This window comes from Cupressus sempervirens, chromosome 9, assembly GCF_028749045.1.
Source record: "Cupressus sempervirens isolate cs-2001-9-10 chromosome 9, ASM2874904v1, whole genome shotgun sequence".
Classification (NCBI taxonomy): domain Eukaryota; kingdom Viridiplantae; phylum Streptophyta; class Pinopsida; order Cupressales; family Cupressaceae; genus Cupressus; species Cupressus sempervirens.
The window spans coordinates 355,132,394-355,420,751 of NC_143126.1; the positions used below are offsets into that span (position 1 = coordinate 355,132,394).

General features: G+C 35.7%; 2 protein-coding genes, 1 long non-coding RNA gene and 1 pseudogene across 8 annotated transcripts; 1 reads left to right on the plus strand and 3 right to left on the minus strand.

The window, feature by feature from the left end:
* Positions 1-5,760: 5,760 nt before the first annotated feature.
* LOC149538764 (ion channel protein) lies at positions 5,761-217,598 on the minus strand. 6 transcript variants are annotated; one of them, XM_089800087.1, is made up of 12 exons: positions 216,962-217,557; positions 216,755-216,823; positions 216,133-216,666; positions 146,122-146,304; positions 145,921-145,980; positions 145,601-145,804; positions 63,439-63,687; positions 10,806-10,904; positions 10,292-10,486; positions 7,376-7,468; positions 6,689-6,955; positions 5,761-6,562 (listed from the first exon to the last, which is right to left on the minus strand). In XM_089800087.1, the coding sequence occupies exons 1-12, from the start codon at positions 217,403-217,405 to the stop codon at positions 6,347-6,349; spliced, it is 2,613 nt and encodes an 870-aa protein (XP_089656213.1). In that variant the 5' UTR covers positions 217,406-217,557; the 3' UTR covers positions 5,761-6,346. The 6 variants fall into 6 exon arrangements, with proteins under 6 accessions (XP_089656213.1, XP_089656212.1, XP_089656215.1 ...); XM_089800086.1 differs by having other exon boundaries at positions 63,406-63,687; positions 216,962-217,542; XM_089800089.1 differs by lacking the exon at positions 63,439-63,687 and having other exon boundaries at positions 216,962-217,553.
* LOC149538765 (uncharacterized) lies at positions 17,094-17,845 on the minus strand. Its single transcript, XR_016355846.1, has 2 exons — positions 17,710-17,845; positions 17,094-17,582 (listed from the first exon to the last, which is right to left on the minus strand). It is a non-coding gene; the product is annotated as an uncharacterized LOC149538765 (long non-coding RNA).
* Positions 34,315-35,002, plus strand: LOC149538766 (uncharacterized). The gene is made up of 2 exons (XM_089800225.1): positions 34,315-34,665; positions 34,763-35,002. The coding sequence occupies exons 1-2, from the start codon at positions 34,438-34,440 to the stop codon at positions 35,000-35,002; spliced, it is 468 nt and encodes a 155-aa protein (XP_089656351.1). The 5' UTR covers positions 34,315-34,437.
* An 18,129-nt stretch (positions 217,599-235,727) lies between the features above and the next one.
* LOC149538767 (septin and tuftelin-interacting protein 1 homolog 1 pseudogene) lies at positions 235,728-237,470 on the minus strand (annotated as a pseudogene).
* Positions 237,471-288,358: the final 50,888 nt, after the last annotated feature.

The window sequence follows — 288,358 nt, forward strand, 5'->3', positions numbered from 1 at the left end:
GCCGAAAAGATATGAGTAGAGTTGTAGTCAATAGGGTCTTGGGGGAAGGGGTTTTAAACTATGAATACTTGTGGTGGACCAATAGTGATATCTTGGAGTTATGGATAGGATGCCTAGTTAGGGCTAGAGTAGAAAAGTGGGACATTATCAGACCGAGCCTTAACATTTTCGACCTAAGCTGGCTGATAGGTTTGGAGGAAGAAATTCTCAACATTGACGGTAAACTCAAGATCTCTGTGCTTGAGACTTATATGGAGTATCAATTAGGTAGCCCTGTATTAGCAAGAAGCCCTAAATGCCCCTGCATGGTTATCAGAGACAACATCCTCTTCTTTAGAGAATGGCCAAGAATGGAAGCTAGCGTGCAATTCTTACTGCATTGGAGAGCCATCAAAGAGGATCTAGCAAGAGAATGGCTCATGAATTACCTACAACCTTTTGATGCCTACATTCACCTGGATGTGGATTTCTCTGACTTGGAAGCAATTGAATTTTTCCTACCCAACTATGACAAATCAAGCAGGATGAGGAATGCCTATGAATTCCCACTGGGTTCTAGGGCGAAAAACCTCCAAGAAGCCACCGAGTTCATTATGGTCTTCAAGAAGCAGAACTAGAAAGCATAATCAGGATCTTGGGCGAAACCCTCATCTTCGGTCTGGTTTTCTCTCTTGTCTCGTTTATAGCTACGAGTTGATAATATTGTAGTTAGCTTAAGGTTTTTTAGGCATGGCTTGGCTGCATTTTCCCTTGGCAGTATATAAAATATATACTTTATTAGTTGTAAGATTGATGCTGACTTGCTACATTTTACTTAGGCAGCTAGAAAAGATATATAAACTAGGGCTACTTTAGCACCTGTCTTGGTTTGGTAAGATGTAACTTGTATAATCTGACCATATTAATATAATATACTTATTATGTTTATCTCGATTCGAATTTAAACTGATCTAGTTTGGCTCTCAGATGGTTTCGTTTTTCTACCTAATCTAGGCTTGTGAATTCGTTGTTTTCTCAGCTATTCTGTAATCAATTCCCATTTTTCATATCAATGATTATTTTCACACTTCAAATCCTAATTCTGAATATTACAAGGATAAATTTGGTACGATCAGATAAGATTATTTAATAATACACAAAGATTTCAGAGGCTAAAATGGAAATTCGAGAAGCATTATAAAGAAACTAACATTAGCAAAACAATTACTAGAAAGAATACTTATCAATATCTGAACAAAAATTATAATCACATAACCCTTAATTAATTGCACCGTATAATTCAGACTTTTGAGATAGGGTTATTACTTCATCTTTTAACATTCTAAAATTACAAATTCAAGATTATCTATCAGATCCCCTTTAAAGATTTTTTCCAACTTGGACTTTAAATATTATCTTATTTGATTAACGATTAACATGGTTTAGTGGTTAGTTTGTGTTGTTTCCTATTTAAAAAGGTCTCTTTCTCATATCCAAAGGTTGCATTCCGCAGAGTGCTCGTGGATTATTCACATAAAAATTATTTGCAACAAAATTTATGCAAAACATTATTAGGATTCTTTGATCAATGTTTTCTTATTGGAGTAGGCCCCTTTTATTTCTTATATAATAAAGGACTTCGGTCCCAGGCTAGATGGGAAGTTTTCTTACTCCGTTCTTTCCTACTAGTGCCCATCAGAATGGAGAAACTTGTGATCATTTATTATTTTATCTAATATAATATAAGGCTTCGGCTGTTTACCGATTAAAAAAAAAAGTATATCTGCAAAAAAAAATTGGACATATTGTAATGTTTATATCTGCACATATGGTTTTGAAAGAAAAATTTGGGGTAACTAATGTGTATATTTGCAAAAATATTGCACATGTTATACTTAATGTTTATATCTACACATGGTTTTGAAAGTAAAAATCGATGTAATTAATGTGTATATATGCAAAAATATTAGACATGTACTTAATGTTTATATCTGCACATATGGTTTTGAAAGAAAAAATTAGTCTAATTAATGTGTATATCTGTAAAAATATTGGACATGTTGTACTTAATGTTTATATCCGCACATATAGTTTTGAAAGAAAAATTTGGTCTAATTAATGTGTATATTTGCAAAAATATTAGACATGTTGTACTTAATGTTTATATCCGCACATATAGTTTTGAAAGAAAAAACTAGTCTAATTAATGTGTATATCTGCAAAAAGATTGGACATGTACTTAATGTTTATATTTGCACATATGGTTTTGAAAGAAAAATTCGGTTTAATTAATGTGTATATTTGCAAAAATATTGGACATGTTGTACTTATAGTTTTATCTGTACGTATGGTTTTGAAAGAAAAATTTGGTGTAATATTGTTTATATCCTTGTAGGGAGACTGTGCCAATACATGCATGGTTACATCCATGAATTCCATTGTTGGGACAACGTATGGAGCCTTTATATCCAACCATTTCTTATAAGTTGGGGAATATGCTTCATGTTTGCCATGCAAGTGATGAGTCTGCATATGCAATTTTATCACCTTGAAAAACTGTATTTGATCCTACTAGGTGGAAACAATTGATTGTACCCAATCTAATGATAGTTCCATAGGAATTTGTAATCAACCCAACTTAGAAAAAATAAGTCAACTTTAATTTAGCACTTTTAGTCTAATAATCAAACTTTAGTATGTGATGTTTAAGGCATCAATAAAAATGCACCTCAAAATGTTGTGTTTGATTGTGTTGTCATCATTTGAAGTTGGCAATAATCCACAAAGGACATTTCTATGGACAACTAATGGATATAAAAATAAGTTAGCTTATTGAATTCTCTTCCCTCCAATCTATCATTGGCGAAATTAAGGTCTCAGAGAAAAGAGCATTTGGACAAGCTCGTAGGCATCACTTCACTTAGGAAGTTATTTGCAAATTATCCAGCCTTAGAGGAATATTGTCATTGAACACATTGTCATTTAATAGCAAATATGTTTAGGAAAGAAAGATCCCACCTTTAAAATAAACTTTAGAATGACAAACCACTGCATCTACTCCTATCAAGTTTGGATGTTCTTTAGATGCCCAGTTAAAGGTCAATCTAAGAGTTCCCACTTTGGAAGGTTTGTGATATGCATTGCTTCATTTATTATCTATTTTTGGCATACCCTTATAATGGTTGAATTTGAACTTAGTTTTAACTTCAGCCAATCTTTGATATAATCAAACTCATGGTGTCTTTATAAATACATCAATGGTATGACACAATTTGTTCCATGCAAAATGTTCAAGGCAAGAAGCATGGAAAGATTTTCTTTAAGGTCAAATGCAATTTACATGACTTTCCCATTCAATTATCTTTGAATAAGATCCAAAGTTAATGGGAGAAATTTAGAATACCATGCTTAATTCAATGTGCACTTGGCTTCACAATCAGATGGAGGACTTAATAGTTCCATTAAATTCTATAATGCTTATAAATAACATTGCCAATTAAATAGGCTAATAGTAGGGTAGTTCAAATTGCAAATGGAATGCTAAAAATCTAAAAGCACTAAAAATTTCAAATATAAATTGTTGGTGAAGAATTAGAACAAAAATTGTTGAAACATTGTAAAATTAAATCACATTAGCTAGATAATATAAAGAGGTATGTTTTTCATTTTAGTTTAGGTGGGAGATCATATTAGCTACCTTAAACTTGCAAATGAAGATATTTGTACATTTTTCGATCTTACAAAATGCATTTTGAATACCAAATGAGATCAAAATGCATTTTATTTCTATAATAAGCGATGAAGAACCCAAATCAGAAATTGAGTTCCCTCAACTAGCAGACACTAACAATACACCTGATGTAGAAATAGAGAAGAAAGAAACAACCAATTTGAAGATTATCACTAACATATGGAGTTCAATTTTGTGCAAGGTTACTTGATCTAGAATACTACGTGACCTAGCACCTTAGTGAGAAAAGAAATGTGTACAGTTTCAATATTGTTTTGCTAGAGCTAATTACAACACGCCTCCCCATTGAAGGAGTGAATCTCCTTACACTTTTCCTCTAAATCCCCACAAACCTCCTCAATCACCATATTTCTCATGAGGTTCTTTAGAAGATCCTTAATTCCTTGCAGAAAGGGGAAGGGATCACCCCCATCAATGTCAACAATCTCACCTTCCTCCACCATACCTAAAGACTCTCCTAGCTCCAAGGTCCTCTTTGAGAGCTCAATGGGCTCCACAACCCATAGCCTTTCCCCACCAGAAGGCAACTTTGTCACTTCAAACTTCCCAAAAGACTCCTTTATACCATGATCATGTTTCCATTGTTTATCTTTGTCGTTTAATTTTCATAGCTCAAACCAACAAAAAATTATATCTTATGAATTCCCCACAATTGATTTAATAGTGACTCAATGTCTAAACGAAGGTGTCATTCGTAAAACACAACCATTAATCTACCATAGCTAATTGTATTTTTAATTAATTTTAATTTTTTTCTCAATTTCATCATTTAAAGAAAAATTAAAAAATTACCTTCCACTCTTTTAAGTGTTTTCACTGTTTGCCTTTCTTTCTAGATTGCAACATCACATATAAAACAATGAGCTGAAGAAAGAAAATGAGGTATGGTCCTAAAACCGCAACCCACACGTGGGTCATTGGATTGATATGACATTATTAAGATTTGCGAGCATTGTATTTAGAGTTTTTTCTTTCCTCTTATTGATTTTATCCAGCACTCGTTCCTGTCTAAATCTCGCGTGATTTAGAAGCTTTTATTATTACCAACAACCTTCCAGTATCCCTTCTTTTGGACTACCTCACTTTATGCCAAAAACAACATTGATATGTATGATTACTTTCCTAGCCCTTTTCCTATTCATAATAACTCTGTAACTTTAGTTTTCTTGGTTCCAGAATTGTGCGAATTCTCCAGAATTTTCGGTTCCAAGTAAGATTGGAGCTACAACTCAATTTAGCTGTTGGAAGCGAAGTCTTCCTCACACTGAAACCTGGTCATCAAAATGTAAAATAAAATTGCACACAACTCTTCTTGGCCACCATAAAGAAATTAACATATTCCTGAGAAAGCTTCGCACACGCAACATAGAACATTTATTAGATAAAGTATACCGTCTTTTGATCTTAAACATCATTTCCACCTACTTCTAGAGGATAGATTTGGCATACTTTTGAATTTTGGATTTTACCATATAGCTTACACAAGATGTTTACGAATATGATTTGATTTTGGATTGAATGGTACGAATGCAACGCTCAAATTCTACCTCATTACAAGAAATTGGAAATCCTTAAATGCAGATCGCAATTTTTCTAGAAATAATTCCCGACTAAGCCCATGGCCAAAGGAATTCAGATAAAAAATTCTGCCATATCATCGAAAACACGCATCTGTTTTGAAATTAGTAAACCTCTCAATAAACAATATTTTATCCATTTCAGTGACTTATCTGATCATAAAAGCCTTGGCTTGGAATACCTTGGCTTGGCAACAGGTAATGGGAGAGAAACACTTCTAGTATGCATCTTCTTGTTGCAAGGATAAGATGTTTCTATTTTTTATTGAAACTGAGTTGGTTAGTTCAATTTAACATTTTCATTCGTGCGTGAAGATGTGTGGTTCACTTCCTGAATCCAGATGGGGTTTTCCAAACTGCCACCTGAAAAGAAATCCAAATGGTAATTATATAGAAATCATTGCCAACTGTGCCCATGGCAACGGGCTAGAATTGAAAAATTCTACGGAATCATTGAAACAAGTATTTGATTTCAAATTATTAAACCTCTCAATAAACAATGTTTATCCAATCGTAAAAGCCTTGCTTGGAATCCAATGGTTTGGCAACAAGTAATGGGAGAGAAACAGTTCTAGTATACATCTTATCTTGTTCAATTCCAATACAATGATAAGATATTTCCATTTTTTTTATCAAAACTGTTATTGTTCAATTTGATATCTTCATCCTTGTGGGGAAGATGTTTCACGAAAGTTGGGGGTTCTAAACTGCCACCTGAAAAGAACGACACTGACTCTGCCTTCTAGATTCCCAGGCCAGTGTAAGAATATCAATTAATAGAAGCAAAGAGACTATTCAATGCCAACAACCAAGAATACCTCGGCTGAGTTATTGTAACTTTTAAATCCTGGATAAAGCTTTTTGCCAGCAGAAAACCTGCATTGAAAGCGTGAAGAACTTTGTTTGGGTAAGACACAGACATGTTGATGATTAGATCTATGGAGTACCTTGTGAGGATAATCTTCAACTAGTCTATCAAAAGAATAAATGGTTGGTCATCTGCTTTGGGTGCCTGATATATAGCTTTGATTTGGCACGTTCATTCCTGAGAAATGACAATGAAGACATCACCTAGTGACCACTTTTGGCTTGTACCTTTATCTGGTGGGTTGATGACCGCACGTTCAGCAGAAGCCAAACGATAACCTATCACAATTTCCTTTCTTTGCCAACCACGAAGCATAATTTCATAAAAATTCAGCTCTTCCTGATCATAGATATAAAACTCCGCAGGTCTTATGTATAATTCATTGCCCTGTTTTCATTAAACCACAATCAGAAACTTTGTGAAAGTTGTAGCCAAAATTGAGAAGAAAAAATGTTGAGTTGAAAAAAATTCAATTTGGAACAGTTCAAATCATAAGAAACATCACTCTTTTACCTCTTCTGCAAACAACTCTTCCAATACACGATTTATCTGCTTGTCCTCAGCTACCATGGCCAATGCCATACTAACAAGTTCATTGGATAGTACATAATCACTTATTTTAGACACAGACACAAGATTTCTTGTTCTAGAGTCCAAAATTTCACTTATTATAATTGACTTGTCAGAAGCTTGTTGCATTTCACGAATCCAAGAACTGTGAGAGTACCCCAATTGACGAAGCTGAGTTACCTTAGATTCTCTGTAAGGAAGACGCTTTGACTGTAACAAATTTAAACAAATCATCAACCAACCAAGATTATATCGCCAAATTTTTATACTATATTGTATTCAGTAAGTTTTGTAAAATACACCATCTAATAAAGTCATTATGGATATGCATTTTCTAAGAATATTAGGTAGCTTCCAATTAACTTATTGGTCCATGAAAAGTGTTTTTTACTTTAGGTAAGGAAAATATTTCACAATTAACAAGTGCTCCTCTCTCTCTCTCTCTATATATATACATATACTGAACCATGGGCCTAGAGTTGGGGACGGTAACAGGCAGCAGAAATATATACATAGGTCCATGGGGCCAACGTTCTCTGTGGAGCACTGGACTTCATATACATCCATGTCAAACCCAACCATTTATATATAAAACCAGTTAATGAAATGTGTCCCAAAGAAAACAATAACCTGGATATCGCGTATTAGCAAGAGGGTAGCAAGCGAACGGGAATCTGAATGCACAACTGAACCTTCTAAAGACTCATCTGCAAGAATTAAAATCTGGAAATCAGACAACGTATCAGTATACTGTGAATGACAAGGTTTTTTAGATAAAATATTAGTAGCAAATTCACAGTTCTGGCATTTAGGAAAACAATAATTATACAGATAATTAATCTTTAGGATTAACTAGACAAAAAGGAAAGGTATCTATTAATTTTTGTCACAAAATAAATCCAAATATATTAAATAGTCACGACCAGGATCCAAATTACTGAAAATGGTGACATGTTTACAAATATTGACCATCTTCATCCTTCAGGTGTCGGTCCTTTGTAAATAGAGTGCAAGACACAGCTTAACCACAAAAGAGAACTTTTCTAAACCTTCCTAAATTCAGTAAAATCTTAATTTTAATCTTTTTCACTTAGGCTGGTCTCTGAGCAAGTTAGCTGCCTGCTAACACACAATATAAAACCCTGAAACAAAACAAACTAAGTTTCAATTCTGTAATATTTATCCCTTTAAAGATTTGAATAGTCTGAGCACTTGATGGGTGTTGTACATTTAGCATGGACAAATATAACCTACCATAATGTGATATCTAATAAGTCAATTTGGCAATATTCCATGTATGATGTCAATACAAGTGATAGTGACTAATGTACTTGAAGAGTCAAGATATCCTTAGTGCACAACAAAACAGAAGAGATATGTTATAATTATCTACACCAGCGTAGTCCATGATGATGATGACCTTATAGTCAACAATCATGGTGTTTATGTGATGGGGATAAATTGAAGGAATCTGTACTAGTTACATAATCATGTTACCTTAACCTCAAACTAATCGGTACCAATTGCTGCATGGCCAGTAATTATAATTTTAAATCACAAATAAGGAATTCTGAAAGAAGCATAAAATAGATTAAACATAACACGAGTCAGCCAAGGGAAAAAATTCACTATATTGTTATATTCCATGCACAAATAAAGCTATTTGCAGAAACATGTCATACATTGGCAAGACTAGGATGCAAAATCAACATGCTTTAGCTTTGCGTCTCAAGGAAGGTGTGGTTCAAAAGCTATCTATGCCTTCCATTATTAAGAGACTTGCTACCATTCAGCTAGCTGCACACTATTTATCCAATTCTCAGCTTCTTTTCTTGAACCGTCCCAGATTGTAACTAGATATTGCTTCCAAAGTTTCACTATTTTCTAAAATTAAACCAGAAGACAAAAATCTCATGGGCAACTAGAATCAAGGTGTTTTGTAGAACCTGTCTACATCATTCATAAATAGTTGGAATTCGTTATCTAATGAATTTCTTGTTGCAGTAATTAATGTTGGAGTTGGGATATTCTAGCATCCAAAAGTTCCAGATGCCCAGCTTCAACATCAAGTAGCATATAACATTTAGAAAAGTCACACGACAGTTTACCAGAGTAAAAAGCATCAAAACTTCAAGCTGATTAGATATGATCCATTGGCATTCAAGGACTAATCAGTTTGTGAAAACCTTTTAAGCTTTATCTGTTAAGCTACACAATGATCTACTCTACAGTAAATGCACATAATCCTAAAAATTTCACCCTGTCAAAGAGATTGGAACCTATTTTTCAAAGAGAGAGAGAGAGACTTTGTCCCAGACTATCAAAGTTGTCATGGTGAGACAATCCATCATGGACGACTAGAGCTACACATTGAGGTCAAGGTAAAAATTTTGCAAATGGGAAAGATCAATCTCCAAATATTCAAAGTGGTATTTAATGGAAATGACAAAATGTTCCTCATATAAGCAAAAATTTAGTGCTAATTGAGAAGAATGATAAATGAATCATAATCCCACAAAAATCATACTGAAACACCAACAACATCCAAACATATGATCTGTAAAAGTTAGAGAATGACAACATTCTAATGCATAAGAATTTGAAAATTGCCAAGTATTAAAGCTAAAGCTAGTTGATTTTCATTCAACCAAAAACTATCACAGACAAGGGAGAGCACCAAGGTGTAAGTTTGAATTGGAAAGGTAATCAGCATCATAAGGGTTAGAATTTCAACATGATCTTGGCATCAACAACTCTTGTGCAACAATGGGAGTTATCAGAGAGGAGCTTGTTGATAGAAGACCAGGTGCTCTACCACTAAAACCATCCAAGAAAAGCTTACAACTCTTTGAATAAGTTATTTCTATGAATATTACCCCTAAATAACTCTTCCAAAACATGTACACAGAGAAAAAATTAGTTCCAGCAATTATGTATTCCATCTACAATTAAATTCAAATTATTGAGAACTCTGCCAAAAGGACAATAGTTCCATGTCTGTATTTTCTTCTGCAAAACTGTTTGACCATATGAATCAAATCACAGCAATGTTCAGAATTAGCTTGTAAACTAGTGTACAAAGAACCCAAAATCACAAGGATGCATCTAAGACACTATATTTATGCTGATTTGCAGTCCGCTGACTCTGCTGGATAAATACACCCGAGAAGTTCGAGTCAATTGTACATTCAAGGATGTGAAAATAGATAAAACGTGAAATTTGGCCATAATTGATATCATTGCAGCCATAATATGGATGCCCTCCAAAGGTTGCTTGGTAAGAAAATAACCTTCCATCCTCAATACAAAGAGAGAACATTCTGAGTAGGGTGACCAGAATAAGAAGCGAAACATAGAGTTAGCCTAGGTACATCATTAGTCCCTGATGCATAAGACATCAATATACAAAACACTTAAGCCTTTCATAACTTTTCCACAGTAATAAAGTACGATATAGCATATTGTGAAGCCTTTTTATATGACTTGAGAAATATAATAGAAAATTACAGCATAACATTTCTCAGTACAATTATCGAAAATTCTTACTGAATCAAATGTTTCTAGTGGAAGACTCTCAAGATGGCGGCGGATAACAGCATTCCCCTCCCTATGAACAAGTGTAATATTTTCCAGCCCAGATAGATCGAGGCCACCATCAAGTAACTTCTTTTCTCTGTCTTCCTCAGGCACCTCATTAAACATCCACAGCTCTGACCCCGTTGCCAACAGAGCCTCAAGCACCTGCAAAACAAAATTATTGCTAGCGATTTCAATAAAATGGACAAAAAGATTGAATGACAACAAAAAAGATGGTAAACTGTCTATTAGTTATTAGGCCTCAAATTCTTTTAAATAGCATAAGTTGAAAGAAAAAACATGAAAAGTTGGAGCAATTAGAGAACAAACTATATTTGATGATAGCGAACGGAACCCACTTTTTAACATATTGAGCATAGAAATGCTGTCAAAATATTCCAATCAAATGTAATTATTGTGCTTCACATAGTATAATGTAATTATTGTGCTTTGCATAGTATAGTGGCATAGCCTACTCTCTTACCATAATCATATCATCAATGTCACGACGCCAGCCACAGAAAAGGATCTTCTCTGGAAACTTGGGAGGAATAAAGACTTTGGGTAGATAGCCCCTTCGTACCTGCAGATTATTGGACAAGATAAGAAAAATGATTCATGGCCCATCACAACAAGAGCTGACCTTGACCATATTATGATTTTTCAATTTTGTATCTTTTTTATTTGCACTTGTATGCTTGTGTTTCTTAACTCTTTTCTGATTAGAAATTTATGTAATTTCTTAAATTATATAAGAGCAAGAAATCAGATTGCAAGAATGGCCGGTGGTCAAAGTTTAGTAAGTGGGAAAGGAAACAATAAATACAGAACTGATCTAGGATCTCCTTTATGAAACATAGGACAAGGATTTCACAAGTTCCAAGAGGTGGGGGTATATTTGGAGGTGTAATTTCTGTAACTTACCAAAAACTAGCTCACATTCTTGAGTGAAACATCACTTTACGGGCCCTGCTAATAAAGGGATGGGAATGTGTAAAGGCTTAGATCTGAAGGGGCTGTCTTCCACACAAATAACAGTATTCATAAAAGAACAAGAAGGGGCTGATCCAGTGGTTCTAAGAGAAAAACAGCGTGTTTATACTGGCAGACAGAAAAAACAATGACTTTAACCACTGATACAATAGTGACCTCCTAACATACCTTTTTTCTTAAACCCTCTACGGAAGATGAAGCACAAATTACTACCTGCAAAAGATGTTCATTTAAGAAGGCATTTAAAATGGAGGCAAGAGATATTGTTGAACGGAACATTGCACATTGCCTCTATGCCAATGATCTTCCTTTCAACTTGATGAGATCGCCACATTGGAGGGAAATGGTATCAACAATCAATAGTGCACCTCCTGGTCTCAGAACTCCTGGGTTTGAAAAGATGTGTGCCACCTTATTGCAAAGAAAGAGGAATGCTATAGAGACCTCCCTTCAGCCAATTAGAGATTTTTGGATTAAGTGTTTCTATTATTTTTTATGGATGAAGAGACAGCAAAAACCATCCATTGATTACTGTTATAGCAGTGTCCCCAAAAGAGGCAATATGTTTTAGGGTAGTTGATTGTGAAGGGGAAGTGAAAGATGCGGAGTTCATTTCTAGAATTCTCATTAAGTTCATCGAGATGGTGAGTAATGAGGATGCGGTCTAGGTAATTATGGACAATGCAAAAAATTGTAGGGGTGCAAGTGCTTTGGTTAAGTCAAGAAATGAGCACGTGTTTTGGACACTATGCATTGTATGCTCCCTCAACTTGGTGATGCAACAAATTGGCACTAAAATAGAGTGGGTAAAAACAAATATATGAAAAGGGCAAGGAGAGATCTAGCTGATTGTGACGAACCACCAAGTGTCACAAGCGAAGTTCAGATCTTTCTCGAGATTGGAGTTTTAAGTTTAATTTATTTATTTAATTTTATTTGTCATTCAATATGAATTTTTAGATTTGTTTAATAATTATTATTAATTTCATGTGTTATTTACATATTGTTATTAACATACTATTAACATATGATCCTAGGTTGCTGAGACCCTATTTGCATTTCTTACAATTGTTATAACTTTTGAAGGTGAGAGAGGCATCGAGTCAAATGGCTATTTCAATTGCAACCAATGGGGTGTATGAAAGGCTTCAAATTAAGAGAGGACCTAAAAGGTCAAGTCATTGGTCTTTGATGACAATTGATGGGCCCATGTGGAATATCTATTGAAATTCACCAAGACTATCATGGCTATGCCCCAATTTGTTAATACAAATGCACCTTGTTTAGAAGATGCCAATGTTGGCATGGACATTAAGGTAAAGAAAGTAAAATTGGCAACACAAAAACATGAGAATGACCTCATAGAATGTGAAACCTTTCACAAAAAAGAGGAATCAATCATTCATCATTGTTGGGAAAAGATGACCATTCCATTGCACCTTCTTGCATATTCCCTATCTCCAGGGTAGACTCTTCCAAGATCAAGAAAAGAAGAAAGAACTTAGGAAAGAATATGGCATGTTTATCTCAGGAAGAAATCATAGTCCAATAGTTATTAATGACCAATTCAACATGGATGTGTCACATGGTGATACCTCCATGGTCAAGCTTTTGTGTGCCTCCAACTTCTAGCAATCAAGATCCTCTCACAAGTAAATATTTTTGGTTCTTTTTTACCATTTTTATTCTACAATTTAGTACTTCACATTTTTATTTTCAAATTTGTTGGTTTCTATCCAAGTTGAAAGTCCTTCCACTCAATGAAATTGGAGCACATACTCTTTTATGCATGTAATGAAGCATAACCAATTAGGTTCAAAACAAGTTAAAGACTTGGTTTATATTCATTCTAATTTGCATCTTCTATCACTTGAGGATCCCCACTATAAGATGGGGCAGCAAAGCTCTAGGATGTAGCCTCTGAGTGTGCCAACTTGGACGCAACCATTGAGGATCTCACTACACTCACTATGGCTAATGATGACGACATCCTTATACATGGAGCATCTAGTGTGAGTGGAACTACTCTAGGTTCAAATGATCTTGAACTTGCAACAGCTGAAAATGAAGATCCAATAGATTAATTTTTTTATAATTTTTTGATGATTGATGAATCAACTACATTTTGTTATAGTAATGATTTTTATTGGAATCGAGAACATGGAGATATATGACATGGTTTATTTGCATATTTTTGAACTATAAATTGGCATTTAATATTATCTTTGGCATTTGGCACTGATCAATGATGAAGCATAATAACAATAAAATGATTTGAAATTGTATACTTCTTTAAGTTTGCCAAAAGATCATGTCTTCCTACACTACCTATTATTCCTTTGCCTGGCTATTTAACTAATCTCAAATCAACTATGTACAAAAGCTCATCAGAGATTTCTTGTGGTCAGATGGTAAAGGTACTAAGAAAAGGCATGCAATCAAATGGGATTGGTGCATTGGGAGTAAGGAGCAAGGAGAGTTGGGGCAAGGCATAGCATTAGTTGTTAAATGGATCTTGAAAGCTACCCAAGGCAATGAACTTTGGAATATTCTGGTTAGAAATTATATCTATAGAGCTACTCCAGTAAATGCTAAATCATGGAAAGGGCTCCACATCAATGATCTTCTTTTAAAAAAGATAGAGTTGAAGGTTTATGATTCCTTGCTACTTCAATCCATTCGGAAGAACTGGGACGAGGTAAGACACCTTATTGCAGGTAATGGGGCCTTTGATCAGAGCCAAAGAATATACAGGGAGAAGTCTATATGGTGGAATTTCTCCAATGAAGACAAGCATCTTGTCTTATTGCAAGGGTGTTTGGCTAGGAAGTGGAATAGCCTTGGCATTAGCATCTTTAGTGACATCATTCTTGAGGGTGAGTTGATTAGCTGGTAGGAGTTCGTACTCAGATTTGGCATCCCATCCTCCCAATGGATAAGGTACTCCATTCTAAAGGAAGCATGTATTGCTCCTAACCTCCCTGAGTCTTGTGGCGAGGTCTCTAATAGGCTCCCCTTCTTGAGATGATCAGACGATGCCCCTTGCACTCCACAAAAGCCAAACTTGTATATAACCTTCTCTTCGGAACCAATGCTATATTCAAATATTTGAATGCCAATTGGAACCTCAACCTCAATCCCCAAAGCTAAACATTTGTTAAGAATATGTCATATCCTTGTTGAACCTAAGATTTTGTACTTCATATGGCACTTTCTTCTACACAGATTACCTATTCTTAAGCCTAATGAAGAACCAAATATTTGTTCTTATTGCCAATGATGTGAATCTATCGTACATGTCTTTATTATTGTACTTTTGCAAAAGAAATTTGGAGACTTTTGGTTTATCTCAGAATTGTAAAGTATCCATCTTTCAAGTTATCTTTGGGAAATATTTAAGAGTTGACAAAAGATGTAATTATTTCTGGTCTATTCTCTCCCCTCATACTGTGGCATATCTGGATGCTTAGGAATGAGGATATAATCATTGGTAGAGATAGATTTCCTACTGAGTCATTGTGATAGCATATTTCATAACATTTCAATACAGGTTATCATGGTGATGGAGGTCAAAGAGCACAAATTGTTGAACATCATCAATGCATACTCTCCACCTTCAAAAGTAAAGGGGTATCCTATCAATTTTCAACTAAAACAAGGCAGACTTTGTCTGTACTCTCAGCCAACTTAGAGAGAAAATTAAGAAAGAGAAAAGTGTACACTCCAATGTTGCTCCCTCTATAGAAATAGCATGCAGCTATGGCAGCACCTACCACTATAACACACCCATCATTGTAGCAAGCACTACTCCCACACTCCCTGTGCTACCTTGTGAACCTTGGATGAGAAACCCATGAAATGAGATCACATAGGATGGTAAAAGACTGAAATGGGCAGATGGGCCCATGCCTTAGACTACTTGGTTTTGAACTATATAGTACTTCATATTTTGAAACTTTGTAAATATGGTCAGCCCAATGATATATATGGACTCTTTTCTATAAAGGTGTAGTGCCTCCCATGTTTGCATTCTGTTCAATGGTTATTTTGACCTGAGATATACTTTGATGAATTTTGCATGTTTATTTGAATATTGAGCCGCTTCGATGACTTTACACTTTTGACTACCTATATCATAACTGCAAGATGTTAGATAATGTTGCTATTCAGTTTGATCATATCTACATGACGATGCTAGTGATGTGACATGATATGCTTTATGATGATACGTGGTTTATTTTGTGTTTGGACATGGATTATAGGTTATGTATTTATTTGTGGATATTGATAAGCAGGAGATAATTTCCACAAGAAGTCAAATTGTGATATTGCTATTAGGATTTAACTATGTAGTTTATAAGTCAAACAAATTGACCCGTGTTTCATGAGTAGTGATTCAACATGAGTACATCTCTCATGAGAATAAATGGAACACTTAGCACTCATTGGATCTAGGCAATGCTCATAGAGGTGAAGAACTGGGACTTCTCGGGAGGTCACCCATCCCAGTACTACTCCATCCTAAGCGTGCTTAACTACGGAGTTTCCTCCATGGTTAAACCCACTCTGCTTGAACCTTATTTGCAAAACCTTTACCAAGCGTTGCACCTTATGAACCATTCATTAGAAAGCCCCTTAAGTTCATCAATTGATAAGTAGGAGATTATTTCCACAATAAGTCAAATTGTGATATTGCTATTAGGATTTAACTGTGTAGTTTATAAGTCAAACACATTGACCCATGTTTCATGAGTAGTGATTCAACATGAATCCATCTCTCATGAGAATACACTTAGCATTCATTGGATCTAGGTGATGCTCACAAAGGTGAAGCACTAGAACTTCCTAGGAGGTAACCCATCCCAGTACTGCTCCAGCCTAAGCGCGCTTAACTACGGAGTTTCCTCCATGGTTAAACCCACTCTACTTGAACCTCATTTGCAAAACCTTCACCAAGTGTTGCACCTTATGAACCATTCATTAGAAAGGCCCTTAAGCTCATCAATTGATAAGTAGGAGATAATTTCCACAGCAAGTCAAATTGTGATATTGCTATCAGGATTTAACTGTGTAGATGGATATTGTTGTACTCCATTTGGCGCACCTTTATGTTGTCGATATCTATCTTTTACCTTCAAGAGATATAAGCTCAAGTGATGTATAATGATTATTTAAATGATTTAATTTTCCTTATCATGTGATTATATGGTGTTATGTTGTACTACACCATTGCTATGCGTGGATTGCCCATTGGTGCTAGTACAAAGTGGTAACGGAGTCGTAGTCGCTTTCTTGCGAGATCTACACAATGTCATGTTCTCCTTCTTGTGCTTAATTGTCTTCATGCGCTTCAACTATTTATATATCGATTATATGCACTTGATGTTTGTTGTTTGACGAAATAGGTACCACTAAGTTGCCGATTCGGGTTTGGGGACGGATTTAGGTTCGAGGTTCGGGTTTGTGGGTTTGGGCAAATTGTTTTTCCCCATTTGGGTTCGTGGGTGGGTTTGTGAGTATATATATATATATATATATACACACACACACATATACATATGCAAAAAGAAAAAAGAAACTCGCAGAGTTGTAAAGCTAACTTACTAAGTCATTTCATAATATGAATATATCAATGTTACTTGATTATTGATCAATGCCAAATGTCAAAGATAAACATTAAATACTCGCTCATTAATCTATGTTAATGTTGTAAATAAAATCATACATTGAATTACTAAAATGCAAAATGGAATTTCAAAACATAGACTACTTCATCAGATTGATAGATAATAAATCACAATTTAATAAAGTTTGAAACAAGGTGATAAATCATAAATGAGTAAATGAAAAATGTTTAAACATAGTGTATCAAAGATGCAAATGCCCTTCGAGGGTCAAATGGGTCATCAAAATATGAGGGATCAATGGCTTCATCCTCATCTATATCATTTTCCTCATCATTGGAACCCAAACCGATTCCACTAGCCCCAGATGCAACCACATCCTTCTCCTCGTCCTCCTCAACATCTAGCAAGGCAATTCTAGATATATCCTAGACAGTCATATCCAAGTCAAAAGTCTCGAGTAGTACATCCCACAACTTCTCTGGTCCCTTCTTATATCCTTGATCCTTGCATAATAGGAGGCGCTAGTTGTTGTGAATAAATACCAAGTCCTCCACTTTCTTTGAACCCAATCGGTTATGCTTCACTGAGTGGATAAAGGAGTATGTACTCCAATTCCACTCAATAGTAGAAGAGCTCGCAACCTAGACAGACAACCAACACAATTTTTAAAAATTAGAAATTGTAATTTTACAATACAATAGGAATTTAAGAGTGCTAATTCAACAAGCTAAGTGACCATAAGAAAAGGAAAAAAACTTAAATAAATACTTGTGACAAGATCTTAATGGCAAGACGTTGGAGGTACATGTAACTTTGCCCATGTCGATACCACCATCCAATGGCATCCATTCTACTTTGGTCATTGATTGCATCAGGGTCTACATTTTTTCCTGAGACAAAATCTACACACTCTCTCCTAACATTTGATGCCACATCAGGATCACAAAAGAGCCTGCTAAATACCCTCTTATACCCAGTAGAAATTTCAAGATCTCTGTATGGTGCCACTCTACCAAGAATAGAAAGTATCTCACCGCTATAATATTTGGGAGAAAGTGCATATGTGTAAAGGTGTAGTCACCTTGTTCCAGCAATGTAGAACAATTTTCTTCACCTTATATAGTACAAGGTATCCTCAGGATCCTGCTCTCTCCTCTGAATAACTTGGGCTGTCAAATGATGTACATGTAAGTTATCTTGATGTAGTGTTAATAACTTAATAACTTAATTAAAATAAAAAATAAAAATCTCTCAATAAACAAGGATAAAGTATTGTATAAAAATTTAAACTTACTCATTTCATTCTTTCTAGCATGGAGTCCATGGCATCATATATGTCCCCCAAACAAGGTTCATTAGTGTCGGCATACCGAAGCATAGAGATGATGGGCTCGGTGAGTTCTAGTGCATATTCCACCCTATTCCAAAAATCATCACTCAAGATCAAATCCTTCACAGTTTTAGCCCTTTCTGTATTGGCTTGCTTCCATCCACCCCATTTGTTGCTAATAACCAGTTGACAGAATGCTTCTTTCAGCCTCACAAGTCATCTAAGGACGATTGTGTGTGGAGCAAACCTTGTTTCAGCAACCTATTACCATGTTAATTCAAAGAAACAAATTGTAAGTTAATATAATAACACATTTCAAATATCAAATATGTAAACAACACAAAAATTTAAAAATATGTACTAAATTATGTAAAGTATGACACAAATATTAAAATGATAAATGAAGCTAAATAAAGTTTAAAATTTACCTTCAATAATTCCAAGCAGGAGAAAGTTCTAAAAATTGCTTATGACTTATGGTGGTTTGTCACAAACATTTGGATCTGCTCACCCTCATACACTTTTTTCACCCATTCAATTTGGGTGCCAATTGCTTCCATCACCAAGTTCAAGGAGTGCTCATATCCAAAAGATATGCTCATATCGTGCTTCTACCAAAGCACCTGCAGCTTTACAAACTTTAGCATTGTCCATTATTACTTGGACAACATTGTCAACTCCCACAGACTCTATGGATTCAATGAGAAGTTTGGCAAAAAAAAATTGCATCCTTTACCTGCCCTTCACAATCAACTGCCTTCAAAAACATTGGATAGTTTTTGCAATCTTTCCATCCATCAGAGATAATGCTCAACCCAGTTTGGATTCAAGAATCTGTTATTGGTTTGAGGAGGTTTTCTACATTCTTTCTCTCATTATGCAATATGGTGGTTCTCAACTTTTCATATCCAGGGGCTCGGTAACCACGAGGTGCTTCACTTATTGCTTGCACCATCTCTCTCCAATAAGGTGATCTCACTAGATTGAATGAAACACCATTCGTAATGAGGCAATGCCCAATCTTTATGTCAGCAATTTCTCTCTTTTCATTTTCAAATGCCTTATCTAATGGGCCTCTCTTGTGGAATGGGGGTGTTTCTATTTCATCTTCATCCACAGATGTGGTAGGTAATAAGGGATGTGGTCTAGTGGTTGTTTAAGAGGATGGTGTTGGTGTTGTTGGTTCCCAAAACCGCAGATTGGAATCCTACAAGCCTTGTCTGCTCGATGCTAGGATATCCAACTGGTTAAGGCCAACCTGACAGGATTGATCAATGCGATCCAAATCCCCTGCGCTTCCGACTCTGCAGAACCGAGGTGGGTGTACCTAATCCTGGACAACAACCTTAAATCCAAGATGCTTAAAGAAAATTGGTCAGAACGCGAATACAACACAAGCTTTCAAAATGACAAGAATTATAGAAAGCTTTTATCCTACAAATTATGAATTGAGAATAAATGATTGTATAAATGTGATAATGTTTTAAATATAAAATAATTATAAATTAATGCAACAAATGAATATATTTATTCCTCAAAGGAAAGAAATGAAACAATTGTTAGCATATGGATTATGAATCAAGAGTAAAAGACAAGTGCTTAATTAAATGGGCAATCAGAGTCAATATTATAAATTGAAACGTACAACTTTATAAAGTTCAATATATTTAAACTATAAATAGATTAATAATCCAAACGCCACGAATCAATTATACAAATGCAATTTTAAACTAGTCTAGGATGCACTTTAACTCCTATGGAGACAAACTAGACATAAATACGGAAACAATTAAATATTTCACAATATCTATGTTTTTCAAGTTTAAAATGCAATAATGACCCAGTCCACTTGTCGAAATTTTAAAATATTTATAGAAAATAAATAAAATATTTATAAAGGACACAATTTTATTAATAATTTAAAACTCTAATGCAAATAAATTAAAATAAATATTTCTTACTGCTCCGGAAATAAAATTGTACTGGAGACACTCCTAACGGATGATCCATCCAATATAGTTCGACTCCAGAATTGCACAAGAATTCATTCGATAATCCACCATCCATAGGCTTAGTTCAAAAAATCACTTCTTTACCAATAGAAAAATATAATATATCATAAGTGCCTCCGAATATATATAATTTTAGAAATATGAATATGAATCATGTCTATCATGTTTTACATCTCTATTTATAAGTATTCGAAAGGTATTAAAACTAAATCTGAGGAAACACACCTCTTCAGATTTCTTAATATAATCACAACTGCCCATTAACAAAATATGTTTTGACAACTTAGCATGTAATTATCTGGAAGTATTGGTCAGTTTCATCTTCCCCATATTAAGATAGCATTTAGTTTTTACTTAGAAAGTAACGATGCAAATTTAGGAGGCTTAGAATGACAATGTGATTATTTTTGATATCGTTAACTTTGAGAAACTCAGACCCTTTAAATTCTCCTCATCCTTGGTGCAGAGAAGGCCTTTGAACTCCATGCCTGAGAATCGATTTCATCGTTGTCTCCAAATATCTATTCACACTTGCAAAAGATAAGAAACAACGTAAGATATCAATGATCTATTAATGATTTATGATTGTTAATACGAAATCTTCTGCTCAATAGGTCCTGATAATATATTTGATCTCCATATATTTTCTTTTCTAGGTAAACATCCAGGGGTTACTTGACTTGGAATGCTCTTGTCTCTTCAACAATTACAGCTATCACCAGATAGTGAATATTATGATGAGTTTTCATTTTTTATGGCATTCTTTCATTTTCCAAATCATTTCATCAATATTATATGTTGCCCAATAATTACAAACTCAATCAACCTTTGATGAATCGGCACAAAGATGACCATGTAGTACTTCTGCTCTTGAACAAAAAAGCTTAGCCTTTTCTTGTGAGAGTTCGAATGCATGGAAAGGGCCCCTATCCACAAGATCCAAAAAGCTGGCACATCTTCCATATCTCTTAGTGCATGAAGTCTGTGAGATCCAAATCGCAGGGATGACCAGTCTACACATCAAGCTATACTCTCCATTTCTTGGTAAAGTGTTCATGGGACTTGTATATGAAATTGTTGCCAATATTCAAGGGTCCCCACATGTTATGGTGTGTCATTCCCAGAATATCCGAACCATATTTTCCATATAGCTCTTGATTGCTAATGTCTCCATAAGGCATGGAGTCTGAAAAAAGTCTTCACTTTATTTTTTATTTTTTTTCAGATTTACTTGCCACCCCTATGGAGTATATATTTTCCTCTCATTTCCCTGAAATAAATGCATAGCTTTCCTATGATTATTCATTTCCAGTTATTGTTGTAGATGTCATCGATTTGTAAGATAGTAACCAAATGAATTAAGAGTTACTGGTATTAAAGGAATATGCGTCTTCGTCAGATTTTATTTGCATTGAGTGGTATTTGATTTGATCCTTTGAAATTCTAAGATCATCTGAGAAACAACTTTCATCATTATTACTTCTGAATGTACATAGTCTGCATACTTTGTTGAATCACTAACATGAGTTAAAGTACCTCGCTTCATTGTAAATATTCCCTAAACCGGCAAGTGTCAATACAGATTTGAAAATGAACCCAGAACTAGATCAGGCCCTGTAGTTTCTAGTCACATAGTTATTTATGGAAAAACCAAATGTGTCAATACTATAGTAGTTGTTTAACACAAAGTGTCATGTGATAATCATTGTAAGTTTGTACTAGCACATTCTAGAAAGGAGGGTAATTGAATGTCAAAGACTACAGAACAGCTTTCAAATTTGTATTTGATATGTCCATGGATTGCTAACTGCATGTATCCTACCCTTGGTTTACTTATTGCAAGATATACTCTAAACTCTTTTTCATAAGTAGTCTTGACTGCAACCTGATATGCCATTAGCAATTCAACTAAAATGGATCCCTAATTTTTTACAGAATTTTAGGGCTCCACTAGTGGCTCTTGTTGGGGGCATATGCCCCTTATGGGCATAATGAGATTCTAGCTATCTCTGGAGGAGCAGACCCAACATCCATGTTTATCACGATGCTATGTGAAAATTGGGTGGCCCTAGGCCCCCCAAAATTGAACTTTGACTCTTCCCTCTGTCAAACACCCGATTCTAATCATGTAACGCTTTGAACCTTGCTGAATTAGATGCACCATGTTGTTCCTTAATAAAATCGGATCCGTTAGAAAATAAGAAACAATCATCACATGATATATGCATCTCCTGTTCAAGATTAAAATTTAGATTGGCCTTACCAATAGGATCATTTGAGAGGAAATAAACTTCATCATCATTTAATCCAAAAATCTGATCTCTTGCTTTATTGATTTGATCAATATACATAAACGAAAAATCCTTAAAAGAAGGATGATGAAAATTTGAAAGCAATTCTTTAAGCATATTATTAACAAATGTTATCATAGAGTCTTCAAGGCTACTTACCTCGCTACACTGCATATATTTCATACTTGTATCAAATATATCATCCTGATGGGAAATACTTACTATCCCTGCTTCGTGAATGTAATCCTTGGCATCTAACTCTTGTTACCTTTGATAAATCTTCGGGTACATTGTGTTGTTCGTTGGATAGAAGATCCTTGTAGTCATGCATTTCATCAATCATACAAATATCTAGATTAGTTTTCTCCGCTCAAACATCTTCTAGCACACCATTTACTTGATCTTTATACCGCAAATGCTGATTTTCTTCACAAAAAGATTCTGAAAATAGTGCACTTTCAGGAAATACAAGTTTTCTTTGATCAAGACTTTGAGCAGACATGACACTTGAAAAACTTTCAGAACTGTATTTCAAGTTCAACACACTCTCCTCTTTGTGATTGTTTGATCTCATATCATTCTTGTATATCTGATATGATTTTGGCTCATAGGATGAACTAAAAATATTATTGCCTTGTGAATGCATTCCACACATCTTATTGGCTTCAACATTATCATTAGGCACGATATCTTTATTATTTTCATCATAGTGCTAAGATATTTGTTTGCCTAAAATATCTTTTTCAAACAATGGACTCGAGAAAGTAGAATGCTTAGGCATATCTCCATGAGATCCTTCATCCAACATTTCCTCCTGTTCATATATCACATGCTGTTCTACTTCATCTTCACAAGATATTCTGTCAGGATTCTTTATTGTTTCATTGCATAACAGATCAGAAATGATTTTGTAGTCCTTCCTGGATGCATCTTCTTCTTTATGTATGCTCATATTGTCCTCAAGAAATATATAAGAGCTATGTTCTTCATTACCTTATACTAGTTCATCGTATATGGAATCTGAAAATTCTTTGAAATTGTATCCAAATAGATTTTTTTCTATACTGAAACCATAATCCACATCTTTGACCAACATGTCATCCTTCTAAGAAATGTATGCCCCTTTTGGTTCATAGTTTTCCTCCTCATGAAAGTGATATGGATTTGACAAGATGAATGAATTTTCTTGTTCATTGAATGTTTCATAGGACACATCAATTTGTTTCTCCTTGTGTATGGGAAGGAAAATTTGACCACCCTTTTCAACATACTTTTAATATTCTATATCTAACAAAGTTGAAATCTCATCCACATTGAGAGAATCCTCTTCATCATTTCCATGTTCTTCACAATCTAATTCCTTATCAATCTCATCATGATCGGATTCTTCTTCGATTTCTTTGCTATCATCATCTTTAATAGCTTGATCCCATATCTAAAGAAGAAGCTTTACATCAGGGTCCCTTGGTGAGATTCTCAATTTGACAATTTTGTTCAAAAATTCCTTATAAGGAGGTTTGAGGTTTGATGGAATCTCATGGTAAGCATTTAGCATTCTCAAAAACAAGTGTGCTGAAGTCTCGCCTTCATATCCTTCTATATTGAAAAAGGCATCAACTGGAGATATGTCAGGATCCTCTTCCATGTTGCAGCTTTGATCTTCATATTGTTCATAACACATCTCTTCTTCATGGCTTGTATCATGAAATTCATAAAGGAGCCATTGTTCAAATTGTTTCCGGGATGAGATGCATTGTGTGGGTAATGATTCATATGCCTGTCTTGCATTGTCCTTGAAAGTCCTTGCAAACAACTTCATCACTTGATCTTTTGCACAAATCTCATAATCTTCTATAAATGTATAGAATGCATCCAAATGTCAAATTGCCAATTCATCTCATTCTCTATGGAACTTTGGTACCAGTTGTGAAAGCTTTGGAGATAACCTTCTAGGTTCAGAATCAAAATTGTTGAAATTCAATGGCCTGACACCATCTAGCATTTCTTTCAGATGATCGATACATTTGAAAGACCATCTAGCATTTCCTTCTGAGTATTTTCCCTCAGTAGAGTCACTATTGATTTAGGCACTTCTTTTGTTGAAGTACCAATTAGTACACAATAGAGTTGCCACCTCCAAATGGAGGAAATGAATAATCTTCAAGAATCTGAGTTCTTCCTTCCAGTAGAGTATAGAGTATACCTCACCTGTGGAAAAGGTTTAAAGAAGACATACAATGCTCTACAAGATACAATCTCCACAAAGCAATTAGATTTATAAAATAATTACGAGATTGAAATCTTCAAGGAAATTAAAATGCACAATATTAGACGTAAAAAACTTATTAATCCAAATCAAAATAACAAATCAAATAGAATCTAACTCTTACTAGTCTACAATCAGAAACTCTTAGGGTTTGTTTTGCAATTCTCCCTAGTAGAGTCGCCAATTTGTTGGTTCCCAAAACTACAGATTGGAATCCTACGAGCCTTGCCTGCTCAATGCTAGGATATCCAACCAGTTAAGGCCAACTTGACAGGATTGATTGATGTGATCCAAATCCATGCACTTCCGGCTCTACAAAACTGAGGCGCATGTACGTAATCTTGGGCAACAACCTTAAATCCAAGATGCTTAAAGCAGATTGGTTAGAAAGCGAATACAACAAAAGCTTTCAAAATGAAAAGAATTATAGAAAGCTTTTATCCTGCAAATTATGAACTGAGAATAAATGATTGTATAAATGTGATAATGTTTTAAATAAAAAATAATTATAAATTAATGCAACAAATGAATATAATAATTCCTCAAAGGAGAGAAATGAAACAGTTGCCAGCATATGGATTATGAATCAAAAGTAAAAGACCAGTGGTTAATCAAATGGGCAATCAGAGTCAATATTATAAGTTGAAACGTACAACTTTATAAAGTTCAATATATTTAAACTATAAACAGATTAACAATCCAAATGCGTCGAATCAATTATACAAACACAATTTTAAACTAGTCTAGGATGCACTTTAACTCCTGTGGAGACAAATTAGACATAAATAAGGAAACAATTAAATATTTCACAATATCTATGTTTATCAAGTTTAAAATGCAATAATGACCCAATCCACTTGTCAGAATTTTAAAAATATTTATAGAAAATAAATAAAATATTTATAAAGGACACAACTTAATAATAATTTAAAACTCTAATGCAAATAAAATAAATATTTCTTACTACTCCAAAAATAAATTTGTACTGGAGACACTCCTTACAGATGATCCATCCAATATAGTTCAACTTTAGTTTCACACAAGAATTCATTCGATAATCCACCATCCACACAGGCTTAGTTCAAAAAATCATTTCTTTATCGATAAAAAAATATAATATATCATAAGTGCCTCCGAATATATATAATTTTAAAAATATGAATATTAATATGAATCATGTCTATCATGCTTTACATCTCTATTTATAAGTATTGGAAAGGTATTAAAAGTAAATCTGAAGCAACACATCGCTTCAAATTTCTTAATATAATCACAACTGCCCATTAACAAAATATATTTTGACCACTTAGCATGTAATTATCTAGAAGTATTGGTCAGTTTCATCTTACCCATATTAAGATAGAACTTAGCTGCTATTTAGCAAATAACGATGCAAATTTAGGAGGCTTCGAATGGCAACGTGATTATTTTTGTTATTGTTAACTTTGAGAAACTCGAACCCTTTAGATTCTCCTCATCCTTGGTGCAAAGAAGGCCTTCGAATTCCATGCCTGAGAATTGATTTCATTGTTCTCTCCAAATATCCATTCACACCTGCAAAAGACAAGAAACAATGTAAGATATTAATGATTTATGATTGTTAATACAAAATCTTTTGCTCAATAGGTCCCGATAATATATTTGATCTCCATATATTTATTTTCCGGGTAACACCCAGGGGTTACTTGACTTGGAATGCTCCTGTGTCTTCAACCATTACAAATATCACCAAATAGTGAATATTATGATGAGTTTTATCACTTTTGATGGTATTCTTTCATTTTTTAAATCATTTCATCAATATTATACGTTGCCCGATAATTACAAACTCAATCAACCTTTGATAAATCGGCACAAAGATGACCATGCGGTACTTTTGCTCTCGAACAAAAAGGCCTTTTCTTTTGAGAGTTCGAATGCATGGAAAGGGGTGTTCACATGATACAAACAATTGGCAAATCTTCCATATCTCTTAGTGCATGAAGTCTGTGAGATCCAAATCACAAGGATGACCAGTCTACACATCAAGCTGTACTCTCTAGTTCTTGGTAATGTGTTCACGAGACTTGTATATGAAACTGTTGCTAATATTCAAGGGTCCCCACATGTTATAGTGTGTCATTCCCAAAATATTTGAACCATATTCTCCATATAGCTCTTGATTTCTAACGTCTCCATAAGGCATGGAGTCTGAAAAAAGTCTTCATTTTATATATATATATATATATATATATTTTATCAGACTTACTTGCTGCACCTTTGGAGTATATATTTTCCTCTCATTTCCAATAAATAAATGCATAGCTTTCCTATGATTATGCATTTCCATTTATTGCTATAGATGTTATCGATTTGTAAGATAGCAACCAAATGAATTAAGAGTCACTGGTATTAAAGGAATATGCATCTTCGTCAGATTTTATTTGCATTGAGTGGTATTTGATTTGATCCTTTGAAGTTCTAAGATCATATGAGAAACAACTTTCATCATTATTACTTTTGAATGTAAATAGTCTGCATACTCTGTTGAATCATTGACATGAGTTAAAGTAGCTCACTTCATTGTAAATATTCCCTAAACCAGCAAGTTTCAATACAGATTTGAAAATCAACCCAAAACTGGAATAGGCCCTGTAGTTTCTAGTCACATAGTTATTTAAGCAAAAACCAAATGTGACAATAGTAGTTGTTGAACACAAAGTGTCATGTTACAAAAATTGTAAGTTTGTACTAGCACATTCTAGAAAAGAGGGCAATTGAATGTCAGAGACTACAGAACAGCTTTCAAATTTGTTTTTGATATGTCCATGGATTGTTGACTATGTGCTCCTTATCTGCTGCATGTATCCTACCCTTGGTTTACTCATTGCAGGATATGCTCTAAATAACTCTTCTTCATAAGTAGTCTTGACTGCAACCTCATATGCCATTGGCAATTCAGCTAAAATGGATCCCCAATTTTTTACAGAATTTAAGGGCTCCACCAAGTGGTTTTTGCTTTGATTTATCTTTTTTCGCCTTTGACACTAAACTATCAACCACTTGTTGTTCTTTTAACATGCCTGCTATTTGAGGAGCCACCAACCCCTTTTTTCCTCCCTCTAGGGGCCCCTTACACATGCTAATATGTTGGCCTGGTGGACCTATCAAATGATGTTTAACCCAGTAATATGAGCTTCTATATTGGTTTTGGAAAGAATTGCCTTTCCATATATACCCTCAACCTCTAACACATTGCTCAATTTTTGTTGTATACTTCCACAAAGGAGAGCTTATATCAATTTTAAATCTTTGGGATCCCACCCCACCCACTGAACCCTGACTACTCAGTCTATGATTCTTGCAATTTATGAAAAAAAAAAAATTTAAAATATTTCAAAACTTATACAAAACTTGATAAAAAATTAGAACAATAAATATTAAAACAACTAAAAACAAACTATGAAAGAAGCAAAAAGAAGGATCAGATACATACCTGGAACACTTTGCACTGATTATTTGAACGATTTGAGACTCCAAAAACAATCTCTACAACCTTTTCTTCAAACTTGCAAAATGGCCACACCAAAATGAGAGAGCAAAATGAGAAAGCAAATGAGAGATTAGATGAATGAAAAGTATCAAATATGCCTTCCTTTAGGGTTTGAAAAAAAAAACAATAAAAAACCCCATTTTAAAATGTTCTTATGGCCACATTATGGCCCCACATGCCGCGGGTCCTCCCAGATTCGACTGGGTTTGGGTAGGGTCTGCGATTGGGCCTATGGGTCCGCCTGGGTCCGTGCAAGCCCACAAGCCTGGGCGGACCCACAGGCCCAATCACAGACCCTTCCCAGACCTGTAGCAGACCTGGGCTCGAATCCGAACCCGGACCTGAGCTCCAGGGTTCGAACTCGGCAACTTAGAGGTACCAAGTACATTCACCCTGAATTCAAGATCTAAGCGCGTGCCTATATCTCCGACAGTGGCACTGAGAGATAGTGAGCTTGACCATTCATGTTGAGCCAATGTCATCCCTATATGAGCGACATATTTGTATATTTCTTATTATTAACCCTTCAGAATTTGGTAAATTTGGATTCATAATGCATTATGTGACTATGTAATTAGGGTTCCACAATTGTCATGGAAAATATTCATTAAAATGTTGATTTAATTGATTTGGGAGAAATTTTCTATTTGATTTAATTTAAGTTTTTTACTAACCAATTTCTCGTAGTTGAATTTTAATTGCCCAAAATTGTCTAATTTATTTGCAAAAAGGGGCCAAGTAGATTTATTTAATAATCTAACTTATAAGCCACTTTAATAAAAGTGCTTATATTGAGCAAAAGTAAATTTTATTACTCAATTCTCACTTTGTAATTTCATGTTTAAAGGAATTTTCTCCAAAACCCCTTTTGGAGAATTCCTTGTTGTGTTCATTGTGATAGAGGCTCATTGGATCATTGCGAGGATAGGCTTATTGGATAAGTAGCGAGATTCTCCTTCCTTGTCGAGTTTTCCATCTCATTCGGTGTCCTTGTTGTTTCTGTGTTGCATTTTTCGGTTTTGAGCAATTCGTAAGAAGTAGGGCTCTCTCATTTCTTTCAATTTAATTTTTTTAAGCATGCTTTCAATTGCTACATGGTTAGAGGTTTAGAACTAGCGTTCATTATTTTCATGCTTTAACTTGACTCGGTTGGTTAGGTGTGCGCACGTATTTCATGGTTTTTGTAAATTAATTTGAAAGTTTTGGTAGAGTTCTGCAGCCGAATTCTACATGTGAGCTTGTATCTTTTTTTTTATTGGATTTTTGGAAGTTTGACTACATTTCGAAAGTGGGTTCTCGATTTCATTGAAATCTGAGATGTTTCATTTCGGGCATTTTTCTTTTTGCCTCATTTGTGTGCCACCTAGTTCTTTTTGGACTTTTGTGGCATGTGTTTGGGTTATGGAAATGGATTGTGTTTCATTTTTCCAATCATTCCCTGATTTTATTTTGTGGATTTTGAGATTCATTGTCAATTTTGTGCTCCTAGCAAGATGCCCAGTTGAGTGAATATTTGTACTTGATTCTTTTTTTGTGGGATCTTGTGAGACCCAAACTCCCGGATTGAGGTTGGTTAGGTGTTTGTTCATGTGGGGGTTGGTTGGGAAATTGCATTGCCACACTCATCGTGTGACAAGCATGGGTATGTAGGGTAGAGGTGTGGAGTGGCTTCTGTCAGTTACCTTGGCCCAAAAGTGGCCAAGTTAACATGGAGAGGTCTAATAAGTGATAACCAAATAAATATTTGAATAATAAAACTTAATAAAAGATAAGATTATTATTGAACACTTGCCCTCTCAAGGGAGTCAAAATGAGGGTGTCTGGCCTCTTGAGAGAGTTGGAACAAAGACACAATATCTGGCCTCTCAAGGGAGTAAGAACGAAGAATGAGGGTGTCTGGCCTCCTATGAGAGTAAAAATGAAGGCTTGATGCTACTTGTATTACACGAGATAAGTAATGACATTTCACTAGAGTCCCAACATAGTTATCCTATAGTGTGTCTGGCTAGTGAGCTGATGTGTTGCATTGCATTCATGATCATTGAGTTCTTGTGTCATGTATTGATTGGCATGTGTGTTAGCCTTGGATGCCTTTGTTTATTGTGACTATGGTCAGCTCATTATCTCCATGAGCACTGCAAGAAGGGCCGACATGTTCACATGGTTGGGAGGCATTGCAACCTATGCCACTATTGGGATCAAAGAAAAGGAATGACTATCTTCTAGCTTGTGAGATATCGTCAACTTATCCTCTCTTCACTTGTCCTCTTGATCTCATTTTGTTCTTGCACTTAGTGCAACTTGTTCTATAGTACTTTGGTATTCTTGTATTTGATAGACACACGCTTTAAGTGATTTAAATTGATGTTTTGATCATTGCAGTACAATTGAGTGGTTATCTCCTTGATTCGTACGCATCCAATACTCCCTAATATGGAGGTTCCTTGTTGTATTTTGTTTCCAATATGATCTCATTAAGCAGGGTATTGTATCGTACCCCTTTTGAGAATCATATTGCGCGATGAAAGAATTATCAGCATCATATTGTGTATAGTTAGAGCACCGTATCATGCATAGTTGATGCATTGTATCGCACGACTTGTATCAAAATTTTACTAGTATAAGATTACACCAGTTCTTAACATTGTATTATATGATGAAAACTTGTATCACGTTGTGTTATGAGTTTCATCGCACGATATTGTATGGCAATAGTGTACAACATACAAGGTCAATTGTACATTCTATATAGATCCGATTGGTTGGATTGACTCAGACCGAGTCAACACTCTTGAGAGGTGGACACCATCAATTTGGTAGACAGTGCCACTTGTAGAGCCATCAAGGAGGTCTTAGCTCAAGTGTCGCAAGAGGGAAGAGGTGTGACCTTCACCAAGATCACAACATAGTTGCCCAACCCAAGATGGTCAGCAAAGTTCTAGCAAGTGGAGCTAGCGATAGTCTAGTGCTCTTCATGGACAATGCAAATATGTATATGGTATTGGGGCATGCTTCTCTTGTGACCACCATGGTCACAATCAACCAAGTGTCCTCGGAAGTCGTCAACGAGGTTGAGCAAAGGTAAGCCTACCATGGGGGATGGAGGTAGATCCCATCGTGTCTTTGCAACAGTTGATAATCGTCACGTTGAGCATCAAGGTATCATAGTCAAGACTACAAGGCATTATATGGTACTTCTACTGCTGTTTTATTTGATTCTAGTACTTCAAATTCTTTTATTTCACCATCTCTTGTTCAGCGATGTGGGCTAATGGCCGCACAACAAGTAGATAGGTGGCAAGAAGAGTTGACCACAGGATCCAAAGTGATTGTGGATTCCCTTGGTTTGTGGTTGTGTGTTGGACTTGGGTGCCTTCGCTAGCACAGTTGACCACTGCATCCTACCCTTAGGATTTTATGGCATTGTGTTGGGTATGGATTAGTTATGTACTCACCATGAAAGTATTAATTGTTAACGTAAGTCGGTAGTGTGTTGATAACACAAGTTGGCAAGTTGAGCTTATAAGGGTCCAAAAATCAGTCTCGCTTCAAATGATCTCAGCTAAGCAGCTAAAACAGAGTGTGAGGCATGGATGTCAAATGTTTGTAATCTTTGTCAGTGATCTTGATGGGGTTGAGAGTCGAGAGGTGTCGCTTGATGATCACCCACTCCTCCGTGAGTATGTTGATGTGTTTTGAAATGAGATACTTGGTATGCCGCTGTAACATGACATTGATTTCCATATTGATCTCATCCCTAGAGCTGAACCTATTTCTCGGGCACCTTACCACATGACTACTCAAGAGTTGAGTGAGCTTTGATAATCAATTAAAGGATTTTTTGGCGAAGGGCCATATTCATCCTAGTATCCCTTGGGGTGCACCAGTCATCTTCATTAAGAAGGATGGATCATTGCATTTATGCATTAAAGCATAGTTCGAAAACTCGTCGAGTTTCCTAGATCGACGAGTTTTTCACCAGTTAACTCGCTGATTTAAAAACTCGGCAAATTGGTAAAAACTCGCTGAGTATTCGGCAAGTAATCGTGAAAAACTCGGCGAGTTTTTCATAAAGCAGCCTGTGACGGATTAAAGCAGCAGTGAATGTGTTTTTTCTCATTCTTTCTTGTATTTGCATTGTTTAGAGCCTTGAGGAGTGAAGAGAAGAAGGTTTGGAGGCATTCTTGGCTGATTGTAAGTGATTCAAGGCGGATTTGAGTGGATTGTAGAGGATTCTAACCGATTTTAGAAGACAAATTTCTTTCCAGGTATGTTCATCTTATCATAGTTTGAAAACTTTTTATAGTTTTATAACAAATGTTCTTTTGTTTTTGTTATTGTTAACTTGTTTGTAAATGTTTTCAAATCATTTAAAATCATTTTGAATCATTTGAAACCCTAGCTTCTAAGGATATGGTTGAAATTTGTTGTTTGCTAAGGATATGGTTGAAGTTTGAAGTTTGAAACTTTGAATCATTTGAAACCCTAGCTTCTAAGTTCTAACTTTGTTTATTCATTTTTCTATATATTTATGTGTAGGGCAGCGGTCAACCATTAAAAAAATGACAAACCCGCAAGAAGAGTGGCCACAAACACCATGCCCATCTGGATATATAGGCACTCGGCCTAAAAATGCAAGAGATAAGGCATGGCGGTATCCCTATGAAGCTCCAAATCCAAATTATATTGGGAAGGTGATATGCATTCCCTGTGAGAGAATTATTTCTGGAGGCATAAACCGCCTCAAATACCACCTTGCAGGCATAAAGAAACACGACTCAAATCCTTGTCTCAAGGTAACTGATGAAGAAAAAAGATTCATCCATGCCCTACTTGCAGTTGCTGAAGAGAAAAAATTGAATAGGGAGAGGGCAAAATTAGCTATGAGGGCAGCCATAGCTGAATCAGAAGGAGCTCCTTTTGATATGCAAGAGGAAGAAGAAGCACTTGAGAACATACCAAGATCTCCTCGTGACCCACGGATCCGCAAACAAAATTTCTCATTTACCGGTTCTACTTCTTCTACATCTCCTACTTCTTCATCATCACCATCCGGATCCCCATAAGGGATAGGTGGTTATTTTGTGCCCAGGAACACACCTGGAGCACAGCCATCATTAGAGGGCACTGCATGGTTTAAGGAGGTGCATGAGCAAATTGATATTGCAGCAGCTGATTTTTGGTTTTTCAACAATATCTCAATGAATGCCGCTGATAGTCCCTATTGGGTGAATATGGTGAATGCAATGACAATATCAGGCAAAGGGTACAAGCCGCCTAATCGCAAGGATATGAGTGGAAGGTTAGTATTTTACTATTTAGTAATTGTAAATAATTGTGATTCACTTTAGTTCATTGTTATATTTTAAATCTTAATTGTTATAACTTATTTCCTAATTTTTTACTAACACTTACACTTTATTTAATATTACACCTAAATTTTGTAGGTTGCTTGACAAAGCGGTTGGTAGGACAACATTGTTGATAGAAGACCAAAAGAAAGAGTGGAAGAAGTATGGCTGCACCATTTTATCTGATGGGTGGACAGATGGAAGAAGTAGAACCATTATTAACTTCTTGATTGCTTGCAAAGATGATGTGGTGTTTTGGAAATCTGTCGATGCCTGCAACAAAGTGAAAAATGCAGCCACATTGGCTTTAATGTTGGAGAATGTTGTCATGGAGGTGGGAATAGAGAATGTGGTGCAAATAATCACAGATAATGCAGCAACATATGTGGCAGCAGGTAGATTTAATTTTTTATATTTGAATCAATATGAATCATGAATGTAATGCTATGGATAATGGTATTATTCAATTTAGATTTGATGTAATTTGTAAATACTAAATATGGAAAGTTTGTTACTGATTATTGATTTTTTGCTAATCTTTTAGGTAGAATCCTCCAAGAGAGGCATCCCACACTTTTTTGGTAACCTTGTGTAGCACATGTCCTTGACCTTCTTTTGGAGGACATAGGAAAACTTGATTGGGTGAGTCCAATTGTGGAAGATGCTAGGCGAGTCACGAAATATATCTATAATCACCCATGGGTTCTCAGTTTGATGAGAAAAGCCACTAAAGGCAAAGATTTGATGAGACCTACTATGACAAGGTTTGCAACGGTCTTCTTGACGTTGCAAAGTATTCTTGACCACATATTGGCTTTGAAGCAAATGTTTGTGTGTGCTGATTGGGTTGCTTCACCTTACTCAAAGAAGCCCGAAGGAGAGGCTATGGCACGAATAGTGTTTGATGATAGCTTTTTTGCAAAGGCTAAGGAGATTGTGGAGGTAACTTCATTATATTTTTAGTTTATTCAAGTTTCATTATCAATTCATAACTTACTATGTTATTAACTAATTTGTATTTTTCAAATTTCAAATGTAGATGTCTCTGCCCCTGGTTCTAGTCTTGCGCACATGTGATGGGCAGCAATCCCCAATGGGAGGTCTTTATGAGGCCATGGATAGGGCGAAAGAGGCTGTTAGAAGTTACTATCACGGGGATAGTCTCAAATTTGACCCCATTTGGGAAATAATTGATAGGAGGTGGAACAATATGCTCCACCAACCTATTCATGCAGCAGGCTACTTATTCAATCCCAAATTCAGGTACTATGATAATTGATTGTCCTTGAAGTTGGGATTTTAATAAATCTTTATTTTACTTTACTTTTTAAGGTTGTGTAGTAAGACTTGATATCATTTTCTATTTGTTTTAAGGCTGATGATTCCTACTCAGATCCTAATGGAGAGGTCATGGAAGGTCCCTCTAAATGCATTGAGAGAATGATATCAAGTGAAGAGGAGAGAGACCTTATTGTGACCGAACAACAAATCTATGTGGAATCAAGGGGTCCTTTGTTCTCTTCTATGCTAGCAAAGAGAGCAAGATCTACTCAAGCACCAGGTAAAGCGTCAAACTTTAAAAATTTTGCTAATTGATAAGTTGTGCTTCTGATTTTTTTTTTATTGCTTTATAACTTTTTTAATTTTGTTTTGCAGATGCTTGGTGGGCAATTTGGGGTGGCAATACCCCCAATTTAAGGAAATTTGCTCTCAGAGTCCTATCCCAACCTTGTAGCTCATCCCATTGTGAGCGCAATTGGAGCTTATTTGAGTCCACCCATACAAAGAAAAGAAACAGATTGACTCAAAAATGGCTTAATGACCTTGTTTATGTGCACTGTAATCTTAAGTTGCGCATAAAAAAGGCACAGCTCTTAGAACTACCTAGTCCGCTTGATCTAGATGACATAGATCCTTATTCTGATTGGACAGCACAGGAGCCAAATCCATTGTTTACACCAGATGAGATCGCTGATTTGGAGAGGCAAGCCATGGAGGGGGAGGCTAACACTGATTTTCAGTTCACTATGGATGACATTGAGGATGAGGACGAGGATGATGATGATTCAGGCGAGGATCAGGCATTACCATTAGGAGGAGATGCATCCTCTTCTAGGACGTCGAGCCAGTTAGTAGGGACGTCGAGCGAGGGGGCACAGCCACAGAGTTCACAGTCACGCAGCTCACGCCCTATCCCAGTGTGGGCCACTTCTTTTAAGACTAGACCCCCTCGCTTTCCTGCTAGTGCAAGTGGAAAAAGGAAGATGTGATTGACATTGTCACATTGTATTGATGTATTTAGACTTTTAGTATTAACTTCTAGTTTGACAGATTGAAACTATTTAGTAATTTACTATTTTGCTTCCTACCATGAGCATTCTGCATGAGAATGCAATTTTGTAAGCATTATGCATTTATATATATCTAAACTTCGTTTCTTTCTTTTGTATTGTCTTTAATTAACTTATTAGATGCATCTTCTCATTAAATTTTGCAAAATAAATGTATTTTTAATTAAATTTCAGTGGTTTTTTAGGTTCCCGAGTTTTGCCCGAGTTTTTTTTTTAAATTGCCGAGTTTTTCCCGATTAAACTTTTGGGGGGCTTGGTGAGTTTTTGCATTTGGCGAGTTTTTCAACTATTCATTAAAGTACTGATATCCCTTGTCAAGGATTGATGACTTGTTTGATCAAATGAAGGTAGCGAGAGTGTTCTCCAAGATTGATTTGAAGTCAGGATACCATCAGCTTCATGTGTTCATCAAACAATTTTTCATACATGCTATGGCCACTATAAGTTCACAGTTGCACCTTTTGGATTGATCAATGTACCATCAGTATTCATGAGTTTAATGAACAGGGTGTCTGCACATACCTCGATTGGTTTATTCTCGTTTTCCTTGATGACATACTGATCTACTCTGAGACACTGTAGGAGCATGAGGTCCACTTGCACCAAGTATTGTAGTGCTTATATGACCATCAATTATATGGCAACTATGGCAAGTGCGAGTTCTTCAAAAATGAGGTGAAGTATTTGGGGCACATCATTATGGGTGATGGTATTGTACAAGCTATCATGGATTGGCCAGCGCCCACTAGTGTTTCCAAGGTGCGTACTTCGTGGGATTGGTGGATTACTACCATCGATTTGTGAAGGATTTCTCTCGCATGACTCATCCTATCACTTCTCTTCAGATTAAAGGGAAGTACCTTTGGATGAAGCAATGTGAGACAACTTTTGGGGATCTTAAGGAGTGATTGACAAATGCACTTGTCGTTCCAATGCTTGATCTTGTAGGTGAGTTCATGATGCACATGGATGCATAATTAGAGGGTGTGGGGGTAGTGTTCATGCAAGAGGGATGTGTGATTGCATATGAGTCCTAGAAGCTCAAGGACCATGAGTTGAACTACCCCACTCATAATTTATAGTTAGTGGCAGTTGTGCATGCAATTGTACCTGGGACATTTTTTTTTTGGGTCACAGGTTTGAGTTGTATAGTGATCATCATAGCTTGCAGTATATCTTTACTCAGCCAAACTTAAAATGCACAACAATGTCATTGAATGGAGATCTTGTGTGAATACGATTTTGATGTTCATTACATCAAGGGAAAGAGAATATTGTCACAGATGCCTTGAGTAGGTGAAGGTATGAGATATCAATGTTGTCATTGGGGAGGATTTGTGTAGCCATATCTTGGAGGCTTTGCCTAGTGACGCTTGGCATCAGGAGGTGAGAGTGGAAAATTGAGTCTGGATGTACCCTTGAGGGGTGGTTGATAGGTTATTCTTTGGAGTCTGATGGACTATTGTGGCACTTGGAATGCATGTGTGTCAATGTCAAAGGATCTTTGTTCTTTGGTTTTGTTTGAAGCATATCGTGCACCATATTCTGCACATTTTTGTGTGAAGAAGATGCATGCTAACCTTAGGCAATTCTACTTTTGGGCAGGGATGAGGTGTGATGTTGATTTCATTGCTCAATGCAATAAGTGTCAAATAGTAAAGCAGAGCATCAACATATTGCAAGTGTTTTGCAACCATATTCCATTCCCGCGTCGAAGCGAGATACTATATCTATTGAAATTTTCATGGGGATGCCTATGTCATTGCTTTTGCTGATTTTGTTGCTCAATGCAATAAGTGTTAGAGAAAAAATAAAAGCATCAACATATTTCGAGTCTTTTGCAACCATATTCCATTTTTTAGTGGAAGTGGGATACCATATCTATTAAAATTATCACAGGGATACTATGTCATCGTGTTGCCATGATGCTATTTTGGTGACAATGGACAAGTTGTCCAAGCTAGCTCACTTTTTACCCATGAGAGCATCATATACAACTGCTTTGGCAGCTTGCATTCTTGGAGAATATTGTTTAGTTCCACAAGATTCCTCATAGAATCATTTCAAATAGAGATCAATATTCACTTTGGCACTACGGACATCTCTTTAGAATGCTTTGGGCACATAGCTAGATTCTAGTTCTTATCACCCAAAGACAGAGGGACAGATAGAGTGGGTGAATCTGGTTCTTGAGGGCATGCTTTGCATGTATATGATGGATCAGCAAGTTATGTTAGAGGACTATTTGTACTTGGTTGAATTTGCCTATGAATAATGGGTACCATAGTTCTCTTGGCATGTCACCTTATCAAGCCTTGTACGATAGACCTTGTCGTGCCCCTTTGAGTTGGGATCAATTACAGGATCGAGTAGTTTTGGGTCCTGAGATACTTTAGGATAGAGAAATAAGTTATTTGTATTAGAGAGCAGTTAAGTCCACTTTTGATAGATTTTACATGTAATGACATATAAAATGTTCACTTTTGATGACTTTAAGTGATTAAATAAGCACATGTCAATTTAAATTCATTAAAATATTACTTAAGTGGGACATAAATTATATTTACATACCATATTAATTATATAACATGTAAATACTATTTAAAAAGTAATATTTACTAGAGCATTTGATTTAAATGCTAAAAATTAAATTGAACTATATAGTTAATATAGTCACTTAAGTGAAAATCAAAAGGTAACTCAACTTAAAAATATAACATAAAGTGAATTAAAGTTATATTTATCAAAAAGTGAAAGTCAAATTAAACATATAACATCATATTTTTAATTCATGTTGCTGCATCAAAAAGGTCCACTTTTTGGGCACTAAAAAGGTTGTATCTCTTAACTAACAACTCCAATTAAACTCTAAGTTAGATCAAATCGAAGGGGAAATCAAAAGCCATGACTTGAGCAAGACCAAAGGACTAAAAACTAACAAACACACACTCAAAAACAAAGAAAATGACAATGAAGGCCTTAAATATCAAGCATAGGCTCAACAATCAGAAAAATGAAAAAAACTTGACAAAGGCCTTCAGTAAAAAGATTCATTATATCAATTGGTACTGATTGGTTGATCAATACTAACCAATTAAACAACAAATTAAACTCGAAGAAATGAGAAACTAAGTTGAAAAAGTTTCGTATTGTTACCCACATTTTGTGGTGACAAAATGCAGGACAACAGGTATAGTTAGCTGACAGGAATAATCAACTTCTGCGATTTCTGATATTTAACCACCTCCAACCAACTCCAATACAACCCCAATCTGGAAACAAGTACATTCCCCTTGCGATGGAAGTGTGGCTAACCTGAATTGTCTATGAATCCTCAATCAAATTGCAAGAAATCTGATCTGTATGAGTGTGATGAAATTCTAACTTCTTTATGAATTATAAAAACCAAGTTGTTCACACAAATTGCTCTCAAAATCTGATAAAATGTGACTTCCCTATCTCTTGCAAGCTGGGGTGTTGTCTGACCCGGCAAGTCTCAAGAATTTTCTTTCTTCAGATCACAATATGCTGAAAATCTTGACCAAAGCTCTCCTCAATGCTGTATTTAAGAAATCATAAACCTAGATGATGAAAAATGAGCCACACTATTATTTTTAGCCCTACCCCAATTTCAAGGGTTTCATTTGCCACTTTCAATAATAAAATAACTTTGTTTTATGATGACTCCCTATAAAAATCAAGCCCCAAGCAGAATTCTTCATTACTTTACTTGTCCCCTCATTAAAAATTACATGTTTTGCTTTATTACCTAGGGAAAAGGGCCCAATGATTTATTATAACTTATTCCCTCGAAGTGATTATAATATCACTTTATTATTATTTTATTAATTCCAAACTTAGGAAATATTTAAATATTTTCTTATTCATTAATAAAATTCAATTTGTAGCTCAGAATCAAGATGCAATTGAAATGTTACGATCACCTCTGCCATCTAAACCCTACATGCTGACTGGTAGTTGCTCCTATAAAATAGTAGCTCGCCCTAAAATATAGGAACCTTGTTCAAAGTGCCAGAAACTATCCAAGAGATAGTCCTTGGTCCCCCGGGTGGTCAACATGTTAACTGTCAATTTTCCCTAAAATCTAGGGATGTTCCTAAGTAGGAGACATGGGTTGTCAAAGTTCAAACTATAATTGAATCTCAATGGTTTCCCATCTACTGTGTGCAGATCTGGGATGTCTGTCATTGAACTGAGAGTTCCTCCTGAAAAATAGGAGTGCATCCAAAAAAATAGGATAATGCACCCAAAGTCTCCAAAACACTCACAGAGCTCTCCTAGACAACACCCAATCAATCCCTTAAAAATAGGGATCCCTCCTAAATTTTAGGAACCTGTCCTCAACTGCTCCAAACTGCCTAAACAGTTCATGCAGTACTTTCTACACCCTGTCTGGGTCCCCTCCAAACTCTGTCAGCCTATGGAAACCCAGATTGTAGGCAAACCATGATCATTTGCCTTCCCCCTAGAAAGGGAACACTAGAATCCTTCCTTCCCAGAGATTGTTTGTCCTCAAGTAATCTACATCTGCATGCTGAAAACCAATTTTTGAGTCCCATATCAGTCGGGAACACATTGCTCCATGCAACCAGTGCACTTCTGATAGAAACATTTGTATACCTGAAGTGAAGCAACTCACCAAGGATCCACAAAAGGAATGCACCATACATGTTGATGCCAGTATCCACTCCCACTGCTCCCCATTGATATAAATGCCATATAACCTCAACAACTGAAGCAACATACTGGAACCACTCTAAAATACTAAGTCGAAAAAATCAACACTCGGATGCCAAATCGAAGTATAGGCCTTACTGTATGAAATGTCAAAGAAGTATATCACATCAATGCAACAAGGTAGTCGTCAGTGTTGTAGAACATGCAAACAACATGAAAATGCACTCCCATGTGCCAAGACATCAATTCCAATGGCCAACATGCATCCCTGTCATGACCCAGACCAGCAAACTGAATAATGCTATACGCACCATCATACCAATGCAAATTCTCTTCTGCAGTTTATTTTTTATCAAAAGAAGGATCAAAAGTTCTACCATGAACCAAACCATTATAAGTAGTTTGGCTACAAGGTACAGATATATTAACTCATGCAGAAATGCCTTGTAAATCATGAGATGAATCCATAGCATGCTTGTGCTCAAATGACTAAGCATTATGTGAAATTTCTTTAGGGTTGCATATATCTAAGATACACTGCAATGCTATCCTGATCTTGTGGGCCACAAGAATGTCCTGCTCACAATCTACAAAGTAAGACTTCTGACCATGTATATTTGCGCAATCAAAGATGCTAAAGTCTTGTTCATTACATTCATATTTTGCCATTTGTTCAATCTGACTGACAAACTGATCTCCTTCACCATGTCTCTGGTCTAGAATCAGTGCCATTGGAGAGTGATTGTGAACAGCAATAATTTCACTTCTTCAACTCTTATCAGGATTGAAATCTTGAATGTTGTAACCTGAGTGCTAAGACTTTTGGTGTAAACAGTAAGCATCATTTATACTTATTTCTCCAATTACTTTATAATCTAGACATTTTGACATTAAAATATTTTCTTTAACATCAGATTCTCTTGAACACCATAAACTATTCTTTCTTCTGAGATCGATATCCATATTATCAGTACAGCAGCCAAATTTCTGAATATCATTGACTTCTTTGAAAATCACAGAAGACTTGTCCAATGGTTCTGGATCTGCCTCCATATTTACAACAGTTAGATCATGACTTTAAATGAAGCTTCGTGTTCACCAACATATTAATTTCTCTTTAAGTTGTCAAGCAAACATTCTTCATCCTCAAAACTGCCTGGAACACCATGCCAAGTCCAGAATCAGTAACAGTTATCCCAAAAGATAATCCACTGTCTATATATGTTATCTTCACTAATTTGATGATTAGAAACTACATGCATTTCACTTGAAAAAGTTTTAGAATCCTTTCCTTTTGTATACAGTTCATCAACTGACTTGAGATGATCATGTTTGGCAAGAGAAGAAAAATCTCCACCTTCAGATAATTTAATATTTTTTCTCTTCTTGTCAGCTTATTGAGTCAATGGGAATGCTTGTGGTAGAAGCATCATTGACTTAGCTAACTCTTAACCCAGTGAATCTGAGTCCCCCTTGTGAATATTTCTGTCTGATGATTGAGTAGCATTATATTGTGTCACCTTTGGTGAGGGACAAAAGTTGCATTCCTTGGATATTAGTGGCTCTACCAGAGAAGTTTTATAATCAGTGTTAAAGGAGTCAGAATGGTTAAATGATTTGTTATATTATATTTTCTATCCTCCAGCAGCCCATTGTCCTTTATCCCTTCTAACAGATCTTTGGCCCCCTTGTACAGAAGAAGCAGGCGTGGAATCAGCTTGCAGTTCATCTTTCGCTGTGAATGGATTTGTGCAACTTGTCTCTAATTGAATGAATGCAATTTTAATGATGTCCACAAGACTACAGCAGTCTATGGGACCAGCAGAACGTGCTAAACAGATTCCATATTTCTTTCCATTTCCAATCTTCTAATATGGATCTTAGTCAAGAAGTCCACCGTTTGCTTGATCCTGTCTACCTCAAACAAACTATGCATGTTGACTGCCTTTTGTATGAAATCATAGTATGTTCGGATGTTGTTGTAAGTTGTGCACTTGGAAAAAAAATGCCATTCTGTTTTAATAGCTCCCAACTTACAAACACGCATATCCTCTCCTCCCAAACCTCCTTGGGCCTCTTCCATCTGCCCGTCCCACATCTGAGGCAATGGGATCCATTCCTCAAATGAGCCAATAACAACCTTGCCTTATCTTTAATAGTAGCCCCAAGGTATGGTTTCTTGTCGTGATCCCCTATTGGGTTGAATCCTTTGATATAATAAGTCTTTTTTCTGCCAATGTTATTGTTCCACATGGCACTTTCCCTAACAACCTTTTTTATGCCCGCCTTATCGTTCAGACACTCCTGCACCTTGATGTTCCATTTATCGCTCCATTTAATGGTTTGCTTCATCAATGTTTTCTTCCTACAGTTAAGAGTTTCTTCTTTCACAATTTTCGGCCATCTGTAGTCGAAATAAAGTAACTATTGTGTTTAGTACTTGTTAAAGTTAGTCGGGTTGGGTAGTTAGGGGGTGAGGGAATGTGTCGGTTGGTTTCCAATCAACCGACCCTTCTATAAGTACTTGGAATATTGTCAATGTACTCATGTTGGTTTTTGGTATTAATAAAGAAACCATTTCCTCGCCTATTGGTATTGTGGTATTAATGATTCATTCTATGTTTTACTTATGTGTATCTCAATTGTGTTATTCTATATGATTAGCATATCTCTATGAAATTGAGTGATATTTCCACTTTACATTTTTGGTGTTGTTGCCCAAGTTCGAACATACAAGTTAGTAGGATGGAGTAATGGGAAAGGCCTTTGTACCGCTCATCCAAGTAACAAATACTGACAAGAAGAGGAGGAAATAACCAGAGAAGATCAATTGACACGTGATCTGGTGACGGCTTGGGAAGTTGCGGTCAATCAGTACATACGAAGGGAAGCCCGTGAGAGAACAGACCCTAAGGTACGGTATGTGACGAACTTTCAGTGCCACCAATAGTGTACGATCTCCTGGGAGAGATTCCTCGCCTGTTAGCATGCAATTTGTTACGAGTAAAAGAGGAAAGAGCTGAGACACAAATAGAATGGAGGAGACAACAAGTACTCCAACAGTTTGCTAAAAGGAGGACCAGAGAAGTGAGGAACATGAAAATACCAAAAAGGGAAAAGACAATAAAACTGATTCATGCCCCAGATTCCAAACATATATCCCAAGCGGTACAAGGAAAAGAAACTGAGGAAGAAGTCACCTTGAGGACACTACATCTCTAGCAGCAGGAGGAGAGACATCGTAACTTGAGGGGAGGACAAGGGGATTCCATGATAATCCAAGAAGGGTTGATTGAGCATACAATCGAAGGTATAGCAAATTTGGTCATCTTGGAGACACCAGTTGGGATAGAAATCTAGAGACACCTACACAGAGAGATCTCCGACGAGAGCAAGTCAAAAAGAAGAGGATACTATCAGTAATCAAGAATTAGGTTCCTCGTCGAGAGAAAACTTCCAATCAGGAGGAAGTGTGCCATTGGGAGAAGGTGTTCCATCGGGAGGAGGTGCTCCATCTGGAAGAATTGTTCCAACAGGGGGGGGAAAAGCCCCACATTATGGCAATAGACAAACAAAAATTACCAAATTTTACAGGGAATGGCTCAAAGGATCCTACTCTCCACCATAAAACATGCATAACAATATGGCAAGCCAATGGAGAAAATGACCCAACTGAGTGGCTAAAAGCTTTCCTTGCCACACTAAGGGGTATAGCCATTGACTAGTATACCGATCTAGAGGCAACAAAGAAAAACACATGGAGTAATATCCGCACAGCCTTTGAGGAAGAATTCAAACTCATGAGGGATGATGATGAAATAGTAACCAAGATTTATAACACAAGACAAATGAAGAGTGAATTGGTTAAATCCTATAGTAGAAGGCTAAAAGAGTTAACAAGGAAACTTGACAATAAGCCGACAGATGGACTAAAGAAATGATGGTTCATTGAAGGATTAACATCATCCCTTAGGAAAAAGATGAAGATAGTCCCACCATCAACCTTTGGGGATGTGTGTACTCGTGCCATGGACATAGAAAGTGAGAGTAAAACTTTCAAGGCAAGACAGCATGGAAGCATGAGTGAAAGTTCCAAAGAAAGCGAAGAAGAATCCAAAACCATTCAAGCCTTGAGAAAAGACTTGAGGTGATTGATGAAGTGGCGAGGAGTAACGAAGAAAAGAAAGAAGGGAGAGAACTTTGGTGCCCAAAGAAAGCATTTTGCGAGATTTGTCAAGTGCTGGGACACGCAATTAAAGATTGTCCCTACAATTTAAAAACACAGAGCGCTCAAGTATTCTTGACCCAAGGGGAGAAAAGCACACTACGCTCCACTCCTTCGAAGAATACAAATACGAAAGTCTCACCAAGAGGATACAAAAATAACAAGAAAGGAAGTAATAATAATAGCAACAGTAGCAATAACAACCCACCCTGACTTCCAATCCAGTATGATTCCAAGGGGAGGCCAATGATCCAATGTAGGAGATGCAATGAATGGGAACATTTTGCACGAGATTGTCAAAGTGGAGGAGGACAAAATGGAGGGATGCTCTGTAAATGGTGTGGGCCAGGCAATCATGAGGATATGACTTGATCGAAATGGAAGGGGGTAAATATGATAGACATTGAAGACCCAGAAGGCGAAATTATTGCAGTCACCAGGATGCAAGCTAGAAAATTAACCAATCCAGATGTTACCACGGAGAAGGAAAGATTTCAGGAAGAAAAGGACATTCAAGATAGCATGGGAGAGGAAGGAAAGAAAAGGCCTACTTCCAATAGGGGTGTAGCCAATATTGTGAGGCAAGTACTGGAAACCACTATCCTAGTAAGAATTCCTGATTTATTAGAAACACTACTCCAATTGTAGGTAGCGCTAACTCAACGAGCAAACCTAAAAGGAACAACTTCAAAGTGATGCAAGGATGGGGAAAACTAGGGCCAATGACACACCCATCTCTCTGAACCACCCTCCAAGAGTTAAGACAGCGGAAATCTAACACATAAAATCAACAACCAAAGGAGGAAGAGCAAACACTTTCATTGATTCTTCAAATATTCAACATACATATGCCCAGCTGCAAGGCCTTCTGGGTTATAGCCAAATACAAATACATTCAAATCAAAGATCCAGTAGCAAATTTGCAGTTTCCAGTTTTGCTCTACGATCCTCTTCAAAATTGCCTAACTCTTAACTCCCAAAAACTATCCTAGCTCTACGCCTAAACACTCTATTTATACTAGTCAAAACGACTTACAGATCATTCTAGAACATGGAGAAGCCACAAGTCAACTCTCAGCAAATATTAAATGAAAATAAACCTAACATTAGATACACAAGTTGGCCTGCATCAGCAATTAACTGTCCTAAAATCGATGTCCAAGAAAAATTGCGGTGTCTCCTAGCTCCGATTGAGTTAGAACTCACGCTTCAAACTGTAGGTAGATATCTAGGTCCTCTACAACCCCTTAAGTGCGCAAAGTCTGATTCATCAAGGAAAAGTGCACATCCACTCCGAAAGTTGAGCATAGAAAACTGTCGCACAAAACTGCCAGAAATCGATGTTCCAGGAGAATTGCCATAACTCCCAAACTATAAGGAGTTAGAACTTGCAATACAAATAAAATTGCATTTCACTGATGCTGATAATGTACTACAATATATGAGTCCTCTTGTTTGTAGTATCCCTCCTATAGCATTCTTTGGAAGTTTGCTCTTTTGCTCTTTCCTGTAGCAAGTTACTTTCATTTTGTAATCTATCATGTGATAATAAAAGGTTTCATGTATAGTAGACACATGTCCCTTTGATATTATCTTTTCCTATCTTATTTGTCTTGACCAGCTTCGTAGGTTCTATTTCTAACGGGTATGTCGGGCTTAATAACCCTTGTGGGAGCCTGCTATTATATCCACATACCTGTTTAGAAATAGAACGTTGCAAAGAAACACGTTAGTAGTAAATCATATCAATGTGATAGTTTTCTTCCTTGCTGATATATATTTTATTTTATGAAAATGAATGACCCGTTAGGAAAATCAATGAGATGAATGAGACACTTGCATTGCTTAAATCCATAGGATCTTACGAATGCAGGACTTGAACGTGTGGATGGAGCACAACTCAAGGCAGTGAACGGATGGAAGTAGATGGACGGAAGAGGCGTTGTCTATGCAGCAACTAAAATGCACTTGAAGTGACCAATTGTTTGCATTCTAAAATTAATTTGAAAACCACTAGACAGTTGTTTTACAATATTTTTTTTAAAAAAATTAATGAAAAAAAGTGCAATCTAGCTACTACGTAGCCATTTCGGATGGAAGACGGCCAGTCATTATAGGCAATGACCAATGCCCATGACTTCTACTCTTTTGCTTTCTTTTCTGTCATTTATCTTTGTAGAGTAGAATATATATCAGCAAGTAGGGGACTACTCTCACGGTCACTTCTATGAGAGAATTTATTTTCATTATTCTTTTGTAAATATCAGTTCTTTTCTTTTGTAAGTATCAATTGTATATTTGAAATGAATAATACAAGGACATTTGTTATTCTTTTTTGCACATAATGGACATGATACCAATAAGCATGAACTGAATAAAATGTAAAATGTTTATGAATTTGTATGAAACATTTGAAATCAGAACTAAATTTCAGCATATGTAGAAATTTAGTAACAGCAGCCAAGGTAGAGTTGTTTCTCACCAAGTTGCATGCCATGGAGCATTCTACTAGGGAGCTCATGCAGCAGGCTAGGTCTCGGAATCTGGAAGCTGTCATAACAACAACGGAAGCATTGGCCACGTTTATGCAGACTGGCTGCCATACAGATTGGGGATTATTAGAGCAAGGTGGATATTCAAAGGAGGACATGGCCACTACGTGGACAAGCAATTCTATCATTTCCAGTGGACAAGAACAATCGTTGCCTCTAATGGAGGCCCTTGTAGCTATGGAAGTTGTCTTTCGGGGAACCTTCTTGAAACTTCAACAGAAAAAAAGCCTAGCTAAGGCATGGGGGCTGGAAAGACAAAATCTTCAACATCAGTGAGAAGTCGAAAAAGTTGCAATGCATGAAACCTAGAAAATAGAGAAAGCTGGATTGGAGAGCAAGATCGCCACAGCGGAAGCCAAGAAGATGGATGCTTTAAGGGTACTGCAAGGCATTCAGACAAAACAAAAGACAACTAAATGGGATCTACAACAGCTACAAAGAGCTCCGAGCAGAGGGACCTCCCATCCTTCTACTTGAAGTCAAAGTTCTTTTTGTTGTTTTCATGTTTAGCAGTCATCTGGAAGACTCACTTTTTTGGGAGGGGGGGTAGATGTAGTCGGAATAAAGTAACTATTGTGTTTAGTACTTGTTAAAGCTAGTTAGGCTAGGTAGTTAGGAGGTGAGGGAATGCATCGATTGGTTTCCAACCAACCGACCCTTCTATAAGTACTTGGAATATTGTCAATGTACTCATGTTGTTTTTTGGTATTAATAAAGATACCATTTCCTCCCTACTGGTATTGTGTTATTAATGGTTCATTCTATGTTTTACTTATGTGTATCTCTCAATTGTGTTATTTTGTATGATTAGCATATCTCTATGAACTCGAGTGATATTTCCACTTTACACCACCGATGATCATACATGTTATCCGTCCTTTTTAAGTCGCTAATTAATCGAATTAACACTTAAGCCACTAATGGAAAAGTGTTGACTTCTGACAAAAGAATTTCATAGGGAACGGAAGATTTGACTTCGAGATTGCTTGTGATTAAGTGTTTTTGGATTCTCTCTATTTGCCTCCATCCACAATTTGGTATGCTGCTCCCCACACCTCGCAGACATAAAGAACCACTGGCATGACCAGCAAACCAAAGAGTCTTCTTAGTTTTCAAATCCCATAGTTCCGCTGTCCTGCATCTATTCTGAAGCAGAAATGAAGCTTTCCAACCCCCTTGAATCCTTTTCGTTCTATGTCTCCCAACTGAGTTTATGATAAAAGTCAATCCCAAGGTACTTGTGAATCTTTCACGATTTCCAACGGGCTGCCTTTGAAAAGGAATGTAGTATTCTCTTTTTTTCACTTTAAAGAGAAAATCATGACTTTGGTTTTGGAGATTACTTGCATCCCAACTTCTTGGCAAAAAATCCTCTAAGGCCCCTAAATGATCTCTTAATCCTTGAGTTGTTTTTGCTATCAAAATAAGGTCATCTGCACACAAAAGAAGCTTCACCACATACTCTGCCAACTGAACACCCTCCCCCTCCATGTTTTCTAACCAATTTTCCATTTTATCAATGTACAGCCCCAACAAGGTAGGGGATATGGGCATCCCTGCTTAACACCAATGTCGCTCCCAAAACATTCAAACATACCATCACTAGTTCTAATTGTGGCTCTACCTTTGTCATATAATCTATGCACCACTGCTCTATATTCATCTAGGATTCCTAATCCTTTCATTTTGTTCCATAGCTTGTCTCTAGGCAAAGTGTCAAAGGCTTTCTTAAAGTCAACAAAATGGTAGTAAGCTTCTTCCCCCTAACCGTCCTACACTTTCTCTATTATGTGCCGAAGGTTGATGCAATGGTCAATGGTGGAGTGTTTGGGTCTGAAACCTACCTGCCCTCTTTGCTCTTTTACCTTCACTTTCTGTCCATTTGCTGATTCTACATTCAATCATGCTCCCAAAAAGTTTTCCAAGAAGTGGCTTAACCATAATAGAGTGGTGGTTTGATGGGTTATTGATATCACTGCTCTTAAAAAGTGGGATAACTACACTAGTAGTCCAATCTAATGGGAAACTTTCACAAGCAACGCAATTGAAAATATCCTTTATATGAGGCACAATAATTTCTACACCCCATTTTATGAATTCGGCTTTGTTATATCCCAAATTTTGCCCTAAAATTTTTAAGTTGTTTATAGCCGTTGTTATATCATGTTAGATATAGTTGTTATTTAATTCTTTATGTTCAAGTGAAATTGAATCAATTAATTATAGACGTTGCATCCATTTGATCATGTTCATGTGAAATTGAATCAGTTAATTATAGTCGTTGCATCGATTTGATTATCAAATAAAACTAGTCAGTTAAATCTAGATCATTGTGTTCATGTGAAATGGAATTAGTTAATTTTAGCCATTATATAATGAGATTTCCTAACAAACACTTAACAAATTATGAATCTTGAATTGATGTTTTGGCAAGAATGTTGTTTAAAATGTTTATGGGATGAAGACTGGAGAGAGAGGGGAAGCATTACGAAATGAGGTCATTCGGAATGGGATGATCATATGATTCAATTATCAGGAATGACAAGTTTCACCTAAAAGTCACCATGGCAAGGTTATTAGGGCTTGACAATAAATTTCTTAGTGGAAAATCACATGAGCTAAAATTTATTAATAAAAAAAAAAATATAATTATTAAAATAAAACTAAATTCTTACCTTTATTGATTTTATTAAATAATAATATCATTTAACATTATATTACTCTCTTGATTAAAATCATAAATAAATATATACAAAGTGGCATTATTACATTAAGCATTATTAATCCAATAATGCCACCTTGCAAATACTTATTTATAATATAACCAAGATGATAATAAAACATTAAATAATATTAATAAATAAAACCTTTCATCTTTCACCTTCGTTTCTATATTTCTTCCTTTTCGTATTTCCTTTCCAACCGATGGAATGCAAATCGAATTTGAGTCTTGTAACGACAGGAAGCCGTAAAGTCATTCCTAAAACTTTAAATATTTTGGCCTTGTCGTATTCAAAAGCATACAGAGATAGTCGGCTTCCTCTGCGTCACAAATCCTTTTGACTTCCTTGTTCTAGTTTTCGTTGTCTACAGTAGTTGAGATTCACATATTTGCTTGCCATCATTAATTACATTCCGTGGAGCTCTGTGGGAGTCGTCTAGGACCAAGATTTTGCCAACAGTGAGTCACGTAAGAATTCAACATGTTTTTCTTTCCCTATTTCATTTTGTAATACCTGATAAGCTGAGACGGCTTGAGTGATATTCCATATTTTATTTTCATTTTATTTTACTTCTAGTCAACAATAAAACAAGACGTCTTTCCCTGTTCTAATGCATACGTAAGTCACTTAAAGTCTACGATTACTTCCATGTTGTATTGCCTTAAAGTATACCCTTAGCTGATGTAATTGTTATTCAGGCAATAAATCAAACAATCTATTATTTGGAAGGAAACAGAGTATTTCCCATGATTGCCAATTAAATGAATAATCTCTGAGGCTTCTTCTTTTTAAAATTTATTTCTTTCATAATAATGATTGATTCTTACCAATGAGAATATCAAGGTTAACAACCGGCTAGTGTCAGAATGAGTGACTTAAGTGTAAGATAATCAAATAAAGACAAAAATTCACCGGCTTGAAAGCCTGATAATGGTGAGGAGGTGTAGATGAACCTATAAAAGAAATACAAGAATAAGATCAGTAACTATTATTTACATAAATAAAACCTAAAGAAAATAGCTCATGCAAAATCCACTTTTGAAATTAGTTGAAAAGCTTGAGTGGTGGAGATCAGGTTATAAACCCACAACATGAAATCCTTGGCCAGGGTGGTAAAAAGGCAAACTTGCCATAGCAAATCGATTGTGTTGTTGTCCTGATGCTTCAATTAGTCTTCCGAATAACTGTTGGGACCTCAACCCTCCTGATTACTCTGATGGCTAGATCAATGAACGTCCTATGCCTGACCTCGGGGTAGGGAGGGCCATTCTATTAAATTAGAACTTGTGGGGATAAGTAAAAAGGTCCACAGTTGAGAGGTTAAGCCTATGATAATGCTTCTCCTCTCACCAAAGTCAAAGCTTGGACAACCAATTAGAAAGATTTTCAACTAAAAGCAGTATGTTCTTTCTTACTTGAAAGTATAGTAATTTTTCTTTCATGCTATAAGACTATTTTGCTCAAAGGTTAGATAATATCTAAAAAACTAGTTAGATGTTCATGGGCATATTGATTGTATTTTTCTTTTTTAGTAATCTGTAACTAGTTTAGATTTAATTTCAGCTGATTATATCAATTAATAGTTAATGGTAAACTAGTTCGTATAGAAAAACAATGTAGATTTAATTTCAACTTTAAAATTGTATTTGAGTTCTGTCATGTGAATATGAATTATAAATCAGTTAGTTTAATGTTGAAATTAGTTAGTAGAATATCCAATTGTTACGTATGGTATCAGAGTGTTGGGTTCAACACTGAACCTAGGGCACATCACCTTCCAAAATCCTAATTAAAAATTGAAAAAAACCGAATACAAGATGCTAGCACGTAGAACACCTCACAAGAAAATACGTCATCCTATTTTTCCTTATCTCATCAAGAATATGACTAAGTACGATTATTTTTGCTATTCTGAGCCTCAAGATGATGAAACATCGAGTCAAGCCATTCAATGTATGAAGAAGGAAAGAATTCGATGGACCCCTGCCAAGAAGGTATCATACAGGAATAAACTAATTTTGGAGTGGAACGCTCAGCACAACAATGTCCTCCATTTTCATAGATTGTGGATGGTACGAGACATGTACCAGGAAGAACCAGAAGCTGTAAAACAAAAAAAAAAAAATTTAAAAAAAAAATTCTATAGATATTAAACTACCTCAATAGAGGAATTTCGTAAATAAAGATTGCTTTGATGAGCAATGGAAATAAAAATTTTGCTTTGTTGAGCAATGAATCTAGTTTGTAAATAAAGATTGCTTTGATGAGCAATGGAAATGAAAATTTTGCTTTGTTGAGCAATGAATCTAGTTTGTAAATAAAGATTGCTTTGTTGAGCAATGGAAATGAAAATTTTTCTTTGTTGAGCAATGAATCTAGCCTTGTAAATAAAGATTGCTTTGTTGAGCAATGGAAATGAAATATTGCTTTGTTGAGCAATGGATATAATCTTGTAAATCAAAATTTGCTTAGTTGAGCAATGAAAATAAATCTTGTTATTGGCAAATAATGAGAAATTTTGAACAATAGAAGTGAAAATTTTCTTTTGAGCAATGAAAAACTAAAACTATAAATTTAACTGTGTAAACTAGCAGGTGAAAGACTTGAAATACAACATAAGTAACAATGAGAATACAGAAAATCGAGAGATAGTTCGTGAGAATCATCAATCCTCTAACGAATTACTAATTCAAATTCTTCAAGAAACACAACTAAAACTAGAAACTATGGAGATAAGAATGAGCGAGATGGCAGCCCAGATGGGGCAACATTGTGAGGAAATGCAACACACCCCCAGAGCCGAGACAGAAGTCTCAAGCCATAATAAAACCCCCTCCCCAAAACAAGTTGATAAACAAAAGAAAAAGGAAATCATGGCTGACTTAGTAGCGGATATTAAGAAATTAAACCCCCTAAGTTCTTTGGTACTGAGTCGGGAGAAGAAGCCGAGGCGTGGCTGACAGAGATGGAATAATACTTCGAAATCCGAAACTTTTCAAAAACCTCAAAAGCAGTTTGGGGTATATATCAATTCACTGGAGAAGCAGCAACTTGGTGGGGAAACACCAAGGTGGAACTAAATATTAGATCCACTGACATTACATGGGAAAAATTTGTAGACATATTTAGAACATGATGGCTGCCTCAAACTTTCTTTGACCAGAAAGTCATGGAATTTCAGAATTTGAAACAAGGGGATTTGTTAGTTCATAGATACTGGGAGAAATTTACCAGGCTACTTAAATATGTACTACCCTATCAACAAGATACCAACCTAAAGGTAATAAAGTTTATTATGGGACTGAATAACAAGAGAGGGGGATCCGTAGATGTCCTTGCACCGTGAAACATGGAAGAAGCCTTGGAAAAAGCTATTTGACAAGAACATGAGATTGAAAAGGATGGTTCTATTCGGGACAGTAAGAGAAAGATCAACAAAAATTCAGAAGGTGTTGAATCTGGACCACCAAGGAAACAATTTAGGGACTTTAATAAATCTGAAAACAAAAGCAGCGGAAACAAAAACATCCAAGGAAATTTTCATCTAGGCAAAAGTGACAGGAATAATGAAGGAAGAGGACCACCAGGGGATTGTTAAATTTGCAAAGGGAACCACTATAGGAGACAGTGACCTAATCTCAATCAGCCACAACGCTCACCTTTGCCACAACAACAACAGGTTTTTTAACAAAAAATCACACAGCCTTGGATAACAGATAGGTGGAACAACAGATAGGTCCTATCGAGACACTGGGTAAGATTTATGGAAACCCTGTAACTATACTCATTGATACCGGAGCAACTAAATATTTTATTTCACCTAGACTGCTAACTAGATTTTTTCTAAAAAGAACTGGTTTTATGGCAAACCCATGGATGGTTGAATATGCAAACCAGTCAAGGGCTAAGGTAGAGCGATGCCTATTTGAAGCTCAAGTTGATTTTCCAAACTTCTCTACAAAACTGAATTTATATGTAGCTCCATTGGGATCTTATGACATTATCATTGGAATAAACTGGCTTAGTGAACATAAGGCTAAGGTAGATTGCCTTGCCAAAACCGTCAATTGTGTGGATGATAGAGGTAGACTCACAAGTATTTCAGAAATCAAACATGAAATTAGAGCCCAACAAATTTCAGCAATGCAACTTAAGAGATATGGAAGGAAAGGCTGTAAAATTTTCACAGTAAAGGTTGAACATACAAGAGAAACCACGTATGGAGATGACTATATCTATGAAGATGGAGAAATTAAGCAAAAACTAAAAAGTCATTTGAAGAAAAATATCCCTATTTGAAAAACTATCAAGATGTATTTCCTGAGGAACTTCCTGGTTTACCCCCTTCCTGAAAATTTGACTTTACTATAGACTTAATACCAGGAGCAGAACCTATATCCAGAGCCCCATATAGGATGATCACCACAGAGCTAATGGAATTATAGATACAATTGCAGGATATGTTGGATAAGAAGATGATTCGACCTAGCGTTTCACCATGGGGAGCCCCTATGTTATTTGTAAGAAAGAAGGATGGAACCATGAGACTGTGCATAGACTACAGAATGCTTAATAAAGTCACTATCAAAAATCGATACCCATTGCCCAGAATAGATGATCTCTTCGATCAAATGAAGGGTGCGACTATGTTTTCAAAAATTGACTTAAGATCAAGTTACCATCAACTGCGAATTAAGGAAGAAGACATACACACAACCCTTTTCAGAACTAGGTATGGACATTACGAGTTCACGATGCTACCATTTGGGTTAACTAACGCCCCTGCAACCTTCATGAACCTAATGAACAGTATATTTCACGATTGTTTGGACAAATTTGTGTTGGTATTTATAGATGATATTCTTATATACTCTAAAAATGAAGAACATCAGAGACATTTACAGATAGTATTACAGAGACTTAGAGAACATAAGTTATACGGAAAGTTATCAAAGTGTGCCTTTTACCAGAAAGAAATGCAGTTCCTAGGGCATATAATTTCAGCGCAAGGCATAGTAGTAGATCCATCTAAGATTAAAGCAATTAAAGAATGGCCCATACCTAGAAACGTATCTGAAGTCAGAAGTTTCATGGGGTTAGCTAGATTTTACAGGAAATTTGTCAGGAACTTCTCAAGAATAGCTTATCCCATCACATCACTTCAAAGAAAGGGGAAGAAATTTGTTTGGACAGAAAAATGTCAATCAGCTTTTGAGTTTCTGAAAGAAAAACCGACTACTGCACCTATTTTAAGGGTACCTGATTGTAATAACCCCAATAGGTTATAACTTCTACAAACACCAAAAATCTTTATACTTCAGTTGTTTGACATTTCGTCAAACACTTTGCAAGCAAGCTCTGATACCATTGTAATGACCCTCCTCAAATCTGCTCTCAAAAAATGCTGATGAAAGCTCAAGGAATTTCATCAAACAATTCACATGCAAGGGACGTATGACTGATATAGTATTTCAGCTGGCTTTAAATGACTCTTTTTCAATTTGCATCAATGAGAATCTTGTGCTAGAAGACTCCAAATGGTAGTCACAATGGCCTAACATGAGTGTGCTACTAATTTTGACAATATTCAGTGCATATATATGATCTAAGCATGAGAAATGAACACCTACAGCCAACTGGCATTTTTACAAACAGTTGGTGTGCAAACTAACTAGCTGATAAATAATGATATTGAATTGCTTAAATGACACCAGCAACTATTATCTTCTAAATTTGCAATGAAATTTCTAATACAATGCTCATGAAATATGGCCAAGACTTTTGGCATTTACATGGATTACAAAATGATAATGCTGGTATAATGCAAACTTACAGCTGAAACTTATAACACCCTAAAAAAAAATACTAATAAAGGAACCTGGTTGTAGATGGCTGTAATAATTTTCTTCAATGCTACCCCTTCTGCTTTGCTTTCCCGATTTGCTTTTTCGAACTGCTTTTTCGGATTGCTTTTTCGGCCTGCTTTTTCGGTTCCGCTTTTTCGGACTACTTTTTCGGCCTGCTTTTTCAGTTCCGCTTTTTCGGACTGCTTTTTCGTATCTGCTTTTTCAGACTACTACCCTTTTGAATCTCAAGACCATATCTTTCAATGGCGTCAAGATTTCCAGCTTGAAGGGATTTCGTCCTTCAAACTATTGAGACATAATCTCCAGAAAATTTTCCAATTTCTTTGATATTTCTAAGCATACTAAAAAGAAGCTCTTCCCTTTCTTTTATAGTGTTGTCACAAGAGCTCAATCTTTCGTTTTCTCAATGTGGGATAAAACATCACTCCCTTTATGTAACTTATGTCTCCAATGTGTTATAAAATAAAGGGGACTATTTTAATTTAAATATTTCCCACAAACTATAGTCTATGCATTAATAAAGTTAAATATTTAAATTTAACTTTATAAAATAGCTTTATCAATGCATAACAAATCTTATCAATGATAAACAAGTCTTCTTGCCGATTTTAAACAATTACCATCGACATACCGCTACCACTGGATGTCCGACCATATCCAAGATGACTTACTATAAATAGTAAGTATGCCCAAAGTTGCCTCAAAACCCCTCAAAAAGACCTGCAACTAAAACTATCTAGGCCAAATGGCCTCTAAGCCCCTTTAATGTCCTAGTTAGCCTTTGGGACAGTGGGGAAATAGGCTAACGACAACATCATGCTATGAATGCTTAAAAGGGGACATTACAGTCCGCCCTTTCCAAAATTGCTTGTCCCCAAGCAATGGTCGAACAACAACCCAATCAATCCACCTGGATCCCAAATGTAGTCATGAACTATACTGCTCTCAGTCAACATAGGCTCCTACAACAACCTCTGAAAATTAACCAAGAGGAATCCATAATCAAATTGGCGAATACAACTCACCCAAACTCCAAAGTCAGGAACCCATGAGAAACAAGCTCTCGAAATATCAGAACCCAAGTAGAGTAGATAACCCAAACTGCCAACATAGTAAATACCATCAACACATCCCACTAGCCTATGTGGAATGTACAATACAATTCTGCAACAACGATGAATCTGCACCAAATACAAAGAATCCACACACTGCACACCTACTGCAATTAACACAACTCTGCAGATCACCGGTCACTATCTCATAACCATAACACCCATGCACTGCTGATGGTGAATAGTCATTACACGGTAGATAGCAAAAACGAGAGCCCAGACCAAACCTGTCTACCATCAACTCCTCAACACATGGATCAAAAGCAAACCGATGAACATATCCCACGGTGAATAGTCATTACACGGAGATAGCAAAAACGAGAGCCCAGACTAAACCTGTCTACCATCAACTCCTCAACACATGGATCAAAAGCAAACCGATGAACAGTATAATGCTGGTAAAAAGAACCAATCCCAGTCAAAGACTCATCCTGCAAACGTGATACAACCGTGACTGATCATCAGCTAAGTCAGAGGATGATATAGCCAAGAGTGCAGAATCAACAACAACATCACTAGTCTTTGTGCCCTCCAAGTCAAACATACCACAATGCTCAGCTGCAACGCCCAACTCAACTGAACTTGCCTCCAATGGAAACGGACCAAATATGCCAATACTAGTGTCATGGATAGATATATCCTCATCTCCACTACCCCTATCAACCTCAACCATGGACACCCTCGGATCACCAGACACCATGGTCAGTGACTGTACAGAATCTAATAAAGACTTAAGTCGTTCCAACTCCACAGTCACCTCAGCTAAATGAAATTGTGACTCCTTGAAAGCCAACTGTGTACTCTCAAGAAACTCAGAAGTCACCTCAAGCTGCTGAGTAAGCTTACTCACCTCATCTTCCTTAACCAATAATGCGTCATATGCTGTACTGCCCCACTCCATAAGATAATCTCTATCGGCTACCAACTACATATAATTCTTTCTCAGAATCCGGATAGCCTCCCATAAAGAGTGGATCTCTGTCAAGGAAAGATAACTGCCTCCCTACTCATCACTAGCAGGAGAACCCCATCCATAAACTGCTAACAACTGACGAGCAGCATCGAAATGCTCGCAAGCGATAGAAATGTCTCGCTCGCAAACTCTCAGCTGACTAGACACATGATTGTGTTGATTGGTCAAACTCCTATACTCTACCCCTGGTACACTGTCCAAAGGAGTAACCTCAAAATGCCTATCATCTGTAATACTGCCATCCAAATTTTGCAGTACAACTGTTGAACTTGTATCATCAAATGGAGTGACTGAGGCATCAACATAAACCTTTGTATCAAAGGAAAATGTTGAGGAGACTAAGTCCTCAAAACTGTCCACAACATCCCCCTGGGTGTCATCTGTAATAATCAGATCCTGGGACTCTTCTGTAAACTTTGTCATATCTGAGAGATCATCAACCCATTCCAACATGAATGGTCGACTGGATACATGAACAATGCCCAACAAAAGTGTGTAAAAACTAATTCCAACATCAAACAAGCTAACGACAACATCATGCTATGAATGTTGTAGGTGTTCATTTGTCATGCTTAGATCATATATATGCATTGAATATTGTCAAAATTAGTAGCACACTCATGTTAGGCCATTGTGTAGTCCATTTGGAGTCTTCTAGCACAAGATTCTCATTGATGCAAATTGATGCAAATTGAAAGAGTCATTTAAAGCCAGCTAAAATACTATATCAGTCATACGTCCCTTGCATGTGAATTGTTTGATGAAATTCCTTGAGCTTTCATCAGCATTTTTAGGCTAATGAAATTGATGAAATTAGCTAATTAGCTATGAATTAGCTAATTCAAACAACATCATGCTATGAATGCTAAAAAGGGGACATTACACTGATCCGCAAAAACCATTTGTGGTAATCACTCCTGCTTCAGGTGAAGGATTAGGGGGCGTGTTAATGCAAGAAGAACAAGTCATTATTGCCTATGAGTCTAGGAAGTTGAAAAATTATGAGAAAAATTATGCACCTCACGACCTGGAATTAGCAGCCATAGTACATGCTTTACGAATGTGGAGACATTATCTAATTGGAAAACCCTTTGAGCTCCGATCCAATCATCAAAGCTTAAAATATATTTTCACTAAGCAAAATTTGAATGCAAGGCAGAGGAGATGGTTAGATAACCATCTACAAAGAAGTGGGATGTAGATGCAGAGATTGCGGACTTGGATGCTTCCACTGCTGCGCTTACAATTGATGATTTTGATAACTTTGATGCCAATACCATTGTTGATTCTGTTGCTGATCCCATTGGCCTTGGTGCAAGTAATAGCGTAGGCGAAGAAGGAGGAGATGAAGAAGAAGATGAAGAAGAAGAAGATGAATATGAAGAAGATGAAGATGAAGAATGAAGAACTTAGAACTAGAAATTCAGAATTTTAATAGATTTTCATTCTATTAGTTACTGTTAAACATTGAACGTGAAACAATGACACTTGAACTTGATATTTTAAATGTTTTGAATCTTTCATCTTTGATGTTGAAGTTGATTGAATTATGTTACTATATGATGGTATGCTCACCATGATACATTGATATGTTATTGTTATGCTGTTTTAAAGTTTTAAATGTGTTTATGGTACTATGCTACATTCTAATTTTAACTCATGCTTCATAAAAATGTATATATGTATATATATATATATATATATATAGATATATATATATTTATTTATTTATAATTTTTACATGTTTTTGTACTAACGAACCCAAACGAACCCAAACCCCTTTCCAAAATTTCATCGAACCAGCGAACCGGTTCTCGAACCCAAACCCGGAACCGAACCACGAACCGGCAACTTAGCATCTTGTTGAAACATGCAGCCTTGATTCATTTGATGCTGTCCAACATTCTTATTCTATGATGATTTGATTTGATTCATTGACGTTATCCTTTGTTGTATGATAATTCAATGAATAATCATTGATTCAGATTTATAAATGCCATTGCTATGATGAATGTTACAATGTTATATAATTCATGAATATGTTTGAAATTTCAGGTTTCCCTATATATAACCCTTGTTGTCCCTTGCTCCTTGGAAAAAACGTCCTAGAAACCCATTTCCTCGTCCCTCCATCCTAGAAACTCGAGGTAACATAGGAATGCTTTGCAACAAGAAACAAGGATCTGTCATTAACTTTGCCATTAAGATGAGTCTGTTACCAACTCTCGCAAAATCTACATAACGTTTGACCAAAAATCATTACCAAATGTCCAACCTAACATTGGATGACAAAGTTGTCTCGCTCTATACCTAGAGATATGCACAAGAACAACTGCAAAATCGGCAAAAACTCCAAATTTTTGCAAATGAGCACAATGCTCCAGAATAGACTGCAAAAAATCACAAACTCAAGATTACATATCATTATTTTTTTGTAAAAACAGTAAAAACCCACAAAGTAATCCCATGCAACTTTGCGAATTACAAAATCCTGGAATGTTTTTTTAGTACAAAATCCTAGAATGATTTTTTAGGATAAAATTGAAAAACCAAACAGATAGATGGCACAAATTTTGAGACAAGGATCAACATACAAAACATTATTTTTATGGAGCACATGGTAAAACCTTTCTAGAAACCAAAGAGCCCACCCTAACAGGAGTGAACCATAAATATTTTAGGAGACAATTATAAACCCAATCAAAAAAATTAAGAGGAAAAGATATGAAAACCCATCAAAAAAATTATGAGAAGCCAGCAAGAAAACCCTCATACAGCAAAACACGAGAATTGGCATGGTTAACAAAATATGTCAACAACATGGAACTCAAATGCAACAAACATGCAAGTACATGCAACCTTCAACAATCAGTAACTTTTGCACTAACTAGAAAATTGCACGATCAAGACCCTCAACTAGGCTTGAGATTTTTGGCAAAAATCTTTGAAGACGAACCACAAAATTTTCACAAAATACGTCCGATGATTTTTATTTCAAAAAATCGTAAAAAAAATTGTCAAAAAAAAAAATTGAGATCACAAGAGACTAAAATTTCTTAAAAAATTCACCAAATTTAATGAAATCCCATCAACCCACTCTAATACCATGTTATGGTAAATTGATGTTGTATTAAACAAAGAAGATGAAAGCTCCTTATACAGATTTACGAAGACAATGTTTCTAATATGAAACGATCATGAAGTAAAAAGATGAAAATAGAAACTACCTAATAAACTAAAGACTAACTAAGATGACCATTAAAGAACATTATAGTATTCTAATAATTCTTGTCAGGTTTTTCTTCTACTTAAAACATTTTTCTTGCCTGAAATACTAGTATAAGATTGGGTATTTCAACCAAATATGAGAGCTTGTATGTTTTCTGAACTTGATATGTTTAAAGTTGTCATGTACTACTAAAAGATTCATATTCAACACGGAATACACACACACACACACACACACAGATCACAATGTTGATGACATCTAGTAGATGACTTCCTTGTTCTCTATCCTTATTAGATCTGTTACTAAAGTCTGTGCATTTGCAACAATATATAAACCTGAAGTTGAAAAACCGTGATTTGCAGAAAAAGATGAACCACGTGTTTTGCAAAGAGGGATACATCAGGAATCATGTGTGTCTTCAGGATATATTCAAACCTGTTTTCCATGTGTCAAACTTGCTCAAAAAAACAACAATTGAGTTGGGACTCAGAAGATAATGGTTGATAGGAAGCCATGAAAACAGTTAACCATGAAAACATATATAGACCTTATCAGATTTACATGGCTTGCATCTGTTTAATTTCCAGAATAAATTCAGAACAAACAAATACCATTTAAAATCTGCCACAAACTGCACAGAACTTTGACATCAATAACAACTTATGCTAACAGGGATCTCATCCTCAAGGAAACATGTTGAACTGAAGCTCTCTAATAAGGGATTTTGAAAATTCATAATCTTTATTTCATCCAACCCTAAAATATTAATCGTTTTTTTTGTTTTTAATTTTGAATATTCATCATTTTTCTTTTTTTAATTATTAATCACCTTCAAGGTATTTAATATTCCTTTCAATTAATATTGAACATTTTTCACTTTATAATTTTATTTTGATTTTAAGCCCCAATTAATAAATATGAATTGTCATTTTCCAAAGTTATAATTAGGTGCCTTTTGGATACCTTGATAAATTAATATTACAATATGCCCCTGCAAATCCTCCGTCCAAATTAGGGGAAACATCATAGGCTTTGGGTCCTCTGATTTCAAAACAGGAAACTTTACACCAATCAACTTGCTTTATTTCCCATAGATTGCTTCCACATGACATGGCACATCAATTCTTCCAACTCAGTACTCTATAATTCTCCCATAACAGCATAACAACTTCAGCTCTTGTTTCTCCTTCAGCTATGGTTTCTCTCAATTCAATATTTACTTTGGAAAGCGGTTTTGCTTCATTTGATTTGACTTATTGCTTTTCTTAAAATCTCAAGAGTAATAGCAACAAATCTAGGCATTATTCTTTTCTGAAAAGAATAGGAGAACTCTACTTATGGTGTTAGCATTCCACACTGATCAAAGTAGATTTTCATGTTTAAATTTGGACTTATTCTTCAATCAACTACTACCAACAACGTGTCATTTGCATTTTTTATGTGATTGAATACTAGCAACATCGCAAAATTGTAAAACTGCACAAATCTCTATATTCTTAATCCCGGTGCACTTAATGATATTGACAACTTTCATTCGTTAGGTTTGAAGACAGATGCATTGGTTGTACTTTTTTCCATGTCGTTACATAGGCCCATTTTGTTGGTCCACATCATCAATAAATGCCCCACATGTTAATGGCCACGGTCCATGTAGACTTGATCACCTTCAAACATCAAAAGTTCAATAGTCGCCCTATAATTATTATGTCAAATTGCCAGAGTGAGCATACAGGACCTTCTCTTGCTACTTGGACAGTCATCACAATTACTAGAAAAACTATTATACACCTGCCATTTTTCTATGTTTTTATTTTATGATATATCTTTATCACTCTAAGATGGCTGATAATTTTGTTTTTGTGATATCGTGCAAGAAGTAATTGATAAGGCAATCAACACAAAAATAAAATGTTTCGTAAGTTGGCACAATATTACAAATCAAAATCACATACTAGTATTGTAGTGACTGGAAATTGATGGTGCACCTGTGGAAGAGGTCCAGGAGCATATGTATCATCATCCTCTGCAACGACCAGAACTTCATCTCCCTCTCTTAACACAAAATCATTATCTGGATTCAATATAATCCTCCCACCACTGCCTCCGAGTTTAACTCCACAAGGAACTGCATTTGGAAAGGAAATCAAGATATCTTCAAATCGCATGCCATCCAATTGAGGCCACCTTTTAATATAAAATTCGGCACCATCAAACCCAAGGATGTCCTCCCATATCTGCGTAGATAAGAAACAAATATTTGACAATAAAATAAATTCTTGTCAAAACCAAACTATTAATGATTTAAAACTCATTATACATAGAAGCTTGAAATGCAATCTTAACACTGTGAAGCCCAAAGTGTCTCGTGTTGCCATATGTTCAACCCAACAAACCGTCATTTTGTTGAGACATTTAGATACCAGACAGGGAATACATGGATATTTCACTGGCGTCTTACATGTAGAAATTTTGTAATATACTAATACCACCAGGACAGGAATTTATCCCCTACATCATTTTAATAACCTGCAAAGGATTTTAAAGCCAACACCACTCATCCCAAGTTGAGCATCTACCATTTACTATTTTTATCTCCGTGCAAAACCTGTCAGTAGAAGATGCTCTAACTGTTGAACACTGTGTGGGAATGGGGGAATCTGATTGGTCTGTGACAAAAATGTGAATTTTATAGCTTCTTGTGTTCAGCATTTTTCATTAATTTTTCTAGAAACTACAAACACACTGTTGTTGCAAGAAGGAATTAGGAGGTTAGGAATAGATGAATACTACTGTGTAATATACCCTCGGAATATAATATCGATATTCCTATTCATAACTAACTAAAAAGGTATAATAGCTATTAGACATATAATCTGATGGAGCCCTGGAATTTTTACATATTATAGTCTCCATTCAAAGCAAATTGTCCAATCATTTATCATACATATATGCACAAGGATATACAAAAATTGGAGATCAACATGAGTTGAGTTGTCCATGATAGGCATCCAGATTGGGGGTGATTATCTACAGCCTTATATTTCTGTTACAAAGGATATAGCAGATGGAAAGGCCATGATTCTGCCATTTGATCATTGGTAACAGGGCACATCTTGATTTACGTCAGAGACACCAGCAGAGCTTTTGGATTGAATTTATAAATGGCAATGTTATGAGTCATCATCAACAATAATATTAAAGCAATTCTTGGTATAGATTATATTGATGAGTATGTGCATGTATTGTTCTGAAATTTGGGAGATGAGTATGGTGTTTGCCTTCAAACGTATATGAGATGTATTTAGTTCAGATTAAAATGAATAATTAATGCAAAATATTATACCAGAAGCCGGGTGATTGTGTGTCTTGAATCCCTGCAGATACTAATATATTGTACAGTTGTAAAAGATACAGACCCAGATTTACCTGCAGCATCAATCATTGTATTGCTATCTACAGGCAGTAGCAAACCAAGTATTATTTGCAGTGATTAGGCTCAACAGGATGGCTTGAATATGCGATAAGAAGACAATACTGGCAGAAGCAAACAAATCCATGCATAGTTCTACAGTCAGCAATGACAATAGGTGCTAAATATCAAAGACAGAAGGATATATTCAGATATGGCCTGAAAGTGTAGGGGCCTCCCTGAGCAAGCAAATAAACTAGTCTCCCGCCCCCTACTATTATAAAGGGCCCTGGTTGGATTGGAACCACGTGCTCATGCCATGTGATAAAAACAATATGATCAATCCCACTGATCCAACAACATTACTTCAACCTTTTACACCAATGGAAGATTGAAACCATCCAGTTCTCCAACGCCTAAATTTAGCATGGCCACACCTGCAGTTAAAAGTATTCATAAACCACAAATTATATAAGATGTGTGAAGAGATGGCTTTCTACAGTAACTCCAGCCTTGTTCCTGTATCCGACTATGGATACAAGACTGGATAGTGTAAGGATATGAAGTAACGAGTTCTAATGGATGGAAGGACCCCACAGACCTGCCTAATGTTGATATTCTTCATAGATATGAACACACATAATATTACTGATCTTCGAATAACATCAAAATGCTATCTATGGAAAGCATCAAGAGGCAACCACGGCAATATATATAAAGACAATAAGAATTGACAAGGCACCATACAGGAACTGACAAGCACAACCAGATGGCTTTAGTCTTATGGAGTCTATTTCCCATGGAAGTAGGTTCCAAACTTTTAAAACAAGAAGGCACGGTTAGCAAGAGAGTCTCCACCGATAAATGCATGTGATGATATATGTTGAGTGAATTCTTCAGCGGGGAAATTATATACAATGAATAAAAGGTATGTGTTACATGCCACATCTCAAGTATGGCAATTGCTACACCTGATGGAACTCACAAACCTTTGCATCTTGGTTATTAGCGGCACACAAGTTGGTGTTTAATGATGAACAAAAGTGTGAACAGAGAAATCAAAAGGCCCGATAAAAAATAGTGTGAATCATGAATGTGTGATGATGGATCCTCATCAATAATAAGGCAGGTGTTACATGAATGAGTCTCTACATCTTTTCTTTTGACCGCAAGCAGATACCGAAGACCAAAGTAAAGGATGAACTATTCAAAGAATTGAATGTACTTTTATCTATATATCTAATGAACACTTTATTTTTGGCGCAGGTAAGGGATATGCGAGGGACCCTATGCAGATATGGAGCATGAGTGTTTCGGTTTCTTCTAATAATTATCAAATTCGAATTTGGCCATCATATAATGAGTGCAAAACAAAAAACCGATCATTATTAAATTAAAATTATATGATCAGTTATTTGTTACAAAAGGGTGTGATGATTGAAAATATCTCTCCAACGGTTATAAATATGAGATGTAAATACAATTCATATATGATATTTCCAAATTTCTGGCATTCTCAAGATTTTAAGCATTCGTGACATATGAACTTTCTCATTGGCAAAGATCGGATGATTGAACTAAGCTGCTGGATTTTCAAGCATTGGCAAACTTTTTTATGTGTTGCTTGGAATTGAACTGCAAGGAATAGAGTATCGTCATTGGGTGTCTTCATTGCTTTTCAATTTCAGGCATATCAGTAAGAATTTTATATTTCATTTATTTGCAAAGTTTTAGAAGTCAAATATTATAATGTTGTCCTTTATGATCATTTTATATTTTCTATAAGTAATTAAATGCCAGGATAAGTGGTTTGAATTAGCAATAGCTGTTCAAACTTGATAATCACGAATATTTTGAAATATTGAATTGTTTCCGTATTTGTGTCTATTTTGTCTTTGTGTGAGTTAAAAAACAATATAGACTAGTTCGAAAATGCACAAATATAGCTAATTCGTTGCATCTTGAAAATTGAATTATTTATAGTTTGATACATTAAATTTCATAAAGTTGTACATTGACTTTTATGATATCGACTCTTTACCCTCTTTCAAAATTCTGGCATTAGTCATTAATTTGCTTATAACTCCTAATCCATATGCTGGCAACCATTTCGTATCTTTCCATTGAGAATTAATATATTCACTAGATTTAAGATCCATTATATCTTTTCATTTCAAACATTCTAAAATTTCTTTAATCTTTAATTTTGTTCTTAATTCAGCATTTACAAGTTTGAAGTTATCATTCAAGTTATGCATATTTGAGCAGATTAGAAGTTTCCCAGAATCTCTTGCTGTCTCTGGAGACTCTTGTTGAATTTAAACCTATATGATTTATGTAATCTTGAATTCAAGTGATTAGTTCAAGATCGGGTGCACCCGCCTTGGCCTTGTAGAGCCAAAAGCGCAAGGAACTTGGATTACATCGTTCAATTCTGTCAATTTGGCCATAACCGGTTGGATATCCCAGAATCAAGTTGGCAAGACTCATTGGGTTCCAATCTGCAGTTTTGGGAACCAATATAATCAACCAATAAATATTAGATATCAATGAAGTAAAAATAAATATTCAAATAACCCAACATAACTAATAAATAAGTTTCCAATAAATACCTAAACAAATAAACCAAACCTTAACAAATCAATTTAATCATAAACCAGTCACCTGACCCCACATTGGCTAAAGTGTCAAAGGACACAACCCCTTAAGGGGTACGAGCACTATAAATATACGATTGACCTCTGAATAAATGCACGAAGAAATAAGGTTGAAAAAAATATCTTAAAAACTGATAATGCAAGGCGATGGAAAGATATAGAAGGATAATCAAATAGGAAAACATAATAAATAGGGGTGATTGAAAACTTTATTAAATAACCCTCGATTGGCAGCAAAATCAGATAACACAGGACAAGGCAAAATAAATTAATTTGAAATGTGTGAATCAACTGCAAAGGCAGCATTCTAACTCAACAGTCACGCTTCCATGTGGATACATCATGTAAGCACAGTATCGAAAAGGAAGTAGCATGATTAACAAGGGTAAACATATAAAGGTTAGAGCCCATCCGCTAAACAAACATATCCCCATCGATTAATGGATCTAAGACATATAGATATGCCAATACATATAATTGATAAATAATAGATATTTGTTATAATGGAATAATTTCCTTTTTATTATTTAATACCAATCACATATGTGAGGTGGGTAGTAAGAAGCTCCCATTCACAAGTTTGAATAAAAGGAGACACTAAGAACTGACTCCTATACATGGGAGTAAAGTAATAATTCAAAGGGCTATATTTATATGACTATTAAATTATGTATGTTATAAACAAATTAGTATTATTACAAGGAAACTCATTTTATACAGTGATTAATAAAGTCACTATTATTAATATATAGGCATTATAATTATGTTTATAATGGATGTATATATATAAGATGTATATTATAAGAGTTTGGAATTATAAGGGATTAAATTTAAATTTTTTTCAACATGAAAATTTCATCTCTTACTTTGTACTGAGGTATTTTTAGATAGGGAGTTTGTGGAAGGGAAAGGCGGAGTAATTTCAAGCAGATGGTGGATTATCCCAATACTAGGGTTAGCCCTTGAGGGATACTAGATGTAGTCTATTTCACGAGACCATTGCAAGGAGGTGGTGGAGGGGGAAGGGGGGCTGCTGGGGCGTGGTGCTGACATACATACAGTGCTAGAAAAACTAGTTATGAAAATATGCATAAGAATTACATTTCAAATGAAACTTTGGCAAATTAGTAAAATAGCAAAATTGCAAATACTAAGATATGAATGGTATGTGCCAAATAAGTCAAATATACCTGCTGATTATGACTGATATTTCATGTACAATGATACTGTCATTCACCACTGATTATATGAAATCCTTAAAGATTGAAATTAACCATATATAGAAATGGAGTTGGGTAATGCATTGTTGAATAATATGACAGTAGCATCACATGAATTGCAAACATGGAAACCCCGATTCTAAATTTTCTTTAGGGTAGCCAGCATAATCAGCAAAAATCTATGCAATAATTGCCCATATTAGGTTTGCAAATGATATCAAAATGTCCTTCAATCGGCCAAATATATATGTAAATATCTGATTTTCTTGCAAAACTTTTAAGAAAAAAAGAAAATAAAAAGACTTTTAAAAACATCTATGAACAGGAGACTTCCACCTTGTGATCTCTTCCTGCCATTTTTGGGATCTAAATGCATCAATTCTTCAATCTAAGCTGACTTCTTGAAAGGCATCTATGTTGATGTTTACTCACAGATACAATGGAAAGAAACTTAGTTTTCAGAACTTGAAGCACAGATAAGAAAAATTTTGGAGAATAAACGTGGCTGGTATTTCCAGCACAATAACAGAAAATTAAGTCTCTGCCAAACTAGAAGTCTGAACCAAAAAGCTGCTATAGCTAATGCCCAATAAGGAGCCAAACAACCTCCAAAATTTACTTGAATGTCCAGCAATGTAAGGGGCCACAAAATGCTAAACTGAATGCCCAAAAGTATCACTTGACTATAGCACAAAGTCCACCTCTAGAACATAAGAGAAAGCCTCATGCCAAAGGAGGAATCTGCCCATAAGGAGGGCTCGCGCTAGGGTTTAAGAACCCTTGCAATGCCCAAACAAAGACAACTCTTTCACCATAACCTGTAGCAACCGACAATCACCATACTATGAATCTCACACCAAGCATTTGAAGAAAGCACCAACCAAAGCCAAACAAAAGGGTTTCCAAAACCCTCATAATCTAATACCACAAGAGGATCAGTAACCCTCAAATTGTGATATTGCTATCAAGATTTAACTGTGTGATTTTGAGTCAAACTCATTGACCCATGTTGCATGAGTAGTGATTCAACAGGAATCCATCTCTCATGAGAATAAATGGAACACTTAGCACTCATAGGATCTAGGTAATGCTCACAAGGGTGAAGCACCGGGACTTCCCGGGAGGTCACCCATCCTAGTCAAAGATGGATTGATGTTGAATCACTACTTGTGAAACATGGGTCAATGAGTTTGACTCAAAATCACACAGTTAAATCATGATAGCAATATCACAATTTGACTTGTTGTGGAAATTATCCCCCACTTATCAATTGATGAGCTTAAGGGGCTTTCTAATGAATGGTTTTTAAGGCACAACACTAGGTGAAGGTTTTGCAAATGGGGTTGCAAGCTTTGGGATTAACCATGGAGGAAACTTTATAGTTAAGCGGGCTCAAGCTGAAGTAGTATTGAGATGGGTGACATCCCAGGAAGTCCCAGTGTTTCACCCCTATGAGCATCACCTAGATCCAATGAGTGCTATGTGTTCCATTTATTCTCATGAGAGATGGATTCATGTTGAATCACTACTCATGAAACATGGGTTAATGAGACTGACTCAAAATCACACAGTTAAATCCTAATAGCAATATCACAATTTTACTTGTTGTGGAAATTATCTTCTACTTATCAATTGATGAGCTTAAGGAGCTTTCTAATGAATGGTTCATAAGGCCCAACACTTGGTGAAGGTTTTGCAAATGGGGTTGCAAGCTTTGGGTTTAACCCTGGAGGAAACTCTGTAGTTAAGCATGCTCAAGCTGAAGTAGTGCTAGGATGGGTGACCTCCCGGGAAGTCTCGGTGCTTCACCCCTGTGAGCATCACCTAGATCCAATGAGTGCCATTAGGCGTTCCATTTATTCTCATGAGAGATGGACTCATTTTCAATCACTGCTCATGAAACATGGGTCAATGAGTTTGACTCAAAATCACATAGTTAAATCCTGATAGCAATATCACAATTTGACTTGTTGTGGAAATTATCTCCTACTTATCAATTGATGAGCTTAAGGGTCTTTCTATTGAATGGTTCATAAGGCACAACACTTGGTGAAGGTTTTGCAAATGGGGTTGCAAGCTTTGGGTTTAACCATGGAGGAAACTCCATAGTTAAGCACGCTCACACTGGAGTAGTACTGTGATGGGTGACCTCCTAGGAAGTCTCAGTGCTTCACCCTTGTGAGCATCACCTAGATCCAATGAGTGCTAAGTGTTCCATTTATTCTCAAGAGAGATGGATTCATGTTAAATCACTACTCATGAAACATGGATCAATGAATTTGACTTAAAATCGCACAATTAAATCCTAATAGCAATATCACAATTTGACTTGTGGAAATTATTTACTACTTATCAATTGATGAGCTTAAGGGGCTTTCTAATGAACGGTTCATAAAGCACAACACTTGGTGAAGGTTTTGCAAATGGTGTTGCAAACTTTGGGTTTAACCACGGAGGAAACTTTTTAGTTAAGCGCGCTTACACTGGAGTAATACTGGGATGGGTGACCTCCCAGGAAGTCTCAGTGCTTCACCCCTGTTAACATCACCTAGATCTAATGAGTGCTAAGTGTTCCATTTATTCTCATGAGAGATGGATTCATGTTGAATTATTACTCATGAAACATGGGTCAGTGAGTTTGACTCAAAAATCACACAGTTAAATCCTAATAGCAATATCACAATTTGACTTGTTCTGGAAATTATCTCCTACTTATCAATTGATGAGCTTAAGGGGCTGTCTAATGAATGGTTCATAAGGCACAACACTTGGTGAAGGTTTTGCAAATTGGGTTGCAAGCTTTGGGTTTAACCATGGAGAGAACTCCATAGTTAAGCGCACTCAGGCTAGAGTAGTACTGGGATGGGTGACCTCCCACGAAGTCTTGGTGCTTCACCCCGGTGAGCATCACCTAGATCTGATGAGTGCTAAGTGTTCCATTTATTCTCATGAGAGATGGATTCGTGTTGAATCACTACTCATGAAACATGGGTTAATGAGTTTGACTCAAAATCACACAATTAAATCCTAATTGCAATATCACAATTTGACTTGTTGGGGAAATTATCTCCTACTTATCAACCCTCAAATTATTCAATGCTAGGAAAGATTGTTTGAAACTTGCATGTCATTCACTAAAAGAAACCACCAAAATATCTCAACTAAATGCACATGAGAAATGCTTATCTGATATTCCCAACAATCATTTAGAGTAGATCTACCACTACTATAGCCAATCTTCCTCAGAAGGAATTTCATCCTTTAGAAGGCCGAGTTGAACAAACTCCACAAACCATGCAAAAATCTTCATTCTCAGTGAAATATCAAATATAATTAATTGTCGTCAACATGAGCAAATGTGCTTCCAACTACATTTTTGTAACTGCAAGCTCAATGCCCTAATTAGGGTTGTGCAATGTTTTAGATTTAGCTTTATTAACTCCTTATTTCTCCCTATTTCATTGCCCACTTCTAAAAAGTATTTGATTAAATAATATAAAGCCTTACAACTACCTACACATTGATACAAAGTTACTTTATTAAAATTAAATAAACAATTTAACTTTAATGTTAGTTAAATAATACTTCAAACACCATAAGGTGTCAAGATATCAAATCAATGTAATCGCTAACTGTCCCAAAATATAAGATTGCCTAAATTAATTAAAGGTTGTCAAAAGATATCCAATGTTAATATTGTTCAGTGAAATGAACTGGAAATTTCAGGTAACATGGTAGTGAAATTTTTCTAATGAACTGAGTGTCTCTCCGAGTTATAGGTCGGCTTTTTGTGATAACCACCTAAGCTCTTATTACAGAAATGAACTAAACTTGATAGGAAAAGGGAAGAAGATGCAGAAATGAAACCTTAAAACTGAACCTAGCTAGTAGGTGATACACCAAAAACTTATTGATACCGAAGATATGACCATTAACAAACAGTAAGACTCTTCTTGCAAAAAAACACTTCAATCATATACTGGTTTGCATCAATATTTCATAATAAGGTCCTAACAATGAGGGTTAAGGAAGATGAAAGCATTCACATAACTATATCAAAAAATATATGGCACAAATTATAACCTGCAAACAAAGTACAGACTACAACTAGGTGATGGATGAGACAAAATAACAAGGAATCCTAAAGACTCACTATCCACTTTATCAATTAGATACTTTCACACATAGAAACAGAAGGAAAGAAGGCTAAATTTCAAGAGAGAAACTGCCACAAAATGATTCAGTACATATATTGAGTATCCCCAACACTAAATTACAAAGATTGCAGAAAATACATCAAAGACACAAGAAGATGTCACAAAATTCTCTTCTGCATAATTAGAACTCTCTAAACAATAATATCCAATAGACTAAGTACAAACCCCCTTGAGGTCGAATCCATGAAAGAAGGCTCCAAAAAGGAGTCAATACTCATCAAAATGATGATGAACTGATTGATAAACTACAATAAGTCATAAAGGAACCTATGACTCACTCATAAGTGCCCATGAAATGTTCCAACTGGCCATAAAGACCTCCAACTAGCCTAGTCAAAGTCAAATTCAACCCAAACTGACTCCTATAATCACTCCTTATAAATCCAACTAATTTATAATACTAAGTCTCCTCATAATATCTCTCTGACTCTTAAGATTAAGTATTATAACACATGTCAAATTTGGCTGAGTTCCTAATTATAGAAAAACAATGAGTCATATAGAAATAGTCAACACATATTCTAAGATTTTGCATAACAATAAAAATATAGAATAGTTTATAAAACACTATCTTATACCTTTATTTCATTAACATATGCAAATATTACAAGTGTTAATAAACAATTGAACTTACAAACCACGACCATTTAGAAATGACATTATGTGGAAATAAAATCCCATCAAATATCTCAAATCTCAAAAGTTATGGAAACGAGTTTGGGCATAATATCTTCATGCTACAACCCTAAAAATGTAATGTCCCCATTTTTAGCAAGTTCCTATAGTTGGCTAGGTCAATTCACCATCACTACCCTCGTGAGTTGGCAATGGGATTTGAGGGTGTCAGTTGTGCGGTTATTTAGGCTTTCCAACAGCCTATGGTGTGTTTTGGCTCCATTTGAGTGACTTACTATTTATAGTAAGTGAAACTGTTGGTTTCGATGGGCTCAATTGAGTTAAAGGAGTTAAGTGATGCTCTCCATTTTTATATCAGGCTTCCTTTTGGGCTTTAAGAATCTTGGCGGGAATGTCTATTTATAGTAAGTCACCCCGTCAAGTTCATTCATCGCCTTTCATCATCAAGATCACTTTGGTGTTGTCAGATTTCGATTCTGATGCTTCTTCTATTGTTTTTGCAAGAGGGGTGAATTACTGTTATTATTCATCTAAATACAGTGAGGTTACTATTTGTTTTGGTGTTGTTTGTTGATCACCTCAGTACCATAGCTCGATGGAACAAGGATGAAAAGTTTTAAATCGTGAGAACAAGAAACAGTGGCCTTACGTGTCAGAATATTAAGTTATGATGGAAAAGGTCATTTTCGGAGCCAAAAGCAATTAATAAATCAGATTATAATGACACTTTATTATATTTTAACGTTGTGAGTAAAGCATCCAATTATTTGATAATCTTATCTTTTTTTGTTGTCTTTATAACACTTCTGAAGTTCTAATTTTCATGCCCTAAGTATAAGGGTTTGGGATCTACAGCTAAAGTATTGTAGATTCAATTCTAAGATTGCTTGGTAAATTGTACTAAGGTATATGATTTGTCATTTCTCCTACTATATTAACTATTGCTAAGAAGAAGTTTAATTTTACTTGCTGTTGGAGGTTGTTCTAGAATTTGGGAAGGGATTCACTAGAATTTATTATATCAAATTGTGTGCTAGTTAATTTGGAGTTGGTTGAGCAAGAATTTATTCATTGTTGGGTGTTATTCTCTATCTCCACTTTGGGAGCAGCATTCTTCAAATCTGCAGTTGTATTTGTTTGTCAAAGAATTCTTTGCTACTGCTAGTCTTCATTTTAGAGGGTTTGAAGGCGTGTTTTACCTATAAGTTCATGGATTGTTACTTCTAATTTTTTTGGGTATTTTTGATTTAAATAATAGGGGATATTTTATCAACTGGGTTGTTGGTATTTTGCTATGTTCCCCGAGGAAGCGTACCTGGCCTAAAACTCGACGTTTCGGGGACGGGGACGTCTTGGGGATGGGGGGACGGGTATGGGACATCCCCCAGCCGTCCCCAAAATACCTTTTTTGCAGGGACGTTTCGGAAACTCGAGAACACGAGGGGGAAAAAAGGGGACGGCCAGCCGTACCACATACGGAAAGGGGACGTCTAGTCGTCCCCCAACCGTAACCCTTTTTTGTATGCACATAACTTTAAAAAAAAAAAAAATTTAAACTTTTAAAGCCTCCTTCTTGGTCGGCTAGTGGCCCCACTCCTCCAAAAGCCCTAAAATGTATATAACTCCACACATTTAAGTTGTCTTAACAATTGTTTGATTTTCATTTTATGTTACAGCCGGCTGGAGTTTTCATTTTGCAAGTAGAGGAGGTAATATTTTTGCTTCCAAGAGCTTGACCAAAGGTTTGATCTTCTATTTTGTCCACCAAGTAATTATAAAACTCTTTGTGCTTCCATCTATCATTTTTTTTAATAAATTTGCAGCTTGCGAAGTCTGATTTTTTTTTTTTTCATTGTTTCAGCTCATACATCTATTCAATTGCATATTTAAACACAATGAGCAGCAGTGGGAGTAGTAGTAGTGAAGAAAAAAATGTAAGGGTTGATGTTGCTAATAGTGACACTAGGCAAAAACCCAATCCTAAAGCTGATTTTTTTAAATGCCCTTCCGCCATTATGAAGAATTTTGCAAAAGGTCCTTTCAATAGGAAAAAACCTCTTCTCCAATATGTCACACCTCGGCCAAAAGATAAAAAGAATTCGGGAGGGACTAGGGTGTGGGATTGCCATGTTTGTCTTGATGATTTTAGAGGCAACTATACAAGAGTGAAGTCACATTTTTTAGGTGTTTTATGCAAAGGAGTCAAAGCTTGTCCTAACCTGACTGATGAACAAAAATTAGAATGCCACAGATTGCACTTAGAGGCTGAAATGGAGGGGCAAAATTTGACAGTGACATCACCATCCATTCCCTCACAATCATCTAGGCATATTTCATCCGCCATCGGTACTAGTGGCAGCCCTACTAGGTCTAGAGGGAAGAGAAAGATGAGTAGTGGTGAGAAGGGCTCGGTGGAAAGTATGTTTAATGCACAGGCAAAAGAAAAGTGTGAGGCATCCATTGGCAAATTCTTTGTTGCTAATGGTATCCCATATAATACAGCCCATTCCACTTATTATAAACAAATGGTGAAAGATATTTTGAGCATGAATTCCTTATTTGTACCTCACGGTGAGCATAAGCTACGAACCACTATTCTAGATGAAAAGTACTCAAAGGTTGCTTTGTTATTTGAGGATATGAGACGCACTTGAGTTAGGATGGGCTGCTCTATTGTGATGGATGGGTGGACCGATGTTAAACATCGGCCACTCATCAATATCATTGTCACATCCCTTGCTGGCTCTTATTTTTTGAGAGCCATAGATTCCTCATGAAAGAAGAAGGATGCAAAATTCCAGTTCACCATTTTACGAGATGCCATAGAGGAGATTGGGCCATCTAATGTTGTACAGGTTATCACAAATTCTACACCTATGTGCAAATCAACGGGCTTGATGATAGAGGGTGCTTATAGGCACATATTTTGGACCCCTTGTGTTCATTTCTTGAACAATGCATTGAAGGACATAGGGAAGATTGAATGGGTGAAACAAGGGGTGCTAGAAGCTAGAGAAGTGCAAATGTTTATTTGCAACCACCACACTTCACTTGCTCTATTCAGGTTCTTCTCTAAGAAGGAGTTCCTCAAACCAACCGAGACAAGGTATGTCAATTATAATTATAGTTTACTTTTAATTTGTTTTAACTTTAAGTTATTTTTAAAAATTATTTATAAACTTACTTACATGCGATGCTTTTAGTTTTAAATTTTAATCATTAATGTTTAAGTTTTAATTTTTAATTTTTAATTGTTGCTATAGGTATTGCACATATTTCCTCTTGATGGAGAGGATGATTGAGGTGTATAAGGCCCTTCAATTGATGGTGGTGAATCCAAAGTGGGGATGATAGCCTCATGTCGTTGGTGGAAACTGTAGCCGAAAGGGTGTTGTCGTCGGTAAAGATTTTGTAGCCGACGGGTTCATGTCGTCAATAAAGATTTTGTAGCCGACGAGTAAATTAGTATTGTTATGTAGCTGACGGACCCCTTCGGGAAGGTTCGGCAGAAAGTATTTATACCCCGTCTAGGATCATTGTAAATCATCTAATCTTTTCACCAGTTATGTAATCTCTGGGCATATGCAAATAAAGGAGTATTGTTGTTGCTGTTCGTGTTCATTATCTATGTATATTTCTTAACTAATCTATGCGGTAAACATTTGGCACCGTTGCTTATGAACTTGGAAGGAGGGAGGAATGAAGCTTAATGCCAAATCAGCTTAACAAAGATCGAAATAAGATAAAGGGGAAAGATGGCATATGTACTACGCAAGAAAATTTAATTTTGGCACAGCAAGCCAAACGCAGAAGGAGGTTCCGAAAGATTTCCGACGAACACAGAAGCGCGGAAGAATTGTTGGAGGAGACTTGACAACAGGTGGAATTGGTGGAGGAAGCAAGAGAGGAGTTTTTGAATTTGTATTCGTCGGGGGAAGAGAGTCCAGACGAAAGAGAATCGACTCGCACGGCTCGGAGTGTTGAGAGAGCAAGAGCATGGAGTGAACTTTTCGTCCGAGATACACTTCCGGAAGGGACAACTTCAGAAGATCCTTCTTCACCACCATTCGCAGTTGTTGAGACCGCCGGTGTGGGAGAATAGTCCGCCGGTGTAGGAGTCCAAACCGCCGGTGTTGGAGAACAAAGTGCCGGTGTGGGAGTGCAGACCACCGGTGTGGGAGAACAGTCTGCCGGTGTGGGAGTGCAGATCAACAGTGTGGGAGAGCAAATCGTTGGTGTGGGAGTGCAAACCGCCAATGTGGGAGTGCAAATCACCGATGTGGGAGTGCACAACGCCAATGTGGGAGTACAAAGCCACAGTGTGGGAGTGAACAGCGCCAATGTTGCAGGACCAAACAACGCTTGTGCACAAAATCCAATAGTGATGCGGAACCAAAAGAAAAGCTACCGAAGTTTGATGGCGATGGTACGACCGATCCCATCCGACACTGTAAAACATGTGAAACAATCTGGAGGGCAAATAGCATAACAGATGCAAACGAATGGGTGAGGCAATTTTCGGCAACCCTACGAGGTGTCGCAATTGATTGGTTTACTGATACAGATCCGCAAAAGCTAAACAATTGGGACAACATTAAAAAGGAGTTTATCGCGGAATTTCAATTGTTGCGCGATGATAACAAAATTGTCGCTGAGATATTCAATACTAAGCAGGGGAAGAATGAAAATGTCCGCGTCGACGCCAAGAAATTAAAAGACTTGATAAGTAAAATGGAAAATAAGCCGGCGGGCAGACTTTAGAAAAGATGGTTCATGGAAGGCCTACGCCCGAAGTTGTGGAAGAAAATAAAAATTGTGCCGTCATCGTCATACACAGAAGCATACAACAGAGCAATGAACTTGGAAAGCGAGCAGAGGATGAAAAAGAAGTAGAAGAATAGTTCCTCCGACTCAAATGACGACGCGTCCTCGGGAGAGGATAGCAGTGATGATGAAAACAGTAGCAAGAAGGTTCGCACCCTACAGAAGAACATGATCCGTATGATGAAGGAATTTAAAAACATGCAGAAGGAAACAAAGGGAAGCGAACTATGGTGCACAGAATGTAAAGCGGAAGGTCACACAAAGGGATCCTGTCCAAAGAACCAGTTTTGCAAGATATGCCAAATCATGGGACATTCCATAAAAGAATGCCCCTTCAATCTGAAAACCAAAGGGCCTCAATAGGTGCTTCTTACACAGGTAGCTTCCATGTCAGGAGGGAACGGAAACACAAACATTGATGGTGCCACTTTGGGTGGGTACAGAAATAATAGCAAAGGGCAAAACAACAACAATAATGCCAACAATAACAATGGCAGCCGAAGTCAAATTCAATATGATACGAACGGATGACAGATTGTTCAGTGCCGAGCATGTAATTTGTGGGGCCACTTTGCCCGAGATTGTACAACGGAAAACACACCAAAATTAGTGTGCAGATGGTGCGGACCCGGTGATCATGAAGATGCCAAGTGCCCAAAATCTGAAGTAAATTTGATCACTGTCGGAACAAACGAAGAGGAGGTTCTGGCAATTACATAAAGGCAAGCAAAGGTATACTCGGACCTGGCGGAAGAAAAGAGGAAATTGGGGGAAGCGCGAGCGAAAATTGAAAAGGCATCATAGGCAGAGACATCTCAATTGAAGGCTTGAAGCACACCACCGACACCTCAACAAGGAACTACGCTGAGCAAAACATAATAAAGCAGGTGATGTAAATGGAAGTCCCAATCAAATTAAGTGACCTTCTCACAATGCCCCAGTTACAGATGGCCATTCTGAATTCTACACCACTTTTAAAAGAAACGGAGGAAACCGGAAGGGACAGTAGTGGAACGACAACAGACCCAATGCTTTTGGCATCACAATGGGAAGGCATCCGACAGTCGTCAAGATGGGAAATGTTCTGATAGACATAATTGTCGACGGAGGGTCCGGCATGAATGTGTTACCGGAGGATACCTGGAAGAAGTTGGGAAAGCCGACGTTGTGGCCACCTACATTCCAGTTGCTCACGGCAGACCAGCATGAGATCAAACCGTTGGGAACCTTGAGGGCACAACCGATAACTATTGAAACGCAACCATTTTTATTGGACTTCGTGGTCATTCCATTGAAAAGAAAAGGATATAATGCTATTCTAGGACGGAATTGGTTGGTACAAGCAAAAGTAAAACATGATTGGAAACAAAATACCTTATCAACGGAGCGTGGAGGCAAAAGATTCATAATTGACCTGCACACACAAATGGTAAGTGAGGAGGCAGCATCGTCAAATTCAAAAAGTGAAGGTGAAAGTGACAACGAAGGAAAGAGGAGAATGGAACTGGACGAAGGAGTATTGAGACTAGAAGGAGGATTGAATAGCAACGACCTAGACTAGATGAATGGCCTTTTCCACTGGCAGATAGAAGACTACGAACTGTTTTCGAGTTGTATTATGTTAAGGGTCGACGAAGGTGAGAAAACAAAGGAAAATAAATGTCCGAAGGAATACAGGGAAGCAGAAGAAGGAAAGGTGGTTACGGCTGAAGCTGAAGAGAAGAACATACAGTACGAACCTCGAAAAAGGGAAGATCCCACCGTACGACTACGCAGGAAGAAAAGGTTGCAACGAACCACTGATATATTAGAAGGGTACCGGTAGCAGGGAAAACACAACGTACGGTCAGCACAGGAAACAAAGAGAACAGGCTTAATAAAAACTTCAGCAATACAGAGTGAAGGTTCTAAAATCAAGAATATAGTTATTGACGGCAAGGGATGGCAACCGACGAAATTGCAAGCACAATGGGCCACAGAGGTGACACAAAACAGACGCAAAGCGTGGCGTGATAAACAGCAGTAACTCAACAGGTTTCAGCTGGGGTAGTTGGTGTTGAAGTATGACAGACGAAATGAGATCAAACCAGGAAAGTTTAAGGTCAGATGGGTCGGGCCATACCAGATTCGGGAAGTGGGTGATAACGGAGCAATAAAACTATGGATGCTAGACGGAAAGGAAGTGGCCGACACAATGCATAGGTCGAAGTTGGATGTCTACCATGAAAGAAATAACGCACCTCCGTGGATGAACAACTGAGAAAAGAATGACTGTAAGTACTATATATATGTAAATATTGTATATATGTAAGATCAGTAAGGAGTTAGGGCAGTCAAAACAAAACAAAAAAAAGAGCGAAGTGTGCACGGGCAACCCTGTCCCGCGGGTGGATGCCTATTGTTCCCTGCGGATCTTTTTCCTCCCGCGAAGGTTTTGTCTTTCCATAGATGCATTTAGTTTTCCGCAGTGCAGCATTTCTCTTTTGCGGATGCCTTCTCTTTGTGTGCATTTCTCTTCCGCGAATGCCTTTGTCGTTTCATGGTGACAAGTCTCCTTGCGATTCTCGCGGCTAACTCTTTCCGCATGTGGTCTTGCTCTCCCACAGGTGACTTTTTTGTGGCCACGGTTTGAAGTTTAGATTTTTACCTCCGCGGCGTAAACATCTTCGTCCTCGAGAGTTATATACCGAGTCTTCCTCGGCTTGAATTCCTGCTCTCCCGCAGATAGCCCTGTTCCTCCGCGGATGGTCTTGTTATTCCACATTTGGCTACAGGTTGCCTTTGTTCCTCGCACACTTGTTTTCCTCTTTCATGGACAAGCCGCAAGTTATCTTTATTCTCCGCAGCGTTACCTTATTTTCTCCGTAGCTAAACACTTCTTCCGCAATTGAATTGTGGTCGACGACAGGAATGCTTTATAGGGTATATTCATCCTTTTCGCCAAGGTCTCATTCTTTCTTCCCACGGCTTCAGCGGACAGTTTCCCATGGATTTTGTAATCGCTGCTCAAACTTGGACTCCCACGTCAATGATGTCTTAAATTCCCCACGGACAGAATAAATCCCAATCTTCAGCATCCATACGCAGGAGGAAGGAAGAAAAGGCTTCATCACAGGCGTTGATAGTTGATTCCATTCAAGGGTGCAATAATAATTCCACGAACTGGTAATCTTCTACTCGTTAGCTGGAAGGGAACTGTGGGAAAAGTAGAAGGCAACAAGAAAGAGAAATTATATCTGGAGGCATATTATTCATGGGAAGGCAAAACGCAAAAGCATCAGAGCAGTTAGGAGTAATAGAGAGGCAAAACAGATAAAAGAGGCACAACAGTGGACGAGCAGAAGGACCCAACCAAAAAAAAAAACGACGACGGATTGAATCGGTTCGGAACGGGTAACACATGATGCCAAAGGGAAGAGAAATACATAATCAAGTAGAAAACATAAGTTGTTGTCCGAAAGAGTGTTGGATTAGAAGAAAATCACAAAAATGGTGTTTCGTGTGGCTTTGAAAGTGCCAATTTGGTCTTGACGACGAGGGGTGCTACCCCTCGATGCCCCCTAGACTCCCAGTCGTTGTGATTATCAGTCGTGGGAAGTGTGACCAATTGATGAGACCTGGAGCTGCTGCAGGCATGGAGTGTCTGTGTACTAGAGGCACTTGGAGTAGGTGTTGGACGTGAGGCTGTCTTGGTGGATGCACAGAGAGCTCGAGAGGAGTTGATCATCCAGTTGAAGGCAGTTCAGCGACGCTTGGCTCAGGGTACCCAGAAGTTGGAAGCAGAGAAAGCGGCACAGGTGGCTATCAAGGTCAGCTATTAAGAAATGCACACAGATAATGAACACGAACAGCAAGAACAATACTCCTTTATTCGCATATGCCCAGAGATTACATAATTGGTGATAAGATTAGATGATTTACAATGATCCTCGACGAGGTATAAATACTTTCCGCCAAACCTCCCCAAAGGGGTCCGTTGGCTACATAACAATACTAATCTACACGTCGGCTACAAAATCTTTACCGATGACAACACGCCGTTGGCTACAGTTTCTACCGACGCCACCTCATTCTAAGTCCTCTGAAGGAAAAGCGGTGAGGCAAAGGATCCTTGATGAGAGTTGGTGGTCCACAATGAAGTAAGTGCTGATTTTTAAATTTTTAATTTACTATTAGTCTTTTGCTTGCTGATTTTCCTACTAATAGTCTTAAAATTCTTAAAATTCTAATTTTTATTTTTATTTTTGTTGGCATCTTGATCTTGCAAATATATTTGCTCTATCATAGCACCAATTGTTGATGTCATTAGATATGCTAATATTGATGCTCCTAGTTTGGGAGAGATATATAAGACTATTGACAGCATGTTGGGTAAGATGAAAAGAATTGTTGTAGCAAAGGATCCTACATTGGGCTTTTATGAGGAGCATATGCAGAGGTGGAACATGATAAATACCCCACTTCATATGGCAGCCTTTGCTCTAAATCCCAAATGGTATGAAAACTTGGGTGGAAGAGGCCTCCCATGTGATGATCCTGAGGTTTTGGATGGCTTCACAAGAGCAATTGATAAGATGTATTCAGCTCAAGATGCCTCTACTCTTCGTGCACAGTTCCTTGACTTCACCAACCTTCGTGGCCCAAACTTAGGTAAGTCACAAACAAGGTTGGATAGAGTTGTTTTGGCACAAAAAGATCCTATTGGATGGTGAAACTGGCATGGGAGAAATACACCTGAGTTAAAAATACTTGTCAATCGCATCCTTTCACAAGTTGCTAGTTCCTCAACTGCAGAGAGTAATTGGTCCACATATTCATATATCCACTCTATCAAGAGGAATAGACTTACCTCTAAAAGAGCGGAAAAGCTAGTGACAGTGCATGATGCTCTTCAACTTGTCGATCATCAGACTCTAGTGTATACGCAGACACCAGCTTTGCGATGAGATGTTGAGCCTGAGGATGTGGCCCAAATAGATGAGGATGACACAGCACCAGGACTGGTTGGGGTTCCATTAGATGAGACTATGCTTCCTGTGGAGGATGACAGTGAGCAGGACTCTAATTTTGATGCCATGGCAGTAGAGGCAGAATAGGAGCAGCAGTCTGCTTCATTTTCTATGTTTTTCTTTTTATGTTGAACATGAACATGATTATGATACATTCATAATATGATACTCATTACTTTATGGCAGCCCTCTACCCTTTGGGGCTATAGCTTTGGGCATATTTTGATTTTGATTTTCAGATTTATCATGCTTATCATTATGAGTCTTATGATATTTGACAATTGTTAATAACTTAATATTCATTGCTCAATGTTCTCTGATATTGTATTGATATGCATTTTGACAACTGGGTACTAAAATAGTAAAATCGGATATGATTTCGTAGATGGCATTCAAATGTTGTATGTTATGGTTCTATAATGTTTAAATGACATGCTTTGTGCTTAATTTCATATGAATGACATGTATATTTACAAATTCCAATGTATATTTTAAAATTTCCCTATATATATAGCCATCCCTGTTTGCTGTCCCCCCCCCCGTCCACAAAATCACCAAAGAAATTTGCCGTCCCCCACCGTCCCTGCACCAGAAACTTGGGGGAACATAGGTATTTTCTGAAAATACTCAATATCTAAGTTGATATTGATATCTGGAATTTTTCAACTGTATATTCCCTACGTAATATCTAAATATTTGAGTCGAAATTATCATTGCAAAATCTTCTAGTTTGCTGTTGTATTTTTTTATCAAAATTGTAAAACTTCAACAACAACAACAAAAAAGAAATCAATTCTTTAGCATAGATTGTTTGAGAGCCAATTGGGTTATTACAATGGTATTAGAGTTTGCTTGCAAAGTGTTTGACGAAATATCAAACAACTGAATTATAAAATAATTTGGTGTTTGATGAAGTTATAACCGGTTAGGGTTATAACAAAAAACTATTCATTTTCCTCTTTTCATTTGGCGTGAAGTACTGAAGACCTCGAGAAGGATGAAAGTATAGGGTTTCAGTTCCATTAGGAGCCACACCCAACTTTTGAGCAAATTTGAAGCTCTTGCTACATCGCCATAAGTGCCTGGAGAGTCTCATTTATTTGGGATAATGTATTTGTTTGCTCTCATGACCCAACCCAGAGTTATTTGACTTTTATTTGGCTTTTCTTGGCACATATTGGAACCTTTTGCTAGGTATTTTAACCTGTGTCATGGCTGGTTAGAGGCTTCTCTGAGGTGTTTAGAGCCGCCACTTCTTGTCCCTGTTCTTATAACTATCGGAGGATGTTGTCATTACAATGGTTTTGAACTAGTTTGTATCTTGGAGCTGCTACGATTTTCTTTTGTTGTGATAATGACTTTCTCTGCTGTTGGTGCCATTACGGAGTTGCTTTCTCAGTATTTCCTATTGGTATCTTCTTGTTTGGGCAAGGCGTGGTTGTATGCTTTTGCTGTCAAATATGGCAATTTCGTGCCTTTTCCTTCTCATGGCACGAGTTTTTGTAAGTATATGGCTTGCCATGGCTATCTTTTATTGTTTCCAGATTTTTAAAAGTTACGGGCTGCAAGATTACACTTTCTTTGTGCACTTCATGGCGTTTCTTTTGCTGATGAACATAATGCTGAGTATTTACATCTTTTTCCTCTCCAGTCATGGCTATTTTGCTATTTGAAATGGAAATCTGGAGCTTTTTCCCTTGTTGTTGTTTTGAGTTTTGGGGTTTGAGTTTGCTTGTCTTCATGGCTCATTTGCCATTTCTGGGAGCATTTTCTGCATACCATGAATGCTCTTTGGGCTGCGTTTGAAATAGAGATATGAGTTTATTGCTAACAGAATAACCTCTTTTCCTCTTTAAATCACCATGATAGGGTTGTGCAAGAGGGTTTTCTTGTTGAGCTTCATTCCCTATCTGTCAATTATTTCTCTCTTTCTTGCTCTTGCCATATTGTGACTTCTAGCATTTCTTTTGATTTATTCTGATGTTGATGCCATGACCTGAGTAGACGTTGTAGTTGGGAGCTGTAAGTTGTGTTTTAATATGCTGCTATTAGCTTGAAGACTTCAGCTGTAACTTTGATAAATATTGAGGAAGTCTGAAACTTTTGCGGCTCACAGTAAATAGGGTTTCCTTCCAGAATTAAACCCACTGATGAGTAAATATCTTTCATTGCTGCTGCTATGACATTTTTCATGGCCATAATAAGTGGATATCCTGTGCTTGATATTGGTGGATACTTATTATTCCCCCTACAGCTATCAACTTGTTCCCAGTTTTTATATCACTTGGGCTATATTATGGAACCCCTATCCATGTTTCACCAGGTACCAAGTATTCCATTTATGCAAAGGATATAGACTTGAACTTAAACGTTCATCCTTATCTGCAGCTTTCAATGTTTCCTGAAACACATTTTCTGATTATTGTTGTCCTACATCATAATAAACTTGTATCTGATAGCTTTGTTGTTTATTAGCAATTTGTACTTTGTCACTTATCTTCATAGTTCATACCTGATGCCCCTATAGCTCTTGGAAGCTTGTTTTTGTTTCCCTTATTACATGTTGAAACTTCGTTTAATTTGGCCTTTACAATACTTCACATTGCTGCAACTTTTGGAAACTATAAGAAGAATTATTCTATTGCTGAAAACATATGTTGTACCTTCTGAACTTAGCATTTGTTATTGCATATAATGCTTCTTGTGTTACTTTGAATAATATGCATTTAGCTGTAATCTTCATCAAATCCTATAACTGCACTTTTCCCTCTGATATACTCTCTTTTCTTTTGTTTTACTTGTTTTGATCAGCTTCATAGGTCCTATTTTGAGTGAGTACATCGGACTCAATAACCCTTGTGGGAGTCTACTGTTATGTCCACGTACCCGTTAGAGACAGGACACTGCACAGGAAACAAACATATTAGTAGTAAAGCATTTTTTGGTGTGATTGTTTTTTCCTTTCATTGCTGGTATATATTTTATTTTGTGAAGATGAATGGTGTGACAAGAATACAAATGAGGCAAAATGAGACACTTTGCATTACTTAGATCCATGGGATCTAACAATCTTTTCTATGAATGCAAGGTTTGGATGTGTGGATGGGATGCGGTTCGAGGCAGCAAATGGGTGGAAGCGGATGGATGCATGCCAACCAGTCATTACAAGCAATGACTAGTGCCCATAACTTTCTCCTCTCTCCTTTTCTTTTCATGTTATTTACTTTGGCAAAGTAGGAATATATATCAGCAATTAAGGGACTACTCTCACAATCACTTGTGTGAGAGAATTTTTCTTTCAGTATTCTTTCATTATTATTGTTCTTTTGTAAATATCAGTTGTATATTCGAAATGAATAATACAAGGACATTTATTATTCTTTCAATATGAATGAAAAGTGTTTTCTGCAATTTTGAATATAAGCTGAAAATGATAAACATGAACACTTCACTTCATTTGTTCTTTTTCGAAACTGAATTTTAACATGAGTTAAAATCAAGCAACATTTTTGGCGAACTTTGTTAATTGTTTGCCTACTAGACTTTTGACCAGTTGCCTTTGATACCTTTGGGCTTGGAGCCTAAACTTTATGCATCCTTGGGACCTAGACCCGACATGACACGACCTCTAAAGTTGCTGATTGGGTTTGGGATGCATGTGAATGAGCCTAATGAGACCTAAAAATCTTATTGGACTAATTGACATTTATGATCAAACTCAAGTATCAACTTTAGAAGTCGAAACCTTTATAGTTGACCATCTTAGGTATGCACATAAGGACATATGTATTGAATGGATGCAGGTGATTGCTAGATGTGTGGGTATGCATGTGTACAGTTAGCAGTATGAGTATGAGTATGAACTGGATAGCGTAACACTAAATAACTGTGACACTAGATGTATGCATATGCATGTGTTAAGTGTATGCATTCAACACATGCATTGATATGTGTATAAATGAGGTGAGCAGATATGAAAAATGAAACTTGAACAACCCGAACCAACAACTTGACAAACTTAAACTTAAGGAAAACAGGAAACCACCCAAAGAAAGAAAACAAAAACTGACATGTGCTTGGACACAACTTAGGAAAACTAGCTAATATGCAGATGCATTTATTTGAAACAAGAAACCTAACCTAGAAAACAAAAGACTAATAGATAATATCTCAAAGCAACGCTTGAGGTGAATACCATTGACTAGTATTGGTAGCACATTTCCTTCCATAGTTGACAATCGATACGCATTGTGCTTCTTGCATTTTGCAATGATAAATGGTCCACTTCACATATAATCAAATTTTGAATGATGACTAGGTCTTCTTTTGAGCACATCCCACCGTAGCACCAAATCTCCTTGAAATAGCTTTGGAGTTGCCTTTTATCGAAGAACTTTTTCATTTGCAGCAGATAATATTCGATTTGCTGCATTACTTTGCTCCTAGCCTCTTCTAACTCCATCAATTGAGTATATTTGAATCCCATGGGATCTCCTGCTTCAAATAGCAGCAGCTGACTTGCCATATCTAGTGTAGGTAATTCTGTAGAGATAAGTAACCGTGCCTCCTTACCATATACTAGACCATAGGGAAAATTTCCAATAGCTTGCTTAGGTATTTTCTGATCAACCCACAATGCAATTTTCAGCTTGGAGTGCCAATCCTTTTGGTTATCTTGTAACATGCGCTTGATTATCTTGATCAGGTTTTTATTTGTAGACTCTGCCAACCCATTACCTTGAGGGTAGTAGTTAGAAGAGGTGTTGAGGTATATCCCACTCTTCAAAGCCCAATCAACAACCCTCAAACCAATGAATGCCAATGCATTATCTGAGATAAAAGAATCTAGTGTACCAAACCTGATCATAATGTCTTCGTAAAATCTCAAGACAACAGTCTCATCAGCTTCTTTCAAGGCAACTGCTTCTATCGATCTTGTGAAATGTTGGTCGTTGTTAACATCCATTTATGTCTAGTAGTAGTGCTAGAAGGTGGATTAATAACACCTATGAAGTCAATTCCCCATCTCATAAAGGGTTGTTCCACCTGAACTGGATGTAGAGGCATTGTTGGTAATCTCTCTTTTTCTACAAACATGCCACACTTGACACACTTTCTAATCCAAGCATGGGAGCCTCTAAACAACGTAGGCCAGTAATAACCAGCTCGCATTACTGCTGTAGTTCTAGTTGAAAAATGACCTCCAGTTGAAACATCATGGAATTCAAAAAAAACCTTAGCTACCTGATCAATATCAATGCATCTCAAAAGTACCCCATTATAATCCTTTCTAAAAAGTATGTCATCTATTAACACATAAGGAACAGATTGCAGCCTATAATATCTAATTTTAGCCTTATCAAGATCTAGTGGACACTCACTTGTTCTAAGGAAATGAACCATATCCTTTATTTAGTTGGCTGTCTTATTATCATTTTCTCCAATCTGTAGCACCAAAACCATTTCCTTTTGCTCCTCAGCATGCTGATTTTCTTCACCACTTAGCTTCTTACATAGGCCCTTACCCCTAACCAGCTTTGTCACTTGGATTTGTACATCATATTCCATCACTTTTGTTATCCGGCCAGCCCGCTTTTCATTCAAGTCCCTGCTTAAAAGAAACTCCTTAACAATTGAATAGCTTTTGATAAAAGCCATCACATGTCTCTCAACAAAACTATACCTCTGTTCATAATCTTCAAGGCCTTTGCTGAAAAATGTGACTCGCTGTTCCAATCCCTCCAAATTCTGCTATACCAGCATAGCAGAGATGACTTCAAGTTCTCATATGCGTGAACAGTAAAATCTTTACTGAAATCAGGGTTTACCAACACAGGGGCTGCTACTAAAGCTTCTTTAATGTTCTAAAAAGTGTTCTTTGCCTCTTTAGTCCAAATAAAAACAACGTTTTTCTTGAGCATAGTTGTTAGTGGCTTAAGCAATGTTGCAATGTCAGACTCTTCTAACAAAATTAATATGGCCAACAAAACTCTTCACCTTATGTTGTGTGGTAAGGGCAATTCCAAAATTGTTGCAGCTCGCTCAGGGTCCACTGTGATTCCTTTTAACACCACATAACCAGGTAGTTTTCCTTCATGGACAGAAAAAATACACTTTTTTGGATTCAGCATGTTGTCCTACATTTTGTCACCACAAAATGTTGGTAACAGCACGAAACTTCTTCAAGCCAGTTTCGCATATTTCTAAATTTGAATTTGATATTCAATTGTTCGTTGTTGATCGATCAATCGACTTCAATTCGTACATCAAGTTGTATTACTAAAGGCTTTTGTCAAGTCTTTTTCATTTTTCTTTCTGTCGAATCTTTACTTTATTTTTTAGGCCTTCATCGTCCTTTTCTTTGCTATTGAGTTTGCGTTTGTTGGTTTTTAGTGCATTGGTTTTGCTCATGTCATGGCTTTCGTTTTTCCCTCCGATTCAATCTAACATAAAGCGTAATCAAAGTTGTCAGTCAAGACATATGACCATTTTAGTGTCTCAAGTGGACCTTTTTGATGCAATAGCACAAATTAAAAATATCATGTTATATTTTTAATTTCACATTCACTTTTTGAAAAATATAACTTAAATTCACCTTAAGTTATGTTTTTAAATTACTTTATCATTTAAATTTTCACTTAAAGTAACTATAGTATACTTTATGTTATAATTTTAAGTTTGAGTTACTTTTTGATTTTTCACTTAAAGTCAGTATATAAACTATATAGTTTTAGTTTAATTTTTTATATTTAAATCAAATGCTCATTTAAATGTTACTTTTTAAATGATATTTATGTGTTATATAGTTTAATATGATATATAAATATTGTTTGTGTCCCATTAAGTAACATTTTCATGAAATTAAGTTGATTAAATAACCTTAAGTTATCAAAAGTGGACCTTTTATATGCAATTACATGTAAAATCCATCAAAAGTGGACATTTTATATGTCACTGCACATAAAGTTCAAACTTGAAAACATTGGTGGACCGTTTTGATGCCATTACCTCAAAGGCTAGCAAAAGTGGACCTTTTTCATGTCGTTACATCAAAAGGTGAGTTTTTGTGTCATTGCATCAAAAAAGTGAGATACAACTTAAAATATGCATTGCACTCCAAAAGGTCTGATTTTGACCTTATGCATGTTTTAAAATGTGTTATGCACTCCATAAGGTCCGATTTTCTTTTTTGAGAGTTTTTAAAATATGCATGTCACCCCCCACAAGGACGATTTTGTTCAAAAGCATACTTTAAAAACATCATGTGACTCCCAAAAGGTCCGATTTTGGAAGAACACATGCATTTGCTCTCCAAGAACCCGATTTTGCTCATTGTGAGAGATTTACTTCACGGTTTGCATGAGATCTTCTCCAATAGGGTCATTTTTGCTTGGCAATGGATTTTCTAACATCAAAAATGGATATCTTGCTAAAAAATGATTTTTAAACTCCTTCCAAGAAACGTTTTTGGAAAAATCTTCAAATAAATCCATTTTAGAATAATTTAGATCACGTTTTTACAAGGAAAAGAGGTGTTTCGGCATATTCAATCATTGGCAATACATCAAAGGTCACATTTTTGCATTTGGAAGTTCAAAACGACTCATAATATGCCCTTTATGAATCACGTTTTTGCTAAAAACGCCCAAAAAATTCAGGTTTTTATCCATTATTATGCATTTTGAAGCCACTTTTTACCATTTGGATCCATGTTTATGCATTTGAGGAAGTCATTTTTGCATTCACAAGTCAAAAATGACTCAAAAACATGCATTTTTTGGCCACGTTTTTGCAGAAATGGACCAGATTTTTACATTAAAATACTTGTTTTTGTTCAAAAAACTCAAAAAATGGCATTTCAGCCCATTCATTTGGATCAAGTGCGGTTGTTTTTGAGTTTTAACACGTGCTCTTGTCTTTGGAGACCACGTTTTTGGCCTTCTCATGTCAAAATCGACCATTGAATGTCCATTACATGCTAGTATGGAAAAAGTCAAAAAGTTGTTTGAAAATCTAGATTTGAGGGAGAATTGGTTTTTAACTGTATAAAACTTGCTATTTTGGCTGTTTAACCGCCAAGTGGACATTTTAAAACTTGCTCATCATTTCATGTTTATCTTGCTATTTCCATGCACATTATTTCTTGATGATTGCCACTTGTTGAAATCAATGCCATATAAAGTGCATTTTTTCTTTAAAAATGAAGAAATTGTTCATTTTCTTGTTTTTGATTTTTCCCCAATTTCCAAATTCGAATTTGTGTGTTGAAGTGCATTGCATCGTGACATGTTTGAGTCACTTTCCAAACGTACGGTTTTCTTTTGATTTTTTGTGTCTTGTGCTTGCTTGTTGCTTTTCTCCACTTTGGAGAAGTTACAAGTTCTTTCCCAAGAACTTGTTGCTTCACTTCATTGCAAAAGCATGTTATCCCATTTTCCGCTTCCATTTTCACTCATCTCACTTTCTGCATTCACTCGCAAGGAACGATAAAACGAAAAGCCTTACAAATAATTGCATACAAAAGGTTTGATTTGATTAAAAGTAACTTTTTGAAAAGTCAAAAGTATGTCATTTTCATCTTCCATGTACTCTGACTTCACCTTTTCACCAAAGATGGACTATAAAGCTCATTATCCTCTTCCATTTTCCATTTCCATCTCTCCATATGCATTCGCACCTGCATGAGCAAATACATGTTTCTACATCTTTCCATGCTTCACACTTACATGTAAAAGCTCATCCACCATCCGCCTTCGCATTCCATCTCATCCTCCATCCCTTGTTACATGCAATCTTTTTTCATGCAATAACGTCTTGAAAACCCTAATTCACATTTTGGAAATCAGCAATCTCCATTTGCACGCATTCCCATGAGCCAAGCACCTTATTTCAAAATTAAAAAAAAAGAGGTAAAGGTGTTGATGGAAAGTTGTTCTGAATTTACATCCAAACACCATCGAGAAGGTGTTCAAAGTGTTAGAGACTCCAATTTGTGCTGATCTACAAAGGAGAATTCACAACAACACGAGCAAGAAAAGCTGGATCACATCAAGTTTTCAAATGACAATAAACAATTCATCAAAGTGAGAGGTTATCAAAAGATGCAACATCGTGGTTATCAAGGTGAATGCAACGGTACAAAGTACAAGAACTTCCGATCCTATGATCATTCAAGATTGCATCATCAAGTACAAGGCCCTTTAGAACAATCCCCAAGATTGTTTCCTTCTCTTTCGTCTTCTTTCTTCTTTCATATTTGTAGTTGGAGAGGATGCATTGAATGAAAAAATGTAATCACATGCAATGCGAGTTGTATGTACATGAAAAGATGTAATGCAAGTTGCACATGCAATTGCATGTAACCCTATATTTTCTCTTTTAGTTAGACTAGGTTAAAGTTAGTTGAGTTGCTCCCACTTTTTCTTCCATCTTTTTCTCAACTCCTATGCCTATATAAATGAGTGCCCCCTTATTGTAAAAACCATCTTTTGTTGTATGCCAGAAAGCTTTGCCACATTTGTGCAAGCATAAATTTGATTGTGTAGTACAAATTTGGGAGAAAAGTGAATAAAAGAAGCAATTGGATTCGAAGCTTTGACTAGAAGCAATTGTGATAGAGCAAATTAGAAGTTTTGATTGTAATTTGTGCCTATTGTCTTTGTTCATGTTATTATTGTGTTCAATAAAAGAGCATAGTGATTTAAGAAGCTATCAAAACTGAAGCTTTGAGTGGGAGCAGTTGTGGAAATATATAGCTAGAAGCTTTGTCTATAGGTTATACTTCTTTCTTAATTCGCAAAATAGTTAAGTTATTCTCACTTTTAGGAGTCTTTGTGCCCTAATTGTAAAGTTTTCCCATATAGAAGTATGACCGGACTTAGAGCCAAACCGGTACATTTTCAGCTAGCATTTGGCTTAGTGAAGGTTTATCGGTATCATTGTTTCCAGCTCTTGATAGAAGTGTAGTTAGAGATTCACCCTGCCTATTACTCGCTCTAGGAGTAAGTGGATTCTTTCTTGAAAGATAAAAAGAAAAGATATTTGTAACACCCATTTTATAAAATCTCTTGACTTCTTGCTTACCTTGAGTTGATCAAAGGAACGGTGAGAAGGGGGAGCCTTCCCTTTAAGGTAGGAGAGACTCTGTCTCACACACTGTGGCTAGACATCCTATTTTGTGACTGGATTTTACCCAAAACTGTCGGTTGCAAAATACTCACCCAACAATTGTTTGGCGACTCTGTTGGGGATACAACGCGCATTTGAGAGCCTCATGCTTTCATTTGAAGCATACCCGTGTCCTTTTTCATTGTAATTATTTCATGCATTTACCAAGGACATGTAAATGGCCCAAGGTCCTTGGGGAAATGCTTTTGGACCGTTGAGCTCCACCTCTACATGATCTTCCTGATGGTTCACGAAAGAACTTTCCCAAGTTCTTTGGTGATGATGAACAACATCCTAATGAGTATATTGTTGCGTTCTACATTGCATGTGGTATTCATGCTATTGAATATGAGGATGTGTCTATAAAGTTGTTCGTGGAAACTCTACAAGGTGTGGCTGTTGATTGGTTTAACCATTTGCCACCAGGTACTATCACAAACTGGGCTACCCTCATAGCTAAGTGTAAAGAAAGGTTCAAGCCTCCTAAAGATGATATACAATCTCGGTCCAACTTGCTCAGCTAAAAAAGTTGTCTCATGTGCCTATGCGCAAATTTGTTGCTCATTTCAACAAATTGACAAAGAATTTCAATTTTTGCTCAACCTACAACTACTAATTTGAAGTGTTTCTTTGTCAATGCTCAAATTCCTGAAGTCAGTTTTCTATTAAGGAGAGAAGCCTCGACTACTCTTACGATTGAAATTGAAGACGGTCTTATTCTTGCTGGGAAAATAAGAATCGAAGCAAGTGAATTTGAAGAAAGTCACCATTCTTACAATTCACCTTCTTCTAGCACAAGGACAGATCTTGCGATGCAAAGATTAGCAAATGAGATACTTGCCCTCAAAAAGAAAATAGCTCAAGGCATATTCTTTGTTCCTCATGAAGATGTACGAAGGAGGCCTCTTCCAACTATTCCTCATGGTTCTATTGATGGGAATCAACAAAAGTTAGCTTCACCATCTAAGAAGCTTGTTGTTGAAGCATCCTTAGCAAAGATAGCAATGGCACACCCTATATCTAAAGCTAGTGGTCTTGCTATTCTCTTCTAGGAAAAAGAAGAACAAATAGCTGGTGACTCTCATATCTAGTGTACACAGTGTCAGAAGGGCCGTGATAAAAAGATGAGGAAGGAAAAAAAATTTTACAAGGTTCAAGATGGTTGTGTCATAAAAGTTGGCATGCAAACAAGTTCAAATCAAGCTGAAAATGATGTAGTTGTGTCTCAAGGTCATAAACTTGGGAACATTTTGCATAAATATTCTACCACAAAGCTTCAAAAAGAATTTGTCATAAATAGTAAAGACTTTCCCAAGTCAAAAGTTTGTGACCAATATGCTGCGGTAGATAGTACAATAATGTCCTTACAAAAATCGCATGAGCAAGATTTTCTTGAGCATCGTTAGGTAGTAGCAATTGATGAACCAATCAAGCAAATTGCAGTTGGAAAGAACTCAGAATTTGTTTGTGTTGTCAATCAGGATTGCACCTATAGCAAGATGTAAAATCTAGCCATCCTGCTTAAACATGGAAACTCTCTCAGGTGGTGGGTTGTCCTAAAACGAGAGATGAATCTCCGGAAGCTAGGCCGATTCCTAAATTGTGATCACCTAATCCTAAATTAAACACGAGATAAGGGTTGAGAAGTGAATAATGAATAATGAATACTAATCTAAATGAAATGATACACCGATGGTTTTGAATGTAATTTTAATCAAATCAACACAAATTATGAGACACAATTGATTCACAATACTCAGACAAACACGTAACCACAAAAGTGTTTCTATGTAAGGACCAAGATCTTCTGGTTTGAAAGGGATACCTAGGTTTCACCAATTTTTTGCAAAAAGACAATGATCACAAACATAGACCTGTAATCCCACGTATCAAGATTCAAATCTGCAATAAGGAACGTAACTAAAATGAAGGCGAACACAACATTAAAGTAAAAAATCCACAATATTGCACAAGAATCAATGAGAAGGAACCATTGAATCTCTATAACCAATGCTGAAAAAATCTCTGCTACAAATTTGCTCTTACAATCAACTCAAAATCTGCAATGTGCAAAAATCTGAATACGAAAGAAGATCCTCATAATGAGGTGAATATACAATATATAGAGATCATATAACCCTAACTCGGATTCCAAGATCATGCCTAGGAAAACTCATCCAAAAATGATGAAAACTATGAAGAAGCCTCTGAAAACTGCTCTCAACCACTTGCCCAACTAATAGATAACTCGAAAACTATCTCTAGCTCCTCAAAATCATGCACAAAAACCCAAACTCGGATCCCTCAAACAACCCAAAAATATAGTATGTAAAACTCCTCATAATTATGCAATATATGCATAAAATAGGCTCTCAATATAAACTGCATGCATAATTGCCCTTAACTGTTCCATAAATTACTAAAAATAGCACTCTACAACCCCATCACTACATAAGAATCTCGAACTGACCTTAGCCTCCAAAAATAGCTCCATACTCAAGTATTAATTGAATGTCTTATTTAGAGTTCAAAATTAGCTTCTCAACTTCTCTTTCTTGCATTTAGGCATTAAAAATATTTAAGACTCCTTTTAATTCCTTTTAATTAATTAATAAAATCAATGGTTTTATAATTACAACCACTTGATTTATTAATTTTACAATCAAAAGTTCTTTTTATTATATTTAATTAATATTGACATGTTTAATGTTATTAATTTAAAAACCACTTCAGTATTATTAAATATAATATAGGGAATATTAAATATATATTTTTTATAAGTGCTATAAATTATGATATATATTTTTTAACTATATAGCACTTATAAAATATATATTCCTTTATTTTTATATTTTTACTTAAATTTTGATAAGTATTAAATGATAAATATAGGCATTTATTATTTAATACATATTAAGACTTAAGTGAATCTAAAATGGAATTTCAAAAATAATAAAAAATGCACACCTCCTATGCATGGACCCGAAATTTTCTAAAATATAGCAAAGGGCAATAAAAACGTCAAAGGCAAAGGCAGGTATTTGTTTTGGTCTTTATTTATTATTCACGAATGGAGGAGGAATAGCGAGTTTCAAAACCCTAGCCGCAGCCATGTTTATCTTCTTGCTGCAATTTATCTCTTGCTTGGACATTTTTGGACTTCTTGCTATCTTCTCCATGCATTGGCCGACTTTCTATCTGCAGTATCTTGCATTACTTGGATGCCATATATTCTTACTAGTTTTGTGGTATGAGATGCCATATCTATAAGCTTTGGCTGCGGGTTTTGGAAGCCATATGTGTTGCTTTTGGGCACGGGTTTCTTCTGAGAGTTTGATATGTGCTGGATGGCTTCTTCCTTTAGCCGTGGTCATATTTCTCCTACGTGAGCTTTATGCTGCTGGAGGATCTTGTTTGGACGCCATATTTATTTTTGTGCTTCCAGCGGTGAGTTTCACTTACTGGGTTGTATGGAGTTTATGGATTGGTTATAGACGGCTTTTTCCTAGCTCGACTTTGTGCTGTGGACGCCATATTTTATTGCAGATTCTGGGCATGACTTCTTGCATCAAGAATGGTATGTTGCATATTCTTCATAGTATTGGAGTTATCATTAAATGCAATTATGGATTTTTTTCTTTCAGCTGGTTGCTCTTCTCCTTGTGAATTTACCTGTTGTATATATGAATCTCTTCTCCATGCCTCAAATGTATAAGGTTTTCTTTATAATTGCTGGTTGCAAAAAGAAAATGACATGATCTCCTATTGTGTGTATTTGCAAAAATCCAAAAAAAAAAAAAGATTCCTCTCTTGTAGCTACCATGTTGAATTGTTGTAGCAGATTTTTTTTTTTTTACTATTCTTTCATGAAATATATAGCAATTGTCATTTTAGCTTTGCATTGTACACCATATTTTCTCTAAAAAATCTGGACCTTCTATCTGATGACAGATGTATATTTTAGTTATTATGCTGAATCCATACTTTGTATTTTTTCTGAGCTGGCTGTTATCCTTGATATACCTTGTTAGTTTTTTGGGCTGGATATTCATTGAAAACTTGTTGTTACTAATTGTTCTTCTCTTGCATTTAAAACCGTCCTCCCAGCCTAAATTTGGTCCTGTGCCTTCCATAACCAGCACTTTGCTAAACAAAATTCATGCCTCTAATTTATACTTTGTGTGCTATAACTCTCTGTTTTATTCAGAGGTGAACTCTTTTCCCTGAGATAATTCTTACCCATCCATCTTGCCTTAATACCTCTTTGTCCTATGCCGAGGCTTTTGCTTTCCGTCTGCAGTATTCAGTGAAGGTCATATATGGTGGGCTAATGCACTCAAAACATCATATTTAGCATGAAGTTGGTCCATTCATAATATTTAATATGCTGCAAATTTCCGTATACTCCAAAATCTGGGAGAAGTTTTGCTGTCAATAAAAATGCTGAGGTGTACTGAGTTGATTTGCAGCCCTGACTACTTGTTGGAACACTTTCTTTTCATTTATGGGATCCATACCTTGATTTACATTTGCTCCCTTTATGGCCTGCAAATTGAACTGTGCTACTTATATTGTAGACATGGTGGCTTGATTCTATGCCATGGTGGCTGATTGCATATTATATATCTAATTGTGTTCGATTTCCTTTACATTGTCTTGTTCTTGATGACATAATGCAGTGACTTTGCATAGCATGCATGATGATAAATCTGAGCTGTTATGTTATAACAGGTGCACTATTATTCCGAAGTTCTTCATGTTTAAAATTAATTGCTCTTGTTGATCTGACATTATGTTCAAGAACACTATATAGCTCTTAACATGTGCTTTCATTATGAGTGATCTGTAGCTGATTGCATCTTTTATTTTCCAAATTCTTTTGCTGTGACCTTATGTTATGCTGTTGTATACCTTGCTGCCTTGAAATTCCTTCAGCTTGTAGACTCAAACTCTATATGTCCTCCATGATTTGATTGAAAGGTTTCATACCTGTAACATATGTACGTCCCTTTAACAATCTCCTCTTGTTTTCAATCTCCTGCTATGGTTCAACTAGAAGGTCCCATACTTGTAATTCACGTATGCCCCCTCGACAATCTCCCCATGTCTTTAATCTTTGCCGCTACATGATTTGACCAGAAGGTTTCACGCTTGTAGTTTATGTGTGTCCCTTCGATAGCCTCCTCAGTCCTTCGGTCTTGGCCCCTACATGATTTAGTCGAAAGGCTTCAAGCATGTAATTTATGCAAGAGCCTTCAACAACCTCAAACTTCATACCTGTATCTGCACATGGAACAAACTCACTAGCATAAAAATGTTTTATTTTTTCAGATTTCTCTTGCCTTCTTGTCTTTTAGCATAGTTATCTGAATAACCATGTTGTAGGAATAGTAGAGTATAGATGACAGGAAAGTTTTCCATTGCTCAGTTCATATGAACTAACCCATTTCTTCTTTCATTTTTTGCAGGTTTGCTCCCAGACAGAGATGCGCGCTCAACCCTTCAACATTTAACACAACAAACCTTCCGTTCAAGCAATAGATGCCTTTCCTCTTATCTTCTTTTCAGTACTTTTCTGTTTATACAATATGTTTAATTTAGATATTATGTTAGGAGCTGAGAATGTTTGAGATATCTGAATGCATTATATTTAAGTATTGTGTAAAACTTTAACACTTTGTACCTCATCAAAACAGTTTTGGATATTTCAATAAAAAAAAGTACTGTTTTGGTACTTGTATTCTGAATAAAGTGATCAATTTTCCTGTTTAATGATTCCTGTACTTTACTTTCTGCATTCTTTTCATTCTGTAATATGTATTCTCAGCCACTAAACACACTTAGTCAGCAAACTAAACACACTTAGTTCAGCATATAACATAGCAATTTAGGAGGTATGTTAAATTTTGATCAAGCGATGTCCAATCTAATATCTTGCTTGGTTGGAAGCTAATGGAAAGTTAGAGATTCCATAGATACCTGAACGTGAAAATATTATCAAAGAAGAGTGTTCAGTTTTGGAGGAGCAGTTTCAATTCATGAACCTTTTGTGGAACAACAGTACTCGTGATTCATCTCAAAAAGGTGAATTCCTTCATTTCTTCCAAGAGGTGTTACATCAGGGCTTGACATCATTGCTCCAGTCGCTCGTGTTCCATCTCTATGAAGTTGCATGTGAACATGCAATGTGCTGCAAGCTATTGAAAAAAGATAGCTATTTTGGTGAGCTAGTAAATGGTTTCATCTAAAAATTTGCATTTTTGGCTAGTTTTAATAGGTAGGTTTTCCTTTGTTTTCAATTAGTACATTTGTACATTTTTGTTTTATTAGATTTGATTTGCTTTAGTCGAGTTAGATTTGTTTTTGTTTTTTTTTAGTCGCCTAACTCTATAGCCCAATGCAGTGGATAAAGGCACTTAGAGAATTGGATTTTATGTTACTCTTTGTTTCCAACAACAAACGAGAAACATTCCCATGACAAAGCCAATTGTTGTCCTGCATTTTGTCACCACAAAACTGTTGCTAACAACACGAAACATTTTCAAAGCTAGTTTCACATATTTCTAGCTTTGAATTTGATATTCAATTGTTCAATGTTGATCGATCAATCGACTTCAATTCGTTTATCAAGTTGTTTTACTAAAGGCTTTCATCAAGAATTTTTCGTTTTGTTTTCTGTCGAGCCTCTGCTTGATTTTTGATGCCTTCAACGTCCTTATCTTTGCTTTTGAGTTTGCGTTTGTTAGTTTTTAGTCCATTGAGTTTGCTCATGTCATGGCTTTCGATTTTCCCTTCGATTTGGTCTAACCTACAGCATAATCAGTGTTGTCAATCAAGAGATATGGTTGTTTTAGTGCCTCAAAAGTGGACTTCTTTTATGCAACAACACGAATTAAAATTATAATGTTATATTTTTAATTTGACATTCACTTTTTGAAAAATATAGCTTAAATTCACTTTATGTTATATTTTTAAGTTACTAAGTTGAGTTACTTTTTGATTTTCCACTTAAAGTCACTATATAAACTATATAGTTTCAGTTTAATTTTTTATAATTAAATCAAATGCTCATTTAAATGTTACTTTTTAAATGATATTTATGTGTTATATATTTAATATGATATATAAATAACTTTTTAAATGATATTTGTGTGTTATATTTTTAATATGACATATAAATATTGTTGTTGTCCCATTAAGTAACATTTTTATGAAATTAAATTTGATTAAATGACTTTAAGTTATCAAAAGTGGACCTTTTATATGCAATTACATGTAAAATCCATCAAAAGTGGACATTTTACATGTTACTACATATAAATTCAACTTGAAAACATAGGTGGAGCTTTTTGATGCCATTACATCAAAAGGCTATCAAAAGTGGACCTTTTTGATGTCATTACATCAAAAGGGGAGTTTTTGTGTCATTGCATCAAAAGGTGAGTTTTTGTGTCATTGCATCAAAAAAGTTAGATACAACTTAAAATAGGCATCGCACTCCAAAAGGTCCAATTTTGACCTTATGCATGTTTTAAAATGTCTTATGCACTCCAAAAGGTCTAATTTTCTTTGTTGAGAGTTTTTAAAATATGCATGTCACCCCAAAAAGTTAGATTTTGATCAAAAGCATATTTTAAAAACATCATGTGCCTCCCAAAAGGTCTGATTTTGGAAGAACACATTCATTTGCTCTCCAAGCGCCCGATTTTGCTCATTGCAGGAGATTTACTTGACAGTTTTGTATGAGATCTCCTCCAATAGGGTCGTTTTTCTTTTGAGTTTTTTGTGTTTCGTGCTTGCTTGTGGGTTTTCTCCACTTTGGAGAAGTTACAAGTTCTTTCCCAAGCGCTTGTTGCTTCATTTCATGCGAAAGCATGTAATCCCATTTTCCGCTTCCATTTTCACTCATCTCACTTTCCGCATTCATTCATATGACACGATTACACGAAAAGCCTTACATATAATTGCATCCAAAAGGTCTGATTTTGATTAAAAGTCACTTTTTGAAAAGTCAAATGAATGTCATTTTCATTTTCCACGTACTTTGACTTCACTTTTTCACCGAAGATGACTATAAAGCTCATTATCCCTCTTCCATTTCTCCATATGCATTCGCACCTTCATGAGCAAATACATGTTTCCACATATTTCCATGCTTCGCACTTACATGTAAAAGCTCGTCCACCATCCGCCTTCGCATTCCATCTCATCCTTCATCCCTTGTTACATGTTGCACTTACATGTAATCATTTTTCATGCAATGACGTCTTGAAAACCCTAAGTCATATTTTGGAAATCAGCAATCTCCAGTTGCACACATTGTCATGTGCCAAGCACTTCGGGAAAAAAAAAAAAAAAAAAAAGAGGTAAAGGTGTTGATGGAAAGTTGTTCCAAATTTACAACCGGACACCATCAAGAAGGTTTCCGAAATGTCAGAGACTCCAGTTTGTGCTGATCTACAAAGGAGAATTCATGACAACTTGAGCAAGAAAAGTTGGATCACATCATGTTTTCAAATGACAACGGACAATTCATCAAAGTCAAAGGTTATCAAAAGACACAACACCATGGTTACAAGGTGAATGCAGCAGTACAAACTACAAGAACTTCCAATCCTCTGACTATTCAGGATTGCATCGTCAAGAACAAGGCCCTTCAGAACAATCCCTAGGATAGTTTCCTTCTCTTCTATCTCCTTTCTTCTTTCATATTTGTAATTGGAGAGGATGCATTGCATGAAAAAAATGTAATTACATGTAATGCGAGTTGTATGTACATGAAAAGATGTAATACGAGTTGCACGTGCAATTGCATGTAAACCCTATATTTTTTCTTTTAGTTAGACTAAGTCAAAGTTGGTTCAGTTGCTCGCTTTTTCCTCCACCTTTTTCTCAACTCCTCTGTCTATATAAAGGAGTGCCCCCTCATTGTAAAAATCATCTTTTGTTATATGCATTAAAGCTCTGCCACAATTGTGCAAGCATAACTTTGATTGTGTAGTACAAATTTGGGAGAAAAGTGAATAGAAGAAACAATTGGATCCGAAACTTTGATTGGAAGCAATTGTGATAGAGCAAACTAGAAGCTTTGGCTGTAATTTGCGCCTATTGTCTTGATTCATGTTATTGTTGTGTGTTAATAAAAGAGCATAGTGATTTAAGACGCAATCAGAGCCGAAGCTTTGACTGAGAGCGATTGTGGAAATATATAGCTAAAAGCTTTGTCTGTAGCTTATACTTCTTTCTTAATTCACAAAATAGTTAAGTTATTCTTACTTTTAGAAGTCTTTGTGCCCTAATTGTAAAGCTTTTCTATTAAAAAGTACGACCAGACTTAGAGCCAAACCGGTACATTTTCAGCTAGCGTTTGAGTTAGTGAAAGTTTATCGATATCATTGTTTCCAGCTCTTGATAGAAGTGTAGTTAGAGATTCACTCTGCCCATTACTCGCGCCACGAGTAAGTGGATTCTTTTTTGAAAGATAAGAAGAAAGGATATTGGTAACACCCATTTTATAGAATCTCTCGACTTCTTGCTTACCTTGAGTTGATCCAAGGAACGGTGAGAAGGGAGCCTTCCCTTTAAGGTAGGAGAGACTCTATCTCACACACTGTGGCTAGTCATCCTATGATCTGTTGTCTTGTTGGAGAAAACGGTGATATCTTCAAGATATAAAAAAATAAACTTATACATTAAATTATTGAAGACCATTTCCATTGCCTTCTGAAAACTTGCTTCGGCATTTGATAGCCCAAATGAAATCCTTTTGTACGCCATTGTTCCCCACTTTGTAGTAAAATTTGTCTTCAATTGCTCATCTTCCTTCACCAAAACCAAAATATCTGTCCAACAAGGAAAAGTGTTCAGCTCCTGATACATATTGTAATAACCTTTGCTGGATTGGATCAGAAATACTAGATTTGGACTAACAGTAATATCGTCAAACGATTGTTATGAAATCAAGTCCTTAAGCAAATTTATTACTGACATGTCACTGCAGTGATTACTAATAGAAATGATATGCAATAGTTTTATTAAACTAAGAAAAAATCATGTTCTTTCAATCAAATTCCTAGTCGGCGGTTCAATAACTCAATACTACAATAATGGATTATAGACTTGCTAACAAATCAACAGCTGTGGTACAACATACTAATGACAAATCTTCCAACTTCAAGTAAAAGAACATACAGTGATTGCAGTAATTAACATATAATCCCATTATTGGAATGAGTACCAATTGGAGGTCCGATTTAGCTCAGAATATCCTCCCAGCGTCCATGTCCTTGTATCTAGTCTTAAATGTCGTCTGCAGTCTGTAACATACTAAACCTGTCTGCACTTATTTACCAATTCTCTCTTTTGTATTCATTGTGGCTCATACTGATATATGATCAATCGGAAAGGTGATGATGTTTCACTATGCCGAGTTGCTACCCCATGTTACCTCCAAGCGTACAACTGTCCTTGCAGACGCACCGACCTCTGTTATGTATTTATGTTATTACCCCCGACCTGCAACTTCTAGGTATGAACACTCACGTGTGGGAGTTAATACGAAGCAAACCCAACTTTCATCTAATCCCCCATATCTGATATGTTCTCAACTTTGTATTGTAATATTAACCCACGCTACTTCAAACCCACTGAACTTGAATATGATACTTATGTGGAAGCTGCTCTTCCACCGTAGATGGACTCTTCACTCTTCTTGTCATCCCACCCCAACTCTTCTAGTTAACGCACTGTGTGTGGTATTAAGCATTGCAATCTTTAATCGCCTTTCTGTCCTGGAGTATAATTATCTGAGATCAAGGTATCATTCAGTTCTTAGTTCTGAAAGTGCAATGTGAGAACCAAGTTTGCGTCCAATCTCACCTTTTTCCTGAAGGGGTTTCGTCCTTTGGGAAATATCCAGTCACATTTAAGCAACCATTGGGATTTCGTAGAAATATCATATATTCATTGTTTCAATCCCAAGGAAAAAGCTTTCTTAAATAAACTCTAAGTGTGGGGAGATACAAACATCTTAGCAATGTGGGATAAAACACTATTTCGTCTTTTAGTCACTTAAATCATTCTGTCCTAAAGTGACTTTAAATAATAAAGTACTTTGTATTTTGACTCAATAAAATAAAGTGAATTAAACCTTAGGATTTCCCATTTAAATCTCCTCAATTGAAATCCAAACTCCTGTGATTGGCTGACATCCTAAATCACATGCCATTAGCATATCCGGATGGAAAGATAGACTAACCAGGCGCCATTAAGGCTAGCGCAAAGAAGGGGACATTACACATATTGCAATATCTACTCCATTGATGGGAATGGATGTCTATCTTTCAATGAGACTCGATTCAAATCTCTGAAATTGACACACAACCTCAACTCTCCATTCTTCTTCCTTACAAGAACCAAATTTGCAACTCAACTAGTGTGTTTGATTGCAAAAATTATTTAACTTTCTATAAGTTTGAAAACCTCCTTTTGCATTAAAGGCTCCAATTTGGGATTGATTGGCCCTTGTTTCTACCTAACAGGCTTGGCTATTAGTTCCAACTCTATGGTATGTTGTGTGAGTTGTGGATCAAAACCTCTATAAATTTTCTGCAAATTCTTATTAACCAAACTTCTCAATACCTATTATCTACTTGTTGAAGATGATCTTCTATGTATAAGACTTGTATGAAGTGTTAACAATAGTATAAATACTATTCTAGAAAAGTTTTATCTTTGCAATAATTCAGATAGGGTAGTATTGCTAAAGGAGCAAACCATATGAATTTCGTGTGTCCTTTATCCACAATAATAACCTACATAAATATGGCAACCAATGTCCCTCCCTAGGTCGGCCTTTAATTGATTCCTTGAAATCGGCGGCTATTAGAGAGGACTTTAGTTAGTGAACAAACTAACTATTATGATAAAGATTAACCTTTAACAATAATGCCTCTAGGAGATGCCAATCAACACTAGGATAATTATAATTATATATAGGCCTCCATTTCATGCAAGAACAAATCCATACGATTTGTAATCAGGCCAATATGATATATCAGAGTTACGGAATTAACATTCTCTCTTAACATTATAATCATACTGAGAGATGACATATCTAGCAACATCAATTAAGATGAATAAGCATAAATTGATACTCTATATCTATCTGAATCTTCTAAGTATGTGGTATCATTGAACACATGATACTAAGTCATATTACTACATCTATGATATGACTTATCACTTATACTTGTGATAACAGTATTGCATGGCATGCAACATATAGGATAAAATCCGGAGAATGATTAAATTCTTCATTTATCCAAGTTGTGACTCATAGGTACAAGTAATCTTATATCACAACATGATCCTGAGTTAAGATCTACTAGAACACAAGATAAAATTTGGAGAATGATTAAATTCTTCATTTATCCAAGTTGTGAGTCATAGATACTAATAATCCAATATCACAACATGATCCTGAGTTAAGATCTACTAGAACACAGGGTAAAATTTGGAGAATGATTAAATTCTTCATTTATCCAAGTTGTGACTCATAGACATAGATATGTTTACATCACAATATGATCTTGAACTCATCTAGATCTGACAATAGTTCTCTACTGTTTAGCACATTATCTAAGAGATCATCATCTCTCGTATTGTCTTTTATACAAGTTTTCATTCTCTCAGAGATCGTCACCTCTTAGATAATGAATACAAATGGTGAAGCCCATAACAGTCAATAGCCTAACAACAAATATTTTATTAATAATTTAAAGAATACAAATGTATTATAATTCAACCATACCAAGTCTTTTCCTGAAGTGATCTATCTTCACTCGAGAGAGAGGTTTGGTAAGAATATTTGTTGTCTGAGTATTTTAATTTTACAGTATTCCTGTCTATCACAAAAAGCTTGATGGAACTCTAATTATCACAATGAATAATAGTAGGATTCATGAGTTGACCAAATAATCCCACAAGTAACTTTCTAAGCCAAACTGCTTCTCGAGAGGCCATTGCTGCAACACTCTGTGCTACTGATGCTTGCTTTCTGCATATTCAAGATATCATTACTGAGCCTAAGTTGAAACAGCATCTTGAAGTGTTTTCCTATCAGTAACACTTCCAGCCCAATCTGAGTTTGTGTACCCATGTAAATCCAAGTCAACTTTCTCATACTTAAGTCCAAGGTTAAGAGTTCCTTGTAAGTATCTCATAATGTGTTTGACTGCAACTAGGTGAATCTCCTTTGGCTCACACATAAACTGACTTAAGGCAATAACAGAATAGCAAATATTAGATCTTGTATTTACCAAGTACATAAAAGACCCTATCATCTGTCTGTAAAGAGTAGAATCTATGGAGGGTGATTCTGCAACTACTTTCTTAAGTTTGTGTAGATTTCCATTGGACAAGACATAGATCTGCAGTTCCACATTCCAAATTTCTTCAAGATGTCTAATGTACACTTCCCTTGATTAAGCATAATGTTGTCAGAATTCTGCCATACTTCTAGTCCTAGTACCTAATGGAGTCCTAAATCTTTTATTTCAAATTCTTCAATTAAATCTTTCTTGCATTGATCTATAAGATGATCATCACCTGTTACAAGTAAATCATCAACATATAGTATCAATATTATCATATCATCTTTATCCTTTTATAATAGAGATTTGGATCAGCTTCATTCTTAGAGAATCCTAAAGTGGTAAGATACTTATCAATTCTTTCATACCAGGCCCTTCGAGCCTGTTTAAGCCCATAGAAGGCTTTCTTGAGCCTGCAAACAAAAACTTTAGGTTTATGAGTTTTAAATCCTTCAAGTTGTTCCAAATATACCTCTTTTGTAACCTTTCCATTCAAAAATGTTGTTTTTACATCCATCTGATGTACTTTCCATCCCTTTGACGCTGTAATAGCTAGGACTACTCTTACAAAGGTGTATTTGGCAACTAGAGCAAAGGTTTCTTCATAGTCAAATTCCTCCTTCTAAGAAAAACCTCTGGCTATGAATCTAGCTTTATATTTTTCAATGCTACCGTCAACAACATGCTTAATTTTAAATATCCACTGAAAAGAAACAACTGATTTTCCTTCAAGACTTTGAACAATTTCCCAAACATCATTCTCAATAATGGATTGGTATTCTTCCCTGATGGTATCCTTCCAAGCTATATATTTAATAGCATCTGAAACATTGGTAGGTTCTGATTTAGAGAAATCACTCATGTTTGTTGCATAACTAGAAAATCTTTGGGTCTTGTGCTTCCTCTGAAGGTTCCAGATGGTGCACCGAAGTCTTATGCTCCCTCTACAGTCTTAATGGCCCAAAGTGGTCTTTTTTTAGAATTATGAGTTTCCTCAAGATTAAGATTTTGAATTTCATCTTCAATTTCTTCAATGTTCTCCCTCCAAAGTGCATCCTTTGCATATGCTTGAATGATCTTTAATCAACTTAGGAAAACCAATAACCATCTTCTCAAGATCATAGTCTTCTTCTTTCCTAGTAACGTTTGTACAATTTACTTGCTACTTTGAATTCTCAGGGCAATTAGATTTATAGTGTCCAAATTTTTCACATTTGAAGCATTTTATTTTGGATAAATCTTTCTTAGGTTTGTCATTTCTTTGATTACCCTTCTTCTTGAAGTGCTTCTTCTTACCTTTATGGGAATTTGTATTGAGAACTATGAAGTTCTTCATCTTTAATTTTCAATTTTCCTCCTTAAGTTTCCTAGATTCCTCTTGCAGACAATCTCCTTTAAGTCTATTAAAGTCTGGAAGATTGTCTCTAGCACTTACTCCTTGTGAGAATGTTTCCCATGAATTTGGCAACCCATCTATAGCCATAAGTGTTAGTTCCTTGTCTTCAATTAGGGTCCATATACTTGCAAGCTCGTCTCTTAGACTAGCCACCCTTAGGAAGTATGAGTGCATAGATTCTCCCTTCTTTATCTGTATATGATTTAGTTGTTTTTTTAGTGCAAGGGTTTCTAGTCATATTGTTAACCTCATATGCATTTAATAATGCATCGATCGTATGAAATGTTGTCTGATGTTTCATAAGCATAGATACTATATCATTTTTTACTCCATCTAATATGATTTGCATGATTTTCATGTTTCCTTTATTCGAGACAGTTTTATAAGGATCAGCATTAGGTTGCTTGGATTCTTTATCAACAAACTATTTCACATCATTGTCTTCAAGAATCATCATAATTCTAAACTTCCAAGCAACGAAGTGTTCTTTTCCATCAAACCTATCTTCGGGTCTGATTGTACTAGCCATTGAATGTAGAAGGATGCTGCTAGATATTTAAATCTGATTGTCAATTTGCAGAGCCTAGGTTCGACTACCAAAGCTCTAATACCATGTAAAGTTTCTGCAAATTCTAAACAACCAAACTTCTCAATGCCTTTTATCTACTTGCTGAAGATGATCTTCTATGTATCAGACTTGTATGAAGTGTTAACAATAGTATAAATACTATTCTGGAAATGTTTTATCTCTACAATAATTCGGATAGTGCAGTATTGCTAAAGGAGCAAACCATATGAATTTCGTGTGTGTCCTTTATCCACAATAATAACCTACATAAATATGGCAACCAAGGGGCATGCCCCTAGAAGGGACATGTCCCTCCCTAGGTCAGCCTCTAATTGATTCCTTGAAATCGACAGCTATTGGAGAGGACTTTAGTTAGTGAACAAACTAACTAAAATGATAAAAGATTAACCTTTAACAATAATGCCTCCAAGAGACGCCGATCACCACTACGATAATTATAATTATATATAGGCCTCCATTTCATGCAAGAACAAATCCATACGATCTGTAATTAGACTAGTATGATATATCAAAGTTACGGAGGTAACACTCAAAATTTTGTACTCCCATGCAAAGATATCACTGAATTCTTGAAATAAATGGAGGAATGACTGCTTCTCATCAACAAAATTTACTTTACCAATTTTAAGGTTCTTCCCAGGTGCAATCTCCAAATCTTCATATTGATTTTGTTGTACTAGCAGGTTAGCTTTACCAGTTTTAACTTGGTCATCAGAATTGAAGGCAATCTCTATAGTGACTAACCCCTTAGGCAGCTTATTATTCTTCAACTACAGCACTTGATCTCCATATTGGTCTTTATGTCTTTGCTGATTTGAACTGGCAAAAACATCCTCTTCAAACAGAAAATGCAAAATATGTTCATTCTTGAAAACTTGCCAACTGACATTGTTGTCAGGTCCTGAAGGTCTGATAACGATCTTCATATGTTGCTGGTCACAACTTTTTTTAACGTTGTTTGGAATATCATACTAAGCTCCCACAACTGCCAACCTATCAGAATGTTGATTCTTATTTCTTAGGATGGCAAGTATATTGAAAACATCAAAATTCTCAAGGAGATCCCAAAATCTATGTCTATAAGACTTGAGAACATCATTTTTAACATCATTCAAACCTCTAACTTGATTTACTATTAATTCGCTATCACCACGAACCTTCAAACACTTGATACCACGCTTTCATGCCCATTCCAATCCTTGAATAAGGCATTCGTACTCTACTGTATTATTTGTACATGAGAAACTGGACCTGAAAGCCACATAGTACTTTTCATTTTTAGGTGAGACCAACATAGCACCCCCACCAGCACCTTGTTTACTCCTTGAGCCATCAAAAAACATACTCCAGACCTCATTATGCTGTTTTGAATCATCTTTTGTCACTTACACCAAATTTGGCATAACCAAACCAGCTTCTTGAAACATGTAGTTACCCATTCCAGCATCTAAAACAAGACTGCATTCGATTTCCAAGGCATTTTCTAGTGCCCACTCATCTAAAAGGATGTCAGGAATAGCTTCGGTTTGGGTTTTAGTTTCGAAGTTAGGGAGAACATCACCTTCTTCTAATACAAGACAATTTGCATTAATTGCACAAGGAACATATGGCTCAATGTTATCCTTTGCAAGTGCCTCAAACTTAATGGTAACTTTAGTACCATATTTGGTACAGAACAGCATGTGGGACAAATCTGATGAAAGGTATCCCCTTATTTTTGCAATGAAATCCCATGACAAACATAGGCTAAAATATGGGGGCAGATTAATAACATAAATATCCTGGGAAATAGAGAAATTGGGACAAGCAAGTAAGGTCAAACAGGCATCTTTAATCAAACCTATGGAATTGACTAACGTACCATCCAATTGAACTACGCCTTTCTCTACAGGCTCATATTGTAAACCCAGCTGATCCGTTACTTGCTGAGGCATCACAGAGCAAGTAACCCCACTATCCACCATACAGTTATGCACTAGGTTCTTTCCAATGATTAGAGAAACATAGAAGGGAGGGGGTCTCACATTCTTACCTTGAACTATGGTATCTGACTTGCTGTCCACATCATTCTTCTACTCAACGTTTGTCATGACTACCTTCTCACAATCACCAACAACTTGCTTTTGTATATCTTCACCATCCAATGCCTTCTTCAACATTTCAACTTGTCCAGGAATAGATAGAGAATCTCACAGAGACATTGAAACGTCATCCTTTTCATATTGTCCAAAATGTTGTGTAAGGCATAGCAAGCTGCATCTTCTTATGTATCTTAGCAACAGCCAAATCTGCATCTTTATAAGGCTAAGTGCTAGTTGGCTGACTTGAAGGTTTCTGTAAGATATTTGGATTAGGTGTGGACGATGATCCTGCATTTGTAACTCCTTTGGCTGTACCTTCTACTTCTAATGTTTTTTTCTTTGCTCAAGCATAAGTTATAATCATTGGATCACCATTCACAACGCAGAACTCTTCACTTTGCCAATTTAGAAATGTTGACTCATTAGGATGTGTCTCTGATCATTGTTAAAGGTATGAGAGTAGATGCATCAGGTTGTGTACTTCCAACATTTTGAACCATAAGTGCTTGGTTGATCACTCCATTTGAGCATGTTGCTTGATTATGTACTTGATTGCATGGATAACACCATTCGTAATCCGCTACAAGAGTATTTTGGGCTGGAACAATATCTCTCACTGGATTTGCTGCATTCAAAGGCCTTGGATTATATGGCTGAAATGGCCTTTGATTAACGTTTTGTCATTGTCCTTGATAATCTCCTTGGTATGGCTGCTTATTCTATTGATATTGCTAATTAAACCCTTGATTCTGATATAGCTGATTTGTTCCTTGTTGCTACTACTGATGTTGAAATGGCAGCCTCTGACCTTGGTATTATTGTTTCTTCATGCTGGTTAACTCATTCCCTAAGGTCTGCAAAAGGGTCTTAATCTCTTGTAGCTCATTTGAGGGTCTGGAAATAGCGTTTGTTTGACTTTCCGCAAATTCTATAGCTGGAACAGTAGGTATTGTAGCAGGGGGGGTGGGTATATGTAACGGTATATTTGGATTATATCTAGAAAGTATGGCATAGGAGGTCTAGGGGCTATCTTTCCTACCTGAATAAGGTTATTTTCTGCCCTAATTACTATGCTATAGGGTTGAGGTAATGATTGACACCCAATGGATTGTATCATTACAGATATATCACAACTAAGGCTCTTTAAGTAACATAAAAATCCGTGATTAGCAAAAGGTCTTACCGCACCAGGTATCCTATTCCAAGTTTTTTGGAATCAAATAATGAAATTTGTCATTCGCTCCTAAGGAGCTCTCTTGATGGTAATCAGTTGCTCTACTAGTGACAGATGATCTAACTTTTCTTTTAAAAACCTTGTAAATGCATCACCCAGCTCGTCCCAAGTTGATATAGAAGCCACTGGGAGACTTTTAAACCATTCTAGCATCTCCTTCTTGAATAATGCAGCCAATAATCTCACAGCCACATTCTCTTCAGTCACATGATGAACATTACATAATCCTGCTACATCTCGTATATGCTCAAAAGGCATGATTTGTCCTTCTCCTATGAACTCTAAAAGTCCTTTCAAGGCTGCTAATGGTATATCATTGTGCTGCTAACGATTCAAAGGGCTACCTTGATTGAAAGGTTCAAAAGAAAAAGCTCTCAATACGGCCATAGTACGAGATTGTGTTGATATGTTTGTTGAAGCCCAACTTATGCTTGCTGATACAAAAACTTGAAAGTGATGAAAAAGTACTTGTAGTAGAAAAACTCACACTTGTACCAAAATTACTCCTGCTGTTTGCGAAGTTGAAATTTCTAGAAATAACTGGTGGCTCTTATCTGACAGTTGGTGATTTTGAATGTCTCACGGGACATTAACTATGCAATGATCTTCCTCTTCTAACATATACTTTTGGAGGAGTTGTCTAAACTCTCTTTGCACAAGGAGTTTGATCAAGAGTCCTTCCATTCCTCTTGAGTGATGACACTTGTAAATACTCAAAAAGACTTTGAGCTTCTTGTTTCCACCTTTTTCATATAAACTTTTGCATTGGTCACTTTCCTTCACAAACCAAGTCATTAGATATGTTGAAACTAAACTTCTTCAAAGCTGTAAAAATTTTGTAGCATATCAAGCAATAAGAACTAGTGAAAATTCTGACTTCGGGTCCAGCCGGGCGTGCCAAAACTATTAGCTATAAAAAATTTGCAGCATATCAAGCAACAAGAACTTGTGAAATTCTGACTTTGGGTCCAACTAGGCGTGCCAAAATTGTTAAGTCCTCAAATTCGCACCCTACCAATCAATTTAACATAACATGGAATCACTAATAGAGAGTGGGATTTCCCTATTGAACTAAGTGACTCTCCGGGTTATAGGCCGGCTCCTTGTGATGAACACCTAAGCTCTTATTACTGAAATGAACTGAACTTGATAGGAAAAGGGAAGAAGATGCAGAAATAAAACCTTGAAACTAAACCTAGGTAATAGGTGATACACCAAAAACTCATTGATACCAAAGATATGACAGTTAACAAACAATAAGACTCTTCTTCTTGACAAACACTTCAATCCTATATTGATTTGCATCAATATTTCATAATAAGGTTCTGAAAATGAGGGTTAAGAAAAATGAAGGCATTCACATAACTATCTCAAAAAATATAAAGCACAAATTATAACCTGCAAACAAAGTACAAACTACAACTAGGTAATGGATGAGACAAAATAACAAGGAATCCTAAAGACTCACTATCCACTTTATCCATCAGATACTTTCACACGTAGAAACAAAAGGAAAGAAGGTTAAATTTCAAGAGAGAAACTATCACAAAATGATTCAGTCCATATATTGAGTATCCCCATTGCTAAATTACAGAGAATGTAGAAAATACAACAAGGACACAAAAGAATGCCACAAAACTTTCTTCTGCATAATCAGAACTCTCTAAACAATAATAGTTCAATAGACTATGTACAAACCCCCTTGAGGTTAAATCCATGAAACAAGGCTCCAAAAAAGGAGTCAATACTCATCGAAATGATGATGAACTGACTAATAAACTACACTAAGTCATAACCTATGACTCACTACTAACTGCCCATGAAATGCTCCAACTAGCCATAAAGACCTCCAACTAGCCTAGTCAAAGTCAAATTCGACCCAAACTGACTGCTATAAACACTCCTGATAAATCCAACTGATTTATAATACTAAGTCTCCTCATAATGTCTCTATGACTCTTAAGACTAAGTATTATAGCACATGTTGAATTTGGCCTAATTCCTAGTTATAGCAAAACAATGAGTCATATAGAAATCGTCAACACATATTCTAAAATTTTGCATAACAATAAAAACATAAAATAGTTTATAAAACACTATCTTATACCTTTATTTCATGTATAACATATGCAAATATTACAAGTGTTAATAAACACTTGAACTTACAACCCACAACCATTTAGAAAAGACATGATGTGGAAATAAAATCCCATCAAATATCTTGGATCTCAAAAGTTATGAAAACGAGTTTGGGCATAATATCTTCATGCTACAACCCTAAAAACCATTCATTTTCCTCTTTTCATTTGGTGTGAAGTATTGGAGACCTTGAGAAGGATGAAGGTATAGGGTTTCAGTTCCATTTGCAGCCACACAAAACTTTTGATCAACTCCGAAGCCCTTGTAACACCGCAATGAGTGCCTAGAGAATCTAATGTATTTGGGATAGTGTTTTTGTTTTCTTTCATGACCCAACCTAGAGTTTTTGAGTTTTATTTTTCTTTTCTTGGCACGTATTGGAACCATCTGCTGGGTATTCTAACCTATATTGTGATTGGTTAGAAGCTTTTCTGAGGCGTTTAGAGTAGCCACTTCTTGTCTCTATTCTTATAACTATTGGAGGATGTTGTCATTACAAGGGTTTTGAACCAATTTGTAGCTTGGAGCCACCTTGATTTTCTTTTGTTGCAATAACAACTTTCTCTGCTCTTGGTGCCATTACGGAGTTGCTCTATCAGTATTTTTCGCTGGTATCTTCTTGTTTGCGCAAGGTGTGGCTCTATGCTTTTTGCTATCGAATACGGCAATTTCACACCTTTTCCTTCTCATGGCACAAGTTTCTGTAAGTTTATAACTTGCCATGGTTATCTCTTATTGTTTCCAGATTTTTAAAAGTTATAGGCTGCAAGGTTACTCTTTCTTTGTGCACTTCATGAAATTTCTTTTGCTAATGAACATAATGCTGAGTATTTACATCATTTTCCTCTCCAGTCATGGCTATTTTGCTGTTTGAAACGGAAATTTGGAGCTTAATACCCTACTGTTGCTTGAGTTTTGGGATTTTGGTTGCTTGTCTTCACGGTTCTATTTGCCATTTCTGGGAACGTTTTTGGCATACCATGAATGCTCTTTGGGCTGCGTTTGAAATAGAGAATAACCTCTTTTCCTCTTTAAATCACCATGATGGGGTTTTGCAAGAGGGTTTTAATATTGGCTATTAGCTATTAGTTGTGTTTTAATATGTTGTATTAGCTTGGAGACTTCAGCTATAATTTTGATAAATATCGAGGAAGTCTGAAACTTTTGCAGCTCATGGTAAATAGGGTTTCCTTCCAAAATTAAACCCATTGACGAGTATTTATCTTTCATCGTTGCTACTATGACATTTTTCATGGCCATAATAAGCAAATATCCTGTGCTTGATATTGGTGGATACTTATTATTCCCTCTGCAGCTATCAACCTATTCCTAGTTTTTATATCAATTATGCTATATTATGGAACCCCTGTCCATGTTTTACCAGGTACAAAATATTGCATTTATGAAAAGGATATAGACTTGAACTTAAACGCTCATCCTTATCTATAGCCTTCAATGTTTCCTGAAACACATTTTCTGATTATTGTTGTCATACATCATAATAAGCTTGTATCCAATAGCTTTGTTGTTTGTTAGCAATTTGTACTTTGTCACTTATCTTCATAGTTCATACCTGATGCCCCTATAGCTCTTGGAAGTTTTCTTTTGTTTCCCTTATTACATCCTAAAACTTCTTTTATGTTGGCCTTTTGCATACTTCATATTGCTGCAACTTTTGGAAACTATAAGAAGAATCATTCTATTGCTGAAAACATATGTTGTACCTTCTAAGCATCGCTCATTGCATATAATGCTTCTTGTGTATTTTTCTTTTCAACTCATTTCCATGTTATCTTCTCTGCTGTTTTACTCTGATATGCATTTATCTGTAATCTTCATCAAATCCTGTAACTGCATTTTTCCCTCTGATATACTCTCTTTTCTTCTACTTTACTTGTTTTGATCAGCCTCATAGGTCATGTTTCTAGTGAGTACGTCGGGCTCAATAACCCTTGTGGGAGCCTACTGTTATATTCATGTACCCATTAGAGACAGGACGTTGCACAGGAAACAAATATATTAGTAGTAAAGCATTTTTTGGTGTGATTGTTTTCCTTGCTTTGCTGGTATATATTTTATTTTGTGAATGAAGATGAAGGACATGATAGTAATATGAATGAGGCGAAATGAGACACTTTGCATTTCTTAGATCCATTGGATCTAACAATCTTTTCTATGAATGCAGGGTTTGGATGCATAGATGAGACACAGTTTGAGGCAGCGAATGGGTGGAAGCGAATAGATACATGTCAACCAATCATTACAGGCATAGTTACGAGACTCTACAAGTCCGAGCCAAAGTCCACATTTCTGAGGCAAATGGCCTTTGGACACAGACTTGGCAAAGTCCTGGAAAAGTCAGCATGGACTCGCCAAGTCCAAGGACTCAACTAACTCGCAGAGTTCTAAGCTCTAGACTCTCTGTGGCAGGATGACTCGTAAAGTGCAAAAAATGATAAAATAAATGGTTAAGTGAATTGTTTGTGCTTTGTATAACATCTATTTTACCTAAAAAGGTCATTCCATCCTTTGCCAATGCTTGTGATAAAGAGAAAAGAGTTAAAGAAGACTATTGGGGTTTAGAGAGAGAAATTAACAAACTAGTTGGCACTCTCATTTCCATTGTTGATTGTTTGTGCAGCTTTGTAGCTTGCACTTAAGTATTGAGAGGAGCTAAAGGAAGCATTGGAGGGGGCTTCTACAAACTTACTTGCATTTCCATTGTTTGTTCAAAAATTGAAGGATCTTGTCTTTGTAGTTTGCTTGCAACCTTCACCTTCTCCATAGACAAATCCAGGGCACCGATATATCACCGATTGTATTAGAGATTGCTGATCCACATGCGGAGTGTAACACAAAGATTGCTGATCCTTTCTTCAGTGATGAAGACATGGAGTAGGTTGATTAGGTCTACAACGCAAGGAGACTGAGTGTAGAACTCTGAGGCTAGGAGTGATGGATCTGAGTCTAATGATGAAAACTATGTGGGTGTGGACGAGGATGAGGAGGAGGATGCCCATGAGGTTCAGCCTCGAACATAGGGAGAGAGGATGGCTCTAGAGTCTTCCATGACTTATCTTAAGCGTATTCATAGGAGGGCATAGGCTACTATGAGCTGATATTTTGATATATGTTTTGAACTTTTAATTCCATGGATTTCATATATTGTAGACATTTGACAATGAAACTATGTTTAACTTTATATTATGTTATTCAATTTTTTTCCTTCAGATATTCGCTTTTATACTTATGTGATCTATGCAAAATTGTGTATGAGTGTTTAGTAGCTTCTATTTATCTCAATTATTGTGTATTTGATGTTAATTGACTAAATGATGCATGAAAAAATCTTTGAATTTCATGGGTTTTTCGATATTTTGAGTCCTTGCCGAGTCCTGGCCAAGTCCGATCGCCGAGTCCAAGTCCGAGCCCAATTTTGACTTTTTGAGTCAAAGGCGAGTCTGAGTCCCATAACACTGATTACAGGCAATGACTGGTGCCCATCAATTTCTCCTCTCTCCTTTTCTTTTCATGTTATTTACTTTGGCAGAGTAAGAATGATTAGTGGCCATGACTTTCTCCTCTCTCCTTTTCTTTTTATATTATTTACTTTGGCAGAGTAGGAATATATATCAGCAATTTAAGGGAATACTCTCATGGTCACTTGTGTGAGAGGATTTTTCTTTCAGCACTCTTTGTTCTTTTGTAAATATAAGTTGTATATTCGGAATGAATAATACAACGACATTTATTATTTTTTCAATATGAATGAAAAGTATTTTCTACAATTTTGAATATAAGCTGAAAATGATGAACATGAACACTTCATTTGTTCTTTTTTGAAACTGAATTTTAACATGAGTTAAAATTAAGCAATAGATACGAGCTCATACTATAAATAATAGTGTTTTTCAAGGACCATGAGTTGTCAAGATTATAGATGCAATCACCATCCAAAAATAGTAACACTACCAAAACCAACTGAATCTATAAGGTGACAACTGATCCAGACATGCACTCATACTTATAGTGTAAATAGTAATACTAGTGCTCTCGTTAGACTGAAGAGAACAAAACCAAAAAAAGACCAAAAAAATTAATGTCATGGAAGAACTTCCCTAGAGACCAAAGAGAACAAACACAAAAAAACCAAGAAATATTAGTGCCATGCAAGCACTTACTATATATACCAGTGTTCTTCACTGAACAAAGAGAAAAAACCTAGAAAGATTAGTGTCATGCAAGAACTTATTGTAAATAGCAACGTTCTCCACCAAAGAAAACAATCCTTGAAAACACAAAAAGATTAGAGCCATGTAAGAACTTACTACAAATAGTTATTGTCAATGAAACCCACTAAAATGGAGAACTGAGCTCACTAAGAATAAAGGAACCATATTTCCCAGACTCAAACACAACGCACACTCAGCAAGGCTAACTCGACTCAGGCCTCAGAAAAAAAATCTGCAAGACTCAACAAAAACTAAGTTTTGGGGAGTTTTGCCTAGGCTCAGTTTTTGGAGAGTTAGGGTTCTATGGGACTCAATCACGGTGACTAAACTTGAACTTGCTAGGACCCAATGAGTCCAAGAACTTATGATAGGAACACTCCATGCAAAACTAGAAAACTCTACGAAACCCTAAAAGCTAACAAGACCTAGTAGAATAGGTGTTACATCCCAATTTTTGACCTAATTTAAAATATAGCCATTGAGGTTCACATGAAGTCAGTTGATAGTTAATATTGTTATAATCCTATAAAATGGTAAGATGGTTAGTCGTTATAATTTCAAAATGAAGATAACAAGCTAGTTGATCATTTGTCACGAATTCATAAAATTGAGGAGATGGTTAACCATTATGATTAAATAATTTATTATGATAATATAATTTAACTGTGGAGAACTTCCTTGCAGGAAACACATCGAAGGGGTGGACGCATTGTAAAAAAAGAATTAGGCACAAGAGCATCACCATCACGGTGACTAAACTTGAACTTGCTAGGACTCAATGAGTCCAAGAACTTATGACAGGAACACTCCATGCAAAACTAGAAAACTCTACGAAACCCTAAAAGCTAACAAGACCTAGTAGAATAGGTGTTACATCCCAATTTTTGACCTAATTTAAAATATAGCCATTGAGGTTCACATGAAGTCAGTTGATAGTTAATATTGTTATAATCCTATAAAATGGTAAGATGGTTAGTCGTTATAATTTCAAAATGAAGATAACAAGCTAGTTGATCACTTGTCACGAATTCATGGAATTGAGGAGATGGTTAACCATTATGATTAAATAATTTATTATGATAATATAATTTAACTGTGGAGAACTTCCTTGCAGGAAACACGTCGAAAGGGTGGAAGCATTGTAAAAAAAGAATTAGGCACAGGAGCATCACCATCACTAGGCATATGAGTTGAGAACCTAACAACTTGAAATAGGATACATCTGTGGAACCCGCATGAGCTATTTACAAAAATATATTGAAAAACATAAAATAATTGAGTTAAAATATCAAACATATCTCAAAGGATTTTAATTTATCATTCATCATATTATTTTAATTAATATTTATATACGTGCATATAATATAAAAAAGATTTGCCACAATTATAATTTAATAATTTAATAAAGTGATGTTTAGATGTACATATAAGATTATAATAATATCTGAATTATAATAACATTTGAATTCTTATCATTTTTGAATTATAATCTTCCCACTCTCTTTCCATGCTTTTTATTTTAATACTCTTGCTTTTTATTAAATTGAATTAATGATTGGAATATGAATGGTTTTATATCTTTTATGTTTTGGAAGCCAAGAAGTCACGGCTAGTTTTTTATATTGGGAGCTATGAGTAGAGTCGAGAGATATAGAACGTCAACATAAATATTTAACCTCTTAGCTGTCAAAACTGAATTGCCTATACTCTTGGCTTGGCTTTCTTTCATCAAAATATCATCCATGGCTTCTACTGTTGAGGTGAATGCTAGACTATATCCCTGGTGCGTGGTAAATCTACAGCAAAAGGAATAATAATCAGAGTTTACATTATTTCGTGCTATGCATGGAGACTATATCATTGGTAGGAGCCGGTATTTCCTTTTCGAGTCTCTGTGTTTTTGAGAAGAGGCAAATACTTTGCATTGAGGTCAGAATTCTCACGTCCCTCTACTCGATGTATGCTTGCAATCATTTTTCTCTGCGAGTAGTTCATCAATGCTATTTAACAGTACTTGAAGTGCACTTTATCATAATGTTTGTCTTTTTAGAAGCAATCACATTTGGTAATGTATGCAATCGGAATAAAAAATAATGCATAGATTTTGCATGTTATTTTGCACGCTTTACCGAGGTAAGATTTATCATAATATTTTGTTTACTAAAAAGCACGAAGAAAATATTATGTATGTATGTTGCCTATAACAGAGGCATAAACAAGCATTATGAATTTGGTTGATATAAATTTGTTATTATACATCTCTTAAGTGAGAGTGAAATGGAAGTTTTTTTCTTGGTTCTTTGGTCAATGGACATATTGAAGTTGACACGATGAACTTTAGAGGTCCTTAGAATTGTAAATATTTTGTTGGTCCCTTATCACCCATGCAAGATACGACTGTTAATATCATCATAAACCTCATTGCAAGGAGTCCTTGTATTTGAGTTTGTTCTTTGTTTCATTTAAGAATCAAATTCTTATCATTTTCAATTGAGCACTTTATATAGAATCTAACAAGGAATCTATTTAGACTCTTTACTAGTTGGCAGGTTGAATATTTCATCTTAATTTGGTGTTATATCCCAATTTTTGAACCTTGAAGATTCATGAAGAACTTCTTCTTAACTTCTTTATATCCAATTGAATAGTATCAGATAAAAAGAGTTTCCAATGGTATTAAGAACCTATATGAATGTTGCCGATCTCAAGAACAAGTTTTATTTTGTCACAATTCTTGATAAAAGATAAAAAGAGTAGATTGCTCATAATTTTCCATAACACTGAGGAATTCACCGGCACAATGCCATAGAATTGGTGAAGAGGTGTAGATAGTATCAGTATGTTAATCTTACGAACATCAAGGAGTTCACCGGCAAAGAAGCCATGGAAGGGTGAAGAGGTGTATATAATAACAAGGTGATTATAATCTTTCAGACACCTAGGATTCACCTGGGCATAGAAGCCACAGAAGGGTGAAGAAGTGAAATTAAGTCTGCCAAAATCAACAATGAAATCAGACTTGAATAATGAATAATTATTAGCTCATGCATGATCCCGTTTATTGTATCCTCCTACTGTCAAGTTGTATGGTGTGTTTAAATACCAGGCTGTTCAGTAGATGACAGATGTTCCAAGACCAATCCCGGGTAGGGAAGGCCTTTTTCATTAGAGATTGTGTGGGCATAAAGATGTGGTCCAAGGTTGGGTGGTTAAGCCCCTGACAATGTTCCACCTCTCCCAAAGTTGCCAAACGTACAACAAACAAAGTTAAGCTATACATTCAATTGTTTGTCGGAAACAGGTATTATCACTTTTATGATGTATATGCAAGAAGGTAAGATTAATTGAGTTATTTCATCATTATAGTTATTTACACCTAGATGCGAGAGAAAGATTTATGGATTGTCTTACATTTATATGAATAATAAATATGAGCATATTTTTTAATCTTGAATTATTGCCACAGTTAAGCAATCGGAAGGAAAGGAATTATACAGTGATATCTAGAGTCCTAAATGATACAGTGGTATCTGAAGCCCTAATTGATTCCGTGGTATCTAAAGCCCTAATTTGATACAATGGTATCTGATGCCCTAAACGATCCAATGGAGATTGAAGCCCTAGGTGATACAATGGTATCAAAGCCCTAAGTGATTTAATGGTAATCAATCCCTAGTTGATATAGTGATTCAATGCCCTAATTTTATATAGTGGTGTATTCAATAGTAATCGTCATTTTATTTTGATATAGCAGTATTGAATGATCGATGCCCTAATTGATATAGTGGTTTGTTGCCCTAATTTAATGTAGTGGTATTTAATAGTTCTCGTCATTTGATTTTGATATAGCAGTATTGAATGATAGTCATTATAGTGGTATTTGTGGACTAATCTGGGTGATTATAGAAGCATTCTTACAATGATTTAACGTTTCAAATTCCATGGTATGTGGATTTCAGTTTCTATAGTAAATTCATTTGATGTTGTTTTAATTCCTTAGTTAAGAAATTATGTTTAATTGATTTAACTGTCAATCTCTTTCATATTAACAAAACTGATTTAACTGTCTTCCTATGAAAATGAAATGATAACTATTTTCCTATGAGTATGTTAGTTGTTAATTACGACCCAAGAAATTGGGATGTTTCATATGGTATCAGAGCGCTGGGTTCAATGCTGAAAGCTTTGGGTCCAACACTATTTTTGAGAAACTGAAAATGTCAATGTTGAAAAGGATTTATTTTGCATAACTGGATATTACAATCAAACTGGAAAACCACATCGAGAAATCATTCAGAATAGCCGGGAAGGGCTGAGATAATATAAAATGGACAAATGTGTAAAATGTAATAACATAAAGATGAAACAAAATTAAGAAATGAAATGATTGGCAAGTCGAGTGGTGGTGATTGGGTCGTTGAACCCATTGAGAAATCCTTGGCCAAGATATGTTATAGGCATATGTTGCCAATCATGAGATCATTTTGTTTGTCCATAGACATCGGTTATATAGGTATAACTAATAGAGCACTCAAACCACCGAGTAGCTCAGATGGCCAGACTGATGAACATCCCAAGGAAGCCATTCTAATATGTTAGAATGTGTTTGGATAAGTATGGTTCAAGGCTGAGGCTTGTGCAATCCAAAACAGTTTCTATAATCTTGATAAAATGTTACCAAAATCCATGATGATGGCTAAATAATTATTTTCAGTTGAATGTTCCCAGCATTTACATTATGCAATTAAAATTCTTGTTCTTATGAAATGGTAGAACTTGAACTAAAGGAAAAAAAAATTGTGAACCATGATTCTTTCTAATGTTGATTAAACGAAAAGATCATTTTGTGCTCCAGTATGGAGTAAATAAACTTGAATAATTAAAACTAACAATACAAATGTAAACATTGACGAAATGGGCATGAAAGCCTAAGTCACAGAAATGGAAAAGATAAACTTCTAGATATTTACAGATGAATGATGAGCTACTCGAAAAGAATCTTATGAATTGCTTTAGATGCTTATGATCTTGATTGGATGTATGATGATCTTGCATAGTATATCATGTTTTTACCCTTTGACACACTACTATACAAATATAATACACATGTGATGTTGACATTACATATTGAACTAGTGTATATTGTTTTGGAGATATTCTATGATGAGATGTTTATTCTAATGAAATGATGGGCATGAAGGCAAACGATACATAAATGGAAAAGATGGATTTATTAATCTTTTTCAAGCGATCTATAAGTTTGCAAGAATGATCTACCCATTAATAAGTGTCATATGCCAAATGGTATGTATAAGTGATTTAAATTATGATCAAGTTATGATCTAGAACTTCCTAGTTGAAGAATTCCAATTTTAAATACTTATCTTACTTTCAGTCATTGAACCCTGAAAAATTCTCTTAAATGAAGATATCAATATGGAATCAAACTAATGATATGGTGTCTACATGAGTATGACAGGAATATGAAATAGAATCAACTCAATTGATGCTAAGATGACCACAAGTATGGTAAAGTCAGGTAAGTACGTATTTTATGATATCATGCAAGTATCTTTTTGGAAACATTAAGTAAAAATGGATCTTGAGTTTCAATTATGATTTTTACTTTGAAAAGAAATGATATCACGATGCTATATATCTCTTGTATTTCGAATATTTTTTTAGTGTCTAATTTGTAGTGATCATCGAGGACGATGAAACACAAAGAGGAATGGTACGTTACATTCCAATTTTAAAATGCTCCTTTATAATGTTCTTTACAATTTCAAGTTCATCGAGGACAATGAACCACAAGGGGAATGATATGTTACATCCCAATTTTTGACCTAATTTAAAATATAGCCGTTGAGGTTCACATGAAGTCAATTAATAGTTAATATGGTTATAATCCTATGAAATGGTAAGATGGTTAGTCGTTATAATTTCAAAATAACGATAACAAGCTAGTTGATCATTTGTCACAAATTTATGGAATTGAGGAGATGGTTAACCGTTATGATTAAATAATTTATTATGATAATATAATTTAATTGCGGAGAACTTCCTTGCAGGAAACACGTCAAAGGGGGAAGCATTGTCAGAAAAGAATTAGGCACAGAAGCATCACCATCACTAGGCAGATGGGTCAAGAACCTAGCGAATTGAAACATAAGACATATAAATTATTAAAATATAAAACATATCTCAAAGGATTTTAATTTATCCTTCATCATATTATTTTAATAAATATTTATATATGTGCATATAATATAAAAATGATTTGGCACCATTATAATTTAATAATTTAATAAAGTGATGTTTACATGTACATATAAGATTATAATAATATTTGAATTATTATAATTTTCGAATTATAATCTATCAACTCTCTTTCCATGCATTTTATTTTAGTATTCTTGCTTTTAACCAATTACCATTTGGCATGCTAAATCGAATTAATGATTGGAATTCGAATGATTTTATATCTTTTATGTTTTGGAAGCCAAGAAGTCACAGCTAGTTCTTTATATTGGAAGCCGTGAGTACAGTCGAGAGATATAGAATGTCAACATAAATATTTAACCTCTTAACTGTGAAAACGGAATTACCTTTACTCTTGGCTTGGCTTTCTTTCATCAAAATATTGTCCATGGCTTCTACTGTTGAGGCGAATGCTAGACTATATACCTGGTGCGTGGTAAATCTACGGCAAAAGGAATAATAATCAGAGTTTACATTATTTCGTGTTGTGCATGGAGACTATATCATTGGTACGAGCCGATATTTCCTTTTCGAGTCTCTGTGTGTTTGACAAGAGGCAAATACTTTGCATTGAGGTCAGACTTCTCACGTCCCTCTCCTCGATGTATGCTTGTAATTATTTTTCTTTGCGAGTAGTTCATCAATGTTATTTAACAATACTTTCATGAAGTGCGCTTTATTGTAATGTTTGTCTTTTTAGAAGTAGTCACATTGGTAATGTATGCAATCGGAATTAAAAATAATGCATAGATTTTGCATGTTATTTTGCACACTTTATCAAGGTAAGATTTATCATATTATTTTGTTTACTAAAAAGCACAAAGAAATTATTATGTATGTATGTTGCCTATAACAGAGGCATACACAGGCGTTATGAATTTGGTTGTTATAAATCTGTTATTATACATCTCTTAAGTGAGAGTGAAATGTAAGTTTTTTTTTATGGTTCTTTGGTCAATGGACGTATTGAACTTGACACAATGAACTTTAGAGGTCCTTAGAACTGTAAATATTTTGTTGGTTCCTTATCACCCATGCAAGATACAATTGTTAATATCATCATAAACCTCATTGCAAGGAGTCCCTTTATTTGATTTTGTTCTCTGTTTCTTTTAAGAATCAAATCCTTATCATTTTTAATTGAGCACTTTATATAGAATCTAACAAGGAATCTATTTAGACTCTTTACTAGTTGGCAGGTTGAACAATTCATCCTAATTTGGTGTTATATCCCAATTTTTGAACCTTGAAGATTCATGAAGAACTTCTTAACTTCTTTATATCCAGTTGAATAGTATTAGATAAAAAGAGTTTCCAATGGTATTAAGAACCTATATGAATGTATTTTGTCACAATTCCTGATAAAAGATAAAAAGAGTAGATTGCTCATAATTTTCCATAACACTGAGGAATTCACCGACATGATGCCATAGAATTGGTGAAGAGGTGTAGATAGTATCAATATGTTAATCTTACGAACACCGAGGAGTTCACCGGCAAAGAAGCCATGGAAGGGTGAAGAGGTGTATATAATAACAAGGTGATTATAATCATTCAGACACCTAGGATTAACCTGGTCATAGAAGCCACAGAAGGGTGAAGAGGTGAAATTAAGCCTGCAAGAATCAACAATAAAATTAGATTTGAATAATGAATAATTATTAGCTCATGCATGATCCCGTTTATTGTATCTTCCTACTGTCAATTCATATGGTGTGTTTAAATACCAAGATGTTCAATAGATGACAAATGTTCCAAGTCCAATTCCGGGTAGAGAGGGTCTTTCTCGTTAGAGATTGTGTGGGGATAAAGATGTGGTCCAAGGTTGGGTGGTTAAGCCCTTGACAATGTTTCACCTCTCCTAAAGTTGTCAAACGTACAACAGACAAAGTTAAGCTATACATTCAATTGTTTGTCAGAAACAGGTATTATCACTTTTATGATGAATATGCAAGAAGGTAAGATTAATTGAGTTATTTCATCATTATAGTTATTTACACCTAAATGGATTGTCTTACATTTATATGAATAATAAATATGAGCATATTTTCTAATCTTGAGTTATTGCCACAGTTAAGCATGTTGTCCTGCATTTTGTCACCACAAAATGTTGGTAACAGCACGAAACTTTTCCAAGCTAGTTTCGTGTCTCTCTAAGCTTGAATTTGATATTCAATTGCTTAATGTTGATCGATTGATCCATTTCAATTCGAATATCAAATTGTTTTACTGAAGACTTTCATCAAGTCGTTTTTGTTTTTCTTTCTGTCGAGCCTTTGCTTGATTTTTGAAGCCTTCAGAGTCCGTTCTTTGCTTTTGAGTTTGTGTTTGCTTGTTTTTGGTCCTTTGAATTCGCTCATCTTATGCCTTTCGTTTTCCCCTTCGATTTGGTCTAACCTAGAGGTCAATCGGAGTTGTCAATCAAGAGATATGGTCATTTTAGTGCCTCGAAAGTGGACATTTTAGGTGCAACAGCACGAATTAAAAATATGATGTTATATTTTCATTTTGACATTCACTTTTTGAAAATATAACATTTTATTCACTTTTTGTTATGTTTTGAAGTTACTTTTCATTTAAATTTATAACTTAAAGTGACTATAGTGCACTTTATGTTATAAATTTAAGTTGAGTTACTTTTAAATTTTTTACTTAAAGTGACTATAGAACTATATAGTTACTTTTTAAATTTTTTATTTTTAAATCAAATACTTATATAAATGTCACTTTAACTTAATGTTTATGACTTATATTGATTAATATAATACATAAATGTTATTTTTGACCCATATTGTTGACATTTTTATAAAAATAAGTGAAATGCATAACTTAAAAGTCTAAAAGTGGACATTTTATATGCATATGCATGTAAAAAACTATGAAAAGTGAAAACTTTTCATGCTAATGCATATAAAAATTCATTTTGAGGACATTTTTCAAGTCATTACATCAAAAGCTTCTTAAAGTGGATCTTTTTGATGCAATGACATGAAAAGTTGAGTTTTCATGCTTGTGCATGAAAAAGGTGAGATATGTTTTTAAAATATGTAAGTGACTCCAAAAAGTGAGATTTTGGAGACTTGCACATTTTAAAATATGTAATGGGCTTCAAAAAGTGAGATTATAACCAAAGACATATTTTAAAACATGCAATTGCATCGAAAAGGTCCTATTTTACCTTATTACATGTTTTAAAATATGCAATGAACACAAAAATGTCCTATTATGTGAAGAAAACATGTTCTTGCTCCAAAAACCTCCTATTTTGATCATAACTTTTAATTCTCTTCATGGATTTGAATGAAATCAATTGCATTCATCATGTTTTGGAGAGGTGATCATTTTGCCCTCATCAAAAATCAAGTTATTGCACCCAAAAACATGTTTGAAACTTCAAGCTAGGGCACGTTTTTTGCATAAAAATCCATAAATCTGCCAAGTTTGATCATGTTTTTGCATGAGATCAAGTCGTTTTTACCTTTTTAGGTGATTACATTGGTTGAGGATCATTATTTTGGTGTTAAATCATCAAAATACTTTACTTTGAAGATCGCGTTTTTTGCTTGTTTTGATAAAAACGGCTCAAAAACTTTCAAATCTTTAAAACGTGGCAATGAGGAGCTAATTTAGGGCACGTTTTGTGATCTTGCATAATAATCTCCTTGTTTGCTGCCCTCTATCATTCGGATTTTGGAGATTTGACAAAGTCTCATCATTTTTGAAGAAAATTTCAAAGAAAGAGCATATTTTCCTTCATTTTTGGCACATATTCATTAAGTAAGTGGACTTCTTCTTTCTTATGTTTTAATTCATGCTTATCCTTGCTGATTTGATGCTTGAAATCGTTGGATGGATGCCATTTGTGAAAATCTTTGCCTTAGAATGTGCATTTTTTCTTTAAATATGAAAATTTTCTTCATTTTGATGTCTTTGGTTCTTCCCCAAGTTCCAAATTCGAATTTCATCTTTGGGAATGCATTGCATCTTGGCATTTTTTGAGTTATTTTCAAAGGTATGTTTTTCTCTTGTTTTGTTTTTGTGTGCTTGTTGCCGGTTTTTCTCCATTTTGGAGAAGTTGCAAGTTTTTTCCCAAAAACTTGTTTTTCCTTCACTACATGCGAAAGCATTATCATTTCATTTCACATTCCGTTTCTATGTCATTACATCTCACATTTCATCCGACAAATGCGATTACATGTTTTTCACTTCATTCGCCATCCGCACATGCATGTAATCCCATTTTCCGTTTCCATATTTATCTATCTCATTTTTCGCTTTCATTCGCACGACACAATTACACGAAATACTTTACGTGTAATTGCATCTAAAAGGTCCGATTTTGATCCAAAGTCATATTTTGAAAAGACAAAAAAGATGTTATTTTCACTTTCCATGAATTTTGACTTCTTTCTTTCTCCAAAAGTGACTATATGATTCATTATCTCACCTCCATTGTTTCATTTCCATCTTCATATACGCATTTGCACTTACATGAATAAATACATGTTTTCATACATGTTTCCACCTCATAACATATTTTACATGTTACCCTCCATCCGCATCCGCATATACATATAAAGTATATACTTACACCTCTTTTCATTTTTTCACCTTTCGTTACATATTGCATTTACATATATGCATGCTTCATTCAATAAAGCTTTGAAAACATTTAAGTCGCTTTTGAAATCAGCAACTTTCACTTTGCATGCATTCCTATACGTTTCACCTTCACACATTTTCATTCCATTCCATTTCACTTCACATTCCGTTGCATATGCATACGCTTCCTCTTCAAAAGTCACTCATTTTCGAATCTTCACTACTGCTTTGTAATTCACTTACATGGAGATTCCTTCTGACGATGTATTTGTGTTTTGGAATTTTTGTGTTACAATACAAGCACGAGAAATGTCCTCACCTTCCAAATCCAAGGGCAAGATGAAATACCAATATGACAAAGAATTGGCTCATGCAGTTCCTTCTTCAATTACATCTATTCTGGATAACATACTAGACACCAAGATTGGTCACGTAGATGTAGTCGATTTTCTACAAAGGATTGAAGCTCCAGCTACGCATGAGATGAAACGTATTAAAAGAAGCAACATCCATTTGGTGGTAGTGAAATACCACTTGAAGTTTCAGATTTACTAGGGGAATTTGGAGATATTATCTCTGATAATGTTCCAGATGGATTGCCACCAATAAGGCAAATCAGTCATCAGATAGATCTGATTCCAGGAGCGAGTTTGCCTAACAAGGCTGCTCACAGCATGACTCCTATTGAAACAGAGGAGTTAAATAGACAGGTTCAGGAGCTGTTGAGGAAGGGCTTGATTCAAGAGAGCTTGAGTCCATGTGCAGTACCTGCAGTACTCGCACCAAAGAAGGATGGAGAGTGGAGGATGTGTACAGATTCTCGAGTTATAAATAGGATAACCATCAAGTACCAGTTTCCTTTGCCAAGGATGGATGATCTTATGGACTGCTTGAGTGGAGCTCAATACTTCACAAAGATAGATCTCAAGAGTGGCTATCATTAGATACGGATTCGAGAAGGAGATGAGTGGAAAACAGCCTTCAAGACCAAGGAGGGTCTTTATGAGTGGTTAGTCATGCCCTTTGGATTGACGAACGCCCCAAGCAACTTCATGCGGCTCATGAATGAGGTACTTAAGAAGTTCTTGAAAAAATTTGTTATTGTTTATTTGGATGATATTTTAATTTTCAGCAAGACTTTGGAAGAACATTTATTGCATATTCGTAGTGTCCTTGAAAGGCTAAGGGAAGAGAAACTATTAATTAATTTGAAGAAGTGTATCTTTGCAAAAAGGGAGTTAGTCTATTTGCGGTTTGTTATATCACCTGAAGGTCTCAAAATGGATCCAGAGAAGGTAAAAGCCATCTTGGAATGGCCTACTCCAAGGTCTGCTACTGAGGTAAGATCATTTCATGGTTTGGTTAGTTTTTACAGAAAGTTTATTAAGAATTTCAGTGGCATATGTGCACCCCTAACTGATACAATAAGAGGGGATAGAAAAGAGTTCAAATGGACTGCAGCAGCTGCGAGAAGTTTTGAATTGCTGAAGAAGAAGGTGACAGAACAGCCTGTGTTGGCACTTCCAGATTTTAGAAAGGTTTTCCAGGTGGATTGTGATGCGAGTGGCAGCGCTATTGGGGTTGTATTAAGCCAAGAAGGTAAGCCTATTGCATATTTTAGTGAAAAATTGAATGATGCAAAGAAGAAGTACTCTGTTTATGATCAAGAGTTCTATGCAATAGTTCAGGCCTTAAAGAAATGGAGGCATTATTTATTGTCAAAGGAATTTGTTTTGTATACTGATCATCAGGCATTACAGTACCTAAATAGCCAAGGTAAATTGAATCAGAGGCATATGAAGTGGGTAGAGTTCTTGCAGAGTTATACATTTGTGTTGAAGCATAGAAGTGGAAAATCTAACAGGGTTGCAGATGCACTAAGTAGGAGACTGTTGTTGCTTACAGTAATGCAGGTTGAAGTAATTGGGTTTGATGAACTCAAGAATTTGTACCCCGAGGATCCTGATTTTGCTGAAGCATGGAAAGCTTGTAAAGAACCTGTTGCTGTAGATAGAACCAAGTGGTTAGACTATTTGATTCACGATGGCATGTTGTTCAAGGGTAGTCAATTGTGCATTCCAAGGAGTTCCATGAGGGAAAATCTGATTAAGGAGAAACACAGTGGAGAGATGGCAGGACATTTTGGTCGAGATAAGACCATTGCCATTCTTAGAGAACATTATTTTTGGCCTCAAATTTCACAGGATGTGAAGAAGTTTGTACAGAGTTGCCAGGTTTGTCAAGTTGCCAAGGGGTTTAGTCACAATACTGGCCTATATCAGCCATTGCCTATTCCATCAAGGCCATGGGAAGACATAAGTATGGATTTTGTTCTTGGATTGCCAAGGACACAAAGGGGTAATGACTCAGTATTCGTGGTGGTTGATAGGTTCTCCAAAATGGCACATTTCATTCCATGCCACAAAACTCATGATGTTGTCCTGATTGCAGACTTGTTTTTCAAAGAGGTGGTAAGACTACATGGACTTCCAAGGAGTATAGTTTCTGACAGAGATACTAAATTTGTGGGGTATTTCTGTAGGACATTGTGGAAAAAATTAAGAACTGACTTGAAATTCAGTTCCACACATCACCCACAAACTGATGGCCAAACAGAAGTCTGGGCAATTTGCTGAGATGCTTAGTTGGGGATAAGCCCAAGGGATGGGATTTGATTCTACCACAAGCAGAGTTTGCTTACAATAACTCTATAAATAGGAGTACTGGAAAATCACCATTCCAAATTGTATATGGAAATAGCCCAAGGACTGCACCAGAATTGAGGAAGATAGAGCAAGGGGAGAGGACAAGTGCTGAAGCGGAAGAATTTGCTGAACATATCAAGCGTCTACATGAGGAGGTTCAGGCACACATTACCAACATGAATCAAGAGTATAAAGCTAGGGCTGATCAAAGGAGAAGACATAAGGAATTCCAAGTAGGGGATCTAGTCATGGTGCACCTACGAAAAGAAAGATTTCCAGCCGGTACTTACAACAAGCTGAAAATGAAGAAATTTGGACCCTGCAAAATTTTGAAGAAACATGACTCAGGAAATGCATATGAGGTGGAGCTGCCAGATGGTATTCACATTTCTCCCATTTTCAACATTGCAAATTTAACAGAGTATCATGATGATGGTGCAGATGAGAAGCTGCTGTTAGAGCCATGTCCAATTCCTGCTTCTAAGAAGGAGGAGATAGAAGACATTCTAGATCATTGTGTGGCTACTAGGAGTACCAGAAACAGGCAGTATGAAGAGTATTTGGTCAAATGGAAAGGACGACCGATCGAGGACTCAACTTGGATTTCAACAGCTGAGGTTTCCCATTTGGGATTTCCTCTACCATTCATAAAGTGACAGGGTCAGTTTTCAATCTACCCTGGGTGTCTGATGCAGGAGCATCCAGAGGTATAAGGGCAATCTTGTGTCACCCAAAAAAATGTACTTAGACTTAGTTTCTGTTTCATGTGTTTTCATTTTTGGACACCCATTTGGGTCAAATAAAGGTTCCAACTCTCACAGTTCCACTATCAGTGTGCTAGAAAATCCCGAAAAAATAGGAGCATGTAATTGGGCCATCATTTTGGTAAACTAGAAGGTGTGAACTGGCCAGATGAATGTAATTGTGATTTAGAGCATTCCAGAAAAAGAATCAGGTCAAAAGGCCCCACAGTTTGAAAGTTATTGCAGTTTTTCGGGTTTTGGAGACCTCCTAAGAGTGCTTCAAAGTCAAGTTAGGGGCATTAAATGACCTCCAAAAGGGCCGAAAAATGGGAGGACGAGCGAAACTGGTCCATAGGGCTATAGAGCGCTTCGAGAGCTATTCGGAAATGTAAACGGTTCGTCAATCGGAGCTACGGTTCAAAAGTTATGCCTCCCGGAAGTTCGATTACCCTTTTTGGATTCTTCTAGATTTGCGCCGACTTCTAACGCAGCTTCTGGAGCCTTCTATTTGGTCGATGGATGCCTACTAGCACTTTCTAGAATGTATTCCTAGTCCTTAACCCTCCGGGGTCTATTTAAGGAGATTCCTGGCATTGTAGAAGGCAGTTCAGAGTGGAGTTTGAGAGGAGGTACTGAAAAGAGGAATTATCTCCACATTTATGCTATTGTAAGCCCTTAGGGCATGTTTTGAAGTTTATTTTCTCTGTACTGAATGTACTAGCTTATTTTTCAGTTAATACAATTTTCCTTTTTTGTTGTGTCCATTCTATTCTTGGGTTGTGTCCCCATCATATTCAATTATTTCTGTGCCTAAAGCGAAGAATATGGAAGCAGAGTTGCAATTGATTACATTGAAGAGGTTCAAGGCTAGATTTGACTTTGATTATAGAGAGATGAACTCTCAGATAAAGAGGGCTTATGCTCATGTTCATCGCATTGAAGAAATTTGGATTGACATGAAAACAGAGCTTGATATTATGAAGATGGATTATTGCAGGTTAACCTTACAACAAATAATCGATCTTAATATGTTGGAAATCTCTCTAGATTTTCAAGTTGAAGATGACGGCAACATCCTTGATCCGGAATTTCATCAAGCCGGTTTTGATAAAACGTGTCCTTTTCCTATTCAATGGCAACAAAAAGAAGGTACATCTATTATGGACAGGTTCCAATCCATCTTAGCAAACACTAACAAGTGGTTGAAAAGTAAAGGCCTAAAAAGAGTAAATCCTAAAATGGGTTTGGATTGTGGAAGCTTTGGTCCTCCTGGCAGGAAGTCACAACTGGAAATTACAAGGAAAGATGGTGCTTCATCTTCAAATGTCAAGAATACTCTCAAAATCAAATTAAAGGGCAGAAAAGGGACTAAATCATCCCAAGTTCCTGAACCAATTCAAGAATCAGTGACAGAATCAGAAAAAGAATTGGAAACAAAATCCGAAAAAGAAGATTCAGATGAAGAAGGAGAAATAAGAATCATATCTCCTCCTAAGCCTACACAAGCTTGTACATCTTCTCCACATGAAGAGCCCTTTTCGCATGAGGTTGATGATGATGTAGATTCATTTTCTACTATTTTCACTCACTCTATTCCCGTCTCAGAAGTTAATACCATGGCTTTTCCAATTTCATCTGCTGCTCCTCGTGTTCCTACACATGATCAATTTGAACACTTAGCAAATGTGTTTGAAGATTTTCCGACTCTTACTAGTGGTCAAGTTTCCCAACTTGATACATCTTTGACAGGATTTGAACTTTTCATGGTAGAATCTTCACAACATGTTCCTATGCCTACAGCAGTGCAAACTGAATCTTGTTCAGTCGCTACAGATATACAATCTAGATCAATGCCAATGGTCTCCACTATGCTTGCTTCTACAGATGAAAGTTTCAGCCTACCTGCATGGTTGAGTAGAATAACAACGAGAAGGAAGGTGGTTGTTCCTCCTGACAATCTTCCTGTGAAGAAGACTAAATCCAAATCTCTGAAGGACAAGATTGTTTCTAGAATTTTGGTTGATTCTGACAAAACCAAGTATGTTGAGGTTGCTGAGCCTTTAGTAGATAAACCTGTTGAAGAACTCACTAGCTCTGGTTATAAATTTACTAAGGTTGAAGTTGGAAGGCAATCTCGTTTGAGTTCTTTGCAAGATGCTCATGATGCATTGGCAAATGTATCAAAAAGCAGTCATGAGCTTTGGGAAAAGAAGAATCAATTGAAACAGGAAATAGCTCGTTTGAATGAGATCATTCAGAAGCAATCTTCTCAGAATGTTGTTACATCACAAACATCTAAAGAAAGAAGGTTGATTGAAGCTGCTAAGTCTTGGATACAGAAAATCATTGTTGAAGGAGTTCGAGCTATCACAGAAACACTTGCACTTCTAAAGCGTATCAAAGAGATGAACAAAATGGAACTAAGTTTAATTTCTTCTTTGACTCAAGAAGCAGATAACCTGAAGGAAATCCTTGAGGATTGGGATGAAATGATAAAATTTGATCTAAATGCTATGGTCTCATGTGACGTTCTTCTGTCATGTGAAATGTTCTTTAGATTTCAAGGACTCATTGGTTACAAGGAAGAGACATTAAGAAAGTTGATCACAAAATTGCAAGTGGCTCTTGAAGATTGTCAAGCAGTTGAAACAAGCCTTGTGATTTGGAGCAATTGGGATGCCATGTTACTGATAATCTTGGTAATCTTTTGGCAGCAGAGAGAGTGAATTCAGAATATACAATTAGAATCAATTTTGATGTAGATTCTGAAGAATTTGGTCCGCACACAATGAACAAGTTCATTTTGTACAAATCCTTGACAAAACACTTGTTGGATAATACAATAGCAAATTCTAAAGTTGTTCAATCAGCATATGAGAACGCAGTGAGGATCGAAGCCATATCAAAGACAATGGAGATTGTTGATCTTCCTACAGTGCGTGACGTCATTGTGAAATTCAAAGCATTAAGAAGCAATCTTTAAGATTGTTATGTAATTTTTACTTCATGGTTGTTTTAGATGCATTACATGATAAAGTGTAATTGCATGTAATGCGAATTGCATGTATGTAAAAGGTGTAATGCGAGTTGCATGTGCAGTTGCATGTAACCCTTTTAGTTTTTGTAGTTAGACTTGGTCAAAGTTGGTTGAGTTACTCCCACTTTTTCCTGCCCCTTTTTTTTCAACTTTTTTGCCTATATAAAGAAGTGCCCCCTTCATTGTAAAATCGTCATTATCTTTATACAAGAGAGCTTTGGAGAAATTGTGCCAGCAGAACTTTGTTTGTGTAGCACTATTTTGAAAGAAAGTGAATACAAAAGAGCATTTGAGACTTAACTTTGATTCGTACTATCTTTTGTTATTGATATTGTATCTTGTGATTGATAGAAAAGAGTTAAGAAACAATTGAATCCCGAGCTTTGACCAGGAACACTTGTGAAAATCCATAGCTAGAAGCTTTGTCTGTAACTTGTATTTTCATCTTGATTCGCAAAATAGTTAGATTGTTGTTACTTTTAGGAGTCTTTGTGCCCTAATTGTAAACATTTTACCACATAGAAGTACAACAGGACTTAGAGCCAAACTAGTACGTTTTGGCTAGCCTTTGAGTTAGTTAAAATTTATCGGGATCACTGTTTCCAGCTTGTGATAAAAGTGTAATTAGAGATTCACCTTGCCCATTATTCGCCTTACGATTAAGTGGATCCTTTCTTGAAAGTTAAGAAGAAAGGATAATAGTAACACCCAGTTTATAAATCTCTCAATCTCTTGCTTACCTTGAGTTGATCCAAGGAACAGTGAGAAGGGGGAGCCTTCCCTTTAAGGTAGGAGAGACTCTGTCTCACACGCTGTGGCTAGTCATCCTATTTTACGACTGAATTTTTACCCAAAACTGTCGGTTGCAAAATATCCACCCAACAAAGCAATCGGAAGGAAAGGAATGATACAGTGCTATTTGGAGCCCTAAATGATACAGTGGTATCTGAAGCCCTAATTGATTTTGTGGTATCTAAAGCCCTAATTTGATACAATAGTATCTAATACCCTAAACAATCCAATGGAGATTGAAGCCTTAAGTGATACAGTGGTATCCAAAGCCGTAAGTGATTCAATGGTAATCGATGCCCTAATTGATATAATGGTTTGATGCCCTAATTTTATGTAGTGGTATTTAATAGTAATCGTCATTTGATTTTGATATACCACTATTGAATGATCAATGCCGTAATTGATATAGTGGTTTGATGCCCTAATTTTATGTAGTGGTATTTAATAATAATCATCATTTGATTTTGATATAGCAGTATTGAATGATAGTCATTATAGTGGTATTTGTGGACTAATCTGGGTGATTGCAGAAGCATTCTTACAATGATTTATCGTTACAAATTCCATGGTATGTGGATTTCAATTTCTATAGTAAATTCATTTGATGGTGTTTTAATTCCTTAGTTAAGAAATTTCGTTTAACTGATTTAACTGTCAATCTCTTTCATATGAACGAAACTGATTTAACTGTCTTCCTATGAAAATGAAATGATAACTGTTTTCCTGTGAGTATATTAGTTGTTAAGTAAGACCGAGGAAATCGGGATGTTACAACAGGAAGTTGTAAAAATGGGGACATCACAAAGGGAGTCTAATAAATTAGAAATTTATAGAGTTGAAATCCTCATCAGCAATTAACAATCCTTGAAGAACTCACAACTTTTTTGTTTCACCCTACTAATTCCTTGTTGCCGTTGTAATCTCCAAAATTTGCACCCTAATGCTTATCTCTTGAAACTTTAGCGATTTTGGAGCAACATGGGATCAATCAGAGGTTGTGGGTAACCTATATGATCTGATAAAACCTTCAGGATCTAGGTAGGTTCCTATCTGATATATCTGATGGACTCATTCACCTATATTAGTAAAAGATGTAAAATTTGCATGGAAAAGGGGTAAAAAGGGAGACTTGTAAATGGAAAACCTAAAATGATGAAAAAAAGGGGAATCCAGAACAATAATGCAGATTATTGTTATATTATATGACATAGTGAACATTTTCAACAAATAAGCACAAGACACACCTTGAAGGAAATGTTAATACATATAAATATTTCAAGAGAAGGCTAAAAATGAATATTATGAAAGGAAATACATCACAATCCAATATATCACCAGGGAAACACAACTCAAGACCTATGAATAACAAATTTTAGACATGGAACATGTAAAACAAGACATTACCCAAAAGGTTTCTGAATAAAACACAGTCAAATAACATCAACCACCAAAGACATACAACCAAATCTTTACTCCAAAAAGCTGAGTCCAAAGAAAATTGTATTATGATCAAAAGCCCAAAGAGCAATACATTTGCATGAATAGCTCAGAAATTTTGAGAAAAAGATGCCAAGGACAAAAAATCACATATGCATCCCTCTCCTCTCAAAATCGAAACCCCTTCTCCATCAAAAAGAGAAGTATATAACAACAATTAAACACTACCACGTTCCCACAAGATCAAGAAGTGAGGGTCGACTATCAGAGAAAACTGCTCAAAAAAGGAGTCACTAATCTGAAAAATGATGCCAATTGTCCTTCAAACTATGTCTCCACTATAGGTCTATGATGACCACTCAATAATAACTCAAGAATCTCAAAGAATCTCTCAAGAATGACTCAACAGTCGTCAATTAGGACTTCTGATCAAAAATTGTCACCAAAACACTTGGCAAAGCCAAAATGCCATCACTACAGGTCACTTCAGTTTACAGATTCAAACTGAACCTTAACTCCTCATGAAGAATAACCCATATTAATAGATCAATGTCTTCATTAACGGTGATGCTCGATAATAAAACCAGCATATCAAATAAAACCTCGTATCAAATGAATAGTCGGTGCTATAGAACATCAACGCTATTGCATATCAACATGAATGAGTAAAAAGCAGACTTAGAAAAGTAGACATGAGCCACGGAGACCAGCAAATATAGATAATTATATGTGTTGTTGTTTTAGTGGCTTTAGTAGGATAAACCTATGAGATCAGAGAGAAGTTAATATAATTACAATGATACACACACACACACACACATCTCTAATTAAGTTTGTGATTATATTGATTATATTAATGAATAGACATGTCCCATAAAGGGACACATCTCTTCTCGGTTTATTCCTCCTACAAATTCAAAAATATACATACACACGTCTCTAATTAACTTTGTAATTATATTAATGAATAGACATGTCCCATGAAGGGACACGTCTCTTCTCAGTTTATTCCTCCTACAAATTCAAAGAGATGGATGCATTTGGAAAACACATACCACAAACATGGCAGTGCTTAGTACATTTGCAGCGATCTTGGAAAACCAACATGGTATCAAGGCCAAACTACAAATGTATAAGTGAATAATAGAACATTCAATTTCAAACTCTGCCACCATTTCAAATAAAGAATTAAACATTTGATAGAGTGACTACGAGTTCCATGGCCTCTAAATTGCTTGATTAAATGCCAAACAATCCTAGTTATTCAGAATACGATCACCATATGCAAGATCAGGGAAGGCAAGTAAACTATTTGACTGGAGGCAATAAGATTCATTACAGATGTGGGATGATTACTTATAAGATTCTATATTTTTCCTTGCAGAGAGATTCAATATTGCAGCCACATGAAAACTTTACGTGAATTCAAGCCCTTCATTTCTTCTTCCCTTTCGTCGCTTTCAACATGTTGTATCGATTGAACGGCATGAGTGTTATTCGATCATAATAGTACCATCTGTTTCAAAATTAAAAGGGATTTTATGCTTGGAGAGCGGTAGAAGATCTGCATGAACAAGCATGGAGAAGCAACTTTTTTAACAGGATGGATAACAATGAATGATTCGCGTGACAAACATATGATTTCAAAAAACAGTGGATAAACAAACTTAGCAAATAGTAAAAGGAGACAAAAACCAACAGTGACGTGTGAATTTCCACATGAACACTTGAAGTCAAAAATTATAGAAAGCATATTGATAATAAGTCCAACACAACATAACATCGCCCAGCAAACTGCGAGGATTTGAGTCACTAAGCACCGCAAGTCTAACAAAAACACCCAAAGAATAGAAGCAAATCTAACAAAGAGCATCACAATACAACGGGATCAAATCTCATCAGAGGTGATAGTTTCCATACCATGAATGGGTAACAATAAATGATTCGCGTGCCAAACATATGATTCAGCAAACGGTAGATAAACAAACTCAGCAGGTAGTCAAAGGAGACAAAAACCAATAGTAGTAAGAGTAACGTGTGCATTGCCACGTGAACACTTGAAGTCGAAAATTATAGAGAGAATATTGATAAGAAGTCCAACATAGCATAACATCGCCCAACAAACCACAAGGATTTGAGTCACTAAGCACCACAAGTCTAACAAACACACCCAAAGAATAGAAGCAAATCTGACAAAGAGCATCACAATACAAAGAGATCATATCTCATCAAAGGTGACATTTTCCATACTGCTAAACTAATGAGAGTCGTGAATAGAACCAAGACATGAAGGCACTTGGAGACAATGTGATTGTTCAAGCTTAAAACGTATTATTAATAGTATGTCAACATATTAAGAGAACAATATTAAAAGGATAGAGATACATAACAAAGATATAACTATATACAAGGTATTATCAAGGTGACCATCCATAATCTCAAGGAGTTATGATCAAATTGGGTAGCGACACCCATGCGTAGGGGATAGAAAAACATCGAAACGAAATACCCGTCAATGACATAAAAGGAGAGATCGATAGGTATCTGATAAATGCAAGGGGTACAAGATTGACCCACCAAGGGTTCAAGCGGTAATAAAGGTGGGATTACCATAAAAGTATGGATTAAGATAAATTATAAAGGGGCATTACTAGCATTGTAGAGGATATTAAGGGACCCACCAACAAGGTAGGTATTAAATATATGTTAACTATGATTGTGCAACGTTGATTAGGCTATTCCCATAGCCTTGAGCAAGGACTGGTCTCATGTTACTATAAGAAAGGACCTTAAAGGTCAAGGTCACTCAACAACCACTATATCTCCACATTTATATTATGACTACAATCTGGTGGTGTATATATATATATATATATATATATATATATATATATATCACACTTACCATGCTTCTTAAAAGAAGCCATAAGAGTTGAGAAGAAATTATTTAAAGGCACGATGGGATGACACTAATGATGACTTATTAGATAAGTATTTCTTTTATCTTCATTACTACTCTTATTTAATTTTGTAGTTGCCTTAGATTATTGTATGTGGCATAATATGTTGAAAATATAGATTAATATGTGGAAAATTGAATATATGCATATATGTTCAGAAGCATATATTTGAATTAGGTATTATATATGATTTATTGGAATGATATTATCACTATGTAAAATTATTATTTTTATTTCGATACGTACCATAAGAGGGATTGCCTTGATCTTTTATGAGAATGTTCTTGCAGGAAAAGGAGGATTAATATTAGATTCAGAGGGAGTTTGACGCTCCATCAAAAGCATCATTGAATGAGGAGCTTGGATGATTGATGTTCAAAGGGAATTTGAAAGTCCATATGTGTGACTATGATTCTAATGGGCCTAAACCCTTGTGTACATCATGAGGAAGTGACGACTTCCAAATGATGTCACTTGAAATCGCAAAAGTTATTGAAAAGTGATGATCTTACAATGACTTAATTTTCTATCACAATGGATATCTTACGATGTCTATGCAAATCATGATAACTTATACTTTTGCTTAGTAGATGTTTATATGGTAAGTATTATGAGAATGTGTGTGTACATACCTTATTAACATTTTTGAGTACATGGTGAATGTTATTGATATTCTAGAAGGCCATTACACAAAGTACATGGTGAATATAATGCGTCTTGATGTTCTGGAAGGCCATTACTCACAGAGTATTTGGTGAATATCATGTGTCCTGATGTTCTCGGAGACCATTACACACACTATTCTAGAAGGCCATTACTCAAAGAGTATTTGGTGAATGTCGTTGATATTCTAGGAGGCCAATACTCATGATATCATATGTAATATCAAAACTAAGACAGAGTGTTGATGTTTTGGTAGCTTTAGTAGGATAAACCTGGGACATTAGAGAGAAGTTAATAAAATTACAATTATATACATATACAACTCTAATTAAGTTTGCTATTATATTTATTATATTAATGAATAGGCATGTCCCATGAAGGGACATGTCTCTTCTCAGTTTATTTCTTATACAAATTCAAAGAGATCGATGCATTTGGAAAACACATACCACAAACATGGCAGTGCTTAGTACATTTGCAGCAATCTCAGAAAACACACAATATGAGCCAAAAAATAATAGATATGATCATGACCATAGCTAGAATGACACAAGAGCAATCATAAAACCAAATTAGCAACATCAACATAGACATCTGATGAAGACCAAAACTAAAGAAGGTACAACCCAAAATACTCAATGAACGAGCAGTAGATTGATCTCAGAGATCTAACAACAAACATTAGAGGTAAACTCCCTCATTGCTGATATCAAACTTGGCTCTGATACCATGATAATGTTTTACGAAAAAATAATGATAACCAACAATAAGGAAAGAAGAAAAAGAAACACAAAATAACACAAAATTATCTTGGGAAAACCCTTCCACATGAAGGGAAAAACTGAGCCACACCAAAAGAATATCTCTTTTATTGATAATAAAGAATGTTCAAATACAATGCTTTCAATTTATACATTGTGTAATAACACACAAAGCAATCGCATTTATAGAGTTCAGCGACCATTCATATTACACTCGAAGGCCTCTTTAATCCCAAAATACAAGACTTAATATTTTCAAATGCAAGAGACTCTTTGCATGGCACATGTCTCTCCAAATAATATTATCTCAAACACTATGATAAATATATTCTCCAACTGTTGACACAATATTATCTTTATTTCAATATATGAAAAAATCAAAGATAAAGATCTCTATCGCAGCTACAATATTCAACAATGGTAAATAAGCATCTTTTGACAAGGCAAGAAAATTCTGCCAATTTTGTATATACACTCTAAAACTTTGAGCTTAGATGCAAATGTGAATTGCTTTCAATAAAAGAGGCAAGTTGGTATGAGACTTTGTGCCAATCTAACCTATTATGAGATGACATTTTCTTGAATTGATTGTGAGTTTTAATGCTTTGCTCAACAGGGATTTGAATTAATTGTGCAGAGTTTGAGCTTCCTATTGCATGCAAAGCCAATTTGAACTTTTGAATACTCTGTGCTACAGGAGGACAAATTGTGATAGATAGTAGTCGCTGCAATTACTTAGAACCTAAGACTTTGAGCTTTAGTTGTAGGTATTTTTATTAAGTTTGAGAGTGTCTGGTAATAGACATTGTGTTTCACTAGTTATTCTGCTTGAATACCAATTTGAGATAATCACAAGAGACTTTGGGTTCCTGTACTTATTCCACAAAATATAAAAGGTAAATTGCTGCCCCTTGTGTTGTTCTTAGGTCAATTACAAGGTCACCGGTACTATCGTAACAATAAGGCACTCTTTCTTAAGTTGGAAAGTTGTACATGTATGCAAATCATTCTTGAGAAAAAAGGAATTGATTAAGTTCTTTGTCCTTTATGTAATTTCAGTTAAGTTCCTATTGAAGCCACCTACAATAAGAAGGGAGTCTCCCCTATCGCTGAGAGGAGAGAGAAATCTCACGAGTCATTCTCTAAAGTAACAATTTTATAAGTTGTGGTCATAGTGACTTACAACATAGTCCACAACAACACTGTTTAGGAATTTGTTGATGCAAGTTGTTCATTATTTCTTGGATTCGAGTGATTATATTGGCTAAAGCTGCAACAATCATGATATTATATGGATTAATGCTGCTGTCTATGTATTCTTGATACAAATTTTCCCAGAATTTAATTATTTAGTGTCTTCATATCTGAGTGCTTCACCACCAGAAAGGATATTAATTTTATGGCTGATCCAGCACTGTGAAATCTGGAAGGTTCGACCACCAGATTTTATATAATATCTGCACAGACGTAGTAACAGATAACGGATGGCATAATTGTGAAGATCTTCAATTCCTTATTTCAAACTGATAGTTGCAAGCTTTCCTCTACAAGATCTTCATTTCCTTATCTTCTCATTTTCGCATGAATTGTAAACTGTGCCACTTGCTACCAGTAAGTGAAATATATTGCTCATTGTTCACATCCCAGCTACAGTACCAGAATATTGATGATCAAAAAGTGCTTGGGTTTGTGTTTTCTTTTGAATACTTGTAAAGTAAGCTAATATCCTAGCTAGGGACATTAACATTAGGCCAATGAAGAAGTGGGCTCACAAAGAAGACAATTTGTTTAACCCAAGGAAAAGTGTGCAACCTTTGTGTTTTACGGTTTACCTCATTAACTTGAGACAGACAACAATACCTTTAGTTCACAGACTTGGACTCAGAGTACTTGGCAAGCCCACAATATTCAACTTAGGAAAAACGTGGCAAATTAGAATTCACTAAAAATTCAAAGAAACAGATTTTTTTCATAAAATTCAATTGCACAATGCATTAAAATAAAAATTGACATCTTAAAAGAGAAAATGAAGGTATTATCCAAATCATGTTAAAAAATGCATTTTAACCAGCGTTTTACTTGTGTCAACAATTTTAACTATTCTTTTTGTATCTATTAAATCGCGAGTTGAACTCGTGAAACCTCGCCCAGCCAAAAATAGAGTACTCAGAGTTTGCAAACTATCAAAATACCTACAGCTGACCCATGACAGGCAGAACTCTGCCTTGGTTTAACCATGGCATATGCATGTTGAGCAACAAAACAAACTTAAACCCACGTTTAACAAGTAGGCAGAAAAGTACAGTGATAAAGCTGTCAAAAACCTGTGCCAACACTGCTTGAGCCACTTTCTATGTCTAAACTAATTGCTATACCAATCCTTATGTCAAAAACCTGTGCCAACACTGCTTGAGCCACTTTCTATGTCTAAACTAATTGCTATACCTCTCCTTATGTAAGATCAAGATGTTTAGTAATGCTTCACAAGTCCTTTTTGTTGGCAAAGAATCAAAGAAAACTTGAATTCCGTGTCATAATTTGCTTTCATCATCTTCATGAATAAACTATTTCTATATTTCTTTTTCCACCACAACCATCATCGATCTCAAAGTTCCTCACTATTTCATTGTGGAACAGCTGCATCCTCCATCATCCTAAAAGAGCTGTTAGTCAAAATACAAGACCATGATATGGCAATCTTGTGCCCTGAGAAGGCAATCACAACTGACTTGGCTTAACACAAAGAGAATGATTAATTGACAAAAAACAAACAAAAAATAGTCTCAATCTTAAGTTTCATGTAGGTACAACAAAGATCTTTGATTCAGTTACACTATTGCAGAGATTTAATGGGCAAGAATTAGATAATAGAAATAATAAAAAAGACGTGAATTATGTCTTCGGCAGATCAAAAATTTCTCAAGCCAACAAATGTGTAATGCAAATTGCAATAGTTTGTCAAGTCAGGAAGGCAAACAATATTCTCTATTACCCAGCACTAACCTGAGCCAAGCCTGGTTGAAGAGCACATTGAATCATTAAGCGGCCAATGACATCATGTGCCACAACAGTCTCCACGAGATCTCCCCCAACAAGCTTCACCAGTTGCTCATTGTCAATATCGCTCATTTCTACAACCACGTGACCTCTCAATCCCTCCTTAACTCCAGTAAGGCTTAGAACAACTCTCAATGCATGTGCGTCACTCTGCCCAAAATTATAGCTTCAGCAAATACAGGCACCTACTTATTATCATGGAAAAAAGAAATTCATGGTGCAATGAAGCTTTGCATAACAAAAAACATCTTATAGCAATATCCTACCTGATCTGCATTTCCATCAATTGCAAGAACAATGATGGCTCGGGCCTTTGAAACTGACACCTGTTAACGAAATGGTAAAGAGAAATATATCTTAAATTCCAGCTACAGAAATGAAATGAAACTCAATATCACACACAAAAACTTATGTATTGGAGATCTTTTACTAAAGTGGATGTCAAATAGATAGCTAAAAGATTAGACCTTTTTCAAGTCTGCCATTATAAGAGGACTCCCACTCCTACAAATAACAGAAGTACCCATGAAGTCAAATTCTAGCTTAGCAATCTCAAGCTCCATTTCTTCCTTATCATGTTCTGCAAGAACAACTACAATACCCCCTCCTAAGCTTTGATTAGCTATGGAAAGTTGTTTGAGTAATGACCCCTGTTTAAGACAAGTTCAACAGAGTCATAATAGGGTAAAATAATATCCAGATGGAATAGAAGAAAATTAAGGAATTGCAAATTATGAACCAGACAACCAATAATATGAGTAGATACTAATGAGTCGTGCTTAGTTGATTATTTGATACATAAATAATCATGTTGTAACTGCAATCTTCAACATTTGAGCAGATATCATTTGAAGAACATAATTCATTCTTCTAACCAAATAGAAGAGGAATCTCAGCAAGTACTAATACATTTAGTGCTAAAACAATGCCACAGAGTAAGATTGTCAGAAAGAGGTGTATTTCAACAGTATCATACATCAAAATACTTTCAAACTCATTGCAGTCCATACAATTAAAGATAGTTAATCAAATCAAGAATAAAGCAGAAATGAAAAGAAAATAAGTATTTTTGAAATGTTTTCCATGTGAAAAGAATAATAAATGGGACATTAATTGATCTGCTAAATTCAAGCGTATGAGAAAGTGTACAGCACAACTCTGATTTGTTATGCAACAGTTGTTTTTCCCCAACAATCAATCATGTGCATTGATATCCATGTTGCAATGGATTTGTTTACAGTACAAACATGTAAGTACATCTCATCCATATAACAGGACATCAAATCAATTATAATAATTACTTCAAGAAAACAATATCAAAACATTCATCTGCAAGTTTGACAACAGATTTATATTGAGAAACTCTCTTGACGTTAAAATAACTAGACAGTCAAAATATATCAATGTCTTTTTCTCTGTGGAATTAAACTAAGTTACAACAAATTTGAAAGACACATTACCTGTGAGCACTTACAACTCTATGTCATATATATTATATAACTATGTTATATTTCCAAATACCGCCTTTCTGAGAACAGGTATTTCCTCTAAGGTTCTAAGTTATTCCCCTCCCCATGACCAAAGAATTAACTTTAATGTATTCCTTTTCCTCTCTCCAATTTGTAGAAATCAAGCCATCTTTCTGTTTAGGAAAATTTCTCTCAATTACAAAATATCTCTGCACATCCGATTTATGTCAATAAGAAACTCCAAACTATTGGCTTGAAAGATTCATTTTTATTGGTCTTTTCCAAGAATGTGTTTCCTTCATCAATCGATTGGTTATGAACAAAATGACTTGTCTTTTTCAATTGGCCCTCACAATCACAGAAGCATCCTCTCATTGATGGATCCTCATTGGCAAATGGCTTCCCCTCTTTTAAATCTTCCCAAACAAAAGGACTTTTCTTTACCTGTCTTGTGCCCACCTTTCATAGAAGGACCCTCACATATACAATTCATTGCCTTTTTGTTAATGGATCTTCACAGACAAGACGTCCTTGCAAGGTGGATCTCATACACAAAATGACTTCCCTTCGCCTGCTGAACCTCTTTTAAAATAACTTCCTTTTTCTTATGATATCTTCAAAAAGAAGATGTATTCTTTTCATAGATAGCTCCTCGCAAAACAAATGTATATTCCTTTTGGCTCACAACATCTGGTGTGGGGCACCCTCTTGCCTATGGGATTTAAATTAATGGTTTGCCTTATTTTGTGATGGGTAACATCCAAATTTCCCGGGTCTAAATTAACAACTAACATACAATTATAACTTTATTTTCATAGAAAGACGGTTAAATCAGTTAAACAAAATTTCTTAACTAAAAACTTGAAGCACCATCAAATGAATTACTACAGAAATTGAAATCCACATACCATGGAAACTAAGGTCGAAATCAGAACTAGGGATGCTTCTACAACCACCCAGGTTAGTCTACAAATACCTCTATATCAATATCACGAAACGACTTCTATCCAATATTGTTAAATCAAAATCAAATGACGATTATCATTAAATACCACTGTATTTAGGGCATCACTTACCACTATAATCATTAGGGCATCGATTACCATTGAAATCTTTTAAGACTTCTGATACCACTGATTCAAATAGGGCTTCCGATACCACGGATTTAATTAGGGCTCCCAATACCACTGTATCATTTAGGGTTCCAGTTATCACTCAATTAATTAGGGCTTCAGATTCCTTTCCTTCCAATTACTTAACTATGACAGTAACTCAAGATTAGAAAATATACTTATATTCGATGTCCATAAAAATGAAAAACAATCCATATATCTAACTCTTGCATCTAGGTGTAACGATGAAACAACTCAATTATTCTTACCTTCTTGCATAATAATCATAAAGATAAAGTTACCTATTTTGATATAAACAATTGGATGCACAGCTTATCTTTGTTTGACACACATCCGACAACTTATGGAGAGGTGAAACATTGTCAAGGGCTTAACCACCCAACCTCAAACCACAACTTTATCCCCACAAGATCTCTAACAAGAAAGCCCTCCATACCCGAAATTGGCAAGAATCATCTTGCCATCCACTAGGCATCCTGGTATGTAACACCCATATGACTTGGCAGCAGGAGATTACATTGAACGGAAATCATGCATGAGCTATTAATTAATTCATATTAAAATGATAAACATTGATATGTCACAACTGACTATTGCTTCATGTTATTGCAAATTCCTCTCTCTCACCTCATCACCCCTTTCCTCAGTTACACAACCAGGTGAGTCCCAGGTGTTCGGAATCCTCAGAATAACCGATTCTGTTAATCATACAAGAGGATTACATGCATCCAACATTTCACAATCTATGATTACATGATTATGTTTTTTAAAGATTCTAGAATTGATTTTTTAATTCTACTATCCTTCGGCATAATGATTATGAATCTCTAATATGGCAGGAATCATCTTGCCATCCACTAGGCATCCCGGTATGTAACACCCATATGACTTGGCAGCAGGAGATTACATTGAACGGAAATCATGCATGAGCTATTAATTAATTCATATTAAAATGATAAACATTGATATGTCACAACTGACTACTGCTTCATGTTATTGCAGATTCCTCTCTCTCACCTCATCACCCCTTTCCTCAGTTACACAACCGGGTGAGTCCCAGGTGTTCGGAATCCTCAGAATAACCGATTCTGTTAATCATACAAGAGGATTACATGCATCCAGCATTTCACAATCTGTGATTACATGATTATGTTTTTTAAAGATTCTAGAATTGATTGTTTAATTCTAATATCCTTCGGCATAATGATTATGAATCTCTAATATGTTTTTCTTGGCTTCTATTGCTATGCATAGGGCTGAATTAAAGAAATTTAATTTGTAAATTCAACAAGATATCAACCTAGATATCATCATGTTAAATGCTAAACTGGTTGCAAACTACTCTATGCATAGAGTTGGCTGATTGGGATGCTTATCACAACTGTGACCATAAAGATTACGATCATTCTACTTATTTTACACCTCTTCACCTTTCAAGGCTTCTTTGCCGGTGAATTCCTTAGTGTTTGAGCAACATGACATTGTTTACATCTTTGCAAATTGTGTAAAAGAAACAGTGATAATACAGACAAGGTTATAGACTCATGGATTTCATTATTGTTTTTCCAACTTACATATCCATATCTAAGACAATCTCATGGTTATTTGGTAGTAAATCAAGATATCAGTTCCTTATGATGGTTTCGTCTAAAGAAACTATGATTAACATATTGTATTCAGACCCTTATTCAATTCCGACTATAGTAATATCATCAATATGGAAGAGGCACAAAAACTTATCACAAACTTGATGTAACAATGCGGATAGAAAGGAAGATAGTATAGACAGTCTATGTTATGGACTTAGCATCACTCATGTGACCCAAAACAAGATCTTTCTTCCTTCCGTGGCCGAAAATGATGAACTTCCTCGTTTCCTTTGCTCAATACTTGTTGTCGGATGGATAATGATGTGAAGGTGAGGAGAAACGAGAGGGCAAGCTTATGAGGCCGTTATTAATTTCAAAAACTCCTGACTTTGCTTAAACGCAATAGCAAATGAATAGAATGGGTCACGGAAATACAGAGAGGAAAGAGTTATTACAAATATGATCAAAGAGACTCTATTAAATGGTTGGCTTGGCTCTTCGATTCCTTCATAAATTCGAATTCCAAACATTAATTTCGATTTAACAAGCCAAAAGTTAAAAAGTAAGAATATTAAAATAAAAAGATGGAAAGAGAGTTGGAAGATTATAATTCGAAAATTATAATAATTCAAATGTTATTATCTTCCGAATAGGGCCACCCGGGAAACTATAGTTGGGTTATTATAATCTTACATTTATACATACAACATGTAAACATCACTTTATTAAAATATTAAATTATAATAATGCCAAATCATTTTTATATTTAAATGCACGTGTTTAAATATTTACTAAAATAATATGATGAAAGATAAATTAAAATCCTTTAAAATACGTTTTATATTTTTAACCCAATTATTTTCTCAATTTATTTATTTAAATAGCTCATGCGGATCCCACAGATGTATCCTGATTCAAGTCGCTAGGTTCTCAACCCATTTACTTAGTGATGGTGATGCTCCTACCTAACTCTTTTCTAACAATGCTTCCACCCCACTGACATGCTCCCTACAAGGAAACTCTCCACAGTTAATTTCTATTATCATAATAAATTATTTAAATAATCACAATGGTTAACCAACTTCTTAATTCCATGAATTTGTGATTAACGATCAACTAACATGTTATCTTCACTTGAAATCACGATGACTAACTATCTTACCATTTCGCCAGATTATAACAAATTAAACTGCCAACTGACTTCATGCGAACCTTAACGGCTATATTTCAAATTAGGTCAAAAATTGGGATGTAACATGATGTTTGATGTAAATATCATTTTCAACCATTACAAGTCATATAGGATCATTTTGCAAAGTTTTTAAGTTACACTAGTCGATGTTGTCAATTACAACTTTATGCTTGTAATGACAACTTTTTAATTGTTAAAGGTAGTTAGAGATCGGTTAGAAGGGCAAACCTGATTGAAATACCTTTAAAATGCTTTGTATGCATGGCCAGAGAGGTTGTTGAATGTTGGAATAAGAATTTGAAGTCATTTTGGAGCAATTGCCTGTGTGTTTTCCTGTAACCGTCATGTTCATTTGCATGGTATGGATTGTGTGTTGCATCAAATGACTTCAGACCACTTGGAATTTAAAGTGAATTGAATCTACTTTTATTTGGCCTTTGTTTCATTAAATTAATAAATTCCAATGAGTATTGAGGAAGCTATGGCCATTTTACCATAGGCTGTCCCAAAAGATTTTTTCCTGGAAGTTGCAGGCTGTTGCAACACATTGTATGGACTGTATATTCCATATCTTGATCTCAGAACAAGTTTGATTGAAAGAAATATGAATATAATTTCTAATGCATTTCGTCTCACTCATTTTTGTTAAATTCTGAGTGAGATATTGTAATTTCAGTGTAAACTGATATAAACCTTAGGTAGGGTAACCAGCAAGCAACAAAAAATTGTATATTTGGCTTTTCCCATGGTGAAAATTCCAAATGAGTGGGAAGGCCTATAATTATGTATTCATCTATTTCCCAAGTTTGCAGATCTTCAAGAGAAGGTTCACACGTGTTGAAGCAGTAGAAGGTCTGACATCTTTATGTATCACACTGTGAAGGATAGTAAGGTTGAAGAAACACCTTGTAAAGAACCATAGCATTGATCTATCTTTTGTATGATGTTAGAAGAGTGTATAAGTATTAAGAACCCCATGAATCAAATCAAAGTGATTGGACGCCATTTTCCTAAGGGGTAACAAGTACATAACTGACTGTCTGAAAGAAGCAAACTGTGTCAGTTTTGTAAAATACTGCCATTGTCCATAAATCAGAGTCTTAGAAAGAAGTTGGGAGTCTAATACTCAAGGGAACTGATCCTAGATGTTGTGTAGGGTGCCTCCAATCAATGTTGAACAAGTTTGAACCGTGCATGTGTTGATTTGGCATTTGGCCATCAAAGCTGACAGTCCTAATTGCGGAAGGCTAATAACCAACAACTTCAGCTTTTCAGCATTGTCAACACAACACTTAGGTATGAACCCTGTCTTCACAAACCACGATCAGTCGCTATGATGTTTGACCCTACCCTCGTGATAATGGTTCAAGACAAATTGGTTGTTCCACGCCTAGGAGCCTAAGAAATGCAGCCAACAGTGTCTAGAAGCATGAAGTATATGTTCATTGTCTTGGTATGTTGAAACCATTGTACATGCCCCTACTTGTGCATCAACATCATAAGCAAAATGACTTCTTTTTCATCAACATGTGCCTTGTCTACATGACCTAAGACACAGATGAGTTCCGTTTTGTAGATAGGAACCTTACAACCAAATACAGTATTAGTTCCCTTTGTCAACTAGACCTTACAAAAAAAAACTAATTCCTTTTATATTGAAAAAAAAACATTTTTGTCTACTAATTATTCTTCAACCAAAAATCCATTTGTCTTTTCCTCAAGGTCACAAGGATCATTTTTCTACATTTCAAAAAACACTTTTCTTTGATATGATGCTTCCCCTTGTTGAAGACACTTTTTTGTACTTTCCCTTTGTTTCTACCATTTATTTTAGAAGAATCTTTTTTCTCTGGTTGTTAAAACCAAAATAGCAGCTAAGGAATCTTATGAAAATTACAGCTAAAAAATTATATGAAGCTTTAAAGCTCTATCTAACCACATATGGAGAAGATGACAACCCCAACAGTCAAGGGGGAATGATCCGCAGTTCTATAAAGATTACTGTATCATCAAATGATGCCTGCAGATTATCCGTACCAACTGTCTATAATTTTTCCACATCAACAACCCTATGAAAGTGAATAAGAACTCACTATTTCTTGATGTTTATTGGCAAGAGTATTGTTGGGTGGGTGGCCATTTTGTAAGTCACTATGACCACAACTTAACTATGGATAGTTTCCAACCAAACATTTTTAAGGATCAATTGCAAAACAGTGGTTCCAGCCACAGCATGTGAGAGACACAGCCTCTCCTATTTCTCAGGAAAGGCTCCCCCCTCTTATTGCTACTGGAATCAACAAAACTCTTAACTACTTATTTACACTAAGCTGGATCAGGGCGGGATGCTCATCCTATTCTCTTATTTCACAATAGATGTTACTATTACAATACAATCTTAAAACAATAGTGTATTTCACTTACAAAGCATTTGTTGGAATAATAATCCTGATAAACAGAAGATTAGACATAAGAATAACCTTCAGGGTACCAGCATTTTATGTAACCAAGAAATTCATAAAAGCTCAAAGTCTTTACATGTCTCCTTATAACATTTTGAGAGCCAGAATGAAACAAATGTGCAGCTCAAAGTCCCCAGCACATATTTCACCTTGCATACACACGCTGTGAAAATAAAACATGGGAATGTCAGGAAAGTATCTAGCTTGTGCATCTAAGCCTGAGATGATGTCTTACTGCTGCCATCAAATGTGAGGAGTGTCAATTTATTCATAGTGTGTTTAATAAATTATTTTGAGTTTTGAGCCTTCTATCTCGCCTTATCCTAGTCATTCCCTTCTCTTCCCAATGTATTGCACAAAACCTTTGACAGGATCCAGAGACAAATCCCACTCATAATGCATTGCCATAACATTATCCAGAATAGCTACTGCTGGTTCAGCATTTTCCACTACATCATCACAATTGTTATCAGCAAAAATACACATTAATGGCCTATTTGATGTACATGTAGGTGCTCTTACACAACAAGGGGAACCAGCTGCACTACCACCTTACCTGTGATGACTTTGAGGCATCCTTGGACCTCTATTTAGCTGTTGCATAGTTTTAGTAAGTTGCTGCAATACATCAGCTACCTATGCTTGCCCTGTTTGAATCCCTCTCAAGGTTTTCCTTACTTTTCTATCTCCATCATTTGCCATTTCTGTATAATGTTCTGTACTAGAAGAAGCCCCAATGAGATCTACACTACTGCTGCATTCAATTTCAATCCCACACACAGGCTGGCAGGTTCAGTGCTCTGATAAACTGTAGTATCCCTTGTTGGATTTTTAGCTTGAATTTGTTTTGTTGTTAAAAGATTTTTTGCCAAATACCTGCTCTGTACTATTAGAAATACAAATTCCCAGAGCTGATAATGTGATCACTGATGTTGAAGATTTAATATTTGGTTCACTTGGCTTTCTACAGTCTAATGTTTTACACAAATACATGGAATTCCCCAAACATATATGTTGTGAACAAACCAAGTAATTATGAATTAAGTCTTAACAATTAGAACAACCAACAATTCAACTGAAGTCTATTCAGTCCTAGATAGTGGTTATTCAATGACAGTAATCGGCGCATACAACTTTCTCCATAAATCTCAAAATTCAACCATACAAACAACTATTCGAACCATGTATTAAGATATATATCAATGTTGAAAGACTCCCAATAAAATAGAGGATATGCAGACAAGAGTGGCGGCACCTGGAACTACTCGAAGCCTAGATAGAAGGAAAGATTTGAACCAAATAATTGATGGTTGACGTAGCAAGTTTCCACAGTTACTCCACAATGCTATGAGCTGCACAATGCCGAAATGGACCAACTCAGCAACCACGATAAACTCCCAGCAATGCACCAAATGTGACCAAGCCTTTCCTGGACACAGTTACGTGATGCCAATCCTTCTAGTCGACACCATGCTTTTATTGTATTTCTCAAAATTAATGCAGTTACAACACTAATAAACTACTTTACACCCGACGCCAGGCCAAACGCCGACTACCAATATTGCAAACGTTGTGGACTACTACCCACAATATAAAAATTAGGCACTGTTGTCCTACATTTTGTCATCACAAAATAGAGATAACAATAAGAAACTTTTCCAATTGAAGTTTCACCTTTCTCTGAGATAACTTGTTATTGGTAGGCAAAAATTGATCAAACAATCTCACCAATTCATATGATGAAATGTTTTGATGAAGGTTCTCGTCAAGTCTTTTTCATTTTTTCAATTTGTTAGCCGATTTTTTAGGCTTTCAAAGTCCCTTTTGCATTTTTTGGTGTTTGTTTATTTTGTTTAAAAATTTTGTTTTCTTCAATCTCTTGCTTTCAATTTCCCTTCGATTCGAATCTCCTAGGGCTTAATCGGAGTTATCAGTCAAATAAATCAGGGTTTAAATGCCTAAAAGGTAGATTCTCCAAGTTCAATTGTGTAGTTAAGATATTGACTTTATATTCTAGTGTTGAGTTGCATGTTTTGAAGAATATAACTTAAAATGACTTTATGTTATGTTTTTTAGTTACTTTATCAGTTCAGATTCATCACTTAAGTGATTTAAGTCATTATAAATGTTGAGTTGCTTTTTAATTTTTCACTTACGTGACTTTATCCACTTTATAGTCAAATTTCATGTTGAGATTTACTTTAATGTTTTATTTTAAAACATTGAAGTGAAAAGTTAATTTTTGAAACATATTTGCACATTATATGTAAAATATAGTGTAAATATGATATCTGACCCCTTTCATTGATATTTGCTCAATAAATCAATTAGACATGTTGTAAATAGAAAACTTAAGTGATGCAACTTCGTTACATGTTCTTTTTTTTTTAAATGAGTTACATGTAGATGCATCTAGAGAACCCAATTTCGGCTTGGATATGTACATGCGTTGCATATTAAAAACATACAATCACTCCTAGAGAGTATGATTTTGGTTTGGAGGTGGAGTTTTGGTCAAAATACATGTAAGCACATAACATGTAAATGTAAGGAAAGAAAACATGACATGCAATGGGCCCTTCAAACCCAATTTTGGTCTATAGATGGGTTATATGCATTTGTCTTGCACATTTTAAACTTTCATTTGATCATTATAAACACAAGTTTCACTTTGCATCCAAAAAATGTCACGTGTAATGACATGTAGAGAGTGTGATTTCCTACTAGGTCCAAATGCATGACATGTGAAGGCCTCTCAAGATCCCGATTTTGTTTGCAATATGACTTACATGCAGCCATGTTGCATTTTTTATACACGCATTTGCATATAGAGACCCTAATTTTGGTCTTCAACTCCAAACGCCACATACATATGTATCTAGAGAACCCAATTCGCCAAGACGAATGGATTGTAACTCAAAACTCTACATGTATTTGACCTTGGCTTGCATTTTTAATACATGCGTTTGAATATAGAGACCCTAATTTTGGTTTTCGGCAAGTGTATTTCATGCAAAAAGCATTGGAGACCACAATTTGCCTTACCAAAGCCAAAGACTTTGATATAATAGGGCTCTTTAAACCTGACCTTGCATTGAATGTTGGACAGTTTGCATCAACAACATGCACATGTGGTTGCGAGACCGCAATTTGCCTTGAAAATGCACTTTCAAAAATTGAAATCCTTCCAAGAAGTGTGATCTGCACTTAGGATAGCATTTGCAAATTCATTCACAACATCTTGCACATGTATTTGCATCTTCTAAACCCGACTTGAAGACATCATTTCAATTTTTCAAAGACTTTGGGTCATTGTGTTGAGTTGATATTTTGCAACCGACAGTTTGGGTAAAATTCAGTGACAAAATAGTTAGACCAGCCACAATGTGTGAGGCAGAGTCTCTCCTACCTTAAAGGGAAGGCTCCCCCTTCTCACCATTCCTTGAATCAACTCAAGGTAAGAAAGAAGTTGAGAATTTGAAAAGGTATTACCAATATTCTTTTCTCTCAACTTTCAAAAAAGAATCCACTTACTCGCAGAGCGAGTAATGAGAAAGATGAAGGCTCGTACTACACTCTATCTAAAGTTGTATGCGGTGATTCTGATAAACCAATACTGACTCAAAGGCTAGCTGAAAGCGTAGTTTGGCTCTAAGTCCAATCTTATAAGTGCTATAAGAATGACCTTTACTATTAGAGCAAAAAGACTTCCAAAAGTAAAGAATTCTAACTATTTTTGTGAATTAAGGAGATACAAGCTATAGTCAAAGCTCCTAGTCTATGTATCACCACAATCGCTCCTAGTCAAAGGTTCAACTCTAATTGCTTCCTAACTCTTTATACTCAATAATCAAGAACACAAAAACACATGAATCAAAGATAATGCAAATGCAAATCACAATCAAAGCTTCCAATGTGCACTAATCACAATTGCTCAATCAAAGTTTAGCTCCAATTGTTTCTTTGTATTCACTTTTCTTTCAAAATAGCACTACATAATCAAAGTTATGCTTGCATAAATCCTCCAATGCTATCTTGCATACAATAAAAAGATGATATTTCCAATGAGGGGGCACTCCTTTATATAGGCAAAGGAGTTGAGAAAAAGGAGGAAAAAGTGGGAGCAACTCAATCAATGAAAGATCCCTAATGAATCTCTTCTGCTGATCTACTGTAATTTTATATTTTTAAATCTGTTTTCCTGTTTATTTATGTTTTCTTCCAGAACAGGCAGATTTGTCTGAATTATAGAGCCAAATAATAAATCCAATGCATTTCCCAAAGCTCACATACAAATTTGATGTCAAACTAGAAGGTGAAGATTGTTCTTGAATCCAGCATACATGTGGAGGTGAATACAAGCAATACTCTATACACCACGTGGTGTATCTGCTGCAAATGGCATCCCACAGGCTGCAATGAACCACATCCCAACTGGAAAGATGATATGTCACGTTGAAACCTCAATGAGAATTGATGCCTCTATCCTTAATCACCACGCACAATGCCTAAAAGATTCGGTGCCAAAGATTGCTGAGCACTACGTCCCAGCCAATTACTAACCTGGGGTTTGCGTCCCAAACTAGAAATCGCCCATTCAGAGAAAATTCATAAACAAGTTGTCAAATATGCAAAAGATGATCTTAGAATGAAGCTTCTATCTCCTTATAACCCCTCTCAATTGCAAATCGAACCCTAAGTGTCTCCAAGTGGCGTTGGGTAGTGAAAGTGTTATAATTTCTTATTTTAAAGTGGTCATGTTACTAGAAAATGACCTTTTTTCCTCATATAGAAATCTATTCACTGAATTGCCATGAGACCAAAGAGAAAGATTTAGAGAATTTAGAGACCTTTCCAATGAGCTATCACACCATAGGATGCGCATCAGATGAGGCCAAAAACCTCTTATTACTCCAAAATGGCTAATAACTTAGCATTATTTAATTATTAAACGCTAACTTAGGAAATATTAAAAATATAACCCAAATAGCCACAAAATGCCCAACTAACATCACAAACCATAAAATCATCCTGTCGCCTGTCTGTGACTGAAGTCGGAAATCAAGGATCCACTGGCAATATCATCCCTAAAATCTAGGGATGCTCCTAAAATTTAGGAAACAAGCCCTATCCCTCTGAAACTAAACCCAAAGAGTAATCTCATGGAGACCCAACCCTGGGCAAAATCATACCTCCTAAAAAGTAGGAACTGCCTCCTAAAAACAAGGAACGTCTCCCAACTGATCAATAACTGCCAGAACATCAAGTCCTCAACATTGAATAACCATACTGTGTCTCTATCCAACCTTTTCAGCCTACAAGACCCCATAATAAGCTGACTCACATGTTTTTGCTAGATTGAGCTAAAAGAGGGGACATGACAGTCCTCCCCTCTCGGAGATGCTTGCCCACAAGCAATACAACACTAATTCTCCACTATCCCAAGCAATCCAAATACAGAGCACTGATCGACCCCAAACCTAAAGTGTCTCATCAAGACAAACATACTCCCCACTGTAAGGTGTAGAAGTGAAGTAGATCACATCGTCACAGTAGAGTATCCACCCCTGAATACCCTCGCGCCCAAGAATCCAAACAAATGGCCATCCTATCCTCCTATCAAAATTCAAACCAGTAGCCGGTCCCAAAATAGTCCTGTTATGCAACCCGTCCCAAACCTCATACAATCTCCGTGGTAAATCTAAGGCACCCACTCCTGTGTGTTGAGATATTGAGGGACATGGGTTATGATCAAATCATTGTTACTATCTGAGTCCTAATCGGTAATCATACTCCTAGCTGATCCACCCTGAGATGAAAGTGGGCATGCCTTGAGCACGATCTTCCTTCTCCCCACCATAAACTCCAATGGTCTCTTCCTGAAATCTTGGTTGTAACTCCCCAAGTATTGCAACCACTGTACACCCAAAACTACATCCATGCCCCCAAGATCACACATGTAAAAGTCAATCTATCAAGGTGTATCCCTTCATGCCTATGCTCAACTATGGGATACCCTTGACGCATTGCAGAGTAAGACCATTGGCCACAGTCACATTGATTCCTGGAAAATTTTGTGCTTGCAGACCACATCGGTCTACCATTCTTGTATTTATAAAATTATGTGTAGACCCACTGTCCACCAAACAATACACAGTATGCCCATGGATCATCATCATACCCAAGATGTAGAAGAGGTGAATCATTGGTGCACCTGACAACGTAGCCATCGTCCCTTGTGTTGCGACTGTGACCTCAGCATCTTCAAGCTCAATTTGGACACCATCATCTTTGTCATTTATATCTCGAACCTCCTCATTGTCCACATTTGATATGACCTCAATAAGATGCGAGTTTCCCTGCCCAAGGCACCTATGTCCCAGTACCCATGGCTCCTTACAAGAAAAACATAATTTCCTCCTCCTTAGTTCATTTCTAGAATCTCGGTCTACTTTGGGAGGTGGAGGTGGCGTGTCCTTAGCCTGTAAAGGAGGTCTCTGTGGTGCCTGTATATTCCCCGATGGTTTCTTATCAGTCTGATAAGATGTAGGAGTGGTGTCCAATCTCAATGTCACATCAATAGCATCCTTAAGAGTGGCCCGCTGGAAAGCACGAACCAATCCGTTAAGCCTGTCCTGCAATCCCTCAATGAATAGCATCACACTACGCTTCTATGTCATATCAGGTACCATAAATGCAATGTGCTAGAATTCATTAATATAAGCTTCTACATGACCAGTTTGTCTCAAATGAGCCAACTCTCTATAGTAAAGTTCTGTATCCTTGCAGTCAAACCGTGTAATGAGTCGCTCAGTGAACTCAGCATAGGAATGTACTAAGGCGTGATCCTGGGTAACCAATCCATGGTGCCACCAATCATAGGCAATCCCCTCTAGATGCAACACAACAAACTGAATAGCCTCACGCTCAGGCATGGGCCATAATGAAAGATATATATCCAGCTTGTGAACCCAAGCTCGTGCACTCATATCTCCTAAGCCATTATATGTAGCCAATGTGATCTTCCCAGTAGCTCTATTGAGGTCATAGTTTTGTTGCTGCTGTGGTGGTCTATAAACATGATCTCCCCTGAACCTAGTTGTATCTCTACGCTGTGCACAATACTGAAAAAGAGGGAAGACATCCCTAACCTCAGGGGGTAGAGCTCTCCACTCAGCTATGGCTGCCAAAACTAACTCCTCAAACCCCACCTCTGGTGGTTCCACCTGTGCTGGTCGTTCACCTGGTATGAACTGAGGAAGCAATGGTCTATTCGTAGTAGGTGTACGATGGTGATGCCACCTAGAGGAATGAAGGGAGCTCCCAACTGAAGAATGGGACTGATGGCTGCGCTGACTACCAACCAATGAAACTGATCTACTTCGTCCGCCTCTATGTCCACCCATCTCCAAACGCTCCAAGGTATCCTGTAATTTGTCTAAAGCCTGAGCTATCCTAGACTGAGTAGTGAATAGGGTCCGCACCATCTCTCTCTCTTCATCATCCTAATTCCCTGTGCCGCCCACCTATTCTTCTGCCATAATAGGTTCCTGGTCTATTCCAAACCCTTGCTCAAGTTGAGCTCTCCTACGCGTATAAAATCTATGTATCTCAGCTCTTGGATGCATAGATTTGTATTCAATCAACCAACTAGTGACTACCCAGAGGCTAATATGAATTATCAAAACTTTTGATCCAGTATCCAAATGCCAAAATGAATTATCAAAACTTTTTAGCTAGTACCCAGATGCTGAAATGAATTATCAAAACTTTTTATCCAATACCCAGATGCCAAAATGAATTATTAAAACTTTTTAGCCAGTACCCAGATGCTGAAATGAATTATCAAAACTTTTTATCCAATACCCAGATAACAAAATGAATTATCAAAACTTTTTAGCCAGTACCCAAATGTTGAAATCTATTGTGACAATTTCTCACAAACCCTACAAGCTGGCAGGATGTAAGCTCTAATACCACTGAAAAATCCCTGATGAGTCTCTTCTGTTGATCTGCTGTAATTTTATATTTTTAAATCTCTTTTCCTGTTATTTATGTTTTCTTGTAGAATAGGCAGATTTGTCTGAATTATAGAGCCAAACAATAAATCAAATGCATTTCCCAAAGCTCACATACAAATTTGATGTCAAACTAGAAGGTGAAGATTGTTCTTGAATCCAACATACATTTGGAGGTGAATACAAGCAATACTCTATACATCGCATGGTGTATCTGCTGAAAATGGCGTCCCACAGGCTGCAATGAACCACGTCCCAACTGGAAAGATGATATGCCACACTAAAACCCCAATGAGAATTGATGCCTCTGTCCTTAATCACCACGCACAATGCCTAAGATATTCGGTGCCAAAGATTGCTAAGGGCTACGTCCCAGCCAATCACTAACCTGGGGTTTGCGTTCCAGACTAAAAACCACCCATTCAAAGAAAATTCAAAACCAAGTTGTCAAATATGCAAAAGATGATCTTAGAATGAAGTTTCTATCTCCTTATAACCACTCTCAATTGCAAATCGAACCCTAAGTGTCTCCAAGTGGCGTTGGGTAGTGAAAGTGTTATAATTTCTTATTTAAAGTGGTCATCTTACTAGAAAATGACCTTTTTCCTCATAGATAGAAATTTGTTCACTGAATTGCCTTGAGACCAAAGAGAAAGATTTAGAGAATTTCGAGACCTTTCCAACAAGCTATCACACCATAGGATGTGCATCCAGATGAGGCCAAAAACCCCTTATTACTCCAAAATGGCTAATAACTTAGCCTTATTTAATTATTAAACGCTAACTTATGAAATATTAAAAATATAACCCAAATAGCCACAAAATGCCCAACTGACATCACAAACCATAAAATCATCCTGTCACCTGTTTGTAATTGAAGTCGGAAATCAAGGATCCACTGGCAGTCTCTGTCATCGGTAGAAATTGTGTATCGGCCAACGGGTCCCTTCGGTAGAAGTCTTGTTATGTAGCCGACGGGTAAAATAGTTTGTAGCGAGTATAATGTACTTGGCCGACGGATACCTTCGGGAAGGTTCGTCGGAAAGTATTTATAACCCCTTCGGGAAGCATTGTATGGATCTTATCATTATCATTATCATTATCATATCATATGAGAAAAGCATAATGTACTGTTGGCATATGCGAATAATAATAGAAGTTCTGTTATTTGTTGTTCAGTGTTCGTATCGATTTTCTGTGTGCGTTGCTTAATTAATCCATACGGTAAACATTTGGCGCCGTTGCCCGATGGATCTGGCACGCAGGCAGGCGGAGATGAATTAAATGCCGAATCTGTTGAACAAAGACAAGAGTAAGCTGAAAGAAAAAGATGACATACGCGTTGCGCAGGAAAAGTTAATTTTGGCTCAGCAGATAGAACGTCGAAGGAGGTTTAAGAAGATTTCCGACGAAAGCAAGAGCGCGGAAGGATTGTTGAAGGAGACTCGACAACGGCTTGATTTGGTGGAAGAAGCGTGGGAGGAGTTTCTGAACCTACATACGCCACGGGAAGAGAATCCTGACGGAAGCAGATCGACTCGCACGGCTCGAAGTGCCGAAGGAGCACGAGCGTGGAGTGACCTCTTCGTCCGAGATATACTTCCGGAACGGACAGCTACGGTTGACAAACCCTCTTCTTCACCAAACAGCGCGGAAGTCCAAAACTGCGCGAAAACAGCGCAGAAGCAGAAAACTGCGCGGGTGTTGAAAACAACGCGGAAGCAGAAAACAGCGCGGGTGTTGAAAACAGCGCGGAAGCAGAAAACAGCGCGGGTGTTGAAAACAACGCGGAAGCAGAAAACAACGCGAGTGTCCAGAACAGCGCAGGTGTGCAGAACAGCGCGGGTGTTCAGAACAGCGCGGGTGCTCAAAACAGCGCAGGAGTGCAAAACAACGCAGGTACACAACAAAACCCTCGACATACAGTAATAATGGCAGGTCCAAAGGAAAAATTACCTAAATTTGATGGTGATGAAGCAGCTGATCCCATTCGACATTGTAAAACATGTGAAATGATCTGGAGGGCGAATGGCATAACAGAGACAAACGAATGGATCCGACAATTTCCCGCAACCCTACGGGGTGTTGCCATTGATTGGTTTACTGATGCCGATCCACAGAAATTAAATAGTTGGGATAACATTAAGAAGTTCATCGCAGAATTTCAACTTTTGCGTGATGAAAATGAAATTGTCGCAGAGATATTCAATACCAAACAAAAGAAGAATGAAACTGTACGGGTCTTTGCCAGGAGGTTGAAGGACTTAATTAGTAAGATGGAGAATAAGCCAACTGACGGGTTACAGAAACGATGGTTCATTGAAGGCCTTCACCCGAAGCTGCGGAAGAAGATGAAGATCGTGCCACCATCGACATACATTGAAGCATATAACCGAGCAATGAACCTCGAAAGTGACCAGAAGACAAAGAAGAAGAAGAAGACCAGCTCGTCGGATTCAGATGAGCCTTCAGGAGAAGATAGCAACGACGATGACGAGGAAAGCAGCAAGAAAGTCCGTGCTCTCCAGAAGGACATGATGCAGATGATGAAAGAATTCAAAAACATGAACAAGGAAACTAAGGGCAATGACCTATGGTGCACAGAATGTAAGAAAGAAGGCCATACGAAGGGATCCTGCCCGAAAGATCAATTTTGTGAAATCTGTCAGATCCTAGGACACTCGGTAAAGGAGTGCCCTTTCAATTTAAAAACAAGGACACCGCAGCAAGTGTTCCTGTCACAGGAGGCATCCCCGTCAGGAGGGAACGGGAACACCAGTGCGGAAGGTGCCACATCAGGCGGATATAGAAATAACCGGCGCGGTCCAAATAACAACAACAATAACAACAATGGTGGCAACAACAACAATGGGGGAAGGAGTCGAATTCAGTACGATGCGAATGGTCGGCCAATTGTTCAATGCCGCGCATGCAATCTGTGGGGTCACTTCGCCCGAGAGTGTACAACAGCGAACACACCAAAGTTGTTATGCAGATGGTGTGGACCTGGTGATTATGAAGATGCTAGGTGTCCAAAGTCGGGAGTAAACTTGATCACCGTCGGGACGAACGAAGAAGAGGTTTTGGCCATCACACGGAAGCAAGCAAAAGTGTACCCCGACCCAGCGGAAGAAAAGAAGAGACTGGAAGAAGCACGAGTAGAGATCCAGAAAGCAACACAGGCAGAAACGGCACACCTGAAGGACACGCCGAGTACTTCCGTACGGAACTGCGCAGAACAAAACATTGTCCGGCAAATTTTGCAAGCCGAGATACCTGTCAGGATAAGTGATCTGTTGCTCACTATGCCTCAGCTCCGATCAGCACTCACAAACATTGTTCCCGCTGCTCAACTACCAGGAGAACATGGAAGGAAGCAAGAAAGTGGAGCAAGTACAGTGCACACAAAGGAGAAGGAAAGTGGCGCAAGTGCAGAAGATCCAATGTTGTTAGCCCTCTCATCCGGACGCCATCCAGCAGTCGTCGAAATGGGAATTCTCGGGACTGTATTGACTGAAACAATTGTGGACGGAGGGTCCGGTGTCAATGTGTTGCCTGAAGACACTTGGAAAAAGTTGGGAAAGCCGACATTATGGCCGCCTACCTTCCAGTTGTTAACAGCCGATCAACATGGAATCAAGCCATTGGGAGTACTCACAACGCAACCAGTGACGATTGGAACACAACCATTCCTGTTGGACTTTGTTGTGATCCCACTGAAGCGGAGAGGATATGATGCCATTTTGGGCCGGGGGTAGCTGATACAAGCAAAGGCGAAGCACGATTGGAAGAAAAATACTTTATCACTTGAAAGCAAAGGCCGCAAGTATGTCATCGATCTACACACTCAGATGGTTGGAGAAGAAACTTTGTCGTCGGATTCTGAAGGAGAAGACGATAAGAGGAGGCAGAGTATGGAACCCGATCAGGAGGGAGTCCTACGATTGGAAGGAGATGACGATTTGGATTCAGTAAATGGTCTTTACCACTGGCAGATAGAGGATTATGAGCTCTTTTCGAGTTGTAATATGCTAAGGATCGACGAAGGTAAGAAAGAAGAAGGATATGAATGTCCGAAGGAACACAGAGAAGCAGAAAGAGGAAATGAATGTCCGAAGGAACACAGAGAAGCCGACAGAGGAAATGAATGTCTGAAGGAACATGGAGAAGCCGAAGGAGGAAATGAATGTTCGAAGCAACATAGAGAAGCCGAAGAAGGAAACGCGGGCATGACTGAAGCTGAAGGACAGAACATACAGTACGAACCCAAAAGAAGGAAAGATTCTACTGTACGACTGCGTCGGAAAAAAGTATTACGTCGAACCACAAATATAGCAGAAAGGTACCAGCAGCAAGGAAGGCACACGATACGGTCTGCACAGGAAACAAAGCGGAAGGGTCTAATAAAAGTTGCAACAGTACGGAGTGGACGTGTTATTGGCGGCCAGAAGGGGCAGTTGACGAAGTCCATGGTACGGAGCTTTGGGAACAAACTGGGCGATATGGAGATGACACAAAATAGGCATAGCAGGTTTCAACTCAGACAATGGGTGTTGAAGTACGACGATTGGAATGAGATCAAACTAGGCAAGTTCAAAATTCAATGGGTCGGATCATACCAGATGCGGGAAGTAAGCAATAACGGAGCAATAAAACAATGGATGCTAGACCGAAAGGAAGTATTCGATGTAGTGAAGAGGTCGAAGTTGAATGTCTGCAATGAAAGAAGTAACGCACCCCCGTGGACGAATAACTGAGAGAAGACTGTAAGTACTGTATATATGTAAATATTGTACATAATTGTTCCAAAAGTGAGATTTTCAAAAAATAAATAAATAAATAAATAAAAGAAACAAAAAGAAAAAAAAAGAAAAAAAAAAAAAAATTTAAAAAAACAAAAAAAAAGGTGAAGTAAAGCACCGTACGGTTTTTGGAAAGCACCGTACGGATTTGAAGCACCGTACGGTTTTTCACAAGAAAAGTACGGATTTTGAAGTACCGTACAGTTTTTCATAAGTGTAGTACAGATTTTGAAGCACCGTATGATTTTTCATAAGTACGGATTTTGAAGTACCGTACGATTTTTATAAGTACGGATTTTGAAGTGTCGTACGGTTTTCCAGAACTAAAGTACGGATTTTGAAGAGCACCGTACAGTTTTCCATCAGCAAGGTACGGATTTCATGTTACCGTACAATTTTCCATCAGCAAGGTACGGATTTCATGTTATCGTACGGTTTTCCATCAGCAAGGTACGCATTTCATGTTCCCGTACGGTTTTCCATAGCAAGGTACGGATTTTATGTTGCCGTACGGTTTTCCATTAGCGAGGTACGAAATTCTTAGCAAAGTACGGTTTTCCACTGGTAAAGTTCGGATTTTTTTTGCACCGTACGGGTTTCAAGCTCATTTGCAAAGTGGCATACAAAAATTGCAATAAAGACTACAATGTACGGATTGCAAGTTAGCGTACGGAATTTGGCAATCACTTTACCGTAAGGATTTTGGCGACAAAGCTTGTTCACTATGGAATACGGATTTGGTATTAGCTTCTTGTCAATCCCGCATTGCACCGTATGGATTCTTCTTCTCAGTTTAGCGTATGGATTTCAAGCTTGGTGTGCGGTTAAGCTTTCCAGATTTGTGCACCGTTTGTTCATGCTTGTACGGACTTTAAGCTGTACGGATTTTCAGTATATATCTGGCCATACGGATTTCAACCACAATTTGGCGTACGGGGTGTAAAATTTAAATTATATGTTTGAAAGATTAATGCATGGAGTAACCGATATTTTGCATCTTTGTCAAGGGTTAGAGAAATTGTGGAAGGAGGTTTTGTAATAACAAAAAAAAAAAAAAAAAAAAAAACGTCGACAAATCAAGAATGGTCAGAATGAATATCAGATGATACCATAGGAAGGGGAAGAATCAGCGATTGCCAAAAAGAGTATAGAATCGGCAGAAAATGACATAAATGGTGTGTTCCGTGCAGTTTTGTGTGGGTTTCAAAGTGCTAAATTGGTGTTGGCGGCGAGGGGCGCTGCCCCTCGACCCCGCCAGGGGTGTTGCCCCCTGGACCCCCAGTCGTTGCGGATATCAGTCGTGGGAGTCTGACCAGTTGAATTGAAGTTGTTGCAGGCATGGACTTTCTGTGTACCAAAGGCAGTGGGAGCAGGTGTTGGTTGTAAGGCTATCTTGGTGGATGCGTAGAGAGCTCGGGAGGAGCTGATCATCCAATTGGAGACAGTGCAGCGACACTTGGCTCAGGGTACCGAGGAGTTGGAAGCAGAGAAAGCAGCACAGGTGGCTATCAAGGTCAGCTTGAAGAATCAGTATTGTGTTAGCAAAGGCTATAGATGCAACGGGATGAATGTGAAAGTAATATGGCAAATCAACATTGTTGTATTAGTTGTTTGAGTTTTGTTTTGTAGTCGTCAGGAAACGACTTTTCTTTTTTGGGGGGAATGATGTCGTCGGTAGAAATTGTGTATCTGCCGACGGGTCCCTTCGGTAGAAGTCTTGTTATGTAGCAGACGGGTAAAACAGTTTGTAGCGGGTATAATGTACTTGGCCGACGGATACCTTCGGGAAGGTTCGTCGGAAAGTATTTATAACCCCTTCGAGAAGCATTGTATGGATCTTATCATTATCATTATCATTATCATATCATATGAGAAAAGCATAATGTACTGTTGGCATATGCGAATAATAATAGAGGTTCTGCTATTTGTTGTTCGGTGTTCGTATCGATTTTCTGTGTGCGTTGCTTAATTAATCCATACGGTAAACAGTCTCATCCCTAAAATCTAGTGATGCTCCTAAAATTTAGGAAACAAGCCCTATCCCTCTGAAACTGAACCCAAAGAGTAATCTCATGGAGACCCAACCCTAGGCAAGATCATACCTCCTAAAAAGTAGGAACTGCCTCCTAAAAACAAAGAACATCTCCCAACTGATCAATATCTGCCAAAACATCAAGTCCCCAACACTGAATAACCATACTAGGTCTCTATCCAACCCTGTCAACCTACAAGACCCCATAATAAGCTCTCACATGTCTCTGTTAGACTGAGCTAAAAGAGGGGACATGACAATCAACTTTGAACCGGTCTAACTAATGAGAGAAATTATTGGATTACATGTCATAAGGACATGCAAATCGTATTACATGTAATTACACACTTTCATGCAATGCATCCTCTCTAACTACATGGATGAAAATAAAGAAAGAAGACGGACATAGATGGAATAATCCTGAGGATTATTGTGAAGTGTCTTGTATTTGGCGATGCAATCACATACTGTAGGAAGATTTGAGATCTCCATCGATTTTGATATGGCCTCAATCTTGTTTGTATCATATATGTTGATCTTACAATCTTGTAGTTTGTTGCAATTGAATCATGTAGATGTTTTGCCACTGATTTATATGTTGCAATTCTATTTATTGTATGTGAGTCAAATTCCTCATAATCAAGTTCAACATTGACTCTGTTTGTGTATTCTGAAGTCATTTCTTCTGCTGAAACCAAATTATCATGTTCAGTAAGAACAACACATCCTATTTGTTCCAAATTGCATATAAGATATGTTTTAAATGTTTGACAGTCTTCCAAGGGTGCCCACAATTTGGTCAATAGTTTTCCCAGTGTCTCTTCCTTGTGTCCCATGAGATTCAAACATCTGTAAAACATCTTTGAAGACAGAATGACTTCACATGCCACCATACCATCCATATCAATATTGGCTATCTCATCCCAATCTACCAAAAGTTCTTTTAGAGTGTTGGCTGCTTGATTCATAGAAATAATCAAGTTGTGTATAATTTCTTCAATTTCTCTAATGCATTCAAGAACTCTGACTGCATCTTTGATGGCCTACAATCCTTCTGAGACAAATTCTCCAAACTAAGTTTTGGCTGCTTTGATCAATTTTTTCTCCTTAGTTGTATGAGAAGTGGTAGTCATAGGATGTGCTAACTGCTGTCAAATAACCTCATTAGCAAGCACATCTTGAGCATCTTGCAAACATCCCAGTCGTGTCTGTTTACCAAGATCAATCCTAGTCATTTTATAATCTGAACAATTGAGTTCCTCAACTGGTTTATCCACTAGGGGTTCTAAAACTTCAGCATATTTGGTTTTCTCAGACCCAACCACTATTCTTGAAACAATCTTGTCTTTCAAAGATTTGGATTTGGTCTTCTTGACAGGCAGATTGTCTGGAGGCAGCACTACTTTCCTCCTTTTCAAAGTAATATTTCCCAACCATGCAAACAAACAAAAACCATCATCAGCAAAAATAGGAACATTCGCTATGGTAGACATTGATCCTGATTGTATTTTGGTTGTAACTGTGCATGCCTTAGTCTGTATAGCTGAATCCATACGTGCTTATTGAGATGATTCCATCATGGACATATCAAAACCAGCAACTGAAGTGTCATGTTGGAAAACTTGTCCTTTTGTGAGGGTTGGGAAATCCTCAAAAACATCTCCCAAGTGTTCACATTGTCCTGCCATGAGAATGGGAGGAGTTGCGGAAGAGATAGAAAAAGCTGACATGTTCACCTCTGAGGTGGATGTAACAACAATGGAGAAAGAATCCACGTTGTTGTCTACATTATCCAAAAGGGGTTCTTCCTGAGTAGGTGGTCCTTGAGCATTTGGTGGCCTTGGAGGAGAAATTATCATTGTTTCTCCTTCCTCTTCATCAAATTCTTCTTCAGATGCAATTTCTTCTTCATCTTTTTCCTCAATTGGTGCTTGACAGGGCTCCTAAGATGACTTCGACCCTTTTCCACCTTTGAGCTTAATCTTGAGATATTTCTCAAGTGTTGAAGAAGATGCACCATCTTGGCTTATATCTCCATCTTAGATGTCCTTCCAACTAGTCCAGAACTATTGCAATCTAACCCGAGCTTAGGATATACCCTACTGAGAGAGTTAATCTTTAGCCACTTATTGGTATTTGCCAAGATGGACTAGAATCTATCAAAGATAGAGACGCGTTCCTTGTGTTGCCAATTGATGGGAAATGGACAATGCTTGTCAAAGCCCGCCTTATGGTATTCTGGATCTAGAATATTGTTATTGTCTCTTTCCCGGATATTAAGTGGAATCTCAACCATGCTGATCTCAACGATCTGTTGCAGTTGAGCCTACAATAATCCATCTTCATAATATCCAACTTTGTGCACATATCAATCCATACATCCTCAATAAGATGAACATGAGTGAATGCTCTCTTGATTTTTGAATTCAAACCTCGGTAATCAAAATCATACCTAGCCTTGAACTTTTTCTTAGTAATTAGCTGTAGTTTTGTCTCCATGCCTTTTACCTTGTATACTGAGTTTAGCATATACCGCCCAATCACCAAAGATTTAGCAATAATGATACTAAAACTTGGCTTATGTAGACTATCTAGATATGATTGTACCTCCATAAGCTATCTGACTAACTCCATGAGAATGATCCTGTCAGTAGGATACCTTGGTAGTGTATATGGCTCTCCTTTGAAATAAGCTACCCTTAGATAAGTGAAAGTTGGAAATTGTAGAAAGATGCAACCAAACTAATTCAACTTGTTCCAAGCTTCATCTAATACTCTCTTGATCACCAACTCCTTATCAAATTGACATCAGAGATGTCCAAACAATGCATCTTGGACTCTCCTATAATGTACCTTACTCTATGTCAATGTGATTTTTTCATAGTGATTCCAAATGGGAACTAGAGCACGATCTCCCTTGGTGGATAATCCTAAAAAAGCTCCCATAGCTGCAACTATATAAACCAAGCATCAGTTTTCCATGTTGTTGAAGTTTCCATGTTAAGCAACTGTTTACACAAAGTTGTATTGATGAGCTCTCCCCAAAAGATGGGTTCTTCATTACCATAGATTTGGAAAATGAATTTGAATATCCATGGTTCAAATTCGCTGGATTCCCTAAGGCCACACACCCTGCTAAGAAGGGTAATCAAGTCTTTACATTCTAGCTTAAAGTCAAATCTCTGTAAAGTCTTTGGCCATCTAGAAAAATTATTTCTTCTGACAGTCAAATAAGATGGCATTCATATGCTTTTGATACTCTACCTTGTTTTGGTTTCATAAGTAAACAGTTGTATCCTTTGATAAGTCTACACATTTTGGAATTTGAGAGAATTTGAAAATCTTTTCTATCACCTCCCGATATAGATTGGTGAATAACTTTCTTATCTGCATTTTTTATCGTTTTGGATTTAGGACTAAAATGGCAAGCGCACCCTAAGACAAACTCAAGTTCCAAGGCAACCATAAGAAAAGTAGATACAAGGTGGATGTTACTTTTCTTTATGCGCATCATCTCTCTGCTTGAAGGATTTTTGACCCTTTGTAGGAATTCAGCCATGTCCACATGTCCAATCTTTGTATCAGAAAAATTATCTAAGGTAGAAGAAAGCTGAGATGCAGTTGCATGTGCCAACTCTTGTCATATTGATACATCATCTTTCCTTTTGACTTCGAAGATAGGGGCATGTCTTGTGCTGCAACATGAAAATTTCAATGTGTGATGAACACATCATCAAAAGATATACCGACTCTATGAGGAAATTGGCAAAGACGGATCTTACGAAAAATGAATTCGGAGTATGGACTAGATACTCATGAAATCTATTCAATGAGTTGGATGTGATATGGATAGTATGTGCGAAGGACTAAAATGGGACTTAGGGAGTTGGATAGCATATAAATGCATTTACATAAATGACAAAGTTGATTTTGGTATTTGTTGATGCGAGTTTTGTATCACTTACATAACATATTAGGATTTGAATATTCAATATGGGATATCAAACATACAACTCCTCTCTTGAAAAGTTAATGCTCATGAGACATGAGTATAACTCCAATGTTCCTTACTCTTGTGGATACTCGCTCAGTTTTATCAATGTGATTTGCTGGTAATCACGTAGGCGGCCTTACGTAAATTGTTGAGGATGACTTGGACTTTGATGGGATGAAGGTGATGGTGGCTCGGTTTGTGAAATGTGCGGAAGCAGATAATGTTGATGGTTGCGATGATGGAGGGTGTGTTTGCCGATGATGATGTTGATGGGAAAGCGATGGTTGTGGAAGGTGAATGGATGAGTTCTATCACTTGATCTACTCTAACTTTCTTCTCTCTAAACTTCAACTACCCAACTACTCACTATTCTACTCCTACTCGTATCAATGGAAAGTTAGCAAATGGACGAGAATCGAACCTAATGAGAGCTGACCAGCAGCCTCACTTCCACAGGTGCAATGATTCAAAGGAATAATAAACTAGCTTACCATAGAAAGCTTCCCAACCAGCCGCTAGGATGCTAGTGGTCTAGTATTGATCCCTATCAAACATTTACCAATGCTACCATACAACTATCCATCTACTTCACTCCTACTTAGCAACTTAAAATGAAACCAACTTTAACAACTTGAAAGGAAATCTAACTAAGTAGAAGTAGAAAACATGCAATAACACCCAATGTTCTTGATCACCATGCCAATTGCAACAATGAAAAAGAGAGCATTTTGGTATTATCTTCGCAACAATTTCTCCAACGGTTTACAAATGAGAGCAAATGGCCTTTTATAGGGGCCAAAAATACAACGGACGGTGGAGATCAAAACAAGATCAACGATTCAGATTGGATCCTCAAAACCCTAATTAGGGTTGCCACCCCATCGGCCAATGAGAAGCTGCCACCTCATCAATGGACCAATGAAAAAAGTGCAAAAAGTGGCAACCAATGAGAAGGCACCAAAATGGTGGCCAATTAGAAATAGACACTTGTCCTATTCTAGAAGAAAGGGAAATTGCCACTTAGGCTTACATCAAATGATCTTCTAATATAAATCTTCCCTTTTCTTTCATTTTCTTAGCTAAGGCAATAAACTTAGCTAGCCTTTCATTAACTTCTCCCATGGGAGGACAGGGTGTGTGCTTTGCCCTGAGTTCCGCTAACTTTGCCACGCCACTTGCTGCTTGTAGTATCCTTTCGTGATCCTTCTCATATTCTTTCTCAAATCCAATAAAAGCATTGAGAGAGGAAAGGGCGCCCAAATGCTTTTTCTTGATAGCAACCTTTCCCAACTCATCCAACTTCGATCCCAAATCTGTCTCGTTGACATCTTCTTTGCCAAGGGGGATTGTCCTTCCTTCAGTCTGTCCCTCATCCGTATCATGTCCACTGTACAGATATTGGTATCGATTATTCACTCCATTTTCGAGAAGAAGGAAGTTTTGGACGTCATATCCTCTTTGTCTTTCTTAGTGTTCGCCCGCTTGGGATTCTTACTTGCACTATCATCCTCCATGCTCGTCGCCCTATTACGGGATGGTAGAGTGGTGAACCAAAGGCAAGAAGAACCAAGCAGAGCAATCCTTAGACTAGAATGAAAGATGGATGTCAACTTAAGCACTCCTTGCAACTCTAGATGATGAAAATTCACCTTAACCAGTAAACTTACAGTGACTTTTCAGAACCTAAGATATGACTTTCAAGAAGTTCAAATCCCTTTGCAAATTAGAAATTTATCATGCAATTCACCTCCAAATAAAATTTCCCAACCTAGGGCAAAAATCGCAACCACTTGCAAAAATCAAAATTTTATCTCCCACAAATTTTGGCTCCCACAAAATTCGGCCTCCACAAATTTTGGGTCCCACAAATTTCGCCCTCCACAAAATTCGCCAAGCAAGAAAAGTGCAGATCTACTCTTGCAAAATCACCAACGCCTTGAGAAGGAGAAGTGAGAAGTGAGGAAGAAATGGGAGAGAGGCCTCCTCTTATACCCAACTTTCTTCTTGGACCCTGGGAGAAAGAAAAACAAATAATTAATGCCAAATTATGGCCCACAATTAAATACTAAACCAAAATTAATTTTGCCATGATGAAAATTAACTTTTAAAATTGCCAATTAGTTCTAAATTGCAAAAAGAAATTAAATGGTGCCTTGGAGATGTTAAATATTTCCATTTAATGAGTATTTAGTAATTAATACGTCATTAAAATAGGATTTTGGCTAACCAAAAGCCATTTTTCAATATTAAATTATCAATTTCATTAAAGGCAAAAAGTTTTCAAGACAATTTTAATCTATTAAAATCAATTTTTTGCAATTTCTTACCCAAATCGATTTTGCTATGCCAATAAATTTATTTATTTATTTTTTTGACAAAAATAAAATAAAATTTCTTCTAAAGCCAAAAATCGATTTTTGCAGTTTTATTTCACCATCACAAAAATTAATCTTTTTCACCAAAAATAATCAAGATTTTTCAAAAGACCAAATTTAACAAAATTTTCATTTTTGAAAATTATCCAAATTTACACAATTATATCCAAATTTTCAAAAGAAAATGTCCAAGTACAAAATTTACAATTTTATTCTACCAAGTGTTGCTCTATAAAATTTGTTCGGCTCAAGGATGAAATTGGTGGCTCTAGAAAATCAAGTTGAAACCAGCTGAAAATAAATCTAACCTTCTCCCCACTGGCCCTAAAGGTGTCCAAGGCTCAAAATTTTCAAAACTCAAAATTGTTGGACAATCCAAAAATTTGCCAAGGCGATTAGAAAAAAGGGATCCCCCAAAAATTTTGGGGCAATGGTCTGAAAACTTCACAACAGTATTAAAGAGTGACCTACCAAAATGGATTCTCTAGATGCAATTGACTTGATGTAATCATGCAATGAGGTTCGAAGGATGAGATTACATATAAATGCATATTAAGGATGAAATTACATGTAATTGCAGATAGAGAGTGAGTTACATGTAAATGCAGATGGAAGATGGAATTACATGTAATTTCTCTTGGAAAGTGATTGCATATGAAAGGAACAGATGCAATGTGTTTTGGCATGTGTCCATGAAATGGTGTGATGCACTTACATGTAAGGTTGGAAAGTGGAATGGTGAAGAACGATTGTTGAGTCTTGGGAAAAAACCTTAAGCTTTTCGATAAACAAAACAGCAACAAGCAACAAACAAAAACCAAGCACATAACAAAAACATACATTTGGTTTTTGACTCAAACATGTCAACTACCTAACTACTTCCCTTTGCAAATTTGAAATTGGAATTTGGGGAAATTCCAAGCACTTGAAAATGAATGTTTTCATCTTATTTAAAGAGAATTTGCACTTTACATGGCATACATTTGGACAAATGTACAAGGATGAACCAAAATATGCATGGAAATAGCAAGATAGGCATGAATTGATGAGCAAAATTGAAAATGTATACTTACTTGGAGATCAAAGAGCCAGAATAGGAAGATTGATAGGTTTGAAGACAAATTCTCCTCCAAATTCGAATCCACAAACAACTAACTCGACTCTTTCAATCTTGCAAGTGATGGATATTGATGAGCATTGAATGGAAGTTTTGCATATGGAAATTCCAAAAACATGGTCAGAGATCACTTGAACTCCAAGTATAACCCATTTTTTGTCAAAAACGTGGTCACAAAGAGTCATTACACAAGTCGTTTTTGCCATGGAGAAGCAAAAACATGTTTACCAATAGCAAGATCATGCAATAAAACCCCAAAATGATTTCTCTTTGAGCAAAAACGTGATCTAAAACCTCCAAAACTGGATTTTTTTGCCAAAACATGGCTCCAAAAGATCATGAAATGAAACGTTTTTTGCATGAGATTAAACGTGTAGGGCATGAGAATGCAAAAACGCCTCTAGATAGCTAGAGAAATTCCAAGTCATAACATGGACAAATCTCGGCATTATCATCAAAAACATGCCCTTGGAGGTCAAGAACTTTAACGTTTATGGCCTTGAAGGAAAAACGTGGACTCCAAGTGGAAATGCATGTGATGGAATGCCCAAACGAATTCTCTAGGAGAGCTTACATGTTTTTAAAATGAGTATATTTGGTCTTTCTATGCAAAACGCACTCTATTGGAGAGTTTGCATATTTTAAATAACATGTAAGAGGCAAAATGCATTCTCCAAGCCTCATTACATATTTTGGAACTTGTTTTTTGAAGTTTAGAAGCAAAACGCGCTCTTGGAGTGCCTTTACATATTTTAAAACCTGTCAAAATGATGTAAGTAGTGCAAAACGCACTCTTGAGAAAGCATTACATATTTTGAAACTTGCATGTGAAGTCAATCCTTCGTAAACGAACTCTTGAGAAAGTATTACATATTTTGAAACTATGCAATATGTAACATGTTTTTGACAATTTTGACCTTGAAAAGCCAAAATGTGGACTCAAGATGCAATTACATGTAAAGAAGGTTTTTTAAGTCCATTACATGCATTTTTAGTGCAAAATGCACTCTTGGAGGTTCATTACATATTTACATGTAAATGGGTTGAAAGTTGTCTTTACATAACTTAAATGATCAATTAAGCACATGTTTAATTGATTTTTGAGGAAAATATCACTTAATAGGGTCAAAAATGATATTTACACTATATAGTTTATTTATTATATGCAAATATCATTCAAAAAGTAATTTTTACTTAGATGTTTTAAATTAAAATATAAAGCAAGTAAAAAATTTAAATCAAACTATATAGTTAATAAAGTGACTTTTAAAAAGCAACTCAACATGAAAATATAACATACAGTGGACTATAGTCACTTAAGTGATAAAATAACTTAAAAACATAACATAAAGTCAATTTATGTTATGTTTTTTCAAAAAGTGAATGTCAACATTAAAATATAACATGATATTTTAAAATATGCAATTGCAATTGGAGGTAACACTTTTTTGGCACCTAAGTTGTCATATCTATTGATTGTCAAACCCGATTAAGCCCTAAGATATATTGAATTGAAGGGAAAATTGAAAGCAAGAGATTGAGCAAAACTAAAAAACCAAAAGCAAATGAACACACACTTGAAAACGCGAAAAATGACGATGGCTTCACAAATCAAGTGTAAGGCTCACCAAACATAAAGACCAAAAAGACTTCATGAAAGCCTTTATTTAGTAAAAGAGTTCATTATATAAATTGGAGTGAATTGATTGATCAATACTAACCAATTAAATAACGAACTAATCTTAGAGAAATGTGAAACTAAGTTGAAAAAGTTTCGTACTATTACCTACATTTTGTAGTGACAAACTACAGGACAACACATTGCACGCAAATACACTTGGAGAACCCGATTTTGGAGCGAATCGGGTTATCCAAACTTCTTCCAAATTTGGTTGATTACTCTCCAAGTGTGAGGATTCGATTTTGCTTGTTTCTCTAGTTTGTTGCATTCTTTGGGTATTTGTTTTCCATTTGGTCAAGTGCAGCCCTAGTTTTTTGCATCAAGTTGTTAAATAAGTTTGAAACCTTCATTTTTGTTGCAAATGAAAAGCTCTTCCATCTCAAAAACTAAATTGCATGCAAAGTAGTTTTGGAGTTTATCAAAGTTTGAGTCAAAGCAAGAGGTATGTTTTTGTATATATTCTTGTTTTGGTTTGTTTTTGGAGAAAAGTTGGAGACTTTCCCCCCAAGAATGCAAGTGCATTTCCATGTTTTCAACTTCCATGTTCAATTCATTTTTCAACCACATCCACCCTCCATATTCCTAAATATGTAATTGCATTTTACAAACCCGATTACATATTTACATCAAGTAAAAATGATGAATTTTTACCACATGTAATTACATCCCATAAACCTGATTTTGGTGAAAGTTTACACTTTTAAATACTTGTTAGTGAACAGATTTGTCCTCTCGAAAACTACTTCACATTGACTCTTGAATGCCCAAATGAGAGGACAAATGTAACTAACAGTTGAGTCACTTGGAGTTGTATGTGCAAGTGTTTGGGATTTCCGGCTTCTATATGGATTCTTATATGTTCTACATTTTAGCATGTTGCAAAGGATGGGATGGTTTGTCCCACGTAGATTGGGTAAATGACATCCCTATATATGATTACTACCTTATTGCAGAAAGAAAAGAATCTCAATGATTTCAAAAGAGTTCAAGATACTTTTCTTTTTAAATTGGTTTTTGAGCTTCAGGGTAAAGAGCATAGGAGATTGACTGAAGATGTAGCTCAATTTGTTACTATCTACAGTAATTTCTTCACCTAGTTTCCCAAATTCACATATATAAGAGTGGGTGGATATGAAGGCAAACCTCTACAACATGTCCACTTGAAATTCCCAAGTTTGTGTCTTATAGCTGATTGCATTCAAGAGTAATCCAGGTTGATATTAAGAGGAAATGAAAGAAAGTCTCATAATGAAGAAAATCATGTTCTTGCTGCTCAAACATTCAAAAGGAAAATGTAATCCGGGTTGATATCAATAGGAAATGGAAGAAAGTCTCATAAAATCATGTTCTTGCTCCTCAAGCATTCAACGGGAAAGGAAGATAAGGTTGAAAAAGAAATTTCACGAGGAATAGAGACAATAATTCTTATTCAGCAATTGAGCCAAAGAAGGAGGATTTCTCTCACATTAAATGTTTCGGATGTGACACGTATCATCACTTTGCTCGAGATTGTGTTAAATAACTACATATCATGTGTGGATGAGTTGTTGCCTAAAAAGGAATCCAATGACAACTCAAGAGGATTTCTATTCATCTCATCTCTCTCAAGCAATGTTCCAGCTGATAGCAAAGCTTGGCTGATTGATAGTGCTGCTTTGTGTCACATTACATGATATCGAGTGCATCTTTCCAATTTGGTAGAAAGAGAGACAAACTTATAAGTGATAATTAATGATGATGGATGTAATTCAATAAAAGGTGTTGGAGCCACTTCTCTTCAACTATATTCAAGCATCACTCTTTATTTCAGTGAGTCTTTTTTGTTCCAGAAATCTGTTACCAGCCTTCCACCATTATAATTTTTATTCTTGCATTTTACCTTCCTTGATGATTTCCTTTTCGGTTTGCACCTTGCACTTGAACCTTTCAACCAATTGGGTCAAAGTTCAAAGTTCAAGAGTTCAAGTCATCTTATAGTCTTATTGGGACATCTTGTTCACAATTACCCGTGTTACCTTTTTTCCTTGAACTTGAACTCTTGAACAAATTGAGTTCAAAGTTCAAGGTTCATTCCTATGACTCATGCGTCTGTTTTAAGACTAGATGAGATCTATGACATCAGTCGGATTTCGATGCTTGTTTTGAAATTGAACTTTGAACTTTGAACCGGCAATGATTCAAGTTCAGAGTTCGTTACTATTTGATTTTCCTACTTTAGTGAGTTAGACCACGACCACTGAATTCCTATATTTTATGACTATTGAATTTGAACCTTGAACCTTTCCCTTGGTTCAAGAGTTCAAAATTCATCAATCTTGAAGAAAAATACACAAGTAATGATGACAAGTGGCAGTATGGAGATTTGAAAATCTTTCCCAAAAAGAAACCAAAGCCATGCTTTGATGGTTAATTGGTGTGAAAGGTGGTGAGGTGATTTAGTATGTGCGGAGTTAAACAATACTCACTAATGATTTGAAAGGACCTATCAAATTGGTACTTTCCTTATTCATTTGTGATGTAATCTCCTATTCAAAACTGTTTTCAGTTTCCTTTTGTGTTTATTCTGCCATCACCATATGAGGCAAGAGTTTTGATCCGTCCTGGAGATGCAAGCAGCCTACAACATAGCCTCTCCCATAAGGAGATTTGTCATGTCTTCCTCACGGTGAATCTCATTCATTTTTCTCATTAGCTACTGTTTAAATTCATGTCTAAAGGAAAATATAGTTCTGCTGCCCTCTTTCATTTTGTCTTTTCCTAAGGTTATATTGTAGTTTGTTCTTCTGTCATGGCTGCTTCCCGTCTGAAATTACCAAAAGAAAACAAAACCACCACCCTCACCAATTTCTCGCCAATACTAGGCGACACCTTTCTTGCTAATGAGGACATTGGGAAATTATTGAAAAGGTTTTCAAAACCTAAGCCTAGATCTATTGCAAAAAAGATAGCCGAAAGTGGGTTGTTGCAAGCTAGGGCATTTCCAGAAGCAGTCCTTAGCCCAAAGCTGGTTTTGGAGTGTAGGAATAAGTATGATGCTATCCACCAGTGCATTAGAACGCAAATAAGTGAAGTATTGGTGTATGTAAAAAAGATTACTATTACGGGTGCCCTGAGAATTCCTCCGCATGAGGAATATGAAACCTGGACTATCAACTTGTCTGACTCTCAATTTGTTACAAACACCAGCACATTTAACAATGCCATAGCTAAGAATTGGTTGCTCAAACTAGAAAAAGGGGGTTCTCGTCTTCCTCATCCCCTGACACGAGAACATATTTTTCTCGAAATAAAAGACATAATCACTCTTCTGAACAAAGTCAAAGGGAATAAAAATGCCTTTCGCAAACCAGCTGCATGAAGAACTTTCGCAAGTGTCTGGGGTTTCTGCCTTCTATATGGTTTCTTATATGTTCTACATTTTAGCATGTTGCAAAGGATGGGATGGTTTGCCCCACATAGACTGGGTAAATGACATGCATATATATGATTACTACCCCTTATTGCAGAAAGAAAAGAATCTCAATGATTTCAAAAGAGTTCAAGATACTTTTCTTGCTAAATTGGATTTTGAGCTTCATGGTAAAAAGCATAGGAGATTGACTGAAGAGGCAGCTCAATTTGTTACTATCTATGGTAGTTTCTTCACCCAATTTCCGAAATTCACATATATATGAGTGGGTGGATATGAAGGAAAACCTCTGAAACTACCATTGTTTGGATCACTATGTCCTAATCGAAGTTTGTAGTCAAGTGGCTGAAGTATATAAGAACTGTGAAGCTAGGAAAGGTTCCAGTTTTTCTTTCCCTATAGAGCTCAGCAATTATCAATGCAAAAGCATTCAAGATGCTTTGGGTTTAGGACTCGAACTAAATCTATGAACTTGGCATTCTACTCTATTCACTCTGGATTTGCTAGTAAAGGTTTTACACAGCCCTAATTTGAATTGTGCCCAACTTTCACACACATTCCCCCACATGGAAGATTTCAAGGCAGATTGCAAATAATATGAGGTGAGGAAGAGATGGTGGTTTAGGTTTACTTTGAAACAAATTAAGGAATTCAAGCTATAGATGGATGTTAAAAATGTAGAAGAGGAAGGCGAAGAAGTAGTTGACCCCTTCTGTGCAACTCAAGTTGAAGATTTTCCCTTGCCTGAAATAGACTGGGATCTACCTGAGGAAGATGATCTTCAAGCTGGGACATGCAAAGCTACATCCTCATAAAGACTATACCGTTCTAGATCAACTTTGCCTATTCGTAGTACTGACAAAATTGTTACATTGGCCTCTATAGGTGCCTTGAACCCTGTTGTTCAAAGTTCAGTTCAACCTTCAACTTCAGCAAGGTAGAATCGTTCTCAGACTCAGAAGAATAAAGTGCAACAAGCTGCAATGGTGAATTCTAGTGTGGAACCAATTGAAATTGAAGTTGTGGCAAAAACAATCGAGGAAAGTCAGATTGAAATCATGGATCAAAGTAACCAACAAGCATTGGATGGAGCAGGTACTTTGAATTCATTAACTGTTGGAACTTCCCATGTTCTTCAAACTCCTCCACCCAAAAGTGGTTCTTCAACACCAAATTGGTCAATTTACCGGTGAGCAAGAAAAGAAGCATAGTTCCTATGAATGTCTCAGTTGAAGACATGGTTGGGAAATGCATAGGTAAGACTCCAAAGAGCAAGAAGCCCATGATTGAAACCCTGTTCAAAATAGATGAGCAGACAAGGAATTGGGTGGCTAACGTCTACAACCAATCTGCAAATAAAATTTTGGATGAGATCACACCTGAAGACTATAAGGTAGAAAAGACAATACTTGGTCCTACTTCCAGGGCTACCAATATAAAAACCCTCAATGTTGGTCATGCAAGAGTCACTAACCGGAGTTGGAAAGACTAGAAAGAAAAGAAGTAACTGAAACAATCTATCCGTTTGTTGGAAAAATACATCCATACTTTGTAGAATGTTGAAGCCAAAGTTCAACCTCGGGCTATTTCTATGGTTGATGTAACTTCCCCCACAAATCAACAATTTATTGATTAGGTAAAAGGGGATAGATCATTTTCTCATGCTTTTGATGAGTGGATTGAATCTGTTGTTTCTTGAGAAGTCAATTGCATAGCCCGCCTAGTTGAGACAAGGGCAAAAGCTGATCAAATGATGGAAGGTCTAGAATCGAAGTTGAATGCCTGGGAAGTGGGAAAGGAGAAATGGGATGAAGTGATCACCCATATAACTGAAGTCCAAGAGTATGGAGTGGATAAGTTCATTTGATTCTCTCTCTCTCTCTCTCTCTCTCTCTCTCTCTCTCTCTCTCTCGTTGAATGAGTCTTGAGGCTTATTTCTAAATCATCTAATGCTTAGTAATGCTTTTGCATGTTGATGGAAAAGTGTTTTGAAATGCCTTTAATTCTTTCTGATTAAAAGCGCAGATTTTCTCTCATTCTTTTAAAATAAACGAGGTTCTTGCCAAACTTATCTAGGAGGGAGTTGTGCCTCTAAAACACAGAGACTTATAGGTGAAAAACTCATTTGTTGTGAAGTAGTTTTTCCTATTTTCGTATTATAAAGGTCATACATCAAGTAAAAGGAAAATTTGTTCGCTAGCAGAATCAAAAGAAACCTAGTCTCAATTTCAGCATTGGAGGACAAAGAGTATCAAGTTGCATTTTTTGAAGGTAAACTTCTTGTTTGACCAAAAAACTCTAGTATCAAATTTGCCCATGTGATTGGTCTTCGTCAAGAGAGTCTACAAACTTGCTCTTCGTCCAATTCAAGCATTAGTGCATGACTCCATCAATTTAAGTGAGCTGTGGCATTGGAGACTTTGGTCACTTACACTTCAAAGCTCATCCATCAATGGAGAAGATGGTTATTGGTTTACCAAAGGTCAGTGGGTAATATGATGGCATTTGCAAAGGATGTGCACTAGGTAAGACCATTAAAAGTTCTTTCTCAAGTACTGAAAGTAGAATTGAAATAGATCATTCCAAGGCATTGTGCTCAGTGGCTTCCTTGAGTGGATTTTGATACTAAAGGTCAGTGGGTAATATGGTTATTGGTTTACCAAAGGTCAGTGGGTAATATGATGGCATTTGCAAAGGATGTGCACTAGGTAAGAACGTTAAAAGTTCTTTCTCAAATACTGAAATAGATCATTCCAAGGCATTGTGCTCAGTGGCTTCCTTGAGTGGATTTTGATACTATGTACTTTTTATAGATGACTGTTATAAAAAGGCTTGGATTTATTTTTTGAAATTTAAGGAATTTGACAATGTAAATTGTAAATTCAAAGAATTTAAAGGTTAGGGTTGAAAACATATCTAGAAAAAGGATCAAAATTTTGAGATCCGATAATGGAGGAGAATACACTTCAAGAGGCTTCCAAAATTTTGGCATTTAGGCAGGGATTAAGAGGGAGTTTTGTGCCTCTTACAACACTCAGCAAAATGAAGTTGATATAAGGCAAAACAGATTCATAGTTGAGGCAGCCAAAGCCATGATTCATGATCAAACTTTTCATTTTCTTTCTTTGCGCCAAAGCTTCAAGAACTGGTCTATGTATTCAGAATCAAAGTCCTCGTAAAATTTTAGAAAATATGACTCTTGAAGAGGCCTTCACAAGTGTAAAACCCAAAGTTAATCCCTACAAGCTATCTTCATAAACCCTTCAAAGATCAGAGATATCCACCAAGAAACTCTTGGAAATTTTGAAATGAGAACCATTCCAAGGCATTGTGCTTGTGGGTATATCACTTAAGAAACTTCCGTAGTCTTGTATGATCTAAACTATCATGTAAGAAAGGTATATTTGTGGGTTATAGTGAGTCTTCTAAGGCCTACAAGATTTACATTCCATAGCAAAAGCAAATTGATATCAGCAGGGATGTATCTTTTGAAGATGAATTGCCTTCAAAAGATCAGAAAGGTCTTCCCTACAAATAGACAACAGAGAACAAGAGACACCTTATAATATGGACAAATATCTTAATTGTTCTCCTCAAAATCAGAGGGAGTCCACTAATAAACCAGAAGAGACTTTTGATTCAGTTGATCTCAGAGAACCAAGAGATGGTCCAACTAACATTTCTACAAGTAGAAAGAGAACTTTATGGGGCTAGACAAGCAATGCAGGAGGCAGAAAATTATGCAGTTCCTCATGGCATTTTTAAAGAAAGAGCAGCAATTTTCAGAATATGTGGAAATTAATGAGTCATATCAATGAGATTGAGCCTTCTAGTTTTAAGGAAGCATCTGATCAGCAAGTTTGGAAAGATGCCATGTTAGAAGAATATTGTTTATCATCAAGAATGATGTTTGGGATGTTGTACCAAGGCCTAAAGAAAAATCAGTTGTGTCATGTAAGTGGCTTTTCTAGATCAAGCATGCGGCTGATGAAAATATTAAGTACAAAGCAAGATTTGTGGCAAGAAGTTTATCTCAAGAGGGAATAGATTATGAGGCGACATTTACTCCTGCAGCTCGATATACATCTATCAGGACTATTGCTACGGCATCAGCTAAGGACTCGAACTACATCAAATGGATGTAAAGACTGCATTTCTTAATGGTGTAATTGAAGAAATGTTTATTGAACAGCTAAATGGTTTTGTGATTCATGAGGAGTCTCATGTATGCAGATTAAAGAAGGTGGTGTATGGCCTTAAGCAAGCACCTCATGCATGGTATTAAAGGATTGATCAATATTTCTTGAGCTTGGGATTCTCTAACAACGATGCAGATTCAAATCTTTACTTCAAGATAGTTAATGGTAAAGCCTTAATGTTGGTACTTTATGTTGATGATTTAATTCTTACGAGAGAAGGTAGTCTCATTGCGAAATGCAAGAAAGAGTTTGATATAAAGGATCTTGGTCTTATGCATTACTTTAAGGACTAGAAGTGTGGCAAATGCTCAATGAGATTATTCTTAGCCAAGGGAAATACACCATAGATATCTTGAAGAGGTTTGGGATGCTAGATTGCAAGTCCATGTCTAATCCCATAGAGACAAATTTGAATAAGTTGAGAGTTGTTGTGGCCAGCTTTGATTTGGTGAATTCCACCATGTACAAATAGTTGATTGGATCTTTGATGTACTTGTTGAATATAAGACCAGATATTTGTTATGTAGTTGTGCTCTTGGACAGTTCACATGTGAACCAAGACAAATTCGTTTAGTTGCAGCCAAGCATATCTTGAGATATTTGTGTGTCACAATTGGAGATGGCTTGAGATATGCTTCATATGTAAATCTGAATTTGCAGGTCTATTTTGATTCTGGTTAGGTTGGTAGTGTAATTGATATGACAAACACTTCTTTCGTCTAAGGATGCCTAACCTAGGCCGACCATAGACTATAGAAGAAACAGCAGGCGCTGATGCTTCTGGCCTACTATTTTATGGGCTTCGGCACAGCACAGCACTATAGTTCAAGGGTGGGCTTCTGGGACACTGCAAGGTGGGTAGTTTATCTGGGGCGGATGCCTCCTAAAGAGTAACAGAGGTGTGTGAAGATGTTGCTTCAGTTTGTTGTCTGCCATGATTTCCTAATGTAGTAGGAAGCAAATTTATGTGACTCAAAGCACTGCAGAAGCATGATTTATTGTGGCATGTGTAGCCACTCGAGAAGCAACATGGCTTCAAAGCTTCTTGCAAGTTTGTTTGGTCAAGCATTAGACCCAATTGTGATTCATTGTGACAATCAAAGTTGTGTGAAGCTTTCTGTGAATCCATTGTTTCAATATGGAACAAAACATGTGGAAATCAAACATCATTTCATCAAAGATATGGTGCTGAGAAAAGCTATTCAACTCAAGTATATTTGTGTTGATGAATAGACAGCTGACATTCTCAACAAAGCTCTCTCTCGGGTGAAATTTGCATATTTTCAAGACAAGCTTGGGGTTGTGGAGAATGTTGCTCTTGCTGAGAGGTAGTCTCAACATTAGTAATTTTCTTTTCTTTTTGTGTTAAAATTCATTCATATTTCTCTGAGATGGATAAATATGAGGTCAAATCCCCTTGAGCAATGTTGTTCTAAAAGTATATTTCTTTGAGATGGAGAAATATGAGGTGAAAACCTATAAGAGATGTATTATTTCCACATAGGGGAGTAGCCATGGTGGATGTCATGTTGAGAGACTCCACGACATCACGTTGAGTGATTCCAAATGGACACTTGTGTATATGCTTCTTTCCACACATAGGAGCAGTCATGGTGGACATCATGTGAGTGATTCCATGATGTTATCAGGTTGAGGGAGTTCCTAATATAACAAAAAAAATTCAGAAATAGATGCCGCCATTATGGCTGTCACGTTGAGAGACTTCATGACATGGATATCTAAAAAGATACCTCCCTAACTAAGAGAGAGTGTTGATGATGTAGCTTTGGGAGATATCTTACTTTCATATGAGATAGTCATCTCTATCTAAGATAGACATCTCCAATTGCAGTTTGTTGGTTCTCCTGTCAATGTGGTGTGTATGATATTATTTTGAAGATGTATGTAACTCTCAGTTGGTCATTTTTCTTTTATTGCCAGCGATTGTTTTTTATTATGTTCCATCGGCTTAAGATGTTGAATGGACAGTTCATACTATAGAGGCATCAAATGGGCATTTTGCATACCCATACAATAGAGTCATCGATTAGATATGACTGATTGAGATATTAAAGAGTCATTTTCTTGTGCAATGGCAATTGGTTTTTTTGAAGATTGTAGCTGCAATAGAGATCATTTATCTAATTTTATGAAATAGAAATATGACCATTAAGGTGATCTTTAGCTGAAGAAGATTTTTATTATAATATTTGACACTTTATTATATGAAGAGACATGCAAAGAGGCATGTTTATGGAAATATGAAAAGACTTGTTTGAGAAATTAAAGAGACTTTCAGTTGTGAACTTGTGAGATGTAGAGTATCTCAATTCCTTATTTATATTGTATCAAATGAAAGCATTGTATTTGAATATTTAATTATCAATAAAAGAGATTTTCTTGGTGTGGTTGGGTTTTCGCTTCAAGTGAAAGGGTTTATCTAGTGTTGGTTCCCAAAATCACATATTGGAAATCCAAGAGCTTTGCAAATTCTCTAATAGGATTACTCAATCTGTTTTGGCCGACGAACAAAAATAACATCCTGATTTAATTCCCCTGCACTTTAGGCTTCGCTAAACCTAGGGGGGTAAACCTTCCTTAAACCCTTGTAACTTGATTCAAATCTTTTCTATAGTGAATTTAGACTTTGTGAATTCTTAGTTGACAAAATCTTTAAATTTGATCAAAAAAAGTTATATGAATGCTTGAAATGATTAAATGTTTACATAAGATTTTATCAATAATTGAGTTGATACCTGCAAGAAGGAAATACAGAAGAGAATCGTAATCCAATGATTATATTTCAATGATTCCAAAGACCAATGCCTTGTTTATTCAGGCAATAGAGTCTACCACAATAAAGATTCTTATGTACAACTTTATGAGACAATATAGTTTAAAATATCATCAACTATTCATGTACTTTAGATGCAGAACATAAATAACCTATGGAATCCAATGCTAGTCCCAAAGGATTCTATAATAATCCTTGACTAACCTGATCAGAAAATTTAAACTTGTGTTGATGGAATTTTGTCAAACAGTTGGTGTATGATCTTTGTATTAAACTATGAAGCCATTGACCAATTCTAGTAATGCATGCCAAAGTCTAATAAGGTTTGAATAATGCGGAACTCAATTAAAACAACAATGCTTGGAACAATGATATCAAATTAATCTTGTTTACGAAAAAACTAACTAAAAGTATGGCAAGAATAATGGAGCGAATTCAATATCTTTACTTGCAGCAGTTGATTATAGTTTTACAATACAAACAAGAAATAATGAACCTGGAGTTAGTCGCTTAAGGTCAACTGTCCACATGACATGGTATGAGTGTCTGTCATAGGTTACTGGTATCCTAGACTTAGTCGTTGTAGGTGATTGTTCATGTGATTTTGGTAAATATAGTCTGCCACAAGCTGCACTTCCAATGGTAATCCACAACCTGTACCCCTCTCTCCTGGACGTACGATCTAAGATGAATGTTGTCATATGTTCCTAGGCTATATGACTCCTACTGCGATTGGTGTGATTCAACCACCTTGTTAATCTACAACCCGCAAGCTACACATCTTCTCACAAAAAATCTCCAGTAGTGATGGGAGAAAGATTGCCGAGTATACGTTGAGCACGTGATTGAAGGCTCAGACTGTGACTATAGTCCGACGACCCCCTTACTCTGTTGTAGAACACTTATGACTGTTGTGGGGAAGTTACTCACACTGTCCACACCCACAAAGTCTATTCTAGCCGCTATCTCACTTCCTCAGTCGGCAATAGCTACTGTGCATAAAGTATGGAGGAAAACCGATGCAACTAGTTCCTATTCCACTATATGATCAAATAGATAACTTACTTCCAATTCTGAGACGATGTCACTGTTCACTTACCGATTTCTGCCTGAAACTGTATGTTAATCCAAAATGAGGGGTTGGGGTGATGTCCAACTTCCTCAAATAACTCGAGGAGTTTCTTCCTCAGAGTTACTAGTCACATTAAAGCAACCGTTGTAGCAATATGTTAATATTTATCATATTCATCGTAGCAATCCCAATGCAAAAAGCCTTCCTTTATAACTTTGAAATGAGGAAAGGTATGAACAACATAGCAATGTGGAATGAAAGACTATTTCGTCTTTTAGTCACTTAAGTCATTTTGTCATAAAGTGACTTTAAATCATAAAGTACTTTATATTTCAACTTAATAAAACAATGTGACTTCAACCTTAGAATTTCCCATTTAAAATCTTCTCAACTTAAACCAAAACTCTTGTGACTGGTTGGCATCCTAAACATGTGTCATTAGCCTATTAGAATGGAAAGATAGACCAACTAGGCACCATTGTGGCTAGCGCGGAGAAGGTGACATTATAGTCCTCCCTTCCCGAGATTGCTTGCCCTCAAGCAATCTCAACGTCGGATGATGTAGGATTGACTCACTTTCCCAAGTGGCGTCCTCGTAAGGCAAATCCTTATAGTGAATCAGATATTCCTTGATGGACCTATTACGCAACTTCCTTTCTCTGACCTCTATCACCTTAGCTGGAACTAATACAAGCTTCCCTTCCTCATCAAGCGGAGGCAACTCAATGGAGGGTACTGCATGTTGGCCAATCGCTTTCTTGAGACATGAAACGTAGAACACGTTATGAATTCTGCTGTCATCAAGTAAATCCAGCTCAATAGGCGAACTCACCAACTCGTCTAGTAATGTGATAGGGACCAAGAAATCTGGGTTGAAGCTTTTGAGACCCACTCTTTGTCAAGAAACTCTATCTGTATGGTTGGAGAAGAAAATAAACCATGTCACCCAACTCAAAACTCCACTCAATTCGCCTGCGATCAGCATAGATCTTTTGCTAACTCTGGGCCTGTAAAATGTTCTCCCGAAGAGATCTGAGGATATCCTACTGATCCTGTATCAAATCCCCGACTAGTAGTGCCCTATTGTTCTGCAAAGCCAAGTCTACGAATGACAAGGACTTGCTGCCATAGAGAGCTCGAAATGGAGACATCTGTATGGACATGTGGTAGGAGTTGTAACAGAACTCCCCTTGATACAACCATTTAACCGAGGCTCTCTGTTGTCCTGGTACATAGCTTCGGAGATAACCCTCCACCCATTTATTAACTATCTCAGTCAGTCCATCCATCTAGGGGTGGTAACTCGTGTTGGGTGTCAACTTCATACCTATCAAACTAAACAGTTCCTGTCAAAAAGTGCTAAGGAACTTGCTATCATTGTCGCTTACAATGGTGCGAGGAAGACCATGTAAACAAAAAACTTCCCAAAAGAATAACTCAACTACCTAAGAGGCCTGACCAATCTGCTGCCATGGCAAAGAAGTGAGCGAATTTCGTCAATCTATCCACCACCACAAAAATAAAATCCCTGCCCTGCACCCTAGGCAACCCTGTAATAAAATCCATGGAAATACTCTCCTATTTATGCGCCAGAACGGGGAGAGGCTGTAATAACCCGACTAGAAACTCATGCTCTAACTTGTTCTGTTGACAAGTCTGGCACTCCCTGATATTCTCCACTTGAGGCCCTTCCATGAAATTCTTTTCCTGACCTATCTATAGGTTTTGAAGAACCCTGGGTGTCCTGCTGATGGTGCATCATGTAGAGTTTCCATAATCTTACCTTTGAGTTTAGATCCTGGTATGAGGTAAATCCGATCCTTATAAAAAATCACATCATCTATTACCTTGTACCTACTGTCCTGAAGTTGTCCATCCATAATCTAACATGCTTGAGAATTCTTAGAACACTCAACTAGCAACTGCGACTTCCAATCTACTAATATCTTAGAAATAGCGCAACATGCCACTACTGAAGGTCTCCTAGAAAGTGCATCAGCAACTACACTGTTCTTACCTTTGACATATTCAATGTCAAAATCATAGGCCTAAATCTTGTTGACCCACTTTTGTTGTCTTTCATTAAGATCCTTTTGTTCTAAGAAGTAGCACAAACTATTGTGAACCGTCCTAACTGTGAATTTTCCCCCCACTAAGTACTGTCTGAAATTGGCTAAAGCATGCATAATAGCCAACATTTCCTTATCATAAGTGGAGTATAGTCTTTTTCCATCCTTGAGCTTCCAACTCTCATAAGCAATCAGATGCCTATCCTACATGAGAACCGTACCAATACCACTCCCTGAAGCATCATGCTCAAGAACAAACAGTCAAGAGAAATCAGGTAGTGCCAAGACTGGGCATGTGCTCATCACCTGCTTGAGCCTATCAAAGGTCTCCTCTGCCTCAACTGTCCATCTGAATGTGCCTTTCCGTGTGAGGTCGGTGAGGCGAGCTGCTATCTAAGAGAAACCTCTAGAGAACCTCCTGTAGTAAGAACAAAGACACATGAATCCCCTCAAGTCTGATACATTCCTCAGTGGTGGCCCATCTAGGATTTCCTGATGTACCTTCACCCCATCAGCACCAATTACGTAACCAAGGTAAAGAATCTCGGTTAATTTGAACTCACTTCAACTCCTTAGCAAACGATGAGTGCTCCTCCATGATACTAAGTACCTCATCTAGAGGCTACAAGTGCTCCTCCCAAGTTCTATTGAAAATAAATATATCATCAAAAATTACTAATACACTCCTCCGCAACTACTTTTTAAAGATATGGTTTCATACATGAGTGAAATGTAGCTGGCACATTAGTGAGTCCAAATGGCATAACCAAGGAAGCGTAGTGACCATAGTGACATCAAAAGGCTATCTTATGCACATCCTCCTTGCGAACCCATATCTGATGGTATCCCTGTCTGAGGTCAATCTTCGAAAAGTAAACTACCCCATGTAACTCATCCAATAGCTCATCAATGCGAGGGATTGGGTACTTGTTCTTGATGGTCCTCTTGTTCAGAGCACGGTAATCAATGTGTAGAGTGTCATCCTTCTTCACCAATACAACTGAAGAAGCAAAGGGACTAGAGCTAGGTCTGATGTGTCCCATGTCTAGAAGTTCCTTAATCGTCTTTTCTATCTCCTCCTTATAGTCTTGGGATGACAATAGGGTGTCGTGATGACAAGTTTAGTGCCCTCCTCCAACTCAATGATATGCTCAAACCCTCTATCTGGGAGAATCCCTAGAGGTATGACCTCAAAAACCCTCTTGTGCTTATCAAGCACCGGCTGAATGTCAACATGAATCTGTTGTCCGAAGTCTAAGGTAGTCTTAGGAGAAATAAAACAATGGGCTGCCCACTCCATGTCATCGTGCCTTGGGAATTCCTCCATCCTGTGGACTGAAATCAACCTGGGTTCTCCCTTTGGCATAGCCTTGAGAATCACCTATCTGTCATCTTGTAAGAATTTCAGTTGCATCCTATCATGATCAACTATGTACCTGCCAATAGTCTGCAACCACTGTCTACCCAACATGGCATCTAACCCATCCAAATAAACCACATAAAAATCTGCCTCAAGAAGGAAATCATCAAAATGAATCGGAAGTCCTGACACCTTCCCTGCACATCTCAATCTCTCACCTCCTGCCACTCTAACCTCAAACTCGAGTATGTCATCAATCTATAACTTCCTCTTGGTAACCCATCGTGAAGTTATGTGAGGCACCTGTATCCAAGAGACATATTATTAATATGCTATCCCCTAACAATTTCATTCAAATGGAAGGGGTGTCCCATGGGATCCCTAGAAAGTGATGCTATGATAGGAGGTTGTCCCTCAGTGCATTCCTTCTCTCTCTCTAGGTGGTCGCTCCTCATTATCTCCTCATCACTTCCATTAATATCGCTGCCCTCCTGTTGCTCATCCTCCTCTAAAAGTACCTTGACATAATGTATCTTGCCTTTGCCAAGACATCTATGATCGGGTGTTCATGGCTCTCTTCAAGTGAAGCCTAGCTTCTTCCTCCTAAGTTTGTTTCGTGTCTCAAAGTCCATCTTAGGAGGTGTAGCCTTCTTCTGGTTCTTTTTCTTTTGGAATGATATGGGCCCCTTATACATTTTCTTAGGAGGTGGTAATATTGAAGAGGGTGACTCTAAATCATGTGCAATCTTAATAGCATCATCCAAAGTGTTTGGTTTAAGTACTTTAACCAAACCTCTATATCTATCCTGTAAACCCTCGATGAACAGCATTACCTTATGCTGTTTTGTCATATCTGGTACCATCACCAAAATCCACTAAAACTCGTCAATGAAATCATCCAAAGGTCCACCCTGTCGTTACTATGTCAAATCCCTGTAATAGACCTCTATATCTTTCCTTTCAAAGCGAGTGATCAGCTTAGAGCTGAAAGTCTCATAAGACATAATGAGACCATGATCCTGGGTGACCAACCCATGATGCCACCTATCATATGCCGCTCCCTCTAAATGCATAGTGTTAGGTAAGTGTCTAGCTTGTGAATCCAAGCTCTCGTGGATGTCTTACTGCTGCCATCAAAAGTAGGGAGAGATAGTTTGTTCATAGCATGCTTCAAATCCCTGTTCGGTGCTCTAATTCTCCTATCCTGCTGCTGTCTTTCTACCTCCCTTTTTTGATTTAAGTATTGAATAAAGGACATATTCTATTTAACTGGGTTAGGGAACAAATCCCACTCATCGAACATTGCCATAACATTGTCTATAAGTAGGTTTGGCGCTACTGGTGGTGCTACCTCTTCCTCTACATTAAAAACAAGCATTAAAGGCCTATCGGTGTTTCATGTGGGGGCTCTAACAGCTCGAGGTGATCCTGCCACACTACCACCTCCACTGTGATGACTTGGGCCTGCCCTGAGGTGGAGCTAACTACTGCATAGCACCTACAAGCTGCTGAAACACATTAGCAATGTTGTTTTGTCCATCTTTAATGGCCCACAATGTTTCCCTTACTTCTCGATCCGGTTCAATTTCATTATGAGTCATTTGAATGTTTGCATGTTCTACCTGTTCAATTAGATCAACCTGTTTAGCCTGTTCAACCTGTTCACCTATTCCAAAAGTTAACTCCTCATCCACTGAATAACTATCCTCAATGTCAATCTGCTCTGAAGATTCTGCTTGTTTCGGTTGGAGGTGACCAAATTTATAAAGTTTCTTCCTCATACCTAGCTGTCATTTTTCCTATTTTGCCAACCTATTATGTAATAAATTTTCCCACAAGATGGCAAGACTTATGGCACTGATACCACTGTAATAATCCTTGCCTAATCTGATCAGAAGTGCTGATGCAATTTTGTCAAACAATTGGTGTACGATCTCTGTATTAAACTATGGAGCCATTGAAATAAACCAATTCTAGTAATGCATGCCAAATTCTAATAAGGTTTGAATAATGCAGAACTTAATTACAACAGCAATGCTTGGAACAATGATATCAAATTAATCTTGTTTATGAAAAAACTAACCGCAACAATGCTTGGAACAATGATATCAGATTAATCTTGTTTAGGAAAAAACTAACTAAAAGTATGGCAAGAATAATGGAGCGAATTCAATATCTTTACTTGCAGTAGTTGATTATAGTTTTACAATACAAACAAGAAATAATGAACCTGGAATTAGCCGCTTAAGGTAAAATGTCCACGTGACATGGTATGAGTGTCTATCGTAGGCTACTGGCATCCTAGAGTTAGCCATTGTAGGTGACTGTCCATGTGATTTTGGTAAATATAATATGTCGCAAGCTACACCAATGGTAATCCACAACCCATACCCCTCTCTCCTGGATGTGGGATCTAAGATGACTGTTGTCATGTGTTCCTAGGCTTTGTGACTCCTACTGCGATTGGTGTGATTCCAGCAAGCTACATGTCTTCTCACAAACGATCTCCAGTAGTAATAGGAGAAAGATTGCCGAGTATACATTGAGCACGTGATTGAAGGTTCAAACTGTGACTGTAGTCCGACAACCCCCTTATTCTATTGTAGAACTCTTCTGACTGTGGTGGGGAAGTTCCTCACACTGTCCACACCTGCAAAGTCTATTCTAGCTGCTATCTCACTTCCTTAGTAGGCAATAGCTATTGTGCATAAAGTATGGAGCAAAACCGATGCAACTAGTTCCTATTCCACTATATGATCAAATAGATAACTTACTTCCAATTCTGAGATGATGTCACTGTCCACTTGCCAATTTCTGCCTGAAACTGTATGTTAACCCAAAAAGAGGGGTTGGGGTGACATCCAACTTCCACAAATAACTCGATGGATTTTGTCCTCAAAGTTACCATTCACATTAAAGCAATCGTTGTAGCAATATGTTAATATTTGTCATATTTATTGTGACAATCCCAATGCAAAAAGCCTTCCTTTATAACATCAAAATGAGAAGAGGTACAAACAACTTAGCAATGTGGGATAAAAGACTATTTCGTCTTTTAGTCACTTAAGTCATTTTGTCATAAAGTGACTTTAAATCATAAAGTACTTTATATTTCAACTTAATAAAACAATGTGACTTTAACCTTAGAATTTCCCATTTAAAATCTCCTCAGCTGAAACCAAAACTCCTATGACTGGTCGGTATCCTAAAATATATGTCGTTAGCCTATCTGAATGGAAAGATAGACCAACTAGGCACCATTATGGCTAGCGCAAAGAAGGGGACATTACAGTCCTCCCTTCCCGAGATTGTTTGGCCTCAAGCAATCTCAATGTCGGATGATGTAGGATTGACTCACTTTCCCAAGTGGCATCCTCGTAAGGCAAATCCTTCTAGCAAATCAGATATTCCTTGATGGACCTGTTACGCAGCTTCCTTTCTCTGACCTCTATCACCTCTACTAGAACTAATACAAGCTTTCATTCCTCATCGAGCGGAGGCAACTCAACGAAGGGTATTGCATGTTGGCCAATCGCTTTCTTGAGACATGAAACGTGGAACGCTTTATGAATTCTGCTATCATCAAGTAAATCTAGCTCATAGGCGACCTCACCAACCCTTCTAGTAATGCGATAAGGACCAAATAAGCTGGGTTGAAGCTTTTGAGACCCACTCTTTTTCAAGGAACTCTACCTGTATGGTTGAAGACAAAGATAAACCATGTCACGCAACTCAAAACTCCGCTCAGTCCCCGTGCTTCACCTCTATGAGCATCACCTAGATCCAATGTGTGCTAAGTGTTCCATTTATTGTCATGAGAGATGGAACCATGTTGAATCACTACTCATGAAACATGGGCCAATGAGTTTAACTCAAAACTACACAGTTAAATCCTAATAGCAGTATCACAATTTGACTTGCTGTGGAAATTATCTCCTACTTATCAATTGATGAGGTTAAGGGGTTTTCTAATGAATGGTTCATAAGGCACAACATTTGGTGAAGATTTTGAAAATGGGGTTGCAAGCAAAGTGGGTTTAACCATGGAGGAAACTTCGTAGTTAAGCGTGCTCAAGGTGGAGAAGTACTGGGATGGGTGACCTCTTGGGAAGTCCTGGTGCTTCACCTCTATAAGCATCACCTAGATCCAATGCACAATAAGTGTTCCATTTATTCTCATGAGAGATGGATTCATGTTGAATCACTACTCCTGAAACATGGGTCAATGAGTTTGACTCAAAAACTACATAGTTGAATCCTAATAGCAATATCACAATTAAGAAGAGATTGTCAATTTGGGTGATTTGCAAGAGGAAAAATGCTATCTACAACAATATGTATTGCTCCAAGAATTCGTGAAATAGCCTTCAAACATAGTTTTTACCACTAACAATGGTTAAAGCATGTAATATCTATAAAGAAACATGTATATAAAAGCATAAGTGGAGACTCTAAAATCAAGGCTCCATCAATGGCTCTTATTAACGACATATGCCCCTTGTTGGCATAATGAGATTCCAACTATCTCCGGAGGAGCAGACCATACTTAACCTGCTGCAAAATGCAATGGGGTGGCCGCAAGACCCCCATAAATGAACATTGATTCTTTCCTTTATCAAACACTTGATTTCAACCATGCAACATCTTCTTCCTTTTGATCATGGTATATTTTGCCTTCGTCATTTCAATATGCCACCGATGTTTTGAACTTGCATTAGGTGCACCATCTTCATGGAGATTATTTATTGGTTGTAATTGATTAATGTGGTTTTTGTTGTCTGACTGTCTTGCTTTTGAGAAATCATCAGGTACACTATAGTCCTTGCTAAATAGAAGATCCCTATGCATTTGATCAATGATACAAGTAGCTAGATTAAGCTCTTTTGCTTGGGTGTCTTCTTGCACATAATCTACCCTATACTCAAGATGTTGTTTCTCTTTACAAGAGGGTTTCAAAGATAGCTCATATTCAGGAAATGTTACCTCTCTCTCATCAAGAATTCCATCAAATGTGACACTTGGAAAAAAATTGAACTATTCTTCAACACATTCTTCTCATTGTGCTTGGCTGATTCATTCTCATCTTCACATGTTTGATACAACTCCTTCTCATAGGATGAACTAAAAGAAGTCTCACCTTCTGATTACATATCATAAGTTTCATCAACTTCGAAAATATCATTAGGCTTTCTATCCTCGTTATGATGCTAATCGATTGATTGCATAGAAAATCCTCTTCAAACAATGGATTTAAGAACATGGAGAACTCAGACATATCTTCTCTTGCTTCCTCTTCAAACAATGGGTTCAAGAACATAGAGAATCCAAGCATACCATCATGAGATCTTTTATCTTTTGAAACTTCCTCTTGTTCATATAATGTATGCAGTTCTACTTTATCTCCACAATAAAATTCTCAAGAATTATCATTTCCTTCATCAAGCACCCCCTGAATATGCGTTGATCCACTAACCTGTTTACTGTGATGGATCAAGAATAAATTTGGACCACTTTTCTCAACATGTCTCTGATATTCCATGTCCAACTAATCTGAACTTTCTTCCATGCTGAGGGAATACTCTTCCCCATTTTTACACTCACTAATATCTATTGTCACACAAATTTCATTATGGATGGATTCTTCCATTTGGTCCAAAATTTATTTCATATTTGAATTTGAAACATTGTTATGTTTTTGCCTTACTTTGGTATATTGTTCATCTCTATCATCTTCTTCTAATATCTTAAAAAGAAGCTTCACATCAGATCCATGCCAATATTCCCAACTCAAAAAATTCGTTTAGAAATTCGTCAAACGGAGGCATGAGATTTGATGGTATCTCATGATGAAGACTCCCCTTCAAATCTTTCCAAATCGAAAAAGACATTGAGTGGAAACATGTTAACATCTTCTTCCATGTTGCAATTCTAAATTTCATCATCATCATAACACACGTTATCTTCCTCACTTGCATAATGAAATTCATATAAGAACCATTGTTCAAAATCTTTCCAAGATGAGATACTTTGTGTAGGTAATGATTCATATGCTTGTCTCGCATTGTCTTTTAACGTCTTGACAAATAGCTTCATCACCTCATCTTTGCACAAGTCTCATAATCTTCTATGAATATACAAAACACATTCAAGTGTTGAAGTGTCAATTGATCCCATTCTCCATGAAACTTTGGTACAAGTTGTGAAAGCTTTGGGAACAACTTGCTAGGTTCACAATCAAAATTTCTGAAATCCAATGGCTTGATGCCATCTCGAATAAAAGGCTTTCTTTTAAATGATCAATACATTTGAAAAAACTATCTACCATTTCTTTCTAAGTCTTCCCCCTCGGCAAAGTTACCAATTGAAATCTTATTAAATAGAGTTGCCACCTCTTTCAAGGAATGCATTGATTTGTTGATCTTCCAGGATCTTGCTTCTAGCAGAGTACGCTTCCAAAAAACTTGATACAACTATTATCTAATTCTAATCTACAAAATCTGAAATTCTAGGTAACTTCATAATACTTATTGTGAGCAACTCTCCCTAGTAGAGTCACCAATCTATTGGTTCCCAAAACTACAGATTGGAAATCCAAGAGCTTTGTCAATTATTCAATAGGATTAATCAATCCATTTTGGCCAACAAACAGGAAGATCTCCTTATTCACTTCCCCTGACTTCAGGCTTTGCTACACCTAAGTGGTTAAACCTTTGCCTTAAACACTGGTTGCTTGGTTCAAAGCTTTTCTATAGCGAATTTAAACTTTATGAATTCTTTAAATTGACAAAATCCTTAAACTTGATTAAATTAGTGATATGAATGCTTTGATATGATTGAATGTTTTATATAATAACCGAGTCATTGCTCGTAAGGAGGAAACATTTAGATCACTGACTTCAATTATGAATCCAATAATTGTACTTCAATGATTTCAAAAGACTGGTACCTTTCCTTATCCGAGCAATAAAGTCAACCACAATGAAGATTATTACATACAACTTTATGTGACAATATTTATTTAAAATATCATCAATTATCCCTATACTCCAAATGCAGAAGATAATTCTTGTATGTAATTTAACATTAGTCTAAAAGGAATTTAACTTCTCTGACATGAAGTCCAATTAGACAAAGCTGAGGAAACCCTTATATATTTCACACCTATCCCTGATAGTCAAACAAAGAATGCAATGAAAAATCCAATGCATAAGCTTTATCAGAATAATTCAATAATCTTTTTACCGCTCATAAAGGACGAATCCAAACTGTAATTTAAATCTCTATGCCTTAAATAAATATAAACAAAAAGCCCTTATATTCATCATTAAAATGTAATATTTATTAATTCATATTTGTTAAATATTAACTTGATAATCATTCTGGACTGAGAAGTGCAGACCGCACCTTAGTCTTCTCCCATTATATCAAATGATAGCCTATATATACGCTAGACTTAGCAATAAGATGGGTGGCGATCCTTGGCATAAATTATATCTTGTACTAACTATAACAATTTGTTATGTTAGTTAAACATTTGATAATATCCTTTAGGCGCCAATTTCTTCAAGTAGTGTTTGGGCCGACCTAGCGAGGGTCATGTCCCTTTAAGGGACATGCCCTTTGGTCTTGATATAAAGGGTAGGTTTTATTGTAGTTTGAGGACACACAATAAACACAAGTCTGCTCCCTCAAGCAATAATACCTATACGAATTCATTGCAGATATAAAACAAATTCAGATCAGAGTTAAAGGTGATAACTCCTCCAACCTTCAGAATTATAAGAAGATCATCTTCAGCACTTAAAGGATATTATAGAAGTCTGAGTCTTAGAACAGAATTTTCAAAAACTTTACAATATTAAAGTCATGCTTTAATATTTACATTCCTCACAAATAAATAGATCTACTTTTTGCTTCTCTTTTGAATGTGTCTCTTTCTTCTTCTCCAACTTCTACGCTTATTTATATATCTTCTTTATGTCTGACGATGTGACTTTTCAAATGAAAAGTCACATTTCTGTTAAAGATATTACACCTCCTAATTAATTAATCGTATCTTTACAAACTCAACAACCTTTTATAATATACTTTAAGTGATAATTTTACTCATCATAATCACATTACTTCACAACATTGCCGATGAATATCACTTTAATATTTTATGATTCTTGTAAGTCTTTTCGCCCTTCAAAGATCATACAAAATGGGTTTTGATCGCAGAAATGTGTTGGAATTTTATGGACCTCTCATTAAGGACCCTTCTGTGAGTAATTTCCTTCATTATTGTTGAACCTTCTATCGCGATCTCCTTCAACGGTGTAGCTTTGCATCCTGTGCGCATGTAAGATAACACTCACGATGGTTTCTCCATATCAAAAATAACTATCTCTATGTCGTGTAGGTTGTGTTACCTTTGGTACAGACTTGCCATTATCTATCCATAGGCTTTGTTGAGTGCAAATTATGACTAATTGTACCTCGATCAATGCTTACAGATTAATTTCGCCCGCTACTCCTTAGCAGTAGATCTTTTGATTTTGGTGTCTGACTTTTCATCGTATAAAGATTTTGTTGGTTACCAAAACTGCAGATTGGAAATCCAAGAGCCTGTCACATCTCCAACAGGATTCCACAATCAACTCTGGCCAACGAATGAGAATCACCTTGATACCCCTACACTTTAGGCTCTGCTATACCTAGGCGAGTAGACCTTCTCCTTGAACCTAATCACTTGGTTCAAAGCTCTTCTAAAGTGAATTTAAGCTTTGGAGAGTTCTCCAGTTGGCAAAGTCCTTGAACGCCATTAAAATGAAATTGAATGCTAAGCGTTTGAATTGAATGAATTGTATAATATTTGTAAATAATGAATTTGATGCTTGTAAGAAGGAAGTTATAGATTATCTGCCTTCAATAATAAAAAGATATATGGACAATAAAGTCAACTGCAATGAAAGTTTCCACGTACAACTTTAAAAAATTCTATGCACTTATACTCTCAACAATTAAATAATCAAGATGCAACAAGTCAAATATATATGCAGTCTTAAATCAGTCTAGATTGAACTTTAACTCCTCTAGTAGGGAAACAAACTAAACACAGATGTGGAAACAATTCGATATTTCACTAAATTCAAAAAATGATCATAAAGGACGAATCATCTACAGTTTAATTCTTCATGCCTTTAATAATAAACAAAAAGTTTTTATAATTTATTATTAAAATAAAATAATTGAAATCTTATTACAAAGTCATATTAAGACTCACTTTCCTTCTGTACAAATAAATATATTACATCTTCTTATAATTGCTAGTTCGAATGTCTAATATTGAATTGTCGTTTGTGCTGAATATTCCCTATTTCTATATGATTGAAAAGGCATGCGTATAAGCAGTCACACCATTTCATCTCACCTAATAACATATCGGGAGTTGCAATCGCTTGATCCCTTAACCAAATTTTTAATTAAAATTGTAAATTACTTGTAATCGTTTGTGTTATATGCAATTTAAAATCTCTCTTGTTTATGAATTTCTGTGACTAGAGACTTATTCCATTCGTATACTCTTCGAATGCCATTGTGTCAATATTGCAAGGGTGTCTTAACTAGTCATTCAGTTGGGCATGTGTAATCAGACATCTTTAGAGAATACCTCCCGTGAGCTTTCTAATCACTCTAGCCTTTTAACATGATCACTCTAGCCTTATCTTTTATCAATAACACATGTCTGAAGCTTCATCCTATGCAATCTGGAATGCTCGGAGTGAGATATTTGGTTCTCCAACTTTTATCAGAAATCTATGTGTACAAGGCTTTAATTCCACTTTTTTTGTATAATTTGTCGTAACATGAATGATATTCATGTGCAGTGCATGCCTTCTGATTCATGGCATATGTATCTTTCCCACACGGTGTCTCTGTTGAAAAATCCCAGTGTGATGACAAAGTCCCAACGTCCTAATTTGAAGCTTGAGTGCTGACTCCTGATGACTCCTTTATTCACTTTCAATCTGACATGGATGTTTTCCATTTCTTTTTCTACAGGCACGTTCCAGTAAGACATTCGATACCATCTGCTACTTTCAATGAAGCTCATGGAGTCCTCTTCAAAACATCTTGTAACTGAGTCCCCTTCACGCTGAAGAATTTATAATTGCCATCTTTGTGTTGTAGCCACTGTTTTCGAGTTAATCTCAAACTTCACTGTGACTCAACACTGACTAGGCAGGCTTCTTTGTCTTGCGTGGCTTCAGATATACATCTTCCAATGCCCCCGTTTCAAGTTTGTTCATTCCTCTGCAAAGCTGGAGATGGTATGCAAGCTTGATATCTTGGAAACTGAGAACAATATAAAGGCTCTGATAATGGGTGTCCACAAAGATTTGTCTTTTTAATATTTGTTGTCTAGCATAGTTCTGGTGGTTATGTTCATATGAGACCCTGCCACAGAACGATCTCTACCAAAAAAGTCATCATACTTACTCTCTTGAATTATTTCCACTTTGCACAAATAATTCCTATGCTGCAGCTGCAGCCCATAAACCTGTATCTTCAATTTAGTCCAAAACCCAAACCGCTGCAATTCTGGACACTTGCATACAATCAGTTCCAACTCTCTGCTATCAATCACAGCATAGTTAAATTTCAGGTCACTTGAGTTGTTGCAAATTGAATAGATTGTTGATAGATACTCCACCACGACAGACTTTGAAGCGACATGCAATTGTTGAGGGCAACTTGAAATACTAATGCTTGTTCAAGTAAGAAATCATAAGGGAAACAACCTGTTCTTAACTGTGTCAACTGTGCTCTTAATGAGTCGATAAAACAGCAGGTAACTCAGGCCAGTCTTGCCTAAGTTGAGAATTATCAGTTGAATGGTTGCAGTTTGGTGTGAATAAGATTAATTGTGATAACCATAAGGGAAAGAAAATGTATTCTTCTTGAGAGTGTTCTATATTTTATGAGGATATGTTCATCATATTGGATGAACTTGATGCAATAACTGCTTGCCATCAATTATTATATTTCTATCAATCTCCAACATTACTCCTCAAATAGAGACCATAAAATTTTGCAAAAGATTAGGGCTCCATCAGATTCTTCATCTTCTTGTTCATGCCATCTATGTGCCTGGCCCACGGTGAACACTGGACATGGGCAAATGATGGTTGCAGAAAATTCATGTGCCTCTGCCTGTTTGCTGCAGTTATATAGGACTTTGTGGCTGCATGTGTTGTTGTTCAGGGAACCTGACACTTGCATTGATGTCCCACCCCTTACATAGAACTGGTGGTTGTGAGCCCCCACACATTCATGGGAGACTGCCAGGGTGGATATATGCAAGGAGAATAGGGGCGAATGAGGGAGATATAAGGGAGTTGCTCAGAGAGATAAGGCAAGAGGGGGTGTTGAAAATTTAAAAAGAGATTCAGTTTGGGTGATTTGCAAGAGGAAAATGTTGTCTACAACAGTATGTATCACTCAAGGAATTCGTGAAACAACCTTCAAACATAGTTTTTACCACCAACAGTGGTTAAAGTATGTAATATCTCTAGAGCAACATCTATATAAAAGCATAAGTGGAGACTCTAAAATCAAGGCTCCATCAGAGCCAATGCAAAGGAATAATTGGTCGATCATCTATGTGCTTCTCTTGAATGAGGTCATAATGATTGTATGATCATAGCAGAATTATATGAAAGGCATCGCTTCTGGTCCTTTCCAACTTCAGATTATGTTTATTTACAAGCAGAAAAATTGCAGTGACTGGAGCATAAATATATATCGTTAGCAGAGAAAGATACTAGATGGGTTTATGTTTTCAAATTAAATTTTCTTAAGGAGGCAGAGCTATATAAATTGCACCAAATCGTGTAGCCTCAGAACTTGCTTCAATCTCACCTATATCATCAGGCACACTTGGATCCTTCACACTCATCACTGGATAAATTTGGCTTCTGTTTGTGGGTTTTGAACACGATCAACACTGATTTATTTTTGACTTATGTCTCTTATTAGAGAAATTAAGATACTACATTCAGAAAATTTTAATCTGTGGAAAATAACCATGAGTGTCCATTTTCTTTAATTCATTGTGGCACTTAATCAATTTGGGGAAATAAGTTTGACTCAGCGATCTTTGAAGACCTGGCTGAGACATTCTGAAAGGCTGTTTCTATTATGTTTCCTTCCTATGGGGATGCACTGTCCAGATGAGCTATGTAACACTTCTATATCCATGTGCATCATCTTTTATAATAGATAAGGTATATTGCTGTGTCTTGCCTTCAATCTGCATACAGAAGTAAAGGATGAATTATGCATTGCTACGAGTGTTCCTGAACAATAAACTGTGACTACAGTGACTAGTATGCATTCGTTGGCCGTGAGTATTCCTGTATGCTAGTTGGACATTCATTTACTGTGGGTCACCATATTGTGCTATGTGTTGATTCATGAGAATGAAACTCTTCCCTGATCTGTACCTCCACTGAATTCATAATACATTGATTGTATTTGCACATAGTGTTCCTAAGGAAGGTTACTGTAGATATCTGAAATATCCACTCTTGCTGTTGCTAATCTGTAAGTTGTCTCTCATTTTTATTGTAGTCAATTCTTCTCGGAGCTCTGTAATCCAAAAAAAGATTCATACAATCTTAAAAATAAACCCTTTAAAACAAGCAATCTTCATTCTCAAAGAATAACTGTTCAATTTTGGGTGACAAATTATGTCAAGTTAATGGCAAAGATGATGAAATCCATGTCATGTAGTGTTAGTCATATAATAAAGGATTAAAGGGGATGCTCAAATGGAGGCCCTAATTTGCAAAAATTAGGGCCCCATCACCCAGGATAAATTTCTTGCATCTTTTGTTCTTTTTTTTTCTTTTTTTGTTGGCTTTTTTATTTCTGTGCAAAACATTAACGTGGTATCAGAGAGGGTTTGATAGCAGCACTTAAGTTCGTATATCTGATGCAGATTGCATAAGTGTTGATGATTTCAGTAGCTGAGAGAGAGATCCTTCATACCTGTGAAGGATATATATACATCAGTTTTTATTATTTCTTTATGATGTGTCTCCGAAGCAGCTGTATTACCGATTCCAGCAATAGCTGTATTACCAATTCCAGCAATTTGGCCTCCATGTACTCTATCTTCTTTGTAGAGTCCATGTTCTTCATGATTCAAAATGACCAAGTGGAAAGATTTCTATTTAAATCTGTCAGTGCTCAGAATTATGATCTGCATTCCTTTGTCTACCGTCTTCATAGGTTTCTTTCTTCAACCCGAACATCAGTCAAATGGCTTTTAGACTTGACTTAAGTCTCATGTTTGTGCTGATTATGCTATGCTATGCCACGTGATCTAGTCTTGTTGATTTGGCATCGTCAAAGTGGCTTCAGCAATTCCAGATGATTATTGTGTGGGTCATTTTGCTATCGTGCTTCACCATTAATATCATTGAAGCCAACAGACACTCTTAATTGGTGTCATTTCAGATTTCCTTGCTACGATGAGATTATGTAACCAAAAAGAGACTGTTTTGCTTGGTATTTCTCAATGCTTTTGGTCTATATGATAGTGGAGTTTTTGTTATATAAGACATTGTTGGGTGTTTTGTGTGAAGAATAGGAAATTAAAAGAGCTGCAGAACATTGAATTGTATTATGCTTACTGTTGTGTTCTTTTATGTCCAGCATGAATTGGTGAATAGAAGATAATTTTGAGTTGGTCATCCTAAAGAGACATCTCATTATCAGTATTCTGCTAGATTTATACTCTTCAGATAAGCATCATAGTTATGTGTTAAGTCATTTTCTATCGATTCTCCTTTTGTGTGATGTGTGCATGTCCATCAGCTAGAGAATTTGGTCCGTCATATTTTTTTTAAAGTATTGTGAGTTTAAGGCAAAGCCGTTGTCATTGACAATGAAAGAGGTAGGATTATGATGGAAGAATGATCGCATTGAAAGCACTACTTTTAGTGGCCGGATTGAGACTAATGGAAGAGAAATTGGCATTGATAATGAGAACACCTCTTTTTTTCCAGTTGCTGTTGCTATACTCACATACTGATATTTTCAAACTTTATTTAATCTCGCGGAGCACTGATTCTTCATATTCATTTCTTTCTATCTGAGTTGCATCTTATGTTCATTCTGCCTCCTTCAGTTTTTGGTCTCCATTTCATTTCTATGATGCTCTTGATTGCTTCTGTAGCATTCAATCTTTGGTCTCAGAATATTTCCCTTCAGCATATTGGTTCTTTATGACTTGGCTTTCATGCTTTATGACTCAGATGCTGAGTCTATTTTCCTTCCTTATGTGTGGGGCGATTGTCAATTTTGGGTCATCGTCAGTTCTATTAAGCGTCTTCTCGTGTCACTTTTATTGAGTATATCAGCAGAGATTTCTTTTCTTCTTCATGTTCCCTCCCATCGGGTTATTTGAGAAACTGGTTCTTTTTGTTGTTAGCAGAGTTATGCTCATTGTGTTCGTGACTTGATTATTATTTCAGTTTCATTATTTGATTTATCTCTTTCTTTCTTAAGATATCTTGACAGGCATTTGATGAATTTGGTGTGCGAGCATTGCAAGAGCACACAACACAAAGAAGTAATGCTTCTGTATGATCAAAGATGACTTGTGTATTGGCTATCACCGCTGTTGAAGTACAAGGGAATCACTACAAATATTTGCAGGTGTTATGGTTCCTTGACTTTATGAGGGAATGTTGTTTGCTTCCTTCAGCTAGCATTTTGTAAATCACTGACTCTATTTCTTTAACAATTTGCACTAGAAAACTGGACTGCAAAAAGATAAGTATTGATCTTGAAGTTTTGTTATATTACTGGCAAATAGTACATAGCACTGATCTCTATATTTGATCTCTCCTAGTTGCAAGAATGGGATGATGAAAGATTATGTGCAAAATCATGTAGAGTCTTGGGCTGAAACAGATGGAAGTATATTCAGCTTCAAAAGGAGGTTGCATGACAGAGGGAGATGTCTAACCCTTTGCAAGCTTATGTGAAAGTAAAACAATTAGAATTGGCTACCTTATTTTGGTGATCAAAGTTGTCCCTGATGAGAGGGAGTCCCAATTGAGAGAGAATCTCAGTCATTCTTACACATGTTGTTCAAGTTGCAATCCCTTCGAAATGCATTCTTCTCTAGGAGAAGTTTGAGGTGAAAGCCCTTGTTCCACCCTCTACGAGTAGGTATGGTGGGCCACCCTCTACGAGTAGGCATAGTGAAAATGCACCCTTCTCTTGAAGAAGTTTGAGGTGAAAGCCCTAGTTCCACCCTCTACGGGTAGGTATGGTAGACCACCCTCTGCAAGCAGGCATAGTGGAAATGCATTCTTCTCTAGGATAAATCTGAGGTGAAAGCCCTTTGTTCCACCCTCTACGAGTAGATATGATGGACCACCCTCTACGAATAGGCACAGTGGAAGTTGTGCATATGACTCCATGACTTTAATTATATGTGCTTATGCAGTAATTATGGAAAATCATGTTATGCTGAGATAACATACTTTATGTGATGAGAATTTATCATTCATATCTCTAGTCACAACTACAGGTGCCTACCATACTAAAGATCTCTCTCTTGCTAAGAGGGAGTGTATGGTACCTGCATTAGAGATCTTTTCTCTAATTTTATGAAATAGAAATATGACCGTTAAGGTCATCTTCAGCTGAAGAAGATATTTGTAATTATATTTGACATTTTATTATATGGACTTGGAGAGACATGCAAAGAGGCATGTATGTTGAAAAGAATCATTTGAGATATTGAAGAGACCTTCAATTGTCAAATGAAAGCATTGTATTCGAACATTTGATTATCAATAAAAGAGATATATTTCTGCTGTGGGGTTTTCCCCTTGAAGTGGAAGGGTTTTCCCAGGATAAATGTCTTACATCTTTTATTTGTATTTTTGTTATTTTGCTGTTTAGTTTTATTTCTGGGCAAAACATTAACAAGTTTATGTGGCACAACAAACGTCAATCTTTTGTGTGGTGGTTGATTTTATTATTCTTAAATGGCATTCGCAATCCATCTGATGTTACAGTTCTGAAGTTACTGTTTTCGCATGTTCCTTGTGGTGATGAATATTAGTAGCATCCATTATTATTAGCAGTCTTATGTAAAGAACATATATCACAGGTTCAATATTACTATTTAGAGCATGCTATGTATCGATTGTTAAATGTCTGCAAACTCAGAGGAGAATTCATTATTGTTTCAGTTTGTGTTTTGTAAAATTCAGACCCCTATTATTATTCACTGAGTAATTTTTTGGGTCTCGCTGGGTTTTTCCCCCTCAAGTTGGAGGGTTATCCTAGGGTAGCAATTGTGTTTTGTGTTTGGCGTTATTCATTCTTTTTATTGTGTTATTTCTGCTATAATATTAACAGATCAAATTGGGCCATACGCAGACTTTATGGAAAGACTAATTGACAATTTTGATATAAATAAAAGATCCAGAGTTGAACTTCAAGCAATTGGCACGGCATTAGTGGGGTTTAGTGGAAATATTCATTGCAGATTTACAAAACATTTTAGTGATGGTGACTGATATATCAAAAAGAAGACAGGTAATTCTGTTTGTGGATGGCTTAACTATAACCTTTAAGGCGATGGCTTAAAGCTTTCAACCCATCTACTTTGCAAGAAGCAACCAAAAAAGCTAGAGAAATGGAAACTTCAACCTCAAAAAGTACATTGCCATCAAGTTTACACCAGAAAAAAGAAAAAGAAAAAAATATTGTCACGGAGATTCGGATCAGGATAAGAAATTGCAACCAAATCATTGAGCTTAGAAAGAAACTTGAAGTTGCACCTATATCAATAAAATTATGTTGCACCTATATCAACAATGACCAACTCGTTGAGCTTAGAACGAAAAAATCGTGTTTCCAATGAAGAGAACCATAGTACCCAACTAACAAGTGTGCAATTAAGGCTAAGGCAAAACAACTTGAATACATTACAGCTCCTGAATCAAGTTCAGAAAATTCAGAACAGCAAACTAAACCAACCACAAGTGAGAAGGATACTTCATCAAAAGAGTCAGGAAAAAACGATGGCTGGTGTCATGGCACAATTAACTACCTTGCTGGAAATACAATCTTCTAGAGTTAGAAGAGTGTTGTCCAGCAGCGAATAGTTGCCCTTATTGATATAGGTGCAACACAATTTCATTAATGAGGGTGTTGTGACAAGGGGCTTAAAAACAGAAGAATTTTTAGGCTTTAAGGCAATGGCTGCAGATGGTTTTAACTCTCACTTACATAAGGAAGATCACAAATTTATATATTCAATTAGGTGAGCATGAGCCAAAAGATGACTTATATGTTGTGAGCATTGGTGATACCGTAATGTCCCTTTCTCCGCGCTAGCCTTAAGGGCGCCTAGTTGGTCTATCTTTCCATCCAGATAGGCTAACGACATATATTTTAGGATGCCAGCCAGTCACACGAAGTTTGGGTTTCAGTTGATGAGATTTAAATGGGAAATCCTAAGGTTTTAGTCACTTTATTTTATTGGATTGAAATGTAAAGTACTTTATTATTTAAAGTCACTTAGGACAAACTGACTTAAGTGACTAAAAGACGAAATAGTCTTTTATCCCACATTGCTAAGTTGTTTGCATCTCCCCACACTTCGAGGTGATAAAAGGAAGTCTTTTGCATTGGGATTCACACAACAAATATATGAAATTATTCAAATCCTAATCAGGTTGCTTCAATGAACTGGATTTTCCAAAGGACGAAAAACCTTTAGGAAATGAGTGAAGCTAGACAAAAACCTAGTGTTCACATTATATGTTTCAGATACAATAGTTGAGTTAACGCGTGATATTCAGAATTTTGGAACTCCACAGCAAACAGCATGTTTAGATATCAAATCAGATGATAAATATCGAGCACAGACAGGATATTGCCAGCGTTGGGTACTTACAGCTGATAAGGTGGTTGTCAGCTCCATAGTGGACAAGGAGCAGAGGCGGGGTATCCTTGCAGTCGGGCAGAGTATAGTCGTCAGCAAGAAACAAACTCAGTGTTAGTGAGTTTGGTAAAACGTCTGAGATCTAGATAGAGTTTTCGCGGGACTGCATACGGCATAGAGGAAGGCCATTTTACTATTCCCAGGTCACGGGAGTGATAGGCAGCAAGTTGACTTGGCGTTGGGAGTTGAAGACTGTACGAGTCCCATTGCATACCCAGTTTTCCTTACCGGCTTTCATTACCATACACAGGTCTGTTAACTCCTTGCGTATTTCGCATCATTGGTAACGCACATTGTTTCATTTCCAATATAGGCAGTGTCTCATTGTTAATACCAGTCTGAATGTTATATTTCCACATACTTCTTAACGTCTGAGTTGGTTCCCTATGAAATTCCATGCATATAAATATTTGACTGTATCTTGGCTTTTATAAAGTTTGTTGCATGATTACCTTGCCGTAGCTTATCTCGAGATTTGATGTACTTCACATATCAATATTTCGAACCTTGCAAACGTTAAACTAAATATGCCGGACAGTGATGATCTGATTGGATTATGATTATTAAAAAGAAACCAACTACAGTGGGTCATTTAATTAACAGCAGTCTCATGCATGCCAACTGTTTGGTAAAATACCTTGGTCAGAAATTCCATTTCTTTATTTAGATTCAAGGAGGAATGGGTCATTTAATTAACAGCAGTCTCATGCATGCCAACTGTTTGGTAAAACACCTTGGTCAGAAATTCCATTTCTTTATTTAGATTCAAGGAGGAATGTTACAGATACAGATGCATTGCTCAGGAATCAGTGGTTACATTCACTTGGAAGATTCTGATGAATTTACAAACTATGGAGATGAAATTTGAAGTGGATGGTAAGAAAATTCTTCTTAGGGGCATCACAACTGGTGAACCAAGGGTGGTTTCCTTCAAAGGGATGGAAACATTGATAAGACATGACCAAATAGTGTGGGCAGTTGAATGTATTAAACATAACACAACAAAAGGAGAACTTGTCATTCAGATGACACAGTGTCGTTGAACAAGTACAATAAGGTGTTTAGTGATATCTTATAAATGTGATATCTTTTTCTAATTATTTTAAATCTATTTTGTTATGTCAAACTATTTTGATAATTTATTGGATATATTGTTGGACATGAGAGATATTTTGTTTTGTAGGTTTGAATTGAAAAGTTCTCCGCATGAAACTCATAAACATATAATGATAAATAGCATATACTTCTATTTTTTTGAAAACTAGATAAGACAAATTTAATGTCAAATTTCTTTTTCAATTTTTTTGACTTATCGAACTTCATAATTGTCGAACTCAAACTCAAACCTTGTGACTTAGGTTTGGGGATAGTAGAGTACCAAAGACTAAGGATTTGTTACAGTAAAGCCAAACATCACGAGATCCTTACAAAAGAATCCTCAACAAGCCCCAAATCAGCAAAAGCAATAAGCAGACCAGCATAGAGTTGAAATACATTTGGAGGTTGCTGATTTGATTTAATTGAGACTGCAGCCCTATAGGCAATCTTCACTTAAAAGGAGTTGTTTAAAGAAGCTCAAGCCCAGATTTTGTGGACCTTTCCGGATTGCCAAGAGAGTTCGAGAAGCCGCATGAGTTGGAATTACCGGCAAGTGGCAAGGTATACAATGTTTCACGTTTGAAGAAAGTTGTGGGACACAATGTAACTCCTACCGCGTTGCCACCTTTGGATGAGGAAGAGAAGTTGATCTTAATTTTGGAAGCCATCATTGAGACCAGAGAGCTTACTGTGTGATTAAAGAGTACTTAGTGAAAAGAAAGGACCTGGTAGAAGATGCAGAATTTAATGCATCCAGGACTGAATTTGCTTGACAAGCAAATTTCGGTAGGGAGGACTGCAATGTCCGCCCCTTAGCTTATGAGTTTACATTATAAATCTAAGTAAATGTTAAGGCCCTCATTACCATTTAATATTATTTTTATTATTATTATTAGCATTTAGTTCTGTTTGTGGATGGCTTAACTAAACCTTTAAAAGGATGGGTTAAACCTTTCAACAAGAAGCAACCAAAAGAGCTGGGGAAATGGAAACTTCAACCTCAAAAAGTAAATTGCCATCAAGTTTACAACACAAAAAAAAAATGAAAAAAAATGTTCTCACGGAAATTCGGATCAGGATAAGAAGTTGCAATCAAATCACTGAGCTTAGAAAGAAACTTGAAGTTGCACCTATATCAATAAAATTGTGTTGCACCTATACCAATAATGACCAACTCGTTGAGCTTAGAAAGAAAAGATTGTGTTTCCAATAAAGAGAACCATAGGACCCAACTAACAAGAGTGATATTAAAAGGCTAAGGCAAAACAACTTGAATACTTTACAGCCCCTGAATCAAGTTCAGAAAATTCAGAACAGCAAACTAAATGAAACAAGTGAGGATACTTCATCAAAAGAGTTGGAAAAAGAAAACAAAGGCTAGTGTTATGGCACAATTAACTAGCTTGCTGGAAATACAATCTTTTAGAGTTAGAATAGTGTTGTCGAGCAGCGAATAGTTGCCCTTATTCATATAGGCACAACACAATTTCATTAAAGAGGGTGTTGTGACAAGGGGCTTATAACAGAAGAATTTGAAGGCTTTAAGGCAATGGCTGCAGATGGTTTTAATTCTCACTAGCACAAGGTAGATCCCAAATTTATATATTCAGTTAGGTGAGTACAAGCCGAAAAAAGACTTATATGTTGTGAGCATTGGTGATACAGATGCAGTGCTCAGGAATCAGTGGTTACATTCACTTGGAAAATTCAGGATAAATTTACAAACTATGGAGATGAAATTTGAAGGGAATAGTAAGAAAATTCTTCTTAGGGGCATGACAAATGGTGGACCAAGGGTAATTTCCTTCAAAAGGATGGAAAGATTGATAAGACGTGGCCAAATAAAGTGGGCAGTTGAATGTATTACTATTACACATAACACAGCAGAAGGAGAACTTATCATTCAGATGTCAAGGTGTTGTTGAACGAGCACAATAAGGTGTTTAGTGACATCTTATAAATGTGATCTTTTTGTAATTATTTCAAATCTATTTTGTAATGTCAAACTATTTCGATAATTTATTGGATATATTGTTGGACATGGAGAGATCTTTTGTTTTCTCGGTTTGAATTGAAAAGTTCTTTGCATGAAACTCATAAACATTCAATAATAAATAGCATATACTTATTTATTTTTTAAATTACCTAAGGCAAATTTAATGTCAAATTTCTTTTTGGACTTTTTTGACTTGTTGAACCTGATCTGAACTTCATGGTTGTCAAACTTGAACTCAAATCTTGTGACTTAGGTTTGGGGATAGTAGAGTACCAAAGGCTAATGATTTGTTACAGCAAAGTCAAACATCATGAGATCCTTCCAAAAGAATCCCCAACAAGCCCCAGCTCAGCAAAAGCAATAAGCAGACCAGCATAAAGTTGAAGTACATTTTGAGGTTGCTGATTTGTTTTAATTGAGACTGCAGCCCTATAGGCAATCTTCACTTAAAGTTAAAAGGAGTTGTTCAAAGAAGCTCAAGCCCAGATTTTGTGGTCCTTTCCAGATTTGCCAAGCAAGTTGGAGAAGTCACATGAGTTGGAATTACCGGCAAGCAGCAAGGTATACAATGTTTTTCATGTTTCACGTTTGATGAAAGTTTTGGGGCACAATATATCTCCTACCATGTTGCCGCCTTTGGATGACAAAGGGAAGTTGATCTTAATTTTGGAAGCCATCATTGAAACCAGGGAGCTTACTGTGTGATTAAAAAGTACTTAGTGAAACAAAACGACCTGCTAGTAGAAGATACAGAGTTTAATGCATCCGAGACTGAATTTGCTTGACAAGCAAATTTGGGTAGAGAGGACTGCAATGTCGCCCCTTAGCGTATGAGTTTATATTATAAATTTAAGTAAATGTTAAGGCCCTCATTAGCATTTCATATTATTATTGTATATTTCTCTTCTATTTATAAGTTAAAATAAAAAATATAACGGTAAAAAAAAAGAAACAAATATTATACTAGTCTTGTGCAAGGGACAATAAGTGGATTTTCGAGAAGATTGGACAGTTATGTTGGGGGCAGTAGATAAGAGGTTGGAATTTTGGCAGAAGAGGCAAACTGGAGAATTCAGAGTGAATGAAATACTGCAGGTTTGCAAACTTCAATTGCTTCTGGAGAACAAAAAATCTCCGAGAACATTGTCTTCGAGATTGAAAGTCATCCCCGGGATAATTTTAGAATTGGAAAATATTTTTTGGAATTGTTTAAAGGAATCTGGAAATTTTGCTGGCTCCCAATTGCTCAGAACAGGTCGATGCCCTTTACTCGTATTATGAAGTGTCTGCCGTGAAGCCAAAATAGCCTAATCAGCTGTTATTTCCTGGGAAGCAAGTTAGAATTCTCAAGCATCATAGAAGTTAATTGTAGGCGTTTTCACTCAGTTTCGGCCATATTAACCCTTCCACCAGGGTCGTCTAGAGGTGAGAATGCAGTGCCAAGGAAGAAATTAAAAATAGAAAGTATTGTGAGAATTTTGAGAGCTGCGTTGGAGGATTTGGAGTAGTGAACGACTGACTGAAAGTACTGGAGAGGAAACGACGGCAAAGGGAGTAGCTGGGTCGTCTTCATACATATCAAGTGCCATTTTCTCTATTTTCTTAAACCGACTACTATGCTGGCTTTCACATAACCATGCGACTCATTGCGGGAGGAAAAAAAGGGAATATGAAATATGCTTATGGTTGGTAAATTCTTTCTGGGAGTTTTTCCCCTGATCGAAGCTAAGGAATTACCGACCCTCAATAACGAGTGTGAGGTTTAAGTAACATTCAATCCAGAGACTGTTGAGTGTGATAAAATCCACCTGAGACTTACAGGACAGCCAATCTTCTTGGTCTTGATGGCGACTAATGGAACAGCAACGGCAAAAAAGAAATAAGGGAGCTCGGTTTATTGAATGCAAAAAGAACTTGCGAAAAATTGACAGAGGCCGAAAGGTTCGGGAACTTCCGGTTAAAGTGGGTTTGGGAGATGTGCTAAGAACATGTGTGAAAAGAAGCTGATGTTCGAAAAACCTGTGGATTCTCGTGCAACCTGGGAATGAGTTACAAGCTAGAGTTGAATACATTTGGTGAGTGGATGCTCACGATTCATGTGAAGTAATCGTCAGAACGCTACAACGAATTGTAACAGGTCAGGAAATCAGAACATTACTTAATTAATTTGTTGTTGAAGTAGAAAGAAAAACGAACTGTGTTTTCGTCCTGCTTCTATAATCATAATACATTGTATTGGTGGATATTTCAGCATATTGTTGAATAAATTAAACCACCACAAAAGCACTGTCTCTCAAAGATAAGACAATTAGTCAGAACTGTTAATTCAGAGGAAGGGCTAAAAAATTGGGAATCAGACATGGGATAGCATAGCATTTCACAGACTCGATGCGGTATCTAGTGGTGGACCGTCCGTCGATAAACTTAAGCTAATGGTGGGTGAGCTTGTAGAAACAACTGGTCTCATAGACCTATTTTAAACTCTCCGTGCCCTGAGATTTCTAGCACCGTTGGGGGAGCCCACGAATTTACAGGTTTGATATAGGGACGGAGAGGCTAGCATTGGGAAGGTGAAAAGAAGATAGCGATTACCAATTTGTCACTCCATCCGAGTATGAGGATGTGATTGCGTTCAATAACTTCACTTTTGCCTTTGCGCAAGGAATCGACCTTTTCCGAAATGGCATCGGAGACGAGGCCCAGCATCATGGCGAATATAAGCATTCCACCAGCGGTGATGGCCACCGCTACGATCCTAGACCCCGACCCATCACTGTCCGCGTGGCTCCCTGAATCCGCCACGAATGTCCACGACAACCACAGAGCATCTGCCAAATTTTCACTCTCCACCACGTTCAACGCCACCCCTCCTATCCCTATCACCATCGTCGTTGCCCCCAGCAGCGCAAGCAACTTCGCGTATGGATAAACTGAAAAAACCACATCTACCCGGTACGCTATTCGTTTCTTCAGCGGCGCCTCCTCCTCCTCCCCAACTTCCTTTCTCCATCGCCGCACGTCTTTCAGCCAATACACTCCCGCGATAGCAGACACAAGCGCTGCCCAGATTTCCGTTGCTGCTAACCTTCCCTCTTCCTCTATGCGCTCGTATACACGGAGCCGTTCCTGATGACACCAACACCACACCTATTACGTACTGAATTCATAAGTATACAGCAGAGCAAGGAACAAGCAACAACCAATGCCCACCCACCTCCAATTCATGCGCTCTGCTATGCATCAGCCATGCATAAGTCGCACAGCAAAAGCAAGTCACTGCTAGCTACAAAACAATATAACTTTCCCTTTCAGATCATTTGAGCCATGAGCTTTTCAAGGCCCATAATTTTGAGTACAAGCTTCTGGAAAGATCAATGCTTCAGATCAGAGATCAATTCAGGCAAGAAAAATGAATACGTACCATAAAGTTGAGCTGCCCGTAGCATCCTTGTATAATTGATGTGCAAGAGGCGAGTTTTGATGAGCTCAAACGGTTACTGATGCGAAGATTGTGAAAAGGAGAGTCAGGATTGCGAACAGGAGACTCCGCTTCCGCCGGTGCAGGTGCAGGTGAGGAGTCCTCCTCCTCATTGGCGGAAGAGTGTTCAACTTGAGAGAGATCATGGTTGCGGATGGGAGAGTGTAAAGGGGGCTGGCGAACATTAGAAGGGAAGTACCAATCACGCGGAGGAATAGGAGTCCTGCGCCGCACAGTGGGGAGAAGGGGTCCCCGGAATTGTGAGGTGGAAACAGACACCAGGGGCCTTCTCTCCCTCTCCCTCTCCTGCTCCTCCTCGTTCTTTATGAGAGCAAGATTAAGGGGGCTCAATGATTCATTCCTACGCAACCTGCTCTCTGCCGCCATCCTGCCCACACAACGCTCTGCTTTCACATCTTAATTCTCCATTTTCTATTTCTTCCCCAATTCGTTACACAGTTTCTACGGTTCCAGAGAGCAAGTCCACCCTCCTCCGAACGGACACCTCCACTAGGATTTGGGTCGTCCTAAAAATGTGGAGATGGTAATCACGAAGCGCAAATCTTAAAGCTCCGGTTTTAGGAGTATCAAGGGGAGGAAGGGGGTATAATAGTTGATAAATATAATTGTTATAATATTAAATTTTGATTTAGAAGCTCAAGTACTCTTGATGATTTATTTATGGTTGTATAACTTATATTTCTTAATTTTAAAATATAATATATTATGTTATTGTGAATTTTATCAAGTTTAAAACATGACTTAAAGGTAAAAGTAGTGGTCTCACTTTTTTAAACTTTTTTAGACATTATGGCAATAAGCATATTGAATTGTATTGATTCGGTTAAAAGGAACCTATCTTGCACTAAGAAGACAATTGATTGATTATTTGTTGAATCCTCTAAAAGATGGGAATAGATTGTGTTGGATGCTTAACAAACTCTAGGAGGAAAGACTAACTATGGGAGGAAAGACTATAGCCAAGTAGTAAAGGCACCAACTAGATCTATCTAGAGGTCGATATAGGGGTCCTTTATATCCTATCAACGTATCTAAAAAAATCCCTAAGACTTACTCTAGATTTCTAGGGTCAGAAGGGAAATTATTGGCATTCAATTGTTGGAGCAACTATGAAAGAGTTCATTGTATTATATGTGTTTTGGGGTGCTTGGTTGGATCAATAGCACAAGTACTTGTCAAAGGTATTGATCAAACTCAAGTAATTCCCCTACTCAAGCTCACTTGACCAGTGAAGGTGGAAGAAACCTACCCTTATAGTATTGATGCTAGGCGTACTTGTTGAGTGGATATTTTGCAATCGACAGTTTTAAGGATCAATTGCAAAATAGTGGTTTCAACCATAATGTGTGAGATGTAGTCTCTCCTAATTACAAGGAAAGACTTCATCTTCTTATTGCTACTAGAATTAAGGCATTCATCATATTCTCATACTTTAGAATAGATATTTCCATTGCAATACAATATTTAATCAATGGTGTTGTTCACTTACAAAGTATTCATTCGAGCAATGAATCTGATAAACAAAAGATTGGACCCAAGAATAACCTTCAAGAAACCAACAACTTTTAGTAACTTAGGAGTTCACAATATCTCAAATTCTTTCAGTGACCCCTTTATGAGATTATGAGAAAAAGAATGAAGCACATGTCTAGCTCAAAGTCTCCAACATGTATTCCATTTTGCATGCACAAATGAAGAAATTGGAGCAACACAAAGTCTACAAGCTATTCCCTTTTCTTGAGCATTCTATGTTAATCCCAAGCTTGATAAGTAGCTCAAAATCTGCAAGACCAACTCTAAAACCAAGTTATAACTTTCAATACAATATGCAACTTGAGTTTGCAAGTTGACTCAATCCCTCTTGAACAAAAGAACAAAACTCGCATCAACTCAACAAAATGTCATCACATATCACCTTAAATCAACACAAAGTTTGAAAGCAAGTTGTCTCTTTTTATTGAAAGTAATTTAATTTACATGCAAGCTCATTGTCTTGCCAAAAGATAAAAATTACAGTGAGACAATTTCCTATATATAAGTGAGAGGCTGAGAGAAAAAGGTGGGATAAGTTTAACTAATTTTGATGTTTTCCATAGCTAAAACTTATTCAAGTTGCAAGTCCTAATATACTTGACCTATAATTTGATTGCATGTAATAACTTTGCAGGTTGCAAGTTACACATAATTTGTCAAAAATAAATTGTAAGTACATAATTGAAAACTATTCTAAATATCTAACAAAACATAGTTCTAATCCTTTGTCATATTTCTTATGTTGTTATAGGATGATTTATGATTGAAGTACTCAAATTTGGTGGAAGTATCTTAAACTGGAACATGAATTTGTATTCTCAGTTGTCTTGCATTGCAAGACCTTTATTAGGAAAGCATCTTTTCAATATTTCACAACCATTTCAATCTCAAAATCATATTATGCTCTTGATCATTTTATTACTTTTCCACCTCCTTGTATGGCTTTGTAATGTGGTTGTTCTTGCTTTGAGCCCTCCACTTTTGGAGTCTATTTACAAAATAAGACCACTAAATTGATTTTTTGATTGGGTAGATCATATGTGCAAATAGGAAAGTCATGGAACTTTCATCCAAGATAGAACTTTGCAAATTTGGAGCTATGTATGTTAGTAATAAGAATAGAGGGGTTTTGGATGAGCAAATTTGAAGAAGAAAAAGATGGAATTGACTTTCAAAATGAGGCTAATGTGGAACTTCAAGATTTTTAACGAGCATTTCAAATAGATAAATCATACGTATTTGGACTAGAAAATGGGAAGTTCAAGTTACAAATTCATATACATATCATGGAGGATGACTTTCACTTGTAATCAAAACTCAAAAGCTCAATTACATGTATATTTTAGAAGTTATTTTACCTGGATTTGGGGTTCAGAGTCTCGATTGTAGTTATAGGAATAACTTCAATTTTTTATTTCATAATGATTTCAAAGTCAAATTTTGATTTTGGTTACATTATGAATGGGGAAATCATCTAGGAATCTTATGCTTGCAATAGTGTTTGGAAATGCCTCTTTGTTTCAGAAATGAATTTGTAATCAAGACTTAGAGTCTTAGTTACAAGTTGGGAATAACATTCTCATTTGGGAATGTAAATATGTAATCAAATTTTAGAAACTCAATTGTATATGAGGAAAACCATATACTTGTAATTCAAGATTGGAATTACTCATAAGGGATGTTACTTTCAGCAATCATTATTTTCTAGAATTGAGAAACTAGTCTAGGAAGCACAAAGATTTGGAAGGACTGGAAACAACTGCAAAATCTTGCAGTTATTTACATTGCAATATTTTAAACAACAACTTACAAATGAACAACAAGAAAATGTCACATCATAACCAAAACAACCTTGAGAAATAATAACCTTAAAGAAAAACTAATACTAAAATTTAATGCTAGAATCGAACAATGCCAAAGTCTGGAAAAGTCCAAATGCCCAAAAAAAAGTGAATGCCTCCAACCTCTTCTAAACAAAAAACAATAAGCCCAAAGCATTGAACAAGTCTCTAATACTAGGAAAAATACAAAAGGAAACGGGCATATGTGGCAAAAAAGAAAATACAAATGGCAAAAATGCAAGTGTTGGAGTTCAATTATGTCTCATTTACCCATGCTTACACATATGAGACTTAATATTGGCATTGAGTGCCAAGGAGATGCAAGGAAGGACCTCAATTGACTAAGGAAATTGTGTTTTGGCTTGGCTAGGGCATAATTAAGGACTATTATCCCATGTAAAAATCTAGTCATAAGTTAATGTTTTTTTTGTGAAAAATTATTATATTTTTAAATGATAGCTTGCTTGTCAGAGAAACAAAATCATTGGTTGCAAATAAAGTTATCATTAATATTTCAACAAAAGACTAGCATAAAGAATGTAGTTAGGATTTAGAAACCTAATTAAATTTGTTATTGTCTTGCAATGTAACTTTAAAATTGTGCCCAAAGGATATGTCAGATTTTGATATTCATTTTGCAAGTAACATGTCTTCACAAACTTAAAGAATATAATACTTGGGATAGGGATTAAAAAACCAAATTACAAGTAATATAAGTTATATTTTCCCTCAAGTACAATATATGCTTTCAACATATAACTTATATTTAATGGACCGAGACCTTTTTAAAAAAATAAAAAATATCCAAGATGTTAAAGAAAGATAAGAAAGATCAAAGCAACAAGAAAAACTTGAAGAAAATCATTAAAATATGGCCCTAAAACCTTAGTTATAATTATAAGGCTCACCAAACTTGTAAGTTGTAAAAAAATAGGAGTGATTTGAGATTTTCATGTAAGATTTGAGAAGTGCGAAGTTAGGGTGTTTAATTATTAGGTCCTCTCCCCTATAAGGGACATAAGGCAAATAATTTGGACTTCATATTTTAGGGGCAAAATAAGTGATGCTGGTTAAATGATCCTTAAAACCCTAAAGTAAAAAGATATAAAAGTTTTGGATTGCAAAGGACAAGGTTTTCAAGGTTTAAATGGATATTTTGATGGGGTAACTAAGCATGTTAGGTTGACAAATAAACAAGAAAATTTTAACATAAAATCAGTGGGGGTTAAAGATTATGGATGTCAAGAAAGTGATACAAATGTAAAGATAAGTATGACACCCTTTCAATTTCTTAAAAAAAAATAAAGTCACCTTAACTCAATTGTAGAACTTGGATGACTAGCATGACAACTTCATTGGGCTAAAATATTATATTTCATAGAAAATTTTATCAAGTATTTTGATATTATGTTGAGATGAAGTTGAAAGTTATCTCTAAATGGAGAACCTTAAAAACCTAACATAATGATTACTAAAAAAAATGAATAACACTAATTTTGGAGAAAGAAAAATTCACTGACCTCAAAATCAATTAAATTATCAAGAAATGAACTACCCCTTGCACCACCTCACTTCAACTAGTGCTCTAGTGAGTTAGGAAAACAAGACAACTAAATAATGAAGGAGAGTTTAAAGACTGAAATGACATGGTGTGGAAATTAAAAAACTAAACTAAGATATGAATTAACTAAACTACAAAAATAGATAAAAGTATTTTAATTGTTATCATTGGTTGTATTTAATAAGAACTTTTCCAAGAACCCCTACAACAAAAACTATGAATTGATAATTGAATTATATTTTATATAATTATCAAATTTAATATTAGAATTTAAATGAACATAATATTTAGTTATTTAATCATAATTTTAAAAATGAATATTTGTTATCTTTACATTTTTAATCTTTTAAAATTTTATTTCAATTATTAATTTTTTTACTTTAAATAAAACTTAACATGTATATTTATTCATTTGAATAATTATTTTATTTATTCATGTAACTCAATGAATATTAAAAAATTGAAAAATATAAAATTATCATTACGCTTAATTACATAATAATTTTTAGTATAGGAATAATAAATATTTGTTTATATTTTATCAATTTAAAATGTTCAAAGAATAAAAATATAATTTTAATATATTTTATTCTAGTTTTAACTTTTGAAATTTGATTTTATTGATAACTTTTTAAATTAAAATTCAGCATTAACATTTTTAATATTGTTTAATTTTATTTTGAGTATTTTATTCAAATTTACTTATCTTAGTTTAAAGTCAAAATATATAACATCAGACTACTAATTTCACCTAATATTGACTCTAAATAAATATTTGTGTCTTAATTTTTGGTGTATTCTTTTTATAAGTATTTTATTAATAATCTAGAGTTTTCAATTACAATACAAAAAAGGCCTAAAAGTTTGATTTGACATTTTTGCCCTTGCATAGTAATCAACACACCAACCACCCAACCCCTACAACATCAATAAACCACATATAAACACCTAGCGAAAGCATTAGAATAAGATAGCTCTACTACTAAAAATGGGCATGTAAGCAACAATGAACCAGGACACAAACTTATACATTATGCGCCTAATGACTCAACATCTCCTCTTTGGATTTGTTCACCATGATTCTCCTTTTTGTGTTCATATTTCCTTGCTTGTGGCCCAACACTGGCTTTGATACCTCCATGGAAGACTCGCCTACAACTCGTGCCCCAACCTCAATTGGAGTATGTTTCTATGCCTCTTCCTTTATTTCGCCATTCTTTTCTTATCCTCCTCCCACTGTGCTATGAAATGTTGTTAACAACTTCATCCATGAATTTCTCACTTCTCCCACTCTCTGAATAATAGGAACCAAAGTACTAGAGACCATGAATGGATTAGAATATGTATGTAGCTCCATCAACAAGCCTCCACAAACTCTCCTTTACATAGAAACATTGCCAATCTGTGCAATATCCAACCACCTCTTTACACTCCCACCAGATCGACTCCACATATGTTTCTATCATTTTCTTCACCTCTTCTTTTCTCTCTGACAGAAGGAAGGCCCATGCACAAAACAACAAGGAAATATCCACATTAGTTCTTGGTTAAAAGTCATCACTAATAAACTCCTTCCCAAATAGTTGACATACAATTTGAAAGAAATCCTTTCCATCCACTCAAAAGATGCCTTGGCAATATTTCTCCTTGAAATCCTCAGTTTTGCTTCTTTTTTGGCATTTACAAGTAAAAATTAGCCTCCACTTTTACTCTCCTCTACTTGATCGTTCATACTATGTACATCGAAAGTAACCTACGTTATGTAGGTTGACTTAAAAACTATTTCTAAGTCTAGAAAATCCTTCCTTTGAACCTTGTGTCACTAGGAATTATGTCATTCAAATCATTAAAAAAACTTCCCCTTGCCTTAAGTCCTTCTCATGTGCTCAATGTCACCTTCTCCAAATTCCACTTCAGCTAATCTAAAGTGTCCATCATTACTTTCACCAAGAAATTCAAAAAAATCCTTCTAAAAAATATAATCCATAGCTAAATAAGAGTGGGATTTAGATCTTTAAAATCCTCCACTAGCTCAACTTGATTATGTAGTCTCGTCTCTACAATGGCTATCTTATCGCTTATAACATTCCCTTCTTTAAGAGCATTACTAGTTCATTGAATTCTTCAAATTCCTCCAAAAGCCTTCTCATCCTCCTGATGTGTTTGTACAAAAACTAAGTCTCCATCTTTCCTTTGACAATTTTGTTGATCACTATTTGAGAATCTCCTTGTAAATGGATTCTTCTTCCACCACTCCTCTTTGCTAGTTGAATAGCAAAGATTGTTACCAAACATTCTACTACATTATTAGTCCTTGCCAACAATGGCTTTGCTCTAAACATCAAGATGTTGTCTTTGACATCTAAAATTGTGCAACCTGCACTACATCAACTGAGGTTACCTTTGGATACCTTGTCAAATTGTACTCTTATCCATTTTGCCCCTAATTTACCTACACTCTCCTCCTAGTTGTGAATCTCAATTGAAGGATTAACCCTTGAAGGCCCATGAACATGCCTTAACTTTTGTTGTATTGCTTTTATGTTCCTTCCTCTAAATTTCCTATGCTATGTAAAAATTGTATACGCTTGTATATAATTTCATTTTTGTCTAAAACTTTTATAATTTTACACCTCTTTAAGCAATATAAGCTTTAGAAAGGAAATTCGACGCATTGTGTCTCTTGTTATTTTAAAATAATCATTCATTAACATGAATCTATATTGTTTGATTTTATAATTTAAATAAGTTTTTTCCAAGCATATCATTTTCATATCTTTAACTCTTAAACTTTACTTTCCTTCTTTTAAATCATTATTCCTTTTAATGTTTATCAACTCAAGCTTGCAGTAGACCTCCCTTGAAAGAGTTTGAATATATTTTAGTTTAGTTTTTTTTAAAGAAAGTTTAACATTTAAATATATTTTAATTAAAATTTATGAGAGTTCAAATTTAGTTTTTGTATGTCTAAAATTTGAATTTTTAGTTTTTATAACAATGTAAGTTTTTATAATAAATTTTTTTCTAATATAGAATATTAATTAGGCTTTTAAAATCAAAGTTCTATATAAAATTTTATTATTTTAAATTGAAAGCTTTATTAATTTCTAATAAAGGAAAGTTTCTTCCATTTTTTAAAATAAAAAGCTATTTAAAATCTCATTTTTACAAAGAGAGGGATTTTTTTATCAAGTAATTCACATTTCAATTTCATTTTTAAAGGGAGGATATTTTTTCTTCATTTATGATCATGTCAATGTTAGTTCCTAAAATTAAACTAAATATTTCTAGCTATCATTCATGGAAAACCCCTATTTCCTTAATTTTTTTAAAAACATTTGTTAGATGTTGTTATTGGTCCAACTATTGAATTGAATGCCTCTTTTTTTCAAATCGACAAAGATGGATGTAAGGGTAAAAATGACAAAGCTTTGGGTTTGAATGGAATTTTAATGATTCTGAATTTAGATGTTTTGATTGGACAATGCACAAAAGCCCATGAAACATGGGCCACTTTAAAGAATACCTATGCTATTACACATGATTAACATAAAATATAGATTCAGATTCAAGATCAACTTGAAGATCTCAAGTATATTGACTGTAAGACTATGTATTTTTTTTGGATAAAATTAAATTCTCTTGAACATTAGTTAACTTGTTTAGGAGTTACTTTAGCAGATATTTATTAAATAAAGTTCATATCATTCTTTAAAAAATGTCTTCCTTGGCAATTTCAACACTTTATTACTAATGTGCATGCTCAACTTACAATTCCTTGTTGAGCTACTCAATTAACTTATACAATTTTCAAAACTCATTATGTCAAAAAGAAGCTAAGTTAATTCAATTTGGTACTCTTAAAATCAATGAACGTTATGTTTAAAAATTGAAGTCATGATTCTAGATCAATTTATAAGCATCATAATCATAATAATGATTAATTTTCTTGAATTTAGTTCATGATCATAAACCTAACCTTATTCTCATACATGAAATTGAATTTAGTTTGTGGTCATAAAATTGACCTTATTCTCATACAAGAGACTAAGATTTATGAAGAGAAGGTTGAAATTATCAAACTCTTTAAAAACTATGATGTAGTTGGATGTAGTTCTAAGGGGGCTTCTGGGGGTGTGGCTATTTTTTTGGAACCAAAGGTATATTCAAGATGACCCTTTGTTATCTAAAGGAAATTTAGTAAATATCAAATTTACTCATATTTAGGATGGTTTCTCTTAGGTCGTATCCAGTGTTTATGCTCCTAACACTAAGTCTAATTGGATTAAGTATTGGAGAAGATTGGAATAGAACAAGTCTTCCTTTCTGATTTTTTTGTGGCTGATTATGGGGGACTTTAACTCTCCTCTTAAGGATAGTGAGAAGATTGGAGGCTTTGGGTCTCAAAACCACCAGGAAGGTAGACTAGACCTAATGGGTTGTATTAATAAACAAGCTTTGTTGGATGATGATTTGCAAGGACTTAAGTGTACTTGGTCTAATAGGAAGACAGGCGTGGGTATCATCTAGGTTAACCTTGATAAAGCTCTTATTTTAAATGATTGGTTTAATAGGTATATCTATTTGTTAACTTCCACCATTGAGGTGGGATTAGACCATTTTCCTATTTCTTTTTTGGCTAACACTATAGTGTTCAAAATAAATTTCCCCTTTAGATTCGAAAAAAAAAGTGGACAAACCATCTAGATGTCATTAATAGAATAAGGCAATGATGGTAGGTTGAAGTGGATGATACTATTATGTTCAAGATTGCCAAGACACTTAGATTCATTAAGGCTAAAATTAAAGTTTTGAATAAGGATGTTCATGGGGATATTTTTCAAATTAAGAACTCTATAAAACTCAACTGGATGAAGTTCAGGATATTATTCAAAAAGAAGGGTACCCCCAAGATCTAAGAAGCAAGGCAGAGGAGATCTTAGTTAAATATCATAATATTATTACAAAGGAGGAGATTTACTAGAGACAAAGATTGATATTGTTACGGTTGAAAGTCAGTGATAAGAACACAAGATTCTTTCATATGTCAACCTCTAAACATAGGGTTGCTAGTAGGACATCCAACATCAAAACTACAGATGGTAGGCTTGATGAGGAGAATGCCATTTCTAATGCTATGGTTGACAATTTTTCCTCATTTTTATTTGTGGATAGGAATCTAGATATTAATGATTATGATATTCTTCCTTCAACCATCTCTTCTCTTCTTGACGAGGACCAAAAAATAACTCTTACTACTATTCCTAGAGTTAAAGTGATTAAAAAGGCTATTTTTTATTTTGATGGTCATAAATGCCCAGGTTTAGATGGATTCCCTATGTTCTTTCTCTAATATTTTTGGTCAATTATGGATTTCGATATCTACAATGTTGTTAAGGAAGTCTTTGGATCAAGATCAATATTAGTGGAATCAAATGCTACATTCGTTGTCCTCGTCCCTAAGAAGCCTAGTGTTGATACATTTGATGCTTTAAGGCCTATTAGCCTCTATAATTATGTGTATAAGTTTTTTTTCCAAAGTGCTTATGGTGATATTGCTTAGCCTCCTCCCATCTATCATCTCACCTCAACAAAATGGATTCGTAACTAGGACAAAAAATTGGAATCTATTATTAGGTTGTGTGCAAGATGGTGTGAAAAAAAAAATAGGCATCATGAAAAATGTCAAAAATACACATAATGTGACCACATTATGTGTACTTTTCATCAAATTATAAAATGGGGCTTGGCTTGTGATGGGGAGGATCACCACAAATACCTAGATGCAATGCACTATCTAGGTACTTAATTACTCTCTCTCTCTCTCTCTCTCTCTCTCTCTCTCTCTCTCTCTCTCTCTCTCTCTCTCTCTCTCTCTCTCTCTCTCTCTCTCTCTCTCTCTCTCTCTCCTAGTCTCTTAGGGTCTCTATCTTTACCCTAACCCAAGGGACAACTCCTCTCTAATTTCCTCTATTAATGATCCTCACCAACCAACTTGATTCATACCTACAATCTTGAAACACACCATTGTTCCCTAGTGTCCAAGCTCCCATTCAATCACCTAAGATTCCTCCCTAGTCAAGTAGACATGTAGAAGCTTCTTTACTTTTCCATTCCATGGTTCTCAAAGTTGTCTTGGTGGTCATATGCATATCTTTCTTACCAATCTATTGAAAACTCCTATTTGGCCTTGTAGCACTTTAGCCTCCAATTAGGCCTCCTATTGGGAACTTAGATCTATATCTCCACCAACTATTGAACAAGCCCCCAAAATAAGTTAGGATCCATATACCATTTTAGAAGACCTTTATGATTCATCTAGTTTTAGACTTCCAACCCATCTGTACAACAAAGTTACCAAATATCCCTATTTTTAAGGGTTTCAAGGGTTTTGTAACAACCAATGTTGTTTTTGAAGAAATGACTTATCAAATGGATTAGAATCCTCCTCAAATCTATTTGTAAGGACCTTAAGGCATAACTCTTCCCAGTATCCAACATAATTGACAAATACAAATCCAAACTCATGATTTTTTCCTAACTTGCAACAACCAAAACACCTTGTCGGGCACACCAGGGCTCACTTAGGGCTTAGGAAAAAATAGAAAACCTTGACATTTTGACCCAAAATTGCATATTTACAAAGTATGTATAGTCGTCTAGCATTTTCCAATAGGTTGTGAAGTTTCATCCAATGGATTCCATGCTAGAGGTGTTTTAGCGATCAACACTTCAAATTGTCCAGTGAATAAAGGGTTTATGAAAAGATTTTCTAACTTCTATCAAAACACCAAACTTGAAAAAAAAAAACTAGAGTAAAATCTATACCTTTTTATGTCACTAAGCTACTTAGCTCAGTCTATTGGTTTATGGATGCTAAGCTTGCAAGATCTCTGTGACAGTTAATTGTTACTTCCTTATCATTGCAAGTACTTCATTTCTACAAAATTGACATCCAACCTTGTCAATGGTTGTGGAAAGGATTTAAATAATGTATATATCTACACTAGCCTAAATAGCCTGAACCAACTTCAAACCCCTTCTTGATTTGTTGAGCAAAACTTGCACTTTGTTGTCAATGCAACTTTGCAAGGTTGCAAAGTTGTCATTAATAACTTTTGCAACTTTTACAACTTTTGTGTTTTATCCTTTCCTAAGATCACTAATAATTTCAACTTGGTACATTAAGACAAACTAAGGACTCTCCACCCTATTTCAACCTTTTTGGGGTTAAAGTCAACTCTTTGACCAAGTTTGATTCCATTGAGCAATCATTACCTATTACACCCTATTGAAGCTAAATGCTAGACTATACATTATCAACTCTTGAAAACAAAATTCAAATCTCCTAAAAACACCCTAAGGAGTCCAACCAAGTCCTTGCTCTTCAATGGTTTGGCTAGGACCACGTACTGTATGTGCTAATTGTGGGCCTCTGAATTAACCACACACTTCAACATGATCCTTACATGCTAGAAACATCCTGAAATGAACATGGGATTGTCCATCTGGAATGATCCAACAAATTGATCCATTGCCTTCTAACTAGATGGATTTTGTTGTTCACTCTAAGATTTAAGGGATCAGTAACCATGCCACCAGTATGAAGGCCTTATTTTAATCTATATGAATGCAAGATTAAACTAAATAATGAGCATATTAATCTAAGAATAAAATAAGCAAATAATCTAGTTGTATGCATTATAACCTATATGAGAAAGCAATGTGAAAGCAATAAGATATGAATGCAAATACTTGAGTAAACAATTTGGCATTAGTTTGAATTCATGTGCATCCCCCAAAATAAGAGGTTGATGATTTCTTAAATAGAATCCAAGAATTCGATCAACAGTCAAGATCAAATAGAATGAATGGTCGAGATTGAAGATGAGATTTAGTCATAATAGAAAATTCCCTTGTGAAAAGGAAGTTAACTGACCACTTCTGAGTGTAATAAGGAGTTAACTAATCTAATTCCTTTTCTAATTCCAATCCACTAAGTATTTCCAATTCTGAACTAAAGAGAGAATTTGGAGAAGATATTTGATTTAAAAAGGTTAAATATGACCTCATCAATGAATAATCTAATTAATTAAATAATTAAATTTAATAATTAGAATGAGGATATTTAATTAGATCAAATACATTTAATTCCTCATGTATATTAGCTAAAGGGGTGAATTCAATTAAATTAAAGTACTAGGACTTGTAATTAAATCAATTCAATTAATAGGTTTAATTTAGCTAATTCGAGTCAATACTTAGGAATTAAATAAAGTATGTGATTAATGTAGATTAATGATTTTCTGCATTTGACATTTAGGTTAAGTAGAGATTATCAAAATCAAAATTGCCTAGTACAATGGGACTTTGAGTAAGATTGATGAACCGAAATTGGTTCAACATACTAATCTGCTAATTTAGGGGTATTACATTTGCCTCTTTTTGAATGAATGTGTGAGTAGCATGTTGATTCAAAGAAATCATAAGTGTGAGCATATAGACCAAGAAGTGAGATTGGTTCAAAGATTGATGATACATAGACCAATTGATGAGCCTTTTAAGGTTATCCCCAAAACAAAGCTTAGCCTTAGGGAATCCAAATAGAACACCTAGATACCGATATGAGAGAACATCAATTATCAAACTTCATAGAATTGTTCTGAGGACAAGACTCAATTCTCAAGATTCAAGGTTAGATTGCCCCAATACCTATCCATTAGAAGTTGACAAGATTAATCACAATTCATATAATTATCCCTAGAATGAGGCTTAATCCTTAGGATTCAAGGTTAGATTTCTTTGATACCTGTCCATTAAATAGTGATTTCAAGAATTTAGAATTATCTCCAGAATAGAGCTTAATTCTCAATAAGAGTTAGGATTATCTCTAGGACGAACCTTAATCCTCCAAAGTTCAAATAGAACACCTAAATATTGGTCTGTAAAAAAGATAACAAAACCAAATCATGAGTCATAGAATCATCCTCAAAATGAGGCTTGATCCTTAGGAGTCAGTGTTAGAATGCCATGATACCTGTCCATTATGGACTATTATAAGTGTGATCAGCTGATCAAAATATGAGATAAATGACATATGATGCCAAATTGGGGGGAACAAAGATTCCCTGAGTGATGAGATGCCCCTAGCGATCAGGACATAATATTCAAATTGAGATGAAGTCAGTTTTGAAAGATTCAATGATGTAATCATCTTGCCCCCTCAGGAGTGAAATTGAAAGATGACACACCAGAACAATAATGTGGAACCATAGATTGGAAGACACATGTGTGATTAGAGATTCAGAAGAATGTAGGATAGATTAGAAGAGTATGAAGAAAATTTGGAGTTGATTTAGAGTGATTTCAAGGTTCAAAAGACCAAGTTTGACCTTGGTTGACCAAAGTTGAGTAGAGTTGACTTTTCCAAAAAAGTTTGGAAATTTTTGAAGAGATATGATTTGACAATATTGCAAGATTTTCAATGTATCAATAAAATAGACTGCACAAGTGTTCGATCGCGTCAGTCCCAAAATTTTAAAGTGTGAATTTGAGCTATTAAAGTGTGTCATATTTTGTTTTTCATCCTGAAAATAAGTTCACAACAGCCAAATTAGCCAAGGGGGTGATTTTGACTCCAATCAGAGCACTTTGAAAAATTAGGTCAAAACCTATATAAGGGCCCAAAAGCTCATTTTCAATTCATTTATGATTTTTGTCTTTTGTGGAAAAGGAGCTTTGAATTGAAAATGGTGGTCCCCATGCATACTCATTAATTCGAGTGTTCGAGGTCACATATCTAGTCAGCAATCTATGAACCTTCGATGAGTAATCAAATATCCTCCTTTAAATTAAAAATTTTACACGTTTTTGTCAAATTTTTCATGTTTTTGGTTGTTTTAAATTTTGCTAATGTTGGATTTCACGTAGAAACCCGATTTTTCACATGAACTTGGAGGGCAGCTTGCGCAAGGAAGTACCACCAAGGCACTTCTTTGCATAGGCTTCTGGGTTTCCTCGCACGGGAGGCACCCATCTCTTCCACGAGAGACCCTAAGTTTAGTTATTTTTTCACTTGCTTGTTTGGGGTTTCTCATGTGAAGAACTGAAATCTTGCATGAAAAAGTGAAAACTCAAGCTAGAAAGTGAAATATCGCATGAAAATATGATGTTGTTTGCAATTTTTTTATTATCAAAAACATGTTTTTTTAGTTGTCTATTTGCATTGTTGTCAGTCATCATTGCATGTATTCAGTATGTTGTAGTGCATTTAGGAATAGTATGATGTTTCACATGTCAAATACTGATCGTGTTCATGTCATTTTCATGTTTGCAGGTTAGCTTTCTAGATGTTGCATTTAGATCGCACTATCCTCCCATTGGAACACTGATTTGCCGGTTGGATGCAATAGAGCTGGCACATATTAATTCCCTTGGATTATCTAATCTATGTGATATCCCCGATCTATGGGTGAATCACAGGTTACTAACAACACTTGTAGAGCATTTCGATTCAGAGATGAACACTTTCCACTTGCCCCTTAGAGAGATGATGGTCACCCTCGAGGACATATATAGGATTCTATAGATACCCTTCCATGGGCCATGAGTTGAGTACGATACTTAGGTGAGAGAAGGTTCATTGGCACTAAAGGCCATCTTCTAGGAGGTTCTCATCGTGGGTTGAGCCATCACATGGGAGGAGTTGGTGCAAACATATGGTCCCATTCACAGATTGGTAGTGGTACTTGACATATTCCTGAGTTGCTTTTTGATGCCTGATAGAGGCCACCATGGGTTGGAGTGTGGTTAGGGTCAAATGTTATAGAGGATGCTGGTGGAACTAGCCCAGTTTGGATGGGGTCAGTGTATGTTGGCCCACATGTACCATGAGATGCATGAGGTGGTGTATCAGGAGAAGAAGAGCATGGTGGCTAGAGTTTACATTCTTCAAGTATGGGCATGGGAGCACTTTCCCATCACAAGGCCTATCTACGCTAACATGAGGTAGGACCATGAACCATACATATGTGAATACCAAGGGAAGATGACCTAGACAACTCTAGGTAAGACCGAGCAGTGGCGGGGCTAGCTAGATGACCTAATAGCAGTAGTGTGGAGGCTGTGGAGAGAGACAGAGGTGTGGGATGATGCACAAGTGGAGCTTGGTCATATGTTTGCCTCTCAACCACTGATTGGTCACTTGATCTAGGTGATCAAGAGATTTCTACTAACAGGTGTGTGGTGGCAGTATGACCAACCACAAGACATATCATAAGAGTATTGTACTTATGCCTGTTTCACCTTAGAGGTGGAGAATGGGTGGTCTATCCTATTAGACCTAGGGAGATCTATGATTGATGTGCATTTCCTCCCCCTGATGTGCTGGGATTATATGTTGATAGTTGCAAATGGGGGGATGAATCCAACATATAGGGAGCATTTTGTGAGTCATCCTTTCCCTTAGTTTATAGATCTAGTGGATATGATAGTACCCATACAACATGTGTAGACCCACAACAAGAACCGCAATAGCCACTACAACAACCACAGTAGCAGGGTCCAAGACCGTAGACAAGACAGGTTTAGATCCCTCCTCATTAAATGAGGTTAGATCCAGATGTTGGTGGGAGTGGGACAGGACATAGGCATCCTCAGGGTGATATGGGCACTTTGGGTGCCATTGGCAGAGATGCATAGAGGCAATGTGTACAGGAGTAGCCAACTGAGAAGGTGTAGCCAGTACTAGGTGATGAGGAGATGCAGGATCATCTTGCTCCTGAGCCACAGGGAGGAGACATCCTGGCACAAACACAAGATGCTCTAAGGAGAGCTAGAGATAGCTTGAGAGTAGCATAGTGGTAGCTGGGAGATCTTTAGATCTAGATCGCCCTGAGGGATACTTGGTTAGTAGATCAAGGGTGGGAGAATTGTGAACTATGAGAGAAGATAGAGTAGCATCAGGATGAGGCTCGGTTGTAGTTTGCAAGAGCAATATATTATTATGCAGCTTATGCTAGGGTAGTTCCAGATGCATCAGAGCAGGTGCCACGATTCTTAGAGTATGTGAGAGAGTGAGAAGGTACATGTCTCTAACTTGAGTAGATGTTATTCCCCCTCCTCCTCCATCCGAGGGTGGAGAAGAGTCCCAAAGTTAGATGTTCTCTCTTCTGATTTTGTTCTAACTATGTATCGATTGGTGTGCCAGCACCATTTTGTATATATATATATATATATATATATATATATATATATATATAAGATACTTTTTATTTGAGTACATTTGCATGTGTTACAATTTTCTCTTATAGTTTGTCATCATACATGAGGCGTTAACGATATGATTGATTGAACATAAAATGATATGATGTATGAATGTAGTGTAGATGAGATGAAAATGAAAAAATATATATGAAATGCAAAATGTGAATGGACTAACATCTCATGCAGATTTCAGGTTTGTTATCAGTGACACGTATCCCATAAGGTACTTATTACATCTTAACACAACAAAAAAATTAATCCAGGTGCATATATTCTAGAATCCAAATAATAAAACAATAAAACTCACTCAACCCATGCTAAGTGACTTACCTCAAAATCGTGCACACAAATAATGCAGACCAAGAAAAATGGGTAGAGTTTGCAAGAAATTTTACAAAAACATATCATACTACATTTTTTTAGAAAGAAACAAGCCCTAACCCAATTAAATTGGTCTAGTTGTTGATTAGCTGGGTTGATTACAAATTTCTGTAGAACGGTCATCAGATTAGGTACAATAAAACAAACAATTAGTTGTTCCCAGCTAGCAGGATCAAATACAATTTTCCAAGGTGATAAAATTGCATATGCAGATGCATCACTTGCATGCCAGGCATGAAGCACATTCCCCAACCTATAATGAATGGTTGGATATAAAGGCTCCATGTGTTGTCCCAACAATGGAAGACAAGGATGTAACCATGCATGTAATGGCATAGTCTCCCTACGAGGATCCCAAGTATCTACTGTTGTTGTTAATTTGGGCATCATTATATGATTTAGAATGTTATGAAGTATTGAAGCCTGTAGTAACTTCTCCTGTGTCTACAAAAAACATAGCATAGGTTTAGGGTCCCTTGGCTGCTAGGAATTTGTAGCAGCTATTCTCATTGTTGGAAGAATATCTTTGGTGAAGAGTTGAGTGTAAGAGTTGAAGAAGCAAGTTATGCTTCTATGTAAAGGACATAATCATGAGGCTCATTCCCTTGTAGAAGCCTTTGCCATAATGCCATTACCTCTGAACCATGCAAAGGATGTTGAATTGGTTCCCAACCTTGAAACACTCTTATAAGCAATGATAAAGCAAATGCATATGCAATACATGACAAATTGCACAACTTGTAGTCCTCCAAATATTTGGACTGTAAATTCTCAAAGATACTTGCAAGTGATTCCAATGTCATATTACCTACCACAACACTTTCCTAGATTCTAACCAGTGCTCCCATAATACCCTCTATATTGTCTAGTTGTTTTTATTGTGCAATCTCTTTCTAAAGTTGTTTGTTCTCCTTTTGGTATGTTGCCATAGACTCTCTCTTGTGCCTTAAACTTTGATCAAACTTATCAATATATGCCTCTACCATGTCTACAATCAACTTCACTTTGTGTTGTAACTTTGGCATTGGTGTTTGATCCTTGATAGCTTTCATTTCAACATTTTAGCATTCAAGTTTTCAAGTTTCCTCTTCATTATAAGTTTGGTTTATCAATGATTTCCTCCAATTTGATTATGATGCATCTCAACTAGCTACTCCAATGATGCAATTACCCACTATCTCCAGATTGTGCAAGCACTTGTTGTTTTATAGAATTGAGATAGATACTGATAGTTCCAAAGCCATAAACCTAAAGACCATCATGTGTGCATCCCACTTTAGGGAAAATTAGATGTCATATTCTTGTGCATATGTTTCAATCACTTCCTTCAAACTCAACTGAGGTGCACCCATGGAATTATTTAGGTGAATCCCACTACTCATGGAATTTGAGGCTTGAAGTTGAGCATATGTTGATGTTTCTTGTTACTACTGAAGTGCCTCAAATTGGCATGCTCTGTCACCCTAAGATATCTTACATTCTCTCTAGCCCCAGATTGTTCCATAGTCATACTCTTTATAGCTTGATTCATCATTTCAAGGGCTACATTTAGCTGAATTCTTATCCTCTCATTAGCTAGAAGCTCGGGGTGAAATAGTCCTTTATACCCTAAAAAATATTGTGTTACCTCATTAAAATCATTTATTGAACAAAGCCAATGTTGCAAGACTTGCTGCCACTTTGGGAAAAATGATGCCTCCAACATTGAAACCATATGATAAATGGGAATAGCACATGCCCAAGCCATAACTTAGTTAAATTGGTCTAGTTTGATTATTTGGGCTGATTACAAATTCTTGTAGAAATTTCATTAGATTAGGTATGATACAATAAACAATCACTTGTTCCTAGCTAGTAGGTTCAAATACAATTTTCCAAGGTGATAAAATTGCATAAGCAAATTCATCACTTGCATGCCAAACATGAAGTGACTTCCCTAACTTATAACAAATGGTTGGATATAAAGACTCCATACGTTGGCCCAACAATAGAAGCCAAGGATGTAACCATGCATGTATTGGCACAGTCTCCCTACAAGGATCCCAAGTATCTACTACTGCTATTAATTTAGGCATCACTATATGATCCAAAATGTTATGAAGTACTAAAGCTAGTAGTAACTTCTCCCATGTCTCTAGAAAATGTAGCATAGGTTTGGGGTCCCTTGGCTCCCAGGAATTCGTAGCAGTTATTCTCATTGTTGGAAGAATAACTTCAGTGAATAGTTGAGTGTAAGGTGTTGAAGAAGCAAGTTATGCTTCTCTCTAAATGCCATAATCACGAGGCTCATTTCCTTGTAGAAGCCTCTGCCACAATGACATTACCTCTAAACCATACAAAGGATGTTTAAGTGATTCCCAACCTTGAAACACTCTTATAAGTAATGGCAAAGAAAATGTAGATGCAATACATGACAAATTGCACAACTTGTAGTTCTCCTAATATTTGGATTGTAAATTCTCAAAGACACTTACAAGTGATTCCAATGTCATACTACCTACTGCAACACTTTCCTAGATTCTATCCAGTGCTCCCATAATATCCTCTATGTTGTCTAATTGTTGTTTATGCCATTTAGTCTCTCTCTAAAGCCACTATTTCTCCTTCTGGTATATTGCCACAGACTCTCTCTCATGCCTTGAATTTTGATTAAACTTCTGATTATTCACCTCTACTATATCTAAAATCAACTTCACATTGTGTTGTAACTCTGGCATAGGTGTTTGATCCTTGATAGCTTTCATTTCAACATTCAAGTTTTCAAATTGGTCAACACCTTCACTTGCGGACCTTTCATGTCAAGCACTTTCTGTATTGTTTCAATACCATGTTCTTTCTTATGAGCTAACATGGTCAAATAAAATTTTCCAAGGTGATAAAATTGCATACGTAGATGTATGTATGTATGTATTTATGTATGTATATGTGTATATGTATGTATGTATATATGTATGTATGTATATGTATGTATGTATATATGTATATATGTACATATGTATGTATGTATATATGTATATATGTACATATGTATGTATATACATATGTATATGTATATAGACACACACACACACACACGTGTGTGTGTGTGTGTCTATGTATGTATGTATGATTATATACAAAGAGATCTTGTGGATTGTGGATTATGGATTACAAACAAAGAAGAAGAAAATACAACATTAGTCATTCCCCATTTGTTGTGATCAATTGTGGAGAGTTGAGCATGAAAGAGGGTGGAGAGCTCCGAACAAGGGTGGAGAGCTTTGAATATTGGTGGAGATCAATGGAGATCTAGGATTTCATTATTATGCCCTTGTGATCTCTACATTTCGTTGTCATGCCCTTGTGATCTTTGCATTTCATTGTGATGCCCTTGTGATCTCTATGTATGTATGTATGTATGTATATATATACATATAAATAAATAAATAAATATATATATATATATATATATATATATATATATATATATATATATATATATATATATATATATATATATATATATATATATATATATATATATATATATATATATATATATATATATGTATATATGTATATATGTATGTAAACACACATGTGTGTGTCCATGTATGTATGTATGTATATACAGAGTGATCTTTTTTAAGGTTCTTATTGTTCTATTTGCATACATATTCCAGAATCCAAATTATAAAACACAATCAACATGTAGCATGGGCACATATGCAATGGCAACACCTATTGGTAAGTAGATTCCTCTTTCTCTCTCTCATTTTTCATGTGTTTATTTCACTTGATATTACTTCTCAGGGGCATTTTATAATATTGGGTTCATTTTATGTAGGAGGTGATGAGGACATTCCTAGATGTACTTGTGTTAGATGTATGGGAACTTTAAAGAATTATGATGAATTTTTTGTGAGCAATGAACATGGGCATCACTTGAGATTAGCCCAACTTTCAAGTACTTTATAGATTGATCCTCTCTTAAAGATTTTAGATGTTAACAAAGATTTTAGATTTAAGGGGCCCTGATTCACTAATGTAATAAATATAGTTTTCATCTTGCAAGTATAGTTTTTTTTGGAAAAAATAGTGATCTACAAATAACAAATTTAAAAGAACAATTCACTACAATGGAATTATATTTCTTGATATGTCGATCCACCATATAGCTCTATTTGAACAAATAAAGTATGTGGATTGTTTCTTTTTTTATTTTTCTACTTTTTGTTCTAGGCCATCTAGAAATAAAAATGGTTCTAAAATATAACACTCAAACATTAGACAATCATCCCTTTCTAGATTAGGTACTAACATTTTTTTTTCTATGATGAAGGTTTCTTATTCCTTTTAAACATCTAATCTTAATGTATGAATAGTGTTAATGTTATTATCACAGTCACAAGTCATAGAAGAGTGTGAGAAGTAGTGGATAAGGACAACCAAATAATGAGAAAAGCAATTATTTTCATAGTTACAAAATGAAGTGACAGTGTAAACAAAACTGAAAATGATGATAAGTCACTATTGCAAGACAACAATATCACATGAAGTTCAAAGATAAATGAGAAAATGATTTCAAATAAGGGCATGTAAGTGATTCAAAGGAATCCATGTTGCACTAAGAGAAGTCAAAAAATAATGGAAAAGATGTTTTGTTCAATCATAGATGTTTTTGAATCCTTCTTTCTGACTAATTAACCATATCTGCTTTGCAACTCACTTAGATCTTACTTTATAGAAACTTGCCCTCCAAGATTTTTAGAATTGAACTTGATACGTTACAAAGCTTTCTTTTTAAACAAATCTAATCTTTTTTTTTTTTTTTGTGGAGGTGTTGATGATCCTTTTAAAGAAACTTCTAGTTGGAGGAGTAACTATGGGTGAATTATGTTTTGTTGAGTCTATCAGTATATTCTTGGTACTGAGAACATTTTTTCTTATTCAATGAGATAAACTCATTTCCAACTGTATTCATTGTAGTATGATAATTCATATTCTCCCCCTCAATGGGAAAACATCTAGCATGCTCTTTAACTTGCTTTACAAACAAATTGTAGTCTATGTCCAGGGAATTTTGGATGCTTCCACCTCCTTTCGGTATATTATTTGATAATATAGATATCTTTGATGGATATCCCTTCCCCCAACATTTGATGGAGCTTTCCAAGTGATCACTAGAGCCTCAAGAAAGATAAGCCCATCACGCATCTTATGGTGTGTAATTTCTACACCTTAACATTTGATTTATTGGAGTGAATGAGCAAAGAGCATTGTGAAAATCAGTAGCTTTATTTGATCTGCTGAAGTTAGGCCAAGGGTAGGGGCAACATATTCAAGCCATTCATTCTAACTATAATTATTTACATGTCTGTCGAGGTTTGTACCACATTAAAAAAATGTATTGCAATTATAAGTGAATATCACACCAAAACAAATATTACAAATAGTATACTGCATCAACTAGATTAATAATGATAATTACATTTATATTTAGGGGAACTCAATATGCTTATAGAATAATAGACTTATATTATATTTCAATGTTGTGATAATGCCAAAAATATGGATTACATGAATACTTAGATTTGATTCCATATATAGTGCCCAATAATACTCAAATAGTGATAGTAAGGAACACCTACCACAAATGTTGACCAAAACTTGACTAGAGACTTAGTACATGCACCAAATGAGCATGTTTGACACTCTAATTAATAGAAGATCATATGGCTTCCATTTTAAGATCCCAATTTTAGATGCTTTTAGACTTCTGTATGTGAATATTAAGGGTTGCAGAGTTGGTGCCCAACTGTTTGTGGGACTCACAAGCTTGTACCACCCTTGCAGAAGAATTCTCTAATATTATTTAAATTTTTGATAATTTGATTTAAAATTTCAATCAACTAGATGACAAGAAAGTCTCTTATTTTCAATAAATAACTGATGTCACTTCCTCATTTCTGAGAATATCTAAGAACGTGTCTTTCCCATAATTCATTTGTGTCATTTAGCTCCATGAAGAACTTGTGTGATCAGAGATGGTAGTTAAGTTGAAGAAGGGCCTCAATGATGAGGTAGATGAAGCATCTTGATATGGATTTTGTGCTTTAGTTCATGCTTGGTCTTGAGAAGATAAGTTGGCAACATGAGATGCATTTAGGTATAAGTTTTGAGAAATAAGAATTGACAGAACTGATCAAACTTCAGTAAATCAATGCATGTTATAAAAACATGAAGACATTTTATAGATAGATGTGTACTGAAGATAGCTAACACAAATCTATGGAGAGCTTGTGATTTTAATTAGAAGATTCTAAAAACCAAAACTGATCAATGTCAATAGTTTGTGTACAAATTCTCCATAGGTGGGATCATTGCTTGGGTGATTCACATAAACTGTGAATTAGGCATCCTATAAGTAGCAATTTTTTTAACCATGTTGGTGTTCTACAACAAAAATTAGATATGAGGCATTTCAGTTGAAAGAATTTTTTTTTTAATAATTCAACTAACTGTTGTAATTGCAATGGACATTCAAATGACTAGCCATCACTTGCACAACACAACCATCATAATTACAATAGCCAATCTTGACAGATGAATGTCACTTCTATAGCATTGTTGTCGCATTGATGTTGCAATTGCGAAGACTGACTGGAAGCTTAAACTATAGTGTTAGTCGTTGCCATTACAATGGATCACCTCCCTATAGTAATTTGTGACAACAAAAGTACAATGCCCATCTGATGGGAGCCAATTCATGGTCCCATCAGATGGGTGAAGGTTAGATGTCACAATTGCAATGAAATCCATTAAACAAAGGTTGACCTAATAGTCATTTGGAAGACTTATGTGTAAATCCTTTAACAAGGTGACATTGTAAATGAAATGATCAAAGTCCTCTAACAAGGCCATGCCTAATAGGGTGATTAAATCCTCTAACCAAGTTACATTTAATAGTGTGTATTGTAAACCTTTAATAAGGTTGACTCCTAATAGGGCTTACTTTGAAAGAGTGAAAAAGTGGTGACATGTTGCTAGTGATTTTTCTCAAATTGGTTTCCACATAAAGTCCTAGTGTCAAAACTGTGTTGAATGCTTTATGTGTTTTACATTTGATAATGTTTTCATTAAGAAAAACTTGATTATGTTTGAGACAGTAATTTTATGTTTATAGTAGGGACCAAGCAATAACATGATAAGCAGATCAATGAGTGTTTATGTTTTATTATTCAAATGGTACATAAGGACCTTGAGTAATTGATTTAACCCCACCCACCTCTCAGTTATTCTAAACATTTCTAAGAATTGGTATCAAAGAATAATGCTAAGAGAGAAAATTTTGAAGGTACTTAAAGCCAAAGATCATGACTCACAAGAGAGATGTACCAAAGCTGAACAAGGAGAACTTTCCTTCATGGCAGACCTTGATGAGGTTGCACATATCTAGTATCAGTGATGCTTCTATCAATATTGCACATAATGAGTATGTGAAGGTAACAACTAATCCTTTAATAGATGATCAACTGAAGAAAAAGAAGGAACACAATCAAGCAATGTTGGAGATTGCCTCAACCCTAAGCTATGTCAAGTTTGATGACCTAAAAGATTGTGATAGTAACAAAGAAGATGTGGGAAAAATTGAAAACCATATATAGAGGTGATATCAATGTCTTGAGAGCCAAATCAGAAAGTCTGAGAGGTAAATTTTATGACATGAGAATGAGAACATAGTGCAATACTACACAAAAGTCAAAGAAGTTGCTAATGCTAATCGAGGTGCAAATGGAGAAATCAAAGATGAAATAGTGATAAGCAAGATATTGAGGACTCTACTCCCTATATATGTCATTAGAGTTTTTGTAATCCAAGAATTGAGATGCACACTAGGTAACACTTCAACCTTAGAAGGTGTAATTGGTAGGCTTACTACTTTTGAGATGTCTAACTTTGATAACTACACACCTGCTACTATTGAATCTACTTTCAAGTCAAAATTAGTTCTTAGCAAAAGAAAAAGAAAACATGTGAAGAGTGACAATGACAGTTTTGATGATGAGATTGATGAACTTGAAGCCCTTATTACAAAAACATTTAGAAGAGGAAGAGGTAAATACAAAGGTAAATTGCCTATTATTTGTTTTTCATGTAACAAGGTTGGTCATATTGCTGCTAGGTGTCTTGACAGAGAGGATAAGGATGAAAGGAAAGAAAGAAAGTAAAAAGGAAGAAAAAATGACAGAGACTACAAGAGAAACAAGGATGACAAAGGTAAGAAATCTTGTTATATTTTTGAAGAAGAAACTAACAATGAATATGAGAGTAATGATGATGGAGTTGTGTATGTTGCTATGAAAGAGGATTATGATAGAGATGAGAAAACTACATTAATCTCATATGTGAACCAAAGTGATACATGGATAATTAATAGTGGATGCTCCAATCATATGACTGGTGACAAAGATAAATTTGAGGATATTGGTCCATACAAAGGTGGATCTGTTAAATTTGGTAATGATATCCCATGCATTGTAAAAGGTAAAGACACTATTCAATTGATTGACAAGATAACATGTGACAAGTTTTACTAGGTTGAAAGACTTAACTACAATTTGTTGAGTGTTTCACAACTAAACAAATCAGGTTACAAAGTTGAATTTCACAATAGGAAGGCCAATATAGATGATGGTGATGGTAAGTTAATTGGAACTGGTGATCAAACAAGAAGTAACTTGTTCTATCTAGATTTATCTAATGAGACATACTTGTTTGCACAACAAGCGATGTTTGGTTATGGCACAAGAGATTATGTCATGTGAACTTTGACAATTTGGTAAGTATCAGTAAGATAAAGAAAGTAAGAGGGTTGCCTAAACTAAAGAAGTCTGACAATAATATTTGTAAACAATGTCAATTGGGAAAAATGACAAAGTCTAGTTTTAAGAGCAAAACATACATTGCTACTGATATTTTGGAATTGGATCATGTTGACCTATGTGGACCCATTGATGTTCAAGGCTATTGTGGAGATGAGCATTTCATTCTATTTGTTGATGACTACTCTAGGATAATGATCGTGCTATTTCTTAAAGCTAAATCTAATGTTTTTCAGTTATTCAAGTTGTATTTAGCCATAGTTGAAAAAGAAATAGAAAAAGAGTCTAAAGGCTTGAGATCTAACATAGGTGGCGAGTTCATTTCAAATGAGTTCAATGAATTATGCAATAATAGAGGAATCCAAAGATAAATATCAACACCAAGGACCCCTCCTCAGAATGCGATAGTTGAAAGGAGAAATAGATCAATAATGTACTATGCAATAACATTAATGATGGAGAAGAGTGTATCAAAAAAGTATTAGAGAGAAGCTATTAGTATTGCTATGTATACCCTAAATAGAGTACAAGTCAAGAAAGGTACAAATGCTACACCTTTTGAACTATGGTACGGATATGCTCCTAATGTAAAATATTTCAAGATATTTAAAAGAAAATGTTATATACTCAAAGATAATAGGAACAAAAAATTTGACACAAAATGTGATGAAGATATATTCCTAGGATATTCCACAAAGAGTAAAGTTATAAGTGTTTGAACTCTAACACTAACAAAGTTGTTGAAAGTGCAAATGTAAAAGTTAATGAATTTGCAGAGAGAAGTGACATTTCATCCAATGAAGAACATAAATATTACAGTACAGTCATCTATGTGGATGATGGTGTTCCCAACACTCAAAATGAATAAGCAAATCAAGTTGCAGTTTCCCAATGGACAGGAAATAATAAAATGTAAATACAAATTGTCGAGTAACAAAGAGTGGGTGCCGAGTAATAGCTTGAAGATGCCGAGTCACAGACATGCAATGTCAACCATCAAATAGAAAATGCTAAACATATAGAATTTGGACTAGAACCTAAACAAGAAAGAGACAATGAGCTTGAGATTATTTTTCAAGATGAACCTATAGAAGAATGTAAGAAGACATCATAAACCTGAACAAATAATGGGTAATATTGAATCAAGTGTTATGACAAGGAAAAGACTCAAATATGACACATGTTTGCTTTGTGACTTTGAGCCCAAATCAGTACAAAGTGCTTTAGAAAATGAAGATTGGATTCAAGCAATGAATGAGGAAATTAACTAGATTAAGAACAATACTTGGACTTTAGTGCCAAGACCTAGAGACAAAAATGTTATTGGAACAAAATGGGTTTTTAGGAACAAACTCAAGGAAAATGGTGAAGTAACAAGAAACAAAGAAAGACTAGTATGCAAGAGTTATGCTTAAGAAGAAGGAGTTGATTATGGAGAAACTTTTTCTCCCGTGGCAAGACTGGAAGGAGTTAGAACTCTGCTTGCATACTTAGCCTACAAGAATTTTAAGGTATATCAAATGGATGTCAAATTTGCATTTTAAATGGTATACTTGAGGAAGAAGTGTACATTGAATAGCCTAAAAGATTTGTGGATCCAAACAAGAAAAGCACGGTATGTAAATTGAACAAAGCCCTTTATGGATTGAAACAAGCCCCAAGAGCATGGTATGAAAGATTGCATAACTATTTGGTAAAGATTGGCTTTGAAAGGGCAAATGATAACAATAATTTATATTTGAAAAATGGTAAGAACAATGAAGTATTTTTATCTGAAATATTTGTTGATTATATTATATTTGGAGGAAGAGAAGCATTATACAAATTATTTTCTAATGAAACGAAGAAGGAATTTGAAATGTCTATGTTTGCTGAATCAATTTTTTTGTTGGTGAATCAAATAAAGTTTGGTATTTTTATTACTCAATCCAAATACATCAAGGAGATACTAAATACTTTTGGTATAGGAAACTCAAGTACAATGAGCACACCTATGACTACAAGACATAAACTATCTAAGAATGATGATTTTGTTGAAGTGAACCAGACCTTATATAGATCCATGATTGGAAAACTATAGCATGTTTTTCAAAACAGACCGGATATTGCTTTAATAGTTGGGATAGGTGCTAGATTTTTAGAAAATCCTAAAGAGAATCACATGATGATAGTAAAAAGGATAATAAAATATCTAAAAGGAACAAAAGACTATGGATTGTAGTACAAGAAAAGTGATAGAATTAAACTAAAGATTTTCACCAACTATTGATGACAAGAAAAGCACTGGTGGAGGTAGATTCTTTCTAGGAAATAGATTGGTGTCATGGACAAGCAAGAAATAAAATTGTATTCACCAATCAACGGCTGAAGCCGAGTATTTGGTAGCTGGAGTGAACTATTCATTTATCATGTGGATAAAGCAAGTACTGAAAGGTATGAAAGAAGAAATTATAGATCCAGTGGTTATATATTATGATAACACAAGTGCTATCAATATTTCAAAGAATCCAATGATGCACACTGAGACAAAACACATTGCTATCAAGTATCACTACATGAGGGAACTTGTTCAAGACAAAGAAGTGAAGTTAGAATATGTGCACACTAAAGAACATATTGCTGATATGTTTACTAAATCCTTACCTAAAGATTCTCATGAATATCTTAGAGGTAAATTAGAGGTGATTCCCTTAAACAAAGTTACTTAAGGAGACAAGGTGCATTGCTTCAAATGTGTTAACTAGAATATTTTACACATTGATGCAATACAACTCTACTTTGGGAAATGCCTAAGGTAGAATATTCAAGTACAACATGTCATATCAGTCATAGAGATATGGCAAAAATTAGCTAGACATTCAAAATTTATGTAATTCAGATGTATGAAGAGTTTGAAGCTCAGAAAGCTAAGTGTCTTTGACATTATTGTCAAAGAGGGAGAGTACATACAAACAAGATAGACATGGAGAGATACTATGATAAAGAGAAAGAGGGAGAATATACAAAAATTATTGTCCAAGAGGGAGGATGACAGTTAAGAAATAGAAGAAATTATAAGAAGGAATCTACAGAAGAAGATGTATCCAAGAGGGAGATCTATTATTTTGGAGGGAGAAAATCAGAAAAGAAAAATTAGAATGACAATAAAAATATTTTAGATTGTATGGTAACGAAGTTTACTAAGCTATTGCTAGTATTGAGATGTTTTCATCAATGCCAAAGAGGGAGATTGTTGGAAACTTACAATTGGAACAATTGTTGTTTTGTCATTGATGTCAAATCTATTTGATAAGACATATTGCTACCTAATCTAAATGTCAAATTTATTTGTGTGATGAAGAGAACTTGAGAAATTTCTCATAACAATAACACCTAGAGGAGAGGTTGAATTATGAAAAGGAAGTTACAATGGACATTTGACTAGATAAATTTTGATAAAGAAAAGTGATTGTTTATATCAAGAAAGTTAAGCTAAGTTGAGCAATAGAGTAAAAGGCTAAGGAATGTCGAGTGATGCTAGTGTCAACTAAGCTACAGTTAATATCAAAAAAATCTAGTGTTGATCGAGCATTAGTATCGACTAACCAAGATAGTTGATGTTGAGCTAGAAGATTTACAATGATCAAGTAATTCAATGATGAGCGAATGCCAGAATTTAGAGATTGCCAAGTGAAAGTGTTGAGAATACATTTGAGGAAATTGCGAGATGTAGTTGACTCGATTGATTTCTTGGGAGATGTAAACCATGTTGAAGATAAGATTGATGAATTGGATCTTTAAATTCAAGGTGAGTATTAGCTAAAGACCTAACAAATGGATTCTAGAGAAATTTCTAGAGGATGATCAAGAAGATGGACAGATACAATGAATCATGTTGAATCTGATCATAAACCCTAAGATCTATGTAGTTATGGAAAATGATAAAGCAAGAATTTATTATGTAAAGAGGTACAGAGTCGAACAAAAGTGTGAGTGTGGTGTGTATGAGAAAGACATATAGATAGAGGTGGATCAGAGATGCACAAGGGTGAGCACATACTAGTAAATTTGTACCTATATTTTGATGAGGGTTGGTCAATATTTTGATGGACAATGGTTGAAAAATTGCGTCGCTATAATTTTGTCAAAATTTTGATGAAATCAAGGGTTGTCTATATATTGATGGACAAACCCATCTAAAATTATCCAAATTTCTATTATGAGGCGGTGTTAGACCATTACTAGGAAATATCAAAACTTCAACAATTAGGAGATTGGTATCCATGGGCTTGTTGAAATACTTTAGAATAATTGGGGGGGGTGAATCAGTTATCCAAGGTCCAGATGTATAAATGAAAATTTTCACAGCTTAGTGAACCCATAAAACATTTATCTTCATGCATGCATCCATAAGATTATGTAGTCACTTAAAACTTGTAGGTTATTATCAAATCAACTTGTAGAAATGTAAACATGAAACATAATAGATTCATCAACACACTTAATACAATGATTTACATGGAAACCTAATTTGAGAAAAACCACTAGTAACATGCTACTCTTTTTCACTCTTTTGAAGTGATGACCTATGAAAGGCCAACTCTATTAAAGGTTACAATACACTGTTAAATGTGACCCTATTAAAGGATTTCAATCACCTTGTTAGGAGTGAGCCTTCTTAGAGGACTTTAGACCATTCACTTGGAATATCACTCAGTTAAAGAATTTATAAATGATTGTTAGGTCAACCTTAATCCAAAGGATTTTACCCTAGACTGATACAATTATTAGAGAGTAACAGTAAGGCTTGATCTAATAACAAATTACAACTCCATTTGCAAATTGCAGATCTTTGTTTTAGTTCTCCATTCTACTTGGCCTTCACTCATTATAGCTTTGATAGCTTGTTCACCCTTTAAGCATTCATACCTTTTAAACCTTCTTTCTTAACATACCATTGTAGACTCTTCTCTTATGTCACTTGATGAAGCAAAACCCTTGACTCCTTGTCTTCCTTAGGTTCTCACACATAAAAACCTTTGCTCCTAACCAACCATTCTTATAAATAGGAAATTAAGATATTTTGTTGCTTATTCTCCATCATCCAATTTAGTGTTAGGACAGATTAGGTAGGATACAATGAATCTACCCCATATTTTATATCTCTTCTAAATACTTCTCCTTGAATCCTTTTTGAATTTGCCTAAAAATGGTTTACCTTAAATTTTGTGCCACCAACTCATCAATATTATCTTCCACCTAATTCATATAATCCAAGAAAACAAACTTGTCAACTCAGATCCATCAAATTCACGATCTTTTACATAATGCAACCACTCAACATTGTCAGGCTTTTGATGCTCAACACATACTGCAATGCTCAACATCCTGTGTAAAATCACTCGGCATGAACTAAAGTTTACTGGTGCTTGGTATCAACTAAACTTTACTCAACATCCATTATTTTTCTCGACATACACTAGAATAGACTTTTACTCGGATCCAAATTATTTTTAGCTTGGCTTGCACTTACTTTACTCAACACCTACTATCCACTTTGTCAAGCTTGGCAGACAAACTTTGTGTAACTTGTTCTTCTAAACTTTCTTAGTGTAACCAACCTTTGTAACCTTAAGTTGATTATCAATACATCATGTTATCACTATCTTAATTGATTCTTGTACTTCTTTACATAAGAATAACTCAACCTTTTCTCTAGATACTATTGTTACATCTTTTGATCAAATCCTCTTCATCAATCAAATAAGTGGTAGTACTTAAATCATGTAAGCAGTTATCTTACTAGAAAATAGCAGGTTTGACATTAGTGACAAAACAATGATTGAAACATATTGATCATACTTCTTCAACATTCTTCTTCAAACAATCTCCCTCTTTTATTGTTTTCAATCTATTCTCAACAATCTCCCTTTTTGGCATTGATGGCAAACCAAACTGACTGGGTTAAAATAGTAAGACAATACCAAAAAGAAAATGATTCCTTGTATTGAAATCTCTCCCTCTATGCTCGCAACTTCCATCTTTTGAATAGGTTACAAAACTTCTTCCTTTGATCAGTAAATCTCTCCCTCTTTGACAACAATGCCAAAGACTTATCATCTTAACATGCAGATATGAACTTTTTTAGTTTCTCCCTCTGTCACCTTGCTTGTGACTGACTTGTAGTTTCAACTCTTTGGTTACTTTAGGAAACTCCTAAAGTATGATCCTCTACATCAATGTGTAACATATGAACATCAACTTGTTTGATGCATGCCATTCCTCTTGTTACTTAGATAGCCTTGGATAGGGATATCACCCCCTACTTTACCTCTTAGATACTCATGAACATCCTTAGGTAATTAATAATATCAAGTTTCCACAATCCATTGTTAATGATGATGTTGCTTCTGGATTCGATTGTGTAAGTTTTTTTATCATCAACGTTTCGGATCACACTCTGTGATCCATCATCAGGATGAGAGAAGGAAGTGAAGATATCAACAATTTGCTCTTTTGTATTAACATATTCCATCTTCACCTCTTTATCTTGAACTAATTCTCTCAAGTAATGATACTTGATTACAATGTGCTTAGTCTTTGTGTGTATCACAAGATTCTTTGATATGTTTATAACACTTGTATTATCACAATAAAGTGTTATTGGTTCTATGATATCTTCCTTCATACCTTTGAGTAGTTGTTTGATCCATACAATGTTTGTACAATTTACAGTAGCATCAACATATTCAGCTTCAGCAGTAGATTGTGAGGTGCAGTTTTGTTTCTTGCTAGTCCATGTAACCAGCCTCTTGCCTAAGAAAAATGGTCCTCTACTGGTGCTCTTTCTGTCATCAATGTTTCCAGCCCAATCAACATCTATATAGGCTCTTAATTCAAATTTCTTATTTTTCTAATAGTATAGACCAAACTCCTCTATTCCTTTCAGATATCTCATTATTCTCTTTACAACAATCAAATGATTCTCCCTGGGATTAGCAGAGAATCTTGCAACTATCCCTACAAATAATGCAATGTCAGGTCTTCTATGTACTACATATTGTAATTTTCCAATCATAGACCTGTATAATGTTTGATTCACTTTAGTTGAATCATCATTCTTTGACAACTTATGTCCTATCACCATAGGTGCACTTACTGGTTCAGAATCCTCCAATCCAAAAGTTTTTAATTTTTTCTTAACATTCTTTGACTGATTGATGTATCTACCATATTTTATCTGATATACTTGCAAACCCACAAAGAATTTGATATCTCCAAACATAGGCATTTCAAATTCTTGCTTCATTTCATTTGCAAAAGCCTTACATAAAGCATTTTGACCTTCAAATATGATATCATTAACAAAATACCTTTTCCTTTGTTTGTCTTCATGTACAAATTGCTATTATCATCAGTCCTTTCAAATCCAATCTTTATAAGATACTTATGAAGTCTCTCATACCATGCTTTTGGTGCTTGTTTCAAACCATATAGAGCTTTGTGTAATCTACATACCATGTTTTTATTGTTAACATCAACAAATCCTTCTAGCTATTCTATGTAAACTTCTTCCTCTAAAATGCCATCCAAAAATGTAGATTTAACATCCATTTGATAAACTTTGAAACCTTTGTATGCAGAATAAGCAAGTAAAGTTCTTACTCCTTTCAATCTAGCAACATGGACAAATGTCTCTCCATAGTCAATTCCTTCCTCTTGTGCATATCTTTTAGAAACTAATCTTGCCTTGTTCCTTGTGACTTCACCATTTTCATCTAGCTTGTTTCTGAATACCCATTTGTTGCCTATCACATTTTTTGGTCTAGGAACTTGAGTCCATGTTTTGTTTTTTTCAATTTGTTCAATCTCTTCTTCCATGGCTTTACTCTAGTCCACATCTTCTAAAGTATCTCTCACTAATTTGGGTTCCTTCATTCTCAACAAACATGTATTTCTTGTCATTGGTCTAGCATCTTTATCTCCAATAATTTGTGTAGCAGGATGATGTCTTTTGACATATTTGGACAATCTTGGTTCAACTTTGTTTCTTCATTTTGTCTTTCAGCTTTAGAGTCAATCTGTACACCTCTGTTAGGTAGTTCAACATCTCTTTCATGTACACTAGTCTCAAAATTAGAATGTGCTTCAACTTCATTCTGTAACTCAATATCTGAATGTAGCTTGATTCCTAAATGTAGCTTGACATTCATAGTATGTGACTCGACAGCCACTGAAACTTGCTATTGATTTGTAGCTTGATTTGCATCATCTTCTTCGGCAGGCATACCTTCATAAAAGTATACAAATGATTTGTATTCTTCTGGTTCTTTTATAGGTTCAACCTCATGTACTTTTGTATTCATCAAAATTTACATTTTCACTTTTCACAACTTTGTATTTAAACACTTATAAGCTTTACTTCTTGTGGAATATCCTAAGAATATACCTTCTTCACTTTTTGCATCTAGTTTACCATTTGTGAAGTCTTTAAGAATGCAACATTTGCTTCCAAATACCTTAAAGTATTTTACATTGGGTGAGTATCCATACCATAGTTCAAAAGGTGTTGAATGAGTACCTTTCTTTACTTGCACATGGTTCAAAGTATAGATAGTTGTACTTACAACTTCTCTCCAGTATTTCAAAGCAACATTTTTCTCCATCATGAGTGTTCTAGCACAATCCATTATAGACCTGTTCCTTCTTTCACCTATTCCATTTTGTGGAGGGATTTTAGGTGCAAATGTCTATCTTTTGATTCCTCTATCATCACAAAACATCTCAAACTCATGTGATGTAAATTCTCCTCCTCTTTTAGATCTCAAACACTTTAGATTTTTACATGTTTCTTTCACAACTCTTGCTAAGTACCACTTAAACATTTGGAAAGCATCATATTTTTGTTTCAAAAACATAACTGTCATCATTCTAGAATAGTCATCAACAAACAACATAATGTACTTATCTCCTTTGTAGCTTTGCACACCAATTAGTCCACACAAGTTAGTATGAACAATCTCTAGTATTCCTTTAGAGGTATGAGTTTTACTCTTAAAATTTGACTTTGTCATTTTGCCTAATTGACATTGTTTCCACATTATATTATTAGGCTTCTTCAACTTAGGAAAACTTCTAACTTCTCTCATGTTACTGATACCAACCAGGTTGTCAAAATTAACATGACATAACCTTTTGTGCCACATCCACACATCACCAAATTTTACAACTAGACATGTAGCATCCTCTATATCAAGATAGAATAGATTACTCCTAGTTTGATCACACTTTTCAATCAATTTTCTATTTGTGTCATATATCTTAGCAGGCTTGTTTTCAAACTCAACCTTACATCCCAAATTATTTAGTTGTGACACACTCAAGAGATTATGGTTAAGTCCTCCAACACAGTGAGCATTGTCACATAAAATCTTATTTGTAAGTTTGATAGAACCTTTTTCTTTTATCAAACATGGTGCATCATTACCAAATATTACACTATTTTCATCATAAAAAATCAGGGTAATGAACTTACTTTTGTCTCTAGTCATGTGATGTGAACACTCACTGTCAATGATCCATTTTCCATTCTTGTTCACATAATTCATAAGTGCAGTTACCTTATCTTCATTATATTTGTCCTTCATTGCAACCTACACCACTTCACCATCATGTTCATTAGATTCATCTTTTGTTTCCTCTTCAGCAATGTAGCATGACTTTTTGCCTTTCCTTCCTATCTTCATCTCTCCTACTTTTGTACTTGTCACTAGCTCTATAGTTCTTCTTCTCTAGACGTCTAGTGGCAATATGACCAACCTCATTGCAATTGAAACAAATAATAGGTAATTTACCTTTGAACTTGCCTTTACCTTTGTGAAATCTTCTTGCCAGTAATGCTTCAAGCTATTCTACATCCTTACATCTGTATCACTGTCACTAGACACATACTTTATCTTCTTCTTCTTCTTCTTCTTCTCATTAGGTTCCTTCAATGACACTTTAGCTTTGAAAGTAGATTCAATGTTTTTAGGTTTGTAATTATCAAAGTTAGATAGCTGAAAATTACTGAGTCTACCTACTAGATCTTCAAGTGATAGATTATTCCCTCGTATACATCTCAGTTCTTGAATTGTAGAAACTCTAATAACATATATAGGTAACAATGTCCTTAAAAATTTTCTTAGTACAATATCATCATCTATTTTACCATTGGCTCCTCTTATTGTATTAACAACTTCTTTTATCCTTGCAATATATTGAGCAATGTTTTCACCTTCTTCCATTCTCATATCATCAAACTTACCTCTGAGACTTTCAGCTTTAGCTCTTAGAGCAGTGGCATCTCCTCCATAGATGGCAGTTAAGGCATCCCACATTTTCTTTTCATTGTCAAGACCTTTGATGTCATCAAATTCGGCATAGGTTAGGGTAGAGGCAATCTCCAATGTTGCCTAGTTATGTTCTTTCTTCTTTATCATATCCTCAGTAGTTGGGGCATCAGCAGGGTCAACATGCTCAGTGGTAATGGTAGATTCTATATGATCTCCAAGTCCTCCAAGGTGTAACTTCATCAAACTTTTCCATGCAGGAAAGTTATCTCTATTAAGCTTGGGTGCTTCTCTTTTTGACATCTTGATCTTTGTGCTTTTAGTACCTTCAACTACCCTCTTAAGCAGATGGCTCTGATACCAATTGTTGGAATACTTTAGAATAATTAAGAGGGGGGGTGAATCAATTATCCAAGGTCCAGATGTATAAATGAAACTTTTCATAGCTTAGCGAACCCATAAAACATTTATCTTATAAACTTTTAGGTTAGTGTCAAATCAACTTGCAGAAATGTAAACATGAAACATAATAGATTCATCAACACACTTGACATAATGATTTATGTGGAAACTAAATTTGGGAAAAACCACAAGTAACATGCTACTCTTTTACACTCTTCTAAAGTGATGCCCTATGAAAGGCCAACCCTATTAAAGGTTATACACACTATTAAATGTGACCCTATTAAAGGATTTCAATCACCCTATTAGGAGTGAACCTTGTTAGAGGACTTTAGATCATTCACTTGGAATCTCACCTGGTTAAAGGATTTACAAATGACTATTAGGTCAACCTTAATCCAAAGGATTTACCCTAGACTAATACAATTATTAAAGAGTAATAGTAAGACTTGATCTAATAACAACTTACAACTCTATCAGATTATAGATCTTTGTTTTAGTCCTCCATTCTACTTGGCCTTCACTCATTACAACTTTGATAGCTTGTTCACCCTTCAAGTATTCATACCCTTAAGCCTTTTTTCTTAACATGTCATTGCAAACTCTTCTCTTAGGTCACTTGATGAAGCAAAACCGTTGACTCCTTGTCTTCCTTAGGTTCTCGCACATGAAAACCTTTGCTTCTAACCAACTATTACTATAAATAGGAAATTAAGATCTTTTGTTGCTCATTCTCCATCATCCAATTTGGGGTTAGGATAGATTAGGTAGGATACATGAATCTATCCCATATTTTATATCTCTTCTAGATACTTCTCCTTGAATCCTTTTTGAATTTGCCTAAAAATGGTTTACCTTGAATTCTATGTCACTAGATCATCAATCTTATCTTCCACCTAGTTCACATAATCCATGAAAACAAACTTGTCATCTTAGATCCATCAAATTCATGATATTTTAAATAATGCAACCACTCGGCATTATCAGGCTTCTGATGCTTGACACATACTGTGTTGCTCAACATCCTGTGTAAAATCACTTGACACGAACTAAAGTTTACTGTTGCTTGAAATCAACTAAACTTTACTCAACATCCACTATTGTACTTGGAATACACTAGAATAGACTTTTATTCGAATCCAATTGATTTTTTACTTGGCTTGCACTGACTTTACTCGACACCTACTATCCACTCGGTCAAGCTTGGCAAAAAAACTTTGTGTAACTTGTTCTTCTAAACTTTCTTAGTGTAACCAACCTTTGTAACCTTAAGTATATTATCAATACATCATGTTATCATTGTCTTAACTAGTTCTTGTACTTCTTTACATAAGCATAAGTTAACCTTTTCTCTAGGTACTATTATTACATCTTTTGATCAAATCCTCTTCATCAATCAAATAAGTGGTAGTACTTAAATCATGTAAGAAATTGTCTTACCAGCAAATAGTAGATTTGACATCAGTGACAAAATAATGATTGAAACATGTTGATCATACTTATTCAATAGTATTCTTCAAAAAATATCCCTCTTTTATTATTTTCAATCTATTCTCAACAATTTTGATGCCATCAACGATAGGCCTCGGTGAAATATTGATAAAATGTCATTGGAATCCTATGGTATTCTGATGATGTTGCCATGTCATTCACATCAATGACCATTGATATATTTACTAATGGTCATCAAAACTTCAATGAAAATCCTTTTTTTTTTAAATAAAAAATTCATATGAATCCTATTTGTTTGGTTATTAACAGTTGATGGACTGATCAAAGTTTGAGTGCTTGATGTTTAAGGATTTGAGTTTTAAACAATGACATTGGTAAGAGTAGATGATGTGAGAAGTTGTATCTTACAAATATTTGAGAACTTATCCTTATTTAAATATTGTATGTAATGCCTACTTATAACCAACCGATCTATGCTTAGAGAGGTACGTCTCTTCGAACCCTTCCAAGATATAAGATGGGATTAAAATTCTTTTTAATGGGGGTCATCCAGGTATTTTTATATTACAATATTATCCTTTACAAATTATTACAATTAGAGAAGCCTTAATAACATTCCATCCAATTGGAATAAGAAGGAGAAGATAATCGATTGGTCTCTCTCATTCAACACCAAACATGTAACAAGACAATATTATGTAGGAATCTTAAAAAAATATTATCATTGATACTTTCCTTCTAGATTCAAACCATAAATAGATTCAGTTCTTACCTAGAATTACCCTCAAATGATGGAGAGATGCTCTCCTTACCCTAAAACCTCAATTTCTCTTTCAATTCTTCTACTTAGCACCCTAAAACCAAATACAATGAAATCATGATCAATTAGCATTATAAAAGATGCTGAAAAGTTTCAAGATATGTTCCAATTTTGTTGCATTTTTGAGTGTGATATATGCATATTAGGATCTATAGTATTATAACAACAACTTTAAGAAGACTAAGATCAACATGTTACCAATATGGTTGCAATTAGTAGAAATCAAGTTTAGTGAATGAAGGAATGCCACATTTCAACAAAGAAAACAAAACATTACTTTTAATAACATCACAAAATGTAGAATGTAGTAATAGTCAAAATAAGGAACTCAATGATAGAACTACAATGTAAATAGTGAGAAAATTTTGTTTGTAGCCATTAAGCATCCATATGTCTTTGGTTTCTCTCCCTCCCATCCAAAATAAGATTCAACCACTCTAAATTGAGAATGCACATACAACAACATTCCATATGCATGGACAATAGGTGGAGCTGAAAAAATGCACCACATTTACACTAATGACCTATATCAAACATTTAAACATGTTGCATTTTTCAGCTCCACCTAATGTCTTATGAATATCAATTGAGATTTCATATTGAACTAGGGCCTCCTTCTGCATTGCTTGAAACCAAATCATTAACACAATTGACATCTAATACTATCTCTATTAATTTGGTCCAATTGTGTAAGCTATTTTAATTTTTCTTTGAAACATAAATAGTAAAGGATATCCAACATATTAATTGCCAATTTCTCTTGAATATGTTCATTAACAGGATCAACTCATAGATAGAAAATGAAGTGTCTAATTTAGATACAAATGAAGAGTTTAAGTGTTTGCTTCAATTACTTTAGATAGCTACGTAATATAAATAGAAGTCAAACAAATTATAAATATTAATTACAAAATTCTCAAAAAGGTATATAAAGTCATCATAGATTCTAGTTACATTCAATGTGACAGATTTAATAATGTATAAAGGGCCCTAAAACTGACTTCAAGAAGAGAGTAATCAATCCTCAACTACTTACCCCTATTGTCCCATGGCAATTGCTTTCTTTGTGGGGGAGAATGGTGCATGAGCACCCTAGTTTTGGCTTGCAAGACTCAGTTTTGGGTCATGGAAATGGAATAAGGGTTTCTCAGTTAAGCATCTCATCATCACCAACCTCAAAATTAAAACAATAGTTATTTAAGAGATTTTATTGGAAAAAACAAGTATTTTTCCATTAGAAGCTTCAATAATGACCTAATTACTATTGAGCTACCTAAAGAAAACCCAACATATGGAAGAAAGTAGTTGGCCTAAGTTAGTCAAAGAGGAAACAACAGATAGGAGAAAGAGTGCATGGATAAGCAAAACAAAAAGAGGATTAAAAAAGGGATGTTAACATTCAAGAGTGTCCGATTAGCAATGAAGAAATAAATAATTTTGTAAAAAAATAAAATAGGAGTATCATATGGTCAAACCAAAATAGATGAAATAAATTAATATGTCAAAGAGTTTAATTTCATAGATGATCATTAGGAATAAGCATTTATAGGAGAAAATATTAAATGATAAGAAATATTTGATACCAAAAGAAATGTGGGAAAATGACATGTATCTATTCTGCTATATGACAATGGTTGAGACCAAACATCATGGAAGTCTTCAAATGTTGAAAGGATTCAAATAAGGTTGTGCAAAAATATAAACGACCAATTTAAGTAGCATGGCAAGGATCTCAAGTATTTTAAGGATGTCATTTTCTCTAATTTGTCCAACTGGTTTGTAAACTATGACTGCTATTGCAAAGTTTTATAAGTCACGATTATGATTGAGTCTCCTGGGTAAAAGTATAAACATGTGTCACCCTTTTACGAAGGAAAAGGCTAACATTAGAAAAAGTGTAAAACTTCAACAATGTAAAAGTTCTCTTATATGTTTTGACTTTTAAGTTGGTGTAAATTGATAAAATGTGTATAAAAAGGTGAAGTTTATGACTTTTATTTTAAAAAAAATGTTAAAAATTGTATGTTTTTATAATTTTCAATGACATTTTTTTGATAGTGTTAAAAATCTAGCAAATTAGGGATTATAGTTCCCACCATAGAAATAACTGCAAATAAATGTTTTTCCATCTAAATTTGAAGTATGTTGTTGATGACATATGTACCTAGAACTTTCAATTTTTTTTTTTTTGAAAAATATTGTATATTTTGTCTGTTATAGCTATTTAAAGTTGAATTTTTCATAATTTAACAGTTTTTTTTCCCACCATCTTTTCCTTAGTAAATCTATGTTAACAATTACAAATGTTATATATTATCAAAGAGCACTCTCTCCTCTAGAACAATTCATCATTTATAAAAAAAATTGATACCATCTACTAATTTGTATATTTTTTCGAATGTGCATAATCTTCAATGTTGAAATACCTACTTGCATTATTTTGCAATTATTGTAATCAATATTGTGTCACCTATAAAAAAAATTATATTGGCATAATTCTGACTACAAGCTTTACCCAATGGTATTTTTTATTTTATTTGAAACCCTAATTTTGATGATGAAATTGGCCTCTGAAGTGTGAAGTTCTTCAGAATGGCAAAAAACATGAAAGAAAGTGCCACATTAGATGACACATAGACTGTTTCAGCCAAATCTAATCTGGCCGAATAAGATCCGGCCAAATTAGTAAGACCCAAAAGTAGCTCGCACAAGGTCACATGCGGTAGCCTAAAATTTTTAACAGTTTAAATAATAAAATAAGTATTTTGTTTTAACTGTTGAGTTTTGTTTTAAAAATCATTATATTTAATGATATTTGCATTTAGTATTAAAAAAGTTAAGTTTTATGATTTTTTTAAAAGAAATATTTATAAATTATTATTTTTCGTTATTTTTGTATTGAAATCGATTAAAAAAATAAAATAAGTATTTCGTTTTGAATGTTAAATTTTATTTAAAAATATATATTTAATGATATTTGCATTTTTAGTATTAAAAACGTTAAGTTTTATGATTTTTTTAAAGAAATATTTAGAAATTAGTTTTTTTCATTATTTTTGTATTGAAATCAATTAATTAAATTTATTGTTTATTTTAAATTAATTAATTAATTTGATTTTAATCAATTATTAGAATTAATTTAGGTATTTTAAAATATTATGAAAACTATGAAAATTATTAAGTAGTTAAATTATTTAATTTATTTAATAAATTGCTTAATCTAAATTTAGCAATGCTTTAATGCAACTAGCTATCTTAAGATTTTCTAGTCTTATATAGATAGCCACATAGAATAAGCTTCTAAAGTTGAAATCTTTTTCTAAATTGTCTATGATCTACTATTATTTATGTAATTAAATTTGGAAGTCTTTTGTATGCAGGTGATTTCAAGCTCTCTATTTAGGTTTATGTGCAATTGGGAATACAACGAAAAGAGCAAAAAGATATGGTCAAGTAAGAGATGACCAAAAGAAAGGATGAGCAAAACATAATATAGAGCTACCAATTGAAGATCCATTGATTGAAGTTGAAGAAGATCACATTGAAGTTCCAAAAAGTAGTAGGCCATTTGGAAAATATGGTTTAGGGTTGAAATTTTTTTTGGAGATGGATGAATACTCTATATTTAGAGAAATTGAATCATTTGAACACATGATGCCTGAAAGTACAATTAAGCTACATTTGAAAAATATGTGAGTCTTGTTCTAGAGTTGTTAGGTATGAACAATAAGAAAAGATCTAAAGATAATGTCAAGGAAACAATAGTTAAAAATTTGAAAGATGCATTAAATGCTATTGATAATAGAAGTCGAGTAGCTAATTTAAGTGCTACACAAAGAGCATTGATGACTATGACTATGAAAAAGGACTTGTCATAGAAAAAACAAGTTCAAGAAATTTCTGAAATGCTCAGTCTATCTAGAAGAATTGTTCAAAGATACATAAAAAGGAAAAATTTGCTTGATGAGAACATTGAAAAGAACTAGGTTAATATTTGTTGGCTTCCTCGAAAGGATAGAATTTCTAAAGATGTTAGAAGATAGGTTGTTGAATATTGGACTAGCTAGTCATGTGTTTCTTCCAATTGAAGAGACACTATACAGATCAAAGATGAAGAGACCGGTATGAAAATAGCACATCCAAAAAACTTTGTAGACAACACAAAGTGAATTATTTGAAGCTTTCAAAAAAGAATTTGTAAATGTAAAAATTTGCCAAAGAATATTTGAGAGGTTGTACTCATGTTTTGTACGCATAAATAAGGTACGTGAAAATTGTTGTCAAAATCATGTTGAGATTCATCTTTATTTACAATCTTTTAGAAAAGCTATGACAACACTTAAGCCAGGTGTGATAATTTCTAGAAGCACAACACAATTGATCAAGTCTTTGCTATTTGATAATTCTAAAGATTTAGATGAATTCAATGTACAATGCATAAAAAATGCATGTACAAATTGTGGAGAGTTGCAAAAATTTCCATATGAAATAGATGATATTGATGTTTTAACACCAGTTGTGTGGAATAGATTTGAGTATGAGATATATCAAACAAAGAATGGAGAAGAATGAAAGAAAAGCTTAGAAGGAGAGAAATTTTCTATATGATGAGTTTATGGATAAATTCAAAACTATGATTTATCCACACATCCAACATTGTCATGGTGCAAAATGACGAGCGAAACAATTTTGAGATTCCAAAAATTATTTCCTAATAGAATGTATTCTGTCAATTGTAGACTTGTTTGGAAACTATAGTTTTTCCTCTCAATCTATAATTCAAGCTAAATATTATCACTCAAATAAAGTTGCAATTTTTTTTACAAGTTTCCTACAAACATGCATAATTTGACGTGGATGGGGTAGAAAGTATCGATCTAGATGAACACATTATCATCAAGGAGCTCTATTTTTATCTTAGTGATGATAGGGTTCATGATAGGAGCTATGTAGCTCATTTTTTTGGAATATTCTTTGGTGATCTCACAAATCATGGGATAAATGCTTCAGAACATTGGATTTGGTTTGATGGTTATATTGGTAAGTGTATTTGAAAGTTAAGCTTTAAAATATCATGCACATATTTACTTATTTGAATAATTAATTATATATAGATTTGATTACTCATAAATTTTATTTTATTTTATTTAGTCTATAAAAGCATTGAATTGTCTTGCAACACAACATGCGAGACAAAATGTTAAGTTTCTTTGGAACTTCTTTGAATGTGGTCATGGAAAAGGCGAGCATGATGGAGTAGGAGCATGTGTAAAGCACACACTTCACCAACATAAACTTTTAGGTATAATATTGTTATGTACTAATAAAATTTGAGGTATGACCATCTGCTAGATAATTCTTTTATCTTTTGTTAAAATTCATACAATTTTCTTTTCTATACAGGTGCAAAGATAGAAAATAAAATCAAGTTGTTGATTGGTTCATATTGCATTTTTCTCCTTGTGATATAACTTATAATAAACACCTTTTTTGGGAAGTGAAAAGATTTCCATTTTGCTTTGATATGATTACTTTAATATTTAGATTATTGACATAGATACTTGCCAATTTAATGTGTTACATATGTTGATCGATCAAATCCTTACAATTGTCAACCCATTGTTGGAATTAGAAGATTACATCAAGTAATGACTACCAGACAACACAAACCTCTAGTAATTCAAGTAAGAGAAAAATCATGTTTTTGTGATGTCTGTATTCAAAATAATGCAATGAGTCAATGCGAGAAATTTGTGAATGGGTATGTCTCTGAATGGACATGGACACACATAATCAGAAATAGCGCTTATAGAAGAAAATGAAAATGGCATAGATATTCATAATCCTATGTATTCAATTAATTATGAATGTGTTTCTGATTTAGTTTTTGTAGGCGAGTTTCTACAAATATGTTTAATTTTTATATTTAATTGTCTTTATATTTATTTATTTATAGGTTCCATAATTTTTGTTCATTTGTAGGTGACATCTTTGTTGTGTATGCAGATCCTCAAAATGTGGAAGGTGTAGATTATTATTTACTTAGATGAACACAAGCGAAAATCAAGTTGACTGCGCCCTGTACAAATGATGATAACTAGTCATAACCAACTAGTTCAGTTGTTGTAGAGGGTACAGATTATCCCTTTATGAGATCTATACAAGTAATTAGAGAGTGAGAGATTAATTGTAAAAAAAATATTTCTTTTCTATATTATTAAGAAGTACACATCTTATTTTGTAGGCACCTATTATTAGCAAAGGAAAATTGACCACAATGGTGTTCAATTTGTTGAATACATGCCTAGCAAAAAAAATTTGCATTACAATCACTTGGTTTTAGCCACAAAGATTCAGTTTGACATTGTGCCAAAAAAAGAGGTAGCAAACCAAAGTGGAGGTTAGATATTGAGGAGCATGAAAAATTGTTGGAGATTATTAAAGATAGAGAGGATCTTGACCATATGTATTAGTAACTTTCTGATTGATACATAGGTTTAATGATTCATAAAAATATTTCCAACTTATATATACATAAATTGGCTTTTTTTTGTTGTTTACATTGCTTTAGGTGTTTTTTCAATATTTATACATATTTTTGTTTTTACATTGCTTTAAGTGTCTAAATAAAAATAATGTAATTATTTCTATTTACATTTACATTTTCTATACACTTTTACAACACACCTAGAAATTTATGTAAGACATATTTTCATTTATTTGTAGAACACGTGAATTTCTTATACATTTACAATTATCTAAAAAATAATGTATAGAGATTTCAAAAATATGTTTCCACATTTACATAAAAAATATTCTATAAATGTATATATCAAATATATTAACTACATATAAACCTAACCACATAACTCATGAAAATATCATATCTGTCAACTATAAATGTAAATGGTCACATAACTCATGAAAATATTAAATATGTCAACTATAAATGTAAATGGTCACATAAATCATGAAAATATCATATACATCAATTATAAATGTAAATGGTCACTTAACTCATGAAAATATCAAATATGTCAACTATAAATGTAAATGGTCACATAATTCATGAAAATATGAAATATGTCAAATATGAGTGTGTTGTAAATGTAAAATGTCCCATAGCTATAAATCCAAATGATATCATGGTAAATCAATATCAAAAATCTATAATATATGAGCCAAACTCATGTATATGACATATATGAATATCAAACATGATCATGTCCCGCTCCACAATGTGATTGACTGACTCGAGATCTTGAACCTTGTGTCCAATATAAGAACAAATATGTCATGACCATGTGTATAAAGTCAATAAATAATAACATACATAAAATTAAATTTACCTGTGATTGAGGATGACTAGGGTCGACAATAATCTCTCCATCTCCACCCTAAGGAGTTGCAGATGCAGTTTGTATGTAATAGAAGAAACAAATATGTTACAAGTTATACTTTACTAAATTGAATTTAATATTATATTTAAAAATAAATAGAAGATATGTAGACAATTAAATAGTCTAGGTGTCTACAAATCCCCATATGACATTGTCATCACAAATATATGTCTACCTATCTTGCTCAAGTCTGTATCATTAAATGTCATATCTCCGATGTCAAGTGTAGGATTCATGAGCATATCTTGAACAATGAATGCCGTGGTGGGTAAGAACATGCCTCGGTAGGGGGGGTTACATCCTCCTCAACTATAGTCTACAGTGGAGTTGTAGCTGCAGCATGTATGTCCTTCTACCCCTGACCACCCTATGCCTCTAATGTACCTCTGATGATACCACTCACATATGATGGCACCACAGTAAGTGGTTGTCCAATCAACAACTATCTAGCTCGATAGGCTGAAAGTAGATCAATAGACAAACATGTATTGATAGCCCTTAGACAGTCTATTGATGACTCCATAGAGACATCTACTAGAGATGTGATGTCAACCTCATGATACATGTCATCAACTAAAGATGAGGTAGTAGTGTTACCATCCATAGATGCAAATTGTGAGTGTGTCATGTATCTATACACTCAATTAGAAGACATCTCATGAACCTAGGTAGCAATCCTCTTGTACACATCTCTATGTGTATCATTTGTCACTCTATCTCCAACTGCAAATAACTCCAAACATTTTAGCATCACCAAAAGGTTTGGACCAATCAATGCTCATTTATTAATGGGTGCAGGAACATTTGGGTGTCTAAATTTATCTAAGAACCTACCCCAACTGTGCCCAAAATGCCTAGAGATATCAATGTAATCAATCTCTTGATGTAGATGAAATTCTAAAAATAATTGTTTGTAGAAATACAAGGGAACTCATCCTTTTGGGGCCACATGTGATGTGCAGCCAATCAATCAGGATATATGAAATGTGCTACAAATGGATTAGTACACCTCATAGTAGGGTACTCTCTGACCTTTTTCAAAGGCCAATAATATGGGAACATGCTCTTCACACTCTTCATTAACACCATCTCATCTATCTCTCTCCTTTACAAACCACCACTGACATTATGAGATAGAGTGGTATAAAATGTGTCCAAATTGACACTATCATAAGGGTTAAAACCATTGATAGTGTGCATCATTCTAATCAACATGTCTCTAATCACAGTCACCTTATCCCTATGTTGTAGGGTAGGTGAAGCCTGTAGACTCTGATCAATAACATCAAGTGAACTCTGTAAGCACTAAATAGTTTCACTAAATAATGTCTCCCTATCTTGGGTACTAGTAGTCAATCTATGGGATGAACCACTATAGGGGCAACCATGTATACTAGCCTCTCCAAAATCACTACCCCTTGATGCCATAATGATGAAAGATATAAACAAACAAAACTAGATAGCTGATAATAGAGATTTTCACATGCATATATATTCATATATACATAAATTATTATATAAACTAATTAAAACAAAACACAATGAATGAATCTTGCTAAACCAACCTATTGTACAACATATAAAGAAATGTTAACTACATTACATTTTGTTTTTAGTAATAGGTACAAATCAAATTTACATAACAAGTTTAGGGATTATGGGGTTAGAGAGCAATTTAGGGTTTAGAGAGATGGGGTTTAGGAGTTAGAGAGTGGTTTAGGGTTTAGAAAGATGGGGTTTAGGAATTAAGAGTGATAGATTGTTAAAAGTTTGAGATCTAGAGAGAGAGGAGGTTAGGGTTGGGAGAGATGAGGTTATGTAAGAGAGAGATGAAGTTATGTAACAGAGAGAGATGAAGTTATGTAATAGAGAGAGAGAGATGAGATGAGAGAGATGAAGTTATGTTAGGGATTATGGGGTTAGAGAGTGGTTTAGGGTTTAGAGAGATGGGGTTTAAGAGTTAAGAGAGATAGAGTGTTAAAATTTTGAGATCTAGAGAGAGAGGAGGTTAGGGTTGGGAGAGATGAGGTTATGTATGAGAGAGATATGAGATGGAAGAGATGAAGTTATGCTAGGGATTATGGGGTTAGAGAATGGTTTAGGGTTTAGAGAGATGGGGTTTAGGAGTTAGAGAGAGACAACGAGTTGAAAGTTTAAGATCTAGGTTAAGGTTGGGAGAGATGAAGTTATGTAAGTTAGAGAGAAAAGTTTAGGAATTATGGGGTTAGAGAGCGGTTAAGGGTTTAGAGAGATGGGGTTTACAACTTAGAGAGAGATAGAGGGCTACAAGTTTGAGATCTAGAGAGAGAGGGTTAAATGTTTAGGGTTTAGGTCAACATATTTGAATTTAAGGGTCAATATAGAAGTTAGAGTCTAATTTGGTTCAATGTGAGAGTTTTAATTTGAGTTTGATTAGGTTTAATGTTGTGGTTTAATTAAATTCAATGTTTAGTTCCACACCTACCAATAATTTATAAGGTTCAATGTTAAGGTTTCAATTAGAATTTATTTGTGTTTACAGTAAGAGGTAGAGTTTGATTTAGTCCAATCTAATGGTTTAAGTCACTAGTTTATAGTACTTTCTAAATTTTTACCTTTAGAACAATTTCTAACGATCTCTAATAAAAATATTTAAATTCTCTAAAATTATATCTACCTAATTTTCTATATTTAATAATTTTTTTCTAAAGTTTCTAAAGTTTCTAATTGTTCTAACATTTTCTAAATTTTCTAATATTTTGCATATAATTTTTGACTATTTTCTATAAATAATATTTTAAAATTAATCTAATTTCTCTAATAATGTCTAAAGTTCACTACATTTGAATACTTTTTCTAAACTTTATCTAATGTTACAGTATTTAAAAACATAAACGTATAATAATAATAGTAATAGAACTATTTAAAACAATCTACATTAAAAATACACATTAAACCCCATATTTTACCTAAAGAAACATAAAATAAAACTTAAAACATATTAAAAAATTGGGGGAAAATACTGACATGCCTGATCATGCCTGAAAATGACTCATGTAGCTCTTCTCGCTTCACAATTCCAGTAAGCTCATATGACACAAATGACCATTAGATTTGTCTTTTTGTGGATTATATAATTTTTGGGGTTCAGCAGATCAAACTTGGCTGAATTTAGTCTGGCCGAATCCCTGCAGATGTGTACATGCCACTTGGCACCTACTTGATGCCATGTGGTTTCAACCAGATTCGGTCTAGCTAGAAGCAATCCAGTCAGATTTGGTCCTATCAGATCAATAAAGTTAGTCCTAAAGGTGACATAGATTTGTGCTTTCACCCTCCTGTTATTCCATGAGGTTAAATGAGACAAACTCTCACATTGGATGGAAATGGATTTTAAGTTGTTTTGAGTCCTTGCGTAGAAAAGACATTATCATACTGTCTTGACCATGATAGTGATAGTCATAGTAATATATTGATTCATTAGAGGCCAAATCTATATGATTGGGAAAAAAATAATGTGATTGACCTTGAAGTGCATTGAGGTTATTTATTTGGTTTGAAGTGTGCATTGGAAGGTTTGGATCCTTTCATATGTCACTATTTAGACATTCAAATTAGATTGTGAAAAGAAAGAGCATTTGGTTTCAACAAAGTCTGTTCATTCATTTGTCATGTTTGAAATGGTGCAGGGAGAAAATCCAAATCCATACTAAGATTTATCAAGTTGATTCAAGGGTTGAGAATTAGGTGGGTAGAGTAGCATTATCATGAACTACCTAATAGGCCTTATTGTTAATTTGAAGGATCTAATTCCATTAGGTGCTTCCTGAGTGGAAGTGAAGTGATTTTAAATGTCTATGGGATTGTGTATTTTGATTGCATTCATGGAGGGCATGGTGAATTAGAGATCCAAATATCCCTTTAGGCTTGTGTGATAGAAATAGTGAAGCTTCCATTAGGAGTCTATTCATAAAGATTTTGTAAACATCAAATGAGTTTGATCCATCTGATCCTATTTAGAATTTGTTATGATGATTTATTGAAGGTTCATTCGAGTGTCAATTTGGTAAGGCATTTGGGAATAATTGAGTGCTAATTAAGGGCCAAAGAGTAGGTTTTAATAAAACATTGGAATGAAAGTTTTAATAAAACATTAATTTTTTAATCCTTCACTAGGAATCTAAATAGAAAGCTCTTATGTCCTCATTGAAATTCACAACTACCTGGGACTATTCTCCTCAAACTTAATGAAAATCATAACATATGATTAAACACATGTCGTATCCACCAAGCAATCTTTCCCCTAAAATGCCTTTGCATGTGTAAAATCTCACAATATAATATTATCTTTAGGCAATGAGATTGGCTATTTTTTAAGAAACAAAAAATCCTTGTTTTCCCCAAAACACTTGCATTAAAGGGCTACTAGGAAGTAACCAACCAATTTAAAAATTGATAGAGATAGAGTTCAAGGTCATTTTGATTATTTATTGTAGATCATAATCAAGTTGTTTAGACCTTATTGAACTTCCTCTAAGACCTTGAAAAGAAAGGAGCAAGGTCAAGCAATTTAGGATAGAGAAACCATGTTGGGAAAAGAAGGCAATTTTTGGGTGTTGTAAAGGGCCTCATTAGAAAGTTGAGAAAAGTGTGTTAGGTGGACTTTGATGATGACCAAAGGAGTCAATCAGACACATTTACATTAGCATGGAAGAAATGAGAGTCATTACTAACTATGGTGAAATTCTCCAGCCACTTGATGATGGGACCATATATTGGTGTTTATTTTTGATAGGTTAGTTTGAGCTTCACTTGGTCTTGAGAATCCTTTCATATTCTCTAATTACCAAGGCCAACCATGTGAAGGTGGAAGATCATTTGGCCTCCCCCCCCCCATAATCACTCTAAATTCTCCATTAATAACTAAGTAAATATTTTATTCATTCATTTCAAAAGTATATCAATTAATCATTTATAATCACATAACATTCATTAACATGACATACAATTAATTAATACATATGAACATTCATCAATAATTCATGAACATACCAATCATTATATTCACATAACATTCATTAACATGATATATAATTCATTAATACATATAAACATTCATCAATAATTTGTGAACATGTCAATCATTATAATCACATAACAATATTTAATAACATGACATAAAATTTATTAATAAGAAACATTCATAAAAAAAATCATCAAACAAGGTTTTTAACATTCATTTCTTCTTTTATTTTTTTATTTTTTTTGAAGATAAAGGCTAATAGGCACATCGTGACTATCTTTGACATTCTCTTGTGGCTCTTGTGGTTTTGATCTTATGACATGAGGCTTCCTCTTCTTTTTTGAGGACAAGACCAATGTGCCCCTGCAATAAGAAATAAATGGGTTTAATTATAAATATTTTAAAATTTTTATTAGTATTTCATTAATCTAAATAACATAACATATATTTTTCTTTACCTGATAGTGCCACATCATATACTATCACATTTTGTTCAGCCCTAACCTCAACATGCTCAGCACTAACATCACTCTCAACTCCATCACCATGATGTTCTGCATACTCAAAAATTATCACATAAAGGTTACACCAATTGCATTTCAAGATGTTTAAATTTTATTAATAATTACATAATTAGTTTTCAATAGAAATTGAATATGTACCTCTATCATTGTGATGCACATCAAGGCCTTCATTATGTGTAGGATATGTGCCTTCATCATCATGAGTATGATCTATGTCGGGAGTAGAAGGTTGTAGTGAAATGTCACACACATTGTAATCATTGTTCAAAATTAACATCAAATAGATTATTTTTCATAAAATTTTCAATTTATGTTATGATTCATTAGGCATATTTACCTATGTGTGAACTGATGCACCATAATATTCTACATCTCTTTGGCCATTAGAATCTATGTAGTGGAGGGAAACCACCACTTTATAGCCTTTCTTAAAGTCAATTTGTTTGTCCTCTTTTGTTGGCACTAGATTAAATTCAATGCCCTTTATTTTTTGCATAATATCGTCAATATTGAATGTATCATTTATTTGTAATTTTATATAAAAATTAATATGAAATTTCATTTACTGCTACTTACAAGTAGTGAGTGAATTTTCATATATCCACCAGAGCCAAGATGGTGTTGACCAACCTTATCTTTCCTAGCTTGTGTAGCCTTTGATGCGTCCTACAACCTATAAATGTAAAATTTAAAATATTTTAGAAATATGTTAGATTATATAAATATAAAGATCACTAATTTGTGCATAATTATATTAATACTACCACATACCTGTATTTGTTGGGCGGTGGGTTAATTCCTTTATCTCTTAGTCTTATCTTATTTGATTCTTCAATGATTTCATTCCACTTTAGCTCTAGAACCATAAGAGGATGCTTGTACTTTGGGTTGAGCTTTAGAGCCCTTTTGTTTTGGTATCTTATTGCCTTTAGATGTTTGCAAGCTTTTAAAAGAATTTGGACTCTGTTCAAAATATTTTGACCAAAGAGATGCTCTAGAGATTTTATGAGCTGATCTTTCAATTTAGGGCCTTGCTCATTCCACCTTTTAAACAAAAAACAAAATTGCTAAATAAAAAAATTAGTTCAAGCTATGTACCTTGAATATATTACAACAAATGGATGAACTAATTATATGAAACTACACTCCTTTTACGTAAGGTGGGCCCAAATATGTTCAATGTTAAATCATAAAAAGTTGCATAAAAAAGATCATTTCCTGCAAAATCGTCATGGGATCATTAGTTGAAAATGAGTTATGAATAAGTAAACTACAATTACACTCTAAATAATTACAATTTTAAAGTACCTAGAAGCTTAGAAAATTTTAAGGGAATCATATCTTTTTTGGCCATCAACAATGGTGCCTCGAGTGATCCAGTAGAAGTAACACAAGCTACTCCAAGAAAGGCTGGTAAATTATCACCAGTATTGGTATCTGTTCTATCATCATGAGGAGGTGTACCTTTTAGTGAAAAATGTTAATCAATGTCATTCTATGATCAAATGAACAATAAAGTACAAATCAAATCATATTTTGTCATGCTCCTTATTGTCGATCTTGCAGTTGACAATCTCAGAGTGCTAGCCGGCCTCGTGGAAGGATGCATATGCACATCATCAGGACCTAAAAAATCATATATATACTATGTATTGTCTTTTTAAAATATAGATTGCAAAAACATGACAATAGTAATATAAAATTGTCAATAATAATCATGAAGAAAATAATGTCCCTTCTGATGATTGAAAATTGAAATCACATACCTGTAGGAGCTACACTGGTACCCTCATTAGGTGGAACAAATTGGTAAGGTAAAACAAATTGTTGTATGAACACATGCATATTTTGGTTCATGATCCATAAATTAGTATAAAACATAAAGCTTTATTGAACTATTGTCCTAGCAAAAGATTCATTGTTGCTTACTTCCAGACAATGTGATCTCCGATAGAATTCATTTCTTGTCACATCTTTCTCTTTGGTTAGTTTTGGATCCATCACAAGCACAAGAATTTGTAGATTGATGCTTTTGAGGATCTTTTTACACATGCTTATAGGGTCATTGGTATATGTGATGTCATCATCGCATAATACTATGGTTGCCATAGCAACAAGTAATTACTCTTGTGTAATGTGTTCTTTTGCCTTTCCCTAAGCAAAAAATTGTGACAAAAACATCTGTAAAATAATCAAAACAAGTCCAAAACCTTAACGAAAAATAACATAATAATATGACATTTTATAAATTATAATTACACAAATTATTATACAAAAAGGTTTACTTGAGCTGAAGAAGGGGTGGGATAGACATCCCTACCTCTATCATCCGATGAATTGGCCATGTCTCCCTATGAAAAAGAATATATATAAAAACATTAGCATAATAAAAGGAATAGTCAACTTAGCAAAAAAACTTATTAATAAAATGGTATATTATATATTGGAGTTATAATTGGAAGTAATTAGTTTAAATATTACATATAACTTACAAGTCCCATCATAGTAACTTTCCTTGTATCTATGTGATTCAAATTGTAATTTGTTAGCAACTCTTCCCTTGCACTTATTGATTTTATTGCACATACAAAAATATGATTTCTCTCATGCACCTCGAAAATGCAATTGGGTTGCTTATTAGTCGACCTAGGATGTGTACTATTTATAAAACTTGCAATATTTCCTATTTCTTTTGGCCTTCCATCAATGTACATAGTAAGTCTTTTACTTTGATCATTTTCTTTCCATTGTAGATAATTTGTTGACAATGCATACCTACACATACTTTTTTTATATATTGAACATTCTACATCTAATTATTGTAATTGTAACAAGGTCCTACATACTTTGTCAATTCAACAACTTTGTTATAACTGACCTTTATGTCATCCATGGAAAATAGGCCCAAACCATGTAATGATGATGGAGCTATGTGATATATCCTCTTATTAACACAGAAATTAGTGTTAATTGGAGGTAATTCCTTGGGTTCCCATTCTTTTTGAAGATGTGTGTACCTTAAGGGAACCTTGATGTTTCCCTTTGTCTCATCATCATAAGAACATGACCCCCCTGATCAAGGAAAAATTGCATGTGTTAATTGAATTTTTTTCTAATCTTTTGACCTCTAGTCTATCTCTCTTTCATAGACCTACGATATGTCTCACTATCCTCTTCTATTACTACATTTCCCTCACTCGAGAAAGACAAATTTGATAGATACCTATTTGGTGGTACTTGCAGCCCTTTAAATGAGAGATATAGTTGAAGGATACATTTTTTTTCGTATAAACTGAGGCTAATATTGATGAAGTTTTCCTATAGTTAATGTTGAAGGTAAATAGAAAGAAAACATGTAATAAAATCATACCTCTCAATCCATGTCACTATGTATGATCCTTGTCAAAGGGGTACAGTTTCTTGCATATGTAAATCATTTGTCTTAATTTAGTTACAAATTACATGATACTTATGCTACAAATTACATAGAACATAACATGAACAATATGCATACATCATAGTCATTGTGTACTTTTAAATTTGTCACCTCTACAAAAAACATATTATAAGTAATCAACACCAAGAATTGAGCATCATAACAAATATTTACACCTAATCAACACCTAATACATTTCCATTGATCATCTTCTTCATCCATCTCATCATCACGAACATCATCATTATCATCATCATCATCTAAATCATCACAACGATCATCATCCCATCACCATCAACACGACCACCACCACCACCACCACCACCACCACTATCATGAACATCTTCATCATCATCTCCTTCTTCATCTTTTCCATCATCATCATCTACTTTTTCTTCCACTTCTTTAGTACCTTCTTCTTAATCACATTATACTTTACTAGTCTTCCTCTTGGATCATGTCTAACAACAATTGACCAACTCACTTTATGTACAATGAAAAAGTAAAAAAACTTTCTCACATTGGCCTGGAAGAAAATATGACTCATTTCTAATTGGCTCAAATTACCTTGTATTAATCCTTATAAATCTATTATCATGTTCAATAACAATTCTATCACAATCATTTTGATTCATTCATAGCCTATACTATTTGATGATGAATTGAACTAGTTTGAAGGAATTAAAGTTGCACTAAATTATATCATCCAAAATGCCATAGTATCTATTTTTAGACTGTTGAGGATGCATGTTATTTCTAGATGAAATATTGGTGATCTCAAAGTTCACAATATTCCCAGAATCACAAGTTCTATTAGTATCATCCACCTTTTTAATGTAAAATTTACGATCATTGTAGTACATGGCTTTGTGGTGCTTGACCTATTATTTTTCAAACATGTAAAGATTATGCATCCATGTGTGAGTTGATATTAAATAAATGGATCATGATAGATTAACTTATATGAACCTTTCTACCCCTTAAACCATTTGCTAGATCAAATATCCATTGGTGTAACATTAGAATCTCCATTACAATGAGCTTCTTTAACTAATGAAGCAACACCTTCCCATGTTAATGAGTGGCCATTTTGTTGAGATTGATTGTTCAATCCATACCATCATCCAATAAAGATTGTTTGCAATATACAAATGAAGTGCATCCCACTCATGAGTAATTGTATAAAATAAATAGAACAATTAGAAACAACTTATATTGATGATGGATAAAAATTAATTAACTACAATAACATCTTATAACTACCTCTCACTTTCCTCAATATACCTTTCTCCATCAAGTACTCCCCTTCGAACCTGTTAATGGAGTTGGGTCCCAAATGCGATGTACATGGATCTTTGATGTAACTTGGAAAGATATTCAATAATGTACACCATTTTTTGGTATACCATATATTCCTTGACCACGGAACCCTCAGGATGTACTCTTTGTCAAACCAAGCTCTTCAAAAATTTCAAGTACCTCTCAACCATCTACATTGACCAAGTTGGTATAGGTCCACACAATTCAATCTCTTCAACTAGATGTATGAGGTAGTGTTCTTATGCATTGAAAAAGTTGAAGGAAGATACTTTTGCATCTCACACAAAAGCTAAGAAATTCTCTCTTCCAATGATCTATGTCTTTTTATCAATTTCTTTAGATGATAACCACCTAGAAGATATTCATCACACAAAAACATATTAATAAGACTCTACAAAAAATTATAAAATAAATTATAGAAAAAGAAGAGCAAGACACAAAAATAATATCTATACAAAAAATCTAACAAATAACACTTCTAACATCATGTATTTCTCAAGATCATATATAATGTGTTTGACACTCATGTTGTCAAAGTTATGTGGGAAAGATACAAGTAGAACATACTGCAATAATAATAGAATGATCTTCTCAATATATTATAAAATAAAACAATAAAAAGTACATGATTTTTTACAAATTTATTGTAGATAGTGTAATCATCTAAAAATGGTCATCTGGACTATTAGCCCCCTTCTTAGCATTTTGGCTAGTTTAATTTAATCACTTACCTAGACCAAATTGCTAATAATCAATTTATTTGATTATAACCTATAGTTTGACTATGCTATCCTAAGTTCATTATTTGATTAAAAAAACATGTCCCCTTTTAATTAAATAAAAAACCCCATTCTTCTAACCCACTTAAAGTGCACACATAAAGTCCTTTTTCTATTTTACAATTAAAAGAAAAGGCTTGTGAGACTTTTGTCTTATGTGACAAGTCAACTTATATTCTATTGGTTGACTTGTGTGTGCACATGGATCACTCCTATTTTTGAATTCCACCGTTGATCATCCACCATCTTCATCTTGATCTCTACCGTCCATACATCTTTAAAAGGGAGAAAGCTTTCCCCCTCAAAGGATCCATCCATCTTTTGAATATTGTCATGCTGCAGGTTTTCTAACAGGTTTCTTTGGAGCTTTGTGGAGAACTTCTCATTTCTTGTCTCATTCTCTCATTCCATCATATTAGTCTTAAGATCATATTGCATGTTAGTGTAGTTTTTTCTTTGCAAATAATTAGATCACATAGCTTAATAGTTGGATTTGTAACATTCTCATCTCATTTTAGTATAGCTTGCATTGTGCATCTCATCCTAATATAGTTTCATTTTTGCATTGCATGATCCAAGAGTTCTTTGACACTAGCACTCTTGTTCTTGTCTAAAGAATCTCCCATTTTGTGGTTTACTAGCAAGGGCTGTATTTCTAAAGCTCAGCTGAGAGCTCTTATGTGTTCATTTGTATGCCCCTTGCACTCCATGACTAGGGAGCTCTAAGTCAGCATTCGAGCTTTCCAATCTATGGAGAACCTCAGATAGAATGATTTAGAGAAGTGCACCTTTTTGAGTGTACATTTTTGGCGCGCACCGTGGGGCAGGACTGTACGTTTTTCCCTAGCTTTTCTTATTTTCGCTTACATTTTTCGTACTGCTCTGTATTTTCTTTTTTTTACAGTCGCAATGTTGGGCGACATTTTTCTAGTATCGCATGATAGTTCACAGTACTGTCGTGCGACACTTTTTTTGGAAATAGTGTCGCACTCACAGCCTGTATATTGTCACCCTCTGTGCAGAACTCTGTTGCACGACTGAAGTAAAACTGTCGCCTAAACAAAAACTGTCGCCTTTCTTTACTGCGAAGTATCGCGCGACATTTGTTTAGCAAAAAGTATCACCTGACATTTTTTTTGCTTGTTCCTTGAGGGATTTAATCAAATTTCTTCTTAGCTGGTTGACTATCATTTTTAAGAAGGTTTCTAGGTTGTCTTACAGAGGTTTAATTCACAATTTTTGTGAATATTTTGTGCTAACTTGTGGGCTAACGAGTTGTAATTGCAGGTTGCCCTCTTTGTGAAGAAAATATTGAAACCTTGCATACAAAAAGAACGCATGTCAAAGCTTCAAATGTGCAAGGGCTACTAACATTGTTTGCAGGGCTGCCAAAAGCATAAAAATCCAAACTTGCTTGATTTTTTGTTTTCATGTGCGGCATTGAATAATTGTTCATTTTTATAGGCACATAAAACTTGTGATTGGAGTCTTTTGGTAATAGGAGAGTATGCTCTTCACCCTTGTGGTGAATCAGAAATCTTGACTTGCCATTTGGTTTCAAAAGCAAGGGGTAACTGAATCTTACTGGCGTGTTTGGGAAAAAATGATTGGAATAGGAGAGTATGTTCTTCACCCTTGTGGTGAACCAGAAATCTTGACTTCCGAAAGTTGATCCACTTTGTATAGTTAGAATCCTTTAGAGGGCCTGCTCTCGGACAACTTGAGAGGAACGACCCAAGTGGGGACAAGCAGATTACTCGGCTCTTCCAACCCACTATAAAATCAAGGCTATCAAGGACACAAAACCTTGGTAGACTTAGTGTTTTTCTTTGCCTAGTGTGATCGCTTATGGGATTTCGACCATAGGGGAGATCACTAGGCAAGAATGCTTAAGGTACTCTTGTGATTGCGAGATCGATTACTCATCGCAAGGTGAGGTGTCTCGTAATTGGGAGCAAGAGGAACACTATGAATGGAAGCCCTATCTAAACACCCTAAGTTAGTAACTACCCTTTTTTAGCTGCTCAACTTCTTGGTGCAAGGATTGATCCTAGTGGATTACTCGGATCACCCCAAGATTTACACTCACCATATGTGTTCCCTTGTTTGTGCTTATGACACTTCCATGACAAAGCCAATATCTCTTGTGGGAAACCACTTGGTGTGAGGCAAAGGAACATCAAGCGTGGGCCAAGTTGTTGAGTAGTGAACCATGACATTTAGGTAGATATTGCTTGATGTGTTCTTGAATGTGCTAGACCTGTGAAAATATTTGGAACATACACATGATGATAATTCTAGGGATTTCTTTTAAGACCTCACATATGCTTGTATCATGCAAGGTTGCTTTGTCCCTTGCTTGATTGTTTGAAGAATACTCCATGTGTCACTATCTTGCTCGGAAAGAAATTGCTTTTGAACATCAAACTTTCTATGCTATCAATTATTGTCAAACTTTGTCAACCAAGTCAAAATATCAAGTGCAAACATTTTCTTGTGTTTCTTGCTAAGAGGAGTCTCATCATTTGACTTTTTTTTTATATGTCTCTAGTGCTTGAACATTCTTAAAGTGACTCTTTGGTCTTAGTGCTCATGGTCTTCCTATCTTCATCGTCTATGTTTGCTTGCTAGTTATCTTTTTTGCTGCAATGGTTGCCTTGATTTCTTGACTACACTCTTGGGTTGGAGAGTTGTTCACTTGTCACCTTGCTTGCTCTATCTATTTGGCTATTTGGGCATATTGCCTAGCTATTGACTTGAGTCATTCATGTCATAAGTTTCTTGGACATATTGTTTGACAAGTTGCTTTAATCTCTCTCTACTATCTTGGCAAGTGAACACTCTACCTTCTATAGTTTCAACATCAAGTTATCTTCTAGACTATTTTATGCTTGGCTTTGCATCTAAAACTATGGGATCTAAACCTTGTGCTACCAAACTTCAACCGAATCTAGATGATCATGATATCCTCCATGTCACTAAAGAGTTTCAAGATCTATATGCACAATACAAAGAACTAGAAGAGACAAATGATCTTTCTTACCTTCATCTCTCTAAGCGCATGATAGAAATGAAGTCTAAACTTGAGAAAAGGTTAGAGGAGAAGATTGCGTCATTAAATGAATCTTCCTTAAGGTCTTTACATACATGTGAGTCATCTTCTTTGAGGTCATCCTCTTCTTCTAGGTCTACATGCTCTACTTCAAGACATCAAATGTCTTCATCTTCTATATCTAAAGACCTCTTTAGAGAACAAACAAGTGATACCTCCTTTGAGCCTATGCTAAAATTTCATGATGGACCTATCTTTGACCAAGCTAATGATGAAGACATGGATGCATACCATTCACTTGAGAAACAACAAAAGGACTCTAGACATACTTCTAATAGAACTTTTGCTCCCTTGGAAGATTCTTATGATGACACTTTGCAAAAACTTCTTGGTAATAAGATCATCATGTTACCTAAGTCTAGATCATATGGAAACCCCTTCTTGGATATCTATTGTGCTTATCATCAACATAATGAGCATAGTACTTCAGATTGCATTGAGCTAAAACATAAAATCCAAGATCTTATTGATAATGGAATTATTGATACCTTTAATGATTCATGTGGTGAAGATACTTCTCTTGAGCAAGTTACATGAATGAACCTATGTCTAGTGATGGTTTCCTTGATACCTCCACCTCTTCCAACACTCATGCATCTCCCAACACTTCAAATCTTTCTAACTTGCCTCCAACAAACAAAAAACCTTGTGCTTTCCATATGCAATATGCGTACCCTCAAGGGCTACCTCTAAAAGAAACTCAAGCTAACCTTCACTTGGATGCAAACCTTTTCCATGAAACTAATCCTAAACATCCTCAACCTTCATGCACTACTATGCCTAATCCAAGCACTACTCCATTCACTCTTCATTCTCCCTTATCCTTAGAAGTGGCCCCATGTCAAGAGGACTCTCAAAAAGAAAAACCTATAAATGTCAAGAAAGATCAAGATCAAGCACCCTTTGATCTCTTTCAAGATTTTTCCCCTCCATATCCTATGTCTTATCCACCTCCTAAGTATGATGAAGATACCACTTCCATTATCTCCCTTGAGCTTACTAAAAAATATGAGAAAAGTTCTCTTCATATGCTATCCAAGGCTACTTGTCAAGATCAAAGCATCCCCTCATGTTCTACTTCTCCATATCCACTTCAAAATTGTGCTCAAGCTTCAAGTTATTCTATTAAAAATGTTGTTCCTATCAAAGGTACTCATGAGTCTATTGATGGCTTTGACCATGTTACTCATTCTAAAGATGTTGATATCCCTTCCCACTATCCATTTGCATCTTCTAAATCTATCCTTGGTCCTTATCCATCTAAGCTAAAGTCTTCAAACCTTCCATCTATATTGGGACCTTATGTTCCTCCATCTCCTACATTCACTCCTAGCTCATTCCCTAGCTCTCCTATAATACCTCAAGATCAACAAAGACACTCATCCTTGATAACTTTTCACCCATCTATACATCTAAACCAGTCATATCAGCCTTATTCATCCACAAATCCCAAGTCCTTTGGAAGTGAGAATAAACATAAGAATCCATTGAAAAATGAAGATCACTATGTCCCATCTAATCGACATGTGAATACCAAGAAGGAAAATGCACAAAAGAGACCGCAAAGATCCACTACTCAAAGAGCTAAACCAAAGAAAATATGGGTTCCTAAATCCATCATTATACAAAGGCACTCTCAAACACCCAAAGAACGAGGAAAATCTAAAGCTATGTGGATTCCCAAGTCTCTTTTAAAAGACTTGAATATTGAAAATATTTCAAAGTTGACATTCAAGCTTCCAAAGGCTTCCATTCCATCTTCCTCCAAAAATCTTCCTAAAATTATTCCAAAGCCTTCCACTCCACTTTTTTCCAAATCTCTTCTACCACCTCATACATCTAAACCTCAAGCTACTTCATCCATCATTCCTCCATCATTCCAATACCCTTCAAGGTGTGTGTTAATGTTGATCTTGTCCAATATTTCAACTACCCTCACGAAATCCTCTAAAGCTTACACTTACTTTCTATACATGAACTATTATCCTCCATATACTCTTCCTACTACCATTCCTCTTTCATCACCCTATCAACATCTTTGAGCATAACTTTCTAAGGTCTTGGCTTATCATGACTTATCTTTCTTATAGGAGCACTATTTACATTCAAACAGCTTGAGCTCTTTCTAAAAATTCAAAAAAAAAAAAAAAAAAAAAAAAATTCAAAAAAAAAAAAAAAAAAAAGAAGAAGAAGAAAAAATAGAAAAAATGAAAATGTGCCATAGTGAAAACCACATCTTGTGGCACCTTGGTAGCAAAAGTAAAGAGAAATAAATGCATCCTACGGTGAAAACTATATCTTATGGCGCCTTGAATAAGTACCATGATGAAAACCTGGTGCATCATGCATAATTCTTCCATCATCCATCTATCCCTTCTTCTCTCTTTGATCTTGACAATGTTGAGCTATCTTTGCATATTGGCTATCTTATCCACTAGATTTTCTATTGTGCTCTCCCATTCACTCATAGCCTCTATCTTGAGCTTTATTCTTATTTCTCTATCCCATTGCTATACTATCTAGTTGACCCCTTGGTCTTGATCACGATAAATAAAAATGGTTCTTAGGTCTCTTGACATGTCTACTCTCTTGGATTACACGCTTTCATGCTATCTTACTCATTGGCTTCCATCACTTATCTTATATGCTATCACACTTGTTGGCTTCATTGCTTATCCTACATGCTATCTTTCTCATTACTTCCATTGCTTATCCAAAACATGCTTCATATGACTATTTCACCTCTTTCCCTAGCTTGGGTACTCTTGAGGAGTCAGTCCTTGAGGATCACTTTCACTTGCTTCATACTCTTTTTTCATCCATCTTTGCTTATCCACTAGCTCGTTGCTCCATCATATCTATACCTTGCTAGACATTGGGAGAAAATGATGTGATCTTGCTTGAGAACTAGTGATTTCTAAATTATTCTAAAAAATTCAAAAAATCATATATGATACTGAAAAAATTCTAAAAATCAAAAAATGTCTTGAAAAAATGGTCATCTTAGTGAAAACCTAGCAATAGGCACTTTGATGTATCACCAAAAAAATCAAAAATTGAAAAAAGTTTTGAAAAAATCTGTCAAGTGGTGAAAACCTGGAAACAGGCGCTACTTGAAATCCTTGCACCTATGTCTATCAATCTCAATCATCCATTTTGCTACACATTTCCTGGCTTGGAATTGTTTCTTGTCCTTGTCGCAAGGGCATAGCTGCTTAGCCTTTTGAGGTATTCTTGTGCATTAGAGTTTCTTTGACAACTCAAAAAATAGTGTTTCTCAACACTTCACCCACCTTGACATCAAGTGTTTTTCAACACTTTTCAGATAGTTTACCTACGGTCTCTGATGTCGCGATATTTCTTACTGTCACAATCAAGTCTTGAAGAAATGGCCAAGTGACTTACACACATGCACTTTAACACTTAAACGATTGAGCTATGCTGATCTTTATCTACTTTGTGTGCTATCTATGATGATTTATTTGCCATGTGTTTCCTCCCTAATAGTCTTTTGAGGATGTCGTTGACTAGAAGACTGGGGGCATGGGACATACTTTCTTGATTTCTGCTTGTGGGTATACTTTGTTTGTCTATAGTGTTGTAAGCATTTATGCTTGACTATTCAACATTTTGACTTACAAATGTATCATCCTTGACTATTTCACAAGACCGCACTTGGGGTTTATCCTAGTGCTTATGCCTCTATATAGGTGTAATCTTGCTAAATTAAACTTAGGGAATCTAATCACGTAGTTATCTTGACTTACATGTCTCTGATGCTTAGATTGGATTTCCACATACCTATCTGATATTGATCATATTCATATCCTCATAGTTATACTAGTGATGGTTGTATGATCTCATGATGTCCCTAATAAATGCTCAATGATGAAATTAAGAGTCTAAATGTTATGCACTTCTTGCTGGTAAACCACTTTGCATTTTAGCTTGAATTGTAGGTTCATTTTCTAGCCTAGTCTTGCATTCTTGCATATGGGGAGAGCTCTCTCTTCATCTTTTCCCAAACATATCAGCTAACTCCTTTCATATATTTCTTTACTTTCTTCTTGTTCATGTTCTTAATCTTTCACTTCGTCTCTTTTCTATCTTATCATCACATTATATAAAAAATTGACCTCTTAAATAATTTTGACGTCCTGGATTCATTTTCGGGATCGAAATCCAAATTCGAATTCATCTTGATGGTCAAAATTGTCTTTTAAAATTCTACTTTCTTCTGAGTAGTTAGCTGGCCGTTTGAGGTCTAATCTTTGAATCATCGCTGGGGCATCTTCATTTCTTCATGTCTTCATCATTTCCATACTTCATATCTACTTCAATTCACTGTTTCATGTCTAAAATCACTTTTCTACTCGTTTTGACCTAATTTTTATGCTATATCCTTCAAGGTCAACTCTAGTCAAACTGGGGCATTTTATCAATTTCTTATAGTCATTCTTGGGTTCTAATAATCTATCTATCATCTTGGAAATTGCTATATTCTAATTTTCTCATGTCTAGCTAGTTTTTACATCCCCTTACCTCATTTCAATTTCGATCCTGAGGGCGCAGAAATACTCTATTGCTAATTGTTACAGCTATCTATTTCTTAGGAGCATTTGTTTGACCTTATCACTTGTTCTCGATCTATCTACTTTGCTAAGTGTTAGCATTCTTCTTGAATTATTTCATCATCTCTTCCTAATGTTCAGTACTACCGCTATCAGGCTGTGCATTTAGGACTTGCTATCTATTTCTGCATTTCATTCTTTGGAATCAGACATCTATATCTATCACCGCCTACTTGGCTTTCTATTTTCTTTGACATAATGTGTTCCCAGATCGATCATGCATTAGTCAAAGAGGGACAAATGTAATCACCTAAAAATGGTCATCTAGACTATTAGCCCCCTTCTTAGCATTTTGGCTAGTTTAATTTAATCACTTACCTAGACCAAATTGCTAATAATCAATTTATTTGATTATAACCTATAGTTTGACTATGCTATCCTAAGTTCATTATTTGATTAAAAGAACATGTCCCCTTTTAATTAAATAAAAGACCCCATTCTTCTAACCCACTTAAAGTGCACACATAAAGTCTTTTTTCTATTTTACAATTAAAAGAAAAGACTTGTGAGACTTTTGTCTTATGTGACAAGTCAACTTATATTCTATTGGTTGACTTGTGTGTGCACATGGATCACTCCTATTTTTGAATTCCACCGTTGATCATCCACCATCTTCATCTTGATCTCTACCGTCCATACATCTTTAAAAGGGAGAGAGCTTTCCCCCTCAAAAGATCCATCCATCTTTTGAATATTGTTATGCTACAGGTTTTCTAACAGGTTTCTTTGGAGCTTTGTGGAGAACTTCTCATTTCTTGTCTCATTCTCTCATTCCATCATATTAGTCTTAAGATCATATTGCATGTTAGTGTAGTTTTTTCTTTGCAAATAATTAGATTACATAGCTTAATAGTTGGATTTGTAACATTCTCATCTCATTTTAGTATAGCTTGCATTGTGCATCTCATCCTAATATAGTTTCATTTTTGCATTGCATGATCCAAGAGTTCTTTGACACTAGCACTCTTGTTCTTGTCTAAAGAATCTCCCATTTTGTGGTTTACTAGCAAGGGCTGCGTTTCTAAAGCTCAGCCGAGAGCTCTTATGTGTTCATTTGTATGCCCCTTGCACTCCATGACTAGGGAGCTCTAAGTCGGCATTCGAGCTTTCCAATCTATGGAGAACCTCGGATAGAATGATTTAGAGAAATGCACCTTTTCAAGTCCTAATATTAAGCTATGTGAGATTAAGCTACATGTAAAAATGAAAGCTAAGCTAAGCTAAAATTCCATGACGCCATGGATGAGAGAATGTAGAAAAGAAATAGAAGTTCTCCACAAAGCTCCAAAAAAACCTGTTAGAAAACTTGCAGCATAACAATATTCAAAATGAGGATGGATTGAGGGGGAAAGCTCTCTCCCTTTTAAAGATGTATGGACGATAGAGATCAAGATGAAGATGGTGGATGATCAACGGTGGAATTCAAAAAGAGGAGTGATCCACGTGCACACACAAGTCAACCAATAGAATATAAGTTGACTTGTTATATAAGACAAAAGTCACAAAGCCTTTTCTTTTAATTGCAAAATAGAAAAAGGACTTTATGTGTGCACTTTAAGTGGGTTAGAAGAATGGGGTCTTTTATTTAATTAAAAGGGGACATGTTCTTTTAATCAAATAATGAACTTAGGATAGCATAGTCAAACTATAGGTTATAATCAAATAAATTGATTATTAGCAATTTGGCTTAGGTAAGTGATTAAATTAATTTAGCCAAAATGTTGAAAAGGGGGCTAATAGTCTAGATGACCATTTTTAGGTGATTACATTTGCCCCTCTTTGACTAATGTATGATCGATCTGGGAACACATTATGTCAAAGAAAATCGAAGCCAAGTAGGCGATGATAGATATAGATGTCTAATTCTAAAGAGTGAAATGCAGAAATAGATAGCAAGTCCTGAATGCACAACCTAATAGTAGTAGTACTGAACACTAGGAAGAGATGATGTCAGAATTCAAGAAGAATGCTAATACTTAGAAAAGCAGACAGAGTGAGAGCAAGTGAGAAGATCAAACAAATGCTCCTAAGCAGTAATAGAGTATTTCTGCCCCCTCGGGATCGAAATTGAAATGAGGCAAGGGGATGCAAAAACTGGCTAGACATGAGAAAATTAGAATATAGCAATATCCAAGATGACAGATAGATGATTAGAACCCAAGAATGACTATAAGAAACTAATAAAATGCCCAGTTTGACTAGAGTTGACCTTGAAGGATATAGCATAAAAATTAGGTCAAAACGAGTAGAAAAATGATTTTAGACATGAAACAGTGAATTGAAGTAGATATGAAGTATGGAAATGATGAAGACATGAAGAAATGAAGATGCCCCAGTGATGATTCAGAGATTAGACCTCAAAAGGTCAGCTAACTGCTCAGAAGAAAGTATAATTTTAAAAGACAATTTTGACCATCAAGATGAACTTGAATTTGGATTTCGATCCTGAAAATGAATCTAGGACGTTGAAATTATTTAAGAGGTCAAAACTTTATATAATGTGATGATAAGATAGAAAAGTGATGAAGTGAAAGATTAAGAAGGTGAAAAGACATGAACAAGAAGAAAGTAAAGAAATATATGAAAGGAGTTAGCTGATATGTCCACAAAAAAGATGAAGAGAGAGCTCTCCCCATATGCAAGAATGCAAGACTAATCTAGAAAATGAACCTAAAATGCAAGCTAATATGCAAAGTGGTTTACTAGCAAGAAGTGCATAACATTTAGACTCTTAATTTCATCATTGAGCATTTATTAGGGACATCATGAGATCATACAACCATCACTAGTATAACTATGAGGATACGAATATGATTGAGATCAGATAGGTATGTGGAAATCCAATCTAAGCATCAAAGACATGTAAGTCAAGATGACTATGCGATTAGATTCCCTAAGCTTAATTTAGCAAGATTACACCTATATCAAGGCATAAGCGCCAAGATAAACCCTGAGTGCGATCTTGCAAAACAGTCAAGGATGATACATTTGTAAGTCAACGTGTTGAATAGGACCAACATAAATGCTTACAACACTATAGAAAAACAAAAGTATACCCACAAGCAAAAATAAAGAAAATATGTCCCATGCCCACAGTCTTCTAGTCAATGACATCCTTGAAAGACTATTAGAGAGGGAACACATGGCAAAGAAATCATCATAGACAACACACAAAGTAGATAAAGATCAGCATAGCTCAGTCGTTTAAGTGTTAAAGTGTGTGTGTGCAAGTCACTTGGCCATTTTTTCAAGACTTCATTCTTATAGTGAGAAATATCGTGACATCGAAGACTGTAGGTAAACTATCTGAAAAGTATTGAAAAACACTTGATGTCAAAGTGGGGGAAGTGTTGAGAAACACTATTTTGTGAGTTGTCAAAGAAACCCTAATGCACAAGAATACCTCAACAGGCTAAGTAGCTATGCCCTCGAGATGAGGACAAGAAACAATTCCAAGCTAGGAAATGTGTAGCGAAGTGGATGATTGAGACTGATAGACATAGGTGCAAGGGTTTCAAGTAGTGCCTATTTCCAGTTTTTCACCACTTGACAGATCTTTTCAGGACTTTTTTCAATTTTTTTTGTATTTTTGAATTTTTTTGGTGATACATCAAAGTACCTATTGCTAGGTTTTCACTTAGATGATCTTTTTTTTAGGACATTTTCTAATTTTTAGAATTTTTTTCAGCATCATATATGATTTTTTGGATTTTTTAGAATAATTTAGAGATCACTAGTTCTCAAGCAAGATCACATCATTTTCTCCCAATGTCTAGCAAGGTATAGGAAACAATGGAGAAAAAAGTCGGTGGATAAGCAAAGATGGATGAAAAAGGAGCACAAAGCAAGTAAAAGTGATCCTCAAGGACTGACTCCTCAAGAGTACCCAAGCTAGGGTAAGAGGTGAAATAGTCATTTGAAGCATGTTTTGAATAAGCAATGGAAGTGATGAGAAAGATAGCATGTAGAATAAGCAGTGAAGCCAACAAGTGAGATAGCATGAAGCATGTAGCCCAAAAGAGTAGCCATGTCAAGAGACCTAAGAACCATTTTTCATTTATTGTGATCAAGACTCAAGGGTCAACTAGATAAGACAGTAATGGGATATAGCAATAAGAATAAAGCTCCAGATAGAGGCTATGAGTGAATGGGAGATCACAATAAAAAATCTGGTGGATAAGATAGCCAATATGCAAAGATAGCTCAACATTGTCAAGATCAAAGAGAGAAGAGGGGGTAGATGGATGATGGAAGAATTACGCATGATGCCTGTTTGCCAAGTTTTCATCATGGTACTTATCCAAGGTGCCACAAGAAGTAGTTTTCACCATAGGATGCATTTATTTCTCTTTACTTTTGCTACCAAGGTGCCACAAGATGTGGTTTTCACTAAGGTACATTTTAATTTTTTTCATTTTTTCTATTTTTTCTTTTTCTTTTTTTTGAATTTTTAGAAAGAGCTCAACCTTTTTGAATGTAGATAGTTCTCCTATTGGAAAGATCAGTCATGATAAGCTAAGACCATAGAAAGGTATGCTCAAAGATGCTGATAGGGTGATGAAAGAGAAATGGTAGTAGGAAGAATATATTAAGGATAAGAGTTCATGTATAGAAAGTAAGTGTAAGCTTTAGAGGATTTCATGAGGGTAGTTGAAATATTGGACAAGATCAACATTGATAGACACCTTGAAGGGTATTGGAACAATGGAGGAATCATGGATGAAATAGCTTGAGGTTTAGATCTATGACGTGGTAGAAGAGATTTGGAAAAAAGTGGACTGGAAGGCTTTTGAATATTTTTAGAAAGATTTTTGGAAGAAGATGGAATGGAAGCCTTTGGAAGCTTGAATGTCAACTTTGAAGTATTTTCAATCTTTAAGTCTTTTAAAAGAGACTTGGGAATCCATATAGCTTTAGATTTTCCTTGTTCTTTGGGTGCTTGAGATTTCATTTCTTCAATGATGGATTTAGGAACCCACATTTGCTTTGATTTAGCTCTCTTAATAGTGGACCTTTGCGGTCTCTTTTGTGCATTCTCCTTCTTAGCATTCACATGTCGATTAGATGAGACATAGTGATCTTTCTTTTTCAATGGATTCTTATGTTTGTTCTCACTTTCGAAAGACTTGGGATTTGTGGACGAATAAGGATGATATGACTGGTTTAGATGTATAGATGGGTGAAAAGTCATCAAGGATGAGTGTCTTTGTTGATCTTGTGGTATTATAGGAGAGCTAGGGAATGAGCTAAGAGTGAATGTAGGAGATGGAGGAACATAAGGCCCCAATATGGATGGAAGGTTTGAAGGCTTTAGCTTTGATGGATAAGGACCAAGGATAGACTTAGGAGATGCAAATGGATAGTGAAAAGGGATATCAACATCTTTAGAGTGAGCAACGTGGTCAAAGCCATCAATAGACTCATGAGTACCTTTGATAGGAACACCATTTTTAATAGGAGTACTTGAAGCTTGAGCACAATTTTGAAGTGGATGTGGAGAAGTAGAACATGAGGGGATGCTTTGATCTTGACAAGTAGCTTTGGATAGCATATGAAGAGAACTTTTCACATAATTTTCAATAAGCTCAAGGGAAATAATGGAAGTGGTATCTTCATCATAGTTAGGAGGTAGAAAAGATATAGGATATGGAGGGGAAAAATCTTGAAAGAGATGAAAGGGTGCTTGA

Excerpts from the sequence above, each read along its gene's own strand:
- LOC149538766 (XM_089800225.1), top strand. The coding sequence starts at position 34,438 with ATGAGAAAAGCCACTAAAGGCAAAGATTTGATGAGACCTACTATGACA. Across the intron at positions 34,666-34,762 it reads AGGCTAAGGAGATTGTGGAG|ATGTCTCTGCCCCTGGTTCT; the intron begins GTAACTTCATTA and ends TTTCAAATGTAG.
- LOC149538764 (XM_089800086.1), bottom strand. The coding sequence starts at position 217,405 with ATGGCGGCAGAGAGCAGGTTGCGTAGGAATGAATCATTGAGCCCCCTT. Across the intron at positions 6,956-7,375 it reads TGCTAATACGCGATATCCAG|TCAAAGCGTCTTCCTTACAG; the intron begins GTTATTGTTTTC and ends AATTTGTTACAG. Across the intron at positions 6,563-6,688 it reads AAGAGTTGTTTGCAGAAGAG|GGCAATGAATTATACATAAG; the intron begins GTAAAAGAGTGA and ends TAATGAAAACAG.